The sequence below is a fragment of the Lepisosteus oculatus genome, chromosome 2 (genome assembly GCF_040954835.1).
Source record: "Lepisosteus oculatus isolate fLepOcu1 chromosome 2, fLepOcu1.hap2, whole genome shotgun sequence".
Taxonomy (NCBI): Eukaryota; Metazoa; Chordata; class Actinopteri; order Semionotiformes; family Lepisosteidae; genus Lepisosteus; species Lepisosteus oculatus.
In genome coordinates, this window is record NC_090697.1 from 49,968,146 (window position 1) to 50,225,523 (window position 257,378).

The following is a 257,378-nucleotide window of genomic DNA, read 5'->3' on the forward strand; positions in this document are numbered from 1 at the left end:
AGACAAGTGATTTACTTCAAAATCTGTTAGTTAATGGGACATATCTGAGTTTCTCTTTGTAAGGGCTGAGACTTTATGGCACACAATGGAAGAGTTAAAAATTAGTTAAAACAGTCCAGAATATACATTTGTGAACAACTACAACAGCATTAATTAAATCCTTGAGATGTTTTCATTTCAAAAACACTAATAAACCCTATTCATATTTTTACCTTACACATAGTAAAAATGTGTGGACATGTATATTCTATTTTTTAAATATATATATATGTCTCATTAAACCCCTCCGATGGCACAGGGCCACTCGACAAGAATGTAGTTACAGCAGTGTGCATGTGCTATTCTTGTTAGAGAAAATGAGCTACTGTAGCAGAGGGCCCTATAATTTTATTTACTACCCACATAACCCCAGTTGTTGAAGAAAGATTCCTTCGCAAACCCCTTAAAATAACAGAGTTTAAGCAAAATATAATACATTTCTACATGGATAAAACATCTCACCTCCTCCTTGTCGCTGTCGGGCACTTTGCAGTACACCTCTCCAGTAGATGGATCATAGGAATCTACATGTCTGGAGCACTGCACGAATTTACCTCCTATGTAATTCTCCAGCACTAAGTGTGTCCTTTGATCTGCCATCTTAGGCATGATTGCTATTGGTCTTTATTAGTTTATACTATACCTAAAAATCACAGCAGTGTCCAGTACAGACTACAGCTTCACTGTCACACACACTGTCAGCTAGCAATCATTTATTCAACTGGTTTTAATGCCGCCCCTGTTCTGTAATCCGCACCTCTCACTCGAGCGAACAGCGATTCCGGTAACCAATCACATTCCGCGAAAGGAAAACCTGTCAAAATCAAGAGACCAATCGCGACGGAAAGGGGGAGGGATATTCTCCTGCCGCTGACAGCTATCCCTCTTGACCTTCTACTATTCAGTAAAGATTATACACTGTATACTTAATAACAACCAAACCTCTTTTGAATTTAATCCCTTACATATTTGCATATATTGATGTCACTTGTATATATATATATCTTTAATATTAATGTATGTCATTGTCAGTCTCCATTATGTAGAAACTGATCATGGGCCTGTAGTGGAATTTTTCCATACACTGTTATGCTGCACGGTACTTATAATTCAAACACTTTATTAAGTAATAAAATAGACCCACGTAGAAATTAAAGTGTTGTCCCTAGTGAGTGTCTGAGTTATACTATGTGACTAGGCTGTAGCACTGTTTCAAGGAAAGTCTTCACAGTCACCTACCTGCAAATAAGACAGCTATGACGAAATCAAATAGAGAGTACCACAGCAAGGAATCCAGGTAAATGACCTAGAAATTCATGTTAACACACCAATATTATAATGCCGTGAGGACAGACAGTAAAAAAGCCCCTAGAATTTTCCTGGATCTTGTGAGAAATTAAAAACATTAGGGTGTTAATCCTTTCACATTCTAACACAAAGTCGAGTTTTCTGCAAGAATGTTGCTAAATCACATTATAAAATGTCAGATTTAGAATATTACAGGTTAAAAAAATAAAATGGAGAACTAGAGCTCAACCCAGGATCTCTTGAAGTCCACAGAAGCCACAACCGTTATTTCCACATCCTCGTCTAAAGATGGTGTTTAAGAAGACTAGTCCATGCTTCACACACATGCTCAGGACTAGGAGTCTGATTTCCCTACTCTTTCCTTCCTGTTCGTGCCATTCTACAAATACCAGTCCTTCTGAAACGAATGCTCTTGACTTGTTGGTTAAGATGCAGTCTGCACCGGAGCAGAATTGTTCCACACCTACTCTGGAAACATACTGTACCTCAAAACTGGTTCCCCGTGGGCTAGCCTGCCAATAGCATGAGACATTCATGTTCAGGTGATGTAACCATGGAGTCCATCTAGAGCTTTAGGTGTCTCCAACACAACAAGGCCTGGTTCCACAGAGAGGATTTCTAATTAGTTTGATTAATCTAAGCTTTCTGCTCAATTATTGTAGTGTTTTACCAAGCAATTTGTGTGAATAATAATTATCATTGGATAACAATGCTAGCCTTCCTCTAAGCTGATCAAAAGCCAGATAACAAAACATTAAAAAAATGAACATAAGAAGCAAAGGTTAGTACTGTATGTAATCAAACTGATTTATACACTCACATCTAATAAATAGGAATTTAAATCTTAGTTACACTATGGTGAATATTATTTAGCTATGGTCATTTAAAAAAGCCTTTTAATACTGCTTTATATACAGTATCTATTGATAATTAAAAGTCTCTTTTGACTATGGAAATATTAAATTACCATAACTGATAGTGACATGTTTGCTGTTAAAAAAACACCATAACTCGGAAAGGCGTTTTGTGTAATAATTTCTTGCTGTACAGCTATATGCTGTGTTATATGTATTATATTTAATACAACAGTAATAAAAGGTATTTTCATCAATAGTATTTTTAGCATATAATTTTTATTTTTTGTAGGACTAATTTTCTGGGTGGTGCTATTGCAGAAGTGAACCTGTAATATAGGTTACAGCATTCATTATCTAGAGGAAACTGAGATCAATTTAAAATATACCAAATTTGTGCTTTGTCACGATAGGATGAAATGTGAGTCTCTAGTAGGAGTTTGGCAGATCACAGTGTGTACAAATGTGTTTAATAGTAAGCACTTGAATTTAGTTTTTAGCTTACAGGTGTCCTAAGCAATTTAGGAACAAAAAAGATCTAAATATTACCACTAGATGGTAGCATTGCAATATAAATATGTACTTTCCAGTAAACAGATCACAAACAGCAACTACAGAAGACTGGTGTGACAAAAATTTGACTGGTGTGACTAAAGTTCTTGTGCAATTAGCCTAGCTTATATGAAATTTAGCTCTAATTGTCTGTCTAGAGCTTATTGGCGACCTGGTCAAATTTTCTATTAGCACAAGTTATGGCCTCCTAATAATCCAAATCTATGAATTGACTTTTTCACTCTCTTCTCCTCCCCACTGATAGTTGATGTGTGGTGAGCTTTCTGGTATACTATGGCTGCAATCACATCATCCAGTTGGGTGCTGCATATGGTGGTGGAGGGTAGTCCCCATTACCTGTAAAGTGCTTTTGGTAGTAGTGCCCAGAAAAGTGTTATAGAAGTGTAAGCACTTCTTTTCTATTTATATTCACAATGTGTGCAACATATGTAAATAAGCTGCCTAGTTAGTAGCATTGTTTTTTTCACACATAATCAAAATGGGGGTTTATGAAAGGAACTTGGACCCTGGTCATTGTATTCAACTTGAAGCATAATTTTTTTTTTCACCATGCTGCAAGTTGGGTCTGCATTTGTTCTTGAAGTTAATATTAACCCACTTGATGTCTGTTCTGTCCACACTGCAGAAAGCATGCTTCAAAGCAATCATGCTGAAGGGCTAAACAACTTGATTATTGACAGGGATTAATACTACTGGATGTTGTTCATATAATTTATTGATTCTTCAGCTGCTTGGCAGTTTTCTGGGTTCTGCAGCCCTATGCACAGGTGGAAGTGGATATCTGGTACACGGCCCTCATCCATCTGTCTTGTGCTGGCGTTGTAACAGGTGGACATGAACATGTGTTGTACTGTATGGTTATGTCTCAGAGGTGCACTAGTGATGTGTCTGTAAAATCTGAAGCAGATGGCAACAGTCTGTTGGGTAATTCCTGTTTGAGTCATACCAGTGCTGGGTTCTACTAATCATTCAGTATATTTGGCATCACTGTTTGTGGAACAGAGAATTTTCTGTTATGAATCCATGGCCGCTAAACATTTCTTCTTATCGACTGCCCAATCATTGCAAATGCTCCTGTCAATACATTTAATTTAACCTTGCCTGTACAGGCAGGGACAAAAAATGGAAGCAACAATGTAAAGCCATTTCTTAGGTTACTGGGCCATTACAAGTGGCCAGTGCAGCTTGTATGCACTGTGGGACAGTCTACCAGCACCTGCAGTTATGCAGGAGGAATGCGGCGCCATTCTTCTAGGAGAAATCCCATGTCTGGCTAAAAGAGGTGAAAAAAACACAAAGATTTTATTCCAGAATATTAAATGTGTAACTGGGCCTAAATCTCGTGATTATAAACTCTCTGATATATAGATACAGTAACATCAGTGTCAAGCTCATCAAACCAGTAAGAGACTACATATGCTCTTTGGATGGGGGCAGTGTCATCCTGTCAGACACCCCTCCCAGCAGGAGAGAAATGCAGTGACATGGGGTGTCGATGATAACTCAATACCATTAAGCAGCAATTGACCCTGCCTTCTGAAGGAATGAGTGCACCCAAAAAGCATCTCACACCATTACAGAACTGCTTGAACCCCTCAGCGATGGAATGAAGCACTCAGGACTGTAGAGGTCTTTAAGCTGGCTCCACACATATACTGCCATGAACATGCCGAAGGATGATTCCCCTGACCAGATCACCTTTCTCCACTGCTAAGTAGTCCATTGCATATTCTTTGTGCCCCACTGGACTCACAAACGTACACGGTCTGGTGAGATGAGCGGTATGTACACTGCAACCCAACTGTGGTGTCCTGCTCTTGGGAGGCCTCATTGAACTGGCTGCTTGTTTGCAGTAAACTGACCAACAGTGCTTGTTTGTTTTGCCTTGGACTTTCAATTAACATGGGATATCATGATCCTGGAGTGTGCATCCCATTGCCTTGCTAAGCCTAATTATAGGCAACTGGACAAGTATAAAAATACTGAATAGGCCTCTTAGCATACTGTTATTATTAGCAATGTTATTTGTTTAATCAACACACAAATCACTGTGAGGAAGCCCTTGCTTTCAGTCTAGTGAGTGCCCCTTAAATTCTGTCTGGATGCGATACATACTGTATAATGTGTGATTCATAGCGATTCGACAGATATGGCTAGAAGTTCATGTCGTGTTTTGGTGGGGGAGTTGTGCTTGCAGCTGCTTAAGACAATTCCAGTTTGTTGTCAAAAACAAGAGTTTGTTTTGTTTTTACCTGCAAGGCTAATATGGTTAGGAATGCATTTAAATATTATGTTTTAAAATTATTCCCCTTTAGGCCTCATTGGTTTACTGTTGTTGGATGATTCCTTTGATGTTTTAAAACACAGTATTTACTGAAAACAATTTGGTGCTTACATTCATTTCAAATTTTCCAATACAGTATATTTAAAATAATCTAAGATAAATATAAAATAGTATTTTTAATTTTTCTTGTAGTATCTGCAGTAATCTGTGGTAATCTACATTCATAGAGTGTCCTGGGTGAGACATTCAAGATTGTTCAGTAATTACAAAAGGAATGGTAACAAATCCTTTACTGAGGCAATCACAATCTTTACAAAGCAAAACCAAAAAACAAACAAATTACCCACTTTCCTTAGATGTCCTTCTGTTGTGGTTTCATATTTAGTACTATCGAAAGTGTTGATTGGAGTTAACTCTTAAATCCCCATTCAGGATTTGAAAAACATTAAACATTTCTTTCAGACTCTTTCTAAAAAAGGGGGTGATTTTCTTAACTAACTTGCATTTTGTGATGTTTATTAGCTTTGAAGGTTTTAGTGTTAAGGTAATCAAAAAAGATCTGTTAAAACCTTTGCTAAAATTAATTTAAAAAAACATTTATTCTAAACTCTCCTGTATTTATCTCATATTGCTATGTACTCTATCTCGATTAGAAGTATTCATCACAAACTGTTCAGAACTTTGCTGTAAATATTTTGTAGCAGACGTACAGTCTGTGAACAGAAATAATGCCAAAAGCACAGCAGACAATGACCAATGAGAAACAATGCTGAGCACTTGGCAGGTGTGAACTCAGTACTTCTACCAGCAGCTAGTGTATATCCCCCTACAATTCACAGCTGGTAACACACCGAAGCTCAGCAGGCGTGAGCCTAGTCAGTACCTGGATTGGAAACCTCCTGGGAAAAACTAAGGTTGCTGCTGGAAGAGGTGTTAGTGGGGCCAGCAGGGGGCACTCACCCAGAGGTCCATGTGGGTCCTAGTGCCCCAGTATAGTGATGGGGACACTATACTGTAAAAAAGCGCCGTCCTTCGGATGAGACGTAAAACCACGGTTCTGACTCTCTGTGGTCATTAAAAATCTCAGGGTGTTTCTTGAAAAGTCTAGTAGGGGGTTCTGACCCGAGTTCCCCCTGGCCTTTAGGAATCATGGCCTCCATATAATCCCCCATCTACAAATTGGCTTCATCACTCTGTTCTCCACCCCACTAATAGTTGGTGTGTGGTGATCGTACTGGTGCACTATAGCTGCTGTCTCATCATTCCGGATGTTTCCTGTATACTGGTGGTGGTGGAGGGGAGTCCTCATTCCATGTAAAGAGCATTGAGTAGAGTGTCCAGAAAAGATGCTATATAAGTAGAAGCGATAATTACTATTTCTTGTACTTAAGAAGGAAGAGGATATGTTGTGCACTGAACTTACTTCTGAAGATCAGTTTTGAATGTCTCCTGAGTTTCAATATGGCTTCTCCGTGAATCACTTTCCTAGAATCCAGGTCCAGATTGCATGCTTTAACAAGACGTGTTTTTTGTAAAAAAAATATTTACTCAGAGAAACCATTTGTGAAACAGTTGCATGTCCGCGTTATTCATATAGATAGCCCAATTCAGCCAATTACGTGTCGGTACTAATCAATCGCACTGTTTCCCCTTATCTTTATTCCATTTGCATTTAAAATGCAGAAGTTTTCTGAATCAACCAAGGTCAGGATCTGGGGAAACCCACACTTGTGTCCGTGACAGAGAAATCAAATTCCGTTTCAAGCAATGCTGCAGTTTCCATTTGGCATCTAAAACTTGTTTCCACCATGTTATTTACAACTAAATTCACAGCTATCTTGAGGAATGAGCTATCTGCTGTGTGATGGAAAAGTTCACTGCCACTGTTTCAGTGGTACACTCAGAGTGCAAGGCTGTTTCCTGTTCTGGAGTACCACAACACTGCAGTTTCTTCATCAACTCTGCTCCTCTGGGCTACATAAAGGCATCTGCTTATCTATCACAGTCCATTCATTAGACTAGGACAGGGAAATTCCCATGTGAGCTGGGACATTTTCAGACAATACAACCAGTATGAGTCCTGTGCATAAACTTGCATTCTCATGAACAATTGAATTAAGTAAAAGCAAAAATACATGTTTTTTTGCAATATGCATAGAATGGACCACAGAGCTAATATTTGAAACTGAGAATAAAAAAAAAAAGAACAGCTTATGATAAAAACACCTAATGAGTCAGCACATATCTGAGGCAATCAAGTGCTTTGCATGACCCATTTGAAAGTGCTCATGAAACCAGAAGCTGTGTCTGCATCTCTCGGAATGGCTATACATATGGCCCCATGCCACTGAAAAAGGGATAAGAGAGATGCTTGCCCTACTACCGCGAGAACAGTTACTTTTACCTCCCAATGTAGAGTGACAAATATAAAAGCAAGGAGAATCAGAGTAAGACATTAAAGTGTACATAAGTACAGTATGCAGGGTATGGCGGCACGCATAGCAATTCCTCAAAACTGCATACAACTGAAAATGCTTCTGCGAACTGCCACGTGCAAATTGAGGAAACAAGGATGTGTGAAACAAAGGCAGCCCTTAACCCAAACTTAAAACCATGTTTCCATATCTTCCGAAATGCAATTGGATCTGGAACACAATATCTTACTGCATAAACACATACTGTGTTCAAAGACCAAACATTTGAAACAACAATTTATTCCTTCATTTGGTTGTACAGCACGCCAGTTCTGTTGGCAGCAACTTGAGAGCTTAATATCGTTATGCGAAAGCCTGTCCGTACCAAATTGCTCCTAAAACAAGTCATTTCTGGAAGATGTCACTTTTACAAATGCTTCCCACACAAGACTTTCACTGCTTTGCAAAAAGAAAGATACAGCTCCCAAGGATATCTTACCATCTTTCGTAGTGCACTTTAACCAAAGCTCGAACGTTGTTTTCTGACAAAAGTCTGAATGGAGCTTTCTTGTCCACATTGTTAATACTAGTCATAATATAATAATACTCAGATGATGAATGGAAATCTGATCCATAACAAGGCTGCGGTCCACAGAAAAGTAAGGCCACAGAAAAAGACTTACTGATATGACAGGGTATGGCTTCTTCTTTTTCAGAAGGATAAGAAGGTTTGGACCTTAAGGACCAGTGTTAAAAAATAAAAAGAATCCAAAGAGAAGCACACTATTAGTGTGTTAAAGCATTCATTCCCCCCCAATACTTAGTTTCTACATGTCTAAGTTTAAAACTTTTTCATTACAAAACAGTATATTTCACATGAGGTCTGCACTCTGATCTGGCTAAAATTTAAAGACAAAGAAAGAAAAAAGCAGAGCACTCACTGTGTACAAGACATTAAACCCACCATCCAATTGTTCGGATATAATCAATATGGTCTGCCAATATAATTCACATTACACAAGTCCGTAATGAAGAAATCATTTTGCTTAAATTTAACTTGGTTAACTTATACATGTAACTTCAGTTAAGAGGCTGGTATATGCAGTAGCTCAATTCCGATGACACATTTCTGTGTTTGCCCCATTCAAAACCCATGGTTGCCATGAAATTTAGCCAGTTCTTAACGTGAATTTTCAGTCTTACAACTTCACACAGCAACTGTAGAAAATATACTTGAAATGGCTTCCTGAGAATATTTTTGCAGGTGCAGAAAGTACTGCATGAAGTACTGAAACTCATTTATGGACATTTCTGTTTTATTTGAGGGTTCCAACTACTATTTTAGGAATGGTGTGTTGAGCTACATCTTTCACATAGTACCAAATGATTTCCATAATCTTGATGCTTATAAAGGTGGCTCCTCCGAATCAAATAAAAAATGTTTTTCTAAGTAAATGAAAAATATTTTTCTTATTTTTTCTACACTAAATGATGCGGATTTAGAAAAGGTAGGTTTGAACTAATTTAAGCCTGCTTTGAACAACCAGTAATGGATACATACAGTGCATACAGTACAATGGAATTTTTAGATTGTTTTAAAATTAATTTGGTGCATTTCAACATAAGAAAATTAAAACTGAAGAAAGCAGCCATGGTAATGCATGTGATTGGAGTGAAAATAGAATAATGAAAAAAATTGTACAGATAAAGGATATATGATTAAATTGGTGTGATTAGTGCAATTAAAATTAAATTCATAAAGAGTTAGAAAAAATGAAAGAATGAGGAAACACCTGGAAGATGGTAAGAGTTCATCTAGGCCAACTAGGAAAAAGACAGATATTTATGTTGTAGTAATTCAGGTGGGTAGCTGAGTCAGCATGCGTAGGCTGGACACCTGAAGAAGGCTCCAAGGCTGAAACATGTTTTTTCTTTTCTTTTCAGCATGGAATAAACCTATTAGATATTGATTTTGACTCCTGTAGAAAACAGAAAGGCCTACAACTGTAGGAAAATGTAGAAAAGTACAGATTAGAAACAAAGAATTCTTATGTTAGATTTGTACAAATATATTTGCAAGACCTCATTATACAGTAGTGCATACATTCATTGTCACCAAATTATGAAACTATATTGCCATTCATCATTGATCCCAAAGAACTGTGACCAAGTATTAGATGTGGAAGAGAACAGTTGGCATGTTTTTTCACAAAAAAACTAAGGACGGACTGAACAAACTATCCAACCAGGTTGATGAAGGGAATACCCTAAACTCCTTCAGGAAATAACTGGGTGAGTTAATTGATTTTTTAATCAATTAGGTAACCAACCAGATAAGTGAATTACCTCCTCTTGTGTTATCTTTTATCTTCTCAAGTAGCCATTGAAGACCATGGGATTATTTTATCAAATTTATTTGATCCAATAAATGTGAAAGTCTCAGAAAACTTCAGTACCGAGATCACGCTCTATTTTCTCTTGACTGTCTGAAGTGCAGCTTTGTGTTTTTTTATACTGTGAATACTGTACCATGCATTTTTTTTACATTCTGTTCAAACTATACTAAAATATGGAACAATTTCCAGCAGAAGACATTACTATCCTATAACATTTTCAAAACCACCACAATCTTTAATTCTATAAGTTATGCTATACGTTATTACTACTAAAGACAAAAACAAAATTCATTTGGAGAACAAAATCCAGCTGTCACATCTAAAAGCACGTGTTATCCATGGATTATGGTAAAATAATGGAATACTGATTTGATAATATATTATCAGAAGCAGGCTGCTCCTTTGTTAATGAATAACCATATTTATAAAACGCCACTGTTCCAGTCTCAAGGTTGGTCACCATCAGCGCAAACACAGCACAGATCAATTCATAATACAAATGCTTTCTGATCTGAAAATGTCCACAAAATCAATAGTACTGTTTGTTTATTTACAGGGAAATACCATTTTTGAGCTTTTGTTCCGAACTTAGACATTAAACATTAAAATAAAAGGGACTTTAATTATGCTTACATCATGAAACTTTATTAGTCTTTAATATTTTGTCATTTTCTTTTTTCCCTACAACTTTGTTTTTTTTCCCCAAATGCCATGCATTGTTACCATTATCTTCAACAAAAAATTGTATACATAGGCCTGGAAACATAAAATGATAGTTGGTATGATACATATTTATCACTTCAAAACAAAAAATATACCTGGATTCAGGTAAGGCATTTCATACTCAAACCTGGGAGTGATATCCCAGTTTAAAATGTTCAGCCAAAATGTATTTTCGTTTTCCGCAAAAAAATTATCGGAATAATTCTTCAATTCAGAAATTAATTCACGCAAAAAGGCTAAGCAGCAGGCTGTTTTATTAAAATGCATTGTGTGTGCAGCTGCAATATTTGAAGAAAACTGTGGAGCTCAGTTGCTTTTGCTAGACTTCTCAGAGCAGCTGGGTTTAAATGTTGTCAATGTCCTTGCTAAGCCACTGTGTTGCAATTCAGCACAACTTCAACACAGTTCAAGTTTTATTAGGTAGTGTTCACACACGTCTGTGATGAGGTCACAATGGTCATTGGAAAATCCATCGACTTAAGATGATAAATATCATTCAGGACAAAATTTGCTGGCAGTCCATTCCAGAAGAAATTGCACTTTTCCCTATGACATCTGGGACTCCTCAAGGCTCTATGGAGATGGGAAGGTGTGTATCATATCACTCTTTGATCTACAGGTATGTGAACAAAAGAATAGGATAATATGGTTATTAGTAACTCCAATATCACATAATACAAATTTATATGACAGCCCAATATAGAGTATAGATTCCAATACAATTTAAATGCAATGTTAACACAAAATTGGAAGCAGATTTCACCAGAGTACAAAGAAGGATCTTTTACTGAGAGAAAAATTATAACATCAGATGTCATCTGTATAGTACTGTAGCTGAAAGAGAAAAACCAGTAGGAAACAAAATTCCAGTTAAAACTGCAGTTAAGAATGAAATACCGTATATGCCATTGTATTCTCCACAATGTCACTATAATGGCACAGGGACAATCTCAAATGGCAGACCTCATGTGCTATTAACAATACCTTCCATTTGTCCAAGGAGAGGTACTGTATTGATGCATTCAGACATACTGTAACACACCTGTTGCAGTCCAAGTAGATATGCTAACATGCCCAAGTAGGAAGACTTGGGACTAAGAGCAAAAGGGCAAGTGTCTTACTCTGTATAAGTGGTCTCATAAATCAAAGGAAGGTAATATTTTTCATTCATGAATTTAAACTTGGGTCTTCCATCCTTGTTAAATACTGGATACCTTTGACTGGGATGCAGGTGAACATACATTGTAAATGTGAATGAAAAAACTTAAATAAGATAAATGAAGAAATAAAATAGTGGTGACTAATCTAGACAACTAATTTTTGCACATCAAAATTACACTTTCATCACCATGGACGTCCTTGAGATGAACAGCCATATCCAAATACACAACTTACGAGTATTATTACACTGACGACCACTATGAACAATATTATATTTATTGTGCATTTGAGTCTCAGTTCTTATCGACAATTAAATCTTGTCAATGAGCAATATTGCCAACCAATATAAAAGCCAGAAATCAGTCAATTAAAATCTTAAAATCTATACTCACTGTACATCAGGTATGGATTAAGTGGACAAATGAGAAATTACTTCACCAGTCCTTTCTACCTGCAAGAAGCTGCTAACCAATTATGCACAGCTTAAATAGCGTGTGGAAATAATTACAGTTTCATGTACTCATACATGTACGAGTCAGTGCTCTTACTTATACATATTATTCATTTTTTTAAATGTTAAGTAGAGTGAATAGGCTGTCTACTTTCATTTACTGTGCTATATATGTTACACTAAATTAACCACTGAAGGTGTTATTTATTCATCTGGCACATTTAAATAACAGTGTAAGGTACTGTATCTTATTACTCAAGGATGGATGACCTCAGATTTAAATGAAAGAACTTGGAGTATTTTCTATGGAGTTATGAGACAACAGTTTTCCCCAAAGCCCAAAGCTGGTGCCTCTAGACTGAAGCTTCAGTGTGTCCACAGGTTTAGCAAATGGCCTAATGCCATTATTAATGCCAATGGCCTAATGAGTTAGTAATAAGTACCTATGCCTCTTGTGCTAGGGGAAGGGCTTAAAAGGACTCTAAGGATTTTTAAGATTGACTTAGCAGCTTTTAGAAATGTTCTGGCACAATCGTAAAATAACAGAGTATGTTTTAAACTTCAGCTTAATATAGTTCACATTTGATTTTTATTTCACACCGGATTTCCCCTTTAATGATTCAGTAGCAATGCAAATCCACAGCAGTGTATGAGTCCAGCTTTTGGACTCATTTGGAAAAAAAACTGTTGAGGTAAACTTTTGAAAGACTATTACTTGTCAACTACAGTAATCAAGGCCTTTCTAGAAACCTAAACTTGAATACTCTCTTACCTTATATATGAGTACTTTTGAATTTAACATTTGAAATTTAAAACAGAGCTTTTTGTACTCGGGCAAAAGTAATTTTGTATTTAAAACAAAAATTACTGTATATGAAAAAAGTATTTAGCAGCTAACTACCTATTAATGGCTTTATCTGAAATTCATTGTATAGTGCCTTGCAAAAATACTCACCCACCCCTTTCCAATATACAAATATGATCAAATGGATATTTCAATCAAAAATGTTATACTCAAACTGAACAGTTTTATTGAATAAACAGGATATGTCAGCAAAAACTGCATACAGAAACTAAAATACATTGATTGCATATTCATCCCCTTTTCTGCAACCGACCGCAATAGTTTTGATGTACATAATTACTGTACTTTGACTAGTCACACCAATTACCTGAATGACCTTTATGTGCAGTAACAGTGATTCACGTGATTTCAGAATACACTAGTCTCTATAAGCGGCCTCAGTCAGACAGTGAATTACAAATAAATACTCAATCATGAAGACCAAAGAGCTTTCAAAACAACAGAAGTGAAAAATTTTTAGAAAAGGCATAGATCAGGAGAAGGGTATGAGGAACCCCCAACTGTCCAGGGGAAATGGAGCAAAGTACAAGCAAATCTAAAAGGACAACCCTAGTGGGTCTGTGAAAGACCTACAGATGGGCATTAAAATTCACCTTTAGCTGGACAAAACGCAGGGCTGACTTTACACTGGAATTAAATGAATGTATTCTGAGTGATCTAGTCAAAGTCCTGACTTAGATCAAATAGAAACTCTGCCGCAAGACTTTGAAATTGCTGCCAACCAACATAACAGAGCTTGAAATTGTTTGCAATGCAAAATGGAATAAAGTTACAACTAACTGATGTGTCAAAGCTAGTGGAGACCTCTCCAAAAAGACTAGCAGCTGTAACTGCTGCCAAAGATGCTTCCAGCAAGAATTGACTCAAGGGGGTGACTACTAATGCAATTAACACATTTTAGTATGAGATTGTCTTTACAGCTCTTTCTGGCATTTAACTTTTTACCCTAGAAATTGCATAATTTGAGCATTTCAAATTCTGGTTAAATACATTTTAAAAATATTCCATTTAAAAATGTACTGTATATATATATATCATTTTAAAAACAATTAAAGATGGCATCATTTTAATGGATTAAATATTATTGCAATACACTGTTCATATAACAGAATAACATTAAAAGGCCATGAATAATTATGCACATCACTCTGAGCAGTACTTTGTTACTGAAACCTGCAACAGTTTTTAAAGGCAATTTTTTAGCTCATTTCCATTTTCTTTATGTGAAGTTTTTACTTGACACAACAATAGTTTAAAACAATAAAAGATGCAAAAGGCAACGACATACCTCTGTGACAACACCTGCGGCAATAGTGGATCCAACATAACGCAGCATAAAGCGCCCCAATTCTTTGAAGTCTTTGTAAAGCTCAAGGGACACTGGTCTCTGAGTCTGCAACTCTATTAGTGCATTCTGTCCTTTAGTTAGGCATCTGTAAGTTACAATCCAGCATTAGTTCACAAAAAGCACGATATAAAAAATACTATGACAGAAAAACACCAGCTGAAGGAGATTCCTAAATTTAAACTTTAGACAAAAGTGAAAGAAATGGTATAAACATGTAAAGAGGTGTATCTAAATGAGTAAAAAATCATATTTGTTTATGAAATGTTATCTTCGATGATACCACGATTCATTTTAGAATTTTAAAAATTGCTCCTAGCAACTTTCAGTTTTTAATATACCATGAAACTTTCTAAAGCATATTTCTAGCAATTAAAGATAGAAATTAGCATATGTTAAAAAGTTGCACATATTTCTTTCAGAATGAGTTTTGCATGGAAAGATTTCCCCTTTAACTCAGTCACAAACAGAAAATAAACTTCTTACATGGAAACTCAATATAGAACTGTAACCACACAATGCTTAATTAATTCAAAACAACTGACAGCAAAATGTTTTCCCCAGATAGAAAATCTGGGAACCTTACTTTGGCTTTTTCTTTAGTACTTCGCCAGTACTTTTGTGCAGGACACTCACAAGCTTTCTTATAGTGGCTGGCTCACTTACAGTCTGATAGTGCAGCAACACCTGAGGGAGAAATGCCAGATGCAAAATAGATCTTACAAAACAACATAGATTTAATAATCCCTTCATCATCACTTTCCTGGACAGGTTATTAATCTTATTATTTTTAAAACTAGATCTAACAGTTTTGTACATCATGTATTAATAGTTTACTTCACAAACATATCATTGTCACCAAACAGCAGGTCTTACAGGAAATCCTTGTGTAACTGGGACATCGATGTTGAAAAGCAGGATTCTGGCCCGGAACCGAGTGCAGGCTTTGATGGGTTCCTTTGGATCACAGAACACGCAGCCAACCCTGAAATCACAAACTGAATTTTAACATTTGTTTCCCTTTCTGTTCTCTTTATTATTAGTTATTTATTTGGCTGAGGCTTTTATCCTAAGCATTATTTTACTGGAGCAATCTGCATGAACTACTTTGCTCAAAGATACAATAGCAGTGCTCCATCTTGGATTTGAACTCACAGAATTTCACATACTCCACGCTGCTGCCTCTGCCTCCTTATTAAATAAACAATGTTATCTGACAACCAGTGCATGCAAAAAAAATATATATTCAGAAGTTTTATAGCACAGTGTTTCTATTTAAAACATACACACCTCCTCTGAGAGCAAATAAGGAGTGCAGGCAGAGAAGGAGGTGGTTCTTAAGCAGACATTTTATACGTCAGACCCCTTCCATCTAATATACTGTACACTACTGCTTTAATCATTTTCCAACTAAAATACATTCCTATACTGTTAGAAACACTGCACGCAAATTCACATCCTAATGTGCCTGCAGCATATAATATTCTGTTTTACATATTACTTATTTTTAAAGACAACTCGAAAAGATTGCTGAAATGAGTGATAAGCCACAAATTCAAGGGCTTACAGAATACTTCAGTCTTCTTCACTGCTCTGTGGTTACACCGTAAGAGTGAAATCATCGTTTTTAACTATAATACCAAATATAGCAAAGTGTTCAACTGTCCACTGGGGCCTGGGTGGAGACGCACACACATAAGCGGCGACTGCCAGCCGTCAAGGAAGAGTTTGAGGAGTGATGCACACTTCTGCACTGTCATCGGTACCCCGAGAGGTGGCACAGGACAAAGTGCCAGGAAGTGATGAAATGAGTGTGCACTAACTTGATTTTGATGATATCCATGCCAGTCACAGTGAGACTAACGTGATCCCCAGCGGCTGCCCAGTCGATTGGCTCATCGTGCAGTGAGATTCCTGGAAATGAGCAATAACAAGAACTGCTTGGTCAGTAGAAGTCAGTCTTAAGGTAAAGATAGTTAAAACTTTCATACCTGCCTCAGTGTGCTCTGACTCATCAGATTTCACTATGAACTGACAGGAAGAAAAAAAAAACATGCTTGTTATGCAACACTGTCCAAAAGGCAGCACCATACTCTTTACACAGGGTCTTCAGCATGTGTAAAGCCTTCTGCAGCTCTAAACTAAAGCAATACTCCTAAGTAATGATAGAACTCGTACATTGTGAATCACATTTCTTTCAATTTAATGTAAAGGCCCTTATCAAACAGCAAGTGAGCTAAGACGGGTAAAAAAAACAATCACAATTTCTTCATGAAGTTTTTCCCCTTTTCTTTCTTTAACTGTTTTTTGAGTACAGATGGTTGTTTCTCAACTCCTTCCCATGCCATCTCTTTTAACTGACTGCAACAAGCTGCGGCAGGGAATCTTACATCACGACCGGGCAACTAACTGGTTAACAAGTACAGCTCATCAGGTCGCTTCCTTCTAGTGCACAAAATAATGTCTGCTAGCATGAAGTAACAACACCATAAACTAGGACTCGACAACTGTCCTGGCAAAAAAAATATTGATCAATGGCTCTGTACCCTTTTCCAAATAAATAATTAAACCCCCTTAAGTCATTTGCCTTATTTACAGTCCAATTCTAGTTTGGAAATCTCCATACCTTACACAAAACATGCATAAATAAAACAGTGTTCAAGTCATCCAGCCAACGCTATGTATTGAAAAACAACCTGATTTCTCAATTAAAATCAATAACATACTATTAAGTTCTGCTGACTTGATAACAACTGACATTAGGTGAATTCAGTGCGGCAAAGTACAATTCTGTAGCAAAGTAAATACAACCATAAATGGGAGACAACAGGGTGAACCTAGAGGTGTACAAATTTACCATTTTTTGTATTTGTCCGCCTAATCAAAAAAAGCAATCAAGTTAAACTGTTTGGTAGGGAAGTCCCATTGCTACATAAATTTCCATGCGATGAACCTGAAGAATCTTTGAAGGCTGAGAGCCACTTTTGAATTTGTGATTAGGAAACATCAAACCCTTGATTACTTCAGTTATGATGCCGACTAACTTTATGCTAACCTGAGCAAATTACTGAATCCCTGCGCGCTCTCTATTGTATGTGGTGTACATGTTTCTCAGTAGCTGCAGGTTTATGTGAATAAGCAGCTTTTGAGTTTTGGGATTCTCTTTCTGCAGATTGAGAACGAAATTCTCTGCATTTCCATGAGAGCTTTCTCTTTTTTGCCTTGGATTCTGTGTAGTCCAAAGATATGCTGGCGAGGTTAACTAGTGTCTTTGAATTGTCCCTGTATGAATCTATGCGTGTGTGGGCTCTGTGATGGACTGGCATCCTGTTAAGCCCTATTAAGTACATTGCCATTATATACAGTACATTGGGCTGCCACAGCCTTTACCAGGAACAAGTAGCTTCCTAATAATGGATGTATGTATAGATTATTATATAAAGATCATTTACTTTTCTTTCTTGGACAAAAGAGGTCGCTGTTGTTACATAGCAATACTATCTTTATACTCAATACTTCAACTGCTCCTTATATGAACACAGATATTACAATGTTAACATCTTGACTGGACAAACTATTTTAACTCATGCTGTAGTTTCCAAAACAAAACATCGTTTAGGTAAAGTGCTAACTTCTGTTCGAGTTTTAACTTGAAACATTAACTCGTCAAAGTTAATGCAATACCTTTTCTATATAGATAACGAAGAAATGCAATTAAATAAATGGTGGGAAAATCAAGATGGAGGTAATAATAACACATATGAGATTTCTCTTGGTTTAAATGGTTTAGATGCACATAAAATAATAACGTCAACAGAGAAAATACAACTCATGCAGATTTATCCTAGTACAACATAAACAATCCCTCAGTATTCACACTGACAGTAGTACCTTTCACAGTGCATGTTTCATTTGGAGGCACAGCCAGGATCCGGTCACCAGTCTGAATGTAGCCTGCTTCGATTTTGCCAGTAACACAAAACCCCGACCCTTGGTCTGTAAAGAAGTGAAAATCTTGTCACAAAGGCTTCAAAATGCATATTTTGTAATCGTTAACTGCATTTTTAAGAGGCATCATTGGAAGGTTTCACACACCAAAATCAGCTATACTCCTTGATTTGTATACCTGAAATAACATTAGGCTAAAATTAGTGCTAATTAGGGTGTGTGAAGCCACTGTGCCGGGAACCACCCAAGTCTCCCTATAATGCAAACCTTTGAACACGTCAGATACACAGAGCCTGAAAGGTTTATCCACTGCTCTTTTTGGTGGCCTGAAAGAATCTAAAGGGAAAGAAAAAACAAAATGCAGCAATCAAAAATCAGAAATGAATGCTTAAAGAACGTCTTAAAAGTTTTATTTTCTCAATTGCAATGCAAGATTCAGGAAATCTCTAAATGTCAATTTGAAAATGTGTCATGATAATTTTAGTTTTCTATTATCATATCTTTAGCAAAACCCAATGTTTTAATGAATGAATAAACACTTAAAAGGGTCTAATACTTCAAGAGGTTGTTAATTACTTTTAAAAATAAAATTTAGACTTGTCAAGTTCCTAAATCAAAATAAATAGATTTCTACCCACCTATTTGTTCAAGAAGGCAAGATCCTTTGTACCAAGCAGTGAGCTCAGGTACTTCACTCCTAGTTGTCAAATTTTCACCAGAGAGTCCACTGGTTGGTATGAAAGACACATCGGAGTCCTTCAAAAAATCAGGTAAGATGCATATAAGTTGCTTCGTGCTCTAAATCATTTTATGGACAGGCACAAATACCTTCATATCTGTTTTAATAGCCATGCAATTATTATGTTCAAACCATGTATCAAATACTAAGGGACTCTCTATGCAGCAAATATTTATCTTGTTTTACTATGGGAATGTTCTTAAATAGTACAAAAAGGATTGGATTTAAAAAACCAAATGCTTTTTACCTTAAAGCCTGCTTGCTTCAAGAACTGACTGAGTTTAGCATGAATTTCCTGGAACCGGTCTTTTTGCCAGTTCACCTGTGAAAGACATGTGTTAGTATCACTGGGAAAAAAATGTGACAGGGCCAATGGTGAGAATTTTCTCACCAAACACAGGAAACTGTGGCATACACTGCAGCTCAGTGATAAGCAGCGAAGATTGATATCAGCCTTACCTGATCCATTTTGTTGACAGCAACAGCCAGCTGGGTGACTCCGAGAGAGCGCACCAGGAGCCCATGCTCCCGAGTCTGTCCGCCCGCTTCAAAGCCTGCCTCAAACTCCCCCCGACTGGCATCTACCACAAGCACTGCCACGTCCGCCTGCAGGAGAAAGCCAGACAACAGCATCAGCACACAGGCCCCTCTCACACTCAACCCCGGCAGAACTGTGGCCAACTAAACTTACCCACACTGCCAGAGATCACCTGTAACAAGTGAAAGATTATTAATAGTCTTGTTAGATTATCAAGAGAAACAAAACACTGTTAATAACACTTTGGGGAGAAAGGCCCTGTGCATCACACTGTTGTCTTCACCCAGTCCATACCCTTTTTACTTTCTAAATAGTACTGAATTGAATATGGATCAATTACAAAAGACACTAACGAGGAAAATATATACAGCACAGAAAAAAAGACCTTTAGAAGAGAATCTCAATTAGCAAACATGGTTACATAATCAAAAAAACAGTGTGAGAACTAGCACGTGACAATCTCTTAGTGGCTGGTGCTCACCGTAATGACTTAGAAAACTTTCTGCCAAAAAACCCTTTTGTCATCTTTTACCACATACTTACGAGGGGAAAGAAAATGCAAGACTGAAGCAAACCTTGATGATCTACATATTAAAAACATGTCTGAATTCAAAGATTAAGATGAACAGTTTCAATATTTCTGAAAACTATGGGGGCAAATCCCATTTTTGAACCCTATGTTCAATTTTGGTCATGACTTTACAAAAGAGAGGGAGTACAGATAAATGTACTTCCAGACTTCAATTCTTCTGCATTATAAATCTGGAATGACCAGGAACCAGGGGGACTGGAACCAGAGCCAGAGGACATGCCAAGACAGAAACACATGAGACCAAGAACAAGAGGTTTTTCTTTCCTTGGAGGGTGGTGGATACGTGCAAGAATATTCCAAACCTTGCTCTGACAAGTACAGGGAAATTTAGGAGAAACACAAGGCAGAGTACACTAAACTTTCCCAAATGAACACTGAGGATGCAGTCCATTTAATCAAAGAAAAACAAATATCATGTATTTACCTAATTGCCCTTTAAAAACGTATTGTATTTCCTTTTAACCAAATGCAACACTTTTTTCTTTTAAAAAATGTGAAAACTTACTACCCACTTAAAATGTTTGTCTTTTCATTCTTGTAATCTCTTTTCAAGAAGATACCTAGTGCCTATTTTTATTCTTAATCTTTAAGGCTGAAAGTCATTACAAGAACAATATAAGAAAGTGTGCTGAGTAATTAATTTGCAAACAGTTCCTAAAGGCTTTTAATTCATTTGTCTACCGAAAATGTTATTTAATATTTACATTTAATACCCATTGAGTACATATCTAAATGAAACAAAAAGAGAGCAATATTGTGCACTTGGTGTGGCAAAAAAAACTGTAATAAACACCAATTATGTTAAGTGCCATTGTGCTCTCAACCACATCTTTAACAAAATTAATGAAATCTTGACAATGTTTTTTAAGTGTTCTTTGAAATTGATAACATAACAGCCATAACAGCCAAAATGGGCTCCTCTTGCTCTGAATGTCTCAATTATTTTGCAATACCTGAGCAGCCCCTGTGATCATATTGGGGATGAAGTCTTTATGACCTGGTGCATCCATCAATGTTATCACCTTCGTCTTGGTCTCAAACTTTGTCATTCCCACATCCATGGTTACGCCTCTGAAAAAAGCACAGGTGACAGAAAGTCAATCAAAGAAGACAGAGAATGAAAATGACAGTATCCGTATCTACTGACAGCGATCCAAAAGCACTAAACATGCAGTATTTCTCTTATGAGATTGTTTATACAGAAACTCCCCAAACAAAATTAAGTCTGTTAAAGAACCTAATACTCAACTAGGTATTCAGATCTTTAACAAATGTTTTACATTAAACAACATTAAATACTTATTTAAATGTTAACTGCTTCTAAATCGTTAAAGAGGCTGCCACAGGTTTCCCCTTTATTTCACCATATCACTAAGATCCTCCTAAGATCTCACTTTGTATTTGGAACAAAGCTGTGTTATTTTAGGCAAAGGTACCTCTCTCTCTCTTCTCCAGTTTCGTCCAGTACCCAAGCATATGCAAAGGAAGCCTTCCCAGCCTTTTTAGACTCTTGTTCATACTTGTGCATTGTTCTTTTGTTGACATTGCCCAGCAGGTAGAGAAGATGACCCATTAATGTGCTCTTACCAGCATCCACATGCCCTGTGAGATAGACAGGACAATTGAATCAGTCCCAAAATTTAACTTGCAGTATACCCCACTGTATTTATTAAATGGTGCTGATCTCATCTACAACAAATACATTAACTTCTGAATCTGAAGAGGGAGTCTATATGGTGGATTCCATTTGAATAAGATAAATCTAGCTATATGGCATTCTGTTTTTCATTTTATCCATTTCAATCTACCTGAATACATGTCACATGTAAGATCTGAAAATAAGTTCATTTCTGAAGTCCTCAAAGGGCTAGGATTGGTCACCCCAGCTACAAGAATTATTTGTATTTTTATAAATCCAGGATACTTTCATCCTTCACTTCGAAAGTAATCCAAGCACTTATAAATTCCACAACTTTTTCTTAAGGTGATGTCTGAATTTTTAAAAGAGGAACACGGAAAACAGGAAATTCACCTTATTCAAAACGAGTGAAAAGCCTATGTATCCCGCTTGGAACCATTACACTGTGTGTGTGTATATGTGTTTCAGAACAATCACACTGCGGTAGAAACATACCAATTACGACAAGGTTCAGAAGAGGCTTCCCTCCCTGCCTCTTCTCCAGCTCAGCTTTGACATCGATCTGCTGCTTGGCTTTGCTGGATGTCTTGATGGGTGTCGGCACGGCGGGGGCCTCCTCAGCGGCACTTTGGCTAGAAGGGACGGAAATGGCAGCTTTGGAGGGCGTGCTTGGAGCTACTGCAGCCTGGGAGTCTTCAAAAGCTGCTGGCCTTTGTGATAGAGATCCAGGAACATCACTGTCTTCAGTGCTAGAAGACAAACCACAACACTGATAGAATACACTTGCTCTTGCCAAAAGAATGCATCAAGGGCATGGCTTTATTTTCTTTCAGGAATCATTTCTGAAGCTGTGGAAAGCCTCACTTGGGTAAAACCACCAAAGCGTCTACTGAAACTTTCCCAGTCTGGCCAACTGATACTTTCCTTTCCAGTTTTATTGTCTTAATGAGTTAATCACTCAAACCTCTATATTGTTGTCTTAACTCAACTTGCATAACATGAGGTGAAGCGAGGATCCTCCTATCTGTAAAACACTTTGGATCCTTTAGCATTGAAAATACTAGATAGTTGATATGAATGATTATTGTTGTGAGACTGAAACACTTCCTTTAACTAAGTAATGTAATTTCTGTTACACTGAGTACTCCTCATGTTGCACACTTTATGCTGCATAGTAAGGGCAATTGTTTTTCTTTATACGTACACCTTTGTGTACTGTATATTGACATAAAAATGGTGGAAACCAAAGTCATCCAAATTCCAGTCACCTTGTGAATTACAATATGTTAAATACCCTTCAAATTAAAAATGACTCCATTACAACTATCTAGTTAATTTCATTGGCAAAGTGAAACAATTTTCAGCCAGCCATTTCTTGGGAGAGCCAAAAGCATTTTCCAGACACCCACAAGAAGCGTTTCCCATTTTCCTTCCTAAATAAATATCCTGTTTTTACCTCAACTGTGACCTTGTCCTTGTTTCACTGCTGAGCCAGAATAGGACCTTTGGTTGAGCTGTCTATACCACTTAGGATTGCAAACACTTGGATCAGATTTCCACCCTTTCTCCTCTGTTCTCGACACAAACCTTTTACTTGTCCATTTACCGTATGACAATCCCCTGACCACAAGGTCAGTGGTCAGGTCTTTGCATTCCTGTTTATTGTTAGAACAATATTCTAAATGAGGTCTTAATAGCATAAGTCTTGAGCATACTTTCCCTTGATTTTTATTCAACACCTTCTGCTATTAAGTATTCAGTTTGCCTCCATTTGCTTCACCACACGGTCCTGGTGAGGACACAGATGCACAAAAGACAACATAAACACCCAGATCTCTATTGTGTGTAGTTTCCTGCAGCTGAGGATCCCCTATGTGATATGAGCAGAACATGTTTCTGCTTTCTTTGTGGATCACTTTGCAGTTTTCAGTATTAACTGTTCTGACAACTGTCTGATCGACCTATAACTTTGTAATTCCCTTGCTGCTGCTTCTGCGTTAGTCACTTCCCCTTTTACATTACTTAGATTGGCCCAATTAGAGGTTTTGGTCCCTAGAAAAAGATGCGGTTTCCTGTGTTTAATTTATGTGCAAACATGACATGGGATTCCCAATGCTTTTATTCTGACAATTTACATTTTATGATGTAAAAAAGGTCCTCATAAAAATCTTTCAGTAAATCCAGATATACACAGAGATATCAACTGTCACTGATTCTTATTCAACAAGTACTAATTAATAAGATTTAATCTTAAATTAATCTTGGCTCCTTCTTAAAATGACATTGCTCTGAAAGTATTCTGCTAATTTAGCTGTCTTGCAGCTTCCTAAAACAGTTTTTCCTTTTTTTAGTTAATATTAAATTTTCAAATCTCCAAACTGCATATACAGCCCCCATCCTAAGTGAGAACCTTTACTTTAAGTACAACTGGAAAACTACCATCAGCGCCAAGTCATGTATTAGGCTTAAGCAGAACTACCATCAGCAGAACAGTCAGTTACGCTAAAATTACTAAAATAGTGATTGAGGGATGTTATTATTATTGACATCTTCTACTACAAAAACCCACAGTTAATATTAATTTTGCATATTTGCGTATTTTCTTTTTTGCCTTTTATTACTAATTCCCTTTGTGTTGTAGCTATTTTCTCATTCTTTTACAGTTTTTAAACATTTTTCCAACTTTGTTTCCATCTTTCAATTTTGAGCTCCTTTTACGCAGATTGCAGAGCGCTCTCTTCCTTCTCATTTTTTTTCTGAATTTTGTTCCATTTACGATTTTCTGCTCAAAGAGCTCTTAGTGATTTTTAACATTACCTGACATTTGTACACTCTGCAGAGTAATGGCCAATTATACTTGTAACAATAATGGCCAACATAAAAAAAGGAGTTGATAACTGGTCATTATGGCATTTAAAACATTACAGTTACACATTTACAGTCTTCACAGTTGACATTTAAATTTAGAACACAAATGTTTAAGAAAAAAGGTCACTTGCTTCTGCTTTACTTCCCACACCACTGAGAAATAACAAAAGTGATAAGTACAGGAATAAGTGAAACTGAATATCTAAAGCCATTCTGCAGCAAATTATTAATCTGGGGCATCTAAAAAGATTTTAAGTGTCTTGCACGAGGGAGAAAGTGTTAACAATGAGCTGCATAGACCAAACTTAAATGGACATTTACATTGTGAAAGACAAAAGTATGTCCTTTATGTGCATAATCTACTTATGTAAATTCTGTACAAAAGTAGGACACTTAAACGCTTGTCCTTATTAACACAAAATATGCAATTTTATAATAAAATATGAACATTTTCTTTCAATTTAGCATTCCTGTATTGCGTAAAGTTATGCTATGGTTTCATTAGTTGCACACCTGAGGCACACAGTTTCGGAGACTTTAAAGTCTCACATTGTCCAGTGCTAGTGTTAAAACTAACCCTCCAGAACAGGCTGTAGACTGAATGGGAGGAAGCTACAGGTGAGGGTGTTTACGCTGCCTTAAAAGGAAGGGTCTCAGCATATAAACTGTACTTTACTGTCTGTGATTATGACCCATCATTCATTCTCCCTTTCAGCCATGAATACAGAATGTGCAAGAAGAAAATATCACGTATTCAATTAAAAGGTTAATTGAGGGCAAACCCCGTCTGTACTGTATATGGAAAACAGCTTGAACCACAATTTCTTCCTTTTCCTTCCACCAACTCGCGATACGATGATACCAATTTAAACTCTGGAGAGAGCACAAGACAAGATAATATTAATCAAATTCATCAAAGATAACTATATTTGTTGCAGGGTTTAGGGTTGTCTATTAATTTTCCAACATATAATTTTATATATTAACAAATTACAACTAACAATCACATGCATATGCCCATAAACAAAAAAAAAGAACAAAATGTGCTAACAATTCTGGCAGTTCCTTCGAGCATAATTAAAAATAAAAACCATAGTTCTAGCTAAGAATATTCATTATAATTTCAGTGACTTTATAAAGTGGCTAACCCAAACATAAATCATAGGAGTATAAAGCAAGATTATATCATAACTTTGGCCTGTCATCACTCTTAAATTATAAATGAGCCCTCGACAGCAGTTTGATGTTCAATAGTGGCTTCTCACATCTACCAAATGAAAAGATTGTTGTCAATTATATTGCTTGGAATTTGGTTTTAGTGAGATAATTCTTGATTTTAATCTGGCTTAAACCAGTTTTATAACATGTGAGTCTCAAAACCTCTTGAATCTTTTGGCTTCAGATTTTTAATTTTAAATCTGTATTTGTGAAAAACAGAATTACTAATGAATCTTGAGGCTTCTGAAACAGACATATCTAAACGAGTAAACCAAATAATTTTAAAGAAATCTTTTAATTAGCTATGACTACCAAACAGGAAAATGTGTATCATTTAACTAAAGGACTGGACTGGTTAGCTAAAAGACAAATGCTCTCATAGCATTTCCTCCTGGTCAGGACTACTAATTCCCTTGCAGAGGATTTTTACAGACCATCATTAAGTTTATAAGTAACATAATGGGAAAAACTCCCAAGGCATGTATGAAAATACAAATAGAAAAACAATGAAGTCACTAGCAATTAGCTGTAACTTGGCATAACTTGACACTGGCATATACTACTAGGGCTTAATATTATGCTTTTTTTCAGCTGTAATTACTTTTTCAGTTTAGTAAGATATAGTATAATGCAAAATGATGGATATAGGGTTAAAACCTTTTAAAATAATGCACTACATGATGCTAAAAAGAGTAAGTCAAATTATGTTCTGTAATACACTAGATGAACAGCATTTACCTTGGAACGTCGAATCCCATTGTCTGTTTTTTTCCAGAAACAGTCATTCTGGCAACTTTAGGAAGAACTTCTGAATCAAGCTTATTTGTAGGTGGATCAGTAGATCTTCCTAAAAAATACAAACAGTTGTTGCTAAACTCTCAAGCAGTACTACCGGAAACAATTTAAATGTATTCTATTCAAACAATCTCAGAGAAATATCTGTATAATGTATCTGGTGGGAATAGAGAGCAATCTGATGCAAAACAGTTGCAAAAAAGAGGTACTTTACTGATATAATCTATTTAATAGAAATATGTATATCTAGTGTGCATTTAGAGAAGAAAAAATAGAAAATAAAGTGAGAAATGCTAATCTAATTACCCTGATCTTATTTAAATTTGTGCCAAGATAAAAATACCACCTAACAGCAGGGACAGGCTAAGAGGAATCAATTAGGATTTAAAGATAAGCATTTAAACTTATGATAGTCTGTTTTGTTACACATGATCCTTATTATGAATGTCAAAATACCCTTTCAAATGTTTAATGTAACCTCACCACTGACACGTGAAAAATACAAACATATTATAAAAGCTGCTTTAAAATTTATTACATCAAAAATATCAAATTTACTGATATATTCACAGCAGAATAATTGTGAACATATAAAAGCAAAATCAAAGATGCATAAATAAAATTAAGCTTTGCAAGCAGTAATTTAAAACTATTTTTATCTTATTTGCTATCCTATAGATGAGCAAGTATGTTACCACTTTTTTAAATGACGTTTTCCTCAACTGAAAAACATCTTGCACTTAACAGTATGTTTTTCACAGATGCACAAAGCTAAGCTCCTGAGGTCACCTTTCCAGACCTAGCTAAAGTCATAATGACACTTTGACTCATCAGTGTGTTTTACAAGGTGTCATTCTGGTTGCTATTTGACCAAAAAGGGTGTCTAGTAAGGAAAGGGTTAATTTCTTATCCATCACTGACAGTTACTTTACATTTTAAAATAGAACAGTGACAACACGGTTCATAAAATGAGTTTCAAATTATGTTTTTCTCACATTCACATAAAAAAATGATGAGATTAAAAAAATGATTTTCAAGAAGACATAAGCAAAATGTTTAAAAAAACAACCATTCTAAGCTTATACTAAATTTAATTTAATTTAAACTAAATGACTTGACTAACACTTCTTTAAAAGCAATGGTTTGTGCTCATACATACTGTACATGTAATCATCAAAATATACAGCACATGGTTAACTATTTAAAAGTTAGATCCTCCATGGATCAAAAATTGGATCATTTATTGCCCGCTGGTGTTAAAAGAGAGCAGAAAGAGATGTTTGCATCTCCACATACTCTCAGGCTGTCAGTCCATGGAAGGGGTGGCAGGAGAGGGGGATGTATTGCTGCCCAGTGGAAAGACATGTTCATTCATCTAAGCAGGTAATGTTAGACACCAGCCCTTTTCTTCATCCACGGTGTGTTGGCTCTGTGGCTAAGGATCTGTGCCTGTGGCTGGAAGGTTGCCGGATCGAATGCCGCAGGTGGCAGAGGAATCCTGCTCCATTGGGCCCCTGAGCAAGGCCCTTCACCCCAACTGCTCTAAGGGTGCCATATAAATGACTGACCCTGCGCTCTGACCCCAAGCTTCTCTCCCTGTCTGTATGTCTCATGGAGAGCAAATTGGGGTATGCGAAAAGACAAATTCCTAATACAAGAAATTGTATATGTCCAATAAAGTAATCTTATCTCTTATCCAAGACACATACAGAACTGCTTTATACACTGATTTCTCTGGGAGAAAATTAAGCACATGCTGTTATTAAAGCCAAACTTCACAGTACTGTTGTTTAACACAACTTGTTAATGTTCATGCACTTTTTCCACATTGAAGGACTTACTGTATTGTACCAAGGCGTTCTCAAAGTCCCTGACATTACGATGTTTGTGAAATATGAAATACTAATGAAATATTGCTACACATTAGCAACACATATCTACAGCACACGTTAAGTGCTTAACCTAAATTTTGAAGACAAAACAAACATTTTCACCATAGTAAATTTGACTTCCAGAAGGGAATTCTGGACAAAAAACAATGCATAAAAAGGAACAGGTACTACTAAGAATTTCCAATATACAACCTCATAATAATTCTGAAATGAGGTTAACAGGAGAACTTGCAAGGTGGAGTGATTCTGTTTTTAAGGTCAGAATGATACATACTGTAAGGTGAGCAGCTGCAGCTTCATCCTCAGAAATGATTGGAATTAATGGTTAAGTTTTGTGTTTTTTCTTTTTTAATTGGAGTGGATGCAAACTTGGATTTTGTAGCCAGTACATATAAGACAGCACAGGGAATTTCTCCACATTCTCCACAGAGACATTAGGACAGAAGAAACAATATCTGGTTAATGCAACAGAAATCAAATGACTGCAATGAAGCTGTATGATAAAAAAAAATGTTAGACATACTTAAACTACAGTTAAATACTTAACCATTGTGGGAAAAGGCACACACCAACAAGTACAGTATATTTTTAACATGTAGCATTTTAAACAATAGAAAAAATGCAATTTCTGTTATTAAACCAACAATTAACTTAATTTTGATTTTCTTTTTTAATAGCTGAAGGGAAAGGATTTATAAAAGAGAGAAAAACAAACTGATATTAAAAGTAGGGCTGTCTTAATTCTAACTGCCTTAATACAAAAAAATTCAAATAAAAACAGTCGGAAAGGTACAAGTGAAACTGCTTAGTCAAATAAAAAGGAAATTAGAAAGAAATATACTTATGTTTTGACTTTATTCAGCAATACATGACTAAGGTACCTGAATGTTAAACACCTTAATTCAAACTGTAAATAAGACTGCAATTTCTTTTGTTGAACACAGCAGTTAACACTCACTTGAGTTAAATTCATGCAAAGGAAATGACTCAGAACCACTGGGAAGCCTGGTGAAAGATTATTCAACAATACAACAGTTAACCCATTCTGATGAATCACTGTGTACTGGATTCCTCACTGCAAGCCTGCCCTTAAATATTTTGCATGTATCAAATCATAAATCATATTCTGAGATGCATTAAAAAGAAACAATGTCGTTGGTTCCTTGGCTCTCAGAAAAGAATTAAACAGAGGTGTTACAAAAAAGGAAAACCTCATATCCTCAGGCATCATTCAACTCCTACAAAATATGAAAAATAATGTATGCACTCCACAATTAATTATACCCCTAGTGTATAAACATTAAACAAAAACATTTGACATGCTATAGGGTTCTGGCACTTATGAAGGAGATTTTTGACTATTCCTTTGGACTCTTTGGTGGTTGTTTGTGACCAGCCTTCGTGAGTTTGAACCACAAATGCTTGATTGGATTGAGATCTGGAAATGGTGATGACCAGTCAGGAACAATTATTTTGCATGCAGTCAACCATTTCCTTGTGAATCTTGATCTAAGTTTTCTTTGGATCATCGTCATACTGAAATGTCCATTTTTGGCAAAGTTTGTGCTTCTTGGAACAGAGAGCTAGGCGTTTAGACAAAAGTTCCTGGTACATGTTGGAGTTCATGATTCCACCCGTCTTGGGGCTCCAGGACTTGTAGACACAAAACAACCAAGAAACATAATAGACTCTACACCACCTTTAACAGCGGGTTATAAGCGATTCTCAGCACTAACTTGGCCTTCTTAACACCAGACATAACACTGATGAGCACGTCCAAAAGAGTTTGGAAACTTTCTGTTTCATTGTTTTATAAGACAAGGGTTTCCAATCCTGGTCCCAGAGGCCCACACACCTGCTGGCTTTCATTACAGCTGAGCTTAATTACTTAATTGAGCTAACAGGTTGCTTGATTGGAACATTTGCAAGTTTTTTTCTACCCACTCAAAGGTTTGGAATTCTATGTTACTTATGAAATGCAAGATTAAAAAAGGTGACATCCAACACATTTAACAGCCGAAAACAGTTCAAAAGATTCCTGTTATTAAATCAATCAAGAGTTCAACTGTTTAACTGCGAGCTGGTATGTGGACCTTCTGGACCAGAATTGGGAACGTGGACATGGTTCCAACTGTCCCTCAGATGTAGGTGGCAAATTCAAGTCGCCTCTTTTTGTGGTGCTCAGAAGAAGCTTCATCCTTAGTACCCAGTCCTGAATGCCATATTGAAACCGGCAATGCCAAAAGACTCCAAGTCTTGCCTTGAATTTACGGTTGCCTCACAAATCGTTTGTCTTGCAGCCTGTGCCGACAATTGTTTCCAATTTCTGCATACCAATAGCCTTAATTGTCTTAATAATGGACAGCAGTTATACACTAAAGTTGCAGATTTAGTGGAGTTTCTTATAGTCATCCTTCAGCTTGTGGAGGTCAATGGCCATTTTGCCTACAGAGCACTTGTCTTCGAAGAGCTTTCAGTTTTGAACCAAGATGATAGATGCTACTGCTACAGTAAGTGTTTTCCATGTGTTACCTCCTTTTATACCCCAGGGAAACAGGAAACCTCAGAGGCCTTTGTATAGTTCTGGAGGACTTCCAAGTATCCCAAAGAAACACTGGTATTTTCAATAATTAAATTATGACAAATTTTACTTTCCTCTGAGCAATGCGATGCGATTATCATTAAAGTATAACATTTACAGAACTGTTTTAAAGTAAGGAAATTATTCAACTTAATCGGCAACTCATTCTGTGAAGTGATATATGTTTGTAATTCTTCAGGAACATGAATAAATCTTAGGTGCACTGTACATGGTAATGGCTATTCAGCCTGAGCTGATTAATACTTAGAACCTGACTAGTCCAGTTTTTATTTCTATTATAAATAGTAAAGCTTGTTCTTTAAAATTAAATGAACTTTGTTTCAAACAAGCCAAGATAATAAATTATCTTTAAGTTACAAGACATAAATGGACAGCTTAACCAGCCTCAGTGATTAAACAACATTTTGGGTGAGTTTTCTTCTACAACCAGCTGGAACTTGTTCCTAGTCAATTGTTAGCTGTCACTTTATCTTAACCCTTTATGACTTAAGGTGACTGTTAGGCTCACCACATAATAAGCTTTGTTATGCTCACTGACTACAGTCCAGGAGTCTCCAACCCTGAAATGGCCCAAATGCTTTGTGTTGGCAGGAGTAACCTTGTCTCACTAGACAGCTGTAACTTCATAGTAACCAACTACAACCAGCTGGGCCAGCATGGTCACTAGAAACTACTCTAAACTTACCTACTCCAGTACACTATTCTCTATTACAGAGGTGGTTTGTTAGCAGCTATTCAGAAAGAGGGGTTAACATATGGGATATTAAATAAAAAAAATACCAGTTACTTTACATGGCACTAGGAAATTAGGAAATTGTCATTAGGAATACGCATTTTACAGCAAACTGTTAAGATTTGTAAACCACTATAAATGTCAATATTTCAAATTAACACCAGAAAAAGCTAAAATGTGTACTAGCAAAGTCAGCTTCAACAATCAAAAACTGATCAAAACCCATCCAAAGCATTTCTGACACAAATTCCATCAATTGAATAGGAATTAAAACTTTGCCTTTAGTTTGACTACTGTACTGGTTGGTTTTTTTTTGCCCAGCTACTTCTTGTCTGCTTTCATGAACTTTTACATCAAATTAGAATATAAAGAGAAAAAGCATTAATCTCCCAAGGACATCCAGGTATGACTGGACAATTTGGGCAATTTAAAAGTCTAAACAAAGCAGTTTTCATACAGAAAAACACTAAAGAACAATAACGGACATACTAACACCCTTCTGACTTATCTTACAATCTTTCAGTTAGAATTCCCTCAAAGTAGCATCAGTGAAGCTTTTTATAAAGACTGCAATGTGGCAAGTGAATTTCTAGACCACCTCTTCACTTCTTACCAATAGGAAATATTACCTACAAATTAAAACAATAGATAAGAACTATTGCATTGTTTTTAACTCATAATTTCCCTAAAGGAAACCAGCTTAAGAAAAAACATTACATGCATGCGTCTTGTTTATGAAGCAAATGAAACACTGGATTCAAAAAGCTCTTAAAACAGACATTGGGTTTCTGCATTGTAAATTTCTGTTTTTCAATTTCATGTCTGCTTTACTGAAAAACAGCTGTAAGAGTACTAGGTGGAAAACAAAACTGCTGAATCCATAGCTGTATGCCCATCATCTATCTAAATAACCTGAGGGAATTTCCAAGGAACGGCAAGTGCTGTCTGTTTTAGGGAGTTTCCATGGGGATGTTCAGCAGGAGAAAGAGGCTAAAAGCCCAATGTGAACATAATGCATTCAAAGTGGTATTTTTCAAAGATGCAAAAGAAAATGGAGGAAATGTTTGTGCTCCTCACTTTTTATTTCTCAGTATAAAGTATGTCATTTTTAAGTGACATTCTAGCGAAAGGAAGTCCTCCACGCCATTTTGTTCAAAAATCAAATCTGTTAGATATTCTTGATCGCGACCTTGGTGGTTCTCTAAAGTCTGGCCATGTTGCACTGGAGATCTATGACACCCTGTTCCATGAATTGGACGAGAATTCGTCTTTGAGAAATGATTAACTCTTTGAACAGACTGCAGTGGGAATGGCTACTACTAAGTCAGGATTGTGCCCTATCCTATTTTTGGCAATTTTGTTATTCTCCAAATAAAATCAATAAGCTCCTCCCAACAAGACAATGTCAAGAACCTCAGGATTCGCTGGAATGACTGATTGTCAAAGCTGAGGGACTAACCCAAAGGCACTGCAGCCAGATAAAATCACACATGGTTACACTGTATTGTGTTATTGAAAGACGCTTACACAAAGTTTTTCTTTAAAATCAATACATTTTCCTTTTAGACCACTCTCAACTGCCATAATCATCTCGTCCCCTAACTACATTCTTTGTGCACAATGTGGGTGCAGCATACCCACTCTGTGCTCACGTCAGACTGATGTGCCAAGATGATGGAGAAACACAATTAAAGCTCCTACAAGCCCGAGATGAGTTTAGTATATTGGCTTTTTTTCCCCACTTGTTCACCAGAAAATACAAGTTTTGTACTGCATTCCCTAAAACCTTATAATCATTCTTTTAAGTGATCTGCTCACTACCGATACAGTAATAATACAGCATTGATGAGATAAATCTTAAGAACAGACATCCTCTTTGGTAGAGTAGTTCCTGATTGAAAGCTGTCAGCTCTGTTTATGATGTGCACATTTCAAAAGCATGTCTGATGGCAGTTGTGGTTATCACAATGAAGACAAAATAGAAAGCAATCGCTAGCCCAGGTGGCTTTGAGGTTCAGACCACTTTCCTCTTAAATCTTAATTTTCAGATCCTGTTTAGGTGAAAAGGTGAAGCCATTTCAAAAGGTGTGGTGTATTGATAAGGAAGCTCTAACAGTTAATATAGCATGGCTTGATGATGGCGTTTTTCTCTGTACTATAAATAACTACAGTACCTTGAGCATTAGTGTTTTAGAGGTTTCAAAAATACATGCACTGGAAAACCATGCTAATCTACAGTACAAAGAGACATCTATGTGGGGCAGGTGTAGGTATTGACACCTTGCATCTTTAGAAGATGAATTCATTAGAACAATTTTTACAACCTACGAAGCTACGAAGAACAGGTTTTCAGTAAAATTAGATGTTCTGTAACATTGACAATGTAGTTATTGATTGGCATCTTTTATAATTACTAGATAAACTTGTTTCAGATAAGTGGTTTAGCTACTCTCTTCTGCATTGTGCTTTATGTATATTTTTGTATGACAAAAATAGAGAATAACATGCCTTGAAAACCACTGCACCAAACAGAATACCTGAGCATGCCATGAGCTCACTTTATGGTAGATGTGTAGGTTGTCTAAAAGAGATAGGCAAAACTTTGTTCAGCAAATCAAGTCAACAGCCCTAACACATATACAGTAAGCGGCAACTTCATGTAATTTCTTATACAAATTTTCACATATAAGAAATGTCAAAACTCATGTCAGAGCAGATAGACTTAGCCTTATAAAGTGGTACAGTAAATACAAGGCTAAAAACACAAAAAATGTAATCTGTTTAATATGCTCTACAAAACCCTTTATTAAATATAAATTTCCATTTTAAGCTACTTCATGATATTTTACAGAAGGAAAGCGTGAACTGTACAAACAGAAACAGTCTTTTACTCTTTGCCTAATACATTTATTAATAGAAATGTATATTTGAAAACAAAGCCTCTAAACCTCTCTGCAGACAAAAAAAGATCTGCAGTACTGTCTAATGTTCTCTTTAAAACAATACACTTTTCTTTGCATTTTTCATGACATTTTCCTATCTTATCATTGATCAGTAATATAATACATCAATATCTGCAGCATCTCTCCCTGATTGAGAAATCTCCTTTTTTTGAGAGAGAAACACATTATGACATATATAAAATTATTTTCCTTTGTTTATCTGTATTTCTACTGTACATAAGACATCAACAGTGTATGAGAAATTTCAGCCCTTACTAACACCAGACATTGTGTTCAACTGGAATTTGTAGTTTGGCATTGCTAGTGTTATTCAAGATAGACCTGTTTTATTAATCTAACATTATTACAGGCAAACTATGATATGCTTTTTACTATTTATTCAATTTTTCCATCTCAGTTACTTTTGTAAGAAGACAGACATATTACTAGATTATTTCTAGGTTAGGAACATTTTTTGCATAATGGCTTCAGCGAAGTACTGTAATTCTTTGCAAGTCCGCTCTGTGAAGCTGTTGGGAGGATTTTATTTCTGCAATAGGGAGTATTCATGGAATATAATTTAAGAAGGAATGACCACAGAATCCAGTGGAACACACAACAGGATATGCAAATCAAACAACAGGAAAGCCTGGAGGGAAACTAACACTTTACAGAGTATAAGAGGTGAAAGTGAACCTGTATATGGCTGGTAATGTGTCCAAATGTTTGGAAATGTTCAAAATTAAGTTTTCATTTTTTCTCTCTTATTACCAGCTTTGGCTCATATTAATCTATTAAAAGTAACAAAAAAAAGTTACACACCACCCATATACTGTAAATATATTAACCTTACCACATTTTGTTTATATTACATTAGACATTACACTGACAATGATGTTGAATTCACAAACCGGAGATACTGAATTTTGTTTTGGTATAAAAATACTAAATTCAGTTGCTTTATCTCAAACAGCCCTACATTAATGGTAAGATGGTACCTTTCTATCTGTGAAGACAGACATTGGACTATATTATCATCATCTTGCACTGAAGGGAGGGATTCTCTTTCTGCACCAAATTATCAACACAACTTGTGTCAGCTTTAAAACAAACATTGCAACCAAGCCTAAATCTGATACTTATGGACTCTAAAGGTAACTTAAAAAATGTTTTGGGGGTCTTTTTAATATATCATTCTCATACAGCTTTGTAGAGTTTAGTTGTCAAAAATATAATTCTAATAAATCAAGCACCCCAACAATGTCAACAGAAGGAATAATGTGCTTCAGAAAAATTACCAAAAGTCATTAAAACAAATATTATAAAGCCTGTCTTTGTTTTAAAAAATACTTCACTGCTGCACTACTGCATGTTTTTTAGGGGGATAAAACCTTCAACTGGTAACATCACTATACATTCAGATAAACAAAAGCTTAAGAAAAAAAGAAACAGCTATTTTAAGAAATATGTAATAGAGGCCGGATATAAAATTTCAATTGCTTACCTTGCATACTATCTTGTGCAGAAAGAAAAGAGGTAATTTCCTAGCGACAAAGCCACATGGTGGGGGGGATTTCCGACGTAAACATATTTTTCTTAATTTAATGAGAAGTTAAGTTTCACTTTTCACATATACCAAACAAAACTCTTTCATAAAAATAACATTCATCAAATTACTAAGTAACTTTCTAAACTAATCTGCAGCAGACTTTTTTTTCTGCTGGTTTCAAAGTCAAGAAAGAGCACATAGATGCACTGATTTACTACACACAGCGTCTCAGTTCTCTTTAAAGGTTAAGGGGTACTGGAAATAAGAGATGTATTAATGTTTTTGAGGGTACTTTGGTTTTATGAAAATAATATCTTCCATTTGATCAAATAAAATTCAAATGTTTGAGGACACAGGAAAAACAAATGAGAGATTTGAAGAGGTTTTTACAACACAAAAAAGTATTATGCGTGATGTTTTCTCTTGAGGTATATTTTTCCATATAAAAAATTAACATAAATGAGTTATACAAGAGTGGACCCTTTGTGCCTAATCTTAAGAATACTGTTTTCACTTTCTGCTCAGTATCAAGATAAATCCTTAGGTGCTCACATTTCTGTCTGTACTGTTTCTCTCACGTGCTTTCCTTGCCAGAAGAGAGCGCCAATGCAGTAGGACTGTTTGATACTTTGTATGATAGATGATTTGTGCAGCGTTACAGTTCTGTGAATATGACTGAACAATTTTTTGGTTTCTTACCAGAAACTGGTTTAGCAAAAGAATATTTCCAAAATCATATAATTGTTTTGTTACTGTATTTAAATAAGAACTGGCAATGTGTGAAGTTTAAGACTATGGACAAAGGGATTAAAAACGGATCAAAATGAAGAAATGTAATATCGTAAATACTCTTAGCTTTAAAAAAAACTTTGCAAAAATGTGTGTGCTAAATTTAAAGATATACTTATATAGATATACTATATACTTATAAAGGGCTGAAAACAAAGTTGTCTTGCTACCATCTGTTCTATTCAGGTGAAACAGTGCTGCAAAACAATGAAAACCAGAGACACAGGTAAGAAGGAGTCAAAATTAGCTTTTGGTGGTCATGCCAAATAGTACTTACCTATATAATTTGAAAAAGTGGCACAACCAACACACTGCATGCATGCTTATTCTACACAGGAAAGCAAAGACCTAAAAAATGAGACCAGAGGTACAAAAAATATATTTTATACCTCTAACGCATTTAGAATTTATGACACTGGTGCAATGCCAGGATCACTGTACCAATTTGGGGAAAGGGAGAGGCAAGATCTATGCTTACCTTCCTCCAGAAACTCCCAGGGTTCACTGTCATTGTGGCAAATCAAGGATAGACTGAGATATCTACCATGTTTTGCACCACATCTTGCAGAACTGGTGTTACAGTTGACTCAGGGACTCAAAATAGCAAAGTACTGGACACATGCAAATAGAACAGATAGTTACTGGACCATTGCGCTCAATAGTGCTCGAAATGGTTGAGCCTAAATCCGAATAGGTCATTATCCTCATTTAAAATGCAGTCCAGTTTAACTGGACATCCACAGTCAGAATGCTGGTTATTATTGGTAAGAGTCACAGAAACCCAGACACTGTGGTATAATCCAATATTAGATAATCAAAGTATATTTTTTCTCAACTATTTTGTGCATTCACAAAAAAAGTTACACTTCAGTCTTATGTTTTATATCAATACAGTATATGTCACACAACTCCATCCCTAGTCACTGACAAGTACGTGTAAATACAGTGGATGGGTTCAGATTAGATGAGCTCAGATACTCACTGCACACAGTGATTTGGCAGAACCACAATACTTTAGAAGGGGTCAACATTAATATAAGCCAAAGGGAAATACCTGTGTACATTGTATAGGATATAATGCAGTAGATAGAAGGTTAATGATCCAGTTCTCACTGTAAGTGAAATCATTTTCATTTTGTTGGCTGGGGGTATCCCAACATTAGATGCTTGTTGTGCAAAAGCAGAGCAGTAACAAACATCCAGGGACACAAATAAAGCAGCCTGTTTAACCTGGGACAAACTTCCATGGTTTTCTTAAAAACATACAGGCCACATTAGATGTCCTCCCTGTTTACGAAGTACAAGCTGAGTTTACTTCAGGAAAATTCAAGCTAAATGCACTGCGGCAATGAAGAACAATCTACAATTGTGCATGTTTTTTTAAATTAACTTTGCAACATTTTAACAATCTACAGGTGCAAAGTGCAAAACCCAAGATACGAGCTTATCACACAAAAAATGCACTGCAAATGCCTGCCCTAAAAATTTGTTCTTATAAAAGGAATCAGAAACTCATTACAGAGTATTCTGAAACAAGAATCGGAAAGCACTGAGATACTTTTTATAATACGGTTTTACAGAAATGACTTGTTCACGTCAAAAACGTTGAGAGGAAATAAGACATTCAAATCAAGCTTTTTTTTTATCATGAAAATCTAAAGATTTGTATTACTCGCAGAAAAAACAATTGCATGCTAAAACATAAATCTTAGGACACTGTGACTATAGCTACTTTGAACACCTGTCTTCAGTGCTACGAAAGTAAATCAAGTAATTTGACATTGAAGCTACTGCTTCACAGCTGGTGAGAACACAAAAATAGTCATCTTAGAAGCCAGGGTATTGCACATTTTCTTCATGTGCCAAAATGAGTAAATTTACCCAGCACACATTTGTGAGTATAGGGCATCCCAGCAGAAAAGGGGCTTTCCTTAAATTCTCTGAGGTGATTTAACCAAAGTACAGCTCACCCCTAGACAATTCAAAACAATATGATTGAAGTGATAAGAGCAGTTGTGCCAAAGCTTCATTAATATTCTTTATTTGAATAAATGCTCTCTACAGTATGATGATTTACTGTAAGAAAACAATCATACTACACTTGTACTGTGCACTACATGTAATTCATTTAAGGCAAGGTTCTTCACAAATAAAACCTGAAAATTGCATCAACAGTTAAGAAAAGGACAGCCATAGACATTCATTCTCACCCCAAAAAGTTACATTTTTAGAGAAAAATGGAAGAAAAAAATTATATGAACTTCTTACATGGGTGCCTCAGAAGCTGAGCATAGGAGATGCGTTTGTAATCCCATGCACATTTTATGTAGCCATAATGAAAGGACTGACACACTTAGGGTAAAGGGTTCTTAAGAAGTTCCCTGGCTCTATGCTATTTCAAGCTAACCCTAAAATGCTTTTAATCCCAATTAATAAATGTGCAGCATTGCCCTTTTAACCAAGTTTAGTATGATTAGTTATAATATGCCTACTGAAAGCAATCTTAAAGGCACATTTAGTACTCTTCCATACCATCCATGTGACAATCATAGATGTGTGCCAAGAAACATATGTATGCAAGCCTGCAAGTGCAAGGGGTAGGGGATCGGCAGTTTTAATCACATTTCCCTGCCAATGCTCAGTGAAAGAGAGAGAAAAAAAGCACTGAAGATACTGCTGCCTGGAACATCACAATTTGGAGTGGAAATGTATCCACAGACACTAGATTTACAGCCCACTGACAGGCAGCACTGAAGATAAACCGTGGCCTTGTCATCCATGCTTAAGGACATGGAAATGATCACCCGAGAGAACTACTTCATGGCAGCGCCACCGAACACAATGGGGCACCATGGAAGACCCATAAAGAATATTGCTGTGACCCATCTGTCACTATGCGATGCAGATGTCGCTACAGCTGCAACTTCATAACTCAACCTTACTAGGTCGTGCCACACACAACTTGAGATATTGATTTGCATGAAAATATCCTGTACACTGACATTTCCAAAATGTGTCACAGTTGTGTAATGGTGTGGGGGTAATGAATGTCAGCTTAAGGAGTCAGTTTGTTGTCAACTGTAATGCCTCTGCACATTCCATTGTGTTCTAATGACTGGTAGACTGTACCAGTATGTTAAGTACAATGAATGTACCTTTATGTTAAGTGAAATGTCCACCAATCATAACACACGTCAGGCTACTGAAACAACACCACAAATAAAGTTCTTGTCAAATACACAAAGGATGAAAACTAAAACATATACTGGGGTACTTAGGGGTATAATCAAGTTTAGTCATTCTAACGTTTATGTGGAAACCCAGGTTGAGTTCTTAAAGTGTTTCATTGTTTGTTTTTCAACCAAGGCAAACCTTCACACAAATGAATCCTACAGTACTTGCATGTATTTTTCTTTTTGCGAGTGAGAATATTTTATTCTAAAAAGGGTTGGGCTGTATGCGTTGGATCCAGTTGTGCTCCTGGAAGGCAGGTGATCTGGCAGGTTTTCTTTCTAGATCAGGTCTTTTACAACACAAATCCGTTTATTTTAGGCTGCTAGATTGCTCCAGTTAAGCCAATCCCAGCTATTTGGTTATTGGTGACAACCAGAGGACCTGCAGACAAGCCTTCTCTCCAGGACTGGGACAGGCACACTGGAATGGGGCAATTATTACGAATTCTCAGCTGCTATTGCTGTAGGAGCAGCTTGTACAAACTCGGAGAGCTCCTCACAATTCAGTCCTACACAAATGGAAGTTCGGATTATTTTTTAGTGACTTTGAGTATTTTTTTAGTGAAGTCTGTGACTTCCTCTAGTAATCGACAATGTGGCAACAGCAAAAAAAAATATCTAAGGCCTGCTATTCCTAGGAATTAAATGGCTTTAATTTTAACTGATTATTGCTACCATTAAAATAAAAACTGTTGTCTTCTCTACCTGCTATTATTTTTTAGAATACAAATTTAAAGTACTTAGACCACTATTTTCTGTTTTAAATAAATGCATCATTAAATTGACAGTGTAATTTAAGAATCTGAAAGCCCTATTCTTAAAGTGCTTTCAGCATGGTTAGGATGTATAAAATTTTCACCTTCTGAATGCTTATTAAATGTCCTTTTTTATTATGAGTCACCAAAAGTCAGATCATACCAATGTAATGAAAATAACTGAAGGTAATACTACATTAGTTTTACCATATAAGCAGTTTCTCCACATATTTTTACTATGAACCAGAAGAACAGTAGATCTTCTCTCACCTGCGGAAAGACTGCAGCTACGTGTTTGAGTAACTGCAGTTTCACCATTTTTTCAGGTAAAGGGTGATATATAAGAACTGAAAAAAAAGTCAGCTTCAACAACAATGCTGGGGAAACTTGTTTTAAATTCAAATAACTTAAAACATCATTTTCACAGACTGTCACTTAGGAAAACTGCACTGGACCTAAAGATTAGCACACACTGAGAAAAGCATACATGGATGCTTGCAGACCTGAGAACAGTAGCTAAGAAATGCAAATCCCTTAAGGGCCTCAGAATCCGTGTAAAACAGTGGGCAAACATGCTTTGCTTTCATCATACTGGATTATTATTGAGATCCACTGTAGAAGATTAAGACTATATTGAAAAGTGAAGACGCACATGTTTTGCTCATGTTTCATGTCCATCATGCAATGGTCATGGAAAAGGAAATCAGAACACCAGTTTTAAGAATGACCTGTTTAATAGCTATTAAATTGGCTGGCATTATTTCAACTGTGATCAATTCAGATCTTGTGTTTAACCCCTGAAAGGCATGGCATATTAAAATATTCATAGATTTCTTGGGCAAAATTTATTGACTTCGGGTTTTCTTAAATGTAGTTTTATTTATTATAGGGTATATTAAATACATTCTATATAAATGTATTTCTCACAGTCATTACATCAAATGGTGGGAAACAAAGCAGTCTGGTGTTATATTGTGGTAAGCTGTACTTATCATTTGTGAGATAATGGGAATGAGTAATGCTTTTTTCTATCCAGTGCATTTGAACACTGCCCAGTGCCTAACGTTCTTTAGCTAAAGTGACTCAAAGTGTGTCACTTTGTTGTTCAACTGCACAGGACCTCAGACATAATTTTGCCCTTTTTGAAAAATGTGAACTTCCTAAACCCTGGACCTGTAACTGGAGATTTGTGGGTTCAGATCCCATGGGCATGATATGTACTGCTGCTGCACCCTTGAACAACGTGCTTTTCTCTGTATAAATGGGTACAAATGTAAACTGCCTTAAAATAAAAGCATCAGACAAAATAATAATAAAAGAGCATAACTCAACACTTAGGGGATGCAAATAACACTTCATAAATCCATAACGAACAAGCTTTTCTAAAAATGGCAATCTTGTGACTTGTTAAATATAAATGCAATATTTTGTACAGAACAGTCATTCATCCTGTAGCTTGTTCTATTACACTACGGGCTACAAAAAATAAAGAGGATTTATGCTAACAATACATGATGGAATAGAAAGACTTCATGTGGAGTTTTGTATACAACTTCACCATGTTACAGAAGGAATGTTTGTACCTTGGTTTAAAAAACAGTGACCAGGTTAATTTCCTGGCTTTAATAGAATGTCACAAACACTTCAACTCTTTAGCCGTCAACAGGAGAAACTCAAGTTGACTGAAGTAAACACAAAATGCTGACATGTACAAACTTAACCAAGAAGACCACTTTAGGACGAACACAGAAACAGTCCAGAGGACATAAACTGAAACTGTCTAAAGATGGGCACTTCCTTTTACAAATAAAGGGCATCTTTCTAGTTATGTTATAATCAAATTTTTTTCAAAAAACAAAACTTGCCCCAGCCCTCCAGAAATTCCTCAGAGGCAGCTACGATTGAAGTACCGTGCCATGAGGACTTGGCCATGTCAGCGGGACCCCTCCATACCTCCACTATCCCCCTCACTCCGACTCCAGCTCCATGGGTCCAAGCAGTGCAGAGCTTCATGTAAATAATGTCACAAAAGGACATACAGTAGATGCCAGGGGAGGGAATGTGGAGCTTCTGTCCAATGTGCAGCCCAGCTAAAGCATTCACAAGGGACTAGAGACAATAAGGACTTTGGATGTTGAATTTACAGTCCCAACTACTGTATAACATTCAAATCTGTATTCTATGTGGCAACAGCTGCTTCTACCCAAAAATAACAGGTGAAGCTGATTTCCTAGGATACTTCAAGACATGCATAAATGAGAACATCTGATCTATAAGCTATCAACTGAGAAAGACAGGCATAAAGATTTCTACTGGTAAACATTCTTAAGACATACTTAAAGAACTACATTTTGTTTTAGTAACAAAAATATTTGTTTTCTTAGTTATCAGCAATAATCCCTCATTTTGTCCAGTGTCATTTAAGTGTTCACCTTAACTCTTTATTCTACACGCTACTTGCAATTCAGGTAACCACAATCAAAGAACACTTGTACGCAGACCACTCCAGTAAAAACAAAGTCTCTCAGGTGGTTTCATTACTAATTTCTATAGTGCAAATGATAATAGGGTGTGTCAGAGCCACAAACGTGTTTCAGGAAGCACTCATGTACAGCATCAGAAGACCAAGGAAAAGCTTTAGCTAATGTGTATAAAAAGAGAAAAGTTCTTTCAGCTTCTCCACCATTTAAAACTTTTTTTGAACATATGGCAGCCATGCAATAAAAGATAAAGAATTACTTTTAAAAAGGCATTAATATATAATAGATGCAGTGGAAGAAATTCTATTAAGAATTATACTATTATAGAAATACTATTAAGAATTAGACTTAATAGAAAATGGTACAGACAAAATGCCCATATCTGAAACGTTTATGTACTAAGAACATACAATTCGTTTAACTATATTCAAGGTAATTTAACAGATTTTTACTGATCACAGATTACTTTCGTAGGTTAGTGCTTTAGTTAATACAAGAAATATAATGCCAGTGTACAGGTGTGCAATCTACAAATTTACACTGCATGAACATGCAAACAATATATTTTAATAACATTATAACAAAAAAATATATAAAAATATATATTTTAATAACATTTCAATAACATAAAAATATTGACACCTTTTCTCAAAATAGGAACTCGCCTTTAATTGACTTTCTTTAAAAAAATTTAATCAATGAGCAATAAATCCTACTGCTGTCTTCCACCAGGCACTTGTACAGGGAATGCAAGGAAGAAATAACCCTTCTTTGTATTAGGAACCAATGGCTTGGAAGCTGTGTATAAACAATGCCTTGCAAAAGTGTTCAGAACCCAAATGTGCTATCCCATTTGCTAAAACTACAAAATAGTGCCCATACATTTTGTGAAAATTAATATAACATACATTCAGGGATTGTTCAAACTTACTGTAAGTTCAAATACATGTCAGCAAAAACTAAAGAGAAAAAATAAATGCTGATTGCATAAGTATTCCAACCCTTGAACTCACTATTTGGTAAAAGCATCATTGTTAGCAATTACAGCTACAATTCTTTATAGGTCTGTATCACCTTTTTATAACAGTTTGGTGCAATTTCTGTCCTTTATTTTTGACAGATTCTCTCAAGTTTTCCCCGCTTGCAAGGGAATTACAGATGAAACAGGTTTTCCTCTATTATTTGCCTATACTTTGCTCTGCCAATTTTACCTTTAGACTAACAAGCATTCCAGTCCCTGCAGAGGAGCAGAATTCCCATAGCATGATGCTACCATCTCCATGCTGGACTATAGAGATGGTTTTGACTCAGAGATGTGCTGTTGGGTCTGCAAAGAACTTAACACTTGACATTTTGACCAAAACTTTCCAGTTTGGTCTCACCTGACCACAATGACCTTTTCTATATTTTTTGCAGGATCAATCAAGTGCTTTGTTGCAAACTCGACACGGAATACGAGGGGTTTTTCTCTCCCTATACAGGCAAGCTTTGTGGAGGGACCTGGATATTATTGGCTCATGTGCATTTTTTCTTTTTAATCACTGAACTCTAACTTTAACAAAGTTCTCATTTGCCTTACAATGGAATTCCTCACCATTTTCATCCTGGCCTGGCTGCTTGGAGGGACAACCTGATCTAAGCAGTGACTGGGTGGTACGATGCACTTTCCATTTCTTGATGACTGAGCAGACTGTGCCCACCGGGATATTCAGAGACTTGAGTTTTTTTTACCCTTCTCCTGATCTGTGCCTTTCAATGACATTAACCCTGACTTGCTTTGAAATCTCCTTAGTCTTCATGGTTGAGTTTTTCCTTGAAATTCACTACCTAACCAAGAAACTTCGTAAAGACAGGTGTTTTTATTTTTAAATCACAAGAACTGCTGTTATTGCACAGCTACTCAACTGTGTGACTCATTAACTATTTTTTTCATCTAAAATAATAATGTTTGAACACGTATGCAATCATGATGATTCCTTTTCTTTCATATTATTGACTTTATTTTTGTTTTATGATTCAAATATATTGAGTAGATTGTGTATATAACGAATGTTAATTGCTACTTCAATGTGTCACGGCTGCAAGCTTTGAAACACCAAAATGTGAAAACTGCGCAAGAGTTATATGGAATACATTTGCAAAGAACTGTATAAAAATATACTGTTCTGCCTTTAGTCATTAAAAACAAAGTTACTAAATGGGAGTACTTCTGAGCTCCCAAATAAAAGCCAGGGCTAACTCTTAAGATAACAGTGCTCAATGTTAATACACTTACAATAGAGAAGAAGAGAAAACCTTTATTGTGTTAAAAAACTGAAATGCCTCAAACTCCATGAATTAGGATTATTCTTCAGCTGCTCCTGAGAAACTGTCAGTTAATGCACACTACCGTTACTACAGTGTTATATCACTTTTAAGGTTAATACAACAGTGGGAGTACAAGATTGTGTAGGATCATGTGACAATGACAGCTAAAACTACACAACCCACATTCAGGAAAGGAACAGTTTCAGGACATAAGGAATAATAGCAATCAACAGTCATTTAAATGTATATGAAATTCTGTACAACCTTCACATCAATTGAATGACCATGTCTGCAGCTATAGGTATCCTATATAGTTTATTACTTCCAAAACAGTTGTGGTGTCCAACAAAGATCTCACAATTAAATGCCTTCCTGTCTTTTTCCTAAAACTGCAATAAATTTGCTTTAATTAATCACTGAAGCCTTGAAATACCACAATAGACTAATTTGTCTGTGACGCTAAACAACAGTACAGTAGTCCTTTGCACATGTAGTATAACCATTCTGAACTATGGCACATCATGTTTTTACTGATAAAAATGATAAATACATGTAAAGTGTGTGCCCATGTAAGACAACACACTTGAAAATCATCTGCAAGACAAAACGTAATTGAATATACCAAACCCTGGAGTGCTTCACTTTTTCCTATGTAGGTGGTGTTAAAAAAATAATCGGGTGGTGCAGAGAACACTGCAATGCTGACATATTTTCTGTGAACTTCACCACTTCCTGTAAAAGCCCACACATTTCGGTATCATGCAGAGATTCAATTAGCTATGTTGACTTTTGGACCTTATTTAAAAATATGGCCTAGGAATTTGGAGCACACCCAAACGGTGGTCAAAGATGAAGATGATGAAAATTGCACAACTTGATATTTCAGATGCATTTAATTCAGTTCTTGCATCTTTAAAAATTGTCGAGGTAAGTACAGAATTAAACATAAGCTACATAGTGTAAATACCATAATGTAAGGTAACAATGTGTTAAATTCAGATAGTTCATTTTGATCCACAACCATGTCTATATTTAAAGTCAGACTTGCACCTTTTTGTTCTAAGATTTTTCTCAAAAAGTTATTTCAAAGTTCTCCTTATCGCATGCTGGACAGCCTATTTGCATTTTTAGTATTACTCATGTGTCCAAAGTGCATGTTCAGCCTACCTTAGGAGAGCAGAAAGGACTACAGATTTAAAATGAATTAATTAAGCAATTATCTTAAACAACTGAAGCACAAGATAATAACACACCGTGCCCTTCAATGCATGCATTAGAAAAAGAAGCACACAAATCACTGGATAATCGGCAACATGTCTGGACAATGATAAAAACAAAACCCTATCTGCAAAAGAAAGATATAGCTCCTGCTTCTGAATCACACTTCACTACTGCCTCACTTAACCTGAAATCAGTGTGGCCTATTTAGAAACCAGCAGTAAAATAACACAGGTCAAATAATGGCACCGTACAACACAAACTGTGAAGAATAAAAAAACTGGTCAACGTGAGATTTCTATCACCATTACATGGGTATGAGAGCTGCAAAATACACCTTCACACATTGGAAGTAAACAAGTCTGGCTTCAAAATTTATTTCAATGTTTTCTCTCAGGCTTTGTTACATCAAACAAAAATGTACAGCACACACCTCAAAATCCCCAAAATTCAAAACCCATACATTCCTTAAAAAAAATTATGTGCTTAAAATATATGTACATTTCTAGAAACGTTTGAAAAGACACTTTTAATGGAAAAAAAAGACTAAATAGTTTAATCAATTTTTTTTCTTAAAAGAACATAACTTTAACACATGTAAAAGAGCTATATACAAAAATATTTTTTTTCCTCTTTATGTTGTGATGAAAGAATGGTACAATATTTACATTACAAACCTCATTAAAATAAATTTAGAATCCTGTAATACATTGCTTTGGGCTTTTATGTATGGGAAACACTCCAGGTGTCCCTGAACTCTTCACAACTTAAATGCCTCGGCTCATAGTGGTAAACCAAAATTGTGCGTCAACTGTTCATTATTTCCAATATGCACCTGTCTCGTGTGTCCTCTTTCTTTTAAGCTCTGCGAAATGTGGTATGCACTTTTTTAACTTGCCAACAATTCTTTAGAACATTGACATTTTTAATGTTTCTGCTAATGTATGAACCATGTATCATTTAAAAAATGTATTAGTTAAAACTTTCCTCATCCTACAGAAGCAATTTCTACCATCCTATCCATCCAAAAGATTGTTGTCACTTCAACTTAAACAGGTAAATTTGACAGTTCACATACAACCAAGACTGGCAAATGCAGGCTATACCCTCCCAGGCAAGCAGTTGAAAGTGTAGAACTAGATTTCAGTTTCAGAACCAGGTGAAGTTTTAGAACCAACAGTGACTGATATTTAACTTGTGTCATTCTTTTCCAAATGATTTTTCACATTGATAATGAATGATCACTGAAATATCTTAATACTATAATGAGCAATATTTTATATTGAATATGCGTTCATGCAAAAGCCTCTGCTTTCCCTAAATTGTGCCACTAAAACTACAAGCTGCTGGGAAAGTAAGGGATCTTAATGTTGTCCTTAACACACTTTTTTAGTTTCTGGAATCCAATTAAGGGTTGTGTTGATGGATATACAATCCCAAACATATAATGGAAAATCTCAGCTACTAGATACGGCACCACTCATTAACTTAGAAATGAATACCAATATGTCCTTGTGGCTATGGCACAATAGTAATGGAACATCAGCTTATTCCCTGAATTTACCTCAGACAGCGTGCAGTGTTCTGCTCCAATTGGTTTACTATTATAAGTGAATCATATGTCACATTACATTATCAAACTACTTTGTATCCCACATTCAGAGTGATGAAACATAATACTGAAGAGTGGAAAAAAAAAGTGTATCTTCTCAATATCTTAGCTATATTTGCTGCTATAATTTACCATAACTGTCAAAAAAGGCAACAGCATCCTACTTTAAACCTTGTTGGTTTAGTTAAAAGTTCAGATAAACCGTATTTGAAGACTAAACTTACAGAACGAAATACATGGTTTTATATGTTAAAAGAAAGGGACTGCCACTTTCAAATTATAATTAAGAAGTGACAAACTGCACTCCTGTCAAATTAATGTTTACTGATTTGTAGTATCAAAAATGCAAATTTAAGAAACTAGGAAATGTCCTGAGATTCGTCTAAATTCTCAATGTTCGTTGAGGCACAATCTGAAAGCAACTAGTATAAACTCATAAAACATAGCTGAATTACTTCAAGTATTACAAAAATATTGTATAATTTTTAGATTTAAAAACATAAGAATGTTGATAAATCATTGGAATAAAACAATAATTTGTTTAAAAATTTTTAAACATTCCCTGAAATGGAATGTTTCAACTAAAAGGGCAATCCATTAACTTCATATACAAAATGTAACTAAGTATCCACATTTGAGTTAATCTCGCATAAAAGCCTTCTTCTGATTAGCTTTTACAACGTCATCTGGAGAAGGTGTTTGAAAATCAAAAGGAATTATATCAAACAAAGGTCCCTGGACTTTCCTTTTCACTGATTTCATCTGTTTGCTGTATAAGAAGGCTCTATGGGTGCAGACTGTTTTTTTCCTTAAGTTCTTACAAGGGAACTGAGCAGACAAAGTCAAAGCAAATACTGAAGGTTCGGCAAACACAGAAGACTTGGAGCCTCGCCAAAGCTGAGTCTTGTAAGAAATCGACAAATATTTGTCCTCAAAGCATGTTAGCTTCCCATCTTTTAATTTTGTTGATGAAATAGCTGCCAAGCTGGATTCAGGTGGTTGCTGGATGAGCACACTCAAATCTATATTCATGTCTTGTGCAGAAATAGGCTGTAATATAAGCACTTTTGATCTGTTACATGGTAATGGTGATTTCTGTTTACTCAGAACACTGCTGTGGCTCAAGTTATATTGAGAGACGTTTTCTCCCTTGCATTTTGTCATTTCAGCTGACGTAAGTGAAGACGAAGTTGCCACCTTTGACGCAGAATCCATTGAGATACCATGTTCAGAAGCTAAATGTGACAGTGACACATTTCCCCATGACAAAGGTACACTGCTTTCTTCTGGCTTGCTCTGGATATCAGGAAGGGAGTTATAAAGAGTCGGACTGCTGTTTTTATGCTCTTGTATGAGGTCTGCCAAGGAAGGGCTTCCCACATGCTTCACTGTACTGCTGCCACTTCCACTATAAATGTCTAACGGGCTGCTCTGCAGAACAGAGTTGAGGCTGCTGAAAGCCTCAGGCTTGGACTCTTGTATTGCCGAGAGTGATAAACTGCCCAAAGATGTAGAGAGGGGACACCCCCTAGGAAGTGAAGGGTTTAAATCAGCCAGACTACTTACACCACTTAAAGAAGCAGTACTCTGGGAGCCTTCAGTTACAGTAGAGACTGAAAAACCACATGGGATGTTCTGCAAGGACGACAGCTTGAACAAGCCAGACTCGCTTCTTTTAGGTGCTACACTAGTGTCTGTTAAGGTCAGATTACTTAAACCTGAACATCCTTGACTTTTCTTCTCATGTTCTGCAATCAGTTGCGACAGACTGATTTTCTCTAAGTTATCTACTGTGAAAGAATTCTTCCTTTGCAAAGGCAGGTTTAGTAGGTTACCCTGGCAAGAACTCAAAGCTTCCTCATGGCCAGACTCCACAGTAAGGTTTTTAAAAAGTATGTCGCTTGACTCAACCTGAGGCTGGACTAATAGGTTACTTAGATTTAAACTGGCTGTTGTCTGTCTATTGTTCTTAGAAATTCCAGTATCTGAAGAACAAAATAAGGCTCCTTACCTTACGATAGCCAAAAACATCCAAATTGGATGGAGAGAGTCCACAAAGATGACAATGAGGCAACACGTTTAGGATTGAGCAAAACATGCAAGAAGGAAAAAAACAAAAAAGGGCATTTTATTAAAAACATGTCTGACAACATCTGATTCACACTTAAAAAGTATTTTTCAAATAAAAAGTGCAGATCTGATGCATGGTAATTCTGCACAGTATGTATACTGTTTGTGAAGGGTGACTACAAAAACATTCAGCATAAAATAAGAACTATAACAATGGATTTAATCATATAATAAAAGCTAAGTTGTAAGTGTATGTTCATCAGCAGAAGCAGGGAACACTCTGATTATATTATTGTGTTATGTCGTATCAAATTATAGTAAAATGGAGGGAGGAGGTTATGTTTATTCTTGAAAAAGTATATTACAAATGAATTAGCCTAAGTGGTATTTTGAATATTTAACTTTTGTGCAACTAAAATACAATTTACTACACTAAAATGCTTCTGCTAAGATGGTACTGTATTTAGGAAGTCCTGTTAAATTAAAACTCTAAAAGCAACAAGCAACTCTTCTATAGTCTTTGACTACCACTGACGTGTACAACATATCTATTTTAAACCATTTGAGAAAATGAACTTCTCATGTTCTCAAATTAATTCTCAAGTCATTACAGGTAATAATGAGGGAATATTATTCAGTGAATAAACAGTTCCTAATTACTATCAATATTTAAACAGGGTTTTAACTACAATACCTCTGTGTAAATATTTAGTTATTCCTGACTTTGTTGGAAACACTGAAGCAACAGTGTTCTGAAATGCAATTTAGTGAAAGCCTCAGATAGTAGAAAAAACTTTTTGCTGTCCGCTTATTCAGAATTGCACACACCAACTGCACGACTGAGGGTTTCGAAGTCATGAGAAAATCTAAGGTGTGACGCACGCGCAAAGAAATGTATTTTGCTTGCTGAATAAACAACAGAACGAATTAAGACAATACAAACATACCTCTGTCAGTTTTCACAGCAGACACATTGTCTTGCTGATTTCTTGCTGGTGTGTTCTTGCTTTCCCCAGAAAGCACTAAGTCCAGAGCCTTCTGTGGGTCAAACTGGCAGCTGAGTGCAGCTTCTACCAACACAGGATCAGGGATGGAATCGCCAAGCACTGTTCGCATCTGATCTAGACAGGAGTACAGCTGCCCTGGAAACAAGAAGTGTGTGAGGGAACTGTGCTGATCGCCTTTCATTAACATCAAGAAAATGTTATATGACTTGCAAACTGATAGCGTCATCAAATTAATGTCACATCTGTTAAAATCACTTGAGCTTTGTGTTATACCTTGAGAAAGAGTGTCAAGTTTGTGATGGTTCGGACTGGGAGAGACAGGCATTTCCTCTTCGGCCCCATACTCCTCCTCCAGGGGCTCTGCATAGGCTGCCTGCTTCTCATGTCGGGAGTAGATGAACTGGGCAGCTGCAAAACAAGCACACTGGGATATTAAGGGGGGAGACGCACAAAATCTATCATCCAGAATTTCCCGCCTTACGCATGCGCCATCATTTCATCTGCAGAAAACTGTGACACAAGAAGTCAAGCTGCCTCATTCCATGGTAGGGGATCGTTTTGTAACTATACTGGCAACAAAAAAATTCAAAACATTAAGACAGTGAACATCAACATACATGAGTCGCCACAATTCAATAGGTTACTTAGCATCCTTACACATGCAAATCATCTGTCCCTTTTCCATAAATTGCCTCTTCATTTCTCCCAAAATTCACTAAATTGATTTACTTTGTTGAATGTATTTACTCTCAAGGATACTCTGGACAAATCACACTAGTTGTCCAAAAATGATTTAAAACCTGGCTGAAAGATCCAAAACGTTTATTTACAAATAACACTAAGCATCTGAAAGTAAAAACTTACTGTGGACAGATAGCTTTAACACAGACGTCACACGTTTTAGTAAACTGTTTTTTAATTGTGTTCAGCTACAACTGATGCCAAAAGAGGTCAAATACCAGACCACTTGCAAACCCACTGCCACATTATTCCATTGTGAATGGATAATCCTACCAGGCAAACACGAATTTTAATAAATTGGTTGAGTAACTAGAGAGATGCAAGATATTACAAATGGCTTTGACCAATAAAAGATATAGACATTGCATACTCATCTACTAGCTCAGATGACACATCATCCCAGAATGCTTCTGTTCATTTGTCTTTAGTTTAATACTGATAAACCTGCCACACCAAAATATGACTTTATTCAAAACTGTAGTTTCTTGTTAAAGTTAAATAAGTATGCAAAGAAGACAATTGCATGTTTTAATACAATATCATGTGTAGAATCATAAAAATGCAGAATATCCAACTTTTAACAATCCATATTTACTGCCAAGAAAGAATTAAAAAAAGAAAAGTAATAAAAACCCTAAATGTGTGAAACATCACCAAGTCTTACCACAAACAGTGTGATTATGTTAAAACTATACTAATCAGAAATAGTTTCACACTTATCCATGCGCATCCATCATGTGTAGTTCATACTACACAAGATAAAAGCCAATGTTCAAAACATTACAAAACAAAATATGCAGATTTTTCATCCACTTAATTTAGGTTTTATATCGAATCCTTTGATTAGCTTTCAAATTGAAAATAACCAAGTTGCATAAACGTCCACATCTTCAATGAGGTCCATGTTCAACAAATACAGTGCTTAGACCACTAGAAAACCATCTAATCAAATCGGCAAAATCTTGATTCAGAAAACTTTAGAATTCAAGTTCAGACACATAAGAAACGCATCCCACAAACCTGTAGCAGGGGAAATGCAGTAGTCATCGTCCACGGACTGCCCATATAGATCATCATCTTCAAAATCTGTGTATACAAAACTGTAGCTGTGAAAATATCTAAGCATGGTACACTATGTATTATCTGTCGTTGCACACTGGTAGGTATTTGCAATGAACAGTTAAGTCTTATGACACAAATTGTGTTAACTACTAAAAGCACCTAAACACCAAAACTATTTACATAAAGCTACAGAAGTTCTATAATGTTCAATAATGACTAACGTACAGGGGTGTCCTAAACTATCAGTACTGCTAATTTGAAACGAGGAGGAGGCCAGGATGAATGGGGGAAATGTAAAACCACATGAAGTACATCTTGTTTTGCTTTTTAAAGGAAAGATTCAGTTTCATTCCATTCGCAAATTCGTACACAAAAGCGCTTTTATAGAATAACTACAGCTATTTTTATGTATCCGCTAGCTCGTATGTTATAAAACTTTCTGACTAAAGCGTTGGCCTGTGCCCAGCCTGTGGAAGGGACACGACAGCACTTCCATTTTCCTGACAAGGGAATATCACAATCTTACAGTCAACTTGGAAGAGCGTCTACCTTCGTCGTAGTTATAGCCCCGGACATTTCTGTGTCGAGACATTTTGGATTCTTTCCCTTCGCCCCTTTATAGGTGGTTAAAGATAAAACCGCACTGTTGGTGATAAATCAGCAATGTAACCGTAGCTGCTTCGTTTCATTTTCCAGCCGCCATGTTTGTTTCCACCGACGTCTCACTGCGCATTCTCCAAGCAAGCGCACTGCAGCTCTCTGCTCCAGCTCCGTTTTTCTGCCTGTGCCGAGTTAACCATTGAGACGCGCCGAAGTGAAATTAAGTTAGTTATTTCAAGCAATAGTCCTACACCTGCTCACCTAAATTGACATGTTACAGTCAATCTTTAGTAAATATTTGGGTCTGTAACACAATGAAAGTGGAATTCTGAATTCAATACTGCTGCGATCATAAACTGAAATATTCCAAACTATTGATCCACTGTACTCCAAAAAGAAAAAGAAAATACTTAAACTGGAAAAGACAAGCATGTTAGCATTTTAAGAAACTTGTTAATTTTCCAAAGATGCAATAGGGCTCTTTCTATTTTGTTCTTACTTTTACTTTCTCATGACATATGTTAGTGGGGGAGGAGGCAAGGGGGTGTCATGTTGTGTAATTTATGAAACCAAACAATCTGTGGCTGAGACTTTTAAGTCATAACAAAAGAGGACAACGATGCAGGTACAATCTGCCCTTTTAAAATGTGCTAAACGCGTTGTTATGGCCTGAACAGTTCATGAAGGTTAATAACTGTTTCACCTGCTGTTAACATTTTTACAAGGTTATGACAACAGCAAGCTGCACAAGCTGATCAATCACTTGTCGTAGGGAAAAACATCCTTTTGAAAATGTAGAAGAGACGCATATTTGGGGTTTCCTGCAGGTTACTCGGGCACAGGTTGAGTGTGTTTTGTATTGTCTGACTCAGCTCTTCTTAACCCTTTGTTTGAAAGGGAGCATAAACACACAATCCAGAGTTTGTGACTATATTCAGCACAGCTAAATTTCTTTCAAACAGCTAAATCCAGTTTGGTTCTCTTCGACAATCTTTGGAAAGTTAGACTGTAATTTTTATTGTTTCAAAGGTGTAATGAAAAATATTAAAAAGCACTTCAAAACACCGGAGACTAAGCTGTTTTACATACAGTACTAACAGACCAAACATAACTTGGGAAACATGGAAGTGAGAACCATTCAGGATGCAGGTCCTAGTCATCCGTAGTCTCAAAAGGTTTAGAAGTGAATTGAAGTAGCTGACAAGGGGAGATCTGGAACAATAACAACTTCTAGTGGTTAAGAGAAGGCTCAATCCAAATAAGTCAGTAAGAACTCTGCTGTGAGTTAAAACCAAAAGAGACTGTGGCTGTCAGGGACCAGGGTCACAGACCCTGTAAGGAGTTTGATAATGCAGTTCTTTCTCTGTGATAGCCTCTTCTCTCACGTTCTGGTTTTACTTGAATTACTTACAGTAAGTAAACTGGTATAATATCCATCTTTGGCTTAGGCCAGTAAAAATCATTTCGGTGTGAAATGAGCCCAGTATGTATGATGGGTTAACACTGGTAAAGTAAGCTACCATTAGTATTCCATTCCATTAGTTATAATTTAAGCGGCTCAAAACCATTATACTGATTACATACCCGTTATTTTAAAGAGATATTTTGTACATTGTCATGGCAGGTAACATTGATGTCTCATAGCCCTAGTCTGGCCTAAGGTGTGACTGTGTCTCCAGATTTTGAAATGAGTTCTCTCCAGGTGCTCTGGTTTGCTCCCAACTTCTAAAGAAGTGCTGCCTAGGTATTATTGGCTGTGCTAAATTTCCGCTTTCTCCATGATTCTGCAATGGACTCAGGTCCCGTCCAGCGGAAGGCAACTCATGTGCTCTTGGTCCTACCTGGATCCTACCTGGATCCCTCCCTCAAAGCTCTGCTTTGTTGTCTTGTGAAACAGCTTCTGGGATAGACTCCAGTCTCCAGTCTCCTGTCCTCTCATCGGGATAAGCAGCTTTCAGGTAATGGATGGTTCTCAAAGTGAAACTAAAATATTGTTCATTCAAAGCTTTACACCCTTGTAGCACAGAAGATCGTCAATATGAAGAACATGGCATGACAAAAATTTTAGCACACATTCCAGACATCTGATAAATTGCATGACATACAGTAGTTAAATTATTTAATTTCAGTGAACAGTCAACATGTAGCAGGAGACCTTCCTTTCAGGTAACTGCCAAAATATGTTTATTATGGTTTAATCTAAGTCCAAATTGAGTAAAATGTTTTAGTTACAGTGCACCCCTGATACAAATGACAGACCTCATTTTCTACTTACCAAAGCTTTGGAAAACAATACCGGTAGGTTTTGATGACTTGCACAGCCTACCCGATGTTTTAAACTACAGTTGGCACCAGCTGGACAGTCAGCTTAGATTGATATACCATAAAGTACAGTAGGTTTTACAGACACAAAAGTTGCAGGAGGAAAGAAATTGTCATGAGTGAAAAATTACATTTCCTCCTAAAATAACCTACAGTTTCAATCTATACAGTAAGGCAGAAATGAGTATTACTTAAAGGTGTTAAATAGTTTGCCTATGCTTACTTCTTTGGTTTCTTCTAAACATTTTGAACAGTCCCTCTCTGAACTGGTGAAGCTGAAGAGCCAGCAACATCAACATTATGTGACACAGCTTATATAGACATTGTTTTGAGAAAATAGTTCTTTTTGCTTGCACTGAGAAAGGCTAAGGTCTAAGTGTCCATTCACATAACAGCTGGGCATGTCGATGTCAGTGGAGCAATGACCTGACTGTTTTCAAATAAACATTTTTATAAGCAGCATCCACAGGAGATGAGACACCTTTTTGTGGACAGGTGTGCTGCATGCTGCAAGCAAATTTACAGATGTACCTTTTTCACTTTCTTCCTTTGTTCAATGTCATTGAAAGAAAAATCAGAAACCAAGCTCTGCTTTGTTGCCTTCTTAAACAGATAAAACATTATTATTTCTTCATCGAAACTAGAAGGGAAATTTGAACTAGGGAAGGATTTTCTTATTAAATCTGTGTGATATAGAAATAGGCTTAAAATCATAATGTTTGTACCCTAATCTCAATCCAGAATTTTAGAATTTCTGTCACATAAAATATACATTTCAAATAAAATCCCACATATGTATATTCAGAAGTATTTATTTTTTTGTCTAAAAGAAGATTATAGGAAGATTCTTCTTAAGGATGTTATAAAAGATTTTCAGTTGTTGTTCATTGCACTTAATGGCTTTCACAATACGATAAACTTGACAATTACTTTTATATTTGAGATATTAGTGGTAAGTGCTACTACAAGAATTCAAACGGACAGCAAGCACATTTTTGGAGATTCTAATCAATATGAATTTCAGATTTCAAAATGAGAAACTCTAGTTTCTTCTCAAACTAAGCTGTATTAATAACAAAGCTACTATAATAGTAGAACAGACTAATGGAGGCTTTTAGTAAATTGTTGATGCTCATAACAGATATATACATACTATTTTCTTATACTTCTGTACACAGCCATACAGTAGTATGCGGTATACTACTATTTTAAAGCATTTATTTTTTTAAGGTAGTATGTGGTATTTCCTAACTCCACTCATTTTCCTGAAAAGGTGAATAGTTTACTTGGCAAATTGCAGAAAAAATGAAAAATCTGAAATACCCACACTGTGCTAAAATTAATTAGTACAATCCTCAAACAAGAGTTTCTCAAATATATACAGTACAGTACATCACAATAGTTCCATATCATAAAGCTTTTCTATAATGTAGGCCTGTCATTGGCTTCATAACAGTTAAGACTTTGTGAACTGTTGATAGAGCATTTACTTCCATTTCTTATGAAGGATGAATCTCGGCACCACTTTAACAAAGTTTTGTTATATTCTTATTCTTCTTTTTCTTTTACTTCTTGTTGCAAGGGAAAAAAAGAAAATAATAATTCTATGTATGATCATTATGTATAAAAAAATTGAAGTATGCAGATTTTGGATTTTGACTGAATGTTTTGGTGTCATTTTGATAAAGTGACTGTGTTATGCTTCGTCAAATTTGTTAATGCTTTAAAATTGGTTTTGGGGCATTCAGGGCCACCAATTTTTAAATTGGCAGGATGGTACAGCTAAACAATATCCCTACAGAATTCTACCTGCAGTGACTGATGGCAACCGGAGTGCATGGCACTACATTGAACCAGTCCTGAGACCCCTGTCTCGCTGGCCTTCCATGTGACATTGTAACATGACAACATTCCAGCAGAACAACACATGTCCTCATGCTTCTTGTGTACCAATGGCTTTCAGACAAGAAGAAAATGTGACAGCAATTTTATGGATGCCTTACCTGCCAGACTTGACCTCCACTAAATATTCATGTGATGATCTGGATCTTGGGCCCAGTGACCAGTGACTAGGCAAATGCTTGCTAGGTTCTGCAAGAGGAATGAGCCAGAATCTCACAAGATAGCAACTGCAGTCTGGTGCAAAGCAGGCATCGCACATTATTTTATTGCTTGCAACAGTGGTGACACACACGACAAACCTCTAACGTTCACTGTAGATCACATCAATCAACCCCATTGATGAGAAATGTTAAATAGTTTAATGAATTAGTAATAGGTTTATTCCATGCTGAAAAGAGAAGAGGTGTGAGCACCTGACGAAGGCTTCACAGCCGAAACCATGTGTTTTCTCTCTTCTCTTTTCAGCATGGAATAAACGTATTACTTGTTCCTTGGTAGACTACGCATGCTGATGCAGCTGCCCACCTGAACTAGTTTAATGAATTAACCTACAAAAAATGTCGGTGCACTAGGTACAGAAAACAATACCTTGCCAACTTTTATCAAGTCTCTTCTGGGTTCTATGTTTATGTAAGTCTTCAGTATTTAAGGTGTGTAAGGTACAGTATGCCATACCAGTGGCATTTAGACTTAAGACTGAGTCACTAACTATGGTCAAACGGTTGGCTCAATAAAAACAAAACAAATTCACCAGCATCTACTTGGAAGTGGGATGAGTATCCCATGGCTAATCTCCACTGTTGTTAGCAGTGGTTTTGATTGATGCAAAAGGCAAGGTTCCTGGAAATGTTATACATTTTGTCAGCCATGTCACAGGTCCCTGCGAGGTTTCAGCCACCCACGCTTTCTCAGCACTTAATATGCAGTTGCGTAAGAAAGATGTGTGCAGTCTAACGGACAGTCAAGAATACCTCCATATTCAATAGGCAAAATAAAGAAAATGTTGATCTTCTCAAAGGCGTTTGCAGGATTGTGGTTCTTCTAGTCAAACTCCTTCAGTACTTACAAATATCTACAGAGATTTTGAATGCATTAGTGTTTTGAATATAACTGAATATATCCAGTTACAGGTGAATTAAAAATAAAAACTCATTTTGACTGCCCTGCAAGGTGTTTCCATTTTATGCTGTGGAAATAATTACCACCTGCTTTAGAACACTGATTGATACAACATTTAGTTTTTTGACTATTTGATGATTTCATTTACATTCAACACCTTCAAAGGCTAGGAGTAAAACCCTCCACAAAAAGGCAGTCATGGCACCGATGTGATCTCGTCTCTGGCCCCTCAGGGATTTGATCGTGGCTGCTCGCAGGCTCAGGGCTACATAGTGCCAGTCCCTAAACAGCAACAAACTCTTCTAGACTAAGAGGCCTTGTCCTCAACTGAGGGAGAATTCTATACTGTCTATGTTTCTGGGGGATTATGTCTTTACAACAGAAGAACTCCATTACACTAACATGCGTATAAGGGACCTTTTGAGCCTGCTAGGTGTACACTTACTATATTAATAGGTTGTTGGCTACAGACCATAAGAAGTGCAATCAATACAGTACCTGACACAATTGTCATCACTCCTATGTCTCAGACAAACATGGGGATTTCTAGTTTCCATTCTACTTTAATTTAATCATCATTGAATCATTGACTGAATAATTGGTCTTGATCATTACTGTTTTCAGGTCTTTAAACATTGTTGAGTTGTGGTTCCTGCAGGTCTATGGCTCTTCGGGACCAGGAGTGAGGATCACTGCCTTACGATCTCAGTTTCGCTTTATAGCTCAATTAAGAGTTCATGTACCATGTCCCTCTAGGGCTTTTGTCTTTAAAGGGCCACAGTTCAACTGGTTTTCTAGGTCTGTTTAGGTAAGGGTGTGGAACCCTCTTTCTTGAGTAGTGTAGTATCTATCCTGGTCTTCCTTCCAGTCAAGCTATAGTCAGCTTCCTGTAATTGATGTAACTGCCTCATTACCTGAATGCATTTATTACTTCCCCCAAGGTCCAAACGAGTCCTGCACATACTGCATATGGCCTCAACAGTACATCAGCTTTTCAAAAAATGTGGAAAATTATAAACTATTAAATTATAAATTATAAATATTTTTATATTAACAGCATTAAGGTAACAGTGTTGAGTAGCAGTTAGGACTCTGGACTTGCAGCTGTAAGGTTGTGGGTTTAAAATGCAGGTGGTGAATTGCTGTGGTACTCTTGAGCAAGGTTAGACAAGTACCTTAAGTATGTGTATGTTTTAACATTGCAATACAAACGTCAGCCAAATAAATATGTAGTAGTGAATAGGATCAGGAAAAGATCATTTCTAAATATCTCTGCCTCAATATAAGTTTTCAAAATAGGAGCACTCAATGTGCTTTGAAAATATATGCATCCCTTTGAGTATCCTAATCTAGGGACAATGTTACTTTACAAAACTTTGTATCATAGGGCTATGTTAATGGTAACAACTGGAAGAAAAAATAAATATAGCCAAACATCTTGTTTATGTATTTTATCCTTTGTACAATTTAACCCAAAGATAGTACCAGGAGTGTGTGTGTGTTTGGGGCAGAGGGGGAGGTGCAGTCCTATGGGCTATGGGCCATTTTCATAGAATTAATTGTTCAGCATGGGGGAACACTGCTTAATTTGTTTAGTTTAGGAAAACAAATAAGCTGTAAATTAAACTGAAATCCTGGATGGAATCCACCTGTTAAAGCCAGTGCCTTCTAAAGACCACATACGAATGACTTTAACCCAACTGGTTGCAAAATATTTTTCAGATTAAAAGACTAATTAATAATTTAAACTGAAAATTGTTTCAAAACTTCATTGAACTTAGGAACCACAAAAAGTGGTTTAAACCTATTGGAAGGTTCTAAAACATTTTCTCTTGAGTGATGGGGAGTTCAGGTAACTACAGTACAGCAGATCTTATTTTAAATGGAGTCTGCATTGTATTTAAAGTGAATCTTTAGATAAGAAAAAACAAAAGTTTCGATTTTGATGGTTGCCCTGATGTACCTGATTGTGCTGTGCTTCCTGGACTGGTGCATGTTTTTAAAAACTTTCTAAAAAAGGTTTGCCGGTTTTGGTGCATTTATCTTTATATATAAACTGTGTAAAGTATATCATTTTTGCATACCCCATTTCCTGGGTAAATCAACAAATGCATCCTTCTATTATAAAGCTGTTTTGCTTATCACCTGTTTTCCTACTACCCTTCTGGTGGGTGTTATTCAGCCTGGTGTTTCTGAATACTCTACGTGCTCAACACAACTCACTTGTTGAGCCTAGTTAAAGGGCAATGGTATATGGAAAATCTTTAGAGTTTAAAACAACTCTTTTGAAAAATAAAATTAAAAAAACCTCAGACAAGGCTTAGTAACCTTATTTGCTGCTTACATACAGTTTAACCCCTGACAGTAAAGGTCAGAAGCCATGGCGCATTTATTTAAAACATGAAGGCTTAAGTATAGAGTGACATCAGTTTTTCCGTTGCCATTAGTTACAGAAGCACAGTTAAAAAAAAAACAATAAATAAACGAGTTACACAACAAGAGTGAAGGTTATTTAAAACACTGTGAGGCACACACCTGGGAGTCAAAGAAATACAAGCCATCTTTCCACTTTGCAATCATTTGTCAGTTTGATTTGCATGCATGACAGATATACAGTACCTGAAGGAAATAAAATATTCTCAGAGGCAGTTCAGAAGGAAATACTACTTGAGTAATTCTGAATACAAGCTTCACAAGAAAGCCTTTCTTAAAGATACACCTCTGTTTTATCACTTTAATCAGTCATCCACCTAGATTTCCTGAGGAAAAGACAGCTGGTGAATTGAGACAAGTAAAGAACAGTACATATTCTCCTCAAAGCAGCAATTACAAAAATTAAAATGAATAGATCAGCAATTCAATATGAAAAGATTATGTTTCATTAACAAACCTTTTATGAGCATAAAATGCCAAACTGTATTGTACTACTGTAGATTTCTATGTAGCCCTTTTCAATTTGCCTTCAGTACCATATCAGTGAGACCAAAATTAGAACTGAAATATTGTGGTTTGTTGTATGAAGAACAAGTGCTCCACCAAATATAAACACAGAAAACAAACATGAAATACATTTTACACAGGGATATAATGCTCTTGAGACGTAATCTCCAGAAAATCAGACCAGCACATTAAAGGATTTCTTCATTTTTAATGGATATCTCCCACTTAAGTCTTTGTTTTTATTTTTAAGTTATCTATACAAATTCTATGTACATTTCAATAACCCTAATGCTTGCAGTAGGCTGCAGACTTTGGGTCTGGGGGAACTGTTCATGATCTGTACAAGATGAAGGGTGCTTCTGGAAAAAAATGAAGTAACTTTGTGGCAGTAGAAGTTCAAGTAGGTAGCTGCATCAGCATGTGTAGGTTACAAAGGAACAGGTAGTTTCATTCCATGCTGAAAGGAAAAGAAAAGAGACACAATGTTTTGGCTGTGGAGCTTTCTTCATCTCATCTTTTACCCCACCCCCAGGCAGGTCTATAAATAGTTTTGCACCCCTTGCAGGCTGGTTTGGAGAGTATGAGTCTGAACAACACACTGTTAGCCTTTGTGCTTCAACAATTAGAATAAGGTTTGTAGGAAACTGTTTTGTCACATTGATGTCTGGAGCAGGATGATGTGGCACTTGACATCTATAGTTGCCCCCATTTTGGAGACAAGTACAGAGCAACTCTAGTCGGTTTGCTCATTCCATGTATCATGAGGGACATACAACTGACCACCCTAGATGGCCACATCCAGGCTTCCACTGGAAGAGAGGCCAAAGGACATAAGCCCCCAATTGACCAAAATAGCAGAGTGGTGACACATTCCCTGGATTCAAATCCTGGCCCAGCTAATCCCACTTAGACAACTTGCACCTAATGCTGCATGTAGTCTGCAAAGAAGAGGTAGGAGACAACAAGCTGCAGCCAGTACACAAGCCATCTTCTGAGTGATTTTCAGGTCACATGTTTCCTGTAGAGGAAAATCAGGACATCATCTATGCCAGCAGGCAGATTTCACACAGCAGTTACAGATCCACCATCAGCAGCACCAACTGTTACAGCAATAACAGAGAATAATTTGAGTACTTAGAGATGATCAGACAGGCTGCAAGTAGGCACCAGTAGACTTCTCTCTGCACCAGCATTTTGAGATCAATGCCACTGTGTGATGACCAGGGAAATTGTGATATAGGAGTTGTCATCTTTGGGTTAACATTAAACTCAAGTACAGTCTTTAAAGAGCCCATACTACTTTTCAATAGAGTAGGGGTGTTAAACCCGGTGTCCTGGCTAAACTCCACTTTTGGGTTATAAAATCTGGCCCACATAAATTTCCCCCAGAACTGTCGGGTATTTGGGCTGCTGGCTATAATGGCTGCCACATCACCCATATTGATGCTGCATTTCTGTCACGAGTGATGCAGGTCCTCTCATTTGTGTAAAGGACTTTGAAAAGAAACATAATTGCAAACAATTACAATGAAAGAGTAACTTCCAGAATTCTAGGTTGTGTTTGCACCTACAGTAAAAATGCGAATTGCATAGATATGGGCTCCATAACCCATATTTGTACCCCAATTAGTAAAACTGCAATATGCTGGGGCAGAACTACAGTAAATGAGAGCAACTAGCATCGTCAACCTAGCTTTTGACAGCCCTCAATGAAGGGCAAAGCATTTGGGTTCTGCATGGATTACAGGGATTTGAACAAGGCATAGTAGAAGGACTCATATCCACTCCTTAGGTTTTATAAGGCTCGTACACATCAGGTGGAGTGCTATCTTTGTGGCTGGTTCCATGTACATTACATCAGATCACTTTAATAGCCATATACAATTTATTGCATTAGGAATTTGTGTTTTTGCGTAACCCAGCTTGCTCTCCATGAGACACACAGACAGGGAGAGAAGCTTGGGGTGAGAGCGCAGGGTCAACCATTGCACAGCGCCCCTGGAGCAGTTGGGGTTAAGAGCCTTGCTCAGGGGCCCAATGGGGTAGGATTCCTCTGCCGGCCGTGGGATTTGAACCAGCAACCTTCCAGCCACAGGTACAGATCCTTAGCACAGGTACAGTGCCACCGCTCAGCCCAATGAGATGAGGAATGTGGATACCGCTGCACTGGGTTTTGTGTTGGGTTGGGGCTATCTGATTGCAGGCCCAATTCTGGGTGCCCCTGTGTTGGAAGAAGGATAATAGCCAGGATGGTCACAGCTGTACACTGAGATTCACAGTGGCTGAGTGACATGCTGTATCATCTCTGGGGGGCACCAGGGACATAGGAGAGCTTCTGGCAGCTGGTGGTCCTGTGAGCACTGAAAAACCCACTACTGACCATTTGCCAGTCACAGGCCTCAAATGCTGTATGTGGGGATTAATGTACTGGGTCATTTTCCCAAAACTAAGACTGGAAACTGGTTTATTCTCTTGGTTGTGAACTTGTGAATGTTTGCCCAAGTTGGTGTCCCTAAAAAAGCACAAGTGAACCCGGCATTCAGTTGGCCACCTTGCTCAGATTATCTGCAGGTAGCAGATCACAAGATCTACAATGCCACCAGGAAAGTGTTAACCCCTTAACTTGGAAGAACCTCCAACCAGCAGATCTGGAATTGCAACCTTTACACAAGCACAGTTCTGTCCTGAAAGTATGTGTTGCTCTACAATTTACAGAAGGACATAGGCTTGAGGAGCATGGGGGATGTGCCCTCTTGGATCCTGGGTTTTCTGAGAAACCAACAGCTGGCCTGTGGCTCTGGGGTTCAGCCACTGGTTGCATGTGATTGACTAATGTTGTTGACCAGGCCTTGGGTAAGGGCAATGTAGTCACTGCACATGCTGGTCAGGACCAATAAGACAATTAAACTTTGGAACTCAGGATGTTGTGTCGTTCATGATCTTTACAGAATCACAATGAGTGTGATCCTGCTCCAGGCACAAAGTGCACCTCACATCATCTTTTTGCACGTCCCCAACAAGGCCTATGAAAAGGGACTGCCCCTGCATGAGTGGTTGCAAGAGTCTTGACAAAGTATTCTGTGACACAAATTAGTTAATATTTTCTCTCATTTCACTCTGGTGTTAAGGTAGATGCTAAGGAATTACTCTTAAACTTTGGGCCTAAACATCTTTGAGCCCTCTAAAAATCTGAAACAACCTGAAACAGCAGTATACTAAATTAGACAGTGTCTTTCTTATACCATAATACATTGTTCCATTTCAAGGTACTGTAATTGAATAATATGTGTTAATTCTTAATAATTGCATTGGAAAAATAGCACCTTAAAAGTAAACCTGTTGTAGCAAAGAAATGTAGTTACACATCTAGAGATATTAATACTTTTCTTCAGATATAACAGAAAACAGCAAACATAGTGATTCTACATTAGTATTTTCAACACTATGTCATTTTATAGGAATCAAGGATAATTAGAGTCTTAGAAATGACTGACAAGCATATCAAATTGAATTCAGAAACAGGAATAACCCCTATGATAATGTGACAATCCCCCCCAATTAACTAGTCAGGGTTTATTGTGGAATGGGTGTCTCCTACTTCAAAATTAAAAACAAGTAAACTATACAGTACACCCAGTACCTACTGTTGAAGTGAAAACAGCTGAAGAACTTCATATCATTAAGGTAAACAAATAATGGTGCACTAAGATTCACCTCCACAGGTTACAAAGGTTAAGTGCCATGACCTCGACCACTAAGCCGTGTGCACCCACAGTGTTTTCAATTTCCTGTATTGGTTTGTACCATGATAAGACGTGTTAACCACTCAAGGTCAAACACATTAAACACGTAAGATTTTGTACAATCTGTACAGTTCAGAAGATCACAAGTTCATGCCACAGCCTTAAAACATCATATGTTGTTTTTCAACATAAAGGCCACCTGTCTTCTATAAAACTGCAGATAACCTCACATTGTACTAGGGCCATGCAGTTTCAGGATTTTAAGAAAAAAATCCCTGACCTTGCATTTTATAATGAAATAAAAAAAAATACAGAACTGCTTTTTCTTCCTTACCTTTGCATTGTCTGTATTAATATTTTCCCAAATGACTAATTCAACAACTAACTGATATATTCTACGGGAAATATTTTCTCTATTCTTACCAATGATTTATATGCAACTAAATACAAAAATGTCCAAAGGAAATTCCCAAATATAATGTGGTTATAGATGCTGCAGAATTTAGGTTGTATGGTCTCTCTTGCTAAGTAGCTGTTGTTCTGCTATAAATTCAATGCTTTCAATGTAACCTACATATTCAAGTTAGAGGAGAAGTTACAGTGCACTCTTCTCATTTAGTAATTTATACAACCTGTTTGAGCAAAACCTGGAAACAGCTGGAAAGAAACTGCATAAAATAGTAACAATACTAAACTTAGAACAATCTGAAATATATTTATATATACATTGATTATGAAAAATGCCATGTACTTTTCTGAAATATGAAGCCAGTTTTGTTTTTGACAGACAAATAAATCTATATATACACACAACACACAACAGGGAACAGACCACATTCAGGATTAGTTTCTGTTCAGAGTACGTCAGATTACAGAGACTTGTTTTATGATTTACAGTGTCACACGGCTTGAGGTATAGCAGAGGTCAGTGGCTGCCAATGCAGGTCCTAGGGGACCACTGTGTCTTCCTGTCTGTGCTCCAGATGAGGTCTTAACCACAGGCTAATTGATTTCAGTTTTTTATTTGAGGCACATTTAAAGATTTGCTTTCAGAGGTTGAATGGGATCTGCAATTGGTATCTGAAAGCAATTTCTGAGTTTCAGGACCACCCTAAGTCAGGTGTGTTGTCTGACATCTAACTAACCAGAACTCATTGTAGGAGTATTAGACACTTTCGCACCTGTGTCCATTCATCATATATTGATCACCTATTAAGAACAGTTTAGTCAAAAATAAGGGAAAACGAGTTGAGGAGAAGCTGTATAAAAATCTGTATGTTGAAGTTGCTGGAAACAGTACTCTAAAAGTAGGATATTTATCTGAAACTTAGGAGTGAGTGCAGAAGCAAGTAAACCGAAAGTTAGCAATAACAGCTGCCGAGCAAAAACCAGGTGCAGCAATACAGTGGTGGATGATTTGGGTCCCTTCCTATATGTAAAGCACTTTTGGATCCTTTGGGAACCCAGGGTTAATGCCTAAATTTAGGAGCAGGATCTCTTTAAAGACCATTTGAGACAGAGTAACAAAATTAAAATGAAATGCATTTATTTAAAAAATTTAAAAGATGAACAGTAATACTTATTATACTTAGGAATGTGCACAGTGCTCTTATACATACTGAACATAATTCATTAAAAACTGGAATATACCACAGACTTAAGGCAATTTTTAAAATAATATAATAAAAATGCTTTTTTGTGACAGATTCAGATATTTTGTTCACTTTTTTTCTTAACCTTTAGGGAGTAATATAAACAATGCTAAGAACTGAAGAAGACTTCTTAGGCAGTTCACCTCACTAAGCTTATATAGTTCAAATAAAGTAGTTATGATACAATTTAAGTAAACAGCAAGACATATTTAAGATGTATTTGATCAGCTACCCAACTTTTTAACACAATACAAATCATGTATTGCTAATTAAATCATATTGCATTTAAAGCCTCAAAATATCTCTCAAGTTTTCCACAGAGGTGATAAGATGTACTTCTCACCTTTTTTTTTTGTTCCAATCAAAAAAACATACAGTAGCTCTCTTCTCAAGCCTTTGTGGTTGAAGACATTAGGCATTTGACCACTTTACCATCAGGCAGCTTTTGCCTGTTTGTGACTGCCCATTAACCAGTTTGTAACAGGATTTTTAAAATAGGTAGGTCCAAGACAAAAGGCACACAGGCCCCTCCGTAAGGCTCATACAACATTTTTATTTATAGTAAGGGAAACCAAAAATACACCAAAACATCAAAACAAAAGCCTAGCTCCTGTCTGAGCTCCTGACTGACTTCTTCAAGTTCCTAACTAACACAATGGCAGCTCAGCTGCTTACCAGCTTCAAAACAATTGACAGTATTTCAGCCTTTCCCTGAGACACTTCACAAATGAGCTTCAGTCTCTTCTTGAGAGTCTTCAAAAGAAAATTTCCAAGATTTCAAACATGGTCCAAAGTTCCACAATCTCTTGGTCAATCTTTCTCCCTCTGGAAAATGACAAATGCAGAGAATTAACCTTCTCTCCCCAAGACAGCAGATAAACACCAACACATAAAGCCCCTGCTTTTTAAACTATCTCCTTACCCAATGCCTTCCAGACACTGGTCAGGTGACTAAGAGTATCATCTTAATCTTCTAACAGGTCGTTTAACAGTTGAACAGGAACATACATCAAATGATCCGGGTAAAAATTCTCAAATACCGCTATTACTTTGGTCCATACATTATTAAGGAAGCACATACTACCCCTTCAATAGAAACTGAGGCAGTGCAGTGAGGCCATGAAAGTAGGTAGTAATTCATCCTGATTTGTTGTTTTTATCAGTTTGGTTTCAATGTTCAGAAATGTAGCCTTGAAAGTCTCCAGAATTCAGGGGACAGTTAGACATCTACTACCCCAGAGGCTGTATGTCCTGCAACAGAAGCTGCTACAGTACAGTACATGTTCAAAGGCATGTTTGAAGGGATTTCATGCTAAAATCTTCGATCTGTGGTAGATTATGTTTTCCCCTAGATCCTGATTTTACTGACTGACAGCTGTAGGTTTTGCGTTATCATTTCACTGAAGAGAAATGTGTCCAAACTCGCCACACTTGAAGCAGACCCTGGACCTACAGTAGGCACACACAAAGTAATTACAACAGCTCTCAGACCACTGACAAGTCCTCCCTGTGGACTGATTGTGGAACTTGCAATTCTGGCTTTGTTTCTTTCTTTGAAAGGGAAGCAATCTGTTTTCTGTCAGTGAGCTCCATCTTTGGCTTGCTTTTCAGTTTCATTTAAGTTATTGTTTGTGGAAGACAAATCCAATTTTGCACTGTGAAGCCATGCTATACACAATGTGAGCATATAACACACTCTAAGAATTTCCCAGAAGCTTCTTAATTCTGTCCTGTTTAGCTACACCATTATCCTCCTTTGCACTGAGTATTTCATCAGTTCAAAAAATAAGGGTGGATTGCCTTTCCTCTGCTCAACTGAAGCGCAGGTACTTTTGTATGGCTCCAGCTGCCTCTGCTGTTACAATGCTAACAGGATTCCCTCTCCTTCAACACTATTAGTGAGAAAAACCTGCAACTTCTGCAAATGATCAAGATGGCTTTTCACCCGAGACTTTGATTTCCATTTTAAAATCTCAAAAACAATCCCTCCCTAACCTTCTACCATTCCCAAAACTGACTTGAGCTGGTCAAGGTGTGAGCTAGGCTGTGCATCTCTTCTAAGAGGCTTAATTATATAAGCAGCAAGTTCACCAAATTCTTCAGTGTTCTCCTTACAGTATGTTACGGTTATCAGGAACAGAAGAGTCACTTAACATTAATTCAAGTTGCACATGCCTTGTACAGTGGCTTCCTATGAGGCTCTATTTTGTTGAATTGAAAAAGATGTAAACACGTTTTTTAAAGTTAATGTTTTTAATCAAAACTTGAAGTTTGAATTCATTAACCAAGTACTCAGTTGGAAAGAAATCAGATAAGACAAAGGAGCAATGAGGACTCTAAAGTCCTGCCTGTCTTAGACAAAGTATTGTTGTATCCATCTGGTTCACGAGTAACTCCCCTGCTACTGTAGGTCTATGTCAGCGGCTGTAATTCTAGTTGTTCAGTCATCCCCTAAGCTTTCTGCTGTGAGAACTGAAGTGCAAAGCTGTTACAATGTTTGTACAGAACTGATGAGTAATGTCTCTGTGTATTAGTATATCCTTTTACAACAATTTATTTAATTTACAGTACTCTGACAGTGTTGTATAATGCTGAAGGTGTGTTTCACCACAATGTTTAAACATAACTATAAGTAAACCTCAGATTTTGCATTTTCACAAAGTTTTTTATGACATTGTTATAGCCACAGTATGATCTTAACGTAATGTTTCTGCAATGTCCAATAGTTAAAGGTGCACGCCAAATTCTGAGTACTACATGCCTTACATTTAATTTATTTATTTTTGTTATTCTGACAACCATGGTCATCTTTATTTTACTGCATTTTTTAAATACTGGCTAATTAGATTTTTTGTATATCATCCATTATTCCTGTATTTGATTTTTTTTGTTCATCACCTTGTTTATACACCATATGTATATACTTTGAATTAGACTTTAGCTCCTTCAATCTGTATATACCAGTCTTCCAAGCCCAGGATCCTTTCTGAGGCTTTAATATCTGTTTTGTTGTTTGGTGACCAAAACTGAACACACAATTGTAAATGAAGTCTTATGACTGTGTTTTAAAACTTCATCATACCTTCCCTTGATTTAAATTCCACAGGTTGTGCTACTGTACTGTATGTACCCAAGCATTCTGTTTGCTTTTTATTGGTTCCCCACATGTTCATATTGGCATGGAACAATCTGCATAAACACACAGATCCTGTTCTTGTGTACAGTATCTTCCTGCAACTTAGAATCACCAACGTTGTGTGCATAGTGTATGATTCCACATTCTGTGTGGATAATTTGGCACTTCTCAATGTTAACTTTCTGTTGCCAAGTCCTCTAAGCATGTGTTAGCAAAATAACATTTTAAATAACAAATTATGAAGACGTAAGATTATGAGACACACAACTAAACTGTGTACATGACATTGCTGCTCTCCACCAAGAGAACATGCCCCTTGGACATTGATGAAATGTTTATGCAGCATTGTATTTTCTGCACTCAAAGTACAGGAGTTTAGCACCTAAGCACCACTGTGTAGTCAGAACACAACGTGGATCTGATATTTTTATTACGGTTGCTTGTGAGTGCTTGTGCAATCCTTCACGATCCTGACTTTTGGGGTCTGAACACCCTTGGATAATTATTCCAATGCCCTGGTACCATGGCCAGAGACCCCTGTGGGTCTGGAGGTGCTGTCCTCCAAATTAAACTGTAAAATTCAGGCCATGATTCACTTGATCATTAGGGATGCCATGGTACTGTTTGTGCCCGTGTCACACGTAAGAGTATTAACCTCAGTGTCCCAGCTAAATTACCCTCCAGGCTTGTATAATCTGGCCTTCCTAAAGTGATCCCCTTAATTCAGTTGGTGAACTAGTTCACTTCTTCACCTGAGGTGCTGTGCTCAGTGCCTCCTAATGTGGGTCTCCTCCTATATATAAAGTGCACTGAGATCCTTTAGGATGAAAAGTACTACCAGTATGTACTGTAAGTACAAGGACTTTTTATTTTGTCATTCATGGTGCTTTGCCACAAAGTATAAACTACAGGTCACAATACAGTATACACAGCCTACTCCACATATGCAAAACCAAAAAACGAGAATGTATCAGCTGAGTTGATACCAAGATAGTTGTTTATGACTGGCTCGGTCCATTGCACAATCAGTCCTCTGCATTACTATTTATTTCCATTCCCCCTTCAAACATTAATTCTCATACTGGCAAGAAGCAACTCTTTTGAGTTAGTTCATACTCACTAGCCTGAGCTAGTGTAATCCCATAGAGGTAAAAGGTGTTTTGTTGTTGTTTTGTTTTATTTTTTGTTTTTGTGGATGCTGGATTTCCTTATCTGATTGTATTAAATGTATCTATTTCAGTAATTAACTAAGTTTGATTGGGACTGAACATAATTGCAAAGCATTTACCAACAGTACTGCACACTAATATAGTAATTTGAAATAGATTTTTTTTTCTAATTTATTGGAAAACTATGTATTACTGAATCACACAACAACATCCTTTATAGCAGTGATGAAAAACATAACTTATTGGTTGACACATCCTTATCATTTGTCAAGAAATAATTAGTGCTTTGGCACAAAAATGCACTGATCATTACTCATTTGAATAGAAGTAATTTCATTTCTCAAAAGGAAATGAAAATTGAATTAAAAAATATGCATGAATGTGAACTCCACTTGCAAAACCCAACATGCTTGACTATTGTTACAACTCTGTTGCAAGTTTAGTATTCATTTTGTAATAATGTGCAAAAGACATTTGTAGAACTCTCGTACTTGCAATCACTATAGCGCAGCATCTTGAGCAACGGCTCATTGTCCTACATATGATAAAACAGAAATCATATATTTGCAATTGGATGCACCTACTGTAATTCTCTTCCAGATTCTATGTCAATACTGCACTAGTATCTCATGCTAAGATGATAAACTTCTGAGGTAAAGCATGATAATGGTCTATGACTTGCATCTCAAAAGGTCAAAAGCTCAAGGTTATTAATCATATGTATAATTTGAACTTTTATTCCATGCTGAAAAGAGAAGAAAGGAAACACAAGAAGGCTCCACAGCCGGAATGTTCTGTTTCCTTTGTTCTCTTTTCAGTATGGAATAAACCTATTACTTGTTCCTTTGCAGCCTATGCAAGCTGACACAGCTACCTACTTGATTTGAACTGTGTCTTATAAATTTAATATAACGTACAATTATGTTGAATATATATTAACCTTTAATGCTATAATTTTATGTAGTTGTTCCTTAATGTTATTTAGGGATAGAATCTCATAAATCCAGCTCTTGGCAGGAGGGATTTAATAATATCTTTAAAGTTAAGGATTTATGAGATTTCCCAGGCTGTAGCAGTATTTTTATATGTTTATTTTTTGTTTTCTCAGGTTTGAGAATTCTTATTTAGATTTAAATATACTGATTCATACATAATGTATATGTGAAGATGTATACAATACATGTATATATAAAAATATATATGCACACATGCTAACTTTGACTTTATCTTTTCATAAGAGGCAATGAGTTGTCTTAAGTCTGTTCCATCTTTATGATTTGATTAAAAGCTAATACGTTTAGACATAATTAATCATATGATCATGTCCCCACTTGTTTTCATACTGTGTTTTGCAAGAACACTTCTGTAAGTAGAATTCTAAAATTATGCATATATATTTTTTAGGAATATTTTATCCCACAAAAGAATGATCAAGCTGATAATTTCTAAATGTAAGATAAGTTACAGTAAATCTCAACAAAGATAAAAAACTAAAATATATTGATCTGTTAAATATTCAGAACCGTGAACACAATATTTGGTGGAAGCACCTCAGGTAGCAAATACAGCTGCAAGTCTTCTCAGGTAAGTTTCTATCAAGTTGGAATGATGCGATTGTTGCCTACGTTTCTTGACAAATTTGCTCAGGTTTTCCAAAGGTACTTTGGGAATCACTTATGGATAGCAGTTCTCAAGTATTTCCACTTCTCAGTAGTATTCAAGTCAGGACTGGGCCACTCAAAGCCATTCACTGTGTACTGTACATTTGAATTTGAGCTTTGGGTCATTTTCTGCTGAAAGGTCAGTTTTTGTCCAAGCTCTACCTCATAAGCACATTTTCTTCCAAGATTGCCAGTACTTTGCTCCATCGGTCTAAAACTTTCCAGGCCTGCTGATGAGAAACAGAAATATACTGTACTGTACAGAAACGTTTTGCTGCCAACACTATGTTCGATTACTTGATAGCAGGAATGACTGAAAGATGCACTGCATTGGGTTTGCATCAGCTACAGGGACATGTCTTTGCATTTAGACCAAAACAGTTCAGAACAATTTCCATTTTCAGCCACTGAACTTTGTCACATTTTTAAACTCATCTTTGGCCTCACTTTAAAAACAGCTTAATCATTTTCCACCTTGCCTGGCTGCTCACTTTGGAGGGACAGCCTGATCACGGCTGTGTCTGGCTGACTTCCACATCTTAATGATGGACTTCACTCTGCTTAAAGAGACATTAAAGGTCTTATTAAATGTTTTTATTACCTTTTCCTTATCTGTTCCTTTATGAACCTTTATTGCTGAATTGTTTTGAAAGCTCCTTGGTCTTCATGGTGAATCTCTGCTTGAAATTCCCTACCTGCCTGAGGGACCTCACAGAGACAGGTGTATTTATTTTGAAATCATGCCAGCCACTATTATCGCCCACAGACAGAGGCCACTCAACTAATTGTGTGGATTGTTAAGGTAATTTTTGTTTAATTTTCTTTCATATTAATTATTAATTTTCTTCTTTCATTTTTTGGTTTTGCATGTGGGGAGTAGGCTGTGCATACTGTATCATAAATATTAATCCACAAAATGTGAAAATATTGCAATGGTCTGAATGCTTTTAAAAGACAAATGTATATGTTTTATATACTGTTACTCATACTTCATGTCATGTCATGTCATGTCATTTACCAAACCGCTTTATACCATACAGTGTCACAGGAAGCCGGAGCCTACCCGGCAAGCAACGAGCACAAGGCAAGGTACACCCTGGACTGGGCGCCAGTCCATCGCAGGGCGTGCAAGGCAATCATCCACTTATAGTTCATATACAGTATATTTTTTACATTCTCAAGATTTTACAATCAGAGTTAGTCTTAACTATGAATTTGCACACTTAGACAGATATAAACATCAGCTTCTACTGTATAATAATTATTGTAACCCTTGTGCTTTACTTTTTACCTCGACTATGGATAGTCCACCGGGACACAACTTTTGAAACTATGAACAACAGGAACATGCTGGTAGTTCTTAGTCTAGTGTGCAGTTATACCACATCAGGATGGCAATATCAGCTCTAACTTACTTTTAGATTGCTGGATGCACACCACGCTCAGCCTATATTACACAGTCAATGCAAGTTTATTGTTTAAAAACATTAAACCAAAACTGTTGATTATGAGCACAGAGGACACAAAACGCATACATGTTTTTTAAAACATAAGCCCAACAGATGGAATATCTGACTTTGCCATGTTTTGAGAGCACTGAATAGTGTTTCTCATCATATAAACTTCATCATATCTTAAAACCACCAAATAACGTTGGCTTTTTTTCTTCAAATTATAAACATTAAGAATAAAAATGAGAAAATCTGGGCAGCAAAAAAAAAAAACCAACAACAAATACAGAATGTTTGAACCATTATTTTGAAGACTTACTTTATATATGGTATAGTTCACTGTAGAACACTTAATACTATTTGGATAAACATGATAAGTTGAATTTTTATGTCTCACATGGAACTTAATCTTTCATCTATTTAAATATTTAAAATTAATGAAACATTGGAATTATTGCACAGTGGTTAGCATGGCTGCTTTGCAGAGCTGGGGACCTGGGTTCAATTACAGGGGTGCTGTCTGTGTGGAGTTTGTATGTTTTGCTCGTGTTATGTGGGTTTCCTCTGGGTGATCCAGTTTTCTCTCACAGTTAATTTGGCCCTGGTGTGAGTGTGTGAGACTGTCTGGGACGGCCTGGATTCCTTGTTTTGCCTTTGCCTGTTGCTTGGCAGAATAGGCTCCAGCTTCCGCTGTGAACCCGTTTTGGATAAAACTATTTAGAAAATGGACAAATAGAAAGTTATGAAGAATTAAAAATCACAAGGAATAACTATAATAATAAAAAGATACTATAATTCAGAGGCATCTGAAATTGTCAATAAATGAAATAAAAAGTACATAAAATAAATGGAGAGATCTAATAGCAACAGACAAGATTGTATTGAAAATAAGAGTAATAAGGCAATACATTGTGCCATATATAAGGTTTATATAAATGTTTTAATCTTTACTGAACAAAGATAAAAGTGGAAGAATGTTAATATGTACCTTTTTCACACAAGGCAGTCCAAAGTCATTCATACTGTATAGCTTCTGAATTTACATAAGTGCTTTAATCTTGTAACCAATAACAAGACCTTTCAACTCTGGTCAGCCCAACAAAACAACATCACAGAACAATAGCCTGTTTAGGAAACACAACATACGGTAGATGTATGAAAAAAAGTATAGAGTCAAGTGTAATATTTGAACAAGAACTTTTTATGTGCTGTCCATTGAAATTAGTTTGGCCAATTTTGCCATTCCTTTAAACAACTATCTTCTCCATACTGTTCTGATATAAAACCACAGAAGACCTAGAGATGTTAATATTGGAAAACCAGTAGAAAAACAGGGCTACAGCACTGTGAGGAGCAACATTAACCACTGCACCAACATACTGCACTCATATTATTCATGTTAAAATCAAATAAGAAACACTGTTGACAGATTTTCTGTTGCATTTAGAAACATTAAAATGGCTACAGAGTAGAGGAGGCTATTTGACCCATCATGATCTTTGACTATCTTTCTCTATAGTTGTATAGCCAGTACTGACAACAAACCACCAGGTATAATATACCACCCTAATCTCCCAGGAAAGGCACAGTTTCAAGTAGCCAATCATACCTAACCTGCATATCTTCGGGAGAATGAAGGAAACCAGACCACCTGACAAAAACCTATGTGAACACAGGTAGAGCATGCAAACTCCACCAAAACACCAGAAAGTTTTCCTAAGATGAAACTGAACTCAGGACTCTAGGGTGGTGTGGCAGTAGTGCTACTGCTCCCTAGTATGCTGTCCTGCAAGCTACGTTTTGTAAAAATATTTTCTTTTCTTTTTTATTTGCAAGACCAAGAAAACGTGATTTAAAGATTATATTATCATAAAATAAGACGGCTTCTGCTGTTAGCTCTCATTTTGTTAATTACAGGTAAAGAACAACAGATGTTGATTAAATAATAATTGAAGTTAAGCCACGATGTTCTCACATAAATTCTATCATATCTGACACACCTACACAACATGTATTGCTTATATTGCATTTTCTTAAAATGTTTTATTTAGATAACTTTCCAAGCACATGACTTCCTTGACCTTTCCATAATCTTAAAAGGATGAACCTAGATCAAAAACTGAGATGTGTGTTGGACATATTTAAAGTCACACAAGCAAGCAAACAATAATTACGCGCAATCACTAATCAGTGTCACCAGCCTAGTTCTTCTAAGAACTACATGAAGTAAAATTTTAACAAACATAGCAATAGAGATAACAAGGTGAAGTCAATACAAAAACACAGGTTTATATTGGGCAAGAGCTCATCCTGGTTTTCATAGCTTTAATCTGACTGAGAGCATGTGACTCCCCCCTGGATGGGACACCAATCTATCACAGTGATCACCCCCAGGAATTATGGTCCCCTCTTATACGAATGGGGCAAAATACCTCACTCAAGGAACAACAGCAGGGACTTTACTGACTGTACCTATAACCTCTCACACAACAGTACAGATAATGTAGAGCTGAGCATTACCTAATCCATGAAGCTTATGTAATATACTTTTTTTACATCTTATGAATGTACATTAATTTGATTTGGTAACATGAAAAAACAACCGTTAATTAGAAGTAGAATATTAAAAAGTTTTTTCATACAGTAGCATCTCAACTTTTCGAAAAAGTCCAGCCATGCACTGTGGCAAAAGAGTCAGAGTAAAGAACTGTCCTGTTTTGAGGGGAAAAAAAATGTATTAAAATGTTATTTAATGTGCTCATGAATGCTTTGAATATTAACATTAGAGCTACCAAAGTGGTCATTGTGTATGCTTGCTGTGTTGAATTTCACTTTTGTCCATTCACCCACGGTGAAATACCAAGAGAGCATTCCACGAAAACACCCACACCTTCCGCTCAAAAAGATTTTTTTCTGTGAACATCACTGCTTCACTCTGCGTTGCAGATACATGTCATTTTGTGGTGACTGAAATGAAGACTATAGCATTGGCTTGTGGTGTGATCTTGCTATACCAGGGCTAGCCCCATTGTTCAAACTAATGCTCTAACTAATGGGGGACATTTCATGGGCATGCAGAAAAAGTGACTTAGGTAGTTTATAATACAACTGGGCATTATTTTCCTTTGAATTAAAATGGTTAATTTAAGTAATGCTTTAGTTAATTTACTTAACTTCCAGTGTGCAGTAGGACAATATACTGAATAAGCCCAGTACTTCAAGTTAATTTCAATACATTCACTCCAAGAATAGAGAACAGACAGAATATAGGAACATCCATCCATCCATTTTCTAGTTCATCTAATTCAGGGTAGCAGGAGAACTGGAGCCTATCCCGGCAAGCAGCAAGCAGAAGGCAGGATAAATCCTGGATGGGACACGGGTCCATTAAAGACAAACACAGATACAGACAACCACAAACTTATACCAACGTCAAATTTCCCAGAGGTCAACTAACCTACCAGTATGTTTTGGGCTGTGGGAATAAACCGGAGCAGCTGGAGGAAACCCCTGTGAACATGAAAAGAGCATACACACTTCACACAGATAGCACCCCAGGTCCAGAATTAAACCCCACAACACTGAGAGGCAGCAATGCTAACCACTGTGTTACCATGCTGCCCAACATAGGAACACATAGAGGTCAATTCCATGCTGAAAAGAAGCATAGGAAAGCAGAAAAATGGTTCAGCAGCAAAGCCTTCTTCAGGGGTATGGTCTAATGTAACATAAACAAATGTGTTATCTAATCTTTTTCCTACATAGACTAAGGCTTTATTTCACATGGATATCTATGCCCTTTGGGTGGTTACCAGCTTGTTTAGAGCACAGGCTGGACCTGTCTATCCAGTAAAACTGGTTTTAGTCTTGCAGAAGTTAGAAATCATACTTGAGTGAACAGGATGGTTTAACAGGTTTTAAAACCAACTTTATTCTTTTTTTTCTCCACACACCACCCATTTATTAATGTCCTTGCCTTCTTTAAATAAAAATAATAGATTCTACTCTTGCACTAGATTCTAAAGGGTAAACATTCAGACTCTGTCATTGTATTTTGTACGGTACGTTAATCTGGGGATGATTTTTGTTCATTTACATTGTATGTATGACAAGGCATGATTTTGCTTTTTTCAATTCTTCTAACTGCACCTGTGATGATAAAGGTTGTGAGCATATTTCAAAGCATATTTCAGCATTGAACTTTCTAACCTATTTCTTTTGTACTTAATGCGAATAAATTCAAATTTAAACTTCTAACTTATTAAAAACAAGAGCATTAAAAAATATCCATTCACAGCATATATATGAATATATAATTACCTATTGGTATCATTATCATCTCAGAATGAAGCTACTTTTGTCAGCATCCCCTTTGATTAGTCTGTATTTAAATATCTTGAGCGTGTATATCAGCACTGGAAACCTCAAACTAAGTTACAAACTGCATGCAAATGCTGAAAAAACCCAGTGCATAATTTATATCATTGGTTCTTCACACTGATCCTGAGGAATCATTGTGTCTGGTGGCTTTTGAGGACAGCACGGTGGAACAGTAGTTATCATTGCTGCCTCATTGCTATGGGTCCCTGGGTTCAATTCTGGACCTGAGTTACTATCCGCATGGCATTTGTATGTTCTCCCTGTGGTGGTGTGGGTTTCCTCCTGCTGCTCCCGTTTCATCCCACAATCCAAAGATACACTGGTAGGTTAATTGACTTCTGGGAAAATTGACACTGGTGTCTGTGAGTGTGCTGGGATGGACTGGTATGCTGTCCAGGTGTACCCTGTTGGATTCTCGGATAGGCTCTGGCTGAATCTGAAGTTTAAAAACACGCCTGAAATAGAAAATTTAACTCTTTTAGCTTTTTAGTAAGAATGCTGATAGAACACAAACAGGAAGACACAGTAGTAGACACAGGGCTGAGAATCATTTATTTATATTATAGATATGATGGCTGAATTGATTTGGTAACTTTGAATCTACAACGCGCGGCACAGTGGTTAGCATTGTTGTCTTGTAGTGCTGGGGCCCTGGCTTCCATTCCTGACCTGGGGTGCTGTCTGTGAAGAGTCTGTATCTTTTCCCAGTGTTTGTGTGGGTTTCCTCTGGGTGCTCCAGTTTTCGCCCACTGGTAGGATAAATGGTTTCTGGGAAAATTGGCTCTGGTGTGAACATGTGTGTCTGTGTTTGCCCAGTGATGGACTGGTGTCCTGTCAAGATATGATAATGATATATAAATGATCGATAGGCAAATACGCAACATTTTTCTCAGGGAACCCAGTGGAAACTCTCTCTGTGTGGAGATTGCCTGTTCTCCCCTTTTCCTTGTGGGATTTCTCCAGATACTCCAGTTTCCTCCCACATTCCAAATGCCTGCAAGGCCAATCTAACTGACGTCTTCAAATTGCCCCTCTGGTGTACCTTGTGACAGGTGTCTCCTCCAGTTTGTGCCTCCCAGGCCTGACTCTGGCTTACAGTGACACTCTAAGGATAAAGCAGTTATGGAAACTGGATGAGGGGATTATGATACTAGGCCCAAAAAATGGCAACAGTAAAATTGGAGCAAAGAGCAGCCAGAACACCATATAGTATTACTCAGCAATCTTTTAAATTTTGGTGTTTAAAGTCGTTCAGAAACAATAGTTACATTATTTAATAAAATAAACAGGCAAAACGTTTAAATGCATTTATAATGGCTCTTGCCTGTGTGATGTATTTGAAAACAATTCATGTTATATTTTTGTAAACACATTCCTTATTTGTCAAGTATTTTTTTACTGTCAAACAGATCTGCTTAATGGACATACTGAATTGAGAGTACAGTAGCTATTTATCAAAATAAAAAATATAGGAGCCAAATAAATCAAAGTTAATGTTTACAACAATAATGACACCAGGAAAGTGCTCAGAAGAACAGTTTGTTAGCTTTTTTTAAAAAACAATTTTAGTGGTTTGTCCTGGTGTGATGGGGACACAAGGGGAAATACTACATTGAGCAACACAGTTGCGTCCACGAAGCAGAAGCGCACCGGCCGTTGGGAACTTCGGTTCTTCGAACTTCGCAGGTTTGAACTTCCGACCGTTTTCGCGGTTCTCGCAGACATGAACGCCTCCCGCAGCCACTGTTCGTTTGGGTGAGTTTTGCTAATACATTGATTTGATTATTATTATTATTATTATTAATAGCCGTTACAGTAAGTATGCACAGTACGTGAACACAGTATGCCGCCAGTGCAGCACCGCTACAAATAAAACAGGACAGCCGCACCAGTGTAGTCATACTGTAGATCCGCCGTTCCCCTTTTCAGTGCGAGCAGAAGTGCGGAGCGTAAAAAACAGTCTTTGACACGACGTTGTTGAACCATTAGGTAGCCTGTGTCGATACTTGGTCGTTAAAAACGCGTCCTTGGCAAATGAGTTGGGGTCGCTTATGAAACCTCACATTTAGTGCTAGGTGAGATATTGTGAATCAACTTAAAAGTAGAGTCGCTTTTTTGTCTTGACGTTACTACAGTTCCTTTGGTAAAATTATAATAATGATGTGTCGGTGAAATACTGTATATCTGTATGTAACGTCTATGTATCCGGTACATAGAAACGCAGTTTAAAGTCTTCAAAGTATGATGTAGAATTTTCTAAACACTTCGCCATAAATGACCTTTTGGTTACATCAACCAGATAGATTTTTAGATTAGTCTTATTTTCAAAATCTACGCCTCAATACGAGGCGTATATATGGATCTGTATATATAATTTATGAAACACCACACAGAACTAAAACTTTGTTCATGAAAATCCTGATATCACCGTTAGGTTAATATGTAAACATTATATCCTGACGCCTACACGGAAGTGGGTTTTCAGATGTACAGTACCTTCCTAAGTACAAACAGTAGAAGATGGAAGGACATTTTTTATACTTTGAAAATTGTGAAAGAAGGTTAAGAAGGTTTCATTAGTGAAAGAAGGTTTTCTTGTTCATTCGTTAAAAAGAGTTCTATTTTAATGACTATAATTGCACAAATCTTGATTGACGTTAAATTGAATTCTGTACCAATATAAGAGTCAATATAAAATCATATATCAATATTAAATCTTTTCTTTTTTCCACTCCATTTATTACGCGTCCAAACAGTAGCTATATAACAATCAGCACTATTTTTAATAAACTGTTGCTCTTGTAGCCATGAAAAAGCATCAACCAGTAGGTTGCTTTTACACTCAGCTACTAATGCATGTAATTCACTCTGAGAAAACACTGCGAAGTTAACTATAGATCCTTGCTCCTAGTCGTAATGTAGTCGAGTGTAAAAGAGTATATTTACTCTTTTGCTTCGTTCATTTTTATTAGAACATCACTAAAACCACTGTTTCCGAACATTCAAATAGGAATAAGTAATTTAATGTCTTCAGTGTACACTGTTGTTTTGACCAGCTAATTTATTATTAGACCTGCAATTTTTTTTTCACTGGGGTTAAGGTAGAATATATTCCTAGAGAAAAATGGCATAATGCACAAAGTCATGCTAAACAACCTTTCTCAAAGCCTTTGCTTTACCCAGTTTTGAATAGCAATCAAATACAGAAGTGTTCATCCTGTATAATAATATAAGTGTGCAGACTGCAATATACTTTATGTATGCAGCATAATAATTTTCAAAGTAATATGCAACACAGCAATACACGAATGGTATTTAATATTTGTAATATAATTACATAATTGCATTTTTTATATATATATATAATAATATAATGGTCACACAAAGGCGGAAGCAATGGCAAGTATTCCCGAAAGTATTGCAAAACCAATTATGAAGAAGAACAGTATAAGGAAATAGTAGACAATGTAAAATATTTGGACAAGCAAGAATTTTCCTTAAAATCCTAATACTAATGATTATGGACTTTGAGGTGGCCAGTCATCCCAGGTACCCCGTTTCTGGTATATTACTCTTTCTGATTGGTCATGGGAGGTGTCATGTAGGATGGTGTTGTGTCAGAGTTAATTTGTTGTAATGTTGAATGGTATAGGCCCATGTGGGGATTGCAAGGAGAATTAAATTAGGGATCAGATAACAGGGCAGGAAAAACACAAGGAGTGAACGAGTTAGGGCTTAGTGAGAGACCAAAGGTGGGTACTACAGATATGGTCTATTCATAAAAATATGGCTCGTTGTCGGCCTGTTCTTTTTGAGTGTGCCTGGCATATGACATAATAAAATATTCGTCAGTTTACAAAGTTCCGTCCTTATTGTCTTAGTGTAAGGTCCCCTTAATCAGTGAACAGTTATATATCAGTGTGAAACTGCTATACAACTGTCTTTCCCAAGACAATGAGGACTAAGGCCATAAAGGCCGAAGATATAAGTGAAGTGGGAATTATCAGCTTACTTTATGGTGATCCCAAATCATTTTCTCACCTTGACATTCTATTGATGAGTGCAGCAACCCAGTGGAGACCACAAGAAGCTGGAGGCCCAAGAGCCAGTAACAACAGTGGTCATACAATAGGATGCTACAGTATGAGGGTTATGTGAAAGTTGCGGATATGGAGAAGGTGTTGCCCACACAGGGGTTAGGCCCTATTGAATCAGTCCTGAACCCTGTAGGTACTGGAAAACAGGAGCTGTCAAATTCAAGCATTCCCACTACTTGACTAGTACAGTAGGTGCATCCCAAGATCCCAACAAGACAGATGATCTGGGTTTCTGTGGGCTTTTTAAAAACTCCCTTGTTTCTGAAATATAACCTCAATATGACCCTTTCCATGGACAAGCCCCAGTGTTTTATTATTAAAATGAAGAACAAACCTGCACCTTCTCAAAAAGTAATATATGCTTTTCTCTCAAAATAGTAGTTTATATGAATTTTTCATAATGGCATTATCATAACAATAACTAATTATAACTTTTTATACCCATTACTTGTTTTTTTAATATTTACAAAGATAAGTATAATTAATTATTTCTCACAATCATTTTTTACTGTTTTTCATAATTGTTACTCATTATTAATGGCTTCATGTGCAATCCATCCTTTAAATTTTAATTTTTACAGGCTAAACAGATTCAGGCAGCATTTTGAGAATTTGATCTAGAATAGCAAAATTTTCACAGGTTGAATGTTCACAGGATCCACTAAGAAGAGGAAACAACTTGTTCTGTTTGTCCTGAAGCGATTAAGTTTAGATATCATGTGCCCTGTCACAATCAGAAATTAGCAAAGATTCTTATTGAAAGAAAAAGATGTTAAAGAGGTCAAAGATACATCTGTAAAACACCCGCTAAAGTACAATTTAAATAATTAAAATCAAAGATCCTACCATTAGTTAAAAATCATTTCTTACAGTATGTTCTGCCTTTAACCCACAGCTGTCATAAAAATGAAATTCAACAACCCAGTGCAGCAAGACAAAGCCATATAAGAAGCAGCCCATACTAAAAAGTGTTTATTATTACAGGTTTATTTTACAAAGTATTTTACAACAGTATTAATTGATTTATTTTATTTTACAAAATATTTATAGCAGTACTCATTGATATATTGTATTTTACTTTTAATTGGATAGCCCTACCATGAGTTGAGTTTTCGGATGTGGTTGCTATTGGTGTCTGTGACATTAGTCACGGTCCGGAGGAAAAATAAAACTAAACATTTTGATTACAGTACATGCATTGCTGTGGAAACGCGTGCCGTGAGTGTAGTGGCAAACGTCAACTTTTGAGTTGCTCTTACTATAATGCTGTGACAGACTAAGAAAATAACCTTTTTATTATACAAATCCAGACTTTGAAAAATAAAAAAATATTAATCATATGATTCAGCCTCGGAAAATAAACGCAAAGCTTTCTCACAATATTAAATGAAAGTGACCAAGCGAAAAAAAAGCTCTAAACTGACTGCGCCCTCTAACCGGTGTTGTCATTTAGTGCAAGTCTGTGTTTTCACTTCACCATGGGGTTGTTCCGAGTCCACCTACTTTGTGTCACAGCACAGTATACTGCGTTTTCTTTCACAAATCGCTTGTGAGGGGCTTTTGCTTCAAGTTACAGAGGGTACGTTTAGAAATTAACCAACTCTAAATTAAAGCTTCACAATTAAATACAAAATGTATAAAATAAGACTACTAAAAGCGATGTATAGCATATGAAAGGGTCAAGTAACCTTTGGCTAACTTTATTCCTCATCTAAAAATGTATTACAACAATTTGCACGAGAACAGTGTTACACAATTTAAGATTACTACATTTAAGAATTCGTCTTTTCCAAATACTGCAACATTTCTACGTGGCATTAAATAAAAATGGATACATGCGATGAACGACAAAACGTTTGTTTTTTTAATGGAATAATAAAAATAAGTACCCAAATAATGACATAGCGAGGACAAGATAGTAAAATCTCTCTACGGTTTATGGGTAGTTAGAATAAAACACGTTAAATCTCGCTTTCACAGTACGACTTTTTTTTCTCTTAAACGCCTGTTTGCAGCACATTGTACAATTCTGAGTTATGACACAAACGAGAGCACCTAGGAGCGCTTCACAGTAACTTCTCAAAAATGAGCCTAAGTGCTGAAAACCAGCACCGCTAAGGGCAACACATGGTGCAGCGCACAACAACCACAGAGGAACACGAGAGAACAGACAACCCAGGGTCCTACGAAACCGCTGCAGCTGCTCATGCCAAGTCCATTCTTTTAATTGTTTACATTGTCCTCGGTAACAATACCCCCTCCCGCTTGAAACAAATGTACACATAGTTTAATAATTGCGTTTAGCGGGGATTGGACTGAAAAAGGCGCCTTCCCCTGCAAGCTTGGAAAGGTTTGTCAAACGCGCCTGCGCAAATTCACGGCGCCAAATTTAGCGGGGAGGGAGGGCCTAAGTGCTTTTGTTTGATGGAATCTGTTTACAGTCTCTCTACTCTTTAATCTCAACCTGCTTCCTCCTCCTGACTATACTACACACACTTTGGCAGAACACTTGCAGCAACAGCCACTTCTTCCGTACCTTGATCATGGCTAGGCGGCCAAGACATAGGTATAGTAAATCGTTTCTCTCTTCTGAGTGCAAAATGCTATCTTGTATATATTTCTAAATAGCATTTGGAAAAATATGGTTTATGATTATGGGAATTTGATTTTTTCTTACATGTATTGGATTTTAATTCTCATGAAATTATGTTTGAAACTATGATCTTGAGCGCCGATCTAAATGTAGGAATAAGGTACTCGTGAGAAGGGGACTTGGAAGTTTTATTCGGCTTATGTTAGTTACTGAGCATTTTAACAGTTAAATTGGACAGTTTTTGCGCTGGCGCTGAGATGGACAGGTGAGCATATGGCAGATGTTGTTTGACTTTGAAACACCGAACTTTGTTTTGTAGCTGCAGGTTGTTCATTTAAATTTCATTCATTCTCTGTGGAGACAGGTTGTGCGTGTAAGGTGACAGGTGGGCATTCTGGATAGTACAAGGCTTTTAGCAATTACTTCTTATTAATAATTTAAGGACGTGCTTTAATAATTATTTTAAAAGATACAAAGAAGTGTTCGATTGAAGAAGTTGCGTTTTATTTTTTCTCTCACGTGTCCTTGGACGATTTTTTTCCTGTTTATTACTGTATGTGGTGGTCTTTTTATTGTTGGCTACGTATTATATTCGGTCTTTTGTATTTGTTTTATAAAATCCGAAGCTCATTGTTTAAAGGACTTCCTAAAAATGTTTAGGCTACGTATTGAATTCCACGTTCAGCGTCTCTCCTTTACTTTATTTCACAAGTTATTTATGTAATCAATAAGAAAAAAATCTTAATTCTGCATTATTGTCACAGTTAAGTATGTTTAACTGATATGCAGCGGGTAAGAGTAATACATGAACTGCTGTGAACATCACCTCGGTTATATCCTACACAGTCAACGCATTACTGCCTAACACTTCCATCAGCGCGATGTGTCAAATGTGTCAGCCACTAAGCAGCTCTTTTGAGACTGCCAATGTCAGTGTTGCGTTCTTGCTCCCAGTCTCCCCTTGCATTGAAGCTTTTATAGAAGTAGCCTTCTCATAAAAAATGAAGAAGTAATTGTGCGCTCGCTTGTGGTTTTGTAGAGTTTAACTGTGCGATATCTGTTTATCAAATTAGGAGAAAGCGTTCAATCATTCCTTGCCCTTCCTATGCCCGTCATCCTCGCGTAGACTCCCGTTAAAACCCCTAATGTCTAATTAATTACAGTTAAATAATGCATTTTTGTGTTAAAAGCGCTTTGTTAGCTGGTACCGAAAACCTTTTTAATGTTAATTTGTCAAAATGTGTAATTCAGATTGCGAGCTCGTAGTCGTCATTGTGTTCTTAGTTTTTTTTCTAGTACATTTTGTCTCGTCTTTACAGAACAGTTTGAGTCATGGCATCGTATTTGATTTGGAACTTTTTTTGTTTTTATAAGATAATGTACCGTTTCTGGATTTCATGGAATATTTAACAGTTTATATGTTTACTTTAAGCTGCCTTGATACTTTCACTAAAGAAAAGATTATATATGATTTATGTAAATAAGTGGCACAAGATCATCTTTTTAGTTTTTCTTTGTTATACAGCCCATGATTGTAAAGGGTTAACTGGCTTTATAGCGCTTGAGTACACAAAGGACATTATCTCCAGCTAGAATTTAGTATCCTGCACATTTCACTTTGTTTTGAAGACTGATTGGTTGAATGCATGCCAAATGTGTGATTATCCTGTTTTCTAACAATACATGTGCAGGTCTCAACATGCAGAAGTCATGAAAAAATAATTAGCATTGCCAATCCCCTCAGATGTATCTGTGGAAACCAAAAACATTAGAACCAGTTTTTCAAAATATGTACCTTATGTCTAACTTTGCCCAACACCTGAACCTGCAAGATTTACAGGTTTTGTCACTACAGGGGCTTTTATTATACCTTTATGGAACCTTAGTAAAAGAAATGGCCTTTTATTTATTTGCAGTTTCCCACAGTGTTGCTCATTCTGTTTTACAGTGTTTACAGTAGTGATGATGAAGAAGAAGAAATTGAAATGTATGATCACGACTATGATGGACCATTGCCAAAATCCGGGAAACGACATTTAGGCAAGACTAGATGGACACGTGAAGAGGTACGAAAATGTTAGAAGCAAAACAAAAATTGTGCTGCCCTTTTATCATCCTTCAGAAGGGTAAGGGTTGCAGTGAATATTAATGTTGACAGATCACATTGATTATCTCCTAAGGTACAGGGAGGTAAAATTGGCCCAAGTCTGAATATGTCTAAAGAGTAAGAAATATAGTTAACTAGTAAGGTAGTTTTGATTGTTAACAGTCAAATACAGTGTGTACAAATAAGTATGTGAGACTTATCTTTATTTTGTGTCTGTGGTCTGACTGCATCTTATGTGCTTAACAGCATACTTTAAAAATCTAACTGGAAACAGCTTTTGTGAGACAGTCCATTGTAGAACTTAACAGTAGCTTTTTATTTGATCATTACATTTGGTTTTGTTTTGTTTTTTCCAGGACGAAAAATTAAAGAAGCTTGTTGAAAACCATGGCACTGAAGACTGGAAAGTTATTGCCAGTTTCCTTCCTGTAAGAAATAAGTCTTTCTTAACTATGATATATTCTATCTCTGACATCTCTCTGACAGCTTTATCATTCCCTCCACGTTGATAAGGGAAGGGATAGAAGAAGCAGGCCTTTCTGTCAGAACATACTTTTTTTTTCTCTAGAGGAGAAGTTGTATAAGTAATTGAAGGATTTGGAAATGATTTGGCACCACGTGCTCAGCCACAAAAGTGGTGGTTTGAACACAAACAAACCACTGAAGGCCTGTTGTTTACAAAGATGGTTTATCATATTACCCAGTGTGTTCCTTCCATTATAGTGCAGCAAATTGGATTGCTTAGGTATTTGAATAACCAATATAAACATCAACAATTTTCTTGGAACTGTTTTTAATTTAAAAAAAAAAGCTGATTATTGTTTTTTTATTGACCTATGTAAAACTGTTTACAGTTTTTGATTCATCCATTTATTTGAAAGACTTGATGTACAGTTTGTTGTCCATGAGGCAGGGAATGTACATTGAGAACTAAGACCCTGATCTTCAGAACCACAGTGCACCTGTGTTCTGGCATGGATAGCAGACATGAAGATTTCATTTCTCCAAAATAAAACTTTGAAGTAGTTTATAGACTAAGAATTAGAAACTAAAAATGTTTCATTTCTAAAATACAAAGTGGGTTTTTGGCACCTGTTATTTTCATTAGCACCAGCAGAGCAGCAGTGCTTTCTAACGAACGAAAAGAAAATACCATCCAGTCTTATTTACTGAAAAAAACTCAGAATTGACATTCTTTGCTAATTGACTTAGTGTTCAGATGACCCTACAGCGGTTGGATCGCATGCTCATGAAAGATGCACTTTGTCTTCTGTCAAAATCTTACTAATAAGTGTAATTTATTTTGTCAAAACATACTGTAAATGTAAACTAATACTCTTTAATATTTCCATTTAATAGAATCGGACAGATGTGCAGTGCCAACACAGGTGGCAGAAAGTATTAAATCCAGAACTTATTAAGGGTCCTTGGACTAAAGAGGAGGATCAGAGGGTAATGACATTCACTTTCATTTAATTGTTTTAAAAAATTCCAGTATGCGACAAAGTAGATATCCAACATTGACAAAGCCATTCACCAGTTTTGCTTCTGTTGCTTGCAGGTGATTGAACTTGTGCAAAAGTACGGCCCCAAACGCTGGTCAGTCATTGCGAAGCACTTAAAGGGCAGAATAGGGAAACAGTGCAGAGAACGGTGGCATAACCACTTGAATCCAGAGGTGAAAAAGACATCCTGGACAGAGGAAGAAGACCGAATTATTTATCAAGCACACAAAAAACTGGGAAACAGATGGGCTGAGATTGCTAAACTGCTGCCTGGGAGGTAATCTGGCAACTGTGAAAATAAAGACATACTGACTTACTTTATGAACTTTAACAAAGAGAAATGTCTGATAATCTTGTGCTGGGGATGGTCTTAGAATCAGTTTAATACTGCTCTCATCTCTACTTTTCATTTGAGATTCAAATTAAAGTTATGTGAGATTCATCAGATGTACTGTGGTTTGCAAAGACTTTTAGATAGGTATAGTATATACAGGTATATATATTCTTCAACTGGTTAGTGGATATCAGTTTGTAGAGATATGCCTTGAATTATGCAACAGCATGTCAAAAGTTGAAGTTTCCAACGAAACCAGAAATGTATAACCTTACCTTAAAACATAATAAAGCTCAAAACGCTAATGCCTTAAGATTTGACGCTTGTGAGGTTAAGCAAAAGGGCCTGTTTTTTTAAACCTCAAGTCTTCCAACCACAGTACTTTCAGAGCTGTTGGTTATGAAGTGCTGGGTGTGGGTTCTAGGCCTTGTGTGTGATAGGTTCTTTCTGTGTATGTTTTGAATTTATGTTTATGTTTGCACTTCAGTTTTACTGTGGATCACATGACTTGTAATGTGCTTTAACACCAACACCAGATGCTACATAAAAATGTATTGTACTTAAAAATGTACCATAGGGTAAATAATCAGGATGCGACTGTATCTACTGTTAATGTTTTTGGTATGAGGTGCAAAACACTTGTTTTTAATAAACGTTTTTTTTTAATATCTTCTTGCACAGGACTGATAATGCTATCAAGAACCACTGGAATTCCACTATGCGCCGAAAGGTTGAGCAGGAAGGTTATCTACAGCACACCCCGAAAACAGGCCCGCCAGCGCTAGCCACAAACTATACAAAGACCAACCACATAATGGGTTTCGCCCATTCATCCCCACCCTCTCAGATACCAGCCACACAGTCCCCAATAAATGGAGACTATCAATACTACCACATCCCAGAAACACCGCGGGTAAGCTTTGACTTTAACACAGACCAGTATATACAGTGCATTTTAGTCCAGTTCTGTATTGGAAGCTATTGCATGTTAAAATGTTCAGTTTCAAAACAGATGTATTAAAGGCCACATAATAATGCTGTGCCTGGTAATGTGGATAGATTTTGACATTTTACTTTACAAAAGCATAAAAGAAACATGTTAAAGTCTTGCATCAATGAAATATCTGGTGCTTTTTTGTTCTTTCTTAGATTTGTAAAAAACTTCAAATTTACTGCTCAGTCTAATTCTCATTAGGCATCTTCATCTGGTATAATCTGACTGCCTGCTATCTATACAATAATTCAAGCTGTGTTCACATGTTTCTAAATAAGAACAACTTGTTTTCTAATTGTCATTTGAAATTTCTAAAGTATTTTTAGTGAATTAGTAAGTCTGTTCTACTGTGCTTCGAGCAAACATGTTCCTTTTATGATTTTAGATTCCTGGTCAGGTGCCCTTTCCTGTGGCTCTGCATGTCAATATACTTAATGTCCCTCAGCCTGCTACTGCTGCTATTCAGGTATGTCACAGTCAAATATCTCTTCCAGTTTGGAGAATTGATTAAAAGACCCGTTGGGGATGTAGTAAGCCACATAAAAGCTACCGTGTGTTAAAAGTTAAATTAAAAAATTTCATATCAATCTTTTTTCATTGGGGATTTAGGTTGTATTTCTACCTTTGAGGGAAGGAAGAAGGGAGATTCCACAATGTCAGATAGAATTGATGTAGTGCAAAAACAATTAGGCATTGAAACTAATATTATGTATAGTACCCAGACAGCTTTACATTATCAGTTATAAGAAGTAACCCTTTTTCCCTTACCTTTGGATTTGGCTTGACCTCATCAAAAGGGGTTGAGTACAAGCACAAGTCTGAAGCTTTATCTGTTCTTTTCCCTTGACTCTTAATTTCAGAGACACTATAATGATGAAGATCCTGAGAAAGAGAAAAGAATAAAGGAATTAGAGTTGCTACTAATGTCGACTGAGAATGAACTGAGAGGGCAGCAAGCATTACCAGTAAGATTATTACTGCGTGGTTTGGATGAAGGGACAGCAGCTTCACCCCAGTGCTTCACTTTTTCGCCTTTCAATCTAAAAAAACTATGGGGAGGCTTACCATTCTAATCTGCTTGAATTATTCTACAGTTTGTAACTGAGAAAGAATTGGATACTGTTAAGTACTGTACACTCTGCCAGTATAACTTTAGCAGAATGTACTTGAAGGATTAATTTACTGTATTTTTCAGGATGAATCATAGTTCGAAGTATCATTTGGTTATTTCGAGTCTGTAGAAGTACAAAAGTGCTTAAAGCCTCTCCACAGTTTTGTGTGCATATGTGTAGACTGCTTTATTTTGATTTTTTTTCTAATTTGAAATGCTCCTCAACAGTTGAGTTGATTATATTAACCTTAATCACCTGCAGACTGTTTTAACTAAATTTAACTCATCTGTATGTGCATGCAAAAGTGTTGTCCCAAAATATTTCAAATTGATTTTTGTCAAGGTTTAAATTGATTGTATGATATTCTGTCTGCCCTTTTAAAGCTATGAATTGCATGTTGTTTTCCGCATGCTTTTTGTTGTTTACTAATTGGCGTTTCCTCATGTATTTTCATTTAAATTCCATATGGCTGATTTTAGCAAAACCTGAAATCTGTCAATTAGATCTTCTGTTTTCTTAATTTAAACATCATTTACCCACTTCTTTACTTTGCTGCCTTGGTGTGAACTGCAGCGATAGGAAAGAGAGTCAGACAGAGTCAAGTTTAATGACAAAGATGAGCAACTCGAACTCTTAAAAAGGGGGACAGTTTTCCTACCACACTTCTTCTGAAAGGTGGCATTGAATGCTGAATAACATTGTGGCCTTTCCTCCCTGCAAGCTTTTTCAATACAATATTCATTCAGTTCATGCAGTGTGAAAATCCTTTAACATGACTTGCAAGTGAAATCTGATTCAAAATGTTTGTGATGTATACTAGCTTAATTTGATTTAAAAAGTGCTTTTAATCTTGACATTATTTGAAACCTGTGGGTAAAGTATCCAGTGGTTCCTATATTGTTTTTTGGCATTTAATGCAAGGAAACATCTGGGGGGCTATTTCACATGCAAACTGCTGAAGTGATGCAATCATTTTATCTTGCCTTAAACAGTATCTAACACCTTGTGCAACCTCTCTGTTAAGTTCCTTTTCTTTGCCTTCACAACACAGAGTCAGATGCCAAACTACTCAGGATGGAATGGGGCCACAATGGCTGATAGTTCAGGAACTCATGGGGATAGTGTTGCCATTTCCTGTTTAGGAGAGCAGCACCAGCAGGCAGCACCCCCACCGCCCCTGGACCATGGCTGCCTTCCTGAAGAGAGTGCCTCCTCTGCCCGTAGCATGGCAGCCACCCAAAATAATGTCCTGTCTCCTCTCCCCGAATACATAGATTCAGTAATTGACTCGGTAAGTTGACTTTCCGATTGGTTTTCTGACTAGTGACCAGTCAAAGTTATGCTTATGATTGTTTGTACTGTATATGTTTAACGTTATTTTGTAAAGTCAATAATTATTGACTTATTTTATACAGTAATTGCAGTTACAGGCACCCTGCTGAGTGGAAGCCCTTTCCCTGGGTATTAATTATGCCCTTTACAAATGGCTTTAATTTTTGCTGTCTGTCAGTGTTGATTTTGTGGAAGTTTGTAGATAGTGTCAAATCTGGCAGTTTTCAAATGCAAATAAAGGATCCATCAGCAGAGCTCCGTCACTGTGTAAGGAATGAGGCCGCCCCCAATTGTGTCTTAAGATCCGTGCCTCCCCAATCTTTTCAGGATCCCTCCACTTGGGCTGAACTCAGCAGTTTTGAACTCCTTGATGTTGCCGATGCTTCGCCTTGCAAATCTCCATCCGTCAAATGCACAGAGCTACAGCAAAAAGAAAGCAGTGTATGCAAGAGTAACGAACACACTAACGCAAACTTAAGCAAAGCCTCACTGTGTCAGGGCTCTCCTGCTTCGCTTGGGTCATTGTCAGCCTCAAAGTACTGCGTGTCGCCATCAGTCAGTCTTCGCAAATGGAAAGGGGATGTCAGTCACTCGGCCAGTGGTGACAGTAGCATCTTCACACTAGTAGACTTCAGCTGCTCCACTCCCAAGTGTTCCCCAGTCAAAAGCCTGCCTTTCTCACCTTCGCAGGTAGTTGAACAGCGATTGTAACAGTTGAGAGTGGGTTAACAATTTAGAAACTAATCTTAGGAGACAAATGACTAATCAATATGGCACTTGTTGATTATTGTTAACCAGGTATTTTCACCTACCCCTTGCTATCACTTTCAGATCATCCTCAGCTGAAATCTAACTTGCTTTTTTCTTTTTTGTAGTGTTCCAAACTGTAGTTTTTTATTTTTATTTTTAGCTGTACAGTACTAAATTTAGCAATCTGTTAAAAGCACATCATAAGTTGAGCTTGAAGAAAAACTAGCAAAGTTTATTTTTTGACAGAACATCTTAGATTTTCTCAAGTAAGTATCAGCTTATTCTGATTCAAGTAAAGGTCTGTTATAAAGATCTTTCAAGTTAAAGTAAAAGCATCACATTGTGATTGCAAAACCTCAAGAGGAGGGGTACTTCTGTAAATTCTAGCAGTTTCGTATACCATAAGATTATGTGGAATAATATTAAAACAACTCATTATTTGTTTTCTTCAAACTCTACTTATGAGGCTTAAAAAATGTCATTTCATGATTCCATTTCAATCATTCACCAAAGTTTGTGCACATTTGTAAATTTGTGTGCTCTTTTCAAACCATTTCAATAGTGACTATGATTACTAATGCTATTTTTTTATTTTTGCAGTTTTTCAACACATCATCAAGTCAAGAGAATTTAGACCTTGACAATCCAACATTAACCTCCACTCCTGTGTGCACTCCAAAATCTATGATTGTAAATGCACTACACCGTGATCATACTCTTAAACCTCAAAAAGAAAATGATGTGTAAGTTTCTTCATTTTAAAGTATAATGAATGCAAGGAAAGGTGTGGGAAAAAGAGTTATCTGTTACTAAAGGGGTCTCAAAGGAAGTATGCTATAAACTGCTTATGTTTTCTTCTTTATTGTCTCCTGTTTGTCCCCAGGGAGTACATTGAAAGTGTACTTCTTCAGTTCTGTTACAGAAGTTTAAGCAACACAGCTATTTTAGTTTTTTGTCTGATAGCTCCTATCAGATACAGTATGTAACTTGTGCATATCTTAACCCTGCTGTAATACAAAGGTGAATGACAAATATCTTGGGTATTGTCCTGATAGTTTGCATACATTCTGAATTAAATTGTCACAGTTATTTTTGCTTGGAAGAAAATAAACAATCTAATTGTAGAATACAGAAGAAATAACAACAGTGAAAATAATCTAGTTTAGTCAAGGAGCTGTAATGGTGAAATGTGTTTTTAATTTACCTCTTTTTAAAAAAATCAGTTTCAGAACTCCTAACATCAGACGCTCAATAATGGAGACATCTCCACGAACTCCTACCCCTTTCAAAACAGCACTTGCGCTCCAAGAAATCAAATATGGCCCTTTAAAGATGTTGGTAAGATTAATGTTAAAGACATTTGCTATAAATTGATAGAAAAGGCTGGGTCATTATTTTATTGCTCCACTAATTCTAAGCATTACAGTGTATTGGGTTTGACATTTTTGTTTGTAAAAGTCTTTACATTTACCCACATGGCAACATTTACCCAGAGAGCAGTGCATTACTGTACAAAAAAAGAGTCGTGGGCTAAAAAAGTGAAAGCACCCAGTACAGATTTCATCTTAAAACTGATTTCCAGAAAATGTCTATGTTTTATAATACGTTTTTAAAAATTAGCTTTATATTACTTTGTGTACTCCAATTCATCCAATTTTAGTTAATTCTGTGGACTTTGTACATTAATGTTCCATTTACTTGGCTTTGGTGGTGTAATTTCTTGTTTCAAGTTTAACCCTTTATAGTGTTTTCAGATATGTTTCTGAAAATTCTGGTTTTGTTCCAGCCCCAAAGTCCCCATCTTGAACAAGACCTGGCAGAAGTTATCAAACAGGAACCTGATGAGTCTGAAGTAACAACAGGGATTCATCAAGACGAACAGCCAGTATTAAAAAAGATTAAACAAGAGGTACTTTCCTTTCATTTGAGAGCAGTGTGCCAGTTTTGCTGTATTTACCTGCGTATCCCTGCAGATGTGCTGACTGCTTTGGTTTTACATGTATTTCAGGTGGAATCCCCCTGTGACAGGAGGAGAAGCTTCCTTCAGTGGGAGGGGAACGGCCTTCCTGCGCAGCTTTTCCCTCAGAACAGCTCTGTGGAAGTTACTCCGGTATGGAGAAATGAAGCCCCCATATCAGAACTTTGGAGGATAATCAAATCATGTTTTCATGAGTTGGTTAGGAAGTATCCCAAATGTCCGAGGCCATGGTTTAGACAAAAACCTGCTTAGGAAGCTCTTTGCTTTGTTGTTTTTACCAGCACAGACAACCCTTTTAAATGCATGAATTCCTGAACAAAGAGAAAAATGTTTTGCTAACACAGTGTTACAGTCTTTTGTTGTTATTAGGGCGATGTGTAGATTTATGTATTCTTCAGTTTTTGCATTTCTTGCCTGGGCTATGAGAGACCATAATATTGAGTTTTTAGGATAACAGTTGGATATGAAAAAACAAAACATGACTGTTGTGGAGAGCTGTGTCGAAAATAAGCATCACAGAAGGTTTAAATTAAGCTTGTTTCCCCCCCACAGAATCTTCTGACAAGTTCAGTGTTAATGATGCCAGTGTCTGACAAAATTGAAGACAACCTGGTAAAAGGGTTTCATGTCCCTCGAAGAACTCTTGGAAGCCCACTACAGGTAAATCAAAATGAATTCCACACATCTAAGAGCATATTTGACGGCATTAAAGCATCATTCAGAAGTTGAATTGTATAATAGAAAGTGTATGACTGCTACTACATTTTTAATTATTTTTTAAACGTATTTAGTAACCTTTATTGTTGTGAATAAGAGGAGTAAAATATACAGTTCTAAGAGCCCGTATTGTGATATACTGTATACAGGCATGAGACATCTAATGTTTAGTGTGGGTGTGTGTATTTCTTTGGGGGAAAAAACATTTAGTTCTAAAAATTGATATTTATTTACTAAATTATTTATTTATTTCTAAATTACCTTTTGTATTTTGTGAACAAAGTGTTGCAAAATGAGATTTAGAGTGTAATGAACAGTATGAACTGATTTATATTTCTGCTTTGTTTGTAGCAACTCAATGCATGGGAAGCAGTTGCTTGTGGGAAGACTGATGATCAAATGCTTGTCACAGAGCAGGCCCACAAATACATTAACAACTTTTCTACCAGGACTTTAGTCATGTAAGGGGTTCAAACTAAGCATTACCAAACAAAACTAATGGAAAGTCAAAATTAAAAAAAAAAAACACTCAACACTCCAGGTTGATTAAGAATCAACATTCCCTCTACTTGAAGATGCTCATGATGTCACAGGGAATCTATTTGTTGTGGTACAACAGTTGGGAGAGGCACATTGCAGTTTGTCACTGTGCATACACTTGTTGGATTTCAACCAACCAAAGATTTTTTTTATGACAAACTTACCTAAATTTCTAGGTAAAACTATTTTGTATCTGTTAAATGTTTATTTTATGGATATTAATATAAAGAACAACTGCGTAATTTATTATTTGTTCAAAGATTGTTTTCTTAACATTGGCAAAACAAGCAGTGTTTCACACCAGTATTCTGTCTTTTCACCTTGCATTAGATGAGATGTGAGCAGGAAAGATGCACAGTGTAACAGTATGTAAAGCCACACGTGGGTTAAATTAAATGCACTGATAGGAGTATTTTGTCAAAGCATTATTACAGACCACTTCACACCAATCTAGACTGGAAATATTTAAAAATATTCCATATTTTAATTTTGGTTTAAAACCGCTATTTTGTGTGTTTGTGTGAGTGTGCTTGCTTTTGTTTTTGTTTTCTACTAGCTTGCCTGAAAATATACTGTATGGAAATTTGTTATATCTGAACAAATGTATTATATTTTTGTTTTATAATTTAATTTTTTAAAATAAATGCCAAATGGAAGAGGATATTTTGCTGCTAAAAATGTTAGCATACCTTTTAGACAGTTAGTGTCAAATGGACAGTAGAGCTTTACTAAATCAAAATGTACTGCACTAGCATTTGGAGAATTTGTTCTTTAAATGTTGTTTGTAAACACTGTTTTTTGGGAGAAAAGGCCTGGAACCTACACTTTTGGGGAAACACTTTTTATTGTTTTTTATTTCTCTTTTATACACATTAATATTTTTTAAACATGCTTTTTTTATTGAGAACTGCTGTAGCAACCAGTGACAAACACTTAGCTTATAACCTGTATTATTTGCTGCCTTTTATATTAGCGCTCAGTGGAAATCATTCAAACTTTTTATATGGAAATTCTGAACTGCCTTGTAAATAAAGTGTTTTTTACATATTCTGTTGTTCTTAATTTCAGAAGCATTTATAAAAGCATTTTAGATGCAAAATTAAAACAGAGGTGGTAAAAGAATTTTAAGTAAAATGATTTACTTTAATATGGTAATTAAAATTTGAATTTCATACTTTGCAAATGTCACTTGTTTACATTTCATTTCTTCATTTATAACAACTTAGATAAGGATTGTTCAAACCCAATGATTACAAAATTGTTTGCAATAATTTAATTTAAAATTCATAACTTCAGGGACATTAAAAATCAACAAACAATATTGATTACAGTACTCATTTACTGCATTTTAAATGCCTCTCTGTTTATAAATGAAAATCACACTTTCCAATTTCCATATGGGCTGCTGGAGAAATGCAATACAATAGTGGAGAATTTTCAATGAAAACTGTGTTCTTAATATAAAACACTGCATACAGTAGCAATATTCTCAAGCTGCTGATTCCTTAAATATGCATTTATTACTGTTAAGTTGACAGTGTCACAATATAAATTAGGGGACTTCTTATCAAATGTTAAGGTTCAGAAACTGCTTATTATTCTAAAGGATTTCATAAAGGTTTCACACTTCATCAGTGACTACTTGCAAAGGTGTATGATAACTTGATAAAAATGCAAATTTTCTAACCGTTCATTTAGTCCATGGGGTTATCCTTTTTCCTCATTTTTTGTGCATGTGTGACTAACAAAAAGTTTTTAAAACTTTTGATGCGAAGGCTGACCCATATTTGAACATATGCCTTTGTGTGTAGCTGTGGGTGTTGTGGTTAAATTCTGGTGCAAGGAGAATGATAGTGCATGGTATGGAGGAAAATCTTTTAAAATGTTGCTTGGGACCTGTAAGACATTTTAAAGCTGCGTGTGTTAATGTGTATGATGCATTAAGTGAAAACACATGAAAAACACTGAAGAATTCAAGAGGAACAGGTCAGAAAACACACCAGTCACATTGAGACTGTGTCATGAACAGCAGCTTAATAGTAACTGATGGATTTTGAAAGGGGCCTTGTAATAATAGTTGGTTTGAGAGCTAATCATAAAAATGAGTGGGTTCAGTGTTGAATCTAGAAAGTCTTTGTCCTTTTGAAAAAAAGAATATAAGACACTTTTTAATCATATCTTGTATTCTTAAGGTCAATGATATGGAGACTATTTCCTATGAATGAGAAGATAAGTCATTTTTGCTACTGTGCTGGACTGATTGCTGACTTGGCAACACAAACACAATTGCTCCTTTCTTTGTTCACCTGGTGTTCAGTAGCAGTGCAGGTGGTTTCATCCAGCACAGGAATTCTGATTAAATCATATTGTTGAAACCACAACAATGTCCAGACATTTGGTGTTTTGGCTTGGCTGAGGATACAGCAAAGCTTTTGTGGCTACATCTAAATAACTCTAAATCAGAATCCCTGCCTAACTTAAGCCTACTGGATTCCTCATTCATTTTGCTAAGAAGATACTGCTGTCAGAATGAAATATTAATGGTTATTGGGACTGTGGAACTGCCCTACACTAACTGCTGTCACAATGACTTTGTTCACTCTAATTCAGATTTCAACTTTAGACTGAAGCTTCAGTTCAGTCTTCATGATTATCCTGTAGATGGGCATCACATATTCTGGATCAACCATAACATTTTTTGTTCATTCAAGGTGAGATTGAGATTATGATTTTCCAGACCAATGTCTCTGAAGAACTCTCCAAACCTGACTTTCTAAGACAAAAATCTTATTGTAATGTATCTACAGTAAGACAAAAGTGATTGTATTGCAGAGAAATCAGTATACATGCCTTGCAAACGTATTTAGATCAGTTTTCACTTTTTGTTTGCTTTAAAGCTTGCTGTCATAACATTTCAAAATAACAATCAATATTTGTGGTACACACAACCTATTTAAAAAAATGGTAGTGCATCTTATCCCCAGACACTTCCTACATCTGGCCATTGCTCCAAACTGAGCAGCCAAGCACAGAGGAAAGTGTCGAAGGATACCATTGTACCAACAACAACTGTGAAAGAGCTACTGAGTTCAAAGTCTAGGATGGGAGATAATGTGCATCAGTCAATAATACCCAAAACGTTTGACAAAATGTGTGTTAATTACAGGATGGCAAGAATTACTTATAGCTGCTCCATGCTAAGGGAAGGCTGCTCCTCTGCAGTAAAGAGTGAAGGGAAAAATGCACTTTTCAGGAAGACAATAATCCAAAGCATGAGGACAAATCTGCACTGGAGTGGTTTCAGAATAAGGAAGTGAATGTCCTTGAGCAGTCCAGTAAAAGTCCTGACTGGACTCTAATTGAAAATATTTGGAAACATCTAATTGCTCTCCAGAAGTGACCCACAAGCTACCTGAGGTTGAGTTAATCTGCCATTAGGAATGGACCAAATTGCACCAAACTAGTGTACTAAGTTGGTAAGGCTTGCCCAGAAAGACCTGAGGTTGTAATTGCTGCTATAGGTGCTTCCACCAAATATTAAATTCACAGATCTGTTTCAACAGATATGTATGCATCATTTTGTGTTTAAAAAAATGGGACACCATAGGAATTGTCTGAATGCTTTTCTATCTCTTCCTTTTGTCATTACATTTCTTTTCCCTTGGCTTTGTGTACGAAACCTTACCTATATTTTCTAATTCAGCTTTTTCTAATTTTCTAATTGCTCACCAGATTTTCAGGAATATTTATATTAAAGCTGCTGTAGAACACCTTTTCTGAGAATTTTGTCCTTTGCATATTAAAATAATTGAAAACCACTTGTGACATATGTTTTGTTTTTAATACTGCAAAAATAATAATGCAAAAAAGTAGGACCTAATAGATCCTATTTTTTTGCAGTCACCAAAGATAAGACTGACATAAAACTGTGCAAATGAATAGAGATTGATTGATGATCAATCAATCTGAATAATCATGTCATAGATAGCTATCTAGAGGAATGAACTTAGATTGCCGATTTTCAATACCCCTTTTGGATCTTTATTCCTGTTCTATTTTTTGGTTCTTCTTCTAAGTGTTTTATTTTATATAATTTTTTTTTATTATTTTTTTGGGGGGAATAAGTGTTTAACATCTGTTTTTGCTTTTAGCTGTATTGATTAATGGAATACAAAATGTGCATCAATCATTTTGCAAGATGAAGGTTTTCAAAACAATGTTAACAATTCTATAAACATTTGAACACAACCATAAATACAGTGTAATCACATAGCTTAAGTGTTTAGTACTAACACAGCAGTCCAGCACCTGCCATTCCTCCTCTGATCATGGGATTACAAGGACAGATGAGATGAGAAGCCCAAACACAGTTACAGGTACTGTATGTGTGTAACTGGTTACATGTAGTTTAGATGGAAAAAAGAGCACCATCTTGCCAATATTTGCTACTCATACATGGTGAAATGTTATTTTTCCTTCTAACTGTTCATGTTGCTGTTCAATTTGGTCTTTCGCTTCTAAATTAAAAGTCTCAATGACATGGCACTTGAAGGTTTTGTCAAAGATATGAAGTCCAGTTTAGTCTCTTGAGGAAAATCACTTCCTTCAAGAAGGAAGGAGGGGGCCACTGTTGTCTATATTTAAAAAGTCCCCATTTTCACATCCTCGTTGGCCACCTGCCCGCCAAAAAACAATCAAGTTAATTTGATGCCAGCCTTATAAAAATATTTTATTCTATTTTTGATGTAATATTTTAATATATTTGAAAAGCCAGAATTAAAAAATAACGATAGAAATGGTTTAATGCTTTGCCTTTTATTTTCTGAAAAATCAAACTGGCAACATTTGCAAACCAGCAACATGGTTCTGTGGATATTCTGAATACATAGAATACTTGGTCGCTACCGGGGGATTTCAGATAGTGATAACTTGGCGATACATTATGTTGGTACCAATTCAGAGCTTGAATGTGAAAAGAACTATAGTCCAATTGCATTAAACACTAATGCTTTTACCATGAAGAGATTAATTTATTTCTGTTCTTGTAATCCTTTTCAGTCTTCTGATAGGACTGTCTACTTATTTGTTCGCTCTACTCTGTGATTGTGTTGCTGTGTTCTTATAATTGTCTATTTATAATTGACGATGACTGCTAACCCTACTAAAACAGCAGAGTGTTTTTTCTTCACACCCCTCTCAGACTATTTAGAGTTTAAGCTGTAATTGGCATTATATGACACCCCAAATTTAGGAAGCAGTCAGTACTGCTGTGGGTTAGCAGGACTAAAGAAATGTGTGAAAAGAAGCTCTTTTTCAAACATTATCAAATAACAAGAATGTAGCACAAGCATAATGTCTTGCTCACAGGAAGCTGGAGATATTCATTTGCAGGACACATGCTAATAAAAAAGGAAACAATGTAGAATATAGTTACCATATGTTTCAAAATATGTACGTAAGAGACACCATAGTTCTGTGCAGAGGAGGAGCAAAGGAATATATGAGTCATTAGATAATAAGTGAATGTTTGTTTTAAGATTTAATTAAATGTGTTTTCTTCATTCTCAGTACCAGTCATTTGGCATGTTTTAAATACTACTTGGTTACTTTACATTTTACTAAATTTTGAAAAAAAATTACTTTGATGTTTTATAAAATACCCAGTTGTGATTATTGTAAGAATTAAATTATTAAAACACAATGCAATTTCACCTTTGTGTGAGGTCATTTTAAATCAGTTCAATCCCCCTCAAACTCGGGGGGATCACAAAAAAGCTTGTAGCTTTCTACAAACTAATGTGTGATATTGTTTGTATTAATCAATTTTCAAAATACGTGATTACATAAGTGTATTTTATAAGTCATATAATAACTACTTTTCAACCACATACTTGAGTATTTTGGTCTATTTTGTAAAACTGGATTCCTACATCCATTTTATATTTCTAACGTATTAATTAGCTGAAGAAAAAAATGATTGATTGGGGTTCAAGAGATGCACTACCTATTCAAAATATAAGAACACTACCAGCAGGGTTTATAAAAGAAACCAAATAAATACATAAATGAATTCATAATAATAAATATTATTATATAAACATGTAATACTTGATGTTTATATAGTCATTAGTTGTATATTTGCTGCTTTTGGCTTCCACAGGTTAGAACAGTCTAAAGCACTCAAGAGACGACAGCCTTTTCAGGCTTCTGCGTCTTGAACGTAATTCATGAAATCTACGTGACAAATCGTAATCTGCTCTGAAAGGTTCCCAGCATTCTATGTGTGCGCAAACTCCATCAATTAGGGTTATTTCATGTTTTACAACAGTGAAGCAAACAAAACAAAAAGGGGCCAGGTTCCTTTTCTGAAGGAAGGGAATAATCCACAGCCCCAAGCAGAGCTAAAATACAGTTGTTGGTGTTTAAACAGCGGGTGTGGCTGCTGGTCACCCCCTCTGTCACAAACACCACTGTGGCTCTTGATAACTTTTCCCCTCAGCAAAGCCCTGCTCCCCTGCACAGAGGGGTGTAGAAAGAAATATGCACTACAAGTCAGAGTGGAACATTCAGCCTGTCTTTAATGTATGGTTGCTGGAAGATTCAAGAACCACATGACGTTGTTTTAAAGATTTCAGTAATTCTGGTTTCTTTAGCATGACTTGGAAAATTGTCCTTTATACCAGAAGCTTTCTGGAAAATAAAACTGAATCTAAGATGGTTCCCTGTTTGCTTAGGCATAAAGATCCCCTTAACTAGTTAACTAGTTAGACTGTAATTCCATCACCTCAAAAGCCCCAACTCGGACTCAAATAGTGGCAGATGTTTGGCCAAACAAGTTCCTTTGTGTGACATACAGTAAGCAGTTGTCAATCAATTGAAAGCTGTGCCAAGATCCAGCCAATGGATGAGATGGCAATTTGTTAACGAAATTGGAAAACATTAATTAAACAGTGCATGTTCAATGAAATGCAATGTTTGTGTTCAGCTTACAGCTGCAGAGTTCATGGTCTTTATCCTCTCTGTTGGTCTTCACGGATTCTCGAAGGCTCTGGAATGCTACAGTAAGAGAGAGTAGAGGGATACAGAAGAGTAGAGGCTGTTATGTTCTCTAATGTGAGTTCTGCACACATAATGTAGATAAAATGTTATTCTTAATGATCCCAAATGCTAGAGAATAACACACCTTTGCATCTTTTGTTTTAATGTAACCACCAAGATCAAAGATTCATGATGAGAAAAATACACTTTCACAGTGTATGTACAGTACTTACATACAGTGTACGTACTGTACTGTATGTACAGTATATTCAGATGTAGATTAACACTGATAATACAGTAAAGGTAAATTACGTACAGATGTAAGAACTCCAATAATGCCCTAACTTCAGAGAATATATATATAATGCTATAAGTGTGTTTCCAGCTTAGAGTTTAATTCACCGAAGTGGAAAAACAGCACTATCACCGTGTGCATGTGGCCAGACATTGCCAGCTTAAGGGTTTGTAATTATTCTTTGAAAATGCAAATAAAAAGGGAGTGCTTTATTATTGAGCCAGGGCAGAGCCAGAACCAGAAAAGTAGAGTTGGTCCACATGACATTTTCATTTTATTTGGGAAAACTTGCACCTAATTTACATAATGTTTGTAACCCTAACATTACCGGGAAAGAACTAAGGATTGCTATTCGTACAGGCAGGTAAGCCTATGGTTAGGTTGTATTCATCAGCTGGCAGTCATGCATAGGCACTGTGTTTCTGCTTCATGGTGTCTTGAGCACAGTTTTTAACCCCTAGGGAAAGGAACCCTGCTTTGCCTCCTGGGATTTGTGTGTGGGTCTGTGGAGGGGAATTAGCAAATAGAAGCAGACTTTCACAATGCTATTGTTTCACTCAACAAACTCCATGGCTTGTACACCTGCTTGCAGAAGCTGAAGAGACAGCTGGCTTAAAGCACACTTTCTGTGTGCTTTGAAAATAGCTACAGAATGAAGGGATGCCCTTAAAGAAATACAAACAACAAAAACATTAGGTCGCAGGTGTGCTACACTTGTTTGTCAGCCACATCCAACTTATTTGTTTAAAACATAAATTAAGAATAATCTTTGTTGCTTAATTTCACCAGCAACATAAGTATATGAATTGTACAAAATACTGTAGATGATCATTTGTGCCAAAAGGAACTCAGATGAGAAGAATGCATTAAATCTCATGACTACCCGAAACAGTAATCAACTTACAGTAAAGAACCTACTTTTAAAATGGCAAGTTAGCTTCCTGTCTCTCCCACTGCATCAGGAGTGAGCAAAAATGTAACTTAGGATGTCTACACATACAGTAGGTCTAGAGGTTTCATAGTAGTATCGATATTACAGCCTGTCCATAATAATGTAAGATTTAAATAATGGGACCAGATGACCTAAGAATTTAAGAGAAATTGGATTTGTGTTTCTGACATTTCCACCAGACTTAAACTAATAGAGCATTAAATTCTCTACTGATATTGGAGCTCACTGAGCACAAATTGGTTTTAAATCATACTGCAGACTTTCAGGAAGTCTTCGCTGTTTATTTTGTTCCTAGTCAACTGTAATTGTTCTGGCTTTCTTGTGTCTCCTTTGATCATATAATGCTAATCAGTTCTTCCTTTTATCAGTCAAACAAATGTAAAATTGCCAGGGCGATTCTGGAAATGAGGGCAGTACATTAATTTATGCAATTGAACAGCAAGTGTAAAGTAGAAGTTGCTTAAAAAACATCAAGAGAAATAAATGGCATTTATTTATTAAACATTTTTTACAGAACACATTTGGCACCTTCTGTGTGGTGCTCTTTCCATGTTCACATGGCTTTCCTCCCTTCTACCAAAGACATGATCACTAGATAAATTGGTGTCTTTAAATTTCTCCCATGTTCTATGTGTGTGTGCATGTTTGTGTAACCTGTGATAGACTGATGTCCGTCCACAGTGTCATCCAGGTGCCCTGTGCTTCTGGGATAGACTCTCAGGTGACTTTAACCAGGAGTAAAGTATTTCTGATAATGGCTGTATGGATAATTATAATAAAATTTGTTTCACACCGTGTAAGATGATCAAGTTTAGGAAACATTTAAAGTTCACTTTACAGAATGATTTGCTCTCAGTTTTGAGGGAACTAAAAAAATGTTTGAAAAAGACATCCCCAAATGTTGAGCATCTCTGCTTTACGTGTGGTATACAATACATACAGTATATTGTTTAAACAGGCTTTTCAAAACTTTATGATAATTCAAAGTTCAATTAAATCATAAGGAAAACCAAATGCAAATATGTGAGAAAGAATGAGTGGAGGCCATATTGTTGCTAATAGCTGAGTGACCCAAGGATTCAGTCCAGCCAGAAAGCTGCTTCAACAACATGGAATGACAGTGTGTTTCAGATGTCTGGAGCACTGTTTAAAAAAGTGCCCCCTGCTCATTTACTACCCCAAAAAACAGAACATCAAAGATTCTTGATTTGAAATGTATTATGTTCTTTTTTGTACAAAATTCAATTAATAGAATTCTAAATTAAATTAGGGTAGTGTGATAACTACTGTATGCTCAGCTTTCCTGTTGAAATGACTATCACTGAGGCATGCCCATGCAATACTTGACCTAAGATGGCACTGGCAGAGTGGGTACTGTACATGTGACTATGGGTCTGTGGTTCACACTTACATCTCTTGTAAGCTTTTATTGAATTGAATTTATGTCAGATTAATCTATGGCCTTTTAGTCACCTTGATTTATTAATTTAAATACAATTAATAAGGATAAAACATGATGTTTGAAGCAATTAATATACAAAAATGTATATATACCAGTAAGCTATTTGTCATTTCTATGCAAATCTCCATTTTGTGAAAATATATTTATATTTTTCTGTTCAAATATAAAGGCATGTATATTTGTATAGAATCCTAATGCTAATATTATACTAATAATAAACTTGGCAAAAAATAAGGTTTTAAGATTAAGTTTTAAAAATTCAACGCAAATTTGCTGCAAAGCAAAGAATATATGACAAGTATTCGCTCATCAGAAAATGATTATGGTGTGCAGGTATGTGTAAAGACAGCCAGATGTATCTATCAGAAAGTGCGGAAGAGATAAACAGGGCTGGGCTTTGCTCTGATAACAGATAATTACATACTTCAGACACTACTCAGCAGAGAGTAGTCTTGATGTTCATAAAGCAGGAAATCAATGGAATGTACTCAATGCCTCTCAGTGGATAGGCAACTGGGATGAATAATATCTCTTGATTCTTGCAGCTTCCCAGAAACCCTGATATTTGTATTCTCCTGTACTGGTAAAGAATGCTAGGCTAAGCCTGAAGCTTTAGGGATTTAACACAAAAAAAAACACTGGTGAATTGACTATGGTGTAAATCCTTAAACTCATGTTAGATTTTTCTTTAGACCTTTAATGTCTGTAGGTGTACTTTAAGAGATGGATATAAAGAGACCTATTACCTTGGCTCTACTTAACCATTAATAACACAAAATTGAAAATACAGAGTGCCGGGTGGCAAACAAGGAGCATTTTGAGGCTTAGGAAACATATCAGGACTTTCAATGTTGTTTAGCTAGCTTTCTGAACATTTAACTTGGATTTAAACTACAACAGGGATATTTACACACTTCGAGTATAAGTACATCATCTTCAAGTGAATTGAAATATTACGGCTACTTCCTTTCTCAAATTGTGGCAATTTGTCTGCTGATTCTGCTCTTTCTTCATTGTCATGGTTTCCTATCTCTGATACTCTGAATGACAAGGTGCAAATGTTTAATAGCTCTCTTTTATCTTCTCTTGATAACTTAGCTCTTCTTAAAAATCAATCCATCTCCTATTCATGCTGTGCCTCATGGAATACCAATCAGTTGCATTCATTGAAGAATCAAAGAGAATAACAAAACTGAGAATAACAAAAACAATCCCAGATGCCCACCCTACTACATTAATTGCTTCATGATAACTTTGCAACACTTCTTTAGAGTTTTTTACAACAAAGATTGACAATATCTGGCATCACATTCTTTCCACAACACTTGCTACTATTACACCTTCTCCCTGCATTACTGATTTGTTGATTCTCCTCTTTCTTGTTTCTCTCAGCTTGATACTGCATGCCTTAGTAAACTTATATCACGTATGAAACCCACCACCTGTCTACAAGATCCCTTTCCATATGTTTTATTTAAATCCTGTTTTCAGCCCTCTTCCCTACCGTTTTCAACATTGAAAATGAATCTTTGAGCACTTAAATTGTACCAATGGCCTTTAAAATGATTTCAGTTACAACTACGCCTAAAAATACAAACTTGGCTTGGGTAACCTGAACAATTTTTGTCCTCTGTCTAACATGCTGTTGCAATAATAATTACCTTATAGCAAATAACCTCCTCGAAACCTTCCAATCTGGTTTCAGACAATTACACAGCACATAAACTGCCATTAAAGTTAATAACAATCTTTTTATGGCAACTTATTCTTGTTTTCTATATCTCCTAATTCTCCTGGACCTGTGATGCTTGTGAAACAGTTGATCGTGACATTTTCCTCTCCTGTCTTGAGTCTGAGTTTGTAGTTTCTGACATAGTCTTAAATGGTTCAATTCTTATCTAACTGACCACTCATACTTTGTTCATCTTGGGGGTTTTAGTTCTGAAATCTGGTGTTCCCCAAGGCTCAGTACTGGGCCCTCTGCTATTCAATATTCAATTCTATGCTGATCATATGCAAATCTATGTCTTTACTAAACCTGACACTGAAGTAGTTGTTTCTACACTCTGTAACTGCATCTCTGATATAAAACCCTGCTGGACTCAATTTCTGTCACTTTCCTCACTTTCCTCCACTTAAATTGCAACAAGACTGAAGTCATGCTTCTCAGCATCCTCCATCACCTATGTAGAGCCAATGCACTAAGCCTACAGTATATGTGGACAGCTGTGTAATTTAATTTCAATTAAAATTGAAGAACTGGGGGTGATATTTATTCCTGGTTTGACTTTTGACTCAAGTGCAGAATATTGTAAAAACATATTTTTGCCATCCCAGAAATATCACCAGACTATATCCTATGTTGTTTTTGACTGCAGCAGCAAAGTTGGTCAATACATTTGTCTTTTCTAGATTTGATTACTGCAATGCCTTACTCACTGGGGTATCTAAATCCACACTGAACAAACACATATGTTCAGAATTCAGCAGTGAGAATCCTGACCAGGCCGTGTGCAAGTGCTCACATTACTCCTGTCCTGGAGTTCTAACACTGGCTTCCTATCAGGTTTTAAGCCATCATGGCTTGAGACCTCAGTACCTTTCTGATCTTATTATGTCTACTCCCCAACATGCAGCCTTCATTAGTCTAATAGGGCCTTCTATTGCTATGCCGCAAAGCTCTGGAATTCTATTCTCAAGTATATCAGAGGGTTACCTACCCTGAGCGCATTTACATCTGGACTCTTTCTTTTCACACTCTCTTTCTTTTTCTTCTTTCTTTTCAGGAAAAAGCCTTTCCAGGCTTTTATTGAATTGATATCTGTGTTTGCTCCATTTTCAAATGACAATGTATCTTCTGCTGTACCTCTAACCACTTGAGTTTCTTATACGCTTATTCTATAATTTGCTATTATTACTTTTTTACACCTACTTTGAAATGTTTTAAGATGCCACTCATAAAAGCAGTATATAACATAAAGCTTATTATTGTGGTTATAATCATTAATGTAATTTACAAAAAACTAAAACATACAGTAATATACTTGCAGTATGCAAATGATCAGAAAAAAACATATGGAAAATGAACAAGCCCAGCTGCTTGCCTTGAATGGCACAAGAGTAAAAATAATATTTCACACCTAATAAGAATAACTGGCAAGAAACCCTAGATTAACACTTGCAATTGGTTGTGAAAAGAGGGTGATTCGTTGGAGAGAAAGATAAGGGTGCCAAAATTCACCCTGCTACTGTGAGTGATACTGAACAGTATTCTGCACCCATTGAAATCATCATTGATCTTGTGTCCCGTTGTGATAAGAAACATCTCTTCTGATGTTTTTGTTTTGTTTTTTGAGAAAAAAACAAACTCAACTGAAGTAGCAAATAGAATTTATTAATCCTATCAATTTTGTATTGTACATTTTTCACATACAATTCATTCAGATGTAATTAATTTACAACATGAAGTGCTAAACAGAAACTTGCAAAAATGTCTAAACAAATTAAATTTCACCATCTGAATATATTGTGCTTTCAAGAACATAAGTATTTACCCATTCCTACAGTGAGAGGGCAATGTGGCATTGTACGCAAGTCTTTGCATTCATAACTCATAACTATCTATGCTTATCTATATCTACACTGCGTGTTCTGGTGTGATGGTGAGAATAGGTTCATATTGCACCAATGATTTCAGTACACTGTAATCATTTTGCAAATGATCATGCAGATGTCTTTTGAAAGTCTACGGTCTAGGTTTATTCTTTAAAAACTGTATGAGTGCATTCCATATTCAGGTTCTTCCAAAAGGTATTCAATGCTAGGTGGCAAGGCTGGTCAAGGACGAATAAAATGTTCAGATTCCTGTAGGTACTCTAGACATATTCCACCTGACAGACCATATGCCCATATGTCCTGCTGGAATTTGTTTTCAGAATCTGATGGATCTTGAAAAGCAGTTCCAAAATCCTGGTCAGATGGTCAGTAAGGCAGGTCCATCTTCCTATTCACTCTATAGAGACACAAGGTGACTGAACATGGGAAAGAGCCCTCCTTCTTTGCCCTCTTTGTTCAGCATTGGTAAGTGAGCAGAAAGCAGGGGCAGTCTGTAGAGCTTCCTGTCTGTTGTTAACACATTCAAAGTTGCAACAGTCATGTGGTGGCAGTGTAATCTTCTCCCGACCTCATGTGTGGACAGTGTAGCTCTAAGCCTTCCTATTGCTTCAGGGTTCCTTTATGCTCAGCATTTCCCCTCATTTTGGTGTCAGTCTTTGCATCCTGTGATTGTCTTCTAATTTGACAAAGACCGTGAGCTGAAGTCTGTCATTGTTGCTGTTCTCGCATGCACAGAAGATGGAGATGCACGAGTTAAACTATGCCAGGTAAATCACATATCACAGCCGCAGCAAATGGGGTCATTGAAGATTTTAAGTAGGGCATGTAAAAATCATACTGATGATTTCATTATATTTATTTACTGCACTTGTTATAAATATTTACTCAAAATATGGCAGCAAACATGAAGTGCCCAGCTGCACCTCTTCAGACCTGAAATATCACACTTCTGTACAGTAGGAGCCTTTTTCCATTGGTATATCTTTATTATGTAGATAATCCACCTTGCCATACGATTGAGAACAATCTAAACACACTTTTTTGTTTAGAGTCGCCAGTTATTTCTGTGATATCCGAACTGGAATAGTCAATCGTGCATTTTTCATGTCTCGACTTGCAGCTACAATCTCTGTGAAAGCTCACAGAGGAGTATGAGGAAGCACAGGCAAACTCTTCTGACCCGCCCACCTTCAGTCCAGTTGTGCTTTAACACGTGACAGGCACTGTTCAGAGTTGATTGGAGAAGAGGTGCGTCCCTTGCCGCCAACAACACTGACTGTACCTTACTGTACATCTGACCACCTTGCTGACCACAGGGGTCACTCCAAGTGTTGCTGAGGAGTTGCTGAGAGCGGAGAATCCTTGGGGAATCCTGTTGACAGTCAGTTAGTGATTAGACCCAGGCTCAAACCTGCAATCATGGAGCTCAGCCTGGACTCTTGACTAATCACTCATTAAAAACACTCTTAGAAAACAAATTGGACATTTTGAGTAGTAATGCAAAAGATCTACAGTATTCTCTGTGCACACACTTCAAGTACATTAGCAAGTACTTTGAAAAAGAATGAATCTTTGCTTTGTATACCCTTTCTGATGCATTTCTTTGCATGCACTTATTTTAATGGTGCTTTTTTCTTTTTTATTTTAAGAAGTCATACCCCTACTCCTCTGTCGCAAGCAGGTTTGGTTAGAAATTCAGTTTGCTAGACCTGTCACAATAAATTAATTACAGGATATTGCAGAAGTGGCTTTGTTCAAGCATATACATCTTGCATAGATTAATATAGCCAATTTCCCCATTTCTATCTATTTGTGGTCAGAGATATCCACAGAACTTTACAGCTGCTGCAGACTGCCAGGTACTCTAAATATGAGAACTGAGTATCATTCGGGTGTTAAGTGCTGTAAGAGTGCATATCCTCATCTAAGTGTCAGTCAGAGTGGAAGAACACAGCTGCTGGATGGAGTATTTAGCAAATATTTACCAGCAACATTTCCGCAGATATTTTAAAGCAAAATATGAATGTTTTTGTAGGGTAACAGGTGCTGTATTCGGATACTGCATCATTAAAGAGGATCTGAAAAAAAGAAACACAATTTCAGCAGGACAATACAATCTTTTCACCAACACTTACAACACATGAGGCTGTGGAGTTGGAGCAAACATTTCAAATTGTGCAGGACTATCAGTGTTATTTCTCAGTCATCAATTTTGTATACACTTTCACAGTGTGCTTGAAGGTGTGGTTGTTAACAAAAAAGACATTTCTTTAATGTGACAGCTTAAAAGCAAAGATTTTATCCCAAACAAGTCAGGAGGCAGACAGTGTTAAAGTATTAAAGAACACTTTCTTCAGTTTCTACCTCATCTGAAGCTTAAGTAAGTCACCTCATACTGTGTACATATTGCTGCAACATTCATTGTTTACATATCCAACAGACGCCTGAATTACAATCATCCAGACTGCAGACAAACATTCTTCACTGCAAGTCTAATCAGAGGACAAACAGACAATCAGGGGTCTCTATCTGGATCATCTGCACTTGTTTTGTGTGGCATATTTGGAAAACGGAGTAAAACAAATGAAAAAAAATATCACCAGTGCTGAAACTAGCTATTCTGGCACCAGATAGATCACATAAACTAAGTGGCGTTTTAATTTAAAGAAAATATATTTTTGAGCAGAAATGTGAAATATGCAGCATGTACTAAGTATCAAGAAAATGCATTTTGTTGGAAGACTGCTGCCTTTAAAAAAGGTACATAGAAAAGCTGTTGATAGTTGTTAGGTCTAAACATTACAGGGTGTTTTGTTTGTCCTCAAGGGTGTATCTGCAGTCGCTTTGTTTGCATGACAAGATTTCAGAGATGAAAGAGAGTCCCCCCCAGTGATGTGCTTAACAATACATCTGAGTATAATAAAAATGACAACTAGCCACCCACTCTCAAACAACACAAATCGAAAGGCTGTTTCTAAGATAGGATCTAAGTGCCAAAGGATGTTTTTCGTATATCTACAGTATATGGAAAAAATCATTCTTAGAAATCCATGACAATAATAGTTGCAAAGTAAGCATTAAATAAATTGTCCAAATACATCCATTATGGTTGTAAATTGTGTGTTAGGTGTATGAAAGGAAATTCAAAAGAAATTGATGTCCTTGAGTTACAGAACCTTTCAGAATAATCCAAAATAAGATTGATGCACGTACATCAACTGCAAACAAGTTTCTAACTGAGAGAAGACCTGTTTATGCTTCAGGGAGTTTATAAGAGCACTTTGCATGAAGTGCCTTATTCAAGGGTAGAACAGTAACATCCCACCCAGGATTTCAACCCACAACCTTCGTGACTGGAATTCAGACCTCTAACCACATTACTGGTGAACAATCACTTATAATGTCTTGCGGTTCTTGGTTTTGTTTTACCTTTGCAGAGATGCAGCCCTTGGTATAATGAATATGAATAATTAACAGTGGGAACATCTTTGTGATGTGACCTAATGGTGACAAAAGGGAACTTATAAGATCATAAGAGAGTGCTTTCACTTGTTGTTAGATTGGGTTTTAAACATGAGTTCACAAAGATAAAAATCTTGGGAAATACCTCAATGTTCCAGCCACCAACAGAAAGTCCATTTTGCATTAAGGTTCCACAATAAAGACACACATCAGATTTGCTTTCCCAGAGGGTTGGGACATCTTTTAGAAATCGAATGAACAAAGATACCCTGTTAAGTTTGGGATAAGAATCTGCACGGAGATTGTCTGTTCTCTTGTGTTCACGTGGGTTTCCTCTGCATTTTTCGTTTTCCTCCAACTGCCCCAAAACTAGATTAATTAGCTTCTGTAAAATCAGCCCTGGTGTGTGAGTGTGTGTACAGTATGTGTGTGTGTGTATGTGTGTGTGCCCTGAAATGGACTGGTGCCCCTTCCAGGGTGTATCCTGCCTTGTGCCCCATTGCTTGCTGAGTTAGCCTCTGGCTTCCCTTGCGAACCTGTACTGGATAAAGAGGTTTAGAAAATACTGTAGACGGATGGATAGATTGACTAATAATTGATTCATTTTATTATATATTTTTAGTAATGGAATACATAGGATAATTAATTGTTAGCAGCATATTCATTACATTCAAGAACTGATAATGTAATTTACAGCACTTCTGCTAATGAAAGCGGAATGACATACAGTATGCCTAATCGCAACAGCAATATATAGTTCTAAACTCAGCCTCCAAATGACTGTTTGAGTGGTACGAGATTAATTGCTAAATTCAAAAGATATCATGCAAGCAACTTTCGAATGCGTCAATGCGAAGACCTTTTCTGTTCATGAATCAAATTTAGATATGGAATTTTTTCTTTTTTTAGTCCACAAAAAATGATGCGTGACGTTAGAAGCAGTAAATAAATGCCTTTCTTGTGGCGTGGAGCAGAGGGAATGAGTGACTTGGGCCTGCTGCGTCTCTATTTCAAAATTCCTCCAGAACCATTTCAAAATGTAGTGTTTTTCCTCACCACAGCAGACCCCAGAAGTCAAAATAGGGAAGGTTTCCTTATCTCTGTGCTCCAGTATGGTGGCAGTGCTGGGTCACTGCAGGAGAGATCGCAGGGGGCGTGTTCAACACTAATGACAGGCAGGGGGGATGGCTGCCTGTGTGTGTGGAAATGTGTGTGTGTATTTGTGAGCACATGTGAGAGTGTGTTTGTGCACTCTGTTTATGAAACCCTACTGGAACAATCACATAGATAAAGGATGGGGGATGGGAAAGTGTTTTTTTGCTTCTATAAAAGAAACAATAGAGTGTGGAATCGGGGCAAGTGGAATACTGTACTTATAGACAAAAAAGACTTTGTAGTAAAAACAAAACTTTGGAGAACATATGATGTGTTTTGTTTTCCAACAATGTATTTTTATGAATTGTCAACTAGCAGGATCATTGTCCATGTACAGTATGTCTATCATTATCTAATAATTATATCTATGATCTATGATATCTAGTCTTATTTTCTAGCCATTTATCATCATCAGTGCTCTTTACCAGCATGGTGAGGCTGTAACATTATATTGAACACAAAGTGAAGAACAAGGACAATGTTTGGCTGCATTTATGGCATACACAATTGGGAATTCTCAAATTGATCCATATTGACAAGCGCGACCAAGACCTACAGTATATTACTAGGTGTACTAGTACTAGTAGGTGAACACCTACATTTTTACCTTTACAAACTTTTGAACAGTATTCCATATGTCAGGCAGTAACTTTTTGTTTAGTTTGTTTAGTTTGTTAAGTTCAAGATGTTCTTATCACGTTGCTCACACTAAAAATATTCCAAAAACTCCAGCAAGCAAATGTGTTGCACACTACTAAACCAGAAACTGCAGACATCAAAAAACACTCGGCTCATTGCACATTCACACCAACTCATACAAAAACAAGAACCTGTCATCACTAGACCAAAACTTCACCTGGTCAGTCACTGGAGAGACTGATAATGCAGGTCAGACTTCAACTCAAAGGTCATGACATAGAAAACTAATGGCCTCAGCTACTGATATAGAACACATTAAGTACAAGTCAGCATTGAGGGGAGACACTTTAGGGAATACAATAGGGAATTTACTGTTTACGAACCTTATCAAAACATGTTAAAAAATATGTTTTCTGACAAGTTGAAGAACATTTCTTTCATCAAAGAAATTTGTCTTCTCAGGAATCACAGTTGCATTGAAGTATTAAATATATTTGAGTATATTTGTGCTTGCTGCACTCTTTCACTCATATAAAGTTAATTTAATTTTTAATTTTAATTTAATTTAATGTTAAGCTCATGGGAGCAGTGAAATTAGTGCACCATTTGGAATGCTTTTACTCTTCCTTCTCATTCATGAAATCTAGATTTAATCTCTTAGTATGTTAAGGAATAAAATATTGCAACACAAGCGCCTACCTGACCTCATGTTTGGTGGGGGCTGCACTTAAGGGTGGGTCCCCTCCATCATGAAAGGTGCATTAGTGTATATAAATGTGTTTTTTGTGTTGTAGCAAATGCAGCCTGAAAATAATGACTCAGAAGGATCAAGTGAACAAGCCGGACATGAGTGTTGATCCCTTTGCCTTTCAGAGGGTGATCTGCCCCGCACAGAACTGGCCTTCTGCCTTCAATCATGTCAATAACAAGCAGGTGATCTTTATCACCCATGTCAGGCTTGGTAGTTTAATCTTGCATGAATTAAAATTGTGTCTTTTTGTAGGGCTAATCAACTAATTTTTAATTTATATACCTAACATTGACTGGTAGTGTTTGTTGAAAGACAGCTGTATGAAATCCCTCATGCCAAGGAACAATTAAAAAAGTGTACCAATACCTATATATAGTATATATACCAATGGAAAAAAGAAACACAATATTTTCTGGAATGAGAAAACTATAGTTATAGCTTACTGTATGTACTTTCACAAAAAGTTATCCATTTGTTTTAAGCCCTCTGACCAGCAATACAGCCTGTGCAGTGAAGCATTGCAATTTGCGAATCACATGAAAGGTGCACTTTCACCCAACGTAGTCCAGGTGGAACAATACCTTACAAGGTCACCTTTAAAAAGGCCTTTATTCAGTTTTCTGTGCATTCCATAATGCCTCGATGTCACCAGATGCAAGGGAGAGGGCCATTGGCATGCTGCAGGCAGGCAGGCAGGAAAGCAGGCCAGACACTATGGAGCAAGCTGCTGCTGAATCTGCCAGCAGTCACAATGCCCGCATCAGTCAGGCTCCAAGCTGCTGGCATTAGAGCAAGGCAACCTGTCAGAGGCCCTCTGCTCACACCTCCTAGACATCACACCTGACTGGCTTGGGCCAGACAGAGGCGGCGATGGATTCGTCAGTAGTGGCATCAGGTCCTCTTCACAGATGAGTCACTCTTCAGCCTGTTCCATGCAGACGGGAAGGCCAGAGTGTGTTGCATTTCTTTTTCCATCAGTATACAATAATTAATAATTTATTAATACAAAAATGTAAGCCTTTATCTACACATGTTTTTTGAAAGACAGAGAACAAAGAATATGTCTTAACCTATTATGTGTGCTTCAAACATATAATATAAAAAGAACTATGAAAGTGCCTTATGAACTCTCAGGTAGGCAGAGTTTGGTTCAGAGCTTTTTATTAGTTTATAACTGAACAATAGATGCATTCTTTAGAAAGTACATAGGTATAGTAAGTGAAGAGATTCAGATTTGTATCTAGACTCAAGTCTGTAAGGGCATTGTTTTATCTCCTGAAAGAAAACTGATATATGAAGTGTCAAATTAAAAATACATCCAATAGCTTCTGTGTTAATTCATAATCAAAACCTTTTTTTTTTGCTTTACTGGCAAGGTTTTTGTATTTATTAGATGAGTACAAATACGTTTAACGTACAGTAAGTATTGCTTTTATTTTGGAGTAATTCCATGCATACAGTAAATTTGCTCAAATTAGTACAATGACATTCTTTATAAGTAACTTTATGTTCAAGTAATTTCCAATGACCATACGTGTTGAGACACATTCACCTCGGAAGCACATTTCAGAGTCTTAAAGTATTTGATTGCATAGTATTATGGGGTACATGAAGTATGTACCCCACTGAGTGCTGCTCAGATGGCTTTAAATCTGGAGATTGGCTTGATTGGTTCTAAGATTTTCCTCTTTTTTCCCTCCCAGTGGGCTCTTAGGTTGCACTGATGTTTTGGGTCATTGTCGTACTGCACGGTGAGGCACTGCTCGCCAAGCACAGAAGCTTGTACTTCTATATAAACAAACAATTCTGTAAACTCCAGAATACATTTTTCCGCTGCCATTATCAGTTACATCAATAGAGTGAGTCAGTTTCAGAGGTGGAATTTTCATGCACGACATTACCTCCTCCATGCTTCAGGAGAACAGATGAGATGGCATTCTTTGGAGCGTCTGCAGTTCCTTTGTTTCTCCACACTTTAACCTTCCTATCACTTTAGTAAATTAGTGTTGGGCTCATCTGTCCATAAACCTTCATGTTTGTACTTTCAAGAAAATTTTTATCTGACTGTCTTATTGGTGCAGATGATTGAAAGTTTAGCTTTTATTGTCTCAGTCTTCTAAATACAGTGGAGTTTTATACCTTCACTCCTGCACTCTGGAGGTTGTTGGTAATTTCCCAGACAGTTGTTTCAGGGTTTTCCTTGACAGCTCTTGAAATCTTTCCATCATCAACTGCAAAACTTTTTTCTTAGGTTACCTTGTCTTGGGCTAATTGTGCTTGTTGTGGCTTTTCTTCTTTAGTAAATGGTTGCCTTATGACAGACTGGCATGCTCAATTTCTGTTCCATGGTTCTGATTGAGTTTTTAAAACTGCCTGACGTTCTGTAACAAACATGGGTAGCTGCATCAGCATGTGTAGGCTGCAAAGGAACAAGTGATAGGTTTATTCCATGCTGAAAAGAGAAGAAAGAAAACACAACGTTTCAGATAGGAGCCTTCTTCAGGTTTGAGTCTGAAGAAGGCTCACGAAGGCCTCACACCTGAAGAAGGCTCCACAGCTGAAACGTTGTGTTTTCTTTCTTCTCTTTGTTCTGTAACAAAGTTATTTGGTTTTCATTTTGACTTTCCACTGTAGACTCCAAATACTAAAGTTTTTGGTGATTTTGATTTGGTGAAAATACCAGTTTAGACTTCAATGTCCAAGTACTTTTTGGAGAAATTGTATAAAGAGTAGAACGTAAACAATCTGGAAGTTTGTAAGAACTGCCCTTGGGGATTTTACCGAAGCAGCAAAAAGTGTGTTTTATCAGCATCCTGATTTGTATCATAAATCTTCTTGCTGTATAGAGAAAGCTCTGTCAATAAACCCATTAATACACAAATCAAGCACCTAACAACTTGATTCCTTTGTATTCCATCATTTTTTTTTGCAAATATCCCCAGATAGCCCAGGGAACCAGGGAAGTTATTTTTAAAAGTAATCAGTTACAGTTAACAGATTCTTCTGTAAGTAATTACATTTTTAAAATTAATAATAATAATAATAATAATAATAATGATAATAATTATGATGTGGAATTTCTAGTAATAGGCAATTAATGTTCTTTTCAAAGTAACTTTAGACAATTGCTTTAATTTAGACTATAATACATAAATCACCGTTACCACGGACCCCAGCTTTAGGTTTACTTCAAAAAGAGTTTATGGTGAAAATACTAATTTAGACTTCAATGCCCAACTGGGTTCAGTTCTGGACCTGGAGTGCTATCTGTATGGAATTTGTATGTTCTCTCCATGTTTTTGTGGATTTCATCCAGGTGCCCTGGTTTCCTCAGACAGTCCAGAGATGTACCTGTACTGGCAGGTTAATTGGCTTCTGGGTAAATTGGCCCTGGTGTGAGTGTGTGTTTGTGATGTGACCTGTGATGCACTGGTTCTTGACCATGATGTATCCCACCTTGCACCTGTTGCTTACCTAGTTAATGGCATCTGTGAAGAGTTAATGGCATCTGTGAGCTGTGTCAGCATGTGAGCAGCACAGGAACAAACAGAGGTTAATTCAAGACGGGAAAGTATGAAGGACAGACGTAACATGTTGGCAATGAAGGTTTTTGTAGTTGTATATGGGAGAGAGGAGAAGAGCAGACAATGAGACAAAGGTTGACATATGTGAATTTAATGTGACATGTTTGAACATTTTTGCATTATTATCAGTGGCCGATGATTTAATCCAAAATGAAGAAGATAAAGTATTCATAAATAATTTCAGAACAACACATTGTTTTGCTATCAGTTATTGCAAAAAAGTTAAAATGAAAAATAATGTGACACAAAAAGGTTTATAAAAGGTTATTGACATAACATATTTTCCAATTGACAGTTTTTTGCTCACATGAACCACCCTAGAGTGTCTGATAAGCAGATTCATGGTCAAGAGGTTGGTGTAAAGAAACGTTTTCTGTCATGGCTGTTGTTTGTATTGGTCTTGTAAATGGAGGTTTGTAAAAGACGTCATCAAACAATCCACAAAAATGTTTGCAGTTTTACTTTTTATCATGGGGTAAAAATATTGAAATGTCTAAAATTTTAAAAACTAGTTTTACTTTTATTTCAATTTACTTTTTTAACTCAGAAGTGTCATCATTCAGTAATGTCAGTTCAACACCTTTGGTGATACACAAACCAGAGGTCACAAGTGGAAACTATGATCATGTTAATTTAAACCTGAGAACACAAGATTACACTTGGGGTTGTGGGAGTCTGGAACAAGCAGCCCAGCCATGATACAATGGTTTCTTTCAAGAAACATCTGGATGAGATACTCAGATCAATCAACTGTTGGAACCAAGTAAGTTATAATGGCCTCTTTAGTTTACAGCCCTGGGTAAGTCAGAGATAGTTTACTTTTAAAACATAGTCTTTATTTTGGATGAAATGGTTTGTTTTGATGCTTCATCAATTTGTCTTATTGGTTGTTCAGAGGGTCTGTAATAAAAACCACCAACACACAAACCTGTTAAGGGCAAGCAATATGGTTTCCTTTAATACTGAATAAAGCTGACAGAAAATGTATCTCATATTAATATATGAGTTAAATATATGAGTTTTTTAATTTAAAAGTTAAAAATCTAAAGAAGCAATGTGGAAATTGTGTGTAGAAAAGCTAGCTAAATAAAAAGTTAGTGTTTGCTGAGAATCATCTATATTAACTTCAAGCTATTTTGGAAGTGTAACACTCTGAACTCAGTATTTTATTTGTAGATTGTTCATCTTTCCAGAATCTCTTTAATTAAACCATTGATTGACTTTTCAATTTGTCGGGATTCTGTTGCTAGAAATTATTAAATATTTTATGTTATATGATATATACCGACTGCATTTCATGTAGTACATATCATTATATTACATTTTAAGACAATGGAAAATGTATTTATGCTTCAATTTCTGTACCTGTTCTGTCACATTCTGCACACCTGTAACAGTTTTGGATTATCAGACTTGTACTGTAGAAAGGTAATATTTTGGGTTTGCTGTCAAAGGGTGAGTGAAGTGAAGCTTAGCTTAAAAAAATGGGAAGAAAGTGGTGGCCTACAATTCCGGTTTTTGAGTGTGCCCTGCTTTGTGCTGTCTATTGTTTTTATGACTAGTACTAATCTTTGTTTCATGATAAAAGCTTGCTAGCTCATGGAAATCAATGCGACAGGGAGTGACTAATATGCTGTCTTCGCAGTGCCGACAGTGGCTGTATCTCCAGGATCGTGCTCATAATTTGAAGGTCCAAGTTCTCCCTGACATCACAGCTTGTGTTTATAAAACAACTGTTTGCACCACAAACTCTTCCCGCCTTGGCCAAAGTGCAGCCCATTCACCTCGGGAATTAGAGCAGAAGCAAGCGATGAATGAAGCAGCTCATTATGAACTCCACAGCCCTGAGCCCTGGTGAACGTCTAACATGCCAGCTATGTTTTCATTGCTGTCCAGTGCCTCTTTCGATGGCCATTGTTAACCCTAAGTGATCCTGACATTCAATTCACCAGCAGACAATTGGACCCAGCGAGCAGATTTAGGCCGCTTGTCATCAGGGAATTTCAGTGTTTGTGCCCCCCTGTTCTCCAATCCCTCCCAGCTTGAGTGCCACCTTCCCCCATTTGTCTTGTTTTTCATTGTTCCAATGATATTGCAAAACCCTGCCTTTTGCCATCTTCATGATGTCTCGTCCTCCAAGTATTTAATCTAAAAGGTACACAGAGTGTTTTGTTTTGTCCACTCTCTAAAAGAAAGCTGGCTAAAATTGAACCTCGCTGGTTCCTTGTTGCATTCGATCACACAATTGTGAAAAACAATGGCACAGTGCAAAATGCATTGAGGTTTTGGTTACTCAGAATACAATGTGACATCAATTGTAAGGCATCTGGATTCTTCTGGTTGACTTCGTTTAAAAAATGAAGCTACCTTAAGTTAAACTGCAAACATCTTTTTATTCAAGCTCTCAAAAATTTACATTTAAAAGGGATTTTAAACTGTACACAGTAGAATACAATAAAAGGAATTTCCTTTTGCAATTTGTTACATTACTATTTTTTGTATAATACTGTGCAGGTATAGCAATATATATTGTACCTATAATAGGTATATCTTCTGGATTTTTAACTGGCCCGACACAAAGGGAAATTTTATTTCCTTTAGACTTAGATAATGTAATCTGCATTTTTTGTCATGACCTTCTGCCTTCTCCCACTCATTCAGTAAAACCAGCAGTAAACATTTTGTGGCTTCTTCACATATTTCGTGCTTCTCTACTCGTGTGACAGGAAACAGATTGTTTTTAGTCAGCCCTTCTCTGTCCAAACGCTGACCATCAGTCTCACAAATAGCACCTTATAGACACTGTATACATATGGCATGTTAGCTTTATAGTTAAAAGAGAAATACCACTACCTGCTGTTAACACAATCCACTTACTAGATCTACCACATTTATCTCTGTTCTTTTGAAGCTAGAGGACACTTACAGCAATGTCTTTTTTTAACAAGCTTTTCATGCAAAGTTTTCAGTTTTAATACACCACAGATTTTTCAACTTAAATATACAATGTAATAGTAATTTTCAACTTTTTTTTTTATATATTTGCACATATGGTGGGAAAACCATTATTGGAAGCCTAAGAATATATCCTAAGCCATATAAAGGAAGAGCTAATAAACTTTATTTTTGTGGATGTACAGTATTTTACATTTAGGACCTGCAATATGTCTCTTCATAGATGATATTCCGAAGCTGATTCCAATAAATGTGTAGGGGATAAAATTTAGAAGTGTACTTGATCCACAGCTGTCATATTCATATTTCTTTTTGTTGTTTTGAAATTTAGAAGTTAAAATTTCAGACTGCTTTGCAAAACCTCAACGTCTATTTACAGTTAAGTTGTGTCTTAAATTGTGGGAGCTTAGTTAAGGAGATCGTCTGTGATCTTATTAAATGAACTGTCATCAACCTTTGTGGATTACTAAATTCAAGAAAACCAGCAAACATATCAGAAAGAGTAATAGGTTCCTCAGAGTCACTCCAGAAAGCTTTATTTAGAATTAGTGGGGCCAGAAGGTATAAGATGTAGGAGGCCCATTTTTCAAAATTCTGGTTTCAGTATACTTTTTTTCACTGCTAATGACTTAAACCACATCATCAACAAAACTTCTTAAAATAGTTTTTTTCCTTGGCTTAAAGGAACACACAAAAGCATGAAGTACAGTATCATTGCTTCTCTTAGAACAAAGAAACCTTTTTTGGTGAAAAAAACAACAACCCATAAAACATGATCTTTACATAAAACATGCTCTTTAATAGTGACCTGTTTGACTTGGCTAATGCCTTTAGCACAGATAAAAAATAATTTATCATAAGTGACAGGAAGAATGCAGTTCTCCTGATAACCTATTTCTTAAATTTGATTTATTTTTACATTATTCTTCCACAATATTCTCCTGTGTTCGTCACAAAGTCTGGCGGGACTGCACTTCAAATTGTTTGCATCTTCCAAAGATACACAGGAGGAGTGGAGTTTGTTCAGCTGCTTATTACTGTATCTACACTGCCTTGCAAAAGAATTCAGACCCTTTCATAGTGCTACATTTTGTGCCATTATAAAATTATGCATACACATGTTTTTGAACTTAACCTTTCATTTAAAAACCTGAAAGCTCAAATGGAAGACTTTTAAGTGCAAGTTGCAGTTAATGTCAGCAAAAAATAGAAAAAAAATCAAACATGTTGATTGCGTAAATATTCAAACCCGTGAATTCAATATTTGGTGGGAGCATCTCTGACAACAATTACAGCTGCAGTTCTTTATGAATCTCTACCAACTTTGCACAAAAAGCTTGGTGCAACGTTTGCCCATTCTGCATGGCAGATTTACTCTAGTTCTCTCAGGTTGCTTGGGGATCACTTATGGACAGGAGGTTTTCAAGTCTTTCCGCAGATTCTCAACAAGATTCAAGTCAGGAATTTGACTGGGTCATCCACTTTCTTATTTCCAAATCACTCTAGTGTAGCTTTAGCCTTATGCCTGGGGCCATTGCCCTATTTAAGGGTAAATTATTGCTCCTGTTTTAGGTCTTTAGCTGAACTAATGCTGGTTTTCCTTTCAGATTTGCTTCATCATTGTTTCTATCATTCCTGACAAGCTTCAGAGTCTCTACTGATGACAAGTAATCCTTTAACACAATGCTGCCACAACCATGCTTGACAGAAAGGATGATGTTGACTGGGTGGTGTTGTGCGTGGGGAGCGCATTTAGACCAGAAAGTTCCAATTTTGTGTTGTCTGACCACAAAATTAATTTTGCAATGAGTATTATCATTTAAATGCTTTTTTGCAAACTGCACGAAGGAGTTTTTTTAAGCAATTGCTTCCTTTTTGGCTCTCAGGCCAGCTTTAACTCCAAGACATTTTCTTCAATTTCAGCCATTGAACTTTTTCAGTGTTCTTTATCAGCTTCTCAGTTTGAAGGGAGAGCCTGATTTAAGCAGCTTCCCATTTCTTGGTGATTGACTTCACCACACTCAAAAGGATATTCAGTGTCATTGAAAATACCCGTTAACCACTCTGTACCTTTATAAACTTTATCCTTACTCTGTTTTGTAAGCTACTTTGTCTTTGTGGCTATTTTTGTACTTGACTGGAGGACCTTACTGAAACATATTTCAATTCTGAAATAAATTTACCATAATTATAGCACATAGAGGCCAATCAACTATCTGGGTGACTTGTAACAAATACTAACTACTCCTTAAAGGTGTCATGACAGCAAGCTTTACAACAAAATCAAATATATTCAAGGATTGTTTGCATGGCACTATGCATGTATTATACTGTGATGGACTGGCATCTTGTCCAGCATGTACCCTGATTTGCATCCGGTGCTTGCTGGGATAGGCTCCAGCTCCCCCGCAACCCTGTATTATATAAAACTGATAGAAAAATAGATGGCTGTATACCTATTATATACCATTACTTACATCTCAGATATTTCTATTAAGATTCGACAATCAGTGTTTTATGTTTCACTAAGACTTAAATGTGAAATTGCAGATTTTTTCTCAAACATAAACGTCACCTTCTATAATAACCATTGGAATCTAGGTCTTTTTTTAATCTAGAGTGTGTGTTGTCTACTGGGACACCACTTTGCTATGTAATAATGAGCAGCAGGAACAAAAAAGTAACATGAAAGTTAACAATTTTGTCTTGTCTGACCACAAAACCTTTTGCCACATATTTGTGGTATTACCTAGATGCTTTGTTACAAACTCCATGCAGGATTAATGTTCCTTTTTCAGTTGTATTCAAACACCCTTTGTTTAGTGACAGACATATAGTTGGCTCATTAATATTTTCTTCCATGTGGGCCACCGAGATCAGTAACTCTTAGAAAATCACCATTGGTCTCACACCTGTTTCTTTCTTGTCCAGATAGCCTGATCTAGGCAGCGTCTGGGTGTCTTCCTCTTAGCAATTGTCTTCACCATACTCAGAGAGATACAGTATGAAGTGACTTTAAAATATTTTACACCATGCTTTGTGTCACTATACATCTTTATCCCTGAGTTGTTTTGCTTGGTCTTCATGGTTGCCTGAAATTCACTTCCTGGCAGAGGAACCTTACAGAGACAGGTGTATTTATTCTGAAAACATGTTTACTATTATTTTTGCACAAAGATGCAGGCCACTCAACTCATCGTGTATCTTATGAAGGTAGTTTTGTGCATATAAATTAATTTAGGCTTGCCACAGTAATAGCCTTGAATACTTGAGCACTCATGACTTTTCCAGTCTAATTTCACACTATCTGCTTACTTCTTTTTGCTTTTGAATGTGTGGTGTAGGTTGTAACATATATTTACAACCTACTACTTCAAAGGGTCATGACTGCAAGATTTAAAGCAACAACCTGTAAAAACCTCCAGGTTATTAATGCTATTGCAAGGCACTTATACTGTATGTATCATGTACTGTTACTTATACTATACAAATTATGAAAACAGAGCGAGGTACTGTATACCAAGTGTATCAGTAGCCACAAGCTGGTTTGTTCTTCACCTAAACTGGACTTCTGGTCAGCTGCGAAACCAACGTCTGACTGCTCGGTCACCCTGTAATGCAGCCTTAGTGCAAAATCACAGATGTGCTATCCCTCTACTCAGAGTGAACATCTTATCAATGGTCTGTTCACACATTTTTGTTATTTATAACACTATGAGTTTAGATAATTCTTATCGTTAGAGTGCTTGTTTTCTGACAGTTGTCCAACAAACTCTGTATCTTTAATACACCACATACATTTTATATCATGATTAAAGGAGGTTTTTTGTATCATTTTAATTTTCAGTCAGCAGCTGTTTAATATTCTGATAAATATATTTTGCATTTATTGGGAGGTAAACACACTTGGAAGGCCTATTTTATTGTTTTACTAAATGGAACACTTTAATGTTCCAGTTTTCAGGCTCACTCTTTTGTTCTTGCTTCCTCTTTTCAGTGCCGGCATTAGAGTACCTGAATTGCAGGAATTTAAAATAGTGCCCTGGTAAGGTAGAGGATACCAGGCCCCTCTTGTCACGTATTTTGCTGCTATTCATAGAAGTGTGGTTGCACCTATGATCTTACAAGGCTATTACATTCTATTTAAAAATATCTTAATTCAAATGTTTGCTCCCACTTTATTAATAAAATCAACTTTTAAATCACTTAATGCTAAAGCCACTTTTAAGGAAAGGGCTTTAGATTAGTTGATTCTAAATGAAAACAACAACATACAGTACAGTAGTATTCAGCCTTAAAGTGCTCCACAGTCATATGAAGATTGGATTTAAACTAAATATCTCCTTAACATGAGCTGTGGGTAGTGCATCGGTTTGAGGAAGGAAAAAAAATCACAGGTACAAGGAGATAAAATGAGATTTCTCTGCAGAGTTGGTGGATTCACCCTACAGGGGAGGATGTGGAGTTCAGCGGTCTGGGAGAGCTCTGGTGTTGAGTCTTTATCTTGAGCCTCAAGAGAAGTCAGATGAAGTGTCTTGGACACCTGAGAAGCAGGCTCCCTTTGGAGCTCTTCCAGGAATTACCCTCTGGCTGGATTATTCAAAGCCATCCCAGGACACATGGGAAGGACCACACATCTCTGCCCTTGCCTGGGAACGGGGAGTCCCCAGGGTGAGCTGGAAGGGGTTGCTGGGGAAAGGGAAGTTACAGTAAGCTTTCTTTACTTAGCATGCTCCCACCATCCACCTGATCAGGAGGAGCGCCATCATGAAAAAGGCGGATGGATGTCTGTAAAGCAAAATTACACCTGATCAAACATGGGATATAAAATGATAACCAGTAACCGTTTTCATAGCAGGTAGCTGCGTCAGCATGCGTAGGCTTGCAAAGAACAAGTAAAGGTTTATTCCATGCCGAAGAGAGAAGAAAAGAAACGTTTCAGCAGTGGAGCCTTCTTCAGGTTTAACACATTTTCTATATTTTTTATTTACCCAAGCCAATGACATTTTAACATTAACTATACATTTTTAGTATATAATTTAAAATGTTTAGGATATAATATAAAAGCCTTCTGCTTTTGTTGTAACGTACTGTGAGAATGCTCACAGCTCGGTGAAGCTGAACAATGATGAAGTGAAAACTGGTGAAGATCGGTGAAGATTACGACAATCTAGTACAGTTTGACTTTGGATCTAACTTTATTGTGTGAAGTTCATAAACTACAGTATTCATTGATCTGTTTGAACAGAAAGTAGAATGTAGTACATTTAATGTAGTTACAGAAAGGCACACAATAATGACCATAAAGTATATAAAATAAATATATATGAAATTACAAGTTTTTGTTTGTAATAATAGGTTGTATTTAGGGGATGTATTGCAATTAATAATAGCTTTAAATCGAACAGCAAACAAATAATGTAAATAATAAAGTGCCACTACTAATAGAAACCTTCAGTCTGGCTGAAAAGTCCATTTTTATTATTTTAATTCTAACATTTCACAAATAAAGCAATTGAATTAGCTTTTTTTCCAAACTGGTATGCATATATTTATAGCATACATACTGTGAATATACAGTATAAACTTCAATCACTTGAAATACTTAGGACACTAATAAATATACTGTATTCTAAACAACTGTAAAAAGAGTGAGAAATGTACATACAGTACAGCAAAAAAATCAAATAACTCATTGTTTATGTAGAAGTGGCATAATATTAGTGTTTCTGTAACAGGTACCTAGGATGCCTTTTACTTTGTTAATGTGAAAGGTTTTCAGTTTTAATACATTCATTCAACTTCAAGTTAAATCAGATGACTCATTTGATGAATAAAACATCCACATGGAAATTTAGTGTCTATCATTAAAATAGAAAAATATCTCAAAATTCACACAAAAAACATGACATTTTTAGCACTTAGTGAAAATTGTGTAGATTCAGAGGCATTATATTTTGTCACTCACAATCTCTAACAATGTTATTCACCAATTTATTGCGTATAACAATATTGCTTACATGTTTCTAGAAGAGGTGCACATTCAGTCATCTTGATTAAGATTTAAAATAATGATTAAAGACAGAGGGAATACTTATAAGACTTCATAAACTTCTATAACATTGCAGAAATAAGAAATTAATTAATTTGCCTCTACTAATGTGTTGCGAGGATAAGTCAATATTTAATAAACACATTGCTGAATAATCATAGTTTGAAACAAAGTAATAACACTTACAGCTAATAAATATGTGAATAACATCATTAGAAATGGTGGGCACCAGAAATTTTGTCTGTGACTGTAGTATCAATTAATAATTTGTGCAACTGAAATAGTAAAATATGAAAAACATGTAAAAATGCATACCACATTAAACTTTAAAATCATATACAATCACATTTTACATGTTTACAACTCTATGACACACAACAATACCAACCCAAAACAACAGGAAAATACAACACTATAAAATAAATAAAATCAAAATATTAGTACAAAATAAAACATGTAAAATTCGTGGTAACATAGTAAATAAAATGCCCGGAGATTTTCCATGCTCAGAGTACAGCAGGGCTTTTTAGTAACAACAGAAGTGAAGGAACAAAAATAGCAGCAAACTGGGCTAGATATTCATCATTCAGTCTCCTAACAAAACATCAGCCCTTTGCAAATATTCAAACGTATTAAAGTAGTGTTTCTCATAAAGGAATAGGCACTATTTTTAATCCCTGTACTACTTAAATTGAAGTTTAGGAAGTAACCATTCACACTTTTGTACACAATGTCCTGGCTGGCACCACTCAAATTGCAGGGCTCTGAAGCCTTTATTGCCGATACACGTGCGTACAGTACATTCGCAGAGCTGGCATCTATCTAACAGTCTGGCTCAAAAGCACTGTTCGATTGTCCTCCTTTGTGGATGGTCTTGGCCGAAGTCTTCGACCTCTTCTTTCTAACAGACGCCGTAGGAGCCGCAGTGTCACCAGCAGTGACAGTCCGGGATGATTCGACATCAGTGACAGCAGGAGCCTCTGACCTGCCTTCTGTGGACTTCTTCTTCAACTTCTTCTTTTTCTTTTGGACTCTACAAGAGATACAGGTATATTTTCTGAAAAAAGGTTGGTAGTTAAAACCAAAAGGTTCATCTTTGCAATCTGAGCAATCTTTACAATGGAATGAAAACCAATGAATGCTTTTTACATGTACTAATTGTGTTGCTGATCAAATATATTTATTGGCTATGTTTAATGAATTTTTGAAGAAAAAGATATGTGATTTATTTATCCTGGCAAATACCCTGTTTTCCGTTTTCAAATGTATTCAACATATAGCTTCACCCAGATAAAACACAAGTTCATACCCCCACCCTAATCTATCAAAGAAATAAACTCTTGAAAAGATGGAGAGACACTACAAGAGTATATTTTATGTCTGCATGACTGTTATTTTCCGAATCAATTAGCCCCCATTAAAAAATATGTTCTTTGCATGAGATTCAAATATCACAAGCCAAATAAGCCTTGCTTTATCTTTGTCTGAGATAAAGACTTAAGTTTGTCTTGTGCAGTGATTAGGGACACTCTGCAGTCTACTACAACAGTTCTGACAGCAAAAGTGTGAAGGATGAGGCAGAAACTTGTTTGTATTTTAAAGCATTTACATGGTCCCTGTCAGACTTTAGTGCTGCCATTTTTCATAATCCTGCCCTATTCCCAGGATTCAGAACTGGCACATATGTTTCTTTCAGAGCTCAGAGCTCAGAAACAGCGATAGCCATGTGTTCTATAGACACACACACATCACTAGATGTTACTGAAAACTCAGTTCTGTGCTCTGTGGTTCGATGCAAGGACAACAAACAACTCTTTCCTTAAACTGGTTATAAAAGAATAGAAATGACCTGTTATGTCGTTAACATCTCTGTAGATGACTCCTGATTCCTTGTTTGCATTGACACATTATTTCCAGTAAATGTTATGAGTATTAGGGGGGGTTACAATGCGATTGCACACTTTGTTCTCAATGCCTTGGAATAGTTCCAGTCTCTGAAGCACATTTTGGCTTGCAGGCTCCTATTCCAAAATCTCTGTCCAATGGCATGAATCCATCTTACCCAATACTCTCTACTTTGCAGGACTTAACAATAGTTTTCCATCAGATATTTGTGTTTGAAGTACTAAGACAAATATGTCTGACAGAAGCTTGTGAAGATAATCATTGATCATCACCTGTTTGCATTTGTATGTTGTGTACCTCTTTTGTGCCAGACAATATATAAATGACAAGGATGGCCTACATTTACATAGTTTCATTAAGAACATCAGTACAAATCCTGAATTTGCCTCTATTTTCAGGATTCTTGCACATTCAGTGGAGTGGCTGGGCTACAACTCTCTTGTCAAGATTAACCTTCACCCTTTATCCTTCAAAAAGTGATGACTTTGGGATAGGCCCAGATATGGGAAAATTAGATTGGTCTGAACAAAGCTAGATTTCCCACTCCATTACCTTTTCTTTTGATACTGTATTTTCACATTTCTGCATTTCTGATATGATGTATATCATTTCTGTTCATCTTAGAAAACCTACATCTTCCAGGTGAAACTAGAGTGACTGTGCTTTTTTAACAGAAAAAAAAAAAGCTTAAAAATTGAGAATTTTGCTGTAATGAGTCTCACCATATATACTGTATATAAATAATGTTTAACATTTATGAAAAGATTGAATTAACCCAGACTAATTGTTGTATTTAATTTAACAAACACTAGTTATTAAGAAGTATTGACAAAAAGATTCATTCCCAATTGAAACACACCTAGCTTTTCTTAGTCGTGCATATATATGATCTTTGAATGTTTGTCAGCTCAATTTCACAAATTTCTCTGATCCAGAGTACCCTGATCTCATTTATTTACTCAGTTTAGTTATAGCTTTGGTTTTTACACTTACCGATTACTGCTATTACAATCAGATTCTAAAATATTAAAATTTCTTCTTGCCTGTTACTGAAAAAACATTAACCTGGAATGTATTTTGTGTTAAGGACAATAGTTTGCTTCCTGTTCTTTTGTTCTTTAAGTCACCCATTTTCCATTTTTAAATTTTAAAAAGTGAATATACTACAATTGTTACAATAAGACAGTACCCTAAAGGGTATTCTTATTTTAGAACGAAGAATAGGAAACACGACTTTACATTAAAATATAAGAAAGGACACAAGTATGTAATTAGTAGCCAATTGATCCAATCTAATCCTATTGTTTACTAATTTACTAAGAATCTAGGGTGTTGGATTCAGATGGGATGAGATACTGAGCTGTGAGAACATGAGGAGTGAGATTTGAACCTATATCTCCAGAACAGACTAAGACTCAAGCAGAGCACTTCTCTGCTTAACCTCCCTAACATGGGTGACAACAAGTGTTGTGGGTATGTGGAACAGGATTCTCAGCCAAGTGCTGACTCCTCAACTCTGGGCCTTTAAGAAACAAGTAGACAAGATTTTAGATTCACTAAGCTACTAAACCAAAGGAGTAAGATTAGCTAAATGGTCTAAAGCAATATGAGTAAACACCAAGCAATGTTAATATTATTTCAAATTGATTAATCAAAAAATTCATATAGTGGGTTAGAGATGCAGTCTATTCCAAACCCAGATTTGATATTATTTTATTTTCCAGAATACACATTAGTAATTGCATTTTGTCTGTCTTTTTCCCTGAGCTTTTTCACTCATCTATGACTGATGTAACTACATACTGTATATAACTGAATTATGTTTTTCCATGTTAAAAATATTTCAAATGCTCTAAACCAGTTTCACAATATGGTAAAACCTGGAATGTTTAGTCCAAATAAAAATCAGATGGGTTTCCACCTGCACCTGGGGCTGTTTTCACCTTTGTACAGAGCTGTAGTTCGCTGCTATCACTACCACCCACACTCTCCATTTAGGTCCATTTGCTACCACTGTTGATTAAAGACCAACAGGCCATGTAAGGAAAGAATTTTAATACTGTATTTCTGTGTCTAATAAATGAAAATGTCTGTAAAAGCAATTGTGAATGTCATTATAAACAGAACGGATGTTTTCATATCCCTTATTAAAATTCTAAGGAACTAAAAGCAGTGGAAGAAGCTCCATCTTACTGAATGTGATTCAAGATATAGTTAAAGCAGTAACATTTTTGCTAAAATGGGTAATCTCCCCAAATGGGAAATGCTTTTAGAAAATGTGAAACCTGTGAAACTACTCTTTAAATATTGAAGGGTTATAGTGGTAATGTTAAAACACAAAGAAAGAATAAAAAGGTAAAATCATGCACAGGGAATTCTACTAAAAGGAGATTACAAAACACCTGCCTCTATTAAAGATAAGAGTTCTTATCAGTATTGTGAATAGCCCTTATAATATTTTATAGGGCTTGCATTTGTAAGTTTACTTGAAACACAATGAATGAATTCAGCACTGGAATTTTGTCCAGAGGACTGGAACACTGATCTGCTTCTGCTTCTACCCCTCTGTGTCTACCTATGGTTTCCTGAATAACACATCGACAATATAGCAATTGAATGGCCTATACTCAAGTCTAAAGGCTCATCAGGCCAAAGCTTATCCCAGTTTCTATAGTACTAAGCGCATGTAACTCCCCCTGGATGCGGCGCTATTCCACTGAACCACCCAGCACCGCACACCATCCAGCTGGTCTCGGTTTCTACAGTTGTGTGGACTGGAGCTTAATGACAGAACAGCCAAGTCTGCAGTGGGGAACTGAACCCACCATTGTCCAGCGAGGACTTAAACTACCATTCTGTGCTGTTCCCACAAACGCAGCATTTTGAATGAAAGTTCTGCTTAAAATATATGTTCATACAAAAATAATGGCAAAATAAACGCAATTCAGAAAAAAGAATCTGTCAATGTGACATGGCTTTCATGTTGGATGAGATTCTTCTTAAAAGAGAAGTACATTATACAGTGCAATGCTACATTTAGAATGAACCGTATAACTTCATATTGCATATTAATAATTTCAGGGAACAATACTGTCTTTTTATTCCCATGGGTAACTAATAAAAGGAAAAAAAAAGTGTCTGGCTTATCCACAATGACCCCGATGTCACTAAAACCTACTGTATATTATTCACATGGACTGATAATGAAAGACACTACTGGAGATTAATTTCATTCACTTCATTTCGGTCTACTACAATACAGCCATTCCGGTGGCACTGGCTTGCAACATCAAATGTGTAAAATGTGCTTTCAAAACAGGTGAGCACTCATGACAAATAGGAAAACTAAAAAAGTTTAAGAAAATCCATTAGTTGATTTCTCCCAACTGTTACCAAACTCTATGCTCACAAGTTACGTTATCTACTGTATATTCCTTTTTATCTATTTCTATCAGGTTTCCAAATATTCTCTGACAATTTTGTGGTTTAACAAGCTTCAGAAAGGGTAAAACAAACACTAATTTCCAGTGGTATAAAGATGAATTTTTAAATAACACATTTACTTAAGGGAGACAAGTGGATGAAGATGGGGTTGGAAACTACGGAAGTGAAAAAGTGTTTTTAACTCAGCACATTGAAAACCAACATGCTGGTGTTGCAGCTGCCCTGTGACACAATTGTAACAAGAATTCTTACAGTGAGTTTCAATTTCTGAATGCTACTCACGTGGTCACAGGTGAGTCTGTGTCTGTATCGTGCTCCGAGATGAATTTGAGCTCCCCCGAGTAGCTGACAGCTGCTGACATCTGCAAGAGAATAAGTGTAGAAAAGTTTGACATGAAAGGGAAACAAAGGGGATAGCACATTTTGTGTGAGGGTGTAGAAACCCACTGGCTTCCTGTACATTCATTGTCTTCAGGCGTTATCAAAGCAGTGTCTGGCACTTTAGGAGTCCTTACTGCAGCGTAGGTACAAATGATTTCAAAACTAGAGTGGCAAAAAATTACAATCTATCCAAAGCAAACGTTTTGGGGTAGTTAAAATGTTTGCCTAAATCACCAGAGTGCATAGAGCATTCATTTTGGAAGAAAGAGAAACATCTCATGTGAGAGAGACTGGTCTCTGTAACCAAAATATGAAGCCAGCAACATAAAAATAAAAGTGTTCTATAATAAAGAAAAAGTAAATCTTAAAGGATAATTCAGTAGAACTTCCCCCAGTCCTTAACAACTGAATATTTTTATTCAGAAAAAGTGGTTGTTGTATTTTTTAACATAAAATGCAAAAAAGTGTTTTTTCGAATTTATTTTTGCAGATTTTATAAAATAAACATAGAAGTTAAAAAACTATTTCTATGCAGCTCAGAATGTCTACTGCTGTTTCAATTCAAATGATCCACTAATAAAATACTTCACAAATGGAAGATTTCGAAATCAGTCCAACATCCGAATGTCTTAAAGAGCTGATAAACCACTGATTAGTGAAGGTAGTGAATACAAAGAAAAACAGCTCACAAAATAATCTGTTTACTGTATTACATGAAGCTATAGTTAAAGTGAATGAGAAGTTAGAGTATTCTATATATGTACGACTAGATAGTATGACTGTGGAAAGCAGATAATTGTAAAACAATAAAAAGTAGTTAACTCCCATTTCAACTAACAGCTGTTAGCTGATACAAATCCAGAAGAGTCTGCAGTAGCATGGCTGCACCAGTAAGTCTATGTCTATCTAGGAACTTTTACAATTTCAAATGAGAAATGCTTGAGTTGACTATAACTTCTGAAACCAGGATGTTCTTCTAATGATATTCATGAAGTCTAAGAGAACCGCAGGAATGAGTTAACAAAAAAAGGGCTTAAAGACCTATGAACACAGAATAAAGAGTTGATTGACAGATTATCAGGAATTGATCAAGGACAGACATGCTATATTTAAATAAAAAAAAAACAACTAAAGAGCATTAGCCTAGATGATTTAAGTGCAGTAACTGCTCAGAGGACGATGGAATAGATATTTAAGAAAGAATAAAATAACCTATATTCAGGGTACACTGTTTTAACTGGCTGTTAAATCACTAGTCAGTTTTGAATGTGTTTGCAATCTTCCTAACACATCACCTATTACCTACCTGTCAATTCCACAGAATGTATTTCAGTATGGTGTTCAGGCTCCTTCAAGGTCTACAACCTTACAGTTAAATTTACAGCATGTCCACTGACTTAAAACATTGTTTTAAAAGTTCCAACTTGGAAATATATTTGCATTGTTTCAAAGAGTCCCACAAAGCACAGCTTGCTTAATGGACTGAATGCCACAATGTTTTAAAAGCCACTCCAATGTAGCAAATCAGGTGATCAGAGAAGAAAAAACATTTCATTTTATTTTTTAAGCTAAAGCCAGGGTTGAGCAGGGGAGAGAGGGGTCCTAGCTGGTGAACCAAGGAGAAATATAATGTACAGCATACATTAATCACTGTCCATCAATAATGTACAAAGGGAGATTAGTGAGAGATGTAATTCCTGTTGGGGCCTGTACACAGACATGACAATGTGATTTAATGTTTCACATCTATACAACAAGCTGTTTCGTCAGAACCACAATTATAATTCTATTTTTACTTTAGAAATATTTTATTACTAGTACTAGCCACAATAAAGATATAGCATTTGTTATGCTGTGCATTTATTTTCTGTTTTATAATTTAAGAGGTTCTGTAACATTTTGTACTCAGTTAGACAGTGTTTTGTGTCGATCAAAGGCAAAAAATCCCAATTAAATACATCAGGATTTTATATGGGTGGCATGGAGGCACAATAGTTAGCATTGCTACCTTGCAGAACAAAATAACATGTGACAAAGTGCAGGGGGGGTGTGTGTGGAGGGGGAGATATTTTTGATAGCCACTGTTTGTCATTTAGAGAAGTATTGGCATGTCAAAAAGTGATACAAGTCAATAATGAAAACTGATGGTGTGCAAAAATATTCAATATTTGTATCCTAAAACAATGCCCGGTGAGACATTATATTATGTAGATATTATTGAAAATGGCTCCTAAATTTTGATAACAGCAGGTTTTGCCTAGGTCAAAAGAATCATCAAAGAAACTCAGAAATACTTAACTTCTACAAGGCAAGTGATGGGTATAGAAATAGACACGTTTTCCAATTTTAGTCAGACAGGAGCATTGTTTGAAATGGATTAAAAAATACCCTTAAGGAATACCATTAGAGAAATTATCATTAAGTGGGAAAAATTTCACTAAAAGCATTGAAGAGAAAGGAGACATCAACCACCACAACTCAAGATAATCCTTGACTCAACAGTGAGGAGGAATTTATACACTGATTGAGATTTTGCAATGATAGCAAGAAAAAAGGCCATAGTTAAAGCCAAAGCGTGGCTTAATTTTCCCGAGGACGACCTTTGGACAACCCAAAGATGTCTGGAAGTTTTTTAAATATTGAGTTTTTTAAATATCGACATGTTAAATGCCAGACAAGTAAATCATTCTAAGAATAGAATCTGTGTCTACTGTGAAGCAGGAAAGAGATGACATTACTGTGTGGGGATCCTTTTCTGCTCCAGACACCACTAAGACTGTTGAAGGAGATGGAAAAATGAATTTAGATGTACCATCCACTTGTCCACGTGAGCTGAGCTGATACTATGCCTTCCAGCATATTACTGACCATAAACATACTTAATACATATATAATACATAAAGCAACAAGTGATAGGTTTATTCAACTCTGAGAAGAGAAGAAAGAAAACACAACGTTTCGGCTGTGGAGCCTTCTTTGCAGCCACCCACCTGAACTACTTCATAATACATAACTTCCAAAACAAAAATATCAAAATTAACAGTAAAACACCAAGAGCACTGCCACTTTTCTAAAACATTACCACACATAATAAAAATGTTTCTCATCTGCAATCATTCAAAGTAAAACATACCTTTCATTAATTTTGTGGTCTGAGTTTTGAATACAAAAGTGTTGAAATGTAAAAATAAATGTAAAATGTAATATGAGGGTGGTGAAAATGTATCAGTTTTGCAAAGAAGCTTTGGCATAGCATTAAATAATAAAACTGATAGGTGTGATGTAGTTGGCCAAATGTACAGTATGAGCTATGAGCTACATATATGAAACAAATGCTTACACTTTCTCTAGTCTTACTATCTGAGGTGTCAACTCACTTTCCTGTTGTGTAGCATGTTTAAAAATGTGCAAGGGGTATATTTAAAAGAGTGGTAGATTATATATAGGGAGACAATGACTGATAAAACAAGAATACTATGAACTATAAATTATATACTATGCTAACACGATACTATAAAGTATATTATCTTATACAGATTATACAGATTTGGTGCATTTTCAGCTGATAAAAATAAACATTTTTCTGTACAGTTTAATATACTAGTATATCATTTCCTATCTTCAGCGGAGAAGGACGACTGTCTTCCATGAACCAGACGTGACTGATAGGCCAGGTATCTGTGCATTCTCTGGTAGGTGGAGCACATGCTGTCTTGGGAGATATGTGGTTGTGTAATTTACAATTCAATCATGGTGAGTTCTTTTCAACATTCTCACTCTTCTCTCTCATTTTGACATCTCTGCATGTCTCTCGAAGTGTTGAGCTCCTTCCCAGATATTTTCCATCCATCTGGTTCTGTCATGAGCCACAGTTTATCGGGAGGCTAAATTTATGTTGCATTTTTGCAAGCTTGCTTTTGTTATGTCTCTTCAATGTTTCTTCTGACCTCCTCTGATTTGACTGCCTTGGCAAAGCTGGCAAAAGAGAACCTTTACGAAAGCCTGGAGTCTGATATCAACATGTTCAATGCAAAGGAGCAAAGCTGGAGGTGAGAAGACCAGAGAGAACCCAATGTTGGTGCTTCTGTCCTCTCATTTCATAGGTAAAATCTGCAAACAGCCATGGTGATACATTGGGTTTCAAAGTCCCCCTCTTGTCCTTGTGAAAACGGCAATAAGTAATGTCAGGTCAACATCTACAGGGTGAAAAACAGGAGGATTCCTTCAATTCTGGAGCTGGTTAGGTTGCTTTGAAGAACTGTTAGGATTCTTGAACGTTACCATCTAGTTCTATGTTTACAAATGTGCTTTGCTTTGTGGATGTGGATGCTAAGGTCATTTTTAAATTAGTCACAAAGATTAACAAATACTGTGGTGACAAGATAAGATGCAAAAGATAAGGACACAAAATTAGTGTTGAGTGATTAAACCACATGGCTAAGAAAATGTTAGTGTGATAACATATTCACATATATGTTCTCATTAAGGTGTGAAAAAAGAACCACAGACCAAAGAACACTGCAACAAAGTTCAGCTAAAAAATACAAGTAATATTATATTGTGCAAGTTAATCATTGTTGCACATTTTTTAAGTTTTATATTTTCACGTTTAATATTGCAACTGTTTTAGATTTTTCAGACCATGTGTTTTAGAATTTAATATATTATATTAGACCATTTTCAAAACAAAACATCTAAAACTACTATCACTTTATGGCATTTGTAATATGTACACGGTCTCTAGTGTTGACTGCTGAAACTCAACAATTTCTAGATACAGTCTGGAGCTTTTTGTAAAGAAGGATCATCTATAAATGGAAAGAAGGGCTGGCGATAACAAAGTTTGGATTAAAAATATACATCTGTAAGATCTGGCAGAATACTAATGAAATACAGATCTGGTTATAAAAAACTGCCAAAGGAGCTGTCCATTTTCCTGTTTGAGCTCATCCAGACTTTCAGCATTGTTAAGAGATGAGAGAGCACTTGACTCTTCCTCTGGATGGGACACTGCTTCATCACAGGGATCATCCCCAGCAATCCTGGTTCCCATTTATACAGCTGGGAAGACTGGAGCAACTGGGATGCAGGACCTCGTTCAAGGGGACAATGACAGGGTCCACAGACCTACAAGCTACGACTCCGGAGACTGCATCAAAATTCAGTACCAAAACAAACAATAAGCCACTAATTTTAAACAATATCCTAAATGATTGCACATGAGACATGAATACCTGCTATAATATGCAGTCTTTCTTGTTGTCATGAGCGTTTAGGAGCCAAAGTCTAATTGTGACTCTTATTTTTAAATCTTAGGACTTTCTATGGTCTTCCTAGTTCTTTCCAAGCGTTTTCCAGTCTAATGTACAATTGCAAGCAATGTTGCCTAATTAGCATATATCTAAAAAAAAATATGAAAACAAAAACGTTCAAGTCCTATTTCACAATCCGAAACAACTGCAAAACAACTCTTACTATAATTAATTTTATCTTACACAAACCAAAACATATTCCTTGATGGCATAACCCCTAGTTCTAACCTAAACTAAGGTTGCTGCTGGAAGAGGTGTTAGTGGGGCCAGCAGGGGGCGCTCACCCTGCGGCTCATGTGGGTCCTAATGCCCCAGTGTAGTGACGGGGACAATATACTGTAAACAGGCGCCGTCCTTCGGATGAGACGTAAAACCGAGGTCCTGACTCTCTGTGGTCATTAAAACTCCCAGGGCGTTTCTCGAAAAGAGTAGGGGTGTAACCCCGGCGTCCTGGCCAAATTACCTATCGGCCTTTATCAATCATGGCCTCCTAACAATCCCCCTCTATGAATTGGCTTCATTACTCTGCTCTCCTCCCCACTGATGTGTGGTGAGCGTTCTGGCGCACTATGGCTGCCGTCGCATCATCCAGGTGGATGCTGCACATTGGTGGTGGTGGAGGGGAGTCTCCATTACCTGTAAAGCGCTTTGAGTGGAGTGTCCAGAAAAGCGCTATATAAGTGTAAGCAATTATAATTAATTATTAGTTCAATTAATCATCACAGAGAAGAGTTCAGCTAAGCCTTCTTGTGCGGCAAAGTCAGGCCTGCACCCTTTGTATTACAATTATTTTCTGGAGAGGGGTATATATTGTTTATCCAAAATAAGGGTGTTATTTAAGTCTTGATATGAGTATATTAAGTTTGTACTGGATTCTTTCTCCACTCTGTGTAAAACTAAATTCCCTCTATGAAGTTTTAATTTTGTTTTAAAAATCAATGATGGTAATGTCTCTACCCTGAAAACTTTCCCAGCATGGTTTTTAAGAGTAAAAATGTGAAATGGAAGATAATGCGGTTTTTAAGATCACATTTTAGTATCAGTTTGTGCTTGCATAGTTTTTAGATGGTTTATAAAAAATGTGCCACTATAAACTTGATGAACCAAAAGTAGGTCTAAATAAATAAAGATAATTGGCTACTTAAATCAGACTTTAAAAATATTTTATTTCAACCTATAAAATTATCATGTAGATATAAAATCACAATTAATATAATCTTTAGAAGTAAAGAACTTGTCTTTTGATATGACTTAACACATATAAAACAAAACACACTGCTTTAATCTTGAGTTGCTAACACTTACATTATCAAACCAAAAAGCACAGAATGTTTTAAGACTACTGTTTTCCCCATACATCTATTTAGGATTCTAATCTTGTAAGAAAGGTTTAGTGGGTCATATTTGTTCACTGAATTACCTCTAATGTTTCTACAGGCTGGTGCTATGCACTTTGTGTGGTCTTAGTAACACATAAGGTCTGGTGTTAAATATAAGATAAATTCAACATAGATTAGAAATGATTAGCTGCAGTGAGGAAGTTGGACAGGTGTTAGGATTGGGTAATCCAAACTCTATTCTATGAACAAACAATGGTACCGCCATGACCAGAACGCTCCTATCAGATCCCACCACTGTTACACTTACACATTTAATTTAATCATTTTTCATGGGTGTGACTCTTCCATAAATTCCACAACACACCTGCTCATGGTTGACAGCACACTACTTCATAAGGGCAGCCTGCTTGGGGAAACATGACATGATGCAAAACAAGGTACTGTACTCATGACGTATGAAATTCCATCTGACTACTGAACTTAATACTCCATCATCTACTTTCATGATTCTTCCATCTACAATAACTGTCAGATTCATTCGTGGTGTATGCAGCTCCACCCGTTCAGCGATTCACATTTCTCATTTGAGCTCCTTTTGGAACTGCAATAATAATGATTCACATATGAATTTGCAAACATTTTCACTCCAGGTGAAGACCATAAAGATCCAAGCAGGTCACAGCACTTGAGCATTTTTTAAATCATTTACCCTTTCCTCATCATTTACCTTAGCTGGGGTTGGCGATCTGTCAGCTGTCTCGTTCTGCTGGTCAGACAGAACAGGATTTGGTTCTAGTGTGTGGCGTAGCTCCTCTTCAAAACCTCCTGCAGTGGAAACACAGATGCGTTTGAACACATGACCCAAAACCACTGTGTCAGCAGAGCTTGTTCTCGTTAAGCTTAAAAGGAAAAAAAAAACATAACAAAAACAGCTTACTTTCATCTGCCACATAATTAGCCGGGAAGTAGCCCTGTTGTCCATTTGCCAGGCGGCCAAACCACCAGTTCTCATTATCTTTGTACAACACTTGGATAATGTCACCACGATGTATGGTTAGCTCATCTGATCGATTCGCTGTGTAGTCATAGAGGGACACAACCTAAGGGGGAAGATAAGAGCACCACAGCTTTATCAGACCTGTGCCACAGAGAGAAACACTTAACATTCACTTCCTCCTGCAGTACAGCAGCAGAAACCAAAGCTGCTGCTCTGGTAAGAGTTGAGGCTGTCTAGGGTTTTCTGAAAGGGATTCAAGGTGGTGGGAAGACATCAGGAGCAGTGAGATAAAGGACTTGTGGCACTGCAGAAATGTTTAAGAAAAAAGAAAAAAAAAACTTGAATTGTGCTAAGATTAGTTTTCAGGCAGCTGCTACGCATTCAGTAAATGATTAAATTTTCGAAAGGAAGATTAAAAAGCTTTAAGCACATACATTCTAAGAACTGTGACACCAACTCCTGTACCACATGCTTTGTTGTCAATCTAATAAAAAACTTAACTCTTTACAAGCAATGTGAAGCACATTTTTCTGCCACTGGTTTCTGATGAAGGCTTAAAATTTGTTAAAACATTTCTGAAGTTCAAAGTTTTTTTTTATTCACCTTTTTAAATTCAAAATGTTTTGAAATCAGTTACTTTGCAAATTTATTTTAAAAAAGTTAAATCAGATCATTGTTAATTTTTTCCAATTTCCAATCACTTCCTTGGGGATTGTCCATATTGATTTGTCACTGCAGCAAACAGAAGATGACTAACAGGAATAGAAACCACAGTCACCACTTTTAAAATGTCAAAAAAGAGGACAGAATCTGCCAGTCTAAGGTACTCAATCTAAAAAAATAGGCACAGTAGTTTTTTTAATTACTTGTTATGTGGAATACATTAATGGTCAAGTAGATATTACACAAATTATACTATTACAACTATATTTATAGCCACAATACAAACACAGTGTATTTGGTGCCACAGCACATAGTGTTACACTCTTCTGTTCTTGCCTCACAGTAGTTTGTAACTGCTAATATGGTGGGCAAAGACCTAGAGAAATTACTAGAGCTCTAATATGTTAATAAGAGAAACATTTAGTTCCATTAACTATACCCATTACTACAGTATTCAAACTTGTTTTTAATGAAAGCACTGTTTATACACTTTAAGGTAATTCCTTAAAAGTAACAAGGGACACAAACTCCAGTTTTGTCATAAAATCTCCCATGTTCATTATCCTTTCTGCTAAATGGTTTAGCCACTCTTATCATTAGATAACATCCTATCAAAATACCAGATTAAAATCAAGGGAATGCTTTCAAGACACAAAATCAGCAACACTCTTCCAAATGATTAATCAATATTTCTGAACTGCAGTTACTGGTTACAATAAGCTAAATGTCTGAGACAGACACAACTAAATAAAATAAAGGGTTTATATTTAATGAAATCACTAATGTTTGCTTGACGGTAGCTGTTATGGTTTCCTATGGTATTAACAATTGTGTAACAAAATAATGACAGTAAATCTTGAATGAATAGAATGTGTGTCAATATTGCAAACTCTATTATTTATTAACAATGATTACACAAAGAATATTTTTATACTGTATCAGATCACTGCTAAATGTTTGAATTGACCATTCACAAACTGAAACAAGGACAGCAATGTCCTTTAGTTTTAATTTTTGTTTTGCTATTGCAATTTGCTTTAACGCCTCCATGACAAATCCTGTAACCAATGGTGGAAAATCTGAGTCACAGTGTTTCACAGTTTTTACAAAAATCCCAACAAGCAGAGCCTTCTTCTATCTTTTCTGCGAGGTCTTAAAACAACAGGTATTTTACACTTTTTAGAAATGTAGCAAGGCTCTGGTTACTAATGACAATCCGTAAATGTATTTTGTTATGATAGGATAAACATAAAAATAAATACACAGGGACATACAGTTAAGTCTTTGTCTTCTTAACGTGAGATTTTAAACCTCACCTGAATGAAAAATACAATCTAAAACATCAATTCTGCTGGCAAGTTATACATAATCAGTATACACAAAGGAGGTGTTTCAAATATTGCAATAACTCAGTAGAGCTGGGTTAAGTGGCAAATAATTTTATAAAGTAAAAAGACAGAATTCACATAAACTTACTGTCTGTTGAACTGGTACAAAGGAATCAGCTTCTACTCTAAGAAATGAAGTTGTGGGATCAGCAAAACTCTGAAGAAGAAAAAAGGGAACCTTTTAAACATGTAAAACACAAAACAGATTAGGTGCCTGAGTTACGTTCAGTAACTTCTTGGAACACCTCAAACGTTCTGTAGCTAGGATTCATTAGATAAACAAAACAAAAATCATTGGACATGAAAACCCAGATGACTGTCAAATATTCCTTTTTTATATGAGATGTCCCTTTACTAGGTTGGCGTCCCATCAAGGGCTCATCCATCTTGGCATCTTATGCATCTCCGGCTTCCCCCATCCCCAGATAATATGGTTAGAAAATAAATAAATAGATGGATGGACTTCACACAAAACATAGGGAAAAACAATTTTATATTTTTAGAAAATACTTAAGAGACTGGTGTTGGCCTACAACAACATGGATGGAAATACCAACCAATCCATGTACTAAAGCATTACATTTAATTAGGAAGGATACTAGTAACACACAAGTTCTTGATTCAACGAGACAGCCTCACACACAACCTTACACTAGGTTGTTAGTTCCATATTACTTCCATGCAAGGTGAATGTAATTAACTGGTAAATTTTACCTTTTCTCATGAAGGGTTCCAATAAATTTACATAATACCATATACAAACCAAATTCCAGTCATCAAACTAAAAAACAGATACAATCTTATGTAGATCACCTGAAGATTAGTATAGATTTTATCACAATCATAAAATATACATAGATTTGACAGTTAATTGTATAAAATGACATTAAAATATGTGAGTGACATGGTGACTGCATTGCTGCCTTGCAGTGATGGGGTCCAGGGTTCAATTCCCCACTAGGGGTACTATCTGTGTGGAGTGTGTACTGTATGTACTCCCCATGTTCATGTGAGTTTCTGATGAGTGCTCTTGTTCCTCCCACAGCCCACAGACAAACTGGTAGTTTAACTGGCTTCTGTGAAGACTGGCCCTGGTGTGAGAGTGTGCCCACCCTGTGATGGATTGGAGTCCCATCTACAGTGTGTCCTTATTTCTACCCACTACTTGCCTGGCTCCTCTGAAACCCTGTAATTAGAATATGGATGGATCTACATTTAAACTTTTAAGTGCTTAATTAGTCTAATTATTTGATTCACTTTATTACTTCTAACCATGTGACTAAATATCACAAAGAAAACTTTCAGTCAAGGCTAGTGAGATTTAGACACACAGGAGATAGTAGGCTACATTGCTCAACAGTGAATATGGTTGAGAATTTTTCAGAAAACAGCAAAATCTAGATTATAAACCAAGACACACCTACACAGGTGCATACACAGTAAATACTTATTATTTAATAAAAACAAAAGAACACAATAGATCTTTCACTGTATTTGACAATGGATTCAAAGTTTCTCAATCACCAGACCAAGAGCAGTGACTCTAGTGAGTCACACATTAATGTTAGGAAGCTGGGCATACGTTTGTAGTGTGATTTCTTGATACAGAGTATTTTCTAAAAACAACCTCAATTTTCTCAAATAGATTTGGTCGATTTCTTTTGATTTTGAACTGAGAAAATGAGAACAAGACAGTTTTCTTTCCATATGAGCTTAATAAATACCAGCCACACAAAAATCTAGGAATGTTGCATAAATGTTCCCATTTCAAATTTTATCATGTGGTTTTGCTCCTGAAAATATTTTAAACATCAAAGGCAAATAAGGGATTACATATTGTGAAGATATGAATATCAGAAGTCCATCTGAGGACAAAGAGGATAAATGCCTTAAATACTGTACACTGAAAATTGCTTTGCTATCACTGAAATGGTACAGTTTTAGTTGGAGATGGAAAAAAAGGTGATTTAAAACTGCAGTTACTGACTCTTTATAAGCTGTTCTTCATGAAAGCTATTCAAGAAACAAAAACTAATAAACCTCTGAAAAGTCTCCCTGACAAAAGTAACTTGGTGCTATTTCCAAGAGAACAAATTAAACAAACAGTGGAAAGAGGAAGTGAGGTGACAAGGAAAGTACCTACTGTATTACAGTAGGTAGAAACAAAAATAAATTAGACACCTGCTTAAGATTGATCCCAATAAAAACACAGTATCTTTGACAAAAGGACAAAGGCACCTACAGTATTTGTAGCTACCCCCCCTCCCTGAATAAAATGATGTTCGATTATAAGTGCGTTTTACATTTGGGCAATGTGGTTTATGCTAATATTAAGACTCTGCATGCCAGACATTTTCTCCCGAGGCAGATTATTTCCAATACAGATGATCTAGTGTAAAAAAAGAGTAGTATTTAAAAAAATGTCAACTGATATATTTATGATAATTACAATAGTGCACAGAGCTTCAACTTGAAACCATTGTTTGGATGGCTAAACATAAAGATATATAGGATGTTCTTTTCTGTCCATTGATTCTTGTCATTTTTTGGGGGGTTATTTAGACTTTATTCCTTTTAAATTACTTTGCCCCTGAAGCTATTTTCTGAAGCATTGATTCTCGGCAATTAAAATAAAAAGACTGAATAATCTCTAGTCTTATTTGTTCACATTGATGTTAATCTTGATGTCCACTTTGAATAATTTCACATTCAGAAAAAAATATACTATTTGGATTTATCATGTTAATGGTAAATTCAAGCCAATAAGAAGCAAGTTGCATGTGAATGAAAGACAGGTTGTTAAAGGGAAAAGAAAGTTTATGGACACCTGTAAACTTAGAAAATAAAAATAACATTAATATTACATTTTTCTGCTTAGAACTTTTGAGCTTTTAAGGTAATTTTCATCATAATTTGATCTAGTCTATACCCTTAGAAAACATTTAAAAAACATCTGGTCACTCAGCAGAAGTGGATCACAGAGAGATAATGAAAAGATGCTAAGGGCAAACAGCGTAAGTGAGAAACCTAACACACTGCACTACACAACGATTTCAATCATGTCACTCTATGAACTTAGTCATACAACATGAGTTGCATCATGTTTTAAAAAGACTGACTTGATTTGACAGTAGCAAAAATCTGCTGAGTTCACTGCAATGCTAAAGTACGGTTGTCGCTAGTTTCCAAAACAAGGATATGTAGATGGTTTCCAAAACAATATAATACAATTATTGGATCCATGTTAATTAAAATAAATATATATTTTCAAGATTAATTAAACATTTCAACCATTTGATTTTGTATGTGATGTATGTTCCAAGGAATGGGAGGTACATATACAGTATAATATAATATAACTTATAATGGGATACATATAATGGGAATGCGATTTTCAAACCAAGACAACTTAATGCCAGGAGCTAGTACTGGATTCGTTGTGACTGAGGTGCTCTTTTGAAGGAAAGGTTCTTACCGTTTGCAGCCTAAGAGATGGCGCATGGCTCAAGTGTCGTCCCACAGTACTGAAACCTCCTGCAAAAACAATGACAGACATCTGTAAGAGCTGAGCCTGAAGACATCTCTCATGTCCCGCACGGGAAGCAAACATTCACACGGCTGAACACTAGGAAGCACCGTCTTTGCAATGACTCACATCATATATCTTAATGTTTGTTGAAACAGCTGAACTGGTTTGAGAGCTTAAATAAAATACATTGCCAGTCATTCCATGTCTTGATTATATGCCTGGCAAATGCTGCAGGGAAAAGACTGAAAATTAAATTACATGAGACTGAACTAAATTGCTTAAAAAAATACCTGTCAAATGATAAATTTATCATACAGCTGAACACATGGAAATAATAATATATTCTAGTGCAGTGTTAAACTTACCACAACATCTTCCTGGAAAGGAATCACATAATGTACTACAAACTGACTTGTAGAAAACACTGAAAACTACATTATCAATGAGCTTCAAAGGATATTATGCCGTAGAACCTGAAACACTCAGATTTCATAAGTTACCTGTTTGGAACAGCTATAATGTTTCTTTGGAAAATCTTTGGAAAACCACGTATTAGCAAAAAATAAGGTGCAGTTTCATGTTCTTATAAAGCACATCAATTAAATATTCTTAATGCCATTGGTGGCATGATATGTAAACAGTGCAAATAATCCTGCTGACTCTGATGAAAAAAAAGAACTGAAATGAAAATAAAATAGTTTAACACAATGTGATCCTCTCTTTTGTAAACACTAAAAAAAAAGTTTTTTTAGTTCCTTACTAAGTTCCTTTACCTTAGTTGTATAATAGCATACTTACATAAATACACACTGTCTGTCAATGAATGTGTACAGCTGAAAACAGGTGTGACATAGTTGGCTTAAATGTAATGCTTCAAGACAGCTAAATATAAGCAGCAAGTTCTACTGTAGGTGACAATTCTTTTTGCACATGTGTTATCTGCTTACATGCTACTGCCAATCACCTTCTCACCCTTTGCCCTTCTTATGTTAAATGAAAACTGTAACTACAATGCTGGGCATTCTGTTCTAAACTGACAAAATGACCTTTTGCAGTGAATAACAGGAGGCAAAACTAGTTTTGCTGTTAATTTTGTAAATCACAAATATTCAGGATCAACCCTGAGTAATGAGGTTTCTTTACATGGAATAATACATTATCATCTGTCTTTATTTTGTTATCTAAAATCTTTATCACTTACTTTATCTTTATCTAGAGTCATATTATTTGGGAGAAAATGCAGAATGTATACTGTATGTACTTAAAAGTTTAATATGTTTTAAGTGGCTTAAGTGATTAGTGAGACAGGAATTGTTTGGTGTTCTAGAACAAATCAAATTACATGAAATCTCGGCAAAGTTTCATGTTTCTTGTCAAAAGTTATTTTGCACATAACACAATGCTCGAGTTTCTATTGTTCTATATCTTCATACATTTTAAATGCACATAAAAATGGCAATGTGAAACCACAAGCATGAACACCATTACACTGTGCAGCTTGCAAAACCAGTAACATTTTCATATCATGCAATGCAATAGGTGTGAATATATGTTCAAAAAACATCCATAACAAACTCTGTCTTTTTGGGCAGCTCAGTTACCATATAAACTGATTTAGTGTACAGTATATCCTGACACAAAACCCTAATTGGAAGTCACTGTTTAAATACAACTCAGGCACAGTTGTATTCACAACTGAATTCACACGCAGTTTAACAAATTCTTATTAATCTGTTGCTGTTGTTAGAATGTGATGTACAGTAGCATACAAACTGAATCATGAAGGGCACATGCTTGCTCAGAACAGGCACACTCAAATCCCAAAAGCAATAAGAAGATGCACAACGCCACATGCATGGTAAACTCATGGCACTTAAGTAGTAAAAGAATTTGAACAGTGCAGCCCTTTTCAGCAAAGAAGGTTCAATCAAGCAGCATGTTTTCAGCTCTGAAATGGCTGTCACTCCCACTGTGCCAGTGGATTGAGGATTGTGTGCACTGTGCATTAGTGTGTCCTAAACTGATTTAATTGCTGTGCAGATGGAACACAGGTGAAAATGAACCTGAGCATAATGTTAACAGAAAAAGTGCCACTTATCAGTGACTCCCATTTCTAAGTGTCTGGCAAAATCAGTGAAGTGAACTACATCTTATCATCCAAAAAACGTGGACTACCTGAGCTGCGGAATTACATCTTTAATACAGGATTATTCATATCCTTTTTGGACATCCCTGATATTTGGTTTGAACTGGCTCTAGAACCATTACAATATAGATACTAAATAACTCATTAGATCACTGCAGTATCAGCAGAGAGAGAATGCTTAGTTTTCTCAAAATTTGAATCTGTGAAATTCAGATGATCATTATCACCTCTTAATCAGGGTCTTATTCTTTGAAACTGCGAAACGTTGACACACGTTAAAAAAGTTTCACTTGGACTGGCTCATCAATTCCACCATCAACATTTGGGACAATTTAAGTGCATGATCTCTTGGTGGAAAATGCACTTTTTTATTGAAAAACATTTACAATCTGGTGTGTTCTTTCATTTCTAATAAAATGAAAGACAAAATGTCAACAGAGACACGCTCAACGTGGTTAATACATTGCACTGATAAGTAAAACTGACCTGTTGTTGCTACATTCTTTGATTCTTTGAGAATTTATTAGGCTATGATATCTGATAATGTAATCAACTTCGGTGGTCAAGTTTATTTATATTGGTGCAATTTGCCAATTACTAATATTATACTACCAAAGACATCTTTATCTACCACTGCCAGTACATTTCTGAAGCCAGACAAATCTCCCAGGGCTCCTGTTGCTTTAAGCAATGCACAACAAGCACATGCAACAACAATCATGCTTGCATGAGTAGTTCAGGTGGGTAGCTGCATCAGCATGCTGACATGAGGTCTCTTTCCTACAGCACATTAAAAAAAGGCCTGAGTTGAGGTAACTTTACAATCATGAGGCATGCCAAGTGCACAGTACTCACACACTTTATGCAGGATGGGCAGGATTCTATTCTGTAATTGTCTGGTAGAACAGGGTACAGACACAGTGGAAATTCTGTTGTTTCACATACTTAAATAAAATGTCAAACTTCACTGTGTCCGAAACTACAACTTAATTGAGTCTGACATTTATTAATCAGACACTATCATGAAGCGTCTCTTAAAAGATTAATTCCATCTGAGTTTGCACAAAATGTAAATGCAGACTTTAAAAGACTTTACGAAACAAAGCAAATATTCCAGGGTTAAAGTTTATTTTGAAGTCTTGCAATGACAACATTATAACTTTGAAGGCATCCATTAATTGTTTTTTTTTGCTTGTAACTTACCCAAAGTGCATCTTAAACAGCATCCTAAATAAATTTTATTAGGGACCCCCCAAACAGGCTTTTTAGGGCCGATACCGATTCCATGCCTTTAGAATCGGCCAATACTGTTTTTTTCTTTTAAAAATCATTACATCAAGCTCCTACTTTACCAGCCATGTAGAAGCCTCATGTCACATGGTAAAGTGTTACCCTTGTTATTTTGTCTATTTAAAATAAACTATAGACTACAGGGGTTATTTATTTTTTCTTAACAAAATGAAATGTAGTGTGCTTCTTGTTCAATTACCATAAGATAAACACTTCTTACTAAAATAATCACTTAAAGTAAAATAAAGACATTACTAATAAAACATGTACAAAAAACTTTTATACATACAGTGGTGTGAAAAAGTAAGTACACCCCATGAAAAGGTTTGACTTTTTTTTTTTTACATTTCTGGACAAAAAGGATATTTGACCGTAATTTCAATAATACTGATAAAGGTCATCTAATTTTAAAAAATAACATTAAGAAATTACATTTTGCACTAATTTGTACTATTTAAATCAACAGAAATGTGATTTAATTGTGTTCAAAAAGTACACCCCTATCTTTATCATTGGATTAAATGCCTAAAATTAGAATCAGGTGCACCAAAACAGGTGCAAATGATTAGAACATCATTAGAGAGTAACTTGGAGGACACTGCCTTCTATAAAAATCAGAAACCTGTGGTGCTGCAAAGATGCAGCAGAAAGTCTCCAAGAACCCCAGGATAGCATCAAGGGATTTACAGGCAAGTCTTGCCGCAGTCAATGTCAAAGTGCATGAGTCAACCATTCGAAAGAGGCTGCACAACTTTGCCCTACATGCAAGGTCAGGAAGGAAGAAGCCTCTGCTCTCAAAAAAGAATATACTGTAGATGCATGACTGAAGTTTGCCAGACAACACCTAGGTGAAGATCAGGACTATTGTAACAATGTGCACTGGACAGATGAGACAAAGGTAGACATCATGTTTGGCGAAAACCAAAAACTGCCTTTGACCAAACGATTCTCATACCAACTGTTAAGCATGGTGGTGGAAGCATTATAGTTTTGGGCTGCTTTTCTGCCTCAGGGCCTTGCCAGGAATTCCACATTGTACCAGAGAGTACTTGAGGAGAATGTGAGGCCATCTGTCAGAATGCTGAAACTGAACCATAACTGGACCTTGCAACAAGACAATGACCCAAGACACTCAAGCAAATCCCCAAAAGAAAGGCTCAAAAAGAAGAAATGGAGGGCTATGGAATGGCCAAGTCAAACCCAGATCTTAAACCCCATAGAAATGCTGTGGGGGGATTTGAAGTGGGCAGTACATGCAAGAAAGCCATCCAACATCACACAGTTGAAGGAGTTCTGTAAGGAGGAGTGGGCAGAAATTTCTCCAAGACGATGTAGGCGACTGATAGACTATTACAAGAAATGCCTATAAGAAATGATTTCTGCCAAAGGGGGCAACACCAGCTATTGAAGCTAGGGGGTGTACTTATTTTTTCCATAGCACACAATTGCATTTCTGAGTTTTTTGTTGAATAAATTATTGCAAAGAATAATTTTCATTGTTATTTGTTAAATGCTCTGTAGCTACTAAGCCTATTGTTTACTTATCATCGAGGGCAGATGCTTGTTTATGAATATGAACATCTCTGCATGTTTTGAAGATAATCTGTTCCGCTTCTCATACCAAATGGGCGCTGCTGTACTGAATAGATCACGCTGTCCACACTCGTACAAGAACAGCAAAGGTAGACCCGAGCTGCTTCTGCCAAAGCAGGGAAATGTTTTTTATTGCTCTTCTAGAAAGCCATTGGGACTGCACTTCTTGGGATGAGTTGTTCACCGAGGTAGAGATTAATCTCCGATGCTATTGACTTGTTCCTGTCCTAACCACTGCTTTTATCTTCAGTTAGAATTTCCTCATACTTTGCCTGCAAAGATCCTGCCCGTAGTACTTTCGGTTTTCTTGCTATTCCTACTATAAGTTTCGATTTTTTTAAGTGTTGCCATTTAAGTGTTGATGGTTGAGCAAGAGTCGGCTTTCTAGTTGCCACAGCCTTTGCATATGCTAATTTTTCATACTCTGCGTATTATTTTTGGTGTTGAATGTCACCACGAGCGACTTCTTTTGCACATATATTGCAAACTGCTAATTTTTCGTCTTTTGTAGAAGTGTGGTAAAACTGAGAGACCGGCAAGGACATGTTGCTATGTCCTGGTAACGTCAGAAATTTGGTCATTGCAAAATCATTTTTTGAGATCGGTCGATTTAGAGAACACATAGTGAAAATTGGCCGATTTCAATTGGCGGCTATTCGATCGGCGCACCCCTAAATTATATGGTTGTAAATTTCCTTCAGGGAAGAAATGTACTGAAAATATATTCGTCTTTATATTAGTCTTATACGCAGACAAATATATAAGTCTTATATGCAGCTACATGTACATGGGCTCATATGATAATAAAAAGACGTGATTATATGCAAGGAAAAACAATAACATACAAAATTATAAAATGCACAAAACACACATTAAAAATACTTCACCTAGGACTACAGTTCATCAGTTCTAAGACTACACGTCATCTCACACTAGAAATGGAATGTATTTGGTTTTAAACCCATTCTGTATGACTTTTAAAGATAATTTAATCCTTGAAGATAAGAATAAAGAAAAAGTATTAATTTATAAAGTTATACATTTTAAATAGAATTCTCTGGTCTTTGAAGATTCCTTCATACATTCATATTTAATTTCATACAACCCGCCAATCGACAATGTAATCTATTAAGTCTTCAGCAGTTGTTCACTCTTAATGAGAAAAGCTGAGAAAAGTCCACATGATATGGCATCCATGTACTCCAGACTGGACAGGCCCAGCTTAGACCTTTCATAGAAGAAAGACTGCAACGTGTGCTGTATTGTACACAATGGGGATATCAGGTGATCAGGTAAGCCATAAATGTTTACTGATACCTTTCTGACAAGACAGGTGCAAAACATGTAGGTCAAATCTGTGCAGATAAGATAAAGACAGGTATTTGAGCTGCTTCAGAAAATGAGAAGAGCATTTCACTTCTTTATGAAACTGTAGTTTGTCTCCAGGAGAACGGAGTCCTTGGAAACATAAGTGTTTAGAAAACAGGCCATTCAACTTTTCATGATAAATAAATTGTAAGTTACCTGCATTGACTAAAACCTACAGTATGTCTTGTGCTAATTAGAAACAACAAACACTGGTCAGATAAAACTACATTTTTAAAATTGAAATGATGGAAGACCTGAAAATATAAAACAAATGCAAACAGAAAATGAAAGAAATTGAGTTTCAGTTTACAGAATATATGCTGCATTGATATCAAAGGAGATAAAGAAAAAAAAACAGAAAAATCTAATTCTTCATTTATTTCCAATATATAGCCTATATGCATTTTCACCAATTTCTTTGTGTCACAGAATAGCTTGACTCATAAAAATAAAAATAAACAAGTAGTATATTTAAGCTTCTTATAAATTCATGGTAAGCAGGACCTGAGCTCTTGACTCAGTAACAGCGGTAAAAAAAGAAGAACTTGTTTGGAAAGCTCATTGTGATTGCTCAACAGGAAACCAACCATTGATAAAAAGTTTTTTTTTGCTTGTAGAGAACGAGGAGGCTGCAGCATAGTGAAATGTGCTGAACTGAGGCATGTGCACCAGCCTCCTTCATCTTTGAAAACCAGTTCATCTATCATCAGAGACAATTCGTGACTTTGTGGAACTCATTTAACTTGCTTACATCTAGATTCCTTCCTGGCAGGAAAAACATGGAAGTCAAATGAAAAAACAAACAAACCAAACAAGTACAACAGATTCTAAATGAGATAAAACATACTGAAAAAGCAAACTATTTCTATGTAAAATGCTCTGTAATATGCGTTTACTGTATGCAAGAGTTAATGTCTTCAGACATCATTTTCTCCATCAGCTTTAACCTGTGATAAAACAAAAGTATAAGTTGTAATGGTTAAAGATTAATAAAGTGTCTGGCAGGCACTCTATGGTGAGTGTCTATACTCAGTAGCTAAGCCTGCATAATTTGCAATGCAAAAAGTACTGAGTTAAGTAAATATGTAGCCATTGCCTTTAACTTGACTTATTTCTCATCAGCCCTGCTCAATACCTATACTTGCTGACTTAAACCAAAGTACATTTGCTTGCTGACTAAAATCTCAAATTAAGGGCACGGACGTAAAACTCTCTGTCACTTGAACAAGTGAAGGCTTTGAGTTCCTGAAAACCCACGCAAGCTTCTGAAAAGTAGATACCTCAACTTTATTTCACAAAGACTAACCAGCCACAATGACCATTATCTCATGGCCCGGCCTACTTTCAGTGTTGAGTATGCAGCGTTTGTCAGGAGAGGGAAATTATCCCAGGGGCAGTACCGTGAAACGGATTAATCAAAACATAGAACATTTTTTTTTACAAAACCAAAAACTACAAGCTTTCCCTTTTAGCTTTTGTTTAAGCTAAAGTTGTGAAAGTGATCTGACCTTTTAGAAAAAGCATGACATCATTAAATATTATCAAACATCCATGATCAGAAAGCCAGGATCATGGCAAGCTGGAGCCTATCCCAGAAGAATACAGCGCAGGGCGGAACCGAACACAATTGTTCTCCTCCTGGATGAGATGCCTGTTCTTCATAAGGAAGCAGAGAGAGGGGCAATCAATGTTCTCACTCTCTATTAAGAATAATTTTCCAGAACTTTTCCGTTTTTTTTCCAAAGCACCACATGTCAACCACACCCTTGTACCTTTTCAATTTCTGTTTACCAAATTAACTCATGGTTCAGCTCAGTCAGTTGTTCAGCTTTATTATCACTGGTAAATAATATCAGATCAGGCAATAATCTAAAACTGTACTAAGAATACAATTAGCTTTCATTTAACAAGATTAGTCAACTAATAACAAATTCTCTTTACTCTTTACTTAGTAGGACATTTTACTACGTCCCCCTCCCCCCCACCCCCACCATCACTGTCTTCGATAAACATACAGTTGTGAGAAAAAGTTTGTGAACCCTTAGGAATTATATGGATTTCTGCATGAATGGCTCCTAAAATGTGATCTGATCTAAGTCAATAATAAATGAAGACAGTCTTATTTAACAAACAACACGCACAACATTTTACATTGCCATATCTTTATTGAAGAAATGGTTTAAACAATCAAGGTCATTGATGGAAAAAGTATGTGAACCCTTATATATAGTAACTAGTGGAACCTCCTTTATTGGCAATAACCTCAACCAAACGCTTTCTGTAGCTGCTGATCAGACCTGCGCAGCGGTTAGGAGGTTTTTTGACCCAGTCACTCTGTTGTCGATTTACTCCTGTGTTTTGGATCATTGTCATGTTGCATGACCCAACCTCTTCATTATCCTTTATTGCCACACAAAAATAGGTGGAATTTGCTTTCAGTATACAGTAGCAAAGAACATAGATGAGACATACATTCAACAAATCCAGTACAAATTTAAGTAGGACAGAAGACAAAAAAAAACATAATCACATGTTAACAACTTTCCACGTAGCACTGGTTTGAGTTTTAGATCAGACACCCTGACATTCTGCCGTAGAATTTCCTGATTCAACTTGGAATTCATTGGTTTCTCAATGATTGCATGCCGTCCAGACCCTGAAGCAACAAAGCAGCCCCACACCATTATACTCCCTCCACCATGCTTCACAGTTGGGATGAGGTTTTGGTGTTGGTATGCAGTGTTTTGTTTACTCCAAAACTTTTGTCTCATCTGTCCACAGAACACTGTTTCAGTAGTGCTGTGGAACATCCAGGTGGTCTTTAGCCAACTTGAGAAACCCTTCAGAAATCCTTTTGTAACCCTTTCCAGTCTTATGAGCTTCACCAACAGTTCTTCTGAGGTCCTCTGAAATCTCTTTTGATCGGGCCATATAAAACTTCAACAGAATTCTGTTGTGAAGAGCAGGAAACCAGAATTGTGTGCATTTTTACACAGCAGGGCAGGGCAAACCCACACCTGAATTGATTGGAACACCTGGCTCCAATTACAATCTTTTCAAGATGTCAGTATCCTAGAGCAGTGGTTCTCAAACTCTGTCCCGCAGAACCCTTGGGGTTCTGTGAGTTCTCGCATAGGCAACTAGAAAAATAAAAATTTGCTATCAATAAAAAAAATGTGAGTTACCATGGCTTTGCATGGCTCCAAGAAGTCAGAAAAATTAGGCATATCTTCTGAAACGTCATCTTGAAATTCACGCGCTGAATAAATTTCTGTACGTAAATTTTCTGTACGCTGCTAGAGCCAGAAGGTACCTCAAAGGTGTCGGATGAAATTTCCTCTTCCATCTGCTCTTCTATCTTGTTTGGAAATAAAAATGTTTGCCATTAGCTATCCGGCAAATCTCAAAATCTCTCGCAATGAGAGAAAACAGCATGTTACTAGGTAGAAGGATTGCTTAGAAATTACTGCAACCACGAGAGAAAAAAAAAGAGAAAGAAAAATGTGAAAAACAATAAAAAACTTAAGAGACTTCATGTCACAAGCATATTTGAAGTTCATTGACCTGATTTCAAACTCTTCCTTAGAGCTTTTAATGAAGTGCAGTTGGCAGAGTTTTGGTGCAGCACCAAAAACAAATATCCAGTACTATCAGAGAAAGTTCTTTCTGTTCTTCACCTGTTTGTGACCACCTATCTGTGTGAAACCGGATTTTCGTCGTAGGTGTCCACAAAAACAAAGTACCACAACAGACTGGATTCAGAGTCGAACATGAGACTGCAACTCACAGCCATACAGTAACTCCAAATATAAAAAAAATTGTAGAAGGGGCAAACTCACTCATCACACTTTGTGATTGTTCTGTTTCTGCTGGTTTGAAGTAAATCTTAATTAAAAATTATTAGCACTCTTTTTTAAAAACCGCATGTATTGTTGTCTCACTGTGTTTTACTTAGTCATTTTGCTATCAACTTTTCCTATTTGTGCCCAGTTAGACCACAGAAAGTGTCGTCTGGTTCTATAAATCTATTAGTTTTTTTCCCTTTGTTAACAATGTAAAAAAAGTTTTTTTTTCCAAACCAGAAGGAAACCCTTCTGGATTTCTTCTAACTTGGTTGAACTGGTGGTTAGAACTTCGATTCTTTCATTCTCAACAAGTATTTCAGTGATAAAACTTCACTGAACTGTAGGGGTGCTACTTGTAAACAAGTTATCATGTGATTAATCCATCCATTTTCACTTCCGCTTTTCCTGGTGAGTCGTGGTGAAGCCAGAGCCTACCTGGCAAGCAACGAGCACAAGGCAGGGTATACCCTAGACGGGGCGCTAGTCCATCGCAAGGCAAGTACAAGCCAATCATACATGGGGACAATTTGGAGTCCACAGTAAGGGCTGAGGGGGGAAATTTGGCCAAGATATTGGGATAACTCCCTACTGTTCTCGAGAAATGCCTGTGGATCTTTGATGACCACTGATAGTCAGGATCTCGGTTTAGCGTCTCATCCGAAAGATGGCGCCCACTACAGTATAGTGTCCCTGCCACTATACTGGGGCATTAGGACCCCCAAAGACCGCAGGGTGGGCACCCCACGCTGGTCTCACTAACATCTCTTTCCAGCAGCAACCACAGGTTTTCCCAGGAGGTCTCCCAACCAGGTATTGACCAGGCTCACACCCGCCTAGCTTCAGTGGGTTGCCAGTTGTGAGTTGCAAGGTGATAAGGCTGCTAACCTCATGTGATTCATAAATGACTGAAATAAACTCAATGGGCTCAGCTCATGCAATGCTTACAATTAAAACAAAAGCAATCAATAGTTTTTTCCTTAATAATTGTCTAAATTGCCTTTGAATAGCAGTCCTAGAATTCTTTTTGCAGAACACCACCATAGGTAATCCTGAAAAGTAAGAAAAAAGGTTGCTGGGGATCTGCAGCATTAGCTTTGACAGAAAAAGGGTTTCCGTCATTGAAAAAGTTTGAGAACCACTGTCCTATAGGTTCACATACTTTTTCCATCAATTACCTTGATTGTTTAAACCATTTGTTCAATAAAGATATTAAAATATGTTGTGTGTGTTGTTTGCTTAACAAGACTGACTTTATTAATTATTATGACTTAGATAAAGATCACCTCACATTTTAGGAGCCATTCATGCAGAAATTCACATAATTCCAAGGGGTCCACAAACATTTTCTCACAACTGTATTAATTCGAACACTGCATGGTCATATTAATAAAGCTTTTTTTAAATAATAATTTTTAAGAAGTGAAGGACTCGTACCCTCTAATAAGAACTTATATAATAATAATAATAATAATAATAATAATAATAATAATAATAATAATAATAATAATAATAATAATAATAATAATAATAATTCCTTACACTTACACAGAACTTTTGTGGGGACTCCTCTCAAAGTGTTTTACAACCTTAGAGTTACAAGTCCTTAGCCCTGACTGACTGCTCCACTTTACCTTACATACTGTAAATATTAGAGCAAAACAAAGATGCTGTCTTCATACATAAAAAAGGAAAGGCAAGAAGGCTTATGCTATTGTTCAAACAATGTCACCCTCCCTGATTTGAAGCATAGTAATATTGAAGCATATTAACCAAGTCGTTTATCCTCTCTAGCAGTTTTACAGTACATACAACCATGGGCTTAATTTGTAAAAATAAATCACGGTGAATAACTAAAACAAAAATCTGTGAGCCTTTTCTTTGAAAAGTATTTAATTAGGTTTAGGAGAGTAATGACCATTTTTTTCAGACCTTTTAGCCATTTTATCATCTTCTTGCAACATTTATACTAATACTTTTTTGTCTACGTCTGTACACTATCAATTTAATTTTTCTTAGAATTACTGTACCTTGTTATGGCTGCTTTTACTGCATATATTGCAGGAGTTTCTTTGGATTGGTCATGCATGTATGATTTCCTTCTGAAGACAAAATAATCATGCACATTGTTAAAAAAAATCATTTTAAATTCTCAATTAGTATTAAATCACAAAAGGTAAAGGCAACAAAAGGTAGTTGAAGGAATCCCAGAATGTCCTGAATTCAGTTCTACCCTTGAAGGATATACCAAAAACTCAGCAGCTCTGAAACATTCTAGCCCAAATTAGAATTTAATATTGAGAAGAATGTGGAGCAATGTTTTAAACACTTATGTGGCATCCTGTTCTGACATTATGTGTGACAGGAGACTAAGTGTAACCAAATACTTCACCTTGGGATATAGTAGGGGATTTCTTCTGAGCAGCTTTTTTTGAAACTGCAGCAAAGAAAGCAAAGCAAGGAACTTTGTTTTATAACAGAGGTCAGTTGTTTCTTGATATGCCAAAGGTTATGATGTGGAATGTGGTGGCTGACAAATTCATCTGACAATTTACTTAAATTTCTTCTTGTAGCTGAATTATGGTTAGCGACAGCTCAAGTGCTATCGTACATGCTATCAAATCTTCTATCTGTGTCTTTGAGGACAAAATATAAGAGGAAAGATGATACTTCTAGTTAATTTAGTGTAGTCATCTTAGTCTCTGTAGTCGCATCTAGCTGATGTCTCATGGAATAGCTGTTACAGTGTTCTATGTACTGTAGCTCTTCCTGCTTGTATTTTTGCCATATGTAAGACTTCTATGTACAATATAGAGGCCACAGCTGCCCAGGTTAATGAGATTTGAAAGTCCTGCATCTTCCTTCTTATCTGCCTCAATATATTTTAGGAATTGCAGATTTATTCCAGAACCACCCATGATAATCTGCAATAATTTATTTGGTGTTTAAATTTCTCAAGAAGGTGTTCTGTTCTTATGAGTCCAAGGAATTCCTCATCCAAATACCATGCAGCTACTTTTCCATTCCACTTGCAAGAACACAATAACAAATTAATCTGTTCAGTTTGAGTTACAATATTTTAACATTCCTGAATCGACATAACATAGCATTTTGAACATCTATTAGCCTTTCCATGAAATACTGGGTTAAGCAAATGAAATCAGCCCACTTTGATGCACTACAAGAAACGATCTGTTAAATATCATTGACAAACAAGCTAGAAAACAGCTGACACTCATTTGCACAAATGTATTCATTGCTCACTGTACATGTGAATCAAGAAGACTTACACTGGGTGAAAATATTAAAAAGATGGGGGAAGCACTGCATGGGGCACTAGGTCAGTTCTTTCACTATCAACCTCTCCTGATGTACATTTACCACAAGCTCTAGCTGGTCTGGCTATTTCTCTATGTTATGTAATGTGTAGAAATAGTTTATCCTTATCTTCAGCTTATTGTTTTGTAAATGTGCCGCTAACTTAGCATGTCCCTGGCTTCATGTGTGACTCTTAAGAGCATAGCCACTCATTTTTCAGGAAAGGAAATTAAAATAGTTTGGGGAGCTCAGACCATTTAGAATCTCCAATTACAACTAAACACCATGGCTTTGGGAGATGGAAGGAAACTTCTAGAATCCAGCAAAAACCCATAAAACATGGAGGGGACATGCAAACTCTATGCAGATATTCAAGGTATCAAACTAGTGCTATAAGATGGTAGGATTAACCCCCACACCACTGCCCCAATCACCCTTTACCAGAAAGAAAAAACAGTAGATGAGAAACTCAAGAAGAATTTATAATTCCTTGACTGAGAATATATCCTTGTCATTTTCAGCCCTGCACTGCAGCTTATAAGGACCATATACCACCATGAGAGTATAGTAGCCACTCACATAAAAACTAAGATAGATTTCACTCTGCATTTTGGCTTCCATTTTCTACAAGACTATATCATTTTATGGTTGTGATAGCTTCTTAGGTTATTTGAAGAATGGGTTGGAGCTACATGTTATAGTCCTGATTTTCAAAAAGTGCCAAAATATTATTAATGATAAAAATGACATTTGAATAAATGTCTTCCCTATTGCAATATTTAAAATGATGTTACAAAATTCAGAACCTGCATTCTTACCCACCACTCTACAATTGAAAATGCAAGTCTTATAAAGATTACAGTAAAGACTACACTTGCAGTGTTACATTGTCAAATATTGTCATGGTTATTGTTTCTCTGTATTTGTGCTTTAAAGAAAATGAATAAGTTTTCAATGCTCTTCTCCTCCCTTAGTCTGCCCTTTCAGTGTGATTTATTTTAAAACTCCCTACGACAACATTCTCAGTGTTTCTGTGGAAAAGATTACAATTTAAAGAGCTATCTCTGCCTTCTTCGACAAACATATTCATTTTAACACTGCACATTCATACTAATAAAGCCCACAGAAGTGAAGGACTCAGTGGTCCATAAATATTTAATTCAAAGCACACTGCATTCTGCTTTTGAAGGTCACATTTTCACTTTTGTACACTTGACTCACATATTGCTCACCATTATGGCTCTATAATGTCATCTAAGTGAAGTACAACTTTGTTTCCATCCTCACTGCTTTTGTCTTATCTTTCATCAATTTCTATGCATCAGGACACCTGTGACTCACTTCTAAGTCTGTATCAGAGCTGGTGTCATATTATATTTGATAATTTGTTGATATGTTCATCTTGAGTCTTCTCCATTGTGACATCACAGATTAATGGGCACATTTTGGAGAGGAATACATTGGTTTAATAACTTTCAACCTAGAGGAAAGTAACTAATCTTTATTTAAAAGCCAAACATGAATATCATGTATTTGAATTATTCTGAGCCAGAGAAAATGGAAATGTACTCTTTAAAACTATGAGGACTGAAACTGAACTGAAAAAAATTATGACATCACATTAGAAATTTAAAATCTAGCATGAGTCAAGAAAGGTGGGGCATTGTCTTTCTCATGGGGCCCTGCAGATAAATCACATGGGCTTTGGACATGTTGAGTCTAGCCCAAAATCCTATTAATAAAGCACATTGTGTTGCGTGACATGTGAACATGAGAGATAAAACTGGTTCTACAATTTATTGGAAGCCTCTGCAAAACAGGACTTTTTAGAGGTGAGGTTAACAAGGCTGGTGGGTGTCAAGAACATAGCTTTGGGGTATGAAACAGCATTATGTGTCACAACCGAACCAAAATCTTTGAAGAGAGCTTTGAGCACAGGAAGTAGGTCTTTAAATAAAATGCTAAATGTTCATTTGTACTGCATTGTTATTTTTACAACAGCTCAAAAGCTCATGCTAAGCTGACCAATAATTGGAAAACAAACATGACAATTTGGAAGGGGATATATGGTAATTTCAAAATAATTCAATAGCACACATACTGTATAACAGAATCTTTCTTCTATAAATTACCTAAGTTGTGGTAATTGCAATAAATTTGCACATAACTGGATTGCCTCATTTCCAGTGACACATTCACTTTCACATTTACACGTGGCAGAAGGAGAGGTCTTTCTCAGTGGTGCCTGAGGTCACCTCACTCCAAGTGAATGGAAAGAAGGCTAAGAGCAGGGCAGGAATAATTGTGACTTGTATAAAACTGCAAAAACATGGCTGATTACATTTCTCATGAACAAAACTCCATATCCAAACCAACACTACAAAGCCAGCACATGCTATAAATAAATTGAGTAACCAAAAAAAGGACAATAAAAAGTAACACTAGTGTATAATTAGTACCCATACAATGCACAAAGTTAAGCACTTTGGCTATATGTCAAAAATAAACTGATCTTGATTTTTTTATACTTTGTTAAGGCTAGAGTTATAATACTGTTTTAAATTTAGGTTTTAATATACTGTATAATGAAGTTAAAGTTACTGATTACAAAAACTACATCTGGAAAGTCCAAGAAAACAGGTCATGGGAAGGTAAAATGCTGTTTCAGGCAACACAAATCTGGGTAATTTTGTTCTTGATGAGCAGCACAAAAAAGCAAAAAACAGAGTAAAATTGTAAAATACTGACATGTCTTTTAATTTAGTTGCAACATTCAAACACTAAATATAATGGATAGATATGGTATGAAGAATTACTGTTCCTTCTGAAAATGAAAGTTGTTTGTAAATATATGTTATAGCACTAAAGGGAAAATTATGTTAATTTATGACATTACTACAATGCATTACCTTGCCAAGCATTAAAAGGCTTCCTTAGACAAAAACGTAACCTTATATGAAGGTTAAAGGCCTGCCTGCAAAGGAAGTAAACCAATCCCATGGTAAAATCTCATAAAAGGTATAAACTTGCACGCAGTTTCCACAAGTTACTGTGTGTCCACTATGGAAGGGAACAGGAAGGTCCTTATGCATCTTTTCAATCACTTCTTTCTGCTGTGATGGGTGTTCGTGATTTAGGCCACAACCTGTATCTGGTTTAGTTAAAATGGATTCATCCCATTTAACAGGAAATGGTAATGCATAGATTCATCCACACCCTAGTGCAGACTGACAGGTGGTGCTTCCCTCAACCTTAAACCATAGCAACATCTGCCACAACACAGTTCACATGCACCTGAGTTATCCTTTTCTTTCAGATTCAGGAACTTCACAGTTCCCATATCTATCCTTTTCATGCACTTCACTTCCCGATGTGTGCTTTGTTTTAGAAATGTGTCTTCCTCATTTGGCTTTAATAGTTCAAAGCATATAAATGAACTTCCTTTGCTGAAACTGGGAATATCTGGACAACACCTTCTTCTTTTAGCAACAAAAATATCATTAATCCTGAAACCATACATAATGACACAGTATCTCAGCACATCTCTGACTTCAAATCAAAGTGGGCCCAGTAAAGATAAGACCTTGTTATAATGACGTGGCATTCATTCAGGGATCTTTGTATGGGAATGTCATTATGAAACAAAAAGTGTTCTAACACCTTTAGGAGAAGAATTAATGTACCTGTATCCACTTGCGGTACTGTCAAAACATGTCAATATAGGAAAAGCCTGCAGCTCCTTTTCCAGCCGTGGATCCAGGTATGCAATCATTCAAACTTTGCCAAAGGTTTTCTCGTGGGAAAGTCTCAGCCAGATAAGCAGCATGAAGATTTCACAGTAAGGTCCTGCTTGGAATCCTGAATTTCAGGTTGCTCACATGTTCATTCCACATGTAATACTACAAATTGCTCTCTATGGCTCAAGTTTTAACATGCATATTACTGAGAAACAAAAAGTGACAAATAAATGTTCTTCTCAGGACGAATACAATAAAACTATTTACAAGTGGGAGACATGACCTCTGCGAGCTTGTGTCAGCTAATTCGTGTTTCAACAAGCTCACTCAGCCTTACTTCACATTAGCCTTGCCATCTCATCCTTAGAAATTCTCAGGAATGTTTCAGTTCATGAGGTTGTAATACACTTTGTCAAGATTTTAGGATCCAAAGCATGAAACAAAACTAAAGTTCTGAATAATTGAAGATCAACACATCATCTATGAGCTGGCTAAATAATAATGTCTAATAAATGACAATAAAGGACATTCAATTGATGATGATAAATTTCATTTAGACATAACTTAGTGATATTTTAACATAATTAACTGATATTTTATACAGTGCCGTTCAAAGGTACTGAGATTGTTGTTTGTGCTTTACACTGAAGCAATACAGTATGTACAGTACCTGTCAAAGTACAATGCAAGTTTTATTTTTGGGTTATCCCACTGCTCAACCCAGTGCTATCAAGTGACCATAAGTATACGAACATTGTTCCATAGAACTTTGTTCCAAAATGGCCCAAACTCATTGTTGGGCTTCTGAGCAAATTCTAATCTGGCTATTCTGCTCTTGATGCTCATGAGAGGACAGCAGAATTGCAAAGAATTGCACTTTTTTGGGGGTTTTTGTACCTTCATCTCTGCAATCTGGAGGTAGCTGGCGATTTGACAGTTGTTTTAGGGTTTTCATTGACAGGTTGGATAATGTTTCTGTCAACAGCTGGAGATTCTTTAACTTTGCCAACCTGTTCTTGGCTGATTAGTTAATATACCGGTGGTTTCTTTCATTTTCACTATATTCAAGTTGCTGACGTTAGAATTCCTAGCTACTGCACTATGGCTCCAACTGTTTTTTTATTCTTGATTGTCTGCTTTTATGTAACATAGAGGTCCTAGTTTGTATTTTAGAGTTCATAGCTGAAAATAAAAAAAGAAGGACAGGTAGAGAGGATGGCCACAGCTCCTTTAACAATGGTCCAAATACTCAATAATGAATACCTGACTAACAAGAGACACCAAACAAAAGGTAATGTTCAATATCTGTCATGAAGGTTCCTGCCTGAAAATGCATGAACTAATCTACACAGACAATGCTATGGACATCGATTGGTATTGTTACGTCCCCAATATGGCTCAGTCTAGGGGCGAATGGGGACTAACATATGAGCCAGGGTTTAATGGATGAAAATACAAAAAACTATGTGTAGTATACCTGATAATGTTAGGAAGTAAAAAAAACACAGGGCTAAGTGAATAAAAAAAACCCAACTAATTACACTATTCTACAACCTAATTACCCGCTAATTTAGTAGTGGCGTTTTGACTAAGGATCTGCACCTTTGGCTGGAAGGTTGCCAGTTTGTATCCCACGGCCGGCAGAGGAATCCTACTCCGCTGGGCCCCCTAGCAAGGCCCTTAATCCTAAATGTTCCAGGGTGCCATATAAATGGCTGACCCTGTGCTTTGACCCCAAGCTTCTCTCCCTGTCTCTGTCTCATGGAGAGCAAGTTGGGGTATGCTAAAAACAAATTCCTAATACAAAAAATTGTATATGGCCAATAAAGTTATCTCTTATCTTAGCTCTTAAACCTGTCTTCTGAGAAAGGGGTGGCAAAGCCAAACAAAAGTCTTTGGCAAGCTATCTTTCTACTCTATCATAAACTAAGCTATAACGGAAAACAAAAAACATGGGTGCGACAACAATCCCAACCCTACACCACAGCTAAGAAAACAAATTCGACACATCTCATGTTATCGCCGTTTCTTCTTCTTACACCTCTCTTCAGACACCCCTACCAGGATGTCCCATACTGGCATTTAAAACCAGACCGCTCCCTTCAACCAATCCAGAGAGAGGCTTAATCTAGGGATACACCCACTTTCAAAAATGGATTCCCGCATGGGAACGTAACAGTATCAATCTAACTAAAACGATATGACTTATAATGTTTATTAATTAGCTCTTGGAATTTTATAGAAGAATGCATTGTTTGAAAAACTGGGTGTACGTATGCCTTCCATCCACTGGGTTTCTTCTTATTTTGGCTGTAGGGGTCATATTCCGAACAATTTTTTAGGCCTGCCCAACTACAACATACAATAAGATACTCATGGATCTGTTATAGCATGGACATTAGTAAAAACACAAGAAGCTAATCTGAGGAACAACAGCTACACTACATAAATTCTAAACACAAACTGTATCTGAGAATTTGGGTTCCATTGCATGATTATTTTCAAGAAGATATTAACACAGACAAATTCCGGTCGAATAAAAGCTTACCAAATTTTACATCAATAGAAAACACTTATAACTATTAACAAACTTAATATCAGGAAAAAACATTCTCAGTGTCTCAGGTGCAGTGGCATTTTATTGAACAAACATGTCAAACTTGTACCCTAGTCTCTGAGCCTTAGGTGTCATACTGTATTGTACATCTTCCCAGTCTAAAAATATTTAATGGGGCTGACGTCTAGCACATAAGACATCTATATGTTATGTTCTTAATTCACTTTTGACAGGTCTTCATAATAGATTAATTCTCAAGCTTTTAGATGGTAGACAGTCAGGACTATTCAGGTGTGGATTTGGGGTAAAGTACCACAGGAATCTGTACTACTATCACTGTTGTTCTTAATTTAGAATCAATGATATAAATTCTGTTTTAGATAGCAAACTAATCACATTTGCAGCTAATACAACATTAGGGGGACTTTGTAAAAACACCGTGGAAGCAGAAAATGAATTTCAAAAAGATGTAGATAAATGACTTGAGTAAATACCTGACTGATAACATTTACGTAGACAGGGTTTTAAGTGCAGGGTCTTGCATTCAGGATATCTAAGAACAAATGATGAATACGAAATGGCAAATGCTGAAAAATGATGCACTCAGGGTTTAAAGGAAAGTCCCACACTGACAGACTGAACTCATCTCAACTACCAAAACTGAGGTGTTTATGCTAACACATCATATACAGTACATGTCCCAGACAAAGCTGGGAAGCTAATAAAAAGGCAAATATCATGTTAGGGTATATACTATAGTTAGAAGTGTAGAATTTAAATCAAGGGATGTTATGTTAAAATTGTATAACACATTTGGAAAACCTCATTTAGAATACTTTGTAACACCACGTTGTAAAAAAGATATTGCTCTGGAATCAGTCTGGAGAAGATCAAACAGATACACTCGGGGCTTAAGGGAAAGTCCTACACTGACAGACTGAACTCAACCGAACCTTTAATCTTGAACAGATACGATCTGTCAGGGGACCATCTTATTTCTTCAGAATGTGCAGTGAATAAGAATGAAGCAGATAACGCAAGTGAAAGTTAATTTAAAACTGAGAACAGACGACACTTCTTTACCCAAAGGGATGTGGAAGTATGCAACAAGTGTCCCTGCCATGTTGACAAGTCGATATCCAGGCGTCTTTCAAGGTATCTTGGATCAATTAGCTACTAACTACCAATGGGGCCAGATGAACTGAAGGGTTTCTTTATGATCGTAACGATTCTTTTGCTCTTATTCTCATGTCATAAGAAAGACACTGTTACATAAGAATAGCGAGGGCATGTGTTGTCCTGCTGGAATTTTTTGTCACGTCAGTATGAGCCTTTAGAAAGTCAGCAAATGAGGGGCCAGGACTCGAGCAAAGCAGCAGCTCTTCAGTTAAGTGTTGTGATCAATCGTTACAGTTCTGTAAAGACTTGGTAAGGTGCTACATGTATGGCTCACAGTCTTCCAGGTTCTATTCTATTCTAATCACTGATGGACTGCGTTTCACATTAATGTCTTAACAGGTTTAAAACTGTTGTTTGTGAACACTTCGGATGGTCAACAACAGTGCGATAGTCAAGCCTCTAATATACCAATAGCACCAGTTCCCATTTTTAGTGTTTGATTTCCAGCAGGCTTGACTTTTAACAGGAGATACCACATCATCACCAATCAGCTTTGACTAACAAAGAGATTTAGTGATTTTGCAACAAAGTCACACAGATGTATCACAGTGAGTTCTGAATGATCAATTAACCAAAATTGCGCAGGAAACATTCATAATCAAGATTCAAAATCTGCATACTGTACTTCTTCTAAGAACGCATATACAGTATATAAAATGTTATTTTTATTTTGATGGTTATTGTGTATTCCAGAAATCTCTAAGAACAACTTTTATGGACATGTTATTTTTTATATCACATTGACTGGAGACTTTTCAAGGTTTCAGATCGAGGTTAGCCATGTTGCATTGATTCATACATGAATTTGATTACGTTTTTACTTTGCATATACTTTTGCTTCCATAGCTTGTCTGTGCGTTCTTTTGGAATACCACATAAAGACAGTACCATTAAATAGTTTTCACTGAAAGTCACCAAAATCTAATATGACCCATTCCTGAACAGGACCTAGGCATGAAATAAAAGAATTAAGAAGCTTTAAAGGATGAGAATGTGCATACAGCATACCAATTAAGTAATCTGTAAATAAGTGCCTTGCTCTCTTGAGTAGCAAATACTGAATATCTAGCTTTGAGTGCCAAACCCAACAAGTGGTTGTTATAGCTACATATTCAACAAACAATATCCATGAATATAATTAAACACCCTTGCTAATATCAAAACCAACATGTGAAAGGTTACAAACAAGAGGCTTTTAGGCTTGGTCGGTATAATGTATAATGCAGAATTTAGTTTTCAGATGAGCTTTTTTTTTTCATGCTTTAGGTCAATTTCTTGTCAAAGTGTGAATTTGTGACCCCGTTCTAGACTCTTGGGTGACTCAAGCAGGCTTTCCTCTAGGATGTGCCTATACTTTGACTCTCTGTTCCCCCCTCAATCCTCACAAGCTCCCCAGTCCCCTTAACGTGATAACAATCCCTATAACAACTTGACAGCTGTGATAGTACTGACTGGGGTAAGTGCCATGTTGGACCTGCACTGTAAGTAATGCCTTTGAAAAACGTCAATTTTTCTGAACAATGTTTGTCTCAAATGACCATAAAACCTTCTGCCACATGTCTGCGGTGTCATGTTAAATCTCATGTTAAATCTCATATGAACTTTAAATAAAGGCCCCTTTTCTTGATTATCAACATACAAGTTAGCTTTGTGTAGGGACATGGATATTGTCAATGAATGACCACCAATTCAGACTGAACAAAGTCATTGCTGACTTCACAGCATCTCTAGCCAATCTCCTCCCTCTCCTGCCTGCCCTGCTGCTCACTGTGGAAGAGTAACTTGATCTACTGCAGGTATAGTAGCCTTCTCCTCACCTGTGCCTCTTGACTGCTTTATCTCTGATTTGTTTGGAAGCTTCCTTGGTCATTATGGTGAATGTATCTCATCACCGTGTGAGTAGTAGCTTGATATTCAATATCTAGCTGTTCTAGCTTACAGAAACAGAAGCATTTAATTAATTCTGTGACATTCTTTTCTACCTTACTTGTATAGGGTGTGGTAGAAAAGGAATCTAAATAATTAATTTAAATAAGCAATCTTCTAATTTTCTGTAAAAATCTAATTTACAAACTAGGAGCTTTTTTGGCTTTTCAGTTTGGAGTACATTGTGTAGATTGTATTTTTATTTTTTTATTTGAAAGTGTCATGACTGCCCACTTCGACAGAAATACAATTTGGAAACTTTGCATCATAACCAAAGGTGAACACAACTAGCATGTTGTAAAGCTTGACCATAATTTACTTTGATTTAAACTGCATTTATTTTGCTACAAACCCAAGCATTGATTGCTTTTTTATATCTTCTAGATATTGTTTTGATGAGAAAGTTAAAGAATCTACATTAACTCAAGCAATATGCATAGCCTATTTTCTTACCTCTTGGACTGCTTGCATGCACATTAAATTTATTTTGCCATGTCTATGCCAAATCAATACTTTTTATATAATTACCTTGCTTTCTGAAGCTGTATTTGCCAATCCCCCTATTTAAGTACCATGTGAAATATTCAATAGTTTACAAACTAAACAATAATCTATTATATGGGATTATTTAAGATGTTTCCCAGTCATGCTGTTGAAGCCGATACCCTTGTTTCATTCAATAAACAATTAGACAAGATAACTGGATCATTAAGCCACTGACTATCCAATGGGATAGATGGGTTAAATGGACTCCCCTCATTTGTAACTATTCACACATTGCTATTATTATTATTTGCTTACCAGATGCCTAATCTAAACTGTTGATAAAGATCAGGAGGAGCAACAGGCCTAAACGGGTTCCCTGTGGTACCACCACTGCTTACCTCGGCCCAATCTGAAGTTACATCCCTTAAGACGATGCACTCTTTTCTGTTGGTTCATCAATTCTTGATGCATATGCATACAGTACATTCATGTCCATTGCTACAATGTTTGAAGGTTTACATTTTATGAGGAACCCGATCAAAAACCTCCTAGGACACTAAGCATTTCATGTCATAGTCTTTAATGTTAGCAACTGTCCCTTTGCTTGTTTGATAAATTGTTGCAAGTTCATTTTTTTCTGTTTTCATAATTTTTAAAATGCCATTGTTTCTAAACATATTTCTAGCTAAACTCTTTGTATAGTATCCCAACTGAAGTGCTGTCCTAATTTTATTAATTTGATGTTACATTTGTTAATGATAGGTAAACCATCTTACCATTAGTGAGAACTGACTTAACTAAGGTGTAAATAACACTTCTCATTTCCTTATACATACGATTGTGCCCCTGTAGAACCTCAGTGTCAGTATTTGAAATTACCCAATACTGATGAAGTTCTTGATTAACGGGTCATGCTATTAATGTCTTCTATTGAGCAAAAGTGTGTAAACTATTCATTTAGCCTTTTTATTAGTTTTAGATCACTTTTTTTCTATATTATTTTATTAATAGCAGAAGAAGATAAGATTATCGCCTATTATCTTGTACTGGCATTTGCTTTTATAGTTGTAGCACTGTTTTAGTGCTGAGGAAAAATGCTTTGTTTTTTCATTGTTGCAATAGCCCTTCCTACTCGCTTGGAAAATCAAATGTTTTTTTTTCCAGCTGTCTCTGTAGACTACTATATTATTTTTCTGCCTTTGAAAACTCTTTCTACTCTTTATGCAGTCTGCATATCTCTCTCTCTCTCCCAACTGGCATATTTTCTTAGAACTGCACACATGAGTGTCAGGACTCATTTTGTTTTGAGATAGATTCAGAGCTAATATGATTATACTAAAACATAACTGTCAGTTCCAAGCTCACTGCTCTGCTTTTCTAAGATCATAAGCACTAATTCTAGCCTCAGACTAAAGTATCAGTAGTTAACAATATTACAATTCCAAAAAAGTTCACTTCTGTTATCTTAATTAGATCCTGAAAACATGAACAAGTATATCTTCACTAGTAGATGGTTGGGTTATGAAGCTATATTTAACACCTTCTCATCTAGGAGATTTTCTGCTGCATCTACTATAGTTAATAATGCATATCACAACTCTATGTCTAAAAGAGACTTAAAAGAGGAGGTATAGTGGTGTAGTGGTAAGTACTGCTGCCTTTCAATGTTCTACTGCTGTCTCTAAATTGTGCTTATGCATCCGTATCCAATATAGGGTCATTCCTTGTGCTCTGCTTCAGGTGCTGGCTCCGGGTCACCACATCCTCTACCCATTGATCCATCATTTTTAGAATATGGCTGCTAACATAAATTATGGTAACCAAAGCATACCTTGAGACTTTAAACTAAAAACAATGACATAATAAAGTCATATATTGGAATCCATAAGAAAAATGTTATAAGTTATATCTGTTTGCCTGCAGAAAATAACTGAAAAGAACAAATAATATATGTTACAGGCTTATTTTCTAACATTGCTAAGAAACCTCTAGTTAGTCTAGGCTAGGACAGTTAACTATTTTTACTGCTTTCTGTGCCATATATTAGTGTTACTCTCTTAACACCGCTAACAAAATGTGGCCCTGAATATGGAACATAATGTGTGAAAAGTATGAATGCTAATACACCCTAATTTAAATGAGACTCTCAAGCATGGCTTTAGAGCTGCATTTTACTGTATGCTCTCATTGTACGATCTAAAAGGTGCTACTTTTTACACTTTACAATTGCAAAATGTCTGTGATATTTTAAAAAATTATGAAAAGAAGACAACAAAGATTATAAAAGATCACAAACAAGATCAAAACATCAAATTCACACTATTTAGTTTTAATAACCCCATGGTTCCTCTTTATTTTGCAGATTATTCTACTTATTTTTTTATGAAACACTGATATCGTAACAAGTGAGAGTTTGTCATTTCCTTTGTATCTGTCATTTTTAAATGGCTTTTGTATAGCCCTTTTGGACTGTTCGTTATCTTTTTTTTCCATTTTATTTTATGTATCTTTTCTTCATCTTCATCTTAATGGAAATGTATTATATGCACGTTTAACAATTTTTGAAATATTACTATATAAGTGTGCTATAACACACTTCTTTTGTTTATCGTTAACTCAGCACCTGTATTAATTAGTCATTAAAACAATACATTCTCTCTTGAATATGGATTCAGGTAACACGACAGTGTAAAGATAAACAAATGCAAAAAAAGGGCTATACAGTATATAGTTTTTACCTGAATGTCACACTTTTGTGAACAGAAGAATGAACAATTATGTTCAAGTGAAAACAGATGAAAACAAACTTTGTGTTTTACCAATACAACATTTTGGCGTTAGTCCACAATACATAGAGAGATCAAAAGCTTACAAAATATATATTCTACAGCAAAGGTGAATTTTTTATATCTATAAATTCATCAATCAAAAATGAGTGATGTAAAGACTACTGTGAGTCAATGATACCTACTTCATATATTACTACATTCAGTATGAATTGGAGCCTTTCTAAATATGTAGACAGTAGACGTATACAAAAGCAGTGGGCAGACTGGCAATTACAGTAAAATAACTAATAATGAGGAACTGTCATGAAGACACAGGTTGCACTTTTTAAAAATGTTTCCATACTGACAGGTGTTTCATCTCCTCCTGATTAAAATTATTTTTATTCACTGTACATTTGTCAAGAGAGTGAAACTGGGGACATTGTGTCAAATCAGACCTCATCTCAAAATTCTGTTTTGCAGTGTAGTAACTGTTTATCCGCATGAACAATAGTTTCAGGCAACCCAGTGCACCTTAGAACATCGTCATACTTTCATATCCCGTTTCTTTTTTGAGCCAAGTATATAAATACACATGCATACATTAATAAAAAGTTTTTTTTTTCCATTCACGCTGTTTTTACTTGTACATAAAAGGACAACACACACTAGCATACAAACCCAAACTAAAAGGTAGAAATATTTTGCACTCTTAGAATTTAAAACAGACACCTTACCCTGAAATGAATATCTAGCTCAAGCTGTATGACTGTCAAGTTCAGGCATTGTTGCTGGTGAGGCATATGGATGGCTAAAGTCATAAGCAAATGCGATAATGTACTCACGGCTTTGTACTGACTGCTGTGGAATCAGCTGAGCACCCAGAGAGCTGGGGAGCCTGACTTTTGAGTGTGGCGAGAGCAGTGATGGAGCAGGAAGCAAGAGATTTGAGCCGACCTGCAATAGGGAAGGCAAATAAGAACACAGAACGTAATTTCCTGGGTCACATACTGATGCAAGCCGAGGGGAAAAGAGCAGTGGCTTTTTGGTAAATGACCATGCAATCCAAGTTCACAACTTCTGGCTGAACAAGAAACTAATAACTGCAGACAGAATGCATCATCAGACCTTGCAAATCCATCAGGAAGTGCAAGAACACACTCAAATTTAACAGTCCAATGCATTAATAAGAAAGGACAAGTAAAGAGTAATGAATAGGCACAAATATCGAGAAATAAAAGCTCCATCAGAGTATGTACATCTTTGTTCCTCCCTAATGCTCACAGATTCTATCCATATCAGTACGTAATTGACATAAAAACTCCTGGATTTAATCAGGGGTTCTTAGTACTATTTGTCCAGAAAGATGTACTGCAATATGCAGATTGTGTAGTAGATTTGGCGGCACTGTGGCTTAGTTGGTTAAAGCACCTGTCTAGTAAACAGGAGATCCTGGGTTCGAATCCCAGCGGTGCCTTTTCATCAATTTCCCTACGGGATTAATAAAGTATTATCTATCTACAGTATCTAGCATCAGTGACATATGAAAGACAGCTTTAAAAGTTACAATGGTAATTTAGGTTTATATAAGAAATACTACTGTATATCACATTTCTTCCAGATATTTCCTTAAGTTTACTTTTATCCATGTTAGTTTAGGTTGAAGGTTAAAGAAATGAATTTTTACTATTTATATAATATATACAAAATGAAAACAAATGATCAAACTAATTCAATTTAGAAGGATAAACGGGTCACAGCCTAATTACATTTGATATTCATATGAATCTTTAAAATGTGCAGGAATAATGAAACTCTTGAGATAAAGCGCACAACAGTTCTCCTGTGCTCCTGTGTGCTTTGGACAGTAATTTACATACATGCACAGATAAGATTTTCCTAGTTTGTGTTGCTAAGAAACAAACAAACACAGGAAAAAAAATACAATAGAATGGAGAAAGTGTTAGCAATATGTCTTGAATTATTTTGTACATATTAAATGTATTTTGCATGACACTATACCAACATTAATAATTAAAATAACGTATTTCTTACACAGAATCTGAAATAATTTGAATCAAATGCATTTTTCTGGCTTAAAGTCCGATCATTTCATGTTAGCTCACAGTTAGCATAAACATTATGTTTACATGTAAACATAAAACACCTTATTACACCCGAAGAAGGCTCCACAACCAAAACGTTGTTTTCTTTTTTCTCTTTTCAGCATGGAATAAACCTATTACTTGTTCCTATGTAAACATTAATGTTTGTGACATGATATTATGCATGAATGTCTTCTAAACATATAATAATAATAATAATAATAATAATAATAATAATAATAATAATAATAATAATAATAATAATAATAATAACTAGTTATTTAATCACATAATTGAGTAAGAAAAGGTCAAGACACTAGCATGAATACTGCACTGTAAAGCTCAATAAAAACTACAAGTGCTAACAAGTGCAAGTGGCAGGCAGACATGATTTAGCCAAGATGGGGATTATGGACACCAGAACTACTGTAAAAAAAACATCAAAACACTCATTAGGAGTTTTCAGAAGCTGAACTACCAGTTACTTCAAATTTTTTTTTATTGTTTATGGTAAAAATGTGGTTGTTATTAAAATTGAATTAGAATTCAATAACAGCTCCTTATTGAGATAAGCAGGAAGCACAGGTGGTAGGAGGAGGCAAACAGGAGCATGTCAAGGGAGAAGATCGGTTAATGACAATTTAAAACACAGGAAGCAGAGAACAGAGGAGAACTTTTGACATGTGCTACACCAGAGGAAGAAACAACCAAGAATTAATGAGAATTTCATTGACAGTGCTTTGGACAAGGTGAAACGTTTGGAGATGTGATTTAGACCAAGGGAAGGTTTACTTTAAGTGGTGCTAGTAAACAGTGCAGCGGCCCAGTTCGATGTCAGAAGAGGATGTTATCGACAAAGGTTTAGTTATTGCTCTAAATAAGGTAGATGTTTTTTCCCTGTTTTGTATTTTCTCCACTTTGAACATAAACGCATTGTTTTTCATCTTGCTTACCGTCTCTGAGTCTATGACCCAAGACCCATCTGCTGTAAAGTTCCTACAACAGTGGCATACTGTACTTAAATGGCAGAGGGGAATTGAACTTTTTACTTTTTAAAAAGGAGTTTTCAGTTTTAGATTTTATATTTTTATGCCTTTTGCCTCTGAAGTTAAAATCTAACATTTTTCAAAAACATAAACACTTAATAAAGCTATTATCTTGTAAGTTAAAGAAGCTTTAACAAGGATGGAGCTTTCCCAACAGCAATATATCTTTTTGGAAAGAAAGCACAATGTTCATGCTTTAAAATTTGTGGGTGCAGAAAAGGTTACTTAAATGGGGATTTAAATTAAAAATACTTTGGTAGGAGTCTTTATGAACATTGCAAACAATGTCACAAAAAGTAATAGGGAAATCACATTTTTTGCTTGTTCCCAAATATTTTATTGACAATGAATTAATTATTTACTGGAGAATTTATAATTGCTGTTTTTATCGGACAGCAATTTTGACTTAAATAAAGTGAACTTCTATTGAAGTTCATGGATCTTACAATCACTGATGATGGCTTCAGGCTGAAAGTATTTAATGTTTGTGATTCGTTTTGAAAACAATTCTGAAAAAGACTTTAAAAAAAGATTATTCTAGCTTAAGTATTAGTAATCTTTTTCTGCTTTGTGAATCTTCGAGCCACTGCAACTACATTATTTGCAGGAAAAAGAACCTGATTTGACAATAAGCATCATGTACTGAATTGAATTGACACATATTTAAAGAATATCTATTGTCTCTAAAGACTCTTTGGGGAAAAGGAAAACCCTGCAGAAATGGACTGACATTTTATAAGTATCTCTGAATCTGAAATTCTTCTTCTTGTGTGTGTTAATTTGTTTAGCTGTAGGAAGTCTGGCAGAAAAGGGATTCCTTCCCTTTACCATTTATTTGTATTTTACACTGAATGCTTATGTACAAAAATAATTTGCAGTCATTCTCAAGGCTTTTTTTAACAGCTGAAAGTATTACATACTGATCTGTGATTATAGCTGTTATAGCTGCCACTGACTGTACCTCATTAATACAATCAGATTTTTCCAGGAGTGGTTGTGATAGACTCCTTGCCACCTCATACAGTATGTATTCCTTTTGTACTGATGATTCTAAGAAATAAATGAGACATAGATTTCTAATGACCTCCAGGACTTAAGACAATATAACCAGAAAGTGACTATGCAATGATGAATTAAAAAAATCTAATTGCATTAATGCATCTTGTTTATCTACAATTTAGATTCACTTTCATTTTTACAGGCAGACAAACCAGAGGTTCAGGAATTTGATGTTGTTTTTCCTGTCTTGGGCCAGTACCATTTAAACCAGATGGCAAATAATAATGTATTTACTGAGACGAAATACTGTGTGCTCAGGGGGCAGGTGTTTTGAAGCTGTATGTTTCAGGACATCAGAATGTTGATATTCCACTCCAGATCTTGTTTTGCAGTCTGATTCAGATGTTACAAACTTAATTTTTAAAGGTTTTGTCGAGAGAAACTATTTATATTTCAATACAAATAATCTTACCAGCTTTCCACCTGTTGTGTTTCACAATTACTGTAATTAAAAAAGGGATACATTTCATTGTGAAGCAAAAAACCTTGAAAATACGCTGTAAAAGTTGGATTTGGGGGTTTTGGAATTCCAGAAGATTACTAATATTGGAATATCAGGATTATTTTGAGACAACTCAAAACGTGGTCTGTTCTGTGAAATGAATACTGAAATTTCAATTAAATTTCACACAGGAAAAACTAATTATAGTGATAAAGAATCTGAACCAGCAATATTAAATCTGTAAAGCTCACTACAACACAGTGCTATGACGACGATGAACGGGCACTATTCTCCACATTCAAATTGGCAGTAAATACATCAAGTCTGCTCTATGTAAACTCAAATGAATGTGCGGTGCAGAGGAACAATATCAATATAAAAGTTTCAAGGCCTGTCAAATACCATAAAATCAGTCCAAGAAGATAATTTTATAATACCATAAAAATAAGTACCATAAAAACCTATGGTTGCTAAATTACTCCTTCTATATACAGTATACACCACCTTCATAGTCAACTCATAAACATTCTGATTAGTAAACACATTTATTAAATGTAAATTAATTGGTAAATTAAAAAACAAACTGAATTAAATTTACAGGCTCATAAGCACAATCAGGTACTGGTTCACAGCAGCTAAACAAATTCTCATTTATATTTTATTAAAATTTGATCAAAATTGTGAAATATATTATTTTCTGTGATATTAATACTATAAATACACACATCTGAAAACTGTTAAAATCTTTGGATAATTAACTTATGTCATTTTGAGTGTAATATATATTGCATGCATTGAGTAATGCAAATCAATAAATTGACTGCTTAGATGGTACATGTGTAAATGTATCTATTTTACAACAAACAGCAACACCATGGGACGGATGTTCATCAATGCATCAACACTAGCAATTCTCCACCAGGGGCAGAGACAGAAAATGATAAGTGAGAAGGAGTAGGAAACACCTGTAAATGAGTTCAAAGTAACGTCTAGCCATGTGTGCTTCGCGTTTGCTCCAGGATCCAAGATACCTCACAACTTCACTCAGATGAACATGACTAGACTATGCAGAAAATGTTCGGGATGACGTTTATTTCTTCCCACTTGAGAGTTTCTGTTTTCCTTTCCTTTGGACCCACATGGTCAACTGTTGTTATTTAACGAATCTGTGAATCACACTGTGGCAAACTGTTGTAAATGATGGTGGCAAATAAGAGCATTTTATCAATGGGTCAATGAGCAATAAATAGGTACAGGCATGCAAAAAAAATCAAGAGGATTATCTGGTTTTATGTTTTTGTGACTTTATTTCCACCACAATTAAAAAAACTACTACCGATTTTTTATATGAACACACAAGATACCTGGCGTTAAAGTAATGATTCCATAAAATAATTATCTGTAATGTTTCTGCTCTTGTCCATCCACACCTTCCATTTTGTGCTGCTAATAAAGGTTCTACCATAATGCATTTTCCAGGTTATGGAAAAAGTTATAGCGCATTGTCCATAACCATTACAATGGGGTACACATTCTGAAGTATACCTAATGATACAACAGTGCTGCTATTACATACTGTTATAGTGATGCTGCACTATATTATTCACTACAGTATGGTGACAAGGGTTACTGTGCTATAGATGCAACACCTTGGTTGTCACTAGCGTGGCACTTCTGGAGAGAGTAGGGGTATCAATTCTGGTATCCTAAAATATAGATTGAACCTGTACAGGTTAAATGGTGCAGCAATTTTGAATTTCTCTACCTGATCTGCTGTGTAGTGCAGCTGTTAAAGGATAACGGCTTCCATATGTCACCCATGTGGGTGCTTCACTACAATGGTGGATAAAGTAGATTCCCTCCTGTGTGTAAAGATATATTGTACAAAATTATTCTTTTCATCATCATCATCCTTAATTTTTGTAATAATTGCTTTCTCAACCGTATTTTAATATAACACTTTAAGCTTTTTAATTGCCTGTAAACCCACGTTTCTGTTCCATTCATGAATTTAACAGGTTTACAAACTTCAGCTGAATCATGATCATTGATATAAATTTAGTGTACCTAAAACAGCTCACTGTAGCACTTTCAGTTACCCACTTCTTAATCCAAAACCATGTATTACTTTGGAAACCTGCAGCTTTTCATTAACTTTTGATATTGCACCTGTAATGTCAAAAAAGTTAGTTGAGGAAGACACAGTTTTTCTAAACTCAATCTAATTATCCCCTTTAATAATTTGTCTTTTGGAATCTTGAAGTTTAACTCTGCACTGCTGTTTCCATAGATTTTAATAAGCAGATTAACTAGATAGATTTAAATTCACCATAGTTTTTAAGGACACCTTTGTAATTTTCCAGTCACTAGAAATCCATGGCTGAGGTGTCTTTTGAAAGGTCCTAGATAAAGATGCATGTAAAACATCCTTGTTTCCTTAAGTATAGAATGTTCATAAACCAGCACAGGAAACTCATATGAACAACAGTATCAGAAAAATGCATATTATATTTGTTTTAAGGGGAAGGAAACAAATAGACATTCTTATTATTTTTTGAAAGATTACCACATTGTACACTGCACAGGTGGCAAATAAGAAATATCAAAAAGCCAGTTTTAAACAAGTATAGAGGAAAATTCCATATTATCTACTTTTTCTTTTCATATTCAGTAAATTGGGTGAACACCAAGGCTTGAAAACAAGTTGGTTACAGTCTTTAAGAGAAGCCGCACACTTCTTTTATTATTTCAGAATGGGAAGAAATAGACTCTTGCACCCCTCTGCCCCAAAATCTGCCATGGTTCTTAAGCTGGTTAACCTCCAAGGTAAACTCTTAATTGAGAGGCTTTCTTAGAAATATTTTCGGATTTTGTATTTTGGGTTATTTGGCAAATAAAACTAAACCTGAGGATGAGTGAGAATGATATTTACCATCTTAAACCAGTACTGACACTTCACAACAGAACAACTTTAAACATTTATAACCCTTGCATAAGCAAACATGTCATCAGTAAACATGGAAACACAGAAGGCTGTCATCTAGTTGACACTGCTACTAGCCATGTGCATTTTATTTCTGTGGTGTATTTAAGCCTTGTCATTAAGGGAAGTGGGACCACCCTCTACTGGGCTGAGTGGGGAATATTTTCTTATTTATTTTTTGTTTTTATTTTGAGGCAAAAACTGTACACATTTTTATTTATTGTTAGACAAATGCACACTTCTGCATATTAAAAAAAATCTATTTTACAGGTCTTTGGTAGGTTAACTGAAGTGACAGATTTTATTTATGTTCACAATTCCTTGATAAATTGATGGAGGAAAAAAAGCAAACAACATGTTAGAATACAAAGTTAAAAATGTAGCATTTAAAACATCCAATGTTATAATAAAATCGTATAATGTTATACTAAAATTGTATAATGGATTAGTGAGACTCACTTGTAATACTGCATAGAGTTTTGGTAACCACTTTACAAAACAAAACATTTTTGCTGCTCTGGAACTCAACTAAAGAAGAGACACCAGGTACATTTCCAGGATTGAAAGAATGTTGCACAGAATGGTTTAAGTCATGAATAGAAAAGCTTGTTAAGGAATTCAATTCAAAAATTAAAAAAGGCAATGACAAAGTCAATTCATTGGGCCTTTTTAGGATTGACAGTGAAACACAAACCAGAGGATAAGGTTCAAAACTAAGGGTAACTGCATTTATAAGTGGGAAAAGGAGGGACACAAAGAATTCGAAAACAAGCTACCCAGCCAGATGTTTGGAGGTTATAACCTGAATTAATTCAAGAAATAGCTGTATGAGATCCTGATATAAATCACCTTCTAAAACTCAAATGTGCTAAATGGCCTCCTCTCATGTTCTTAAATATACTGCACGTTCTTGTACAATATCTACAACTTGTAGCACCTACAGAGCTGCACAAATAAACTTTGAAATGCTGTATCTTAAATTAGTAAATTCACACCTACTAGGATGAATGTGGGCTCAATTCACTAAGAAGAGTTGTTGACTTGACAAATGTAGTTTATAAAGGATAGATTTAGTTCCTTGTAGGTTCAAATGCTAGATGCGAAAACGGATGGACATAAACACATACTGTACACACACCTATAAAATGAGGAATACATTGCCACTGAAGAAAACAATGGTCAAAGCAATCTTTTATTGCACATTTCCCAAGTTACCCTTAAGCTTTTACAACTTCCTCAAAATATTTCCCTAGTTCATTCTCTGCGATGAATGAATGAAGCAATCCTGTTTCAAAAGAGAAAAAAAAGGCTGTGCAAAGATATTGCGCTAAGAGAGGTAATGTGGGGCCTTCTCATTTCACAACATGCAGTGAAAGGAAAAAAAAGGACCACATCTTTCCCTGTTTACTAAAGGCTTGGTGTGATGCAACAAAGAAGTATAATCAGGTTTCAATAAAAAGGAACAAACTAGTGAAAATAAGTAATCCTTGCCAGCTTCTACTTTGCATTACTTTTCTTATCCACGTCAATCCTATGCAAATTATGTAAATATTCGAATATTTCTTAGATCCAAAATTTCCATAACAAAACAATACTTAAAGTGTGTAAAGGAAGAAAAAAGTGTATTTTAACATGACCCAACAAGAAGGCATCAACAGAGCCCTGAATGTTCATTCTCAAGTCATGACCCCAGTATCACATAATAAGAGAACTTTGCATATACATTTGCAAGTCAAATAAGCTCACCGTTCCCACTGCTTATCAGCCCATCATGTATTCATTCTCTAGCAGGGGCTTTCTGCCTGCAGGTTATTCTGTATTCAAATAACCCCCGTAAAATCAGCATTCCTGTATTTAGACTAAAAGCTGCGAAGGGGGCTGTAAATCAAGTGGAAAAAGTGCTGATCACCAGGTTTTCCAGTTTTTTTCCTACAAAAACATATTTCTGGGACACACTCTACAAACCACTTCTGGCAAATCATCTCCATAACATCACCTTTCTAGAGAAATAATATGAAAGTAATTAGATTATTTGACATAACATTGGGCCACACAACCCTTTTCACAAGGCCAAAATCAGTGACAGATCTCTTATGAAAACAATTTTTGTTAGATTTCAAGACATACACTACATCGTTGTACAGACCTTTTATATAAAATGAATGTTTATGTATTGCTATAAAAAACAAGGAAAAGGTAAATGTTTTAAAATATCTAAATGTATACATGTTGGAAGAAAACTAGAAAATTAGATTAAGGGCTTGGTCACGTTAAAAAAAAAACCTATATACAGTAAAAGCTTTTTACGTACCACTTTTTAAAAAAAATAAAACTTAACAATGCACAGTTCTGAAAACATTAATTTCTGGCTAAAATGATAAATCTTTGAGATCTTTGATGTTTATTTAAGATTACCCTGTCACTAAGATACAGTCAATGTGAGGAAAGTTAAGAATATGAAGAATATTGTGCACTTGTGGACAAAACTGGGTTTCAGCCTATGTTAACTTCTCCCTACAAAGGCTTGAACTGGTTCTTAAATTCTGTAAGAAACATTTGTTTTACTGTGCTTAAATACTTACTGTGTTAAAATAGCTACTGCTCACTGGACTAACAAAGCCAGCCTCCAGTGGCAAATCCCTTGCTGCAGAAGGAACCCCACCTGTGTTAACAAACAAACCAAGAGGAACATGAAATTGTTGCTGATTTCCTAAAAGTGACACAGCAATTTTGAAGGCAATCAGCTCCACGAGGTTTTCTGGGCTGGCTGCAAAACAAGTACAGTAACCCATTTGGGAAAGAATAGCTACTGTATGTTGAGGAGCCAAAGCAATAAAAAATGCAGTATTACTTATTCCAGCCAGTCTCATAGATTTAAATTAGTATGCACTAAAACATGCCTATTGCTTTTATTTGTATTATTGAATACAAAGTTGTTTAAAATGTTTTGGACCATGCATTATCATGTTTTTTAAAGAATAAAAGCACAGAATAAAAAGTAAGATTATTAATCCTCACAAAAGACGTTCCACCACACCTCACTGAAGTAGATCCCTCTGATGTTGCTTTTTAAGATTCATATATTGTAAAAAATGGTGAACTCCATGGAAAACAATTTAAAAAATAAATACCTTGCTTGTCATACAGGTATCCCGCTGCAGATAGGTTTCGACTCACCGGCTCCTAAATTAAAAATCATCCAACAGGGAATTCATAAAAAATGGAATACTGGTTAGAAGTGTTACGTTGAGTCTTAAATTCAAGATTATATGAAATTAAATATTGCACATGTGTATGTGCACACTCCTTTTGTAAAAATAAAATTCTAAACAAAAGTCCACATTTACTAAGCGAATTCTTCCATGCTAAGGTTATCATACTATTCTGAAAAGTATAAACTTATGCTGTTTCAATATGAACCAAACATTTAGGGACAGAAAAGGCTGATGTGCCATTTTACATTTCCATGTTTTTTCTAAGTATGATTTTTTGTATAAGCTTAAAGAGATTTTCACAAAAGTAAGGTGTTACTATTCTTCAACACATTTTGCCCCAAACTTGAAATGTACTCAATAAGTATACTATGGCTACTTATAAGTGCTTAAAACAACAGTGAAAAAGGAAACTTCCATTTCAGCAAGTAGAACAATCATTTTCAGCAAAATACTGATAGAATCATTTACTATATGAATATTAGGCCTCTCTTTATTGTGGTAATAAAACACAAAGCCAGGTGCAGAAGCTGTTTCACCTGGCACTCACTCAAGTTCACAATAAAAAGGAGAGGCTTTCAACCTAAAAGAGACAAATGGCTGTTTCATATTAAAAGCTACTCAGAAAAGTTAGTAATATTTGTTACTACAGTATGTACTGTAACTGTAGCGTTGTCATATTAAAATGAGTGATCTTGACACATTTTAATATTTTATTTATAAGCATTTAAAAAAAAAACTATAAAATGTGCTGTATGGTGATATAGTACATCCAGAAAGCACATAGCAGAAGCAAAAAGAGAAAAGTCAGCACAGTAAAACCCAATAAAAAACATCAAATAAAAATACAACAAAAACAGAAGTAAAACTAAACTACACATTAAAAGTTAAAAAGAAAAGACTCAAAGTTTTGAACTTTTTTTTTAAGTTTCATGGATTTGGACAATTCCATAGTTGTGTGTAAACACTCTGGAGCCCATTGTGTGGAGTCAGGTCTTCAGCAATAAGCAGTTATAGGGCTTGAATCAGCAGATCTCAGGTTACTTGTTGGACTATACTCATGCAATAACAACTTAACCTGGAGCTAGACTATGAAGTTCCTAACATGAACAGGAGATCCTTAAAGTGCACTCAAATTTCACAAGGAGTGAGTGCAATTCACACAAGACATATTGTAGCTTACAAATCTGACTACACAAAATGGAGCACACACAAATACATTCCTTATCTACACGTGGCCATGCGTGCAGAAACCTGATAATTACACAAGGCGCACAGAAGTTCCAGGGAACAATTCTCTTCTTTTGTTTTGGGGGTTATACATTTTAATATTGATGGACTTTATAGCAGTTAGAATTTATTTTAGGTGAAATATAGCCTGTGACAAAAGCATTTATGTTACTTTACATTGGAACACAAAAAATAGGAAAGGTTGCAAACCAGAGTCTTCCTGATTTAGTTTAGTAGCTAAGTAAATGTTTAAATTCCATCAAGTCATTTCATAAAAAAGTTCAGAGTTTGGGCCTCAACTACCTGGCAGGAAAGCTTAATCCAGCTATAAGCAACTACAGTAGATACAGAAGTGTTTTCCTCAGATGAATTTCTAGTTTTCAAATGTAACTCCCTGTCCTTTTTTCACTACTCCCTGTCTATACCCCTCAGGATTTTTAGATGCTTTCATCAAATCTCCTCTTAACATTCTTCTAGACGGAAAAGATTTAGGTCCCTTAACCTGTTAATATATTCTCTGTTTTTGAATATTTAAAAATGCGCTCATCTCCATTTATAAATAAGTCAGTGCATTATACTGAGTACTTTTCCTTCAGACAAATCACAAAGAGTTTACAAGAGGACACACTTCATCTACCTTTAAATGGAGCCCCTAACAAGGTGACATGTGGCTATTCTGTGCCAGCAACTCATTATATAGCACTTAAAGTGGAGAAGTGAATAATTAAAGTGAAGGAGAGGTTTATGTAGGCTAGACTGAGAAAGACTGAACTGTAATTTAGCCAGAAGCTCAGTGTTAGTAAAGCTAATTCCACGAACAATGCCACAGGACTTTGAAAGACTAGAAGTTTGGACCCTTGTTTTAATGTCTCATATGAAGGACAGCAAATCCTACAGCAAGACCTTTTCAGTTCTCTGTGGCCAATACAGAGCTTTGAGATGCATTTACGCAGAAAATAAATTTGAAGAAGTATACTTGTAATTGACAAATATAGCTTAAAGTGCATACACAAATAGTGAAATGTAAATTCTATAAGGTCTTACATGACAAGTAGAGCTCCCTGAACATTTGGGAGTTAAACCGGAATTATATGACTCACCCACTCACAAAATAACAGTGCAAAACGGCATGTATAAAAATTAGAGGTTATGACAGAATGGCACTTCTGCATTCATTAAAAAATAGAAGAAACATCTTTGGAGCCCACATTATTTTTAGTCTTCATCATCGCATAATTAACAAAAAAGAAGGACCTAGTCCCTTGATCTACACCTCTTCCAAGTGTAAGGCTTCACTCCCTTTGTTTCTCTAGTAGTCTTGCAACGTTTTCTCCCTGTGGTATAAATTTGCTTAATGGAAATGTTTGATCATTTGTATGCCAGTGACTTCCCTTGGCAAACTTCCCTTGTTCAGAACCACAAAGTGGTGTAATTTGTGCAAGGAGCACACATCCCTCTTTTACTATGGAGTCACAATGAAATAATAAATAATTTACAGTAGTTCATTAATTATAAGGCACTATGGGAATACCTCCTAAACTAGGACAAATATGATAATACTTCTAGTTTGGAAATAATAACATATATTGGCGTGATTGAGAAATAAAAAATGAAGCAGATAAAAATACTAGAAAACACAAGAGTATTGTTATTATTAATTTTACATTACATTACAACACTATTCTTCAACACCATGCAATACTCCCCGAGAGGTGACTTGGAGGCTTTCAGACACATCATAAAAGTTTGGGACCAGTTAAAACTCAAAAAAGGGAAGAGGAGTTAACTCCATTGTCTTTGCCAATTCTGAAAGCAGTTTAAAAAGTCTCTGTCATTTAACTTTATATAAAATTTGATCAAATAAAAGGGTACTTATCACCCACCTGTTTTAAACTTCACATTTTTGGACTGCAATAGTAAAGATAATTTCCCAATTGGTTTGCAAGATGCAAATTTCTGAAAATCTACTGGGTCTGCCTACTTTACTGATTGCCTATTGCTGATGGTGAGGCCTTAGAATGTGATGAACATCACATTCTTATTGGCCAGTTAATGAGCTGACAAGCTCGACTAGTCAGAACTGCTCAGTCCTTCGGATGAGACATAAAACTGAGGTCCTGACACTCTGTGGTCATTAAAAATCCCAGGGCGTTTGTCGAAAAGAGTAGGGGCGTAACCCTGGCATCCTGGCCAAATTTCCCATTGGCCTTTACCAATCATGGCCTCCTAATAATCCCCAACTATGAACTGGTTTCATTACTCTGTTTTCCTCCCCACTAATAGCTGATGTGCGGTGAGCATTCTGGTGCACTATGGCTGCCGTCGAATCATCCAGGTGGGTGCTGCACGTTAGTGGTGGTGGTGGAGGAGTCCTTACTACCTGTAAAGCGCTATGAGTGGAGTGTCCAGAAAAGCACTGTATAAGTGTAAGGAATTATTATTATTAATTAGCAATTGACTAAGACCTTAAAAACAATTAGGAATGTAACATGAAAATTTATCCAAACAATTAATTCAATTACATAAGATTAGAGGTGGAAAGGGGGAAAAAAAACAGAACTCCAGAAGGACTGGAGTTGCTCATTCCCTGACATCATTGCATATTTCTTTGAGTCACACACTGACAATGTAATGTCATGTAATGAAAAACTTACCAAAACAGAATCTAGTTTCTGCTTAACTTGTTGCAGCCTCAATGATACCCTTGCTGCACTTGCAAAGTGATCAATAGAAGACATGGATGAATCTTGCAAAGCCGAAGCATCATTGGTACTACTGAAAATCTTGGGCTGTTTTGACATTGACCCAGTTGGCCTCTTCATGCTGTCAGCTTCCATTTGAGCAACTAAAATAGAAACACACAAGTATACATTAATTTAAAGGTACAAGTAAATTCTCCACTGCACGGTAATAAGAAAGCATGTTTTTTTCCTCTTTGCTTTTTCAGTATAAAATTAACCTGTTCTCTGCAGGATGCACATAGACACAGTTCCCTGTTTAACACTGTAACAAAATAGTTCATGACTGACCACTGTAAAAAAAAACACCTTAAATATATTAATTCAATTACATTGTCCCATTAGGAAATCTAATTAGATCAGAGGGATTACAATACAGTATGTATGTTTTAAAATGAAAAAGAGGAAACCCAAAGATCAATTTTACTGAATTACCAGAAGTGAGTCAATTATCTGAAGCTGCTCTGCCAGTTCAGGCACCTGTCAGCTCAGTGTCATTGAAGCCTGTACTATGATCTATGGGAGCAGTACATCATTTGTTTGTCTATGACACATTCTCTGATTCACTAATCACAACAATCACGCTGCCGAGTCACCAGCTGTCCGGAGGAACATTGTCAAGGTGCTTGACTAATGTAAGAGATGGTGTAGGAAATTACTAAGAAAAAAGGTTTTGGTGATCCAGGAGAACAAAACTATAGTGGGTAGGCGATTTTCAGTTGCATTGGGCCTTGCCATGAAAAAAGCAGCCTCCATGTAATGATACAGTATGTATGGCAAGAAACATCAGGCACAAAGAGAAAACTAAAAAGCAGTACGTGATGGTGTACCCTTCTACAGTACACATTTATAGAGTAAGATGCAGTTACTCAACTAGAAGCTATAGTAAAACAGGATAATCACAGTATAATTTGAGATTGCACATTTTAAGGCAGAACTCTGTAGGAAGAGATACACAGAAGATACATAGGAAGGTTTTTTTTTAAAGCGTCTCCATTCATATATTCTACCAAGATTCTAAATTGTTGACTGCAGTCTCTAGCTACTCAGTTTTGACACATAAATCTGTTCCTGGCTTTGTAACATTTTGGCAAAAAAACTGAATTTGTGTTTCTGTGATCTGAGAAACAAGCCCTGTTTACACTGCCCGTGAAGAAGAAAAATAGAAACAAAAATACAACAACAAGCAAAAAAAAATGAAATTGCAACACACAGGATAAAGTACAAGGCAATCAGACACCGGCCCAAGTAAAAAGGTGAGTTTTAAGTTTAGACTTGAAAAGAGTCAACCAATTTGTCACTCAAAGATTCAGAGAAAGGGCATTCTGTTACAATGCAGGAGCGACAGAAAAAGCATGCTCACCACGTGTATGAGATTTAGTCCTTGGTACAATGAGAGAGGGAGTGCAAACGTGAAGAAGTTAAGAGATGCATGATGGAGACAGATAATTTAAAGTCTTGAAAGCCAGTAACAAAATCACATATTGCAAATGTGACTGTACAGGCAACCAATGTAGAGACCTAAGTGTAGGAGTAATATGCTGCCAGGGTCTGGAGTGAGTTAGAAGTCTAGCTGCACAGTTGTAGACATATTGCAGCTTACAAAGAAAAGTGTTAGGCCCATAGAGCAAAGAGTTGCAGAAACTGAAAATCACCAAAACAACCCCAGACATCTTTTCTCCACCATCAACAGACTGCTCAAGCCAAACTGCCCCACCACATTGCCTGTCTCATCGCAACTTTGCAACACATTCTTAGACTTCTTTAGTTCTAAGATCGAAAACATCCAGCATCACATTCTCTCCACTACGCATATCATTTCCATACCTCTTCCCTCCTTATCCAACTTCTCTGGTTCCCTTCTCTCCAGCTTCTCTCTTCTTGACTCAGCATCCCTCAATAAACTAGTTACACATATGAAACCCACCACATCTATTTTAGATCCCATTCCCACCACTTTATTTCAGTCCTGTTTCTCTTCTCTCTGTCCCATTGTCCTCAATATTATACATGAATCCCTGAGCACTGGGATTGTACCAACGGTCCTCAAAACTGCTGCCATTACCCCTGTGCCAAAAAAGCCTAACATGGCTCTCGACAACCTTAACAATTTTCGCCCCATCTCCAACTTACCCTTTCTTGCTAAAATTCTACAACGTGCTATCACACTTCAGTTACATAACCACCTCATGACGAACAACCTTTTTGAACCCCTCCAATCTGGCTTCCGTCAGCACAGAAACTGCCCTGATCAAAGTCACTAATGATCTTCTAATAGCTTCTGATTCTGGTTCTCTTTCTATACTCATTGTTCTTGATCTCAGTGCTGCTTTTGACACTGTTGACCATAACATCTTACTTTCTCATCTTGAGACTGAGTTTCTGACACCGCTCTCAAATGGTTCAAATCTTAAATCACTGATCGCTGTCACTTTGTCTCTCTTAATGGGTATAGGTCTGAAACTGGACTTAAGTCTAATGTTCCTCAGGGCTCAATACTGGGCCCCTTGCTGTTCAGCATTTACATGTTTCCACTTGGTCAGCTTTTAAGATCACGTGGCCTCAGCATTCATTTTTATGCTGACGATACTCAAATATACATCCATATCAAACCTGACACTGATGTGGCTGTCTCTATTCTATCTAATTGCATCTCTGACATAAAATTTGGATGACTCAAAATTTCCTTTAACTGCGACAAGACTGAAGTCATGCTTATTGGCACCCCCATCAACTTCGTAAAGCCAATCCTGTAACCCTATCTGTATATGGTTCTGTACTTGAGCTTCAATCTAAATTGAAAAACCTTGGGGTTATATTCAATTCTGGCTTAACATTCGACCAACATGTGCAGTATATCGTCAAAATATCTTTTTTTCACCTCAGAAATATCGCTAGACTACGCCCTATGCTATCATAACTGGCTGAAAAGCTGATCAACACATTTGTGTTCTCTCGAATTGACTACTGTAATGCTCTACTCGCTGGGGTATCTAAATCTGCTTTGAACAAACTGCAGTATGTCCAAACTTCAGCAGACAGAATCCTGACCAGGTCTAATGCAAATGATCACATTACTCCTATCCTGGAGTGCTTGCATTGGCTTCCTCTCAAATTCTGTGTAGACTTTAAAATCCTCATGCTCACCAACAAGGCTCTGCATGACTTGGCACCTCAGTACCTGTCTGAACTATTATCACACTACTACCCACCTCGCAACCTTCGCTCTTCTAATTCTGCTCTCCTTACTGTCCCCCAAGCCCGTCTACATTGTATGGGTGACAGGGCCTTCTCCTGTTATGCCCCCAAGCTCTGGAACTCTCTGCCCAAGGATATCAGAGAGTCACCTTCTCTAAACTCCTTCAAATACAGACTCAAAACCTTCTTCTTTAGAAAAGCCTTTACTTAAGTGGTTCTATTCTTCACCTCTCTGCTTTTCTTAGTACCACCATCCACGGTCTCATCTGTATATTGTAATTGTGTTTTATCTTGTGTATTCTTTGTATATTCTTTGTATTTATTGTTGATGTCATTCTGTAAAGCGCTTTGAGAAGCCACCTTTAAAGGCGCTATATAAAATAAAGTTTATTATTATTAAATCAAGCTTTGATCTTATAAATGCATCAACCAAGCACTCAGCACCAGATACTGATAGAAATGGCCTAAAGTGCACAATGTTTCAAAGCTGAAAAAAAGAGGTCTTAATCAAATTGTTCACATGGTGCTTAAAAGACAGGAGAGCATCAAGTGTGACTTCCAGATTCCTGACTATGGCTGACACCTGGATGGGGGAACCCTTCACCATTACTATAAAGCTATCCAGCCTTTTCAGCTGACATTTGCTGCCCACCAGTAAAATTTCTGTTTTGTCACTATTTAACTTCAAGGAATTTGATGTCGACCAGAGCTAGATGTTATGCAGTAAAGGAGTAAGTGACATAGGCGGGAGATCAGAGGAGGAAGAAGTTTTAATGTAAATCTGAGTATAATCTGCATAACAATGAAACTGAAGACCATATCTGCGTATAATCTGACATGGTCTTATCAACAAGTCAGATATGAACAGAACCAGTTAAAAATACTTCCAATTTAAATTTAAGTTTAAAGCTTTTTATTTGACAGAATGACAGAAATTATTTTTAGCAGGACATTGTCTTTTATTTTTTCATCAAATTTGACACAAAAGTTAATATGATAATTCACTACAGAGAACATTTTGTGTTTGTATGTCTAAACAGATTTAAGGGCAGTGTGTAAGTATCTCAACCACTTCACATTTTGGTGGGTACAGTCTGTTCAGAAACAACATTAACAACAAAAAGGACTAGATTAAACTACTTCTTATCTTATATTTTAGTGTTGTTCAATAAACTATGATGAAACAAAAACTACATTTATGGAAAGTTTGGGAGCAATCTGACCGCATGTAATAACCTCAACCTCATGCAATACCTACTGTGAAGTTCCCTTCATACAGGTTAGTCCCAATGCATTTTGCTGCTATTTAAAATACATAATTTCTACATTACAAAGAAAGATTTTTCCATAAATGGCAGTTTTTTTTTGGAAAGCCATGCTTAACATACTGTATTATCTTATTTTAAAAGATTGCACCGCATCATTCCTCTTTCAAGTAGATAATTCCTTTTTTACAAAAAAAAAGATTCATCAGCAGTCATTCATGATAGACATCATAAAACCCAGGCAAGGTATGAAACTAAGTACATGACCTTCTCCTTGTGATTTACTGTAACAATGTTTCACCTTTTCTGGCCCTCTAAACCACAAGGTGTTTAACATTATAATAAGTCTTTGCTTACGTCAAGTATAAAATGCACTATTTTCTGTTCTTCTGGGAGTTGATTTGTCATATGTGTAAGTTTACACATTTATTTTCCTTAATTTCTAGAAACAGATGTCAAGAATGTGTCTGTCTTTTACAGTAGCTCAAGTAGTATTGAATGACATAGAATACTAGAAAACACACGTACTGCAGTATCTCTCAAGAAGTTGGTTCCTGGTTTCAAGAAAAGTAAAAGGCTGTTAAAATGTATTAACAATCATCCGTCAAAAGTTATCATCTCTTCTTCTTTTTGCATTTCCTGTATCATAACCCTTTACAAAGCTTTCCCTGCCTCCTCCAATCACTAACAAGTTCAGCTCAGAGGACTTTATACACTACAGCGGACTAAAAAAGCACTATGTCCACTACAGTGAGCCAGCTTGCTAATTTTTCTCAATTCTCAAAATATTTTTCCAAATACAAACAAAAACAAAAAAAAGACTTAAAAGGTGCAAGAGTGCATTAAGCAGATAGTATGAATACATTCCAACCTTAAAAACAGCAAGAAAAAATAGTTAAGGTGACTAAAATGAGTGGGCAAAATATTAAGTTATAAATGTCACTAAATTAAAGAAAAATGTTATGATTAATCTTAAAGAATCACTGTTAGCTTAAACGTTGGTTTCATTTCAAACATCTTATATGGGGGTGTTTAATGACCAAGAGCGCTCAATATAGCAAAAGAAATTAACCCTTTAATTCCCCCAGAGCAGTTGCAAAGTCATTTTAGAACTAAGTTGCTTTCTATTCTTGTGCAGTTTACTGTACAATCATCTGGAAACCACCAGCTTCAGTCCCACAGGTCTTTGTCTGAGAAAGTTAAACCTTAAAAGGTTTCTTCCTGCTGAACATCTGGTCTTTAAGAAGTGCTGCACAATTTTACAAAAAGCAGCTAGCAAGAGAACACAATGCATTTTCCGATATCACAGACTGTACAATAAAAAGATGAAATTATAGAACAGAACATATTAGCATGGTTCAGGAGGTTTCAGATGCCCCAGACAAACATTATAACCTTTGAAATACCCACAAAAACCATAATCATGATGGAATTAAAAAAATAATTTAGAGCAAGATGGAAAGGAGATGTATATTATAGTGTACCGCATATTCTTCCTTTACTGGCCAATAAAGAAATGAAAAAGTCATAGAAATACATTTAGATTTGAAGAAAAGGAGAAGCTATCTTTAATACTTTTAACACTGCCAAAACAGAAAAAAAAAGCCATCTTATTCAGGTAGCTGGAAGAAAGGGTGGCTGTGGTATGCTGGAAGATGCAGAGTAGTTAGAAATTAACTAGACATGGATTCCATACAAATAGCTCTGATGACTCCATGAGTGCATTAGTATAGCATGTTTACTTGAATGAAATGAATGCACTCTACAATTACAAAGTGTAAACTATAAACTTCATTGTCAATGGCCGGAATATTGTTTTACACTGAAAAAGCATTTTCAAGAAACAGTCACATCTTTTGGCTGCATTTGATCAGACACCATACTTCCTCCAAAGGTTCTATCACTGTGTTGTTGATGTTAACACCTTAATTTAGAATAAAGACTACTGTTCACCTTCTTCTCCTTAAGGTTCTGAAAACATCAATAAAATTTCCACTTGACTCTCATACTCTTTCACACTTACAAATTTTAATTTAAAAGTGGCACAGATACTCTACACACATTCATTAATTCAGCATATTTAATATCTAATGTGATTGCATGCTGCATTTCTGCAAAAATAAAAACTATATTTGCATGTGGTGTTGAAGTATACTGTAATCCATATATTTCTTTCAACAAATGTTTTTATACATTTATGTTGTATCACTAAATTCTACTTGATAAAGGCACCACTATAAACAGTACTGATGATTATTACGTTATTTATTTTATGTATCACAACGTGCTACCTATAATCCAAGGCATAATTAATATTAATTTATATCTGAACAGAAAATTAAGTCAGTATAAATAACAAAAAGTCATTAAACCAGTGTGACTGCATATGTAGATTCTCTCTATATATATTATACAGTGATGTTATTAATAATTTCTAGAAAAGAAAAGACAAAATTTGTTCACGGTTGTTTTCTCAAAGTGTTAATGCTCAAAAACATCATGTACTGTAGTGACCCCATGAAGATGGTAGTGTAAGTAACACATTCTGACCAAAGGGGAAATTGTAAATGTATGTATATCTTGAGCTTCAAAGGATACCCACTGTGTCAAGCCTTTAACAACAAGTATTTTACTGTCGGAAACAGAGGACAACATGTACATTACCACTTTAACGGCAAATCACTACATATGCTGTAATAATCACAAGTGGGTTTCTTTTCAAATGGTATTGTTTACAATTAATTAGTAAAGCCAGTGTTGGTTATTGCAACTCTATGTAAGTGTAACGCTTCAAAAACTCTACATTACATTGAGCACTACTCTGCCATCACCTCTGGAGCAGCTGCACGTTTTTTATTCTGTCAGGGATACAACTGATTGTGATCATCAGTATGGAAATGCTAAGCCCTTTACCCATCTACTGAAGGGTCACGTGGTGCCACTGAACATTTGATATTGTCTGTGAGCAACTTTTTTCAAGCTGGAGATATGTACATAAAACTATATAAAATACCATATACCATATATATATATAATATTTGCATATATTCTAAAGCAAAAAAAACACCACTGTCAAACAGTAAGTATACAACAATTAAAAGGAATTTATATTACAATCAAATGCCATTACTTAAAAAAAATACTGTACAAGTACAACAGGCTGTTGAAATGAAATGTTTCAGTACACTGAACAGCATATTACACTTTTGGAATTTTCAGAGAATTTCAATGCCATTGCGATACAAGAATCCTAAACAAATCGAGAATTACAGTATCAGATCGTGTGAGTTCATTATAAAATACAGATATTTTAAACCCAGATAAAATAATAAAGAAATAATGTATTGCACTTATTTAGTGCCTTTCATCCTAAAGGATCCCAAAGCATTTTATGCCAGCAGGAACACTACACATAACAGAATAGGTATAAAGGAGAGAATGACTGCCTCACCAACTGAATAAAGAGTAAGCTTTATTCAGATTGCACAAGCCCTGAGTGAAATTTAACCAGGAAAATCGTGTTACCATCCCTACTCTTATAAGTACTATAGGATCTTTAATGACAAAATAGCTAGGGCCTCGGATTAAGGTCTAAAGGACCCAGCTACAGCACAGTGTTCCAGGTTAGCATCCTGCTTCAGAGAGATGAGCTGGATCCAAGTGGTCCACCTATACCACTCAAAGAAGCAACTCAGTGTTCCTTAGAGGTCTCTTACCCCAGGAATGACCAGGTCAAACCTTGCCTAACATGCTAGAACCAACAAGATCACGCTGTAAAATGGAAAAGCTAATACCTATACAGTACATGCACTATAATAACTAATTAATAATAATAATTGCTTATACTTATATAGCTCTTTCCCGGGCACTCCACTCAAAGCGCTTTACAGGTAATGGGGACTCCCCTCCACCACCACCAATGTGCAGCATCCACAGCATAACACAATAAGTTTTGTGCTTAACAAGTGAAATGCGATTCTTTAAAAGAACAGTTTCTGCTACTACATTACTGAACAGGAATTTGGCAAATTTTTAAAGCTTTGCTCACGATTGTCATGTGTGATGCAATGCAGGTCAATATCTAACTAGAATGAGTCACCATTTATTTTCTTCAGAAAAAAAAAGTCAACTTCAAATTCAAAATACATTTAATGCAAAGTCAACTGTATGCACACAAGCAAAAAAGAAAGAAAAAAGTCTCAAGAAAGTCCTAATTGTGGTATTACTCATGACTAAAATTAGAAGAACTATATGATTAACCCTTTCGATGCCAGACACAGCTTAACTGACTACTGAAAGCTACAGCTTCATTTTTAAAGAAAAAATACAAAAAAACTGCTAGCTCTGCCTTGCCTAGAATGACCACAACTGTTACAAATTATTTATTGACTTTGATGCAAGACATCCACAAGGTTTGGGGTTTTGGTTACAAAATTAATAAGAGGGGTACATTATGATACACATTGCTGAAAATGTGGTCTTTGAGACAAAAAATGTACTGGTTAAAAAGGAGTTAATCGTAAATGGTATCTTTATCTTCTAGAGCTCTGATGTCCACTTTTCAAAATCAATCAATGAGCAGACACTGAGTAACTGAACACTAGACATCCCACAAACTTGAAAATGTTATAAAAGTGCTCAATTTTTTTTTAAATTGAAAGGGTAAAAAAAGCTGAAAGTAGGAACTGAAAAATAAACTTGCAATCCTGCAGATCATAACAGATCACAAACGAAAAATACATGGTTGCTCTACTGCTTTCCGTCACCGTGCCTCCCTTGTTTATACCTTGATTTCCCATCACTGCTTACCTTTGCGGTCATACAGGTACACATGCACTGGCAGGCCCTGTCCAAAGGCACAGAAGGCCACCATGTGCTCATGAGGATGGAAGTCAACATCTCGAAGAGGTGAGGGGTAGCAGAGTTCAGAGTACACCGCAACCTGGTCTCCTGTGTTACACCAGAAGCACAAATTTAGAACATATTATTTAGAGGAAAACAAACATTTGGCAAAAGAAAAAGTCTGGTCTAGTCTAGAAATATGTTCACCTGAAGACCAGCTTCATATAAACCATCATAAGGATTCAAGAACGTTAGCTCAATAGAGGGCAGTGGAAGGAAAAAACTAGTAATACACTTTATAGGCCTTTCACCTAAAAGATTTTTAGGCATAGTTAAAAAATTTCTTTAGATAACATTATTAAAAATAACTTGTTAACAAACAAACAAACTAAAAGCAATTAGTTGTGACCCGTGTCAAGCCACAGTTCACTGTTTATTAAGCATTCAATACTTAGAGGGGTTGTCCCAGCATTTAAAACCAATTACAGTACTTGTGAAAATGTTTATTTCACATGAATGTTTTAGGACAGGAATGAGAAAAAGAAATATTAAGTTTCTCAACTCTCTCATAGGCTGCTTAAAAACATACTGCTTTGCCTGTCACCTCAACCTGTTTTGCTAAAAACAGAACCCCACACGCAGTTCTGTGCCTTTATTGTGAAGAATTCTACAGTTTAAAATTCAGTGTGCTTCAGAAACTCTGCTTTTTTTCATTTTGTACCTGTCTCTGCATTCCAAACAAAGGCCATTCCATCCTCACTTCCTGAAAAAATAAAGCTCCCACAAGGTGTGAATGTGCTGTGGATTTTCTCTCTATAGTTTGTGGCACCTGTATATTTCTTGAAGACCAAACTATGAAAGATAACAAAAACAGTTTATTGTATCATAGCAGAGAAAATCTTAAAATACAATCTGCAGCAAGTTTAGAACACGTACATGAACATACACCATGTTTTTTTCTTCTTAGGTTTTGGGATACTGTGCTCAAAAGCATCACAGGAAATGTATCTGATGCAAACTCACTGTACAGTATGTGCTCAGTCTTCTTTATTTAATATTGCAATCTTTCTTTCTGTAACTGTAATCACTTCTGATAAAACCATAATAGTGTCTTTTAAAATGTGAAAGTGGAACGATGTCTTCTAGAATGTGTCTTCTACACTGCATTTTTCCAGAAAGATGTCAAGCTCTATTAAATTTATAAACATATACATTAGACAACAATATCACCGATTTCACATTCTATTTATGCTAATATCATTTGCATAAATACATCTTAAGTTTATAAAATATTTATTTTACAAAAATAAACTGAAAGTATTTACATTCTCAAATCCATGACTCGGACAATACTGTCCTTTGCGTGAATCAGCAGACGTCGTCCATTTGGATGCACCTCCAAGTGATTAATAGGAATACCCTCCAGTTCACTGTCCTTTATCTCCTACAAAAAAGGAGATACATTAAATACACAGAGAAAATAATAAATCCCACAGAGCAAAACAGAAAATACTGTTTTTAGTCTCGCCTAATTTGAAGCCCTCTAAAATTGTTCAATTTTTAACACTTTTTTTTCATCTGTTACATCCTGCTGTTTTTTGTTACGTAACAAAAAAGATTAAATCAATACATTTCAAATCATGATGCCCAAATTAAAGAAAGCTAAGAAAGAAATGCATTATTCTAAGAATATTGAAATGGAACATTTTGCAACTCTCATTATCAATCACACAATCTTGCAATATTTACAGTAAAGTTAAAACAAATGAATTACTGCTACAAAGGCAAGGTGGAAATGCCTTTAAAGCTTTTACAATATTTAATGTTTTAAAAACAACACTTTAACAAGACAGATTAGATAAATCATGTAGTTCAAAGTCCTGTAATTTAATCATTTGTTAGGAAATACAATTCCTAACACAAAAATTTCATCAGATGATATTCATTGAAAACAATGAATGGTTCCACACTTCACCGGAATTCAATCAGTAATATCCAAACTAACAAGCAAAACGAGATGACCAAATTCACAGCACATTTTAGAGCAAGCAACTTGTTTTCTCAGCTTTATTCATGAGAAACAGGGGCCTAACCTGTGAAGGCTAAGGTTTGCATTATTTTGATTATTTTAAAAGGTGGCACATTTTGGCAGGTTGGGTTTCATTCTAACAAATTAGAGAGCTGTAAAGGAAGCACCTAAATATGAAAAGTATGTGAACACACTTAGAAGCAAAGGAGCTTTTAAATTAAAATTAAAGCATTGTCCCCATTTTGTCTTGCCCTTACAGTCTTAAAATCAATAGATAAGGGTGTGGTCAACCATGAGGTCACAATCAGTATTTATGTACACTGCGTCTTAGTAGCCTACTTTTTGAAGACAAGTAAATGTTTAATTTAAGATACTTGGACAGAGCTTCTATCTTCCACAAGCACATCTGGGTTTAACAATCATGAATGTAAACAACCTAACAACAATTTTGGTCTCTACAGACTTACACTATTCAACAGAGGTCTGATTTTGATGTTCAGCCCTTATTTTAAAAATACATACAGTAAAGCTGATAATTTACTGATCTCTCAAATCATACACTACAAAAAATATCAGTACTATATCAGATGTTTACTTAAAATACTGCAATAGGACCCAGAAGGATTACCAATAAAGTTTCTTTAAGTCTGTTCAGGTGACGAATTGCACACTGATTAAGTCAAAGTCAAAGTGAAAGGAGCATTCTGCAAACTCAAAAGCAATAGGTATTTGTAGAACAGCTCTAAGCTATATGAATGAATCCTACAGTTCATCTTTTTGAATACCATGGGCACAATAGTTTATGAAATTCAAATGCACATTTGACTATATTAGTCTGTTTCAAAATTCAATAACGATGGTATTAGCTAAAAAGTACCTCTGATTGCTTAATGAAAAGATTGTGGAATCATTCCGAACCACAAGAAAGATCAATTTAACACTCATCCGACCTGTTTCTGTACCTACAAGTAACTTTGAGATAAATAAGCTTTCTAGACTTTTTGGTGAGTACTACATTTTATAGTTTCATAAACGGCCTCAATTATTCAATCAATTCTTGTTGACTTGGTGATGCCACTTCAAAAACTGTTAAGTCATGCTCGTTTCATTTTTTTAAAAAGATTTCTTTAAGTGGCTTACACTATAGGTGTAACCCCGACAGTTCATAACACAACATCCTTGCAGTGGTTTACCTTATTGGAAGATGATCAATATACTGAAACGAAGAACTAACATTTCCAACCACAAAGGAACAAACTGCTAGACCATATAGTTTCAGGCTCTGCTAAAGCATTCCTGGTACCTTTTCAATGCACCACTGCCGTGTTGGGTTTTGTTTTGAGCCTTCCTTCACAGAGGTGTTCCACATTACAACAAGGCCTGAGCTGTCTCCTGAAAACATCCGCAGCCCTTTAACAAAAAAAAAACAACATAATTCTATAAACTCTCAGAGAACGTGTGCAATTTCCAGCTAAAGCTGGCATACAGGTGCAGTTTATTTTTTACAAGAAAATGTGGAATATAATTATGGAGTAACTTTCCATTGCAAATAAAAAAATATTTCATTGCAATGTGCAACAGGTAAAATCGCTTAATGCTTCCAAACCTTGCTTTTGAACTATGGTTTAGCTTTGCTGTCCTACATTTGTGTGCAGTTTTAAACTTTAATCTGGAAACGTGGTCTAATATTATATATCTAATATGCTGGATCAAATAAAACAATGCAATATATGTAATATAAAAATATGTTTACCACCAGTATGTAGAACATATATACTGTATATACAGAGAGAGCTTGTTACATGAAAATATTTTTTACTTCATTTAAAAATAAAACTGTTTTAACATGTTATGCTTTTTTCATTAGAGGAGAAAATAAAACCATGTTTGATGAAGATTATTTCCACAATAACTGATACATAAATTAAATGACTTTTACAGATGTGTTCTTTAATCAGTTAATTTAAAACATACTTTGTTTTTCTTCCAATGTCTTATGATTAATTTCTAAAGAAGTGGGAGAAGAAATGTAAATATCTCAAACATGCAAGACATCTCAATAAAAATATTAGCAGTATCGTATCATATTGTTGAAAAACAAACGAGCCAAGGTAAATAGTAACTTGTACTTTAAAATTCTTTTAATGTTATTGGAACATTATAAAACAGTAATCAGAATTAGTAAGATTGTCTTTTTTATTCTTTTCTATAAAGTTTATCAGTTTACAACTACCACAGGGCACAATATATCAGTCACCAACTGTGAATAGTAAAAAGATTCAACAGTTCTCTGATGAAAGGATAATCAAAAGGAAAAACAGGTGAAGAAAGGTTACACCTGGATTGCAGGGTTTTGCTGCTTGGGATCATGTTATACTTAAGAACGGTTGGAATTAGTGGGATACAAGCCAGAGAAAACTCAGAACTGCTATGAAGCCTCTCTCTTGGCATTATTTATTCATCAATGGGAATTTTACTAAAGCAGCAGGAGCTGTGAATACTTTTGAACTGGCCTGATAATTCTGTACAATTATGTCTGCACAAATTACTAAATTAAACACTACATACTATGAAGAAAAGGCAGGCGAATACATACCTTCTGAATCAAAACAGAGCGTATTAATAAAGCTCTTATGCCCATCAAATTCATAGATCAAATGACCATTAATGTCTTTTACAGTCACATTCCACACACGGATTACACAATCATAGCCTCCAGTTACAACTAAATGCGGGGCAGAGGGATGATATCGTGCAGCATAGATGAATGCAGGATGAGGAAGAACCTTTTCAGCAAGGCTCTTAAGTGTCTCAATATTCCAAATTCTAAAGAAAAAAAAGAACTTCAGCATTGGAATCTACAATAAGACGTACTTATATTTACACACAATCCACACACAGCTCTCCCATATTGAGAGGACCTGATTCAAGTATTCAATATCCTCAAAGGCACCGACAAAGTGAATCCTGAGGATTTCTTCAGAATCAACAGTGAAACATTAATCAGAGAACACAAGTGAATATGAAATGGCAGTGTATTTAAAACCAAGAACAAGAAGCACTTTATGCGAAGGGTTGTAGGAGTGTGGAACAAGCTATGCAATCAAGTTCTTCAAGCTGATTCAAGCCATTTTTCAAGAAAGGTCTTTAGATCCTTAGTTCAACTAGTTACTAACTATCGATTGGGTGAAATGGACCATATGACCTCCTCTTGTTTATAATTGCTCTCATGGTTCTATTTCATACTGAGTCTGTGCCAGGCATAGATACTGGCTGGAAGCAAAGGGAGTAAAGTAAAAAGGACAGTGCAACAGGACAAAGCTGAATACTGGCAAAAATCCAAGAGGGAAAACCCCAGATCTACAGTTCACAAGCACAGGATAGAGGAAGACTTATTTTTACAAGTGTAAGATTGTTTATTTAAATTATACCATGTATAAAATATTTTATATTTAGAATCTTAAATGCACTGTAAGAATAAAGGGTGTATATCAAAAACAGTGAAGCAAGTGTAGTTACTACCTTTAGCCAAAAAGCATTTGCGATTGTTAGTATGTTCAGTAATACTGTGTTATTCTAAAGCTAACTATATAGCTCTGTAAAGTCTTTAAAATATAAGGTGTGGCATTAGGTGATGAATCCCATTTGTCAGACCATCTCTCCAAATCCGCGTGTGGCTCAATTATTTTGCAAAGTAGTAAAGAATGCAAATGAAATACAATATATTCAGCACACAGTATTCCCTGATCCGCATTCTTAGTTTCTCTGTACAGCTGAACTCATGGATAACATCAAGATCGCAATGATTTTGTTAACAGATCTAACTGAAAGGCTGAGAGGCTGAATATAAAAATGTAACAAGTACATTTTGAAATTATCTCACTAATACAGGCATTTGGTACTGTATCACTTTAAACTGAAATCAGTATCTAACTTGGTAAATACATACTGGATTTGAATGAATATCATTAAGTTTACTCCATCCTTGGCTTTGTCTGAAATAGTTTAATAATTAAACAAAATATATTCTACATAATTATTCAGTTATTAAAAGCAATAGTCACAATGCAAATGTCTCTGTTCTGAATCTAAATTTCCACTTGCTACCTGTCTTATCCTTAAAATGAAGGAAAAAAATGCATCTTCCGGGTTATAGATGTAAAACCTGGAGCTATGCACTGTACATACTGTAGGATAGGTTTGATAAATTGGTGTAAGATAAATTGGGAAACCCCCAAAATTATCAAGTGAAAGTACCACGGTGTTTTACAATTTTATTGTTTTTGTTCTTTTTATTTTTGTGGGTTTAGATGGTGGATATTCCCTGCCATCTTTTCGGCAAACAAAAACAGCATATGCAATACTTTCTCTTATGATACTGTTTATATGGATAGGAAAATAACTTTTGCGTCTCTCCAAAAACCATCAATAACATTTAACATTCTCTGTGAAGCACTCATGCCCCCCAGTGGAAACAGGTACAAATAGGTCAAAAATGCTATTACTTAATATACTGCCACTGTTGGCATCCCCACCTATACGAGCCTTCATTCTCAATAATCATAATTTCACTGAGATTCTATTGATGTGCAAAGCATTAACTTAGGTAAACCCTTAAACAAGTTAAATTACTGTAATATGAATAAACTCTGAAACAACAAATACTTTCAAATACGTTCATAACACATCCAAACATTTGAGTAATTCCATTTTCTACAAATATTTATCTTTAGGGTGGATATCTTAAATTAATTTGTATAGCAGTAACTAACTACAGAATTCTGTGAAATTTAATTATAGGTCCTGTGAGTTTGTTTTTCTTTTCAGATGCACTGTACCTTCAGCAGCCCTCAAACCCTGTTACTGATTTTCAGTGTGCTGTGACTCACATTACATCGTTCAGTTCAAATAAAAGTCACACACTATTAAGAGCTTAACGGTTTTGCACCCTCTTTGCAGTGGCTTCAGGAATTTTCATAAAGCTCTCATATCAATACTGCGTGGAACCACCACAATCCTCCTAAGTCTGATGTGGCTCCTGCAAAAGGTTTGAAAAGACAGTTACCTCACTGTTCCATCAGAAGATGCTGACAGGAGGTTCTTGTCATCTCTGGACCAGCAGAGATCATATACAATACTAAGGTGGCCATTGAAAGCTCCAAGCACTTTACCTGATGGGATTTCATAAACTGGAAAACAAACAGATAAAATGTTAATCAAGCAAAACAAAAAAGGTAATATGCTGAGACATTATATAGGTTCATTAAAGAAAAATTAGATTAGTATATTCAACAGCTTATTCAAAACTGTACTTAACACACATTGAATATGACAAAAAGATGCACCTCCTCAAATGCTAAGATACACCCTCAACTATAATAATAGAACTAACCAGCTCAAACATACCTACAATAGGGTAACCATCCCTATCAGCACATGCAGTTGCTAAAGTCCTTCCATTGTGGGAGAAACGCACAGCAAAACATCCCATCTGACCTCCTCGAAAACACAACAAAGGCTTGTTTGGAATGCGGCATACCTTTAAGGAAAAAAAAACGCAGAACTAATCCTCTATGTATTTTCTTCTAGAATGATTTATAAGTGTCTGCCAAAGCGCAGACTAGTCCTTCTAAAAAATGTTACTTATTCCCATAACAGCAAACCCTGGGCACAGAAAAAGAACAGTTTGACAGCAAAAACAAGAATGTTATTTTTTCTGCTTTGTTGATTCCATTTCGTTGGACTGAAGTAAAGCTTACAGGTGACCCCATATTCATGACTGCCAGTGTTATTTATGCCACAGCTCAAAAGCTTGGTAAGGTCAAAGAATGCTCTATGGACAAGATGGTCAGTGGCTTATATAGTGATGTGGTAAGTGTACTAAATCTTCTACTCATCCTTACAAACATCTCAATAAAACCCTATATTAGTGGTACTTGGACAAAACATTACATTTGGATTGACAATTTTAATGTATGAAGATCACAACACATTCTAAATGTTATGCATATAATTTCAAGAACATTTATAAGAAAACTAATTTGCAAATAGCTCTAAAACAGAAGCAGTAAAACATATACAACCTAAAATCAATGATAAACACGTTTTTGTCACAAAGAGCTTATTTTCTGCACATTCGATTTGAGCTCATCTCAGGAGAGCAAAATATAGTCTTGTTCATAGCATGTGCCACTTTTGAAAATGCAACAATTCCTCTGCTTCCATTTCTTGTCATTCATCCCAGCTATGACTCAGAGTGAAATGTCTTCAACCTTGAACTAGAATGTCTTTTATCCTAAGACTGAATGTGCAAGAACAATGATGAGCTGGAAACCACCTATTATCTTTTGCAAGAGTAGCAAAGGCAAATCACCATGGTGTGATTCAAGCATAGCCTTCCACCCACACAGACAATGTATATAAACATGCAATTCAGAAGTACATATGATTCCACGGTCTACAAATATACCTATATCGCTAAAACAAAACTGCTTAAGATGGCCTTTGTTTTCTCACAAGTCTGAAAATCACAATGTTTCATGCAACTCCAAAGAAAGGACTGTAGATTGAGAAACTGAATCTAATTTTACTAAGAAAATATTTGCAAGTGTTACAATAAATCAATTTAGACCATCTTTCTTAAACCTATCATTACCCATGCGGCTACAAAATAAATGTTGACATTTCAGCAGTGCCTGATGAAAAAGAACAAACATCTTATAACAAATTGAGCTACAGTTTGGATAATGTGTCTTGCTTAAAACCTTTTAAAAATGTTACACTGTACATTGTAGTCCAGAACACAAGGTTGACATTTATCCCCACGTGTATATCTTTAAATAAAATAAAAAACAAAACAAATAATGCTATGATTTTGTTAAAAATGAACACTCAAGAACTATATAAAAGCCTTAAGATATTTACGGTTTATATTTTCTAGTTGCACTGGGATTGAAAAGACACTCAGTAGTAACATTCATCAACATGGCTAAGGGCTGAGAGCTCTTTAAGACTGCAGACAAATTGTCATTGACCAGCACAAGCTGGGCAATGGCTATAAAGGAACCCATAAAAATCAGAAACTACCACTTTCAATTTAGTATTATTAAGACATTTAAAACTACTGGTGTAATGGCATACCCAGAAACATACACATACTGTCGGAATCGGCAATAACAAGGTGTGAGACAAGCAATTTGGGAGGTAACCATAAAAATCAAAGACAAACGTCTGGTCAATCTCTGCCATAGGAGGACTTACAAAATACTAAATACTAAGTGTGAATAAATGTGACCCTCTTGTCTAAGTATTCTAATTATTCATGAAAAATATGACATTCATCTGAGAAATGAATCAAGTATAACAACAACAACAACAACAACAACAACAACAACAACAACAACAACAAATGTCATAAAACAAGATACTGTCCAGTTTGCAAAACTTTCTGTTATGTGACATTTATTGATCCTTCTTTCATTAGGACCACGAATAAATCTATTTATATATCAAATATCTTCACATGCAGGCTCTAGGCTGCCTTGACTCTTACTGGGAACAAGCAGCTTTCTCATAAAGATGGATAAACGTGTGTAAACATAGTGACCTGCCCAGGCATTCTGCTCCACTTCAGAATCTCTGCTCTTTTATCATCCAGAAGCTGACTGGCTCCTTTTCTTAGAAGCTCACTCTGGAGTTCACTGTATGTTGTACTGCCCCTCTCCTGCTGAAGGGCCATCATGGAGCGTACAGAAGGATCCACCTGAGACAGCACAGACACAAACTGTAGTATCACTTTCATTGATGTGACTGTCCTTTAAAACACCTTGATATTTAGAATGTACAGTCTTGCATTTTGTGTCATGATTATACCAAACACATTATGCACACAGCAGAAGATTATTTATATTAATAAATGCATTAAAAATATTTTGTACATAACATACTGTAAAATAATACAATAATTAACAATTTCTTTGTTAATGGAACTTCCTGATGCAAGGAACTACAATGCCAGAATAAGTTAGTGAAAGTAAAAAAAAAAACAGATTTCCGTAATAAACTGTGGGAAAAAACCCTCACGTGGTCTGGTAGCTTCAAGCCTTTTACGGTGACATACAGCGTTGATAAGTATCGATTTCTCGAGTATTTTTTCCACCATTCAAACACCTCCACAGTGTTCGACTGCGTTTTCCCCCTGGGAGGTGGGCAATAGAGCTGCAGTCTGAGTTTCCCATCTACATTCAGTACTCCATTCGTACCAACAAGCTAGAACAAATTAAAGGATAACAAAAACTGAAACAGTGATTTGTTAATAAAGCTCAACACTCCACAAAAATCCCTGCAAGCACTTTTCTTAAAAAAAAAAGAAAAATGAAATCATAGCTAATGTACTTTACCTTTAAAAATGCCCAAGCAATTTTTCGAAATCCACGTTCATGTCTGTCTACCTCAAAGTTGGCCCTTGCTTCATCCATACTCATAAAATCCAACACCTTGCATATTATAAAACACAGAAAGGAAAAGTGAATTGGCAACTATTAAAATATTACAGATCTAATAACGTTACGCATGTCAACCTTTTTATAGGACAGCTACTATGCAAGGCAATTTCAGCTTTAATAAGTAACTCATAAGTTTTTCTTTAGAAGCAATCTTCTTTTATAAAAAATGACAAACATACTGTCAGCATAGTCTTTTCTTGGTTGGGACTTGCATAGGAGAACTTAAATATCAATACATGAGGTAAAGACAACATTTCACTGAAACATTTTAAACTGAAATTGTTTTAAAAACCCTAGCAATTGACCGGTGTCCAATCCAGGGTGTGGTATGAAGTGGCCCCACCTTGTGCTTAAGCTTCTGGGAAAGACTCAGGATTGCCATGACCTCTACCTGGAGTAAGTGGCTTTCTGATAATGGATTGACATTTTACAGCTGTTAAAGCAAGTCTACTCTAAGATGACTAGAGCTCATATATCTTGATGCATTCTGTAACATTTTTATGATTCTTACCTCAAAAAACAGTATAACTTTTGGACTTTCCTCATTTTCCTGCAGGAAATAGCCAAATCTCTCATTAAACACAATTTGTTCCTCCCATTCTGGCATAGTAGATTTATTTTTCTTAAAATCATATGGCTGAGTCATGATAGGAAGAATGTGCTCCACTTTTTCATCTTCATAAAATGAGGAAACTGGGCGTTTACTGTAGAAAAACATTTACAGAAACCATTAATCTTTCATTACACTAATGGAATAATAACATTAAAACTGTTAGGTACATTAGTCTAATCACACAGACTAAAGCATTGGAACAGTTGCAGAAATTTTAAATACCAATCAACAATCAAACCAACAAACAGTAAAATTTGTTTTATTAATGTACTTGTTAAACATCACATGTTTTTTCCTGAGCAGACAGCACTACTATTCAAATGAAAAACCCGAGAACATGATAACTGCGAGAATCTTTACAACAGTAAGATTCCTGAGCTTACATTCTTTTTGCATCAAAGGAGAAATTCAGATTTTATCAGTAAACAATCAAATAAGAATCATATAGAGTATAATAAAAATACTGCTCAAACAGAATAAGAAAAAGTACAGTGGATATATTAAATCATCAAAAATATTAAAGTATAAACTATCCCAACAGATACAGCTATAAACATCTTGCACATGTGGCAGTGTGTTTCTGTGATGCACTTTGAATAAACACAACAGAAAATATCTGAGCCATTGTTGTATTTTAATAAATCATTGGCTTAAGTCTAAAATTAAATCAAAAGCATGCCTGTACATTTTGGAGGTAATGTATTAAAGAAACACAAGAAAACTAACTGCTACTATGTTTAGGAATCATGCACAAAAATCTAAATGAATAATTAGTGTGTCAGTTCTGTATATTAAAAAATGTTTGTGCATTAAAAATGGAGAAGTGGAAGTGCATGTTTACACACAGAATGGTGGATGTGTGTAACAAGCAATCCATCTACATTGTTGAAGCCAATACCCTGGCATCTTTCAAGAAGTAGCTAGTTTCTATGATCAGATACTAGCCACCAAAAAAGTGCAGGACCAGATCTTTTCTCCTTTGTAACTTTTCTTATGTTCAGAACTTAGGAAAAGTTGTGTAATTAACAATAAAACAAAACTATCTTCAGCCCATTTCTTCCAAAGACTGTACAGACTACGCTAGGGAACCAACCAATGTTCTCTCTAATTTTAATGGTCTGTGTGTAAAAAAATTTCGAGTTGTGCACATTTTTTCCCCAGTGACAAAAACTTGTGCGCACTAAATTGAGTGTATGGAAAATTGTAAACCTGAAATAATTTTTTGTTAATATATCATTCTCATAGAAGCACAGAGATCCAAAAGACTGGGACAGCGATTCAATGAGCCCAGTCATAGAGACTGAGTGTCGAGCGAGCATGAGCACTGAGGTACGAGACTATGAGAGCATAGATATCGATTATCGAGTAGCAATAATAATGCATACAGCCAGGTTGGGCCTTTTGCAGCCAGTCTCATGTGGTCAATTTAGCATTTTTCAATTGATGACCGTGTTTGTTTTATTATTATCTTTATTTTATTTTACTTTTTGTGCGCAGTTCAATTTCCTACAGTATGTGCACTGATTTCATAACCTGTGTGCGCGCGCACACGCGCACAGCTTAAAGCGAACATTGGAGCCAACCTCTTACAACAGATGTTTGCAACATTTTTTGGGGGAATGTCAAAAATACTGCAATGTTTACTTTCAAGATGGTGGTCACTCAAGAAAGAGGTGTAGGCTGAGGGGTGCTTGGCAGAACACAGGTTAACAAGCTGCCAACAAAAAAAAACTAACTGCCAAGTGGTGATAAACATAAATTCACATACTATAAATACAACGAAAAGCATTGATGCAGTGAGTGAACTGAAGTTGGTCAACAGCACAGATGCCCCAAGTTCATAGAAATAAAACTACACAAACATAAAAATCACTTCAGCAACATTATATGGATGATTACATCTACATAATCACATACAACACTAAAATGCACTTTGTACAGTACCTGAATAAGTAACATATCTAAATAAACAGTGGTAGACTCTTTTGAATATCTAAGTTGATTTTTTTAACTATCCATAATGAAGAATTACATAACTGTATTAATCAAACATTCAGATTTTTAGTTTCCTAATGTGAAACATAACTTCTGAATAGCAGATTGGGCAATGGGTGATCAGAACTACTGCCTGACAGCTATTGAGATATGGCGTCTTTGTGGAATTTGCATGTTCTCATGAGGTTTCAATGGGTCTCCAACCACCTCCCAAAGACCTACTGGTTAGGTATCATTGACTACTGTAAATGTTTCCCACAAGTTTTATTTCTTGGTCCCCGTTAACTAACAGTTCACTATTTGTTTTGTGAGAAAAAGTAGATGTAGTCAGCAAATTAGAAAATTGATTTTGGACTGAAGCTTTCATATTCTTGTAGGCATTACTCTTACTCCTATGTGATTATTAATCAAGTATGCGAAACATTAATGTGAGAACACAAAAAAAGGTTGGTGAGCAATAATCAAAACAGTAAACGGGCATCAAATGAAGGATTCTAGCTTAAATGTCACCCATTTCTTCTGTTTTGCTTTTGCTGAAAGCAAATAGCATTTTGTGTAGCTGATTATCATTTAGATAAGTGTTGTATAGATAAGTGTTACACAGAAATATGGGGTCAATTCAGCATGATTTAGCCAAAGATGTAACTGTGAATGTGTTGCAACAGAAGCCATGCTGAAATTAGATTTTCTGTGGATAAAATATTTAAACCATTACCTATTTTCTTTTCTAATATACTTCCCAGTCGTTTCATCGATCACATGGACTTTGACCATAGGATGTGAAACCATCAGGTCTGTCTTCAGCCTGTCTGTCCGGTGAATGTAAACTCCGAGCACTAGGCTGTCATCAAAAGAGTGTCTCAGATGACTCTGCTGGGCCGCACTCTGACCATCACCAACATCTTCAGTAAATTCTGGACCACAGTACCAAAGGACATCAGTATTCAGAAACAAAGTAATGCACAAAGACAATAGGTATTACAAATACAATGAAAAGCACTGATGCAGTAAGTGAACTGAAGTTGGTCATCAACAACAGATGCCCTAAGTTCACAGAAATCAAACTCCACAACTCCACTCATTAGACCTGTTCTGTTTGAAGAAGATGAAACAAGTTAACATACAGTGGTGTGAAAAAGTGTTTGCCCCTTTCCTGATTTCTTATTTTTTTGCATGTTTGTCACACTGAAATGTTTCAGATCATCAAACAAATTGAAATATTAGACAAAGATAACACAAGTAAACACAAAATGCAGTTTTTAAATGAAGGTTTTTATTATTAAGTGAAAAACAATCCAAACCTACGTGGCCCTGTGTGAAAAAGTGATTGCCCCCTAAACCTAATAACTGGTTTGGCCACCCTTAGCAGCAACAACTGCAATCAAGCGTTTGCGATAACTGGCAATGAGTCTTTTACAGCGCTGTGGAGGAATTTTGGCCCACTCATCTTTGCAGAATTGTTGTAATTCAGCCACATTGGAGGGTTTTCGAGCCTTTTTCCCCTTAATAATAAAAACCTTCATTTAAAAACTGCATTTTGTGTTTACTTGTGTTATCTTTGTCTAATATTTCAATTTGTTTGATGATCTGAAACATTTCAGTGTGACAAACATGCAAAAAAAAAAATCAGGAAGGGGGCAAACTCTTTTTCACACCACTGTATACAAGTTATTGACCTTACAAAAAAATAAAAACACTAAATAGTGAAACTGGTGACTCCTCTGATTAATCAAGTGGTAACTAATGAGTTATCTGAGTATAATGACAGTGCGGTACGTCATACATTTCTTAGGAAAGCAGCACAGGGGGAGAGGAACTGTGCTTAAGATGGAGCAGTAAAAAAATAGCAACTCTCCACTCCCACTCCTTTAACATATTTCACCTGCTGCTTCCAAAGCTGTGAATTATATTCAATGTAGTAAAAACCATGCACAGGAAGGCAGTCAGTCCTACACCCTAAGTTCTGTACTTTTTACCCACCTTTTTTTTTCCTCCTTTTCTTTCCTTTGCCTGACTTCTGTCCACCCGCCTCTTTGTTCTCAGTTATCCCCTCTTCTTCTGCATCGAGACTTTCTCTTTCTGCGTCAGAGGACACAACCCTTTGCTTCTTTTGTTTCTTTCTGCTCCCCTCACCAAGCTGGCTGTCCTGTAGCTCAGATAAAGGCACTGAACTGCAAAGCAAATATAGATGTAAATTTTTGTTTTTAATATATAAATCTGCCTAGCAGCCTTTTCTCAGAAGCCATGCACATAATGTAAACCAAAAATGGTTAGCATATGTAACGTGAACATATATCTGGAAATATCCAATTTCCAGATCAAAACTTTAAATGTAAATCCTTTCAATAAATACCCCTTTAAGCTGTTCTTTGTTTCATGTATTTTAAGACTCATATTATCAAGCAGAAAAACAAAAACATATATTCTTATTTTCCATACATTATGGGCACAACAGTTACTTCAATAATAGTAATAATCTTTAACAAACTTTAGCATTTCAATCATAATTTCCTTTTATTCATAATCTATTCCTAGCCTGTGCAAGATTTCTAACTTCATATTTAGTTCAGATGGACATTTTAATTATTATTCCAAGCCTGGTTTTATTTTACCTGCATTTTAGCAATGAATAGTAAAGTATAAAAAAATGAGAAACAAAACAAATCTAAGCATAGTTAGTTTCACCAGCATTTTGAATCCCTCTCATACAAAAGAATTACAGAATCAAAGAGGTTTCTTACTTGGATTTTCCCACTTCTAATCAAGGGTTGTTGTGATACTATTGATAGGAAGGCTTCTCTCTGCTTTGACTTACAGTAATTTTGTTTTCTTACCAATTACCCAACATATATGGAACATACACAGCTCCTTAATGTTGGTTCAAAAGTAGCATAGGATCTTCATCACAATGTTTGTCACTATTACCTTTTACATTTTTCCTTCATATTTACAAATTGCTGATAAATACAGTAAATTGAGGGTTACATGTTACCTTTTTGGCCTAAAAAGCATAATTAACAGTCCCTTTGTTACACTCAGTAAAAAGGGGGAAATTTTTATGCATGTAGTGTTCATTTAAAAGATTATACTTTAATTACTAGTAACACGACATAGATGTTTTGAAAAGGAGAGCATGCATACAGTGTATGAAACTGCTGTTAAAATGACTGAATTGCATAAAGGGAACAGTACATCTGGTTCACAAATTTTGCATATGATACCCAACGAAACTCTTTTTGTAGTTTTGACAACCTGGGGAGACAGTTTCCTGTGTCTGAATTAACTGCTTTGAGAATTGTGCTGTAGTTTCAGTCATTGTCCTCCAGCAACTTAAAAAAAGGTTAACAGATGGCAGACTATACAAGCCCTACCTGGAAACAGATGGTTATTAGTAAAAAGCGGTGTTTTAATGTGCAATGAATTATATCAAATATATTTTAACATGTAAAGATAAAACATTTAGCACTGTTGTAAAAGTCCTGAGGTGCTGTCCGTGTGGAGTTTGTATGTTCTGCCCATTCACACCAGGTGCTGTGGTTTTCTCCCACAGTTCAAAAATACACTAGTAGGTTGGCTTTTGGAAAAACTGATCCATGTGTGATTGTGTATGTGTGTCTGTATGTGCCCTGCGATGGACTGGTGCCCTGTTACCAGGGTGTATCCTGCCTTAAGCCTGTTGCTCGTTGAAACAGTTAGAATGGATGAATGGATGGAGGATTTAAGAAATTAATATTCCCCACTGCAAAAGAATGAAGTGATCGTGACACCTCACAAAGCAAGTTATTTTGTTACCTTGGTTCTGTTTCAGTTGTCTTCAGTTTTTTCTTTTTCCTCTTTTCTGCTTCATTGTTCAATAATACAGCTGGATCTTCCTCTGTCCAGGTAGAATCTAACATCTTCTGTGCAATCTTTTTTTTTAATTTCTTTCTGATCGCATTTTCTTCCACCTCAGCAATTTGTTGCTGATACTCCTTGATAAGCTTTTCGTCCTCTGTGTCCACTTCATCCCTTGGCGCCCCATCTCTTTCAAGTTTTTTACGTCTGCGCCTCGTTTCAGTGTCATTAATCTCAAGACCCTCATCTTTCAAATTTGGTCCCTTCCTATTATCTTCTTGCTCTGTCCTTGTCAGAAACTGATGTTTTTCATAATGCATTTGACTCTCTATGGCTTCAGTCTTTTCTTTTTTCTTCTTAGTCTTTGGTGGTTTTCTCTCCTCCCCAACAAGACCATTGTTATTGATTTTTTCTCTTAGCTTGTTTTTTGTATACCTTGGACTTCCCTGTTCTGGATTGTACGTGTTTTTGAGGATAGTGTCATCATCTTCTGTCTCCTTGTTCAAGTCTAGGCTTTTCTTCAAAGTTTCAAGCTAGGAGAAAAAAATATTTTTAGCAACAGTTCTTCTCTCCATAAATTAGTATGTATACATTCCACAATTTACTAGTAGGATGTTATACAAAAATAAAGCTCAAATAATAAACTAAAAACAAGTATTATAGAGGTTTCATTTCATTCACAAAGTAATAATGATTGCATGTAGAACCCTATGAAATTAGAATTAGAAGAATTGACTACTGTAATGCTCTACTCGATGGGGTATCTAAATCTACTCTGAACAAACTGCAGTATGTCCAAAATTCAGCAGCCAGAATCCTGACCAGGTCTAGTCCAACTGTTCACATTACTCCTATCCTGGAGTCCTTGCACTGGCTTCCGGTCAAATTCCATGTAGACTTTAAAATCCTCATGCTCACCTATAAAGCTCTACATTGGTTGGCACCTCAGTACCTGTCTGAACTATTATCGCCCTACTCCCCACCTCACAACCTTCGCTCTTTTAATTCTGCCCTCCTTACTGTCCCCTAAGCCCGTATACATTCTATGGGTGACAGGGCCTTCTCCTGCTATGCCCCCAAGCTCTTTGCCCAATGATATCAGAGAGTAACCTTCTCTAAACTCCTTCAAATCCAGACTCAAAACCCTTTTCTTCAGGAAAGCCTTTACTTAACTGGTTCCATTCTTCACCCCTCTGCTTTTCTTAGTACCAGCATCCACAGTCTCCTCTATATATTGTAATTGTGTCTTATCTTGTGTATTCTCCTTATTTATTATTGTATTCTTCTTATTTATTGTTATTGTCATCCTGTAAAGCACTTTGAGAAGCCACCTTTAAAGGCACTATATAAAATAAAGTTTTTTTTATTATTATTGTAATTATTAAGTGTCACACAAGGGTTTAATATGTATTTAACACTGGTGCATCAAAACTGCAAAACAGCTGTTCTGAGCTAACCTGGAATGGCTCAGAAGGATCGAACTCTGTTTTTTTCTGGTTGCCAGTGCAGGAAATTATTGTGGAAATTATGTTACCTGTAAGGGCTGAGTTTAGTCTCTTGAACCTGAGCTCACTTCATGTGTGTATGTGTTGCATTATATGACCTTTTCATTATTTTATTGAATGATAATGATTAATGTCCATTATCTAATCAGCACACATTCTGACATAAATGTCTAAATTACTGTCAGAAGATTCCTCAAACACTCCCTAAACAAGTCTGTCTTTTTTAAACAGGAAAATAAAGAACTGGCTTCACTTGCTCTCCAATTGTTTATTAATTTGACTGTGAAAACTGTTCGAAGAGCACAATCCCCAAATTTCCAAGTTCACTTGGACTTTAACTATAATTTTTCTGAATAATATTATACTGTACTCTGTTTTGAGACAGATATTTGACAACACAATCTGGATACTTTTTTGTCGCTATTGTACTAAGCAAAAAATGAACATAAGACATTTTGTAACACAAAAAAACTCCTAATATACAGTAGGAGTTCTTACAACCTTCAAAATAATCTGGCTCAAGAATAACTGTCTTCTAAGGCCTCAAAACGGTGTGGGGTTTTCACTTGGCTCGATAACCTAGGGAATTTTTAGGACAGGATGGGTTTTGAAATGTGCGATAAACTTAAGGGGATTAACATGCTGCGAGAAATGTAACTCTGATGAATGTATATCAACGCTTGACATCAAACAGATATTTATTTACTGGAAATGTGTACTGAAGTTATAGCTTTGCAAGATAATTCAGTAAAGGAACCCTTGAGTTTGCCTGTATAGACTCTATTGAGAGTGTAGGGTAGGCCCTATAATCCAGGATTTGCTGGTTTGAATCCAGGTTATGCCGTTGGCTCACTGATCAAAACATTGCCAGCATTTGTCATGTTTAAAGTTGACCAGATTATTATTGCCTTTCCAAAATAAAGAGATCCTTGCAGTTGTTGCAGTCTGTAATCTTACAATATTGTCTGTAAGAGCTAATGCTTATTTGCAGATCTGTAAATACAGTACATGTATCCTGAAACACATTTTGATTCCTAGCTAGAAGCTTTGTTTTTTACTAAATGATGACAATACAGTATGTACCAACTTAAAATAACCTTAATGTCTCACAAAACCCAAAACTGTAAAAACATTCCATAGGTAAAATATACCTTCACAAAACCATAACCACTGTGAGACAGAAAGGAATAAAAGACAGAATAAATCAACCATTGGTGTTTAACCCTTTCCTGCTAGGTAGACCAAGTATATCCGTTTCGTGCAAAGGTTTGCAGACAAAAAGGATGTGGTTTCTCAAAGGAGATAAGTACAGATTTGAAGATAAGGAAATGGAAGAAGGCAAAATATAGAAAAGGATACTTTTCAACCAAATGGAAACAACTTACTGAATAACCCCTGAGTGGAAAATACATTTTGGTTCAAAACACAGTGAAAGTTGATCATTTTGATTATTCTCTAATGTAAAAATAACTTTTCTACATACACAACACCTAGAACCAATAAGTATTTTTTCATTTATATTAATCATTAAATTTTATAATACATTTTATTAGTTTACCTTACTTTCCATGCTAATAAATGTTAAAATGAATATGGTATTGCTGGCCAGGGCTCACTAACTGTTTCATCCTGTTAAACAAACCTGTTTAAGCAGGCTGGAACAAACATACTAAAACAGCTGTCAGACTTAAAAATGAAACATTAAGGAAACGTAAAAGCTTATTAAAAAGACATATCTGTCATTCTGATTTTAGGGAATTAAGATATTTGATATGTTAGAAAGAATTAGAAGCCTAGTGAACTAGAATAACATTACAGTCTGAATCAAGAAAAAAAGGCTTGACCTTCATGTATGGGCAATTGGGATTACTGTCTGGATCTGTTTCTCACTGAATGTTTATTTTTAAATAATTACAGAAACATCCTACAGCTTAGTAGTCTTACCAGCCTAGAGCATCAGGCTTATAAAAACTTCACAAAAAATTCCAAAAGAAATGGGTTGCGGTTTCACTTTCACAGTTCCCCAGCATTCCACACTTGGGCATAGAAGATTTGTCCCAGCAAATCTAATTCATATGCAATATTTAAAAAGGTCAAGCTTGACCTATCACATTTCAATCAATACTTACCATTCATTTACCATGGTGCTAATGAGCCACCTGCTGGACACAAGCAGCTAAACACTTTCTAGGATTCATTTCTATTAAAACATAAAATTCTACTTTATTTGACTACCTATATTGCTGCACGACACTTAAAACAGGAACATATATTTTTTTAAGCGATGACTGAAATTCGCAGCTGTTACTTTAAAAGGTCCGGTTGTCACTTACCACAATACTCTCTTCAGGGTGGGCGCTTTTCTTTCTCGACTTCTTTTTGTGTGCAGGGAGGTCAGTGTACGTCTTAAATAACTCTTCAAACCGAGCCTTTGTCTTTGCTTTTGCTTCACTCTCCCCTAGGACACAATTACAAGCATTATTTAACTAATCACAAAGACTAAGACATATGGCTGTTTTATAAATATAATAACAAAGATCATGGACTATGACATACCATTAAGCCTAAAGCTCTTCAGTAAGAATTATACTGTGGAAGCGTGAACTTGCATTAATTTGAAGAAATTGTGTTGTCTTTGTAAAGAGAGACCAAAAAGCTGTAGTGTCTCTACTTGATTTGTAAAAACAACAAGTATGAAAATGTGATATTTATATTTGGCAGTTTAGCAAAACATACAGCGAAGGTGAATCACTAAATGTAAGTACAGTTTGTTTGTTGTTTGCTTTCACATTCAGAAACAACTGTACTATTAAAAAACAACTGAACAGGCCCCCTGAAAAAAAATCACTTTGTGATTTCCTGTTGGCTGGATAACTGAATTCTTAAAGAGTAGTGGTTTACTTCTTCACCTTAAAGAAATAGCTACTGTTCTCCTTCCAGTAGAATTTCTTCTTTATTTACATTTTTATGAAAGACTACTATGAATAGACACATAAAAGCTCAACAGATTGTGCTTACAGCAGCAACAGTATTTCAAGGGAAACCTAGAAAAAAACACACCTGCAGCAGAATTTCTGATGCATCTCAATTTACAGCTCAAATACTGTATCTTACAATGCTGTGGTAAGATGCAAACAAGTTAACTCGTTTTAGTACATAATCATAACAGTAAGTCTGGTTTCAATATTTCATTAACTCACCTGGCATTTTCAAGTGTTGAGGTACAATTCATGCTGAAAACAGTCATCTAATGTCCAGTGAAACTAGAAAAAAATAATCAGTTGTAAACGTTTGCAAAATACAAAGCAGTCTGAATTGTCATCAACTACTGTACTTTAAAGCAGACTAGTGATCATCTTGATTTGGGGATGGAACAATCATGAAAATTAAGATAACTCTTCGCCCTCACAGCTCTCTGGTTCCTGTTTTATTCAGACTATGATGAGTCTTGTGTGGATTTTGCATGATGCCGGATCACAGGGTGCACAGCTAAGAGCCAAGACACCAAATTTGGTGGGAGTAACAAAAAAGAATTGGCAATTCAAATACAAAAACAAAATAAATCAGCCTCAGGAAGACATGATATCACTGACTAAGGCTAAGACAAAAATATCGCCATTTAGTGTGATGCAGTTGACAGGAGCACTGGATCTGAGAAACTCGTGCAGCCACTTCTTAGAGGATCTGAGAGAACTGAAGAAGGCTTCACAGCCAAAACATTGTGTTTTCTCTCTTCTCTTTTCAGCATGGAATAAACCTATTACTTGTTCCTTTGCACACATATAGACTGTATATACACCACTAATGTCCATAATCACTCCTTTAAAGGCTTATAGGCCTATATCTCCACCATTGGTTCAGTCCTTTATACCAAATAATTTATGCAGTATATAATATTGATGAAATTTCTATTCAGAATGTGTATTTTATCTTTAACAAATATCATGATTCTTTTATAAGCAGCTTAATGTTTTGTATTTACATCATTTTGTAACGTTGTTGATTAAGCCTTTTCCAATGATTTACCAGCATATAAAATAAACAGGATAAACACGCTGTCTTTTTTCCCCACTTTCGTTTTTTAAGCGTATGATCAGGGACTACACAAACGGTTACAATGTCTTCTGATGTTCAGTTTACGTATTTGCTGTATATTCAGAAGTTGTCAGTTCTAAACACTTGCTTTAAACAACGGCAGCACAGTGGCGCAGTGGTTAACATGGCTGCCTCGCACTGTTGGGTTATGGCATTCAATGCTGGACTAGGGGTGCTATCTGGATAGAGTCTATGTTCTCGTGGTGTTTGTGTGGGTTTCCTCCCACAGTCTAAAGACACACTTATAAGATAAATAGATTCTGGGAAAAATATTACTGGTGAGAGTGCGTGTGTGTGTGTGTCTGTCCTGTGACGGACTCTGTGCCTGTTGCTTGTATCCCTTGTGACTCTGAACTGAATGATGTGGTTACAAATTAGATACTTTAAACTAGTTTTCCGTTATCTCCAAGCAAAAAAAAATGTGTTAGATTATCATGCTGTTATGTGCCTGGGGTATATACGTTATACCACTATGGATTACATATAGCTCCTAATAACAGCATGCTTTTCAATCCAACAGAAGTACACGAGAAGCTAGAAGGGCACCTGTAATGTAATACTCAAGGTGTCAACGTTTAAAAAAAAATTCAAAAAGCTCACGAGTTAGATTATGGAAAAAGTAACTGAAACGAAACCAGGTTATGATTTTGTATTGCCGATTATTCTGGTTATTCCCATCCCATAGGTACATAGCTTTGAACCCTCCAGCTGCACATGGGGAGGGAGAAGGAGGAGTAGGCAGATTCCTCTGAAAACCTTTGAGCCAGTTGCCTTTCACAACAACAAAGCGACCACAGCTGTAGACTGCAGGAAAGGTGCTTCCCTGATTAATTCAGCAATTAGGCCACAGGGATCACCATGTCACCAAAAGAGCCCTAACGGACTAATCCTACCTTACCCCTAATGGGGCTCAACCAATGGCGAGTCACTGCTGGGTAACCCTGGAACAGTCGACTAGTGAAATGACCTTGGTGCAAACTGGTGATCATCTACCTGTACCCTGGGGAGAGCCTTTACTGGTTCAGTGACTCAGAAGCACATGGCTGTCACTAGATCCATGCTTTAAAGGGGAACAGCAATGCTATTTTTATATTTCAGGGTGAGAAAGAATCAGCATTGACAGGCGCATTTCAAACCACGATAAAAGTAAAACGTACACAGTAACACATAAAACCTCCAATTTACATCACAAAATAGACGACATTTCCAGGTACGCACTGCGCCATATTTTGGAATTCAGAACAAGGCAAGATAAGTTCCGGTGATGTGAAGTGGCCTTATTACATTGTCAAGAAGCAGGCTTGCGAACACATCTCTTTTAATCCAACAGAAATATTTCTCTCGACTTCGAGATGGTTTTGTCCACAGATACTACTTGTTAACTCTGCATGCAGGTCACGTTGGAACATTTCTGCAGTGAAATACCGTATCTGCCGCACAACCTGTACTTATTCGCTTGTATATCGCATTGCAGTAGTCATTACAGTGACTAGTGAGCAGGAAGGGCCGCGTCACGTTACAATTCTCACGAACCCTCACTCTCGACCATGGCGATACCAGGGATTTGCAACAACATGGCGACTTACAGTACTTTCACAAAGTTCACAATTTCTTGCTTAATTTGACATTTGTTAAATTCTTCTATACCATCAATGAATTTATTTTGTTACCGAGATTTAATCACCAGTCTGAGAAATTGGGACTACAGTTTCTATTTAACAGATGACCTTTGTTTCCAAATACATAATTTCTCCAGTTTCAACTTTTTTATTCAAGACCTGTGATTACAACTGCTTTTCTTTTATGAATGAATGATTCTGTCTCAATAGGAAAAAAATTGTAGCCATTTTATAACTTGTAAAAATTGCTTTACATCTTTTGCATTGTTGACCAACATTTACAAGACCTTTTCAAACTTTTAACATTTCAAGTTCGTAAATAAACTTTTGTCTGTCTTTTAGGACTGTCTTCATTTTATTACTCCTCCATTAACCTTTGCCAGGAACAAAGAAAGCACAAATCCACAGTCAAAATCACTCCTTACTATAGGGGATATTTTATTACCTTTATTGTTACATTTATTAAAATTGCCTTATTTATAGCAGACAGTTTCAAAGATTCACTAATCCTGCACAAGCCCTAAATGTAACGAATTTGGGGACAGTGTGATATAAATCATAATCAGTATTTCCCAGACATCACCACAACAAATGTATACCCATTCTAATCACATACAGTATATTCATTTACAAATAAAATATTCATAGTTCTTAATTGTTTTTTCCTACATGTCATGCATTGAAATGCATTAAAAAGTTTGCTTAATATCTGTACCTCAAAAAAAAAAGAAAACAAAAGAACAAAATACATTTGTCCTTATCTTCAAAATTTGTGCCTATAATCCTTCTTTTGTTAAGTACAATTAAAGGACATATGGACCACCAACCTCTCCAGTGGGCCATCAGATCCTTATAAATAGAAGTCAAAGCATTCACCTCATAAGAAATCCCACCACAATGTCATGCAATACCCTCAGGAAAAGGGAGAGGACTTATTTCTCAGCATTGCAATGACAGAAAATAAACACACAAATTGAACTAAATAAAGTTCTGCCTTTGAAAACATTTTGCAATGTGCTATCATCATCAGCCACTGCCCTTAACTTCACTGAACTGTAACACAGAAGAGTAAAAAAGAAAACCACATCCAGCATAAATTCCAGGAAATGAATTAGACTGAATGCACCAAAACAGAAATAGTCAAAAGTGTCATAGTTGTAAATACTAACAGGGCATTAATTGTCAGTCTTTCAAGTACAAAACTCACATGTTCTATGCTGCATTTTCTTTTGTAATGGTTGATATAACCCATATGAATCAATAGTAAATATTAGTTTGGTTTCATACACAAAAGGGAACATTTTTTGGTTTGCAAGATATCTCTTTAGCCTTTTATCATACTTTCAACTCACTGACTCTCACAAATGACAAATGCAGCAGTGAAAGGCAATGTCTTGATCTGGCAATGTGGCTAAGGATTTGCGCCTGTGGCTGGAAGGTTGCCAGTTCAAATCCTGTGGCCAACAGGGAAATCCTACTCCATTGGGCCCCTGAGCAAGGCCCTTAACCCCAACTGCTCCAGGGATGCCGGTATAAATGTCTGACCCTGCACTCTGACTCCAAGCTTCTCTCTAGCCGAATGTGTGCCTGTGTGTCTCATGGAGAGCAAGCTGGGGTATGCAAAAAGAGTAATTCCTAATGCAAGAAATTGTATATGTCCAATAAAGTGATCTTATCTTATTTCCAGCTTTGTTTCAGGTTTATAGCAACCCATCATCAAGTTCTGTGTCAGAGTTTTCATCTCAATCAGCTTTGTCCAGATCCCTTTAACTAATACATTTAATCTGATTACAACACCGCAGAAGGAACTAATTTTATCCTGTTAATGGGGATTTTATAGCCCTCCGGTTAAAATGGTGTATCACAGCCTACTTCAGATCTATTCCTTTGTGAGAAACAGCTCCCCACTTCTTTAATTACTAATCAGCTCTTATTACTAAACAAAACAGGCACTGACCTGTTGGCTGCTCTGTACTGGAGAGGGCTAGAGGGCCTACAAGAGGAGTAGCAAGTGCTAATGCTCTCTGATTGCAAATTAATAGATCTCTTCCCTCAGAAGAGGCAGTCTCACCTCGTACCCCGAGCAACCAGGATGTCACTCCAAGCTACTATTACCCTGACTCAAAATAAGTGGGTGTCTATTGTAACAAATATAAGAAATATAAGATATCCCTGTAATCTCAATCATAAAGAGAGGAAAAAAACCCTACATTCAGTTTTTTAAAAACTTTTACCTACATTTGATATTACATTTAGATGCCTAATGATCAAATGTAGCTAAAATTACTTTTCGGAAACTGAATACAGTAAAGGCTTTCTGCCTCATTTCTTCAGAATTACAGGTTTATCTTCTTTTTGTTACAGAAACACAACAGGTTCTTGTCAATGCAGCAATGCAGGTGGTCCAATGCCGCTCCTGTTATATCAATATATGTCAGCACAGAGGTTTTCATTCAAACTGAGCACTTAAATCATCTCATTACTGACTTAACTGTACCAATACATCAACTTCTCCCAGCTCTTCAGGTGCTGCTGACTTACAAAGTGGTCCTCCAACACCAGAGATGGAGCACCTAATACTCTGTTCAGCTCCTTAACTGTCACAGTTACTGTATAAATAGCTGCAATGTCTACACTATCTAGTCCCTACACAGTGGTTTCAGATATGAATTTTCAATAGTATTAGAATATCTAATGAGAATTTATGTAACCAGGACTACTGGAAATTATTATCTGTGAATCTATCGTTGTAATTGTAACTGAAAAATAAGATTCTAACAATAAGATCTTAATATTCTTCTGGTCTTCATATTGCCTCAGAAATGTCAGCATTCAGAATATTGTGCATCATAAATTTCCATTACAAAAACATTATTTGGGGATGTTTGAGAATAACAACCAGGCAAAGTTTGAGTCTGTTTCATTGCTTCAGCACTGCTTATCTTTCAATAACTTAAATACAGGTCTGAAATTGGTCTTGGCAAGTCTGGTGTCCCCCAGGGCTCAATACTGGGCCCCTTGCTCTTCAGCATTTACATGTTCCCACTTGGTCAGCTTTTAAGATCACATGGCCTCAGCTTTCATTTTTACGCTGACGATACTCAAATATACATCCATACCAAACCTGACACTGATGTGGCTGTCTCTATTCTATCTAATTGCATCTCTGACATAAAAATTTGGATGACTCAAAACTTCCTTCATCTTAACTGTGACAAGACTGAAGTCATGCTTATTGGTACCCCCCATCAAGACTATGCCCTATGCTATCATTTACTGTGGCTGAAAAGATGATCAACATATTTGTATTCTCTCGAATTGACTACTGCAATGCTCTACTCCCTGGGGGTATCTAAATCTACTCTGAACAAGCTGCAGTATGTCCAAAATTCAGCAGCCAGAATCCTGACCAGGTCTAGTGCAAGTGTTCACATTACTCCTATCCTGGAGTCCTTGCACTGGCTTCCGGTCAAATTCCGCGTAGACTTTAAAATCCTCATGCTCACCTATAAGGCTTTACATGGCTTGGCACCTCAATACCTGTCTGAACTTTTATCGCCCTACTCCCGACCTCGCAACCTCCGCTCTTCAAATTCTGCCCTCCTTATTGTCCCCCAAGCCCGTCTACATTGTATGGGCGACAGGGCCTTCTCCTGCTATGCCCCCAAGTTCTGGAACTCTTTGCCCCAGGATATTAGAGAGCCACCTTCTCTAAACTTCTTCAAATCCAGACTCAAAACCTTCTTCTTCAGAAAAGCCTTTACTTAACTGGTTCCATTCTTCACCCCTCTGCTCTTCTTAGTAATACCTTCCACGGTCTCCCCCTATTGTTATTGTTGTATTGTTGTAATTATAATTGTGTCCTATCTTGTGAAATCTTCTTATTTATTGTTGTAGTCTTCTTATTTATTGTTATTGTCATCCTGTAAAGCGCTTTGAGAAGCCACCTTTAAAGGTGCTATATAAAATAAAGTGTATTATTATTATTATTATTATTATTATTATTATTATTATTATTATTAAATGTTTAAGGTTAGTTTACAGAGGAAATTAACTGTAGAACTACTTCCAGACTTCATGTACCTTGTAATAACACCAAGTATAGTTCTAGTCATGAGCTGTGAAACCAGTGGTTTTAAATGTATTTGTTTGGCTTGAATTTCAATAGCATCATAGCATCTTGTCATTTATCCCACACACAGCGTGTGCAGCTTGCATCTACAGAGCTGTACATTTTACTGGAACAATCTGGCTCAAGGGACAACAGCAGTGTCCCACACGAAATTCGAACCCACAACCCTCCAGTTATATACAGTAGGTAAACTACTCCTCCAGTGCTTAGTTTACATTTCAGGAGTACTACATTTTTTCTTTTTGCGAATATATTCTTGACTGAAGAATCAAACCTATGTAGCGACTTCAGAAACTTGAACGCTCTTCTCTAAATCTCAACATCACATCAGCTTAAGCTTTACGGTGATGTTTCGGTGAATGATGGAGAGATAACAGTCAATTCTATACAACCCTACTGGTATCAGACACCACAACATGACTCACGTCTAGTCCTTAGCAACAGTGCCGAATGACATATTGAGAAAACAGAACCCAAACATGAAATCGCGATCAAGATGCTACATAAAAATAATTAGAAAACAGCATCCTCCGCAAACTTTACTCCCGCAATCAAAACAAGCTGAACTCATATTTTAAATACTGAAATGCATGCTGAGTCTCGAGACACGTACCTGTGTACATTGTTATTCTGCGGACTTTTGTGTGTGTCGTTTACTGTATTAAAACACGAATCAACACACCAGGACAGACAAATGCATCAATGGAGTCAAGCCGTCACGATGGTTTCTCAAACAACAACATTGGCGAGAGCCGCTGTCCGTGTGACGCCACAGCACGCCGTCGCCAATCAGAATCAAGCGTCCTCTCCTGCGGCAGACAGTAGGGTAGGGTGTCTTGTGCAGTGGCGCAGGGAACAAATCTGTGCGTGCGGGGTCATAGAAACCAACAAATTACAGGAGACTAGAGTAAAGTTGGGGTTTGTGACTCTGGTCTGTTGTGCGCTCTTTTTTAAATCTTCCAGTCGTAGTCATGTTTCAATGTGAATGAACATCATTTTTAATTCTTATTAGTTCGACAGAGTATATATTAAAAGTGCAAAAACACCAAACAAGAAAGGCTGCACGAAGCACACGTAATTGCAACGTTGTCAAATAATTTACGTTTTGCTATTAAGGCACAATGGCATATGTATCACATTTAAAGTGTGTGATTTGCATACATTGGTGGGTGAATGTGAGTTGAACTTAAGCTTAAATTTACAGGATGTCCATATTTGAAATTGTGCAAGCCGGACACTGCTTAAAACTGAAAGTATTATTATATCGTTCAATTTCACACGATGCCTTCTTAATATTTCAAACCTCGACTGAGTGATTGGTTAGTGTAATAATACATTGATATTTACTCTATAAGCAATTTTCTGCCTTAACATTTCAAAATATGATTATAATGTTTGAAATGTTTTAGTATGTTTATGCGTTGATCTATTTAAACGATGTTTTGTGCTGTACTGCATGAGAAGCACCGTTCAAATACAATCATTGTTACCATATTTAATTATCTGCAAATTATTGAACATAATCTTAATTGTTTTTCTTACTTTCACTGAAAAACCTTTCATCATTGGTGTAAATTTACTGTACGCACAATGCACTGTAATGGTTGTGCTGCATTGTGTTGTTGCCACCAGGTGGAGATCAGATACCACCAAACTAAATAGCTCCTGCATTTGCCACCTGATTATGAGAAATTCTGTCTGTAAACTCCTTTGCATAAACATTTACTTATATAACACGGGATGAATGTATGTTCGGTCATGGTTCATTCCAAACAGTTAGTTTTACAAAATAACCAGAACTATGACTTGGCAGGAAACCTGTTTCAGTTTGTCTCTTGGATCAGTTTAAAGGGCCAAATCAGCCAGGCATTTCTTCATCTCTAGGTGCTAATTCCATGAGTGGTTTGTGATACACTTCACTGTATTATGGTTCCCTCCTCCTTTGGAAATTGCATTGTTTTTTTTTTGCAGTGATTTTGAATGGTAATCTTTTCTGCTCTCTAGTTATTCTACTGCCTCTAATTTAGCTTACCTACAGCTGTTATTCTGCAAGGATCAGCACCCAGGCACCTTATTTACTTCCACACCTAGTCTCTTGGTTGTCTAATCTTATTTCACAGGTACCACTTCTTTGTTCTTTGTTAACAATGCTCAGATTCCTTTCTCCTTTCTCTTCCATAATTCTGGCATTTGTGCAACAGTGTTTCAGTTACAGTATGTCCTCATGGAATAACTCCTCTACTTCAAGGTCATATTTTTCAAGTCAGACATATTATATATTCTATAATCGTCTTCCTTGCTTACTATTGATTTTTCTGTCCATCTATTTCTGACCACTTTATCCAATACAAGGGAGCTGGAGCCTAACCCAGATATACCCTGAGATATACACTGGAATAGAACACCAAGGTACACACTGAGAAAACACAGACATACAGTACACATGCACACACACACTCACTTTGGATTCTGGGAGGAAACTGCAGCACCCGGAGGAAACCACTCAAACCAGGTAATCCTCTACCATACTTTTCTTAGCCATCTGCTCCATAAAACTTTTGGTCCAAAACCATATATTTTGTAGACTGAGCTACCTCAGCTGTTTTGTTTTATGCTCTCCACACTTTAGAGATCTGCACCACCTCTTCCATATTTAATGAAAACTCTGTTGCTCATTTTGTATATAATCTATCCCTCTCCTGCTTCATATCTGTTGCCACTTTCACCCTCTCATATTTAGCAGCTGGCTTCCTTTCCTTTCTCTCCTACATGCCTTGTCCACTCACTCGTCTCAAACATTCCCTTGTGGTGTAAGCAGCTACCAGAATCTAACGCTCTCTCTAACCCCTACCATAACACTCTCTCTGTAACCACTGTCCTGTGCCTTCTTAAAACACATGTACTGTGACTTGAAATAAATGTGATTTATTTATCTTTCGTGTGATCTATAAACTACTCGTTTTACTATTTCACACTCTCTATTACAAATCAGGTTACAAAATCTTTAGCAAAGCAATGAAGCGAAACATTTTAGAGGATTTGCACAAAACAGAACCTAAGAGATTAATCAGAGAGATGAATCACAGAACCTAAATTACAAAACCACTTTTTTATGAAAAGGAAACCTTTCAAAATGATGAAGTTTTTTTTAACTAATGCAAAATTAAAAATCCGTGTTAAATATTAATGCCTTTTCTAAATTACTTTTCTTAAGTATTCAACATATTGTTAATGAACGTTTGATCGGTACTTGATTATAATACATTTATTGCTGTTATATTTCATTATGATCTACTGTATGCTCACTTTTGTAAAAGGAAAATGTACTTCATTCATTGAACTTGACTGTATGTGAGCAGCTCCATTTTAGGTTTGGGTTACCATTTAGAGCTTTCACCAAGCACCGTGACTTCTCTTTAAGATTGTCCTGTATGTCACCAGAGTGTCTTAATTTTATTATCTATCAGTTAATTCATCTGACAGTGTGTCACAGTACGTGCTAACACACTGATATACAGCATTTTTCCAGGGACCCACTGTGATTCTTCAGAAAATAAAAAAAATGCATCTTTAAATATATGTTGGCAGTAGGTTATTAATAGGTAGCAGACAAATCTACCTCCACCCTTTCCCCAAACCTAGAAGGTTAGCGCTAACTTTGCCATTGGCACGGTTTTCAGCCAGTTCACTAAATCAGGCGGACTCCTTCCTTCCTGCTGGGGTCACTTGCTGAGTTTATCATATCATTTATGCTACATCTTTGTATCTCCTAGGTTACATGCAATCTCTTCATTAAATTCTTTTTTGTTGTTGTTGCTGTGGGCGTTCTGTGTGAAAGCAAAATCAATGTTTAAAATCATGAGCTCCAGAGACCCTAACTTTATAAGAGTATATTGTAAAATATTATATTTAAGTTTGAGTCCTTTAATATATTATCATTAGTGTTCTGACAGTTGTGGAATATTTAAAACATTTGGATAAAGTAGAATTATAAAGACCCATTCATTAATATTTTCTTGCTTGATTTTCCTTTAGCTCTACTTTGTAGAGGCAGGGCAAATGACGTGCACAACTCATATACAAGCAACAGTTAAATTTATATCTAATAGTGTTTCAAAGGAAGTGTTTTCCATTAGACCCACTTTAAGTCCTTCACCAGAATTTCTCTTAGATTTATTTGTGGGGGGTTTTCCATGCTACAGAACTAAAAAATGGAGGCATCACAGCATGGGCTTAACCTTTGTACTTTGTGAGTAATGTGCTGACGTCACGCCTTCCAGATTTAGGCATTCCTTGATTAAACCATCACGTTCTTGTGGGAAAAAAAACTTGTAGTGAATGCGAATCATGAGCTTCTACAAGTATGGCTTGATAGCTATGTGCCATATCCTTTATTTAATTTTGTGTAAGATGCAGATATTCACTCAGATATTAATTCTGTACTGTGTGTCTGTCAGACTATAACTAAAGTCCACACCCATTTGTAGCATTTCATGAGCTTATCACCACCAGCTCAGTTTTACACATTTTGCTTGCTTCTCCACTGACCAAAAAAACAAAATAAATAGAACATTTTTATTTTGACAAATTAGATTCTCTTCTTATTAATTATTGAAGATGCATCCATGAAATCAGTTTTTTACGGAGTCACAGGCAGCTCAGATGGCACACAGACACAAATATGATAAATATACTGATGGAAAAAAGAAATGCAGCACCTCTTCCTCCACACTCTGGCCCTCCTGTCTGAATGGAACAGGCTGAAGAGTGACTCATCCATGAAAAGGACCTGATGCCACTGCTGACGAGTCCATCGCAGCCTCTGTCTGGACCAAGCCAGTCGGTTGTAACGTCTAGGAGGTGTAAGCAGAGGGCCTCTGACAGGTCGCCTTGCTCTAAGGTCAGTAGCATGGAGCCTCACTGTCCTGTCACTGATGTGGGCTTTGTTTCTGCCGGAAATTTCAGCAGCAGTATGGGTGGCAGATGTTTCAGATGGACCAGTCTGATGTGTCGGTCCTGCTCTGGTGAGGTCACTCTAGGGTGACCGAATCTTGGATGGTTATCTGTACTGCTGGTCTGCTGAAACCTTGACATGCCTACCAGCAGCATGCCAATGGCCCTCTCCCTTGCTTCTGGTGACATTCGAGGCATTATGGAATGCATAGAAATGCATAGAAAACTGACTACTGACCTAAGTGTGGCCTTTCTCTTGCAGTGACCTAAGCTTTGAATTAAGGCCTTTTTAAAGGTGACCTGATCAGGCATTGTTCCACCTGGACCTCAATGGGTAAAAGTGCACCTAACGAGCTTTCATGTGATTGGCAAGTTGCAATACTTCACTGCACAAGCCGTATTGCTGGTCAGGGGGCTTAAAACAAATTGACAACTTTTTGGGAAAGTACATAAGCTACAGTATAACTATAGTATTCTTGTTCCAGAAAATGGTGTGTTTCTTTTTTCCATCAGTATAGATACAAGGGGACCAGCAGCAAAAAAAAAGTTGTAGGCCAGGCATCAGGAACTCTAAACTTGGTCCTGTACACTAGCTGCGTTTTAACATGTTTTCTACATTCATCTGATGTCTGCCTGCTCCTCCTGTTCTGTGGTCTTCGTAGTCAATACTATAGTCTACACTGGCAGTGTGCACAGAGGGTCAGCAGCCCAGTAGAGTGTGAGGCCCCACTTCCTGCTCCATTTCTATCTGTTTCTTGTCTATTTTTACACATCTACTGTATGTCTGTTAAGTAGAGAAATAAAAAACACATAAAGCTACAGTATGTCCTGCAATGGAAATTATTTTTATTTTTTAAATTTTATCATCTCAATGTCCCAAAGGCTCATGCCCTCAAAAAAATGTATTGGATGCTCGCAAGACTGTTGATGAGACTACTAGTTTTCCAGATCAGTTGATGAGGTCAAGGGCAGGGAAAACAAAGACACAAAGGTGTTAAACCCCATCTTGGATCCCGTTCGCTTTCCCTGAGTTTATTTCAGTTTAATTCCAAAGTAATATCAAAGATATTATATGCTTGCAGCACTGAGTCCCTGGGTTCAATTCTGGACCTGGGGTGCTGTCTTCATGAAGTTTGTATGTTCTCCCTGTGTTCATGTGGGTTTCCTCTTGCAGTACAAAAATATACTGGTAAGTTAATTGGTTTCTGGGAAACTTAGACCTGGTGTAAGTTTGTGCATGTGTGTGTGTCTATCTGCCTTGTGCCTGTTGCTTGCTGGGTGTGAGTCTCTGAGACCTGCAACCCTGAGCTGGAAGCAGTGGTTAAGAAAATGTTTGGAAGTTTCACAGAATCAACAGTATCCATATGGTATTCTTTATAACAAGGAAATAATTGGTTCAGAAGTTGAGGAGCTCCTATTACTAGCACTGGGACATAATAGGATTGGGGACAGAAACAGTATAGATCACCAGACGCTTAAAATTGTAATGTGAGTGTAACACTTACAGTATGTGTCAGAAGCAGCGTAGATTCATTTTAACCTCTAAACCCAATGTGCCGATCGTGTGATCTCTTAGGCTTCACAGGGTTCTGTATGCTAAATAGGCAGTTTAGCTTTAGGACCAAGTAGGTCAATGGAATCTTAAAATCTCTCAATTTAAGATACAAAGATCTTCAGATTTTCCATTAAATGTTCAAATCTGTAACAGTTTTCTCTGGATGGAAGCTTGAAACTGCACACAGTAAATTGTGTAATTTTGGATGGAAAATGTGTATTGTGCTAAAAATTGCTTTATGTATTCTTTACAAAAGCCCCAAAGTCCCTCTGATTAAAATCCTACTGAAGCTGAATCATATTAAAAGATACTTCTAATGCCCCATGTGAGACATAGCCTGCTTTTGTGATAAAAGTGGGCCAGCTCATTATTTGACAGCATATGAAATTACCTTACCTACCCTTTCTGAGTGTCATGTCAGACTCTGTCAGATGTTTTTTTCATGTTTTATTTCTAACTGCTTAATCCAATTCAGGGGTTGCAGAAGAGCCAGAATCTATCCAGCAAACAACAGGCTCAGGGATGCCAGTCCATCACAAGGCACACACAGACATAAACACAAACTCACAGCAGTGAGCCAACAACAGAAGCCAAAGACACAAACCTACCAATTTGTCTTTGGAGTGGAAATGCTAACCACTGCATCACCATGCTGCCTGTATAGAACATATGTAAAGTTAATTTTTCTCCTAGATTTCTTAAATAATATTATTTTATGTTTATATTTCAATTTTGAAAAAGGTTATGGTATCTCTAGTTCAAGTTCAAGTTCACATTTATTTGTCATTCCAGCCATATACAAGTATACAGTGTAATGAAATATCGTTCCTCCTGATCCACAGTGTAAATACAGACAGTACAGACAGGACACTGACATATACATAGTAAAATATACACAACACACTGGGGGGTTTTAAACCCTGTTTCTGGAGTTGGAGTGGGTGCAAGTAGATTCAAGGGTGTTGAGGAGGGCAAAGAGTTTATGGGAAGGGTGGGAGGGGTCATCTACTATACTACAGGTCCTGTGTAAGCATCGTTTGTGATACAGTAGGTGACAGAAATGGAAGGGAGGGAGGCTCCAATGATCTTTTCAGCTGTTTCCACAATCGTTACAGGGTCTTGTGGTCTGAAGCATTGCAATTTCCAAACCAAACAGTGATACAGCCGGTCAAGGTGCTCTCAATGGTGACAGTAGAAAGTGGAAAGTGTAGAAAGTGGTAAGAATGGGCAGGGGAAGGTTTGCCCTCCTCAGTCACTGCAGGATATAGAGACATTGCTGTGCTTTCTTGGCTAGGGAGGTGGTATTGAGGGACCAAGTGAGGTCATCTGTAATATGTACACAAACAAACTTGGTGCTTCTAACTGTCACAACATGGGAGCCGTTGACGTACAGTGGGGAGTGATCACCGTGGGCCCTCCTGAAGTCAATGATTATCTCTTTTGTTTTTACATTAAGAGATAGGTTGTTGTTTGTGCACCAGTCCACTAGTTGCTCCACCTTCTCTCTGTATGGTGACTCATTGTTGTTGCTAATGAGGACCACCACATCGTGTCATTGGCAAACTCGATGATGCAGTTTGAACTGTGCTTGGCAGTACAGTCATGTGTCATCAATGTGAACAGCAGTGGACTGAGCACAGCCCTGGGGGGTTCTGGTGCTCATTGTGATGGTGCTTGAGATATTATTACTGATCCAGACTGTCTGAGGTCTCTCGGTCAGAAAGTCCAGAATCCAGTTACAGAGGGAGGTTCGAAAAGCTGAATTTTTCTGTTAGCTTCTGGAGGATGATTGTATTAAAAAATAACTGCTTGTTAATTAAGACAAAATTTGGACAAAAATATTTGGACAAAAGCTGCATTAACATCCAGTTAATGCAGCATGGCAGCTCCGTTATTAGTATTGCTGCCTTGAACTGCTGAGGCCCTGGGGTGCTATCTGCATGCAGTTTGTGTGTTCTCCCCTTGCTCTTGTGGGTTTTTTTCAGGTGTAACAATACTTCCCACAGTCTAAAATACACACTGATAGGTTTTTGGGATTTAGGTAAAATTGACCCTGGTGTGAGTGTGTGTTGGCCCTGCGTTGGATTGGCATCTAGTTCAGGGTGTATCCTGCCATGTGCCTGTTGCTTGTAGGATAGACTGTAGCTCCCTTGCAACCCCGTATTGGATAAAACCATTATGAAATGGATGGATGGATAGAATATCCAGTTTAAAAAATAAGCTAAGTCTAGATCCTGTTTCCTCTTCTTTAACTTCCTTCCTTCTTCTTTAACTTTAATTTGTATATGGCTGAGTATTAAAATTTGATTTACATATTTCATAGTCACTGAACAATGACAGATTGTTTTCACCCCTTCCAAAAACAAAATGGAAATGCTGACTCACATTGTCTGATCAGTAGCGTATTTATGAAATAAACCATTAGGTAGAGAGAACAGACAGTGTGATGAGAATATTTGTGTACTGTACCTGCATGTGGTGGAGGTGTTCAGCCTGAAATAAGCCTGAAATAAGATTAAAGAAAGGATCTTCTTATTTATGTGAGAAATGCACAAGCATACTGAGAGGATGTGCAATTATCTGTTTTAATATTCAAACTTGGCAGGAGCGAAATAATCCAACAGTTCCTGAAATAAATTTATATTATCGACATTTTAAGATCTTAGTAAGGAAAACATGGCTGGTTGTGTTATGCTCAATAAATGAAAAAAAAGGTTAATTCATAATCTATTAAGAGCTGTTTAGTATGCAATTAGGCAGCAAATGTAATAGTTTGAACTGGTCTGTACTCTGAAGTTGTTGAAAAAGAACATTTGAAGCATTTCTGATCTTGAATACAATGAGCATTTCTGAAATACAAAAAAAAAAAACAGTAACCAAAGTCTAGTAAGTAAGCAGACCATTTAATGACATCACTTATTCCAGATCAAATGGAATGAACATCAGCAGTTGCAGAAGTTAATTGTTTTTATTTTTTTTATTTTAAGGCTTGACACATTGTGTTGGATAGCCTAGTTGATAAAAATACAGTTACTTTAGTTTTAGTTTAGGGTTGTGTGTACAGTACATACAGTACATACAAACACTGAGTAATTTAGTTACTGTAAGAAAAATATAATCAACATCTTGTGGTTCAAGAGAAGTGTAAAAACAAAATTTATTTGTAGAACTGAGTGGAAAGTTAACATGCTTGATTTGTAAGCAGCACTTAGCTACGTTTCAAAGACAAATTGCAATAGTTGCAGAATTGAATTATTTTGATGTTTTTATATCACTGTTATCTGAAACCATCATTCTGGTCACACAAAATCCCTTTGTCCAAAACGTTGACTTTTGCTGATTTTTAGGTTAAAACCACTAAAGCTCCGCTAAATACAAGATTTTCACTGCATAACACTTATTATCAGAGGAGCTGATAAAAAATGATGTGTATGAGTTATCAGTCCATTAAATATAATTACAGGTTAGGTGGACCACAGAGGCTTTGAAACTCATATTTCAATTCAGCAGTTTATCCATATAATATACTGTACATCCATCTCTTGGTTTACAAAGATAATTCCTTCCTTAAAAACTGTTTTTATTTTAAATGCCTGCATAAGTCAATTAAATTCACATTACTTTACTTTTAAACATGTACTTAATATACTAATAGCCTGTTTTTTGCAAAATGTCCAACAGCAAAAACGTTCTGAGTCAGAGTACAGTAGACAAATGTAACTCTTCCATCTCATCCCATTGAAAACCTCAGTATAAAATTAAATGAAAGTAAATTTTAATCTGTCTTCAGAGAGCCAGTGGTGTTGACCCAGTCTGTCATCCTGGTTGGGTGATAATATCTGTTGAACTCTTCCTTACTGCAAAGTAGTATGACAGCATATACACTTAAAAAGAAATTTTCTTTTAAATATGACAAGATGGTTTATATTTCTTTCATTTCATTAACAGGAATTCATTAGGGTGCTTTAGAAGAAAGGTTTCCTTCCTCTTTGAAATATAAAAGAGAAATAACAAAGGGCTCAGAAAATATTGTTTATGGAAAAAGCTCTTGACCACACAGAGGAATAAGGGATACAGTAAAAGCTCCTGAGAGAAGACTAGATATACAAAACGTCTTTTGCTCACAGAATACAATTTCCAAGGACTTTTAATTAAAAAGAAAATATTTTTAAGAGAAACAGTCTTAGAAAACTACTATTCAGAACAAAATAGCTTTTTTTCTGCCTTTGTACTAATAATGTGGTGTTTGTAAACCTGTTCTTGAGACATCTGTTTTTGTATTGAAATGTTGGTCTTAAAATTCCTTTATAATAATCAGTTTCACAAAATAACAATTTTGTTGCTCATTTTAAGTTTATGTACAGTACAGTACAAAGGTCAACTTATTAAAACTCAACTCCTGAGCATAATTAATGTTGTCTACATTTTCATAATGAAATCTAAATAAACCCTTCTATTGGAAAAGTACAGCTATTTTACAAATTTGCATTTTGCCCATTTCACCGCTGCTGCTTCATCTCGCAATTGATTTTCAAAACTATGGCTCTGATAAAGCATGTTTGGCCTTGGACAGGAATCCCTGGGTCCTTATACCTTTAAGCTTTCCATGTGAAGTCAGTTTTCAAACCCCAGCCCGTTGTACCTTTCACATCTACCTCTGTTCCATATCGTTGTTTTCTTTCTCTCGGTTACACCCAACCTACAGTATGTTTTCTCTTCCATTCCCTGCTCATTCTCTTTCAAAATCTCAATCTACTCACTAAGTCTTAGGCCCCATGGTTTACTTTCTTCCTCCGTGGTATTTAACTCAACTCCCAGTCTTTCTTCTGACTCTATCCACAGCATCATATTTAGCCCAAAAGCATCACTTTTGGTGCCTTTGGCCACAGTTTCCTCCTTTTCAGTCCTTGGTGCTTCCCCTGAGCTACCTCTTTGGCCCAGGGTCTCCCTAGCACCCTAAACATAGTTCAGTCATCAGGTGTCCTTTGATCTTTTATGCCCCCTGGTGTCCAAAACGACTCAGCGGCCACTTATTTCTTTCCTCCACAACTGCATATTAATCTTTCTACTCAAAATCCCTAGTTTCCCGTAAATTCTCATCCCACCAAGTTTCAGGCTCCAGGTCTATCCAGTCGAAATCCCTAAATATACAATCTTTTCTCTGCTCTGTTCTGACTATTCAACTTTGGTCAACAGCATGCTATCCGACTCAGTTCAGTATCTTGAGGTCCGGATTCCAATCTTGCTGTCCCTGATCCCAGTTCCTGTGGCACCAGGTCCTCCTGGCATCCCAAATCTTGCTCTGTCAGTAGGCATCCTAGAAAGTCTTCTCTCTCATCTGTTCCCTGGTGTCCAAAATAACTCAGGGACATCTCCTTTTCCTCAACCCTTTCCCACTACTTCTGCAGTTCCTCCCTCAAATGCATCTAACCTGTTTCTCAGTTCTCCAGTCCAATGTCCTCAAAAGAGCCAGCATTTTCCCTCATCCCAAGCATTCTGTTGCAGCTCCCTTCAATAAAGATTTCTCCCTCTGTTCAGCCACGTCCTTTCCTACTCCCCCTAATGCCTTGCTTACTCTGCCTCCTGTTCCCCTCTCTCTCAGGCAACAAATCTTACAAGGTGCAGATGTTAATCTTGGCCATCTTTTATTGCACTACACTGACTCCCTCCAAAGCCAATTGTCTGTTGACTGCGATGTTCTTTCTATCACTCTCAAATCTTCTGACTTTTATTCCTCTTCTATCCTCACAATTTCTAAGTTCCGTCTGGATTACTATATTTTCAGAAATATTTTGTGTTCCATATTTCATGACCATCACCAAGAAATGGATGATGATATGCATAGAATATTGGATGTTTCCATCCGTTTTGGGAGCTTATGTTGTTTATCATCCAGAAATTGCATTGCATTCTTAAATATTCTGGAAATACTTCCCTGATAACTGACTTTGTCAGCCCCCCAGAATTCATAGTGATTTTCCCCTTCATTATGCCACCATTGACCATGCCATTTCTCTTATGAAGAAACCAGGGCCTTCTCTAAACTCCTTTAATTCCAGACTCAAAACCTTCTTCTTTAGAAGAGCCTTTACTTAACTGGTTCCATTCTTCACCCCTCTGCTTTTCTTAATACCACCATCCACAGTTTCCTCTGTATATTGTAATTGTGTTTTTATCTTGTGTATTCTTTGTATTTATTGTTGTTGTCATTCTGTAAAGAGCTTTAAGAAGCCACCTTTAAAGGCGCTATATAAAATAAAGTTTATAATAATAATTATTATAATTATAGTACTTTTATCCACAATTAATTCTTAGACCTGAAGTTCAGCTGATATGAGTGCTGCAGTAGGAGTGGTGTCCTTTTTTCACAACTGTTAGTATTTTGCCCATGGTATCTTGAAACTGGGACTTTTTCCTGTTCCAAATACATTGCAGTAGTGATATGATATCTATCTGCATCCATGACTCCAGGAACAAGTCAAGCATGTACCCATTTAAAATATCTTAGAGGTTCACTGGATTAGTTTATCCCTTAATGCTTTTTTATGCAATTAAAAGTTAACAATGCATTATAATATGGTTACCATACCAGAGCTGCTGCTATATTTCTGCACAAAACTATGTCTCAATGATCTCTAGGGACCATCAAGACAGCCCATGAAGGTTTATAAGAAAATATACTATATATACAGTATACTATATACTATATATAATATAATAAATAATATAAGGTTTTTTAATCGTACAATCTCTTTAGTCAGAAAAATTTTTTGGTTTTGACCTTCTGACACCCCAAAGTGAACATATTTGCTTACTGTACAGCTGACTCGCTTCTCATTTGAAAGGAACCTTTAAGAACAGATCCTGCTTTTGTATAAGGCAAAAACGTGTTATGGTCTAGAAGTTATTTTTAATGACAAAATATAGAACTGGTGGGTGCAAATGAGTTCTGCCGCATACCAGATAGTCTAGTTTGCTAATTCAAAACACGAGAACTCAACATTTGCTGATCTGAATATGTAAAACATCTGCAAGATGGATAACATGCAACTCGACAACATTCTTCACCACAGTGACCACAATTCAACCCAAATGACGCAAATCAGTATCTCATAAAAAAAGTAAGGTGACAAACAGGCAAGGGGGTTGCTTCCTGAGTTAATATGTAAGATGACTGGCTAGGGAGGACTGTTTCAACACTGACAGAACTCATACAATCTCACTATGTTTTCTATAGATTCTAAAATTATACTACATTTGGGCTTTGCAGAATGCATTATTTTTAGCAAGCTGAAGGGTAAAAAATAAATTTTCGTTTAAATCATAAAATTCTTCAATCATTATGATGACATTTATGTTTGTTCCTGTTTTTTTCTGTTTTAGGAAATTAGAACTTCTCTGTTTTGACCCCAGTGTTTTTTGTGTGGGAACATTAATCTAAACCAGTTTAATGCATTCTCCAACCCATAAGCAGCATTTTACTGAAGTCAAAATGTATTACTTTGCATTTTGTTATGGTTGTCAGATTTTTACAATTTGTGTGATTGTGTTGCCTATTTTGCTTTGGTTATTTTCCATGCTACCTACAGGATCTGCTCCCACAGAAATGGAATTGGAAAATATTTCTCAGATCTGATTGTAAGCAGTAGTGATGCTAAAGAGCTCTGACATACAGTATTCAACCTAAAGAAATATTTTTCAGAAACAATTTCTGTAAGAGACTCACAAATAAATATCTTGAGGAGGTAAAACAACAAGTGATCATTAAAAACACTAAATAAATGGATCAATAATAAAAGCCAGACGTGAAACTACCAAACAATGCCTTTCTTGTCCCGTAGGCTGTGCAAAACGTAATTGTTGCCTTACAAGTGTTGGACCATATATTCTCTTCTTAACTGAATTAAAAACTAGAATGTGAAACATTGCTTTGGCTTCACCTTTCTTAAAACTAAGAAAACAAGCACAAAGAATCAAAGGTTATGAATTGGCTGGGATGAAAGAGCAGTTGCAAAAAGTCATGCAACAAACTGTCATTGGTGGGGATCGTCAGAGTCAAGAAAAGCACAATACTGGTGCAACTGAGACAGTCTGTCAGACTGAAGAAAATGTTATCTTTTGGGTACAATAACAGTTTTATTTACAATATTAACAAAGAAGTTATAATGCCTCTGCTTTAATTAAATCTACACTCAATATATGAGCCAAGATTTGAAATATTACAGTACAGTTTGCTTTCCTTGGATGCACTTTGCCATGTTTGTCTTACACATTGTTTCCGTCAGCAGGGACTCGTTTCTTGTTTCAGCCAGGTTCTGTATATGATTTTGTGAGGTTTCACTGCATGAAAGTGGTTTGCCCTGTGGTTTTCTGAAACAGCCTAGTGAAAAGAAGATGGGGTCAGGGGAGTTAAGAGCTGGTTTCATAACCCGGCCACCCCCCCATTTCCTCTAGCCCTTTCAGGATGATAAGTGAGAAGAGGCCCTATCACGATTAATGATGGTTTCTCCTCAGTTATGGTAAGAAAAGAGAGCTGAAGGAATTTACAAGACGTCAAATCCACTGTATACTAAAGGAACATTTTAGCCTATGACATAAACAGTTTGCAGGTTTCTTTAGTTTAATGCTCAAACTCAAGATTAATTAGGGCTTCTTCTACTTCTTTTTCACAGCCTTAGTCCCAGACTGTCCTGGGGTCAGCTGCTTTGGTTGCTCTTCTCCACTTGTCTCTGTTGAGCACATCTTCCTCACTCACTTCACATACCTCAATATCTTTTCTCACACAATCTATCCATCTCCTTATAGGCCTGCCTCTTCTTCTGTTACCTTCCACCTCAAATTCCATTACCCTCTTTGTTACTTCCCCATGTCCTTCCTCATGATATGTCCATACCACTGTAACCTTGCCTCTCGCATCTTCTCAACCAAATCCACCACCCTACATCGTCTATTGATTTCTTCATTTCTGATCTTATCCTTCATTGAAATCTGTAGAATCCATCTCAACATCCTCATTTCAGGTCTTCTCATCAAGTTCTCTTCCCTCTTTCCAACTGCCAAGCATTCAGCTCCATATAGTAGTACAGGTCTAATCACAGTCTTGTACATTTTGCACTCTAACTTTCTAGGAATTTTCCTGTCACAGATTATTCCAGTTATTTCTCTCCACTTGTTCCATCCAGCTTTCACTCTTTGTTTTACTGCCTCCAGTGTTTCTCCTCCCTTTACCAGTTTTGATCCAAGGTATTTAAAGCCATCAACTTGTTTCAGTTTTCCTCCATTTGTCTCCTCAACATTGGTCATAGTATCTCCTCTTCTCTCCATTACCATTATTTCAGATTTTTCTGCATTCATTTTCAGTCCACCCTTTTCCAGACTCGTCTGCCATTTAAACACTTTCTCCTGTAGTTCTACTTCTGAATCTGCCATCAGTGCCACATCATCAGCAAAGATGAGTTCCCTAGGCACTTTTGTTCTTACCTCCTCCGTCAGTGTGTCAATAATGTTTATGAAAAGGAAAGGACTTAGTGCTGATCCTTGGTGTACTCTAACTGTGATTTCAAACTCTTTTGTCTCTCCCCGTTGTGTTATCATCTTCGTAGTTGCATCTCTATAGGTTGCTTGAACTAACTTCACCATGTTTTCTGGTACTCCTTTCTTCCTCAAGCACCAATACACCACCTCTCTGGGCACACGGTCATATGCCTTCTCCAAGTCCAGAAAGGCCACATACAGCTTTTTCCCTTTCTCTAGTGTCTTCCCCTGTAACTGTCTCATCACAAAAATGGCATCTGTTGTGCTTTTCCCCGCTGAGAATCCAAATTGTGAGTTGTGGATCCTGACTATCTTCCTGAGTCTCTTGTCCAGAATTCCAAGAGTAATTAGGGCTGATGATTATTATTGACAGCTTTCTCTCCTCACAGTAAGAATACGTTGACAAGCATACATTCCTGCCAAGTTCAGGCCATCTTGTTTTCAGATTTTCTTCTATGTGCTAAACAAATGAGTTAATCTGACTTTTGATTCATTCTTTCTTACGGGTAAAAGTTTGGTCGAGACAGAACAAGTGAACAAAATTGAAAGTAGATGTGTAATTAAACATTGTTCCATCATTTCAAAATTTGAACTCCCTATTTCCATGTGCCTGTACTGTATATATTTTTTGTTGCCAGGTGTAATGTCATACTTTGCTAAAGCAAAACCACATTTGAGATGAGAGAAACATACTGTGAAACTTCCAACCCGTACCTTTCTGAAAGCATGTTGAAAACCACTGAAACAATCAATGCGTTTTTTAACAAAAAAATTCAGAAATATTTTTTTTCTGCTCTTGCGGCTGCAAAGAAAGCTGCAAAGCAGCGGGATGAGCTGGCTTTGACACCAGTTACTTCATTGTCAACCCATCACCCCGCACCTGTTGCCTCAGAAGTCAATTACACAGAGAGGTGAAGCACCTTTAGTTTACAACCGTGTCAGTTCCAGGTGTTTTTTAAGACAAATACTTGGACCAGACAGAGCTCGAGGCTCTGTCACTGAGTTTTAACTTGGAAACCCCTCGAGCCTTGATCCAATGTTTCCCAAGTTTTTTTCACCACATCTCTCGGGTCACTCCTTGGCTTCGTTGTCTACAGTGTGTTTCTTGGCTCTCACCCTTGCTTTCACCTTTGACAACTCTCCCTGATTCCCCATGGCCTTTTATCACCTTGTCCCTACTAACCGGCTTTTGACTTGGACTGAAACTTGACTTCGACTCCTGGATTTGCCCTTTGCTACAGACTGATCTTCCCTGTGTCCCAGGCTGCCTACAGCACCACACCCCCATGTGAGTACAGCTCCCTGCTCAGTTCCCTCCGGTGCACGCTGCCCACTCAGTCTGGTCTCCGGTGTGCTCAGCACAGCTCTATGCAGTTCCCTGCCTGCTGCCTGTGGGGCTCCCCTGTCTCAGCTCCCCTCACCCAGCACTTGGCTTTTCTTTCCCTCTCAAGATCATGCTGCTAGTCCCATCTCCATAGCACGGCACTACCATTGTAAGATGATACACAATTTTTGGCATGCATTTCCTGAGCTTCTGTTTTTGGCAGTTTTGTAATTGTTTTGTAATTGTCACAAGGGAAAATTAAAAATAGAGGAAAAAGAAGTGACACAATGTACAAGTAATTTAGTGTTGTATGTTAAAGTGGCTACCCACTGGATTCAATCATTTAACAATACATTTGACAATTTTAGCTCAGAAGTATGTAATCTATCTAGCCTATTATTTTGTTAATGTTAATAGTAAATCGAATAAGACATTGAGTACATTTGCCTTGCCCGTTTTTTGTGCTCCTTTTGATTAATGATACAGCTAGCAACTTGCCAGTCACAACTAGTAACCCACTAAAGCTCAGCACGTGGTCAGTTACCTGGATGGGAGCCTCCTGGGAAAGGTTGCTGCTGGAAGTGGTGTTAGTGAGGCCAGAAGGGGGCGCTCACCCTGCTGTCTGTATGGGTCCTAATGCCCCTGTAGAGTGACAGGGACACTGTATGTTAAGACCATACTTATATTTATATAGACCATACTTAGATTTCATATAAGAGATTTTTAAAACTAACGATTTTTAGCTATCTGTTTCTACACCTTTTCTTATCCGGCTTATATAAAATAATCTTATATGTCAAGCTTGTAACTTCACTTAAAGCTTAACACAAAATTCTAAATCTCTGGCATTTTGCTGAGACCATTATGTTAAATTAAAACTGTAGTCTGGAATCACAGACCATAGAAATTAGAAGATTGAATGGGAAGACTGGAATAACACAAATGTTTAAAAATCTCCAAAATCAAGAAAAAGCAGTAATGCAGTAAGTCAGATGGCCTGCACATACAGTATATTAAGAGCAGAGTATGTTCTGCAGTGGGTGGTCTTGTTCTGTTGTTCTGACAACCAGTGCATTACTGTAACAAATCAATGCCTTAAAAATTATCTGTTCTGTCAGAAATCCCGTAAAAGACCATAACAGAGGATGGTAGTTTAGATTATATTGCCCCTGAAATAATTACATTTAAACATACAAGATAATGTACTGTAAATGACCGAACAGTGAACAAATGTAATGACTCTGCATCATTACTGTATATGTGGTCCAGTAGCACCCAGATAGCCTCTTCCCCTGATAGTTCTGTCAGACAGACTAGTCTATCCAAATACAGTAGAGAGAATGACTTAGAAGGCCGGTTCAATGCAAATTAATTGTATAATATGCAGCCATGCTATTCAAATATTTACAACAATCAGTGTACCAAATCCCAGACATGTTTTAAGAGTATATTAAAATATTAAGAGTACAAAAATGTATCATTACTTTGTTGAATTATATTATTTTAAATACAGAAAAAGCATTGGCTTCTTTTTGGAAACATTTTGGATATAAGTGTTTAAAACCAGCTTTAATTATACAGCTAGAAAACTGCAAACTCTTGTGAAAACAAATAAGTTTAAACAGCTTAAGATAAACACTAACAACAAAGGAGATTATCCATATCTGTAAAGGTTACTCTTTCAGCACTACAATACATTAACCCAGGCCTACAGTATTTGGTTTACAAAGATGTAAAGATAACCTTGGACAGCTTAGTCTTAAACATAAACTGTAGGTGCAAAAATTTTACATAAACTACAAGGTTAACATATAAAAATAATTGATAATAGCCAATCTTTTACACCTAGAGCTCCATACTTCACAATTTCGTTTAAATGCGATTTTTCTTGCAGTTTCTTTCTTTTGCGTTTTCTCAGTATGAATGCAGTCCATCAGTGCATGATTCGTTGGTTGGTGAGACAATTATTCTGCTGAGTGTCAGAGCAAGGTAAGAATCTTTCCCGAAAGAACATCATGTAAAGCGGGAATGAGAGCAAATGGGCTCTCCCCCTGGACTGGACACTGCTCCAGGACAGGAAGCGAATCTTACCACTGTATAATACAGAAACAATGCATGTTTACATTGTGCCCCCCTCAACAACACAGACTCATGCCCCATCACCTGCAGGATAACTCTTGCTGAAAAACAGGAAACGATGTGAAACTGCTGCCATTTCACTTACCTGCGGGCCTAAATCTCTCTGCAATTTTGATTTGTAACATTGATAAATAGCAAATTGATAAAGAGAAACTATGGGAAGAAAACAGATACTTTACGTGTCAATTGTGTGTAAAAACACACACACAAAGGAATGCATTGTAGTATGCATTTAGTAAGAAATCTTGATTTATCTGTACAATTCACAGCAAAACCTTACATTATTGTCCCAGATGGAAAATAATACACAGGTAAAAAATGTAACACAATACATTTAACACAACATGAACTCATTAACAACTAAGGCACATACTGTACATGGACTGTATGATGAGAAAGAAAAAAAAAGCTTGTATATAAAAAAAAAGGAAAATACACTATCAATTGTTTAAATTAGGCAGGTCAACAGCAATATGAAATAAAAGATAACTTTGTTCTTGTCACAACCGCCAGTCATCAGAGATTAACCCACAAATGAGCTAACCAGTTCCAGCAGTGGACTAATCACAACAAGCGCTGCCATACGTGTTAAACCATCACCACCCGCTGTACCGTTCTACACTCAGCTCTATTTAAACCCTCGAAACTGGCTACACTCGGTATTGATTTCTTTCCTAGAGAGCTCCTGCCTCACCCCCTTTTGAAAACCTCTTTGCACTTGACAATGAACTCGCCTGTCGATTTGGATTGGACGCCTGTGTTGTTTCTGCCACTACTCTCTCTCTCGTCTGCATAGGATCCTCCTACTTCCTCACTTAGATTCATTACAGTTCTAGGTAGTTTTAGCAACCAGAATAATTGAGATGATAATTTAGAATAACTTTTGGGTAAAATAATTTTGTCTGGGATAGAGGGAAATTTTACCTGTTATGCAGTTCAATATTTGGTCAGCTGTGCAAAACATGAAACACTTTATGTTTATGAATAGAAGAAGAATTAATGTCAAACTTTATCAAGCAATACCCAACAGGCATGTGTTTAAGACGGTTCTTTATCGTTCTCTTTTTCAGTCAACATTTTTAGATGACTTTCTTTCTCTTGATTGTCACTAAATGGAATCTTCATGTTTTTTTTCCAGTTTATGAGCTTTGTCTTCTGTTTTTTGTTTCTCACAGTGGATGACTTGCCTCTAAAAAACACTAATGGAAACGTAAATGGAAACTGTGAACATATTTGATAAGTAAGAATTCTTGTGTGCTTAACCATGCTTCCTGACACAAGAAAGCAGTCAAATTTATGGAAAATTCACAATGGAAAGCTTCAACAACGTTTATTTTATGTACAACAGATCTAATCTTAATACAGTACATGTAAACTCACTGTGGACAGCCCCAAACAGCTGCTCTCTGTGAAGGAGTGGCATACACAAACAACTTTCTAAAAATATTTTTATTATTACCATATGGTTAGTTTTGTTTCAGTTGGGCATTAAAAGTTCTGAATAAAATGTTTTCTCAAATAAAGAAACAAAACATTTTTAGACAGCTCCAATTAGCCAAAGACCCAAAATCTTGTAAAAAAGTAGTGTAAAATAACAGCATCTCTACAATGATAAAGAGGTCATCTTTTTAACATTTCTTCCCTGAAATGCTTTTGAGTTATGAACTCCTGGAGCTCAATGACCTGTGTAGTGTATTGTTGTGGTGGGTCAGAACTGAGCTCTTTACTCTCAGCTTGGTGCCAGAGTACTACACTACTCGCTGTTGCAGTTATCACTGCCCAGCTGGTGTGCAAGCGCTACTCTTTATCCCAGACTGCCAATCAGACAAGGCCATGCCCCCCTCGCCCATTCCCAGACAGGCTGCCAATGTGGCATCAGGACAATCTGAAATCATAAAGATGCTCTCTGATAATGTCTGCCGCAGACATTGAAGCCCAATACTGGAATACTTAGAAAGTATTTATTTTATTGTTGTTTTCAGCACAGCCGGCACCAATTGACCCTCATTATTCAATCTCCTTGTCCCTCACTATTTAAACCCTCCGTTCACTCTTAGTCCTCACTTGGTATTAGGAATCTTTCCACCTCCTGAGCTTGCCCCGTCCTCGAACCTCTGACTTCCGACATACAGACCTTTCTAGTGTTGGACCTTTTGAGTTCTCTTTCATTTCACCCCCTTTTGGAACGGTTTGCCTCGTGGCCTTCTCTAACCGGACTCTGACGTCTAGCCTTGGACCTCTCGACAACCCTTTCATCTCGCCCCTTTTTGGAATCGTTTGCCTCGTGGCCTTCTCTAACTGGACACCGACCTCTAGCCTCGAACTACCAACCACTCTGCTGCCGCGCTCCTCTCGGACTCGTAGCCATTGGACTCTCTCAGCAACCTGCACAAGGTTCATAACTACTAATTGGTAATAATTGTAGCACCCATGCCTAAATAGATGTCACTTGAGCAACTCTATTAGTAAATTAGTTGTATTAGTATTATTAGAATGGCCAAATTATAGTATTATAATTGTAATTTCCAGTATGTATTAACCTTTAATTATAATTAGAATCAGATTATAACAATACAATTGGAAAATGAAGGCCAATCATATGATTTCCATCCCTGTTTGCAAATACCTGTGCAGTGTGGGGCAGTGATTATGGTTCTGCGCTTGTAACTGGAAGGTTGTGAGCCCACAACCCAGTTGAGACATTGATGTTGTACCCTCACAGCAAACCCCATAAGCATTTGTTCTAATATTCTATCCAGCTGTGTAAGTGTGTGCAAATGGAAGTTTCTTTAGATAAAGGTATCAGCCACATAAGTAAATGTTGTTAATAACTGGTATTACAATAAAGGCATGGCATCTAGAAAAAGGTCTGCATTTAAGCACATGAACAAATACATATGAAAAAATATTTTTAACTAAAGGTGAGTTTCAAAATTTCCCTAATAGGTGGTACAGTATTATAGTAATTGTTGCTGTTGTATGATGGTTTATCCAGCTAAGATTTCAGAAAATGTTTTGTGTTCAGATGAGACCAAGATAGAGCTTTGTGGCCAAAATTCAAAGTGCTACAGTATGTGTAACACAAACCAAACACTGTGAGTGCACCTAGAAACACGAACTGTCACAAACTGTTCTTTCCGGGCCCTATGCAGACGACACGATCCAGAAGGGAGTGAGGAAACGCTAGGAAAAAGTCATGGAGAGGGTATGGAGACAGGTAGGCGTGTCCAAGGGGTGCAGGTGTCCAGGGAGAGTGAATCCGGGGCGAACAATCCATGCGAAAATCCAAACAGGTAATCCAAGACAGAAGGTAGAGTCCAAGGCCAGGGGATCCATCCAGGGAATAAAACCGTTTACCGGGTCGGGACCGGCGGGGCGGGGAATCAGGAACAGAAGGTTAAAACCATAACGGAGCCAGACACAGCAGGACCCCTCTCACGAAGCGGAATTCAATGAGGAAACAGGAGTGACGTCTGCATCTGGCTTTTAAGGTGGAAAGAAATAAGAAACAGGTGCAGGTAATGGGGCAGAAAAAGGAAGGGCTGGAGCTCCCTTAAGAGGAGGAGTAGTGATCGTGACAGTCAGGGAGATTTTGTGACTGTTATTGACACTAAATTCCTTATTCTTCATTTCTTCATTTTGATTGAACAGACCTCACAAAGAATTCAGTGCTAAATACAGTACGCTGCATTGTGGAGGAGGACTTCATTTTCTAAAACTAAAGAGAGAAGGTGTGTGAGGATTCCATGCTAATAGTACCTGCTTCTAATGAGAGGTTCATTTTGCAGCCCAAAACATCAGAAAAGGGACTTGGAGCAGTGTTATTCCAAATAAGTGACAGGATGGATCTCCCGGTTCTCTATTTTGGCTGCAGGTTCCACCCTGAGATTGAAACTATGAAGTGACATTGTTAAAAAAGTGTGCTTGTTAACAAAATGACCCACATCCTTTAGATGTTTTTTTTCTAGGTAGGGAATGTTCTGATGATGCCAGTCTCAAGTAGATGAAAGGTAATATAGAGTAAAGTCCTTCAACTATACAAATTCTAAGTGGAGCACCAGGCTGGGATGTCTCACAGCAACATAGTTGTCTTGTTCTGGATTGATTGCTTGATGAGTCATTTTAGAATGGAGGAGTAAGATTTGTGGAAAGGCAGCAGAAGAAAACTGCAGCAGTGCTGCCTGGAGCCCCAGGCAAGTGTTTTATTAGCCACATTACAAAGTGCCAAGAACAGTCATTTAGTGCTCCCTTTGGAAAAAGGAAAATATCATATGCGGATTTCCCACAATTCTTAAAGGACCGTTATAAAAGGGCAGCTCAGACAGAAAATGGTTCATTTGGTTTAATACCTCACAGAGAGAAGGTGAAAAAATGACCTGGACCGCACAAAAAAAAATAGAAACAAGACGGATACAGATTACCTCTCAACTTGCCTCACAGAAAGACAAGAGATAAATAAATGGAGTGGAATACTAATTCTTAGATCAGGGAGTGAAAGTCTGTAGAGGAGCCAAGGAATTAAACTGTCCTGTAATTCCAGCAAAAAGGAAAAAAGATGTTCCTCAAAATCTAGGAGTTCCCCGAAAAGGGGCCAAGGAACACAATTATACACACTAAGAGGATTATTTAATGCCAAAAAGGCAACTTCATGTACAGAATTTCTGAGTCTTTGCCAACAGAGCCAGGATGTTTCACAATACAGTATGTGCTGGGTGCACCCTGAGTCCATCTGTGACAAAGACTGCACATTGAGGTCAGGGCACTGACACTGGAATGGCCAATCTGCAGTTGCATACAGTTTAAATAAAAATTTGCAGAAGAGGCTGGTTCATGGGTGACTTTGGAAGTAGTGCAGTACATTACTAGAAGCAAACAAAAAACCGGTGTGGTCATGACGTGTTTGATGACCTATGAATGTCTCTAACCACTTAGAAGGAGCCTTTGCAAATAGTTTTATGTCTGAGTAAAATATCCATAATGGTCTACAGGTAGGTATTTCTGAAGGGTCTAAGTCTTTTTAAAGGCTAAATTCAATTAATGCTGATATGTGATCTCCAAAAATGTGCCAGTCTCTTATGGTAAATGTAAGCAACTTAGCATTAAAGGGCTGACTTGATCCCACATGGCTAGCGAAAATTCCAGTGGAATGCCTTCTAAACCAGGAGAGCTATAGAATAATCCAAATGTTCATTCATTCAATGTCCTTTTCAGTAGCTAACCCCAACAGTTTCAGTAGGCTTATGTTTTCCATGATCTTTGCCAAGTCTGCCCGGCTTCAGGAGCATAGACATGTAAATAAAAGTCTGGGAAAGCTTTACAACTATGCTAAGAGTCCAACTACTGTATGCTTAAATTTCTGTTCCTTTATTGTCTTTATAGAAGTTAGGTGTAAATTTAGTTAGATCCTTATTGCCAGAAAGCTACGAGGGCATTCATATTTTTAGGAATAGAGCTGGCTTGCTTTATGTACAGTATTAGGAATTGTGCTCTGACACTGTTAACGTTTTTAAAATTCACTTCTCAGAGTCGCCAGATGTCTAGCCTTGCCCTCTCCGGAAAGTTATATTTCTTGTGTTTCCAAAAGCAGGTTTGTATTTCTAGCTGAGAAATCTGCAAAATTAAAGTATCATTTAGTCCATCATTCAGTTATTGTTAATTTCCATAACATCCTTAAATCCTCAGGGAAATGCTTTCAGAAGGAAACTAGAAGGACAGGGAAAGTATGTGTACTGATCACTCAGGTAATGCCTTTACCCCTCATATTTTCTCTTTGGGAATGGCCTTTCCTGTGACATTTGCTGTGACAAACCCTAGAGTGTGGTGTTGTAAAATAGTAATAGGCAGGTCTAGGTGAGACAAACACACACCTTTATCTTTTATTTACAATGTGAGACACTTAAAACATAAACCAAACAAAAGCCTAAGCTCCTCTTTAAGCATTTAGCTAAATGTCATCAGTCCTTCTCTATTAATAACTAATAATAAAAATAAACTTTATTTTATATACAGTAGCGCCTTTAAAGGTGTCTTTTCAAAGGGCTTTACAGAATGACAACAACAATAAATAAAAAGATGAAACACAGTTACAGTAGAGGAGACCGTGGATGGTAGTACTAAGTATAGTAGGAGCAGAGGGGTAAAGAATGGAACCAGTTAAGTAAAGGCTCTTCTAAAGAAGAAGGTTTTGAGTCTGGAGAAGAAAGGAGTTTAGAGAAGGTGACTCTCTGATATCCTTGGGGAGAGAGTTCCAGAGCTTGTGGCATAACAGGAGAAGGCTTTGTCACCCCTAGAGTGTAGATGAGCTTTGGGGGACAGACAGGAGACCAGAATTAGAAGAGCTTAAGTTGTGAGATGGGGAGTAGGGCGATAATAGTTCAGACCGGTACTGAGGTGCCAAGCCATGCAGAGCCTTATAGGTGAGCATAAGGAATTATAGGTCCACACGGAATTTGACAGGAAACCAGTGCAAGGACCTCATGATAGGAGTAATTTGATCACTTGCACTAGACCTGGTCAGGATTCTGGCTGCCGAATTTAAGACGTACTGCAGTTTGTTCAATGGAGATTTAGATACACCAGCGAGTAGAGCATTACAGTAGTCAATTTGGGAGAACACAAATGTGTTAATCAGCTTTTCAGCCACAGTTAATTGTAGTGTGCTCTCTGAAGGCACCAGTTCTGTAGGGTTTGGGCATTTACTGGGACAATTATTAATTGTAGCAGTAAATCACAAAATGATTCTTTTAATGGTTTTAGAATCCAAATATGCGATATAACTCAAACAACGCACACACAGGTACTAATACACGAGGATACATTTATTAATACATATAATATGCATGTAAACTAACAGATATTATCGTGAGGGTTATCAGAATACAAAAGGTATATATTCAATCAGTTACGAAGAGTTACATATATCAAGAGGACATACGTTCAGTATATCATTCATTTAGACAGTTTCGTAAATAAACTTGGTTATAACTTCTACATTAGATACTCAAAACAAGTACATAACTCTTAGGAATTAAATTGATATCAACTGGTTGGGATAACAATTGAATTCTTGAGCTGTAATGCATTGAAGTTGAATACTCATCCAATCTCTGGGAATTCAGATTTCCTGCGGGCTCTCTGGCTCTGTGCCAGGCTGTGCTGTGCTGCTTACGACGGTGCGCTGCTGATGCTCACTGACCGGCTAGTTAGTGTTGGCTTTAACTAGCACAGTTTGTGCACAGGAGAAAAGATGACTGTGGGTCCCAGCAAGTCAGGAAGAGGACCGGTTTGTTCCTGATGAAGCATTAGTTCTGAATAGTGATTCAGCTGTCCACAGTTCTGACCTGTTCACGAGGCTTGCTGCTGGTGCTAAGCTCGGGTGGATCCTCGGGTTACTCTCTGGCAGCCTCCGCTCTAGACTCTTAGAACAGAGGAAAGTTCTGGCACTCGGACACACTGGCCGTTCCATGGTTGTCCGGGCTGAGTCTCAGGATGGTCAGGAGGCGCGCTGCGAGAATGTCCTGCCCTTGGGAGCCTTTTGCTCCTGGGCCGTCCTGCCCTGGAATTCTCCTTTGAATTCCCTTTAGAATTGTCCGAAATAGTTGTCCACTACAGGCTCTCTTTGTTTTTACCTGGAGGAACTTCAGCTCATTCATTGGCTGAAAGTTTCATGGGCATCAGAATTCCACGTGGGTTACTCGGCCCTACCAGTCCCTGATTGGTTGATCAAGGTGAAATATGAGTCACTTACTCCTGACACTTAGGAATGCAGTCCAGATGTCCATCTGGCACTCCCTAGACAGATAGGCGCCAATGGATGACCATTGATCTTGATAGCCAGGCTTAGCTAAGTGCATCCCCATTTGGGAGCTGTCCCTTATCAAAAGAAAACATCTTTAAATCAGCCTGCATGAATAGCTTCTCTGTGGCTGCACCACAGAGATGAAGAGAGAAATGGGGTCTCATTTAGGAAAGCACAGCAACACTTAATTCTGTCTTATTAATAAGCATTGCCGCTACATAATGATAACATAGGGTGTAGTCTAGCAATATTTCTGAGGTGAAAAAAATATGTTTTGACAATATGCTGTACATGTGGGTCGAATGTTAAGCCAGAATCGAATATCACCCCAAGGTTTTTCAATTTAGGCTGAAGCTCAAGTACAGAACCATCTACTGTACAGATAGGGTTACAGGATTGGCTTTACAACATTGATGGGGGGTGCCAATAAGCATGACTTCAGTCTTGTCACAGTTAAGATGAAGGAAATTTTGAGTCATCCAAGTTTTTATGTCAGAGATGCAATTAGATAGAATAGAGACAGTCACATCAGTGTCAGGTTTGGTATGGATGTATATTTGAGTTTTACCAGCATATAAATGATAGCTGAGGCCATGGGATCTTAAAAGCTGAACAAGTAGAAACATGTAAATGCTGAAGAGCAAGGGGCCCAGTATTGAGCTCTGAGGAACACCAGAATTAAGTAAAGTAAGTCTCTCTCTGAGACTGTAACCTCAATGCCAAACTCACAGAATGTGCACCAGTTGCTCTGTTTGTCTATGATTTTCTTCCCCTTTCTCTCTCTGAGAAAATCTGCCCTCTATATCCTTGTGGGTGATTTTGACTGACACAAAAAACCCCACCTCATGACTTTTAATCATTATTTCAGCATTGGTCAAGTGACTGAGGAGAGCAGTTCATTTTCTATTTTGTCTTAACTTGCTGTCCTATCAAACGGGCATTCCCCCTCATGTTTACTTTTAAGAGGTGTAAGATGTCCAGGTGATGGGTCATTCATAACAGGTAATTTCAGAATGACCTACTTAAAATACTAGATATGGACCTAAGCAAAATGGCTGCCAAGAAGAATCAGCTGACCCGTATATGGAAAGGGTCTACCCTGAGAAACAATGAGACACAGCTGAGCCTCATCAGGAACCGAAATATAAGTGACCTTATTCGGTGGAAGCCGATAAGGTGACTGCGGTTTGGAGGAAGAGAGAGGAAAGAGGATTGTGTTAAAGATTGGACTAAAGAATAATAGACTACTGAAAGGAGAAACGGTTTATGGTTTTCAGATTGCGGATGGTGGATAAGGATACATCGCAGATTGGCTTTATTACATACTTTTGGAACTTGGATCTGATCAGGATTAAGAGAATGAATTATGGACTGGATTTGGAAGATAATTGGATGGAAGAAACGCCACGAAACACAGGAAAGAAAAGTGTGGTGTGAGTACTTCTCTATTTTACATAAACTTTCCCCCGGAGACACCACAGAGGGCAGCACATTCTAATAAAATGGTAGCCCTTTCTTCTTTGGATAACATTCCCCCGAATGCTCTGGGGAACAAACTGTTGCCATCAGCTGGGATCAGACCAACTGCTGGGAGACCATTGGTCAGCTGACAGTTTGAAAACAAACAAGGATCAGCTTTCTTTGCCGGTGGTATTTGCTGAGTATCAGATATGTGGAACATATATGGTAGATGGACAAAAAGCAGATCCTCGATGGTGTAATTAGCAAGGAACTATGGAACTATATGTTTTTGGACAATCTTTGGAAGTGTTTCAAGAGTCTCATAGAAAGACCTGAATTTTTCTGTGAAACGTTTTGAAGGTTTTGTTTTGGTTTATTTGTTTTTAAGGGTGGTAAGCAGCCTACAGTAGCTACCCAGTATGAAGTTTAATGACTTGAAGAAGTTAGTCAGGAGTTCAAAAACAATCTTAAGATTTATGTTTTGTTTGGTTTGTGTTTCATTGCATGGTAAATAAAGAGCACTGCTGTTCTACCTTATGGCTGCATTTGTGTGTCTGCATTCCTAGGACTGTTGTTACTGGATTCCCAATATGCTGTTACATATAACATTAGCATTATGCCCCCTACATACAGTATATGAAAATAGTGTACTATGGAAATTCTAAGTTAAGCAGTATGTATTCTAGTCAAGAAATTATGGAGAATAAACTTTGGATGTATAAACTAATTATAAGCACATCTTCCAATTATCCATCAATCTTCTAAACATTTTATTCAATACGGGGTCACAGAGGAGCCAAAGCCTATCCTGACAAGCAACGGGAATAAGCACATCTTAATATTAACAGAAACAACATTCAATATCAAACAATATCATTTCTAGAGCCGTTTACAGTAATACTTATCTTTCTTTCACAACTTTTATTTTATGTATTACAGAAACATGAAAAAATACTTTGTAGTCTTATCAGAACACTCATGTACAGTAGCATAAAAAAATCGAAGCATTTTACTTATTTGCAGGCTGAATTCAAGCTGTGAATTTTCCAAAATATGACCTTTTTTTTAAAGAGGTTTAAAAACAGCAGGAGACAACCTGCTCCTTGGAGCTGGACATATGTGACACAAAACATATCCGTATGGTCACATGAGAGGAAGCAAAA

At 36.5% G+C, this 257,378-nt stretch overlaps 4 protein-coding genes, 1 long non-coding RNA gene and 1 other non-coding gene across 15 annotated transcripts in view; 3 read left to right on the plus strand and 3 right to left on the minus strand.

The window, feature by feature from the left end:
• Positions 1-803, minus strand: part of aldh8a1 (aldehyde dehydrogenase 8 family, member A1) — an 11,126-nt gene extending 10,323 nt beyond the window's left edge. The window contains exon 1 of the mRNA XM_006625823.3: positions 502-803. Coding sequence (XP_006625886.1) covers positions 502-648 — 147 coding nt within the window. The 5' untranslated portion in view covers positions 649-803. The remainder of the gene's footprint in view (positions 1-501) is intronic.
• Positions 804-10,371: 9,568 nt separating this feature from the next.
• Positions 10,372-54,801, minus strand: hbs1l (HBS1-like translational GTPase). Of its 2 annotated transcripts, XM_015347967.2 has the most exons (18): positions 54,292-54,502; positions 53,701-53,766; positions 52,213-52,347; positions 51,880-52,074; positions 26,694-26,802; positions 22,365-22,618; positions 21,667-21,832; positions 21,184-21,301; positions 19,560-19,706; positions 19,348-19,422; positions 19,000-19,117; positions 18,629-18,697; positions 18,305-18,409; positions 16,237-16,327; positions 15,290-15,398; positions 15,000-15,100; positions 14,357-14,501; positions 10,372-11,204 (listed from the first exon to the last, which is right to left on the minus strand). In XM_015347967.2, the coding sequence occupies exons 1-18, from the start codon at positions 54,332-54,334 to the stop codon at positions 11,193-11,195; spliced, it is 2,058 nt and encodes a 685-aa protein (XP_015203453.2). In that variant the 5' UTR covers positions 54,335-54,502; the 3' UTR covers positions 10,372-11,192. The 2 variants fall into 2 exon arrangements, with proteins under 2 accessions (XP_015203453.2, XP_015203460.1); XM_015347974.2 differs by lacking the exons at positions 10,372-11,204; positions 14,357-14,501; positions 15,000-15,100; ... (9 more) ...; positions 22,365-22,618; positions 26,694-26,802 and adding an exon at positions 47,612-50,868 and having other exon boundaries at positions 54,292-54,801.
• A 26,694-nt stretch (positions 54,802-81,495) lies between these two features.
• On the plus strand, positions 81,496-98,923 carry myb (v-myb avian myeloblastosis viral oncogene homolog). 6 transcript variants are annotated; one of them, XM_015346723.2, is made up of 16 exons: positions 81,496-81,572; positions 88,456-88,573; positions 88,971-89,042; positions 89,974-90,066; positions 90,176-90,396; positions 91,135-91,366; positions 91,833-91,913; positions 92,308-92,412; positions 93,611-93,850; positions 94,219-94,581; positions 95,242-95,384; positions 95,865-95,979; positions 96,428-96,550; positions 96,650-96,751; positions 97,172-97,279; positions 97,688-98,923. In XM_015346723.2, the coding sequence occupies exons 1-16, from the start codon at positions 81,541-81,543 to the stop codon at positions 97,799-97,801; spliced, it is 2,262 nt and encodes a 753-aa protein (XP_015202209.2). In that variant the 5' UTR covers positions 81,496-81,540; the 3' UTR covers positions 97,802-98,923. The 6 variants fall into 6 exon arrangements, with proteins under 6 accessions (XP_015202209.2, XP_069034809.1, XP_015202235.2 ...); XM_069178708.1 differs by having other exon boundaries at positions 94,219-94,332; XM_015346731.2 differs by lacking the exon at positions 81,496-81,572 and adding an exon at positions 86,336-86,480.
• A 30,319-nt stretch (positions 98,924-129,242) lies between these two features.
• Positions 129,243-228,283, minus strand: ahi1 (Abelson helper integration site 1). Of its 4 annotated transcripts, XM_015347985.2 has the most exons (27): positions 228,065-228,275; positions 220,806-220,868; positions 219,939-220,063; positions 216,059-216,633; positions 214,247-214,437; positions 212,982-213,180; positions 210,170-210,362; positions 209,554-209,649; positions 209,237-209,422; positions 208,761-208,916; positions 206,561-206,693; positions 206,220-206,343; positions 203,751-203,980; positions 202,458-202,564; positions 200,451-200,569; positions 199,847-199,977; positions 199,093-199,233; positions 189,737-189,927; positions 185,772-185,823; positions 185,223-185,302; positions 175,851-175,962; positions 148,742-148,800; positions 145,355-145,423; positions 143,156-143,318; positions 142,946-143,043; positions 135,468-135,547; positions 129,243-130,869 (listed from the first exon to the last, which is right to left on the minus strand). In XM_015347985.2, the coding sequence occupies exons 2-27, from the start codon at positions 220,810-220,812 to the stop codon at positions 130,659-130,661; spliced, it is 3,828 nt and encodes a 1,275-aa protein (XP_015203471.2). In that variant the 5' UTR covers positions 220,813-220,868; positions 228,065-228,275; the 3' UTR covers positions 129,243-130,658. The 4 variants fall into 4 exon arrangements, with proteins under 4 accessions (XP_015203471.2, XP_015203477.2, XP_069034811.1 ...); XM_015347991.2 differs by lacking the exons at positions 129,243-130,869; positions 135,468-135,547 and adding an exon at positions 138,465-139,762 and having other exon boundaries at positions 228,065-228,279; XM_069178710.1 differs by lacking the exons at positions 129,243-130,869; positions 135,468-135,547; positions 142,946-143,043; ... (1 more) ...; positions 145,355-145,423; positions 148,742-148,800 and adding exons at positions 148,991-149,023; positions 151,797-151,837 and having other exon boundaries at positions 228,065-228,282.
• Positions 176,409-176,482, plus strand: trnat-agu (transfer RNA threonine (anticodon AGU)). The gene has a single exon. It is a non-coding gene; the product is annotated as a tRNA-Thr (tRNA).
• Positions 228,284-229,793: 1,510 nt separating the features above from the next.
• On the plus strand, positions 229,794-246,778 carry LOC138225985 (uncharacterized). The gene is made up of 3 exons (XR_011184319.1): positions 229,794-229,963; positions 244,735-244,781; positions 246,736-246,778. It is a non-coding gene; the product is annotated as an uncharacterized lncRNA (long non-coding RNA).
• The last annotated feature ends 10,600 nt before the right edge of the window (positions 246,779-257,378 follow it).

Excerpts from the sequence above, each read along its gene's own strand:
- hbs1l (XM_015347967.2), bottom strand. The coding sequence starts at position 54,334 with ATGTCTCGACACAGAAATGTCCGGGGCTATAACTACGACGAAG. Across the intron at positions 22,619-26,693 it reads ATGGGATTCGACGTTCCAAG|CACTGAAGACAGTGATGTTC; the intron begins GTAAATGCTGTT and ends TTTGTCTTCTAG. Across the intron at positions 19,423-19,559 it reads CTGTCAACAAAATGGATCAG|GTGAACTGGCAAAAAGACCG; the intron begins GTAAGGCTGATA and ends TGTCTTTCACAG.
- myb (XM_015346723.2), top strand. The coding sequence starts at position 81,541 with ATGAACGCCTCCCGCAGCCACTGTTCGTTTGG. Across the intron at positions 88,574-88,970 it reads CTAGATGGACACGTGAAGAG|GACGAAAAATTAAAGAAGCT; the intron begins GTACGAAAATGT and ends TGTTTTTTCCAG. Across the intron at positions 93,851-94,218 it reads TAGATTCAGTAATTGACTCG|GATCCCTCCACTTGGGCTGA; the intron begins GTAAGTTGACTT and ends CAATCTTTTCAG.
- ahi1 (XM_015347985.2), bottom strand. Across the intron at positions 208,917-209,236 it reads GCTTGAAGCTACCAGACCAC|GTGGATCCTTCTGTACGCTC; the intron begins GTGAGGGTTTTT and ends GTGCTGTCTCAG. Across the intron at positions 200,570-202,457 it reads GGCAGTGGTGCATTGAAAAG|GAGATAAAGGACAGTGAACT; the intron begins GTACCAGGAATG and ends CCTTTTTTGTAG.